Source organism: Anser cygnoides, chromosome 13, assembly GCF_040182565.1.
Source record: "Anser cygnoides isolate HZ-2024a breed goose chromosome 13, Taihu_goose_T2T_genome, whole genome shotgun sequence".
NCBI classification, from domain to species: domain Eukaryota; kingdom Metazoa; phylum Chordata; class Aves; order Anseriformes; family Anatidae; genus Anser; species Anser cygnoides.
Genome location: NC_089885.1, coordinates 19,525,227 through 19,775,417, shown reverse-complemented (window position 1 = coordinate 19,775,417; position 250,191 = coordinate 19,525,227). Strand labels below are relative to the sequence as shown.

At 42.5% G+C, this 250,191-nt stretch overlaps 1 protein-coding gene and 3 long non-coding RNA genes across 14 annotated transcripts; 2 read left to right on the top strand and 2 right to left on the bottom strand.

Moving 5' to 3' along the window:
- Positions 1–102,073: 102,073 nt before the first annotated feature.
- LOC106042989 (uncharacterized) lies at positions 102,074–221,735 on the bottom strand. 7 transcript variants are annotated; one of them, XR_010834722.1, is made up of 9 exons: positions 221,259–221,735; positions 196,545–196,682; positions 191,173–191,267; positions 170,148–170,223; positions 168,344–168,433; positions 142,269–142,499; positions 135,826–136,002; positions 133,743–134,584; positions 102,074–104,407 (listed from the first exon to the last, which is right to left on the bottom strand). It is a non-coding gene; the product is annotated as an uncharacterized lncRNA (long non-coding RNA). The 7 variants fall into 7 exon arrangements; XR_010834719.1 differs by lacking the exon at positions 191,173–191,267 and having other exon boundaries at positions 102,074–104,201; positions 104,306–104,407; positions 221,259–221,734; XR_010834721.1 differs by lacking the exon at positions 191,173–191,267 and having other exon boundaries at positions 102,074–103,085; positions 104,306–104,407; positions 221,259–221,734.
- LOC125184802 (uncharacterized) lies at positions 150,609–162,410 on the top strand. Of its 2 annotated transcripts, XR_007169249.2 has the most exons (4): positions 150,609–151,085; positions 156,300–156,936; positions 161,650–161,709; positions 161,798–162,410. It is a non-coding gene; the product is annotated as an uncharacterized lncRNA (long non-coding RNA). The 2 variants fall into 2 exon arrangements; XR_010834725.1 differs by having other exon boundaries at positions 150,612–151,085; positions 161,650–162,410.
- Positions 221,736–222,283: 548 nt separating the features above from the next.
- POU3F4 (POU class 3 homeobox 4) lies at positions 222,284–223,654 on the top strand. The gene has a single exon (XM_067004884.1). The coding sequence runs from the start codon at positions 222,379–222,381 to the stop codon at positions 223,510–223,512; it is 1,134 nt and encodes a 377-aa protein (XP_066860985.1). The 5' UTR covers positions 222,284–222,378; the 3' UTR covers positions 223,513–223,654.
- An 8,789-nt stretch (positions 223,655–232,443) lies between these two features.
- Positions 232,444–249,772, bottom strand: LOC106042975 (uncharacterized). 4 transcript variants are annotated; one of them, XR_010834695.1, is made up of 9 exons: positions 248,717–249,772; positions 246,902–246,948; positions 246,212–246,448; positions 245,529–245,643; positions 243,147–243,360; positions 242,525–242,668; positions 242,233–242,264; positions 239,950–240,153; positions 232,444–238,694 (listed from the first exon to the last, which is right to left on the bottom strand). It is a non-coding gene; the product is annotated as an uncharacterized lncRNA (long non-coding RNA). The 4 variants fall into 4 exon arrangements; XR_010834696.1 differs by lacking the exon at positions 248,717–249,772 and having other exon boundaries at positions 239,950–240,054; positions 240,132–240,153; positions 246,902–247,168; XR_007169294.2 differs by lacking the exon at positions 248,717–249,772 and having other exon boundaries at positions 246,902–247,168.
- Between the last annotated feature and the right edge of the window lie 419 nt (positions 249,773–250,191).

Below are 250,191 nucleotides of genomic sequence, written 5' to 3'. Positions count from 1 at the left end.
ATTTAGTCTGCTCAGGAGGAAAGTCTTTTCTTTTTATGCTCAGCTGTTCCTTGCAAACTATACATCTGGATTTTTACACCTGAAGCTGAGAGCTCAGGGGTGTGGGTACTCGATACCTGATAATCGTTTTGCACACGTCAAAATGAAAATGCACATTTTGGAGGTAGTAGAAAGGAAGATTTTTTTTTTTTTAATGAATGTGGGAGTGTTAAGCAGGGCTCAGAATACTCTGCCTGTGGGAGAGATGGAAAGTTTCCTTTTATAACTGAGAACTTGCTGAAAGAAAGTCTGCCATTGAAAATGGCTGCTTGTTCCCATCTGAATAACACACATGGGGATTTACCTTAATAACAATTGACAACAGGGTTTTTGCTCTCAGCCAGAACAGGAGCCTGACCTTTGAGAAGGGGCTGCAGCAAGCCACCGGGCTTCAATAACATCAGTGAGCATCTCAGAGAGCACCGGGTGACTCTCAGAAGAGCCTCCACACGTGTAGAGACCTCCACCACCAGAGGTCCTCTGCCTGGCTGCGTTAAACAGACTTTGTCACCTAAGGTGCAATTAAAACAGCAGCTTTGATGAGGCTTACTGGCTTCTTCAGTGTAATTTCTGTTTAAATTTTTGCTCCCAGATGGGATTCCCTTTGCCGTTACTCGTTTACAGACCCCACCACCACAGCCTACGCCATTCGCATCGCTTCCCCTCGCATGCAGGAAATTGCATTTGCCTATGCGCTTAGGACACCTTCAGATATATTCTGTAGCTCAAACAGCTAACGAGACTCTCAAAAAGCCTACATTAAGCAGAAAACAAAGAAACAAACAAATGCCTTATCGCAGTTTTCCTTTTGACATGGGGATGACGTAAACACAGGGTTTGTTCCAAGAGTTTTGGAGTCCCAGCATAAACCGAGGCTGCTCTCCTTCCTTGGAAACCATCAGCAGCTTGAAGGCATTTGTGTAGGCTGTCCTGCACTGCATGCCAGGACATTACCACTATTATTAGGACCAATTTTGATTGTACTAAGTGATGTGGATGGGAGTGCTGATGGTAGCATTTGCAGAAGCCTTCCGTATCATCAGATTTTACCAAAATGCCCACAATGGTATTTAAATACTTCAGGTTTTTGCTACCTTGACAAATCAATACTAGAAGGTAAAATGAGGCAAAACCATTTACAGACTGCCCCTGGACAAGCATGGCAAAATCCTGGGCTTCAAATACAAAAAAATCTTCCTTGCCAAATCTGCATTGGAGTTCACGTTTGCAAGCACTTGCAAATGAGAAAGTTTCCAGTGAGGTTTTAGCATTTTACCTTTTCAAATGATGTGGCACTGGGTCTGATTATCCATCAGGAAAGCTCTGGCACATCGTACACACGTAGCTGTGCCGCCCCGCTCGCACCTGGCTTCAGAGCCGGGGTGGATCTGGAGAAGGCCAGGCACAAAGTTTCACGTTGGCATCCAAAACCTCAGCTTTTTCCCCAAGATTAAACTTTTTCCCCAAGGCACAGCAGGTGCTTTTCCCTCGCCGTGTCCCTCTCGGGAGGAGGTGTCCCACCCAGAGAGACGTCCCCTGGTGTGTGGACGTCCCACCGCAAGGCTCCCGCACAAAGGAGAAGCCTTTCAAAGCGAGGACGTCCTTATCTCAAAGGCAGCATTCCCCCTCTGATCTCCCCTCTGCGGGGATGGATCAGGCCGGCTGCACTCTCCCGGACGCCTCCCCGAACAGCACCATGCTGCAAAGGCCTTGAAGAGATGCAAGGCTTCTCTCTGGCAAGAGCCAAACCGGGTATTTTACGCCGTAGGAAGAAACCCTCACACGCACACCTCCAGACACCGTAATTCTCCCAGACCACGCAATTGATTTTTTTTTTAGGATTTGATTTTTTCCATGACGTGAGGAACAGCTTAGCAAGGCCAGAAACCATCCCGCTGCTGCAAAGGAAGCTGTGTGGTGTCTCAGTGGGTTCCCCAAAGCTAATTCCACCAGAAGCAAAGCAGAGATATTACCTTCTCCCAAGACAACCCCAGTCCTTCTGTTTCATTACTGCTCCATCTATAAAAGGGCCCCGATTCAAACTGTGGCCTGTTGTTTGATGAACCAGGAATCCATACTTCCTGTAATTTTCCTTCCTTCATCCTCTTTCCCTGTGTTTATATGTCATATTCAGTAAAGTCTCTCTTTTATTGAACATCTGTTTGGTACATAGCAAGCTTATTCAAACTCGGCAGGAAAGCACCTTTACTCCAAGATAAATTAAAACAATGTATGTGCCTCTGGCCAATAGATCATTGGATGGGAGTCATGAATGTACGTTTGTGGATATTTGATGGGAAGTTTATCATTTAAATGATGAAAATACAGTACTTCAACATATGGATCATTCAGAGCTACTCCGTTTCCTTTCCAGTCGAAGAATCATTGTGCATTTAGAGGAATTGGATAAAATTAAGAATTTAAACTGGGCTGCTAGTAAAAGCTGGTATCAAAGAGGGGAAATGTAAAATCAAGATGCAGGGACGCAGCCTGACTTTGAGATGTTCATGGAGACCCAGAGTGGATTAAGCTGGCTTAATTTTAGGTGGTGCAAACAATGAGCAAAGTCATGGAATAAATGAGTAAAGAGGGAATTAAAAAGAGAATTAAAGAATTTAAACAGAAATTAAACTACAGACAGCCCCTCTGCAGGGTACACCAGTGGCCACGTAAACTTGGGATCTTAAGATTTCACGTCCTCCCTGCTGTTTTTTTTTGATTACCAAGAAGAATCCAAGTGGCCTTTTTGGTGATCTGGAGCAGACCACCGTCATAGCTCTAAAATGATTTTTCCCCCTTTTCACACACCAGCTCTGATAGTTTCCACCATGAGAGATGTTCTCTGCTCCGGAGAGGTGGGAGGAGTGCTACCAGGGCAGTCCTCTCACTGCTCTCCGAAGCAGATCCCAATTCCTGAGGCAATTTAGCAACAGAAAACTAAGCACAGTCATCAGGAAATAAATACAAGTATGCTGAAGTCCAAAAAGTTGTTCGGAGTAATGAAGGAATTCAAGATCACACTTCCATTTGACTTCCAGTTATTAAGACATCGTAAAGTACTTGACAGCATGAAAGAAACCTGCCACTCGATATCTGACCAGTTCACGTCAGTGTCAGCATCGTGATACTGAAACATAAAACGTGGCCACTTAATTGACAATGTGAGTTTTAAAGCAGACGTATCCAGCAGATAGTCTCTGGCCTGAATTTTCTGCTGCATGCATTTACAGACATCAAGTTCAGCCTGCTTGAAACTACTCAATAAAACGTATTCCCTTCGCAGAATTAGTTCCCAACAATTTCTCACAAATATCCTGTAATGTGAGATTTATGAACTACATTTTGCAGCTACATTTAAAGCATAAATTATTACCTTGTGTTCTTTTAGTGAACTTAGTCCATTAAGGAAGCAAGTTCATTGCAGAGTATGTCTAGTAAGGATAAATATATACTTATATATGTAAGTATAAATTAAATTGCTACCATGGAAAGAGAAGTAATGGTACAACGGGTTCATAAAATCACACATCTGTGTCACAAACAGCGCTGCTAATGACAGAAAACAATATCAGAGACAAAAGTGGAAAATACATGTTGTGTTGCATTTCCCTCTTAATGTGCTATAATTTCCAAAAGGCAATATGTCAAGTAAGGTTATTTTTTGCTACACAAGCACACGGGGCCAGCGGACCTCCGTGGTTGCCCATTCCCATGTGAGCACTGGCAGAGGACCCCAGCCCAGCAGGATGGGAAGACAAGAGGGGATGTTCCAGCACCGCCGTCTTGCTGGAAAAATTCCCATCACGTTTTTGTAGCGAAACAAGAGTTTTTACTGGCAAACTCACGCAATTTCAGGCCACGTTTCATTAACGCTCCGCTGTAAATTTGTGTTTGTCTCCAGAACACAGCTCTGCCGCAGCTGGCACCATGGAAAGCTGCCTCGCTGGCATGGCTCTCCAGTCGGATTTATTGTCAGAGGCAAAAGCTGCACCAGCCTTTCAAAGAGGACCTTGTCTGGTAGACATCTCCGCTGTAATCACTTGCCTGAGAGCAATCACACCTCTGTGGGGCAGACACTTAACAATCTATTATATCATAATTAAGTTTGGCCATGTTTACACTGCTTGATGATGATGCATAAAGATTAATTTACCTCTCCATCCCAGTTGCAAGAATATACTGCCATAGCACCCCATTAAAAATGGAAAGAGCAATAAAGTCTCCAATTATTTTATATTGCCTTAAGTCTATCAGAATTCATCATTTTATGAACCGTTACTTTAATTTATTGGTTTATCATCTATTGATGTAGTAGCAATTATCGCGAGTCATTCTATATATGTTTTTAAATATGATGATAGCATCTTCTATAAGCCATGATAACACCTTGTTTACAGTTTGTCAATTTAAGGAGGCTACAGAAAGCTAAAGAATTGCTTTTGGCTACTAAAAAATGCAAAGGCAACTAGAATTGGGTTCCTCTGGCTCTCATTGGAGCTCAATATTAGAGAAATCTGAGCTCTTTAAAGCGATCCTTAATGAAAAGAATTGCAATTAGGACAAAGACAGAAATGAGAATATACTGGTTATTCTTTATAATGTGATTTTCTTTAAATACTGATTAGAGATCTGAATATTAATTAAAGATCTTGTTTCTGATTCAGCAGGATACTGAAATTTCTAACCAGCTTTTGAGCACATTCATTTTCTCACCAGTTTTAGAGGGTTTGTTGGGTGCAATCTGAGTTTGCTGAGAAGTCAAAGAAACTGTTCCTGGCAAATGCAGTCTCCTCCTTTCCCACCCTTGGGGTTTTGAGAGTTTTAAGCTCTTTTTGCTTACGGGAAATCTCTGCAGGATCTAGCAGGGCTTAGCCTCAAGACCCAGGAGCCAGAGATGGATGGAGGCAGTGGTCCTTTTTCACTGCCCCACCTGAAATAGGTTTTCCTCCTTAAGTATAGACATCTAAAGGTGCCCAAGGAACCTTCGCTCTCCCCACATACCTTGGGTTGAAGGGGTACTGCCACGTCCAGTGCTGCGGCCCCATGTAACTAAGCAATAGCAACGAACGTACCGGGAGCTGCAGGTAACACAGCTGTGCTAAACCTTCAGCGGGTTTAAACGCTCTATCTTCAGCAGAAAGGACAAAATCCTTAGAGAAAGGAACACGATCAGTTCATATATTTTAATTCTCACTGGTCTTTCCCCTCCTGCTCTCATCTCCCATGTGACAGCACTTGTGCTTTCTCCTCCTGTGATTCTGTAAACATCGTTCACTCGGGTAGCTCAGAGAAATGGTCTGAAAATTGTCACTTCTGAGTCCTCAAGTTGTTCTGCCATAAAGCTGACATTTACTCCACACCATTTTGTGCGCTTTCTGAGGGAGACAGCTTGCCAGCCTCGTCCCACTTCTAAAAAATCTGATTAGCAATTGTGCTGAGTGTCATAATGGTGATTGGCAAAGTGTCGAAGAAAGGAGAAAAATGCACCCCGCACAATGCAAGCTGATTATGAGGCAACATTTACACCACGCACCCAAACTTCATTATCCAGCCACCATCGCTCCTCACGCACCGGTCCGAGTTCAAGAACTCGTATAACTAGAGTTTGGGAAACTGTGACTGATTGTACTGAAATATGATTAAGCTTCGTAAAGATGTAGAGGTCGTTTCCAAGTGCACGTTCTCCTCCTTGAGTGGAGAGCTGGGTGAGAGGAGCCCATCTCCTTGGCTTTAGCAGCGCGAAGCCAATGGTCACTATGCCAGCATCAGCATAACTGCAGGGACAGTTTTCTTCCATTCATCACCATTTACCTTGTGCTTACACACACAACTCGCCTGCTGGAAAAGGTAGGAGAAAGCTTAAGGTTTGGTGCCCCTCCAGAGCTGAAGCAACGATGGTGCCAACCTGCCCAGGGCTGGTGGGGCAGAGGAGGACAGGCAAAGCTGGAAGAGCCTTCGTCCTGGCTCTCATGGGAAGGAGGGGAAGAAAATGGGACTTGAAGTCAAGGTAAGCATTTCCACAGGCTTTAGGATATATCATTTTTATATCCTAATATAAAACACAGCAGAGAACGCACACGGGTTGCTTTACTTATATTTAGGGGCCTGCTCCCTACAGCTGCCCCTTTTGGGCCACGGGATGCCAAGCAGGAGATTTCAGAGCGGGTCAGGTTATTTAACAAGAAAACCTCCTGAACAACAGCCCATGTTTCCACACACGCTGCCCTCGGTGGTTTATGGGGTCATAAGCAGCACTACATGGGCAATAAACTTTTTGGCCATTTGTCACAGGTGTTATAGGCTGATGCCACCGAGAGCTTGGGCAGCTCAGGCATCCCAGCAGGGACACTAACCAGGGCTAGCATCCAGCACCTCACCACAAGCCAGAAACACTAAAAGATGCCATTTGTCTAGCCCATGCTTCCTTCCTCACAAAGGTAGAAGCTTGGCTGCCCACCATGTGCCAGAAGGCACCCAGAGCCTCAGGAACGTGGGCTGGGAACGTGCCCAGTCCCAGAGCTCCTGTAGCATCACTGGATAAATACGGATGGCCCCATCCAAGCATCTCTCTGCTTGCACCCTTTGGCAAGAGGCAGGCAAGGGCTCGGCAGCACTTTCCTCTCTGTGATTATGGTTGGGACTTGCCGTCATATAATGAGCAGGGCGATGGAGGAAATATAAAATGCCATCCGCGGTGTGCGCAGTGGTGTAATAAATCCAAGGTGAAATAGTAAATCTCCAAGGAGTTACAGGAACCCAGACAGATACCCTGGTGGAGGTGCATTTATTGCGGAGTGCTACAAGGTTTTTCTCTTATCTCCAATTTTATAGATCTGTGCAGCTGCAGCAGTCCTTGGATAGGGCACATATTTGAAAATACTATAAATTTCACCGCCTGTTTATTTCAGATTCATTGGCGCTCTCTGTCTTTACTATCTCCTGGTATTTTATGCCTCAGTACTTGAAGAAAAAATGCTTTGTTTGCACTAGATCTAATATGAAAACTCTCTCTGACATTTAAACTTTAGTATCAGTTTGCCTACAGTGTTAATATCACTGAAACTGCTTATATGGATTAAATTGCCTACAGTATATAATGCCAAAATATGAACATAGCACATTTACAGATTCAAGCCCTTGAAAGAATTATTACCATTAAAATATTTAAGGTCACCTTTACAAATGCAATAAATCAGAAGGATGTCAAACAGAGAGCATTTAAAGCTCCCTGACTGGAATAGCCCACTGGGAAAACCGTGCTGTGATTCATTGTTGCACGGAGAGTGGGGTCTGGGGACCAGATTGTGGTGCGGGGGGCCAGGCTTGTGGGGCGAGGTGTCTGCTTGCCATGGGGCAACAAGGGGGGGTCTGGTCCAGGCTGTCCCCAGCACAAGATGTGACCACCCTGCGAGGTGTCTGTGCCCACGAAGGCACGACGCGGGGACGTGGTTTTGAGACAAGAAGCAGCAGCTGAAGACATGGCCCCTAGGCTAAGCTATCAAAGGAGGACATCTAAGCTATAAAAGGAGGCACAGACCAGCTCCCAAACGGCACAGTAAGGTCTCCTGACCCCTGCAATGCATTAGCTCTCACTTTGGGATAAAAACCTAAAGAAGAGAAGAGAGATCCATTGAGCTTAAATCTGCCAACGCAGTGGGTGAAAGAGCAACACATTCTACCCACTGTCCTCTGTCCTTTTGCATTAGCACTTGGAAAAATGGTCTGTAAACACAACCAGCTGGAAAAACTGTTTGGAGTTCCCTGGTTTTCCTCCCTTGATGTCTCCATATCATATTTTCTTGGCTTGTAAGCAAAAAGATCTTTTTCCAAGCGTAACTTTGCAGACTCAACCTGGCACTTGAAAGAAAGCACTGCTGTGTTCCCTGAGGCTTGGGCACCGTCACCGAGAAGAGGCATGCTGCAAGCCCAGCTCCAAATCCTGCTGGTCTTGCACAAACCCTGCCTGGTTACACCGAAGGTCTTGCAGGAGGAAAGAGCAGCAAAACCTCATTTTTGTCATTAAAGTCAGACACTGCGGCTCAGTATGCCCTCAGGAGGCAGAACTGATGAGTAAGAAGATGCCATTTTCATGCAGTCCCTTTTCTGCACAGAACAGCCTATTCATGCTACGGGCCCACTTCTGCAAAAATCCTTATTGAGGTCAACACAATTTACTGATAATTGAAGTCAGTAGAAAGTTTTGCTTCAGTGAGAACTGGCAAATCAAATCTATCAGCCAATTCTTTAAAAAAAAAAATCACCCTTTATTATGCTTTCATCTTAAATATTAGGATTCAGCAAATTTCCTGAGAACAACCACTGTGTAAAACTTTAATCTTTTGAGAATGGATTGTGACTGTAATTGCAAAAACCAACAGCCTCCTCCTGCACCACATTCCCTGTCTCTGAATGTCAGCATTTACTAGCACATTATATATGGGAGATAAATTTACATTTGGTTATTACTCATACTTTTATTTGTTTCCAGGTGACTATTTTTAATGTTTAGCACAACACTCATATCTAGAGCAGCCCATCATAATTTACGGCATGAGGAGACAGAGTAAGGCTCATCACCATTTTCTAAGGCAGACCAGTGTGCTTAAAGATACGACTTTTTAGAAAAAAATCCACACAAGCAATTAAATGTAATAATTGATCTATTCCTCATCTATAAAAAACTTGCCAAGATGAATTGGTGGGAGGTATCTCAGAGCTTTCCAAAGCAACAGCCAGTGCTTACTTAACCAGCTCTGCAGGCACGGTTTGTTAGGAGGACTTAGATATAGTTGTGCACACACATACACACACAAAAAAAAAAAAAGCTGCAAGACTTTTTGAAGTGGCCTGATAGCTTAAATTCATAATTTCTTGCTTATGCCGGTTGGCAGTTTCATTATGCATTCAGCAGAGTGCAGCAGTCCGCATCGCTGACTGTCCTGGCGTTCCTGCTCCACTTGACAGGCGATTCCTTTCTTCTTCCTGCTGCTGATAACGTCTGTAATGGGGGCAATTAAACTAACAGTGCTTATTAAGAACAGGCACTCTTCTTAGTAGGTATTTCCAAGCCACCTTGCTACTGCAGCTCCAAGAACAGAGGTGCTGGAGACTGTCAACACGTTCCTCTTTCATTTTATGCTGCAATGCTTAGGGGGATTTTCCTCCATTATTGCCAAAAAGTATTCTTAAAATTCATATTTTGGTTTGGAAGGGGGAATGGGCAACCCTCCTTTGTCGCACTGTGGATTTGCCTCCAAAGCCATGTGCCTGTTCTCATCTCTGCAGGATGCCACAAACGTCTGGTGGCCCCTTCCCTACGGTCCCATCTCCTTCCCTTCCCTGCTGAGTTTTCCAAGGCTCCTGCAGGCTTGTCCCCTTCTCTGACACCTCCATGAAGGTAACCTGGTTTTTGCTCTCAAACCTGGGGACTTCATTTTGTCACACTGGCTCTATTTTGCATCTTCAAAGAGACTGTCTGGTTTTCTGGAGTGCTATGCACATCCCATTCCCACTGACTGAGCAGAAACTCGGACTGCGCCTGGGGTGATTGGGCAACAATATTTGTGGTCCTCTTTCTGGTTTTCTCACAGAAACAGACAGAATTCCCTCATGAGGATTTCCTAGAGAACACTGTAAACCTCTAAGAAACTCTGCAGTCAGAGGCCAGCAATGAGCAGCTCCTGAGTTTGAGCAGATGCTTTGCAACACGAACAGAAGCAGCCTGAGCGAGCCTTTGTGTCTCTGGACTTCCGACTGCTCTTCCCGTTAGATTTAACAGTTGGCTAACACATTTGATAATCGAGTGTGTTAATATTTTGCGAGAGTGACTGACAAGCAGATTGTTGTCAAATCACAGATCCATCAGGCTGAGGATATTGAAGTTGACAGAGCCCAATAATTTGCAGCTTTCTCCTTCAGCTTCTCATAATTTACGTTCCAGCCACTGAAGGGAAACCTACAGCCAAAGAAAATTGATGGACTCATCATCCCGACATGACACTCCTGAAACTTCAGATTGCTCTTGTATACACATGTTGCAATGAGGGATGATCAATGGGACCTTGTAAACTCCTCGGTTACAGGAACCCTTCTGGAGCTGGGGACGCTGCACCTGGGCTGTCCCTTTCCATACCTTACGGTAACCGGGTGGTGCACTCAGAACCATCTCCATTTAATATTATTTTCTTTAACCTGGTGACCTAGTGATATTGCAACTACTGAGTATAGGCTATTAGTTCATATTTCCCCAGGTTCTTGGTCCCAAGTGGGTGGTATTTTGATTAGCACAAGTCATTGTGGTTCAGTCCATCCCTTGTTAGTTTTATGGTACCATCAAATGGAACAACTCAGCTGCTTTTGCTCAGGCCTGTGCTTATGTTTCTTGCTGAAGTCATGGTATGAGAAATTGTTCGGCAGTTTCTGTTGTACATCATGAACATCAGCCATATATATATGTGGAAGTTGGTTCCTGTCAAATGCCATACCTAATACCCGTTAACATGGAAATAAAACCTTTAAAAAAAAAAAAAAACCTTTAAAAAAAAATGTGGTTCCTGGGACACAGCAACAGATTACCAAAGGCAGGACAGGGCAAGGGATGATGATTCCCCACCGAGCAAAGTTAAATTCTAAAGGCATTATGTGCATGCTGGATTTTTCATCGTTATTGCCCACAGATTTATCTAATAGGTAGAAACCTGCCTCAAACTCCAAAGTGAAATTTTGTGTTGACACCGGCAAAGAAATCAAAGCCTGTGGAAATGCAGTCAGGCTCCACTGGAAGCTGCTGCCTGGAGCCAACACCAGGCAGCTCAGGTGTGGGGCAGGGTGCATGGACTTGCTGTGGTTCCAGAAACATCCTCAGAACCTAAAGAAAAATACTATCGAAAAATATTTTCCTAGGGAAGGAAGTCCAGAGAGAGGCAGAAAAATCACTCGTTCACTTCAACAGTATAATAAAGGCTTTAACTTGCTTGCCAGCACTCATCTTGGCAAAGCGTTTTAGTATAGGCATAACTGTGCACCCCTTGACTTTAGTAGGACTGCATGCATGTTAAAATAACCTCAGGCTCAAACACCTCACTGAATTGAGATTTAATATGTATTTGGGTTTGTTCATACTGCTTGGGGCTTGTATCAGGATTTGCTGTACTCGTGCTCATCATACAGAACAGATTTACCTGTTGAAATGGGATATTTTACACGTTTGCCCTATATTAGCTGCACTATGCACAGTAAACAGCTCTCACTGTGGTAAAATTATCATTCGTTTGTTGGGACTTTTTACTTCTAGTCAAGACAACGTAGGAAAGAAAGCCCAGACAGTGGAACAGAAGAAGGAATCTTACTATTCAAACACATAAATTAGCAGAAGTAGCCCAATAAAAAACCATTTATATGAAAAGACAGAATCACTCCCTGTCTGACAGTATAGCCCCGAGTCAGATTGGCACCATACAATGTGAAAACAAAAGGAGGAGTCTGGAAATGATGTGAATGTGCTGGGAAATAATAGCTCCTTAACCCTTGTTTCTCAGAGCACTTCCCGTTTTACTGCAATGATTTACACCAACAGCTGAACTGAATCTGGCTGACTCAAACTCACAATGCTGCACATTAAAACTATATTTGTAATAAACACTACCCCGCATTTTTTGCAGTACTTCAAAGGGAATAATATATATATATATATTTAATTTTTAGAGAGTAACTGAGGTGAACCTTCTTCAAAAACACGTTAAGCTTCAAATCAAATACCGCACTTCTAAGAAATCCATTAACCGTTCACATCTAAAACTCATCCTTCAACACTTCACACTATAATGCACATTGTTGTCAATTTTTGTCTTATTTACCCCCTGCTAATAGCTGGGCTAAATTCCAAGAAACTTAAGACAATTGTGGAGAGATGCAGATCTAACATTTTTCAAGTTGACAGCCAATGGTTCTGAGCATTTAATTCCCGAGACGGAAGACTCTCCAAATCCTGCTTTTGTAATTCACCCAGGAAAATACATCAGAGCCAAACTGTGTCTGCGCAGCCTAACTAAAAATGTTATTGTTTGATCCAAATTGTATCTTTCTTGGCAGATTTGTAGGGATTGATCCTGGCTGACACTGGTATTTTAACGTGAAGCTGAGAACTCAAGAGTTCTTGATAAATTAGCATCTGGATCATAACCGTAGGCATTCTGTCCTCAGCAGTACATCTTAGGTAAAGGTTCATTTAATTTAGCCCTTGTTAAAATTTAAACAGCTATGCCAAATTCCACCAGACTTGGCATCTATGACATGACTAATGGCTCTGCTAAACTTTGAGTCAAAAGCTTCGATTTTGAAATGCATCATCTTTATGTATTTGCCCCTGAGCCGCAGCTCACAGTAAAAAATAAAATAAAATTATTCCATTTACTCATGTTTGAAATTTAAGCAGCTAAAAACAACTCTAGAAGTTTTACAATATTTATGTGTGAATTCGGTAAGTGGTTTACGCTCAAAGCAGAAAGCACAAAGGGTCAAGGGCACAGGCAGTGCCGGAGATCTTCCTCCTCCATTTTGAAGGGCAGCAACACTGCGAGAGCCTCAGAGCGTTCCTCCAGGTGCTCTGTGCAGTGCAAAGTGCTTGCCCTGGGGTTGAGCTTCAGGTGGCGCGGCTGAGGGCAGGTTTGCCCAAACCTCACGCCTTCCTTCTGCCTGTTTTCCTATGCCGGTTCAATATGATTTAAACAGAACTATCCGTCTTTCTTCCCCAGCCTGATCAGATGTACGAGTACCTAACCGCTGCAGAAAACGCCACCACGTTATCTGCCTTTTGGTACCTTAGCTTATATTTAGATAATCCTGACTTCATATTCACTTGCAAATTTTCTTATGTGTAAGCCTCCAGGCTCTGTTTACATCCCAGATTTTTTTTAAATTATTATTATTATTTATTTATTTATTTTTATGTGGGGGGACGCTGCTAACATGTGGCCTTCTCTGTCCCTCTGTACAACAAACCATCAGCAGCCTGTCTTCATGGGACCCACGAGGACATCCAGCAGTCACTCAGGCTGACGGCAGGGCCAGGCAGAGCAGGCTGCTGCGGAGCTCGTCCTCCTCCAAGCTCTGCACTCTCCCACCTCAGCGCTGGGAGGCCGACAGTTGCCTCCGACCATCCCATACTGCCCAGCTCCAGCTGGTAAATTTTCAAAAAAGCAATTTCACGCATTCATCCGAACTGCATGCACGCATGGGAAAAGCTACCGGATTATTCTTTAAATCCTTCTGTAGAGTTTTCCTTTCTCGGAGCGCCTACAGAGAAATTTGGCACAGGCCAGATTTATGATGTGCAGTCAATTAATATTTTCCACCATCTTTCCTTGTAGTGCTCTAATTGCAACCCTGTATTTCATCTCATATTAAAGTCTGCTTTCATGCAGCAGGCTGTCCCAGGCCATACCCAGAGCACCCACACGATGTAATACTAAAAAATAACTAATTGCACAATTTTGCAAGGGAGTCAGCTGCTGACATAGGTTTTACTTGAAATCCTGCCTTCCTGGGATACTTCATATCAGCAGTTAGAGATTTTGATTGGCATTTTCCTTATTTCAATATCATGAGCTGTATTAATTTTGCATGCTCCACTCCGTGTACAATTCAGTATCCAGAGAGATTGGACAGGCTTTTTTCTGTGTTTATGCAGGCCCATGGTTGTCTGAAACATCTGTGCAGTGCTGTCAACACGGCTGCAAACACGAAGGTACAGCATCTCCTCGAGGAGCAAGAAATGCTGACTTCCATTCCTCCTCTAGAGGAAAAATAAAAGATTTTGAAAATTTACCTAGATTAGGGAAAGATTTTAGAATGAAAGTTTCAGGAGCCTGAGAATGAGGGAAATATTTTGCTTTGACCAGAGACAAATACTCATAATGAAATCAATCTTTTGGTGTGGAGGGAGAACGGGGAGAAAATGAGGATAAATCTGTCTGAGAGCAGAATACGGCCCATCGTGTTTATCTTGGAGAAACTTGCCCTTATCCCTGGCCTTTGCTGGAAGCCCTGCCTTCAACAGCTACTGACACTTGCTAACTGCACAGCTTGGAAATGGGTATGCAAGATTTAACGTTTTGTTGAAAACCTGCCAGCTGGATGCCTAGCCCATCTCTGGTACTCCCTTAATTTGATCAACAATAAATAGTTACAGTCACGTGAAATTTTAAATGTTTTTTTTGAATAGTGCTTTTGAACAGCAGCACTACTGTATGGCAAGAGGACTCCAAAAACGGCTTCATTTTCTAACTTCAAAGTTTCTCGGATATATTCTAAATATAAGATAAAGTGCATTTAGGCCAAAAGGTTTGAAAGGTGATCTCTGATCTTAATATAGTTCCCCATCATCAGTTAATAAAAATACTTGGCAAGGCATTCGGTATCTTGGTCTGTTCCTTTCCAGATAACCGCCTTTATGGGGCTGATGCAGTTCGTTGTAAAAATCCTAGGGAATTTGGTGCTGTTTTACTGCAAATTTGTGTATGAGGTAGGACAGAAAGGGGTGAGAGCTTCAACCAGTGCAAATCAGCTTCATTCCATTAAAGTCAGAGTTTGTAATCTGCTCCTGGGTTTTGGGGGTTTATCAAATAAGCCCTTCATTTCCTTGAGAAATGCCAAGGCTTCAGATCCAAATAAAAATAAATCTGGTTTCTGCTGAAAGCCAACATTTGTCAAAATCACTCTTAAAACTCAGTGTTGCAAGGTGCAAAGATATTTAAGTACCATCAGCTATGCGTTGGCTTATACCATACCACAGAAATTATAAGCAATCCAATTGACATTAATACCTTGATTTAACCAAATATACTCCTGAAAAAGAGGTTATACGCACAGTTCAGCTGTAGGTATGTTGTGATAAAATCAAGAAAATTAACTTCTTTATAAACATCTCCTTCAAAATCCGTAATAAACCAAACAGTACCGAAGAGCTCTCTGTGGTCTTCAGCAAATCATGAACTTGGAAATATTTCTTGCTATTACAGACAGGCTCCCCCTCCTCATCTCCTAGTACTCTATTCTCACAGCAGAATTATCATTAAATGAAGCTTGAAGATGAATCGTAGCGAAAAGGTCAAATTTCACTTCCTGGAGATTTTGGGAACTTATATATTTTTTACTGTTGGGTTAAATGATTGAGATTTTATACAGGTGGTTTCTGAACAGCATTTATGGATCTCTGAAAGGTCACAGGACTCACGGCTTGCTGGGTGTTTGCAAAATAATTGCTAGTTTGAAGAAAGGATAGAGCTCCTGACCAAGAGACCCAGGCTGTGGGTGATGATGGTTACACACGGTTGTAGGACACCATCAGCGGAGCTGGACCTAATGGGAAAAATAACCACAGGGCCGGAGCTCCAGCTTTGCTTCTCGCTCCCCTGCCTTCCACGGGAGATTTTGGGTTTCTCTGTCGGGCACTGGAGAGTTTCTCCTCCCAGTGACAGCATCCAGAGCGTGGAAGCACTTCTGAATCCAAATTCCCAGCTCCTATTACCATGTCCAAAGGCTTGGAATATCTCACCTAATTAAATTTACTGAATACTCGCTACGTATCTAGCGCAGAAATAACATGACAACAGTGCGTTATCTAGGATGAGAACAACGCAGTCACCTTGGATCAAATCTGTTGTCCAAACTCATAAAAGCTGCACACCCACGGCTTGACCCCAGGTGGGTGAGCGTGGCTTTGCTACTCGATCACGTCGTTCACACCGTGGCATCAGGCTCAGCCTGCACTGGGCACAGAGACATCAGCAACTCCCTGGCAGCAGAATAATAAATATCAGGCACTTTCGAATGTTATCTGTGAGCCAAAGGAAAGAAAGGAGATAGCTGACCACTGGCTTGTCATGTCAGCATGTCACACGCAGCAGTGTCTCTGCAGGATACAGCCCTGCCGGTGACAAACGGCTTTGCTGTTAAACACCAGCTGAACATCTGGTCCACAACACCTACGGTTTAGGTTTCTCTACATCCTTGCACGCTGGCCATTTAACACCCCTTTGGGGTTTTCCTGTAGTTTTTCTCCCCCTCACGTTCAATCAGCTGGATTGAGCCCATGTAAATAACTTTAAAATCCGCACTCAGATTAGTGGACGTTGCTTGCGTGTATATACAGATACACGTATACACAGGCAGATAACATGTAAGTGTGTGTGTGCGTGCTGGAGACAAAAGACACTTGCAAAATATGTGTAGAGTTCAATGCTCTCTTGCACAAAAAAGAAATTTCCTGAAACAACACATCTGAAATACCCTTACAGATGTTTCTCTGCATTACCAAAAAAAAAAAAAAAAAAGAAAAAGAAAAAACCCACCCTGTCCCCTGAGCTAAAATGAAAATTGATTTTGAAAAAAGCTGAAGGATATGAGTGGATCATCATAATTGGATCAACATGCTCCAAAAGCTTCAGGCTACTTCGACTTCATTTCTTAGCTGACAGCTTTCTTTTGGAATTCTTCAAACCAAACACAAATGGTTTGATTGCAATATGTGAAACATTTGACCATCATATCCTTGACAGTCAGTCCGCTGCAGGGGAGATTTGATAACTGTTGTCAAATTCATAGCAGCCAGTCTAATCCAAAGAACCAACAAAAAACACAGGAGCTGCTTCAACAAAAACAGAGCCTACGTTAATGTAAAATGACACCACTTACAGGGAAAATATAGAAAAAGGCTGCATTGGGCCTTTTCCAAACAGTATCGCAACCGCATGAACATATCTTATTGGTTCTTAATTGCTAAATACAAATTAGAGATGTTAAAAATCCACTTGGTTTTCCATTCAACAATCATGTGAGAAACCTAAGCAGTGACAACAGCAAGTGACTCGAGCTGAACACGCTGATTTACAGACTGCACCGTGCGGGTGGTGAGAGCTGGGTTGTTCTCCCAGACACCGAGTCCACCCCAAGCATGGGAGCTGTGGGGGCACAGGCAGCCCCCACGCGGCACGGCTGGCACACTGGCACTGCACAACCTGGATTTCCCAGCCCTGGGAGGTTTCTGAGGCTCACACCAGCCCTCACAACCTGCCCCAAACTACTGGGTTGGCAAACGAAAGGGTTGGGTGAGATGAGAGGACCAAATCTCCGAAGCCACCTTCATAAAGACTCTTGCTGGGTGTGTACTGTGGCAAACAGTGAATTTCCACAGCTTAATACAACATCTAGCATTAAATGGATGGGAAAGAAACATGAAAACCACATAAAAAGTAATAGAATAAAATCTAATGGTATCTCTTCTGTTTTTTTCTATGATACACAAAAATGAACACTGCAGCATTAATAGGCAGAAAAGAATTGAATGCTATCATGGATAAATTAATTACTAGATGTCAATATTATATTAAACATCTAGTAAGAGGAGTTTTAATAAGTACATGCTTTCTGAAGTTGAAGCTTCACGATCTTTATCAAAATTTTATGGAGGATTTAATTCATAGTCCTGAAAACTGCTTTTTAGGAGAAAATGTATTTGAGCCTTGCTGTAGATGTGCAGCATTAGAAAGAACTGCTACTCAGGAGCTTGTTCTTCAGCAAGTAAAATTTAATATTAAAAGCAAAAAATGTCTTTCTGAAAACATGTCTCATGATCTCTGTCTCAGCCTGTATCAGAGCCAGGTATAGGGAAAGCATAACTATTAAATAAATGTATCATCCTCAGCAATTGAAACTTCCCATGTGTGATCCCCTCTTGTCTTTGGTAATACCCACAATAAACATATTTAGTCCAGAATTTTCTCTTCCATGAGCATCACTCAGCAGCGGAATGACTTTTTTTTCACATTCTTTTATCTGTTTCTCTCTGAAAAGTCAGGAAGAAAAAGGGATAAAGTTTAATGACTGTTCGCAGTTGCATGTCCCACAAAATTAGAGAAACATCTGGAAGTTATTTTGCTTCAGAACGATTTTTAACTGACTAAATGATCTCGTCTGCGGTGCTGCATAGGCTTAGCAAGGATGAGAACAAGCAGCAGTGCCCCCTCCTACCTGAAATACACCACGAATCAGATTCCAGGGGGGTTTCTAGCTCCCTAAATCCTCTGGATTTTTTCCTTCATTTAGGAACATCATTCATTAAACAGCTACAAAACTAAATTAAGAGAAAGCAGTAATATCTGATTAGAGCCAAGAAAAAAAAAATCAATAGCTCAGCATGAGCAACTAAGAAATAGAAAAATATTCTAGACACCTCCAAAAGAGGCGTCTTAACATAAAAATCTTAGCTCATGGGAAAAGAGGCGTTATCTGAACTCTAGTTTGGTTTCAACAAGTGGTATTAATAAATGTGCGTTTGTTAATTCCTTCTCTAGCTCTGCCTGGCAAGCATTTTTCATTTCTAGTAGTGAACTGCTGTCTGGTTTAGTGGTGCAGCAGTGCCTCGCGTGCCTCTCTGCACCCCACTCTGCCTGCACGGCGCAGGGAAGGAAGGGATGCCTTTCTCTTTGGCTTTTTGCAGGTACTTGTGGAGAGATGGCCTGCGGGACCCAGCCTGCCGGATGGGCTCCTCTCCGCTGCCACCAGCGGCACGCACGCCAGGGGACTCAGCGTCACGGCCGGACTCCTGCCGGCTGAACACTGGGACTAGCAAACATAAATACAATTTAGTTTTGACATTGCTTGGAAATTCCAGCCAAGAATACCACCTAGGATGAAGGATGGTAAGAGAACTTGCAAGGCAAAAAATAAACTTTCTTGGGAGGAATGCCTGTGCTTTATTTAGAAGGGTCTAGCCAAAAAATGTTCAGGATACTGTCACATTAATTTGGGGGCTTCAATGCTAAGCATTTGGGGATAGAAGCATGATGCAGTTGCTTTTAATGTGATAATGCTGAGAAATAATTTTATTTGAGGAGTAAAAATATTTACAGGAAGAGATGAATTTTTCCTTCTACCACTGAGCCACAAGGCTGGAAAGCTGTGCATGCAGATCCAAGCCTAGTATTTTTATAATCTCTCTCCATCTGCTTTACGGGATATATTTTCCCTCCTTTCCATTGCTAGCAAGATCATCTTCCCTCTTTGTCCAATTCCTTTACTCTTTGCTCAAGTTACCATGGAATCCAAACACCGCTTACTGGCTCGTCTGTACGTGTTTGAAATCTGTTTGATGGCCATTACAGGAGACATGTTTTCAGGTGCAATAAGGTGGGAACTTCTGCTTGGACATGGAGGGACAATAGATTTACTCCGCTGCAGAGTTTATTCTTACCAGATGGAACTGGAAGGGACTATGCTGTGTTTCTGCTCTGGAAAGGAACTTTCTCCCTAAACAAATGTGATGGCTGTGTGAAAAGCCCCGATTTAGACCATGTGCAGAACATATTGCTGTGCCACCTGAAAACTGTTAGCGTTGGAGAGCGTGTTGTTGTAGATGACTTCAGGGAGCAGATGTAGCACATGACCGGGACTGACTGTGGAACACGCATCGTGCCTGGGACACGCTCCTTGCCCTGCGAAAAAGGGCATCGATTTCATGGTCAGCAGAGAGAACAAAGGGTACCTGGAGAAAGCCTGAAACTTTGGAGCAAAGAGAACTAATGAAAAGCAGAGAATGCTTGTTGCTGGAAGTCGCAAAGAAAAGCACCGTCCGTCAGTGAGCTCGGCTTGCCAGTGATGGTGAAGCCTGTCTGAACCACAAAATGTTGGTGGGCTCAGCCCATGGCACGCTTCGGCTGGTGGAGGAGGAAGCTGATCTGCATTCCAAAGCTGGCCTATATTTCCTACTACAGAGTAAATAATGCAACATATGCGTGTGTTTGTTGGAGGTAACAGAAGAGCAGATCAAGGCATGCCATCCTGTGATGGCTTCGCTTATGCTGGGTGATGTTCACCTGGTTTTCAGAAAGTGTCGTGGCCTCCAGAGCAGTGTGAGATTCCCTGCAGCTGGAGCAGCCCGAGCTGTGTAGGGTGGCAGCAGGGACTGCTGCTGGGATGTGAACACCTCCATCGAATAAGTCTGCAAAGCAGTAAGAGACCCAGTGCCCAACTTAGGGCTACTCTGTCAACAGCGGCACAGATTGATCATTATTTACCCTGAACAATTTACCACATGCATTCTGAAGAAAATTAATTATTTCAGTGATAAACTCTGTTACAGAATTGATGATGCTAAATCCCAGATATCAGACTTTAAGAATCCACAATTAAAAAAGCTGTGAGATGTCTGCATTTTGGTGGCCTAACAAAAATAGGTAGTTGTCTATATTTCTCCTAATCTCAGGTAGTTTTGCTCCTGTTCAAAATGTAAAACAGTTTTGTTGCTTAGGGAAATAAACAACAAAAAATGATGATTATCTTAGTTTGGTTATATGGCCATGATAAAAATTAATTGGTCACCCCAAATTAGTATTCAATGCAAATAACACTCAGTATGAAAAAAGGCTGGTAAAACATCTACCAAAAATGTACATTTGCAAATCTTATTCTAGAAAGACAATTCACAGCACCGAGTTTACTAAAATATTATTAAGGTACATGATGGAGATGGATATGAGGTCAGGTGTCATGGGAGCCTGAGCAAACACCAAGTGAAAAATTTACAAAAGGACTCCAGGCATGAATTCAGTACTCTTCTTTTTTTGCTTAAACTCTTTGCACCGACACAAAATGGGCTTTGGGTCATTATGATATTTCACATGTGGGATTCCAGATGAACATATGACATAGATTCCTTTTCCTCCCTTCTGTTCTCCAACCCTCAGGAGGAATTTGGTCTCCACAGCTCCCTCACTCAATATATAAAAAAACATCCAGACGTCATGATAAAATGAGAGAAATTAATGCTAATAAAATAAATGTTAATATACCTTCTTAATATGCCTATTTTGTTTGTTTAAAACTAAAACAGTATTTAAATTTTATATAAAATATCCACATTTTAGGATATCTTTAACTAGAAGAGAAATGATTTGTCATGAGAAAAGCCTCCTCAAGGATTGATATTTTGTTCAGTGCCTCAAATGTAGACAATAAAAACATCTTTATAGGACACAGGCAAAGAACCAAAAGCAGACATCATTTGGGGGTGGGAAGAAGAGAAAAAAATACAGAGTTTGGTCAAAGTCTACATTAGTCATGCAGCCCTTCGGGGAAATTATCACACTAGATATCAATGATAGCTACCTCCTATTAAGAGAGTACATTAAAACTGTGTTCTGTACACATAGTAGGAACATTCTATGAACTAAAATAACAAACAGAGTTTTGAAGCCAAAGAGATATAAGATCTCCAGAGGAAGCCATGGCAGCTCCAGAGGAATTCATGCCTTACAGAAAGACATAAAGACACCACACGTGGGACTACCACGTGGTAAGGAATAGTTCAGATACGGAAAAGCAGAGCTCTCTGCTATGAGTAGCACAGAGAAATTATTTACTGAAAGTCATCCCAGTGAAAAATGATGGACTACTGTATATTAGCAGCAAGTAGATTTTATAATCTAGGATTATGCATTATGGAATGTGAACAAAACCAAAGACACAGAAAATAACGATGGGGTAATCCCAGCTGAGTCTCTTGAAAAGGAAAAAAAAAAAAAGCTAGATCCCACTAAAAATGATAAATAAATAAATAAATAAATAAATAAAACGTATCTGAAATGTTCAGGTACACTAATAACAACAGTTAAAGACAGAAAAGACACCAGCTGTGCTACATCTCTGAGATCTGACTCTTTCCTGGGACTGACTGGTAGAGTTTCAGCAGCCACTATGGAAGTCTGCTTCCTGATCTGTAAATGCTGGTGTTTTTCACTAAAGCCAGAGAAAGTTAGAAACAACAGATTTCAGAGGAAAAAGCCTCTAACTCACGGACCCCATCTCTATTTCCACTTTGTTAAGCTGAGAAACTCAATAGCCTTCTTTGTGCCTACGGCTCTCACTTTTCCATGCTGCACCCACCTCTCTCCATCCTCCCTCAGTGTCACCAGGAGCATCCAAACGGGTAGACATCAGGACTTAATCTCACATGTGCATAAAGGAAAAAGAACTTGAGGATGTTAAAACAGTTAAAACAGCAGAAGCTAAGACACCTGCCTCTGACAGCTAGGAAGCGTGGAAAATCTGGAAACCTTGACCCAAGTGGGAACAGTTGTAAGAGTTGATGCATCTGAATAGATTTGCCTATAGGAGCAACCTGGAATAAATCAGCCAGAATTCATATGCATGCCAGTCTGCACAAGCCTAACTCCTTGCCACTAACACAAGACCCTCTGGCTCAATTTCAGACCTTTGCAATGAATTTTGTGCTCTATTTTAAAGCAATTTTTTCTTAGCTCCAGTTGCACACACAGTAGATAGCAATGACCCCTCTGTGCTCTGAGGGCATCCTGCTGCTGCTGCACATCATTGAAACTGGCTCAGTCCTTCAACAAAGGAACATTACTTTGACTACTTGAGATAGGTTCACGCATGTCTTCAGCACCCTGCAGGCTGTGCAGAGTTTCTAGGCTTCTCCAGGAGTCCAGCAGTGGCCCATGAAAGAGGTCCAGTTTCCAAACTTCTGCAACCTCACCCTGCACCACAGAGGAAACCTCACCCTCTCAAAACACCATTTCTGCAGAGGGAAAAGACATTTCCCTCCCTTTTCAACAAGTACCAACTAACTCTATTGATTTGATCCTTACCCAAACCTCATTCACTGGCTTTCTGTAAGACAATTCTTGCTGCAAATGCTTTTATTTGAAATAATAGTACCAAAATACACCCCACTGTTGCCCTTCAATAGGAACTTTCAGCTGCTCAACATGAGTTTTATTTATTAACCTTCCACAATTAATACTTCTGCATGTCCGTGGCAACATATCTGGCGTTGTAATCGCTCTTTTAGGCTGTTAAAGAAAGATCACCCAGAGCCTGGTCTTATTTCTAAATATATCCATTTTAAAATGAATATAGGAAAACATTATTTACTGAGTATTTAATGGAGTAAACCCCATATTTGCACATGAAACCAGCATAAGTTTGCCATGTCACCAGGCCAGCTGGTGGAAAGGATCTGGGAGCTAACGAGGAAGAATTGCCTCCTGGTCCCCATCTCCTCAGCACACCAGGGTCATTCTGTCTCCTCATGGCCATAAGGGCCCAGAACACAGCAGTGAGTTGGCTTCCCCAGGTTGGTCCATGCTACGCTACCACATCACACAGCAGCATACCAACCAGCAAGCATATAGAGAAGACAAAAAGATGTGAAGAAGGCTTCAGGAGATCTCTTCTGAGATCTAGCTTCACTGAATGATATACAGGGAGAAGGGGCATATCATTTGGCAATTGCAAGTTGTTGATGGAAAGATATTTCTTAGATGCTGAGAAAAGCTACAGTGAGAATGAAATTCAGAATTGTGTAAATGGGGAACATGGAGAGTTTCTTGTCATACATTTTGGTTTTCCCCACCGCCACCCTCCCTATACAGGGAATGTTATAGGATGAGAAGGTCCATGCTGACTGTAACCATACAGACACACACACACACACGATACATATTATAGTTTCACAGATGCAGTCTCTTGGTACCTATTTTACTAAGAATATTCATGTCCATTTTAACCCAAATTAAGAATTCCCTAGCCAGATCAGCACCAAAAAGCAGAAGCAAATGTAACTTAATGACACGATTTGAAAGGTCATTTGCCAAAGTAAGGCCCCATTGAACTGAGAGTGCAGAGTAAATGAGAAAGAATTAGGCCCAGAGAAAACTATTGCTATAGCAACAAAATAATTTATGAGTGTGTGTATAACAAAGCCAGCGCCACTGAAACACGACGGGAAGAGGCTTGTACCCACTTTAATAACATCATGTTTCCCTTTGCAGTAACTAACATACAGAAAGGAAGGAGCGCACTCTCATTTTAGGATTTTGTTTTTGGACTGGCTTTATCAACACCGCTTGGCAGTCCTCAGTCACTGAGGGACATCGCACACCCCGGTAGGGAAGGCACAGCATAATTAACAGACATAATCACGCGTTAACGGGCATCTCCCCCTGACTGAAACTGGGGGCTGCTGAAGTTGGTGCTGGCAATCCACAGACAGCTCCGTCCCGATCTGTGTGCAGAAAGGCGAGCGATAGCGCGGCTGCACGGCCTTTAATTTCAGCCATCGGTGGCCTCCCACGGCGGGGTGCAGCCACCCTTAATATGTGTTGTGCTAATTGGAAGGTACTGCAGCCACCCTTAACGTGTGTTGTGCTAATTGGAAGGTACAGAGCTGGCCGGGCGTCCCGGCCAAACAGCACTGCCAGCCCCGCAGCAGCGCACAGAAAAACCTTTCTGCCTTCTCCTCCGGAAGATCAGTTTAAAAGTTAGAAAAAATTTTTAACATCACCATTTATTCTTTAAGGCTATAAAAATATGCCAGTGAACTCCACCCCCCCCCCCCAAAAAAAAAAAAAAAAGGCTTAACGCATTGCCAAAGCACTGATTTTATTCTTCATTATTCCCTCAGACCTGCATTTGAAACTGAGGCTTCTGATCTACCGAGAGCTGTTGTTTAATGTATTTCTGTATGTAGATCCTGGACAGAGACCATTTTTCTTGCCTCTCAGGTGGCTCGTATAGCGAGATTTATGTCCATTACGCATAAATTCCTTGCAAGATTGCACTAGCATAATCAGCAGAAAATCTGAGAAAGCACCACCAGGGACGCTTGGGCTCAGGCCACCTTCTTCAAGCCTCAAGAGCTTTGATCCAGAGTCGTTAGTGGCTCACTGTGGCCCTCCTCTGCACCTGGAGAGGCCCCAAACCCCCCACAATTATCTAGTTGGGGTTCCACCACCCACATCCCTCGTGCAACACCAGCGTCATTCTCTCTGCCTTATATTTATCGCCTCTTATTTACACACCCCTGAATTTTCTCTTGTTTTGACTGCAGCTGGCTGACCTGCTCGGTGTTGGGTGACGTGCGGAGGCTTTTCTCCACGTGTTTCTGGTGCCTTGCCTGGCATTGCTCACGGGCTGTCAGGGCTGGTTTCAAAGCACGTTCATCTGCCCATGCCCTGCCCAAGGGGAACCATCGCTATCTCACCGGCTGCCTGTGCCCAGCTCTGTGTCATTGGCAGTTTTCATCTCCACTGAATATGTCCTAATGAACAAAATTAATTCTAAAGCATTTCTCTCAATTGTCAGCATGGGTTCTGGGACCCTTGGCTTGAGACCTCACAGCTAGGCCCCATCCCACCCCGTGGTGAGGGGCCTCCAGCCAAAGTATCCCCATACAGCAGAGTCAAAACAAAAGAAAGAAAAGTTTTAGTGCTACAAGCTCACCCTCTCCTCCCGAGGACAGGCAGAAAAGTGACAAGGTTGAGGCACATCTCCTGCATCTACGCTCTGCTTCCTGGTGTGGGTCTGCTGGGGCAGCAGCTGGGTGGGCCCTGGGGGGATTGCCCCAGCGCCTGCAGCACCCCAAGCTGCCCAGCTGTCCCCAGGTCTCCGCTCTCGTGGGAGTGTTTCCTAATTATTTGGTAGGGGTGGCATCTACCTGGTGTATCCTGGCTTCATAGCATCAGTGAAGTTATCCCGCAGGACCCAGAGGTTCACAAGCGTTACCTGAGCTGCATGCAAAGGTTTTTCCTGTGCAAGTTGGGTGTCTGGGAGCTGTTCCTGATTTACATTGCAGCTGATGAAAAAATAATTGTACACAAATTGTTTTTGGCTTTTTCAAAAATTAGTTAGATTATTTATCAGCAGCACTGCCACTACATCTTTACAGAGATCCTTAGTTTTGCTGACTGAACAACCACGATTTAAAAAAAAAAAAAAGATGAATTACTTTCAGGCAATGGGAAATCATCTCAATGTAAATAACTGTAGGGGCAAACAGTACTCTTTGCTACTTGCCAAGGAGCAGCTGCAGAGGCCCACAAAGCAATCCTCAAGAGGAACGAGATGAGCTGCACCTCACTTCAGAACGAGGCACCTACGGAGATGAGCTCGTACCCAGCTAGCGAACGTGTTCCTCCAGGAGATGACTCACCCCGTTGCTCAGCTGGCTGCTGAGGAAGCCTTACAACAAGTTCTGAGTGATTAAAGCAGGTGAAAGAAATCTGTGTCCTAATCAAAAGCAAGGCCTTTGAGGACTATACTTGATTTCTTCAAGTAATTCAAATTTCACGTGGTGGCTTTCCATTTCTGCAATTCCCATTTGCACCTCTAGGAAGACTGTCCCTTCTATTTTGATTAAATGTATCGATATATAAATATTTGGCCTCTCCTCGTTGCAGTTTCATATTGATACTGGGTCAGTGGTGACACTGAACAATCTCCACTGCTGCTTGGCCACTTGACAGAGGAAAATCCCCACCACTCGGAAAATACAAACTACCCAGGAAGTCCACAAGGGTCAAATTAAACTGCAAATCCAAAAATCATTCTGATGAACTCTATTTAAGTACTGTATCATATCAGTTAGATGCTTCTGGTTTTCCATTTCAATAAAATATCAAAATAAATCCCTGAGGTTCTGCCCTGTTTTCTCCTCCTCTCTCTGCTTTGACCACGTCCTGTCCTCTCCCCCGTCCCTGTGCTCGGAGTGCATCAGTGACCACAGAGCCCCCAGCAGCACCCTCCAGAAGAGCTCCTCTCTCCAGCAGACAGCAGCACCCACCTCCAACGTACCCAAAGACGCTTCGGAGGCCTGCGGTGCAGGAGCAGCATCACCTCCTCTCACGCTGGGGACACCACGAGGAGCAAAGAGGAGACCGCTTGGACCTTAATCCACCCAGCAAAACCATCCACCCACAGCTCAGCCTCTGCGCAGCCCAGATACGAGGCAGGAATTTCATTTCTGCCAGAAAACTCGATTAACATAAAACTTTTAAACCGCTTTTTCCATGGGCACACTCTTTGTATTACGTTACAGTTTCTACAAGCTCAAACACCTTTTTTTTTCTCTGACATCGGATCGCTGCCAAAATTCGACACGCAATGCTTTTTAAAGCCTCCTGTGTCAGTGGAAGGTGGGGTTTATCCTCTTTAGGAGCCCCTAGAGGGAGACATGACCCATATTTTAGGAGGAGGCAGGCAGCAGCAACCTGCTCCGGAGATGGGGCTAGAGTTGGCGTGGCCGAGCAGCCCAGCCACGGGGAGAGTCGCCCACTATGGCCACATCAGTCGAAAACTTGGCTCTTTTTAGCTAGGTGCATGGTTGTCCCCTTTATCTCATGATGGCAATGGTATCTTAATTAGAAGAAAAACGATTTTAAAAACGGTGGAGAAAGATCAGGACTGGTTAGCAGCACATTTGCATGGACAATAAAATAGCACCAATTCATGAAGATAAACTACATGGAAGATTAGTCTGAACTGCCAATTTCTTAAAATGTTTCTCATTTCTTGGTTATGGCTATTTTTGCAAATTTCCCTTTCAGAAATCACATTTCTTTCAAATCAGATCATTGCCCTAGGGTTGTTGACCTTTATTTCGCCCATCTGGAAAACAAATGAAGCAGGAAGGATAACAATATGAGATACTAATCAGAAGTGCTGTTTGTTTTTTTGGAAGCTTGATTTCCAACTTATGCATTTCCCCCTAAAGGCACTGCCAGCAGTATGCTGGATAACCCCTCTGAAAGGAAAACCAGCAGCTTGGCCAAAAGCCTTTTTCTGGCATCTTATCAGTGGTGGAAAAAAAAAAAAAAAAAGCCAAATGAGTAGTAAAACCGAATGCAGTTGTAGGGAAGCAGCAGGTAAGATACCTTGACATTGCCAGTAGAACCCCATCCTTCCAGATTTGACCTAAGAAGTTCTACTGGAGGGCTAACACGAGTGACAGGCAAAGATAGAACAAACTATTGCTGTTAGCTTTGGTAAAAGAGATGCAACCCAAGATTATTTGTGAATGGAGTGATGAAAATAAATATGCATGGAGAGAGGAGGGGTTCGTTAAGCTTCTTGAGCCAGAAAGAAGAGGGCCCAAAGACCAAAGCAGGGAGATCAGCTTTTCTCACCGAGCAACACCGGCTCCCAAGGTGTGGGTACAGCTGAGCAGCTCATTTTGTTAGATTTGAAGAGGAATTTGTTAATTTGGAGGATCTGAGTCCCATAGTTCTAACTCATGATTTTATGAGTTCATTCAAGCTGGAAATAAACCAGATTTGGGGAATGATAGCAAGACTTTAAATTTTTTATTATTAGAAATCTGTGGGTAGGGAAATCAACAGTTTTAGGCAGCTCTGTTAAGAAGGGAATAACATGTTTTAGTGTTCATTAAACGCTATTCTCTTCTCAATAATCTCATTGTTTTTCTTCCCCCCACATCTCATGCAGCTATTGGATTAGCCTTAAAACAGGTCTTTGTGGAAGAGCCTCGCGCACAGCTATACTGCTGGGATGTCTTCACCTCTCCTGGGGCAGCCCCCAGCAGCCCCCTGGGGCAGCCAGCTCTGGTTTATCCTAAAAGGATTTGGAGGGATCAGCACTTGGCTGGACCACTTGCTAACTTGGGCAGAGCACAAGGGAGTTGTGGCTCACGAGCTCCGGTGGGGATATCCACCAAATTAAACACGCGCCGCGCGCGGCTGCAGCAGCAAACAGCAGAGGCATTACGTATGCAGCTCCTGTGCCTGCACACAACCTTGAATATCAGAATCTTCTTTGATGATAAATAGTATAAATGGTGGCTAGGACACTGAACTACCATGGGATCGTTAGCATACCCCTGTACAAGCCACTGAAGATGAGCAGAAGGGATATTGGTGCAGAGTCTCCTCTGAAGGACAGACTGCTCATATCCCATAATAGTAGATTCCATTTAAAAATAGCAAATGATAGTCAGAGGAATAATAAAACCTAGAAAATCATACCAAAACCCAGCAATACATCAAAGCCATTTTAATAGCTCTTAATACAGTCACTGACACAGCTACTGTACTTGTGAGGCTGGATGATGGAACAGGCAGAGGTTTCTGGTTTTACATTCATTTCATCCTAAAAGTTTCTGTTGCTTCTTGCATGTAAATTATAGATAATGATTGTGCTGACAAGAGGTTGCACTTAGCTGACTCTGCTATGAGGTAAAATTGGAAGAAAATACCTGGCTAAAAGAACTTTCCTCATTTTTTTTTCCTTTGGAGGAAAAAAAAAAAAAAGACAAGATTCAAGAAGTTAATTGTATGGGGGCTTCTTATAATTCTTGGTTGGCTACTGAACCAGTGCCATAACTCAGTGCTTCTGGATACTAAGAGAGGAAACGTTATTTGATGTAGTAGGGACAATCCCGTGCTTATCAAATCATCTTGCTTGCCTGTAAAGCTAAGCTCCAATTTATGATGTTTTATGAAGCCACAGATTGAGCTAAGGCTATAAAAATTGGGACTTAATATTCAGGAATAAAAATGCATAGAGTACCACTGAAGTGACATTTTTTAAAGGACTTGCATCCTCCTTGCATTAAATATAACCAGGGAGCGTGACAATAATGGCATGCTGTCCACTGGAGAAAACCTAAGACAAACAGCACAGGTTTGTGATTTCTGAAACATGGGGACTTTTTGCTGTGCATGTATTAAGGCAGAATGATGGGCCATATAACAGAACAATGGCTAATAAAGCACTTGTGCATCATATAGCCCTTAGCAAGTTTATTTGTATTTTTAAGCATTCTCCCTTGGAGGAAGCAGAAAAGCCTCTCAGAGCACATCTGCCTGCCAGACTGATTTTTTTTTTGTTGTTGTTGTTCAAGTGACCACATGTACAGAAAGAAAATGAAAATTTACATGAAGCTGTCTTGAAAACAGTCCTTTCACTTGCCCACCTGAAGAAAAGGGTGAGATTCCTTTTTCCTGTGCTCGAGAAAAGGAAAGTAAAAGAGGAGGAAATTTTTCTAATCCATTTCTGCACCCTCCTGAAGCATCACTGCATCCGACACTTTCCCACCACCTTCCCTCACTGCTCCTTTATTATAGTCATTAGGAGAAGACACCCATCTACTTAAATTATATCTTTAAGGCCCTGATGGAGCAAAGCACATAAATACCTGTTTAATGTTAGACCTCTATTGAGCAAAACATTTAAGCATTCACCTAACTTCCAGAGGTGTTCATATGACTTAACGGCTGCTGAAATTATTGCTGTGGAGAGATGGGGTTATTTACATGCTTAATGTTAAGTGCACTACTGATGTAATCTTCTGAAACTCCTTGAAAATCCTTAGGAAAAAATAACTAAGACAGCAATTACACAAGAATTGTTTAAAGCATCACTTGATTTTTACTTTGAGATTTTGGGATCTAATTAAGAAGCAGGACTGATGTGTTCAAATCTGTCCTGCTGGCTACCCACGGGATTTGAGTGCTAACTTGCTTAAGCTCGTTTGAACAGTCCAGCCTTGATCATTAAAGGGATGTGCTAATGGCAGATGTGGGCACCACGCCGTCCTAAGGAATCAAATGACTTAGAGCAGTGCAATACCTGAAGTCACTTTTAATATGATTTAAAGATATAAACTTGTTCTCTCTCTTAAAATGTCTTAAGGATATGCACAGATATCCTCGCTAGGAGCTGCCTGCGCCAGGAAGAAGTTGCTCCCCCAGCTGCTCATTAAAACCCTCTTGCTGGAGGTTTTGAACTGATCTGTTGGAAACACAGTTCAAATGAGCACTTTAATTCTCTCCAGGCAATAAATAAATAAATAAATCAGCCGGGATAGCTGGGACCAGAAATTCAAACAGTTCGAGCCAAGCTGGCTGGAAGGGGCTAGGAGCAGAGCACGCAGGCAGCGGGGAGGGGGCGTCAGCCGGCCCGAGAGGGCATTGCCTCTCCCAGGAGCTGATGCTGTGCTCCCATTCCTACTTCACGAGTCAATCCTTCGCATGCTTAAACTGAAATTATTTACTGCAACATAGGCCCAGAAAGACTTAATTATTTTCAATGTTTTTTTTTTTCTTAGATTATTACAACAGAAACTGCACAAGACACGGGGAACGGAGCACATGGCTCAGGACAGAGGACCCTTTAGTCCAGCTCCTCTGTCCATGGTTCATTATGTGACCACGACCAGAGGTGACTGAACAGGCATCACAAGCACATTTCAGGTATTATTTTTGTCCACCTACACTTCTGAATTTGTGGCACAGCCTTGTACTCAATATTTAGAGTCTGTGGTCTCCTTCACACTGTCTCCATGTACTTCTCTGGATCTGACAGGGCTAGTAAAAAAAAAATAAAAATAAAAAAAACTAATCCATGCTGAGGCAGAAAAACAACTCACTAAAACACCATCTAAAACAGGAGATTTGAACTCATTGAAACTCTATTATATGCTTGAGTAACTTCTGGAACAATAGAAAGCTATGCATGATTATGTAGGCAAGTAGAAATATGCAAAGCAGATGTTGTCCTTACTGCCACACGTTGAAATCTCATCACTGGCCTGGAGAGCATTTTCTCTGTGATTGTCTGAGGTGGTCACGCCAGGATACGATGGTAATGGTGCATCTTTAAGCCAGGTACTCCAGCTTATTAGGTGTTCGATGTGACTAAACGTACACTTGGTAGAAAGCAAAATTATCAAAGATTGAGTGTCATTGCAGAAAGAGAAACTAAAGCTCCAGGGCTAAATCCGATATGCAGAGTAAGTGAAATATTTAAGAGGAGAAAATGGGCTGCTGGCATTAGCATGATCTAGTCAAAGGGCAGCTTATCTCATTTCCATTGGATATGGTTTGCTCTAGATCACCTGAAGCCTAATTGTAAAATAGGCATTTTTACTCTGTTCCATTGTCATTTGTTTGTTTGTTTTGTTCCTCTTCAGTCTACTACTGTAATGAGAAGACTCTAAAGAAGGTTTCCAATAACAAGTCTCCATCATTTGTTATTTTCAGCAGATTTTCAGCCTGGGTAAACTAGCATAGCATTACTAGGTATTAGTGGAAAAGCACAAGTTGATGGCAGCTCTGAGCCTTAGCTTAGATAAAAAATCTCAGCAGAGAATACTAAATGTGTGTCCATTTACCAGGAACAAAGGTCACTTGTGCAACCTCAGCTGGCGCCAGTGAATTCAGCAAGTAGCAACACTTCGCCACAAGACTGTAATTCGTACATAATAGATGAAATAAATAAATAAATAAATAACAATAAAAAAAAGTTTGGGAAAGAAATGTAAAAGACAAAAAGTCAGACTCCTAAGTGACAACAACTGAAGAGGCATTTAGGGCCACATGTGCAAATTTAGAAAGAAATTTTACCATTAAAGAAGGTAAATCCTGGAAGTAGCTCCTCTGTTTTCCTGGTTTTCCCCCTTGTATGAAACCAGAGGAATACAAGCTCCAGGCAGGGAATGTTTGAGTAGAGCTGGAAAAAAGTAGAGCTGGAACAGAAGCAGAAAGAGTGGAAGAGCTTGGGTTTTAAAATGTGGTGTCTCAAGTCTGCTGTTTTCAAAAAAGCCTTGTACCTTACACTTTACAGTTTTCTACCACACACACAGGATTTTCAGCCTTGATAACTTCATCAAAGTTGTGATCATTAGTATTTTTCTTAAAGTCTCAGCTGTCTTGAGACAGTGTTATTTATACGATATCCATTAATCTCAGCTCTCTTGCTTTTAAAAAGTTATGGTCCTCAGGTTTTCAGAGCAAAGCTCTGAAATATTGGCTTTTAAGGACAAAGAAAAGAAGGCAAGTAACTTGCCTTTTCTTTTAAAGTCAAAATCCTAATCAGGGGGAGACCTAACTAATCATTTCTAATCTTTTAATGATGGGGTTTTCTTACGTGCCGTCAGCACACGTAGAATTGGAAAGCCAAATGGGTAAAGGAAAATCCATCATTAGCAATGATGTCCCTAAATTCCCAGTTTTCATGGACATAGTGGGAAAACTCACAATACTTTTTATAGTTTATTATATATGTATGTTTCACACAGTTGCACCTGCAAATCACACAGTTACCTGCCCAGACTCACCACCTGTGGTTGCAGCCCTCCAAAGGATAATCCAGTGTCCACAACTAGCAAAGAGCACAGACCGTGCACAGGCTCTTCCACCCTGCAGCTCAGGCATAGCTCCCGTCATTTTTCTCTTAGATAGAAAGCCCATATCAGGGAGGAGGTCCTGGGGTGGTTTTGTTTTTAATCACTCTCTCATCTTTTAATTCAACTAAGGAATGAAGTGCAACTGCTCACAAATACACCCATCACCTAGTCACACGAACGCCTGCCTGCAACTGCTCAATAAACCAGAAAAGCACTACCTTCATTCAGGTAGTCCATCATTTCAGCAACCCAAAGAGTTTATAGAGACGATTGTCAAAGACCCCATCATTTTGTAGTTAGTATAATTAATAAGGTGTGCACAAAATCTAGAAGTGTTTTAACACATGTTTGCAGTTGAATTGCATTATTGTTATGTTATAATAAAAGAGAGCCACATGTTAACAGAACACCAGGGACCCAACTGATGCAACTGTTAAACATCAATAGGAAAATCAGAAGGGAAAATATCAAGTTTCCTTTAAAATCATTTTTGTTTTCGGGAGCTGTGACTTTTATTTAGTAGATTTTGTTAAAAAGCCTCTGTTTATAAAAATTATTGGGTAGTGTTGGCTGTCAGAAAACATAAACAGGCAATTAGTGCAATAAGTAGAACGATACAATGAACTCCTCCTGGCAGTTCCCTATCTGGAGCCAGGCAAGGCCCTGATTCGACGAGCAGTTAGGCATGTGCTTAAGTCCACACCATCGTCCTAGGAGCCTCCCGGGACTACACACAGGCACACATTAAAGTGCATGCAAGAGCTTTGTAAACGCTCAGAAATATCTTGAGGAAATGGGATTGCAGGAACGGTCAGTGATTTTATTGCGATGCGGTACTACCTAAAATCCACTTTGGAAAGCCTCCCGGAAGCATAAAAAGGTTCTGCAGGCAGATTGGATTAATTTTAACGGATTTAGCCCATTTGGTGAACTAAGAGAATTTGTTTCTCTATCTTCCTGCCCTCCGCCTGAATTCTGCACTGCCTTTTCCTACAGAGTTTTGGTGGTAGAGGCATCTGGCTCTGCCTGCAACATAAATGGAGCGTCAGCCTTCGCAGGGAACATGGGTTTATGGACTGTGGTAATATATGAAGGACAAAACAACCCTCACAAGAGAGATGCGATTAATTGCACAATGTCATCCAGTTATCTGCATTTCTTTCACTCTATAAAAACCAACGACCCTGATTTCTTGCATGGAGGCCTGACCATCAGCCTGTTCTGAAACTGCTCTCATTAGCTTTGCTCCGGAGCCAGACATCTTCAATCCTTAAAGTTACTCTGGTGAGCATGAAGACAACAAAAACCTGCTAAAATTTGGTGTAACGCTTTAGCACATTCTGGGTATTGAGAACGCCTGGATGGGACCAACACATTTGGCACTCCATGCAGCTGCCCCATCACTGCTCCCAAGGCACAGGTCTCCTGAGTTTGCTCTCTGAAGTGGGGGCTGTCCTGGGAGGCATGCACGAGGGATACTGAAGTGAAGCTTGGGGGATGGATTGGTCTGAAATGGCTCTGTTCTTAGGAGGTGCTCACAATGGGGAAAAATCTGGAGGAAGCTCCTCATCTGTAGATGAAGAAATGGGCAAATGCTGTCAAGAAGGATGTCCTTTCTTCCTCCCTCCCAAAATAAAGTATAATTATATATATCTTCTGGCAAGTCCACCAAAGCGGGGGAGACATTCCTCCTGGCACCTGTGTGCACCAACATATGCCTCAGATCTCATTCAAGTTGAAGGGAAGCACTGACAATCGGATATGACCGTAAGAGGGGAAATATTACTACTACTATTGGCAGACCCCTTGCTTCAGTGACTCCTCATCACTCAAAGCACCAAGCCATCTTCTCGAGTCTATCTGATCGGAAAGCTACTGCTCCTGGGGAGGGGGATCCAGAGCAGGGCTGCGCACGACCCCCGTTAGCTGGGCTGACTCTTGCCACTTTGCTCCTTCCCATCCCTGTGTTTTGTACATACTAGAAGTTGACCTAACTGGTTCATCCCGATTCTAATTGGAGCCTTTATGTTAAATGCAAAAGTACTTATAACCTACACTTAAAAAGGATGTGAGTCATGCAATGAGGCACAACACTTAAACCCTGCTCATCTATAATATATATTCCTATGTACAGAAAGCATGGACAGTGTCAAATGAAACACGCAATTAGTCCCCCTCTAACAGTGAGCAGTTCAAACTGTAACATCATGCCAACCGTGATTAAGAGTGATACAGCACATCATCATTGTCAACACTATTCAGCCAATGTAAACCTTAGTTAGAAATGTACTTGTCAGAGAAAAATGCGCCTTTGATTTCTATTACACTTTCCCCAGTAATTGCTGTCATCAGTGGCAGGTTATTATTACAGTTGAATAGAGTTTCAGTAATTACTTTTGCACAGATTCTAACAGCTTTTAGATTGAATGATATTCTGACAGTTTGAATACTCTTGACAACAATTACCTTTTTCCTGGTTAACACTGATTCAGGAAAATTAAAAATTAAATCTGTTCAGAGGAAACACTTATGTATGGCACTAGTAAGTGGGTTGATACAAAAATGTGTAAATTACAGAATGACTTAGAATAAAAAGTTCTTTTGCTCTTCCTCTTATGCTTAAAAAAAATCAGCACTTAGTGTACATGCAGTACATGCTGGTTAGATTACCAGTAAATGACGAGAAATAATTTAAAGCACTTCTAAATCCACTTCCTACTGATCAGCTTGAAATGAAGAAAACACTATTATGGGGGAAGGCTTGTTGCTCCCACCCTAATTTTTGTCTTTGGTAACAGTCAGATAACGGCTTGTGGCTTTCAAACCATTATTCTTAATTTCATTTCACCAGGTTATTCAAAAAGAAGCAAACTGTCTTATAGTGGTAGCCTAGAGAAAGCCAGCATGTTTGTTATTTCTGAAAAATTTATCTAATATTACAGGGGTCATAACTCAAATGGCTTGATTAAAAAAAAGTCGCATGCACACAGAGCTCTCCAATTTAATTTCCCTCTTTGACAGGATAACTGGCCTTGCGGATAAGGGAGACATAGTAGATGCGATACATCTTGTTATTAGTAAGCTTTCTGATACTGTTTCACATGACGTCCTTATAATAAAACTAAGAAAATATGGTCTAGAACTAGATAAAATTACCATAAGGTGAGTGAACAATGGGCTGAAAAACTGCTCTCAAACAGCAGTTATCAATGGTTCACTGTCAAATCAGGAGGAAATTTCAGGTGAGATTCCTCAGGGATCTGTCCTTGCTCCAGCTGTGTTCAATATTTTCATAATGACTCAGTTAAAGGGAAAGAGATTACATTTATAAAATTTGCAATGTTGAGGAGCTGGGATGGTGGGAACCCTTGGGAGGTCTGGATCAAAATCCAGGAAGATATTAACAGTTTGGAGTGATGGTCTGAAATTAAGATGAAATTCAATAAAGCCAAGAGTAAAGTGTTACACTTATAGAGGAGAAATCAAATGCAAATGGGAAATAGCTAGTAAGGGAGCTGTATTACAGAAAAGAATTTCAAAGTTATAGTTGCCTACGAGCTGAGCATCAAACAAAGGAATTAAACTGTTCCAAAAAGGTAATTTCAGGGACTTATTAACAAGAGCATCCTATGCGAGACCCTCAATATGGTGAGGTCTCAACTGTAATAATGTGTCCAGTCTTGAGCTTATATTTAAAAAAAAAAAAAAGAAATCTTAAAAGTCCAATGGAGAAAAACAAGAATGGTCAGGGCTGAAGCGTGACTCATGGGAACAGGATAATGTACTTTAGTTTAATACAGAGAAAATTAGGGGGAGAGATAATTAACAGTCTTGCAGTTAGTGAAAGTCTACTGTTGCAATCATGCTGATTAACCGTGCTTGATGTCTTCTATAAGAAAAGTCAGAGACTGAGTTTATTTTTGGCAAAGAGGGTTAGTACATTTGTTCTGAGGTTTGAAGACAATTTCCACAGCACGAGGACACATAGACGATGATGTGGGCAAGCCTCTCTCCCTCTAGATGGAAGGCAGGCAGGCTTGGCACAGAAAGACAAAAAAAAAAAAAAAAAGACCACAGTCACTGATGCATCAAACTCATCCAGATACCACACTGGATAAAACACGCATAAAAAGCCAGAAACACTGCCAACATGTATTCAGAAAAAGTAGGTATGGGCATACAGAACAATGAGAGCCATCTGAAAAATCATGGATCTTTTCAGGTGTTCTTTTCAGATTTTATTTCCCATTGACTTCCTGTGTTTTCTATCCTCAAATTATATTTTGAATATTTCCTCTGCAACGAAGGCTAAAGACTTCCACATTAGAGAGTGCCAAGGTTCTGCAATGTCACTTCCTATGACACAAACTTAGAAAAAAAAAACTTCTGTAAGACTTACGATCGGATCATTACAGGTGGTGACACTGAACCAAGTGGATAATATTTATTGTTTGTTACCTGAGTTTTATCAGCTAGATCAAAAAAGGTATGACTAATACATGACTGAAGAAAAAGAGTTATAGTAACACAAAACACAGTGCTCCACCTCTCCTTCCCTGGGGCGACCTGCGCAGGAAAGCAGCTTTCAGATAGCGTTGGATAGGAACTCCTTGGTTTCTGGTCACTGGATGTCATCTACTGAATAGGACCAAAATTGGCAAGGAGTGGATGATGCCCTAACTCCTCCTCCACACCCATCCCAGCCAAAGTGCATGGGGACATCGTGCAAGGCATCGGGCAGATGTGCTGCACTACGTACGGAGTCTGTCGCAAAGCTGTGACTGAGCCTCTAGCCTTCAATGCCACCACCTAATTCTGATCTACATGTGTATTAAAATACCATTGTCTTTTTTCTCCTCATTAGAATTATAGATTTAGTTTATTGTTATGCTTTCCATACAGTCTTCTCTTTTTATTAGCATTGTACAATCTGTACAAAAGCAAAATTTAGTCCTTTCAGGGAGCTGAAAGGAAGCAATCTTTTACATGACAAATCCAACATTATCATATGTAAACCTCATTTACTATGTAATGTCTTCCTGTTTCCAGTTCATTAATTGAATGAAACCTATTTTCACATTCTAGTAGGCAGCAGTGTTCTCCAAGCAACATAAATGGTGCTTTTAGGTTGGAGAAAAAAAATAAAAAGATGTAACGCTAGAAAATATTTCACACAATGATTGGTTGAAAAACCTAATGATTTCTGGGATGTTTTGAGAAGTACAGTGAAATATATATATATACACACTGTGAACATATATACAAACAGTATATACACCAGTGGCTGGTGTCCAAAGCTAATAAAAATATTTTTATCCAATTAGCAACTACAAGGTAACAACTGAACTTTTCACGAAGGGAGTAATCTCACTTCAGTAAATGCGATCGCGTTGCTCGGCATCAACCAAAGAAGTAGGCAGGGTCTCAAGGCAGAGCCCACCCTGTACATGGGGGGACCCCCTGCCATGCATCAGGGCTACAAAAGACCCCAAATGACCAACAGGAGATATCTGAGACTTCATTTCTGGACAAAAACGGTGAATTGAACACAATGCGTGCTGCAGATTGTTGAGGTGTAAACGCATTAATACAAAGTTACTGCTTTAAGATATCTGGGGCAGCGCCACATAGGAATTATCAGGAGAAATCGGCCAGGAAATACAAGGCAGAGAAACTTCTCGGCTGGAAACCAGGATCTCAGCATCCCAAAGCAGACAGAGATGAGCAACGGGTAGGGGACCTTCCAGCTCAATGGTGACAGCAAGCTGTCGGGATGATGCACCACCACGACACGCGATTGCAGCCCTAGGAACATCCCCTTCTACAGACAGGGAAGGATTAATGCTCGTGCCCTTGAGTGAACCACTCCCTGCAGCAGCAGACAACAGCCCCACTGTTCAGTTCACACCATTTTAGAAGGTTTTAGGCTCTGGGACCACAGTTTCATTTGCATAATGCAAACAAGCCAAACAAAACTGATATTAGAATGAGAAAAATTGGCAATTTAAAATTGCCTACTACATCCCTTTTCTTTTTGACCTCAATCCAAAGCCTTTATAAGCCAAAGAAAAGACAAGCTCATAATTAGTGAATATGACCAGTTAATGGGTCTATTCTAAATGAGCTTTTAAATAAAACAATAAGCAAGCCTGGGAAAAAGCAACTTACTGGACTATCTGAGGCCAATTTTTTTCAAGCACAGGTCATGTTATTTTAAAATCAATTCCTTTTAGCAATTATTTCATCAGGACTTTGTCATTCCAGCGGGAATGGACCAAAACCTCTTAGTGCCAAATAATTTAATCTTAGTGCATCTAAAACCATATATTCTTCAGATGAAACCCATTCATAATATGGTTGGTTTCTTATTTTTCTTAACAGGAATATTCCATGACTTTGTGAACAAATTACATAGAGGAAAAGAGAAAGAGTTCAATTACACAGCTTTTTTTTTTTTTTTTTTAAATCCTAGTAAGCGTAATACTGTAGAACAGCTTGTTTAGAAAAATAAAATTTCAGCTGACTAGGAGAGGAGGAAAACAGAAATAGACAACTCCAAAATGGTTATGAATAGCCAAATTTGTCACCATGCTAGCAATTATTAGAACAGACAACATGAAAATCTGTAGAACACTCCCAAGAAACAACTCCTCAACCCCTTCTTGGTACACCTCATAGCCTCACCTGGCTTTAAACTGGGCGCAATCCAATACCATCACAAAGATTCTGAGTGCAAGTCACATTAGCATTACTCTTTCTAATACCCATGGAAGGCTTTTTTTTCTTTTTTTTTTTTCCCCAATTAAAAAGAGAAGTTGCTGTTTTTTCTGTTGAAAGTCACCTGCTTTTTCCCCCGTTTCAACAATGATGTTGCAGGCTTCAATATACAACTTACCCTGCAGAGCCACACTTGTGCATGAAAGAACTAAACTTTGATGGTTACGGGGAACAGACATATTTTCTAACAGTAGCTACTTGGCCTTAGAGCAAAAAAAAACAACACGTTGTTAGATATCACTGAGCACACACAACCTGCCCACCTTCCCTAGCCCTCAGACAAGGGCCAGCAGAGCCCCATTGCCCCACGCTCACCCAAACCATGCTCAGCCCAGCCTGCTACCCCTGGTATCCCCTTCCAGCTGCTCCCCAGCAGGAGATGTCCTCCTCTCCCCATTCCCACAGCTGACTGCAGCTGAAACAAATGAGACTCTCCCAGGTCTTGGCCATGAGATTGAATAAACAAGTTGCATTTGCAACCTTTCAAGATGCATCAGCAATAAACACCAAGTGTGACAATAACCACTAGTTATTTCCCAAGACCCCTTAGTTACAAAACCATCACCTGGCCTATGGCACAGACTAAGCGAAGGCAACGTGTGTGCTGATCAGTTTGTGTCAGCATCTAGTTCTGCCAGGAGACTCCGATTAACAGCTTTCCATTTCCCTATTCAAGCATCTTTGTTAGGAGTAGGTCTTTGCTCTTTTAGACCCTGATCCAAAGCCTTTCAAAGCAATTGAAAAGTCTCCCATTGATGGGAAGGGTGTGTGCCCTCGCTAATTGTTCCTTTCACATTAGAGTGAAAACAAATTCTTCAGCTTTCATTTTAAATCCATGAAGCACAATCCCTTGATATGCTAGACCCTTATTTTAAGTATGCTGATGAGGAGAGGAGGACAAAGCCCAGGACAGAGGGCTGTGGGTAGGCTGAGGGGACGTATGCTATACATAGCACGTGGTAAGACTTGGTACATGGAAAGGTTTGTATTTTTTATCCAGAAAGGCTCCAAATGTTGTAGGGTTCAGAAGTTCCCAGTCTCCTCTACATTTAAAATATCTGTTGGTTTCCAGCAGACCTGAGCACAGAAAGCCACCCTCATGCTCCCCGTTATCTTCCCAGGAATCATTTGCTTCTCCCTGGGAAGCTCTTTCAGTTTGCTCTTCTCCCAGACTGAGGTGTCATCTCTATTTGAGACAGAGTTGTGGATGGAGGAGAGTGAAAGGTCTAGAAAGCCTGCAAGCTTCAGCTGGAGTATCTCAGTGCCAAAAAAAGGTATTGAGAAATCACAAGATGCTTTGTCAAGACCAAGAAACATGGCTGATGAATGGAAATTCACAAATATCTTAAATATAAAACAATTAAATAAATGCCATTTTTTTTTTTAGAAAGTTAAGTTTTAACTGAGCATGTTTCTCTGCAGCTTCACAATGTTGTCTCCTGGGATGGCAGACCTGGAAAAAGCTCATGAGAGAGAATAGCTAAAGGCTGTCTTTAAAATGACTAAGATCTTTGCCCTAGGAAGGAGATGAACAGGCTGGAACTAACAGATATTTCCATCTATAGGTTGAAAAAGATTACAAAAACGTAATGATAGAAGTACATGCCTGATTTTGTAGGAAGGCAGGAGTGAGCATGCTTGACTAGAGGAGCCCCCAACCCATGCAATCACACATGCATTCAAGGATGGCAGACCACTCTGGACAGACCATCCATCCCCCCATGACATGAGTACTGCTACTTTGGCAGAAGAAGGAGGTCTCAGAGAGAGATAAATATATAAAGTGTAACAATAACCTATAAACATACCTTTTAAAAAACGCCTTCTTAGAATGAAATCATTTTTCTTCCCTCCACAAAGAGGGATTTCACCCTGGAGTTGTTTCTAAAAGATAGTGAAACATAACAGATGAATGCTGCCTTGCATAAGGAACACACACATGCATTTAAATCACTTATATTTTACTTTTTTATGATGCAATTGTGAATTGTGTTATTTTGCATTTGTAATTAGAGGTTGAAACAGATGGTAAAGGCTTGGTTTAAAGTGATGTACTGGAGTACACAGCTCTGTGTATCAGGTCTGCTGCTCCACTGAGTGCTGAGCATGGAAACCCTACCAGGAGCTGGTCAGATAGCAAAGTGTTCGCTACACTTCAAAGCATGCTGAAAAGTACCACAACGGACTCTCTAGAAGGTCAATAAGCATTTATAAAAATCTATTATTGTTTTTCCATAAAAGTGCTCTTACAGCATTCTTGTTACCATGCTCTAATTTTTGCAGTTGGGGTATTTATATTGCAAGAGATCTAACTGTATAATTAATATAAAGGGAAGAGAAAAATATATAAATAATGCTCATAAGATGGCATATGTGGGTTTGAATATTCCATTGTTCACTCTCTTGGAGGCCAAGGATTTAGAGAAGAAGTTGACACAGAGACTGAAGTGCACAGAGGTCTCACAGAAGCTTCACATTTTACCAAAGTCATGAAAATTGCACCAGCCCAGACCCCAGCACAGGCCTGCTGCAGGAGGAATAAAAAGCTATTATTTTCTGAAGACTCTTCTTTATGAAACTATTTGGTGATTTCTGACCATTTTAGTGTGCTGGTGTCCCCATCACTGAGGATCTGCTGCAGATTATTTGATAGAGTAACCTTTCCAAAGGTCTGACAAGGCATCTGACAGCATCCTATTGCAGGAATACATCACACCTGGTCCAAAGCCCCGTGAAGTCAACAGAATGACCCAAAATTTACTTCTTCTATTCTACGTTCTCTTTTACTATTTCATTCTTAAATTTCTACCACGTTACCCAATAGTTCAGGAGAAGCATTACTCCGGACAGTATCAAGACCAAATGCAGTATTTTCTTAAAATACAGTAGCACTGTTAAGGGGAAAAAAAAAAAAAAAAAGACATGAAAATAAAAGGAGAAGAAGCCTGAGTAGCACATGAAGAAGCAGACATATATTTCATATGTGCATCAGATTTTGCTCTGAAGAGGTTTGTTTTATACAGCTCAGTTAAACCTAGCCGACATCAAGCAGGGGATCAATAGCAGCACAAACAAGGTGTCTCTGCTTGTTTTTTGCAAACTTATGAAGCAGTCTCCAGATTACAAGAAGACAGACTAAGGTCAGAAGCATTGCAGCATCATACTGTTATACACTGACAGCAGAAGCAGCATAACTGCAGAACTTGTCAATAATTTGTATTCCACAGAACACCACTTAAGGAGCTAGAAATGCTTCAAACATCAAGAAATGTGAATTCACATCACTGCTATGAGACAGAAAATGTAATCTGTCCTTTGAGGAACCTCAGAATACCTGTCCTGTGAGTGCTGAAAACTGAGCATCAAAGATGGAAACAACCCCAGTAGCCTGATTTTCTAGCATATGGGCAACCACAATATGCTCTAACACTCAACACTTTTTAAATAAGGTGAGCTAGATCCAGATTTGTGTCTGCTTCAGTGCAACCTGAATTGCATTAAAATAAATAAATGCCAAAACAATCAAAAAGCTTCATTTCGGTGCTATAATTCCTGGTCACCAGAGCTGCACGAGGTGGGTGAGGTCTGAAAGCTGCTCTGGTGCAGCAGAAGAGCAGCTTGTTGGTCATGCCAAGCCACCAGGTGACTTAGAAGAGAGTTAGTTGTTTCCAGTGCAGAACATTCATGGTCCTGGCGTGATTCCTGCCATCACTGCCAACACCGCTGTATGGTTCAGACAGCAGAAATGGGAATGGTACAAGGCTCTGGGTGTACCCCTGGAGCCTCTGAGTTCAGCATGAGTACAGCTTGTCCAAATCTCTCCTAGCATCCCACCATCATTTAATGGAGATCCATTTCTCTCTCATTTAAAGTACGTATTTTAATTTATTTATTTATTGAAAGGGTTGGTGGTAGGACAAAGATTAATTATTTAAAAATGACACAGTATTTAAGAGGTCTCACAAACCTGAGGACATACATAACTGGGAAAGCATAAACTCCTAAACTACCAAGTGGTCATCTTGGTCCTGCTTTACTGAGAAGGCTGGCATGTGTTTTTTTTTACCAGAATTGTAACAACAGGACACTAAGTCAGCAATCCATCCAATCCCAATCAGGAAAATCTCTCCAGAAGTGCCCACTTGCATTATTAAGTTAACCAGATGAGATCTCATAATAACGAGCTCCTTTAAGCTTTATCCTTTTGCTGCTTTAATCTGATCATAAGATTTTACAGTGAAATACCGATGAGGATGCACAAATCTCTTCTGAAACCAAGCCATCCATTACCCACGTAGGGCTAAATGTTAGCTAGCGCATGTGTATCCTTTTAAACTTGAATATTCAGATTCTGTGAGTGCCCACAAAGAACATCGATAAAGATCCTTTTCTGTTTAAAAGAGGATGTAAAGGGTTTCTCTGACTGTACTGTGGTCTTTGTGTTCAGGAGTCCTTCTAACAAATGCAACCTAAGCCTACTGTAAGGGGTTAAAGTCTCTTTAAATCTTCCAAAACTGACTTTTTCTAAGTAACATCTTCAAAAATCTCAGTCAGGTTTAAAAAAATTCTTTTCTTGTATAGATATTGATAGTCCTTAAAACTGACCCTTTAAAGGATGCTATGAAGCCAATGTTTGAGGCTTTTACAGCCAGAGCTTAGAGGCGCTGACTCACATCTGAAGGCTGATTTAAGTTAACCTTCACTGAGATTTTCTTCCCCATTCTCCTTTAATGTGTGACTTGGTCTGCCTGTGCACTTCGTTTTGCCATAGGATGTGCTGATGTTTGGTGAATGTAAGAGGGTATTTAAATACACTTGGTGCACTTCTCGAAACACCTTATAATATTCAGTTAGCAAGCGTATGCAGGGGACTTCTGCCTGCTTCACCTCCTCCTCGCTGAGCAGCCATAGCCTAGGAGAGCATATATGGCCACATGCTGCTGATATTGGAGATAAAAGTGCTTACACACTCCTTGTAAAAACATATACAAATATAATATGGCTTTTACTCAGCTAACGGGTCTCCCAGGTTCAGGTCATAATTTGCTACCATAACTAATAATCAGTAGGACTGATCAAAGACTAAAATGTAACTCCCTGCAATAAAGCACTGGCTGCCCCTCTGACAAACAAACACACCGATTAAAAATCAAAGCAAAACGAACCCAAACTGAAGAGATAAAAATGACGGTCGAGTGGAAGGAAATATGAGTGAGGAAATTAAGAGCAAAGAACCAAAGTGACCTGGAAAGGGTACCCCCTTGGCATCTCAGGGAGCATCTCTGAGCCCCTCTGGCATTACAAAGAGCATCTCTAAATCCCCCTCAATGTTGATATCGATTGCAGACCTTCCCCTAACACTCACAATACAACCACGTGTTTTCACATGCATTCTCTTTGAGGTGACAAAACTTTGACAATTTTAGTTAGAGAGAGAGAGAGAGAGGAGAAAAGAAATACAATTTTCAAGAGGAAAAATGGCTTCACCTGATCTTCAGCTGGAGGCTCTGATTCATTTTCGTTCTAGCTGACCTGATTAGCCCAATCCTAATAAAGAGCTAGTGAATAGAGACTCATCATGAGCACTAACTCCTTTCTGAAAAGGCCATGGGATTCTGAAACAAAGCATAGCTAGAAATATACACTGGTCTGATTATTTGTTTGCAAATCTTAATGCACCCCCTTCCCAAATCCATTCATGCACCGTGCACAACACTTTGCAAAAGAGCTTCTACTCGCTGTATTTAGTGAAATTTGAATGCGCAACTAATCACTGACACGTTATCAATATTGATGGGTAAGTTGTGAATCGACTAAAAAGAAACACCCCTTCGATCCAGCATCAATGTGGCTGCTTTGGGCAGCAGGCGGGCGACTGGTGCTAGAGACCTGCTGGTCCCTGGGAGCACAGGCTCGTCTCAGCAGCTCCCGCAGCATTTACATGAGATAACTCGCTCACTGAGTCACCAAATCTACTAGCTGGCCTCATGTTCTCACGTGGGAATCGGGTTTGGAGGAGAATGACACGGTGTGGATTATTCTGTTTACAGAACCTCTTTGCACCCCAAGTATGGTTTCAATTTTCCCTTTGAAATTTAGATCAAACAATGCTGTCAGCATCAATTCCTTTCTCCCAAATGCCGTACGTATTCCACACTCTGCAGACAGCTCACGGGCTGTCGTTTTTGATAGCACTGTGGCAGAAATACTGCTTTGCTTTAAGCATTAGGCTTATATGACATCGACTCAGTACAAAAGTACAGTATCTTAGTAGTACAAAATCTATATTGAATAATCAGATTGATAACTAAATAGCACCAAGCTATCTATGAAATGGAAATTAACACTATCATGCCTTTTATGATTTATATTAATCTACTCTGCACTGGCATATGCACTTTTCCCATTTGTGCACGAATGGCTCTGATCCAGAACCAGGGGACATGACTGAGTGCTCCTTTTGACCACGACCTACAGAACACACAGCACATTTCTCAGAAGTGTACTGGGCAGCTATAGCCTTTAGTAAAAGATACAGATGGATAAAATTTATCAGAAAGGACATAAGACCTTCTGCAATGAGATGACATTGCTAATTTCTCTGTTTTTTCAATTTCTGGTCTTTATAGACTGGAAAACCATGAGGTAATCCTCTGATGCAGACAAATACCCTCTATTAAATAGATTATGATCATCAAGTCTCTTTTGCTTGAATTTCTATAGCTTCACTGCACACCAACTCAAAGGCCTGGTCTGATAAGTGATAAGTGCTTTCAAGAACTATTTTTTTCAAAGTTACAGGGCTTGTGAAAGTTATAAATTCCTGTTTTTTTCTTGGAGCAACATCTTTAAAGACATGCAAAGAGAGATTTCTCAGCTCTATTCAGAAACAAGTCTCAAGTGATTTGCTACTTTTGAGTACAGAGATTGTTATTTAATTCGAGCAAATATTTTGAAAAAAAAAAAGTATATATGAAAAAATGCTTATTGGGAAAACAACACAGAATCTCAGTAGAAATATTCAACCAACTTACCTGACTTGGGAGCCATGCTTTTAGACCCCTGAGCACAAGCAATATACTGAATTTTTAATATAATGCCTAATGCAAAACCTATCGATGAAAAAAATGAGGTTTTAAACTTTTTGGAATAGGTTTGGAATAAATGCCAAATCAAAAGACCACTAAAACCACAGTCCCAAAGCTAAAGTCATGACCACTCAGATTGCTATAGGTACATTGTTTTTGTTTGTTTTTTTTTTTTGACATATTATATTGAGTCCAGTAGGCTATGGAAATATGTAGGTTATTCTCACTTAGATATTTAGAAAAACAGATCTATTTACATAGTAGGTGGGCATATACACAGGAAACATTTGATAGGTGGATGCACAGATAAATGTCACTGGTTTGCTGATACAACTGCTATCTGCTATGCATAGCAAATTACTTCAGTGTGGGTAATGTATATTTGACTTCACCTTTTGCATAGTGATCACTCCCTGAGTTACAAATACTTAACCATGTGTGTATGTAATATGAATAACTTCATTTCAAACTTGCATGTCTTAAGCCATATGTTCATTAATATCTGAGCATAAATATACTGGAATTTACTATCTCATACTGCAGATCAATAAATCCTGCAGCATTTCAGAGGTGCTGTACATATATTACATTGGATAGCTTTGGAGATGCATATTTTCAGATATAATTATTTACATATAGTGCCCAAGACCGAGATAACCTTAAGCTTTGATAATATTAACACTTTCAAATAATCATCACTACGGTATCACTCTCATACTCCATAATTGGTTAACATATGTCTACATTTTGTATGTGTTTATGTAGTACTTTATATGGAAATGTTTCATTACTGCCCACAGCAACATGTGGCATTTCTTCAAGAACATTTCAGCACCTTTTAACATGGTTTCTTCAAATATCTTTCTAATTGTGAGGATTTCATTCTACAAATGTTATCACTGCTCAAGCAGATTAATTTTCGTAACAGTTTAATATGCATGCTCTAGGCATTTCTACAAAATGTAAAATATACAGTACAGAATTAATATAAATAAACTACTAACAGACTATTATAGAACAGACTTAAAGCCACTTGGTTGGAGATAACTCCATTTTAAAACCCAAAAGTATTCTTATTGTGGCATCATTTCATGATTTTTTTTCATGAAAATTTTCATTCAGATTATAAGGCAATATTGCAATTAATTATTACTCTATGACTTTTTCTAAACCCAGTTATGTTCTGAGTTACCAAAGCAGACAGTTACGGTGTGGAGTGTGCTTAAGGTAGAAAGTTTTATCATAATACTAGATCTTCTGAGTCTCAGTCAATTGCACTCAATTTTTGCCAGTTTCTGTCTGCTCAGACGTTCTCTAAGACTGCACAGAACCCAGTCAGGTGGGGAGCCAGGTACCAGGCAGGTACAGATGCAGAGAAGAAAGCGAGGGCTCGCTGATGCAAAGGCTCCTGAGCCAGCTCACCATGGCCACATGCAAAGAGACTTAGAATAGTGACTTCCACTGATGCTTTCGTTATATTGCATTCCGATACCACTTCAGCCTTCTAAAAATATGGGATCTGAAGCCAGTTGGGATGAACAGCTTTAAGACCAGACTTCCCTCTGGCAAATTCGGAGAAAGTCTGGAGTAGCTTTTAAAGAGCTAAAAGCAGGAGAGACAAATCCAAGCCTTGAGCTTCATCTCTTATCTGGCTGGAGACATTGTGAATCTCATCAGATCACTGTCTGATCACATCCTTCCAACATCCTATTCGCCTCCAATCTGGGACTAAATAATCTGGTCTGGCAGTGGGGAGACACGGGGTTCGCAAGGGAGGAGCTCTGGTCTGTGCTTTATAGCAGAGGTGCAGGAGTAGGAGATGCGGGCACTACCACCCTTGATGCACACAGGTCCCATCATTTGCTGACTTTCATGTGGATGATGTGAGGTTTAATCGCAAGGACCTTCAGGAAGGCTAAAAGAAAAGCCTGGCAGAAGAGCACAGCAGCCTCCTACCAGCTCCAGAGCTGTACTGCCCAGCCCAGCCCTTCCCTGTTACACTACCTACTCCTGCCCTGATCCGAGCGTTTGGAGAAACTGCACAGAAATGTCCTCTTTGAATAAGGACGTAGTACACTGTGATCCTTCTGGTGGAAACAGGCAGCTTTCTTTCTGCAGGGTCCACGGGATTTTTGTGGAGCTGGAAGAAACATGATTTCCCTGCTGCAAGGTTTGGTGCGGTTCCTGGTGGAGAGATGAGTCATTGTTTCTTTCACGTATATCATCTGAGTACCTATAACTGTCTCTCATCTGAATGTTAATTGTATCCAACAGAAAGATTTTAAATGAATACTCTGTCAATAACACTGTTATTAATGTTACTTGATAGGCATGGTTAGAATATTTTGCAAGATCCGAGTCTAATATTTCCTACAGAATCTTCTCCGTGTGTTGTGTTATTGTGACTACTTTGGATCAAAACCTGCTTGTGATGTCTTGTTGGTTTTTTTTTACTCGTCTCAAGAGTTCCCATGTTGCTCACTTTGGATGAACTGTAGTTACTGTGTGTGTAACAGTAGTCGACACCTATTTGAACCACTCGCCCAAGTGTCCAGCTGTTACGTTTCTATTTTGAATTGTTCAGCAGTGCATTATATTGCATTCACCCGGCACAGCTGGTGTCGTAAGGCCCGATGGTAGAAGGGGCTGCAGTGCTAGGTTTGGTGCAGTCATCTGAAGTTTTTGCTTTATGCCAAGACTACCTCTGTCTTTCTAAACGAATACGACATGAATCACTTGGCAGCAGTTCCCTGGTATTGGCTGCTCACCTACCTGAAACAAAGGGAGGCAAAAAGGAGAGCCCATGTGTTGGACTAGAAAATAGGCAGAACAGCTTTTCTGCGATGCCCCATGTGTATAACTGATTCAATTTACCGACTGAAAGGAACAGCAGCAACGTGCCAGCCACCAAAGTGGTGTGCCAGAAACACCTAAGCAACAGGTGGTGGGAGCCTTGCCTTTGATGGAGCCGGGCTTGCTGGGGGTGCCTGAAAATATTGGGAAAGTTTAAAGCTCACACAGCCTACTTTGTTTGGAAAGGGCAAATAACCTATCCAAAGGCTGAAAGCCTCCCTTCCCCGTCCCCCCACCCCCCGTCTCCTTTTTCTCTTCCCCCACCGCTTCTTCAGTCCTTTTGTTTCTTTTCCTGCAGACATCTGTCCTCTGCCTGGCCTGCTGCTCCGAGCAGCTAAAGTACATATATACCACTACCTTACGTGCAGCGCGCTTTGATAGGCCGCAGTGAGATACCAAAGCTGAAATAAACACATAGCTGGAAAAAAAAAAAAGTTAAATCCCTACTTCAAAACCTGTTTTGTGTTTTCTTATTTCTTAAAGTTATTTTTAAGTGTTTAAACCAGACCAATTATAGTCAGAAACTACTTCACTTAATCCATCCCTTTATCTCCTGGGAAAAATCACCAAAGCAATTCTCAAAATGTTTAAATCCCACAGTGTGCATAAAAGCAGCAAGTAAATCTGCTCCTTCCCAGGCAAACCTTAAGGATTTTACTGACATCTTTAATTAAACTAGCAAATAGGTCGGTTTCTCTTGTATTCTGACCAATACACTGTCAACAAGGAAGAAAAAAAAAACTGAAAGGAAGGATTTGTACTGAAAAATAGCACCAGAAACATTTGTATAATCATGATCATGGACTGGAACAGGAATGTAATCAGGAATTATTAAACATTATCAACTACTTCCTGGCAACATATTGCTCGGATAATGCTCCTGTAACTACAGTAAAGTTAGTTATGAAATAATTAAACCTGGAATTTGGAAATAGAACAAGCTCCCCTCCTTACCCCCAACGCATGAAGCTGTGCAAAAGAAAATTGTGTTTAGATCTGTCTATAAGGGAAGGTATAATTCCAAAAGGGAGAATTGTGCGATTGTTATTAGATCAGTAATAAGCACAGATGGCAGCAAAGGAAGCATTCCCCAACCCATCCTACCATTTCTACCCTGCAGCACTTGCAAAGGAGAAAGCAATACAAAAGTAGAGAACAACAGAACTGGGAATTTAATGTTTTTAAAATACAGAAGTGTATGTCTACGTCCTCATATGTTATTCATTGCCAGTAATATTACTGGCAAATTTAACCAATTTCCCAAACACATATTTTATTAACACATTAATATATAGGATCACTGCAAAAAAGTTATACCCAGTGTTACTGGGCAACTTGTCTCCACCTCCTGTAGATATCACCCCATCATCCCCTCCTTTTTTTTCTTTTTCTTCCCGCATGAGAAAACTGATGTTCCCAGGGATGAAAAGGTTTTCATTGCATGAAAAAGCATGATCCAAAAATTCTGCTCCCAGCTCCGTGGAAGAAGGATTTATGATGCTCAACTAGCAGAGATAGCAATTAGCTAGAATACTCAAGAGCAGAGAGCTTGACAATCTGATGAGTTATTCTTTTGAACTGGGGCAGCAACTCATGCATAAATTTTCTTGTAAACAATTATTACAGGAATGCACTGTAAACACAATTAATCATCTCAAGGTGTTATCTCTAGGTATTTTCCCCACAGATTATGTGCCACTTGCTCAATAAATCAAATTTTAACATAAAGACATCAATAGCTGGTATTATTAATATTCCCATTCAACGAAACATGGTTGGGTAGAAGCTAACAAGCTTTGATTACATTTTGAAAACACAGAAAATATTACATAAAGTAGGAAAAAGGAGATGTGAATTGTGAAACTTCGAATGAAAATAGGATTAAAGAGGAGGCATATGAATCAGAACATTGGCTCAGATAAAATAGGAGTACTTTGTAATTTAAAATGCATTTTCACTGATATGAATTGGAAATAGTATAGTACATCTTGTTAATAGGAATATTAAGTTTTACATCATCTTAGATAGGTTCTTCTTACAAAACAGTATTTACAAGAGCCTTGCAATAATAGGCTGCCTAATGTTTCCATAAGATTTCTTCTTATGATATATACCAAACACATTTTCATCTATTGTTCGTAATTATCAGCTGGGGATTTGAGTAGCGGGCAAAAGGAACAAAAGCATCTAACTCCGTTTCATCTCTTGCAGCGCACAGCGCATTGAACAACGTGCACTCCAGATTTATTTGAAAATCACCCCTTCAGAAGCCAAGCTCTGAGATCCCTTTGGAGATCCTCATATGGACTTTGGCAGGAGTTGAGAGAAAAAGTGGTTCAGAAGAGTAGGTCTACCAGGGCCAGGGGGAGTCAGAGAGGGCAGGGGGACAAGAAAAGAGGCGCTGTAGGAGCAGAGGAGAGGAGAGGAGGAACAGGAGGTCAGAGAGCGCCGAGGAGCATCTCTCCGGTCTGTCGGCTTTGAAGCAGTTTGCAACATAGGGAACATGCACGAGGCACAAAAAAGAAACCAGAGGGAGTCGCAAAAGCTGCACATGAGGATTCCCTCCAGGAGGAGGGAGGGGAACAGCACGGAGGAGTTGCCTAGATGGTCTGAAAGGCATCAGAGGAACAGGGGGAAAGCACCAGATTCTGCGATTTCTGCTCAGTTACTCCCAGTAATGTTCCAGAGAACATCATTATTCCTACGTACAAATGGAAGAAATGTTTTCTTAAATATCTGCTGCTCTGCTCAATGTCTTATACAGCTGGCAACACAAATGACATGTCAGCCTCGTGAAACAGGTGACATGGGGAAAAAGTGGACATGGGCTTCGGGTTTTCCACAGGTTCAGAGGAGTTCTGAGCAAACCCTGTGGGAAGGCTGCGGGTGATGGCTGGAAGCAGATTCCCTGGGACAGAAGACCAGAGCTCATGCCCTCAACCTCGTCTTCATGTGCGAAACCAAAGACAGTGTGGAAAGAGACACCAGCATGCACATCTTCTGAAGTCCCTCTGTTGAAGTCCTTTGTTGGTGTCCAGGCATCCGTGGCTCCACAGCAAGCAGGCTTGTTCAGCGGTGGGGAGTCAGGACAGTAGGCAGTCAGGGTAGGGATTCTCCTTTTCCAGACACTTTTCAGACACTAACCCACTGCAGTCTTTCCTCCAGTCTCTGTATGTTTTGAATCAAGGCCACAGGAGATAAATGCGGATGCTTCAAAATCTTTTCATAGCAGTCTGTTTTATTTCATAGAGCTAGTTCATGTAGTTTAGTGGTGTCCAGCCATTTGTTCACGTGTCTCTCTGGAAATCAACCACCCTCAAGATTTTAGCAAGTTTTTCCACTGCTACTTCTCTTCAGGACCTGGCCATTTTATGAACGTGACATAAGGTATTAATTTCTCCATTCATTACCTGAAGAAGGATGGTGTAGAATGGCCAACAGAAAAATCATGTTATGACAAAGTATTGACCAAATGGCCCCAGAGGTTTTTAATACGGCACATTTCAACAAGGGTAGGAATACTGAAGGTATTGCATTGATGAAAGATTTGTTATTTGATATGGATAGCAAAATAACACTGCTCGATAATTATTTAAAAGAACAGGAAGCTACCTTAACATATTTTTTTCTGGGGTGTTGCCAATTTTTATGATTGTCCACCCCTGCTGTATTCTATAGCCCATAAGATAATACGAGGCATGTAATGCTACTGCTTGCAAATGCAACCAAAGATCAATTGAATGCATACACAAATTTGTTCATACACAGAAAAGGGACCTATCTGGAGACATTTGTCCCTTTACTTTGATGGCAGTTCTCACATGGCAAACTCTATCTAACCTGACACTCATAAACGTAAGGGAGACAGCTGAGAGAGTCCATAAAACAAGAACAAAAGGAAGCAAAATATACTTCACGAGCTACCTCAATTCACCTTAATAAGTTCCCATCACGGCACTATCTGGCATTACGAATGTGCTGCGCACCCATCAGCACGGAGCAGTTGAGATGAGTTTTCTGCTTATCAATGGCTTCTTTTTCTTCTCGTGTCTGGCAAATTTCTAATAGTGGATGATTTCCTGTATGCATATCCCATTTATGGTTTGTAGCACTGTATTATGATGAATTTACACTATCAATGAACATTGCTGAAGGGCCTCATTAGCTTGTGCAGGCGGTGAATTTGTATTTTTCAAAATGCCACTCTTTCTCTAAAGAAATCTCGCTGACAGTGGCAGTCAAGTACTTGACTGGTTAATAAGGCAGCTCAAAGGAAACAGCTTCACTTCACTGCTAGTTTTTGTCCTTGTTTAATTTCTCCTCCTTTCTCGACAGGTTTTGAGGATGTGTGAAGATAACGTATTTCGTCTTTAAATCTCTCAGTACCGCTGACTACGATGATATAAACAAAAGCAGAAACACAGAAAATTATAGAGAGACGCTTAAAACAGACCCAGCAATAAAAACCTGGGGTTCTAGCTGAGATTCGACTCAGGCAGCTCTCTGCTTGGCATAATTAGGAAGTTTCTTCAAATCCTGCTAAATCCCAGTTCCGCTTTTCTATGCCTGCAAAGTGAACAAGATAATCATGCCCATAATGCAGGGCCTCAAAACCTGAAGGCATCAGCACCCAGCCCTGCAGACAGACTGCAACCTGCAAACAGTTCAAAAGAAATCTTGTCAGACTAGCTGCGACATATGGAGCCACAACGAGAATATTTCCAGATATAGGAAATACCAAGCATTCTGTAAACAGAGTCGTTTGGAGTATTTTTTGCAGAGATATTTTTACGACTGGTAAGTTGCAAGAATCTGTTCACAATATCTGAGCTCTCGGTTACCACCTGTGTTTTTCTCAGCAGAACGTGGTTAACATGCAGGCTTCCAATAGAAAAAAAAAAAAAGAAAAAAAGAAAATATATCCCACATTGTGTCTTCCAGTATCTCCTGAAAGCTCCTTGGAAGCTGCAGAAGCTATATGGAAATCTTGTTCCTTGAATGCGACGATATTTGGCTGTTGAAGGTCTTCCAACGTGCCCAGAAATCGATGAAAGCCTTTGCAGGAGGGATGTTCCTGGGGCTAGGACCGCACTGCAGCATCAGTAGGAGTTTTTGGCACCAAGGACCATGGAGCATGGCCAGCGCAGTCCAGGGGTGAGCATCCTTCCTGCAGGGCCGGGATGGCTGGCGTACCACGGCGGCCTGTGCCGGGATGGCAGGAGGAAGATCAAAATTGATATGCTGCATATTTTGTGTATGGCTGGTAGGGCTCGAGCAGGGCAAAAAGACTGCAGGAATCAGGGCTGAAGCTGCAGCATAGATGTACTCAGTGTCACGTATACCATATGGACAGCAGCAACTACAAACAATGAGGTCAAGCCTGGGAAATTGCAGCAACAGGCAAGACAAAAAGTATTTTCATTCAGCCCTAAAACCAAATCTTAACGTGAAGTCAGTATTTTCGCTGCCTCTACCTTAAACATATATGGACACATATATAACAAATATGTCTCTACATCCACACATTCTCATATATATGTAGGTGAAATAAATCTGTAAAACATGAGAAATGACATCCACAAAGGTACATTTTTAGTAACATAGAAGAGAAATGATTGACAGAACAAAGCATATGGAAACGAAGAAGAATCTAACCCACATTTAGATCTAAGAAAAAAATATTTGCCTGAAGGGAAAATATTAATTAGTTTGTCTACATGCAAGATAAAAGTCTGGAAGACATATCCATCAAAAGGCAGCAGAATAAACAGCAAAATGGAAATTATTTGTAAATTGACAGTAAACTTGGCAAACATTGAGGGGGTAAACAAGTTATTTGGCATGCAAAGCACTCAGAAATCACAGCCTCTGTCAGGAGGCATCTGTGCATATATTCACTTATTTGACAGAAATTAACATTTTGCAGAAATCTTTGTTGCATGCTAAAGATTTCTTCACCCTCCTTAATTATTTTAATTGCTGCTTCAAAATGTTCCATATAAACATGAAAAAAAGACATTAAAATCCACCAAGTCCAGTTCCCCATTATCAATAACACACAGCAACTCTGTACAGAAGTTCAACACGAAACCTAGAGAGACATAAAATATTGACAGAAAAGATCCATATTTGTTTTTCTTGGTTGAAATTTAAGAAATATGTGAAAGCATTCTCCATGTCTTTTCAGTATTATGCAGGGCTTTGAACACAAAACACTGTTTTACCAACAAATGCAATTAACCCTACTGCTTGGAGGCCCAGGGTTACGGAAAACAATGTTTTCCCCCTACTTTGCCCAGCCATTAAAAAAACTTATGCATGCTAGCCACTTCTGTGCCACATCACCATAACACAGGTGGAAAATGGGAACTGTGACCATGCCACAATCAGCTCTGATGATTGGCTTTTATTCGGGAATAACCCAAAGCAATCTCCACTCTAGCTCTTCCCCTTCTCACACGTGGGGAGGCTGCACAGCCTCACATCCACGGGTTTTTCCTGGTGAATGGGTGATGCTGGAGACGCCACCAGCCTAGCGAGCAGCCTGGCTGCTCGAGGAAAGGACAGATAATGCGATGGTGACGTGCTCGGAGGAGTCCTGGCACTACCCTTGTGTCAGCCAAGCCAAAGGAAGCACCTAAAAAGCATCCAGACGCAGGAGAAAAGGCCACCACGACCACACCACCCTGCTTTTCCTTAGGGCAGGGGATCCTGAATGGAGGCTGTGCTGAAGGAGTGGGATTGGAGCCAAGCCCTGCCTATCTCCTGCAACAGGAGCGGCCTCTGCACACACTTCTGTGGACACACGGGGCTCACCACTTCTGCTTGGTGGCAAGGCAAGGAGCTTTACCTTTTGCTGTGCCGTACGTGGCTGGATAAAACACTGATATCCCAAATTACAAGAGACCCCAGAAGGATGGCAGTGATACTTCAGCCTTCTTTACAGCCACGAGTTTATGTGAGGTACATTACAAAGCCAATGTGGAAATGGGCTTTAAAAATAGAATCTGAATAATATTGTCCACAAAATTTAGACTCGCATACAGCACCTGACCCTCACCCCATATAAATCCACACAGTTCAGGCAACCGTTTGATAGCAGATGAAGATCTCACCCTGTGCACTCACAGACCATTCCTCACTGTCAGGCAGGAGCCATAACACATACCCACCAGCAGTCTGTAAAAATGAAGTAGTCCAAAGACAAATCATAACTAGGTTTCACAGGCTGGCTCTGGATGCACTTGCTCCCTGTGTTGCTGACTTCGACGTGGGAATGCCAGCCCAGTTTGATTAAAACAGCAATAGCAGGAAGAGCTCATTCAAATAAATCCAAGCACTGAGGGAAATCTCATGTGAGCCCAGATTAAAATGCAACAAAAATCAAAGTGCTAAACTTAGCTGAATCTGGGACAATTTGTTCTTTTCATTAACTTGAAAAACAAGTCAAATACTCTTTCCTCTAGCAATCCATTTCCAGGTCAGTTTCTGAAGCCAAAATGTCTTGTTTTCTGCATTATTTTTACATATCATAGCATGTAAGTAATTTGATAGGTTGTCAGGCTGGATGCCTGCTATTCAAGTCATTCCCAGCTATGTGAGGGCTATGGTTTATGCAAATTTAACGACAGCAAAAGCTTGGAAAACTTTCAAAAATGCCAAGGCAACTTTTCATATCTATTTGTAATATTCAGTAAAGAATTTGGAAGTGATTTTTTTTTTTTTTTAGGAAAAACATCCAGAAATATCACATAATAAAGTAAAACCAACAGGAAATAAATAATGAAACAAAAACTATTTGTACTTCTATGACACCTTTATAAATACCGAGTTGTAATAAGTTTCCACATAGCCTCAGCTTTGTGTATGACAAATTTCTGCCTGTTCAGTGACTTTGACAGACGTAAGTTTACAACAGCGCTTTCTGAGGTTCTTAGTAGGTGTTGTAAGGAGCTCTGTGCATGCATAAAACATGCCCATAGGTGCAGGAGACTCTATAGGACTCCTGTGAAGTGTATATGGCAGTAAATACTTGCTCCTGATACTCCTTGCTCAAAGCCCATGTGAAAGGTTCTTCCATTTCATCCCAGAGCACCCTTCCTTGGCTCCCAGACCATAAGCCACTTCCTCCTTCAAAACAAAACCACACAGTTTTCTTACCTTCAGGCAAAGGCTTGAATTATAGACTAAAAATATCCCTGGTGAGCTCCTAGGAAGTTCGATTTCATAATAGCCTTCAACTCCTCTGGGAGCCGAGCTAAGTGGGAGAAATTCCCTGTGGTGATTTCCTAAAAAAAAGAAGAAAAAAGCATCATTTGTTAGGAAACAGAGTTTTTTAAAGAGCAAAAAACAACCAAAGGACTATCCACAAGCCAAGCCCAGTCCCCCAGGTGTGATGTCCATTAAACGTAGGTCCCAACACCGGCAGGTTCCCAGCAGCAGCCCGTTGCCTTCTAGAAAGGCTCCTTGCTGGATCATGTCTCTAAACACCCTTAGGCTTTTCATCTCTTGCAGGCCGGCATCTGCTTTTAGCTGTGTGTAATTCTCGAAGTCCCGGGATTCACCCAGCAGCCACTCCAGCTCGGTAGGAGGCTGGTGGAGGACCTTTCCTGGGGGGCGGCAGTGCTCACCTCGGCTCGGCCATCTTGTGCTGCTGCTAGAGCAGTGCGGCCACGCAGCAGCACACCTCTCCTAACAGCACCGCTAATGCTGTTAGTAACAGCCCATGGCAGATCTGCATCTTCTACGGCCACATGAAAGACCAAATATTGAAGACAGCAAGAATTCGTAAGCGCTGCCTCTTCCACTGACCTTATGGGGCGTTGTATCAACCACGTCAACACCTGCTGGCTGACGGGCAGGGGCCTTGTAGATTTGAAAGGCAAGGTTTCACAACACCACAAAGCAAAGCCTAGAGATGTCAACAGGCTTATGAATTATTTAAGCACTTTTCACTAATAGGTTTTGATACACAGGTGTAATGAAAGCTACGTGTGGTTTTGCCACATTTGAAAGAAAAAGGATTTAAAGCATTCTCCAGACTTTCCGATGTGTACTCAGGAAAGATTATGGAAGAAGTCTGAATAATTAGGGAAGAAAAAAAGAGTTGGGGGGAAGAAATAGGCAAAAATATATTTTACCCAACAAATTTTGCCTCAAATGTTTGCTAACACCGTGTTCCTCCCCAGGACTCAGACTAGTTCTTCCCCAGCACTACACAGTCGGGAGTCCATGCACCCGATTCCAAGAGTATCAGAGAAAATAATGAACTTTTATCATTTCATGCAAGACTAGCAGTTACCACTTTTTCAGGAAATTCAGGGATGATAGCTCTTTGCCCCAGATATGAAGCTCTAGAAACTCTATAGCCTTCCTATTAATCCAAGCAGTATTTCCTATTTCAATCCATGTTGAAAGCAGGAAAGCTTGCACATTGAAAGGAGTTCAGACTAAGAAAAAAAGTGATGCAAAGTAAGAGGAGTAAAATAGTTAAATCCAATACTGTAGCTATGAGTCATAAAACCCATTCCTTCCAAATCTTTGTTTAAGCTAAAAGCTGTGGCCATGCTCTTCTTTCTGAGATGGACCAAAGATACAAGGGAGGTAAGGTTTGCAGGGAGCGGCTGTGTCTTTTATCAGCCCAAGCAGTGTAAGTGGGAAGAGACGGACAAGCTTGCAGGCACACAAGGGCACACATGCTCTAAATAATTTATAAGTCTGTTGACAACTCCAAGTCGTGCCATGTGTTATTTTGATACCTCACTGTTCAAATCTATAAAGCTCGTATCTGTCAACTATCAAGCTCTTGTGTGCCCCAAAGCTTGTTCATTTTTTCCATCTGTATCAGTCAGCCTAATAAAAGATCTTAGCTCACCCTAGAAAATTTGCCTCTCAGAAACGGTGTGGGCTTCCTAATGTCACCTGCCTGTGGCCCCACTTACACCTCAGCTTGTTTACTCCACCGGTCTGAGTCGTAGAGAACATCCGCTGCCACGGGGCTGCTGTAAACTGCTAGCTATATAAAAGATGTGAACGCTCTCAGATATGTATATAATTACTTAAAAGAGATTATGGTTTTCTTTCCTAACAAAAATACCTTAAATTCATAAGGGGAATCTTTATGTTGTTATTTATCATTCGAACATGGGAAAGGAAAATATTTGCAGAGACAAAAATCCCTCAAAGATACCACAGTTCTATTGTATCTTTAGTTTTCAGACAGCCACTCACATTGTTTCTCCTCAGTCAGCTCAACAGACTAATTCTATTTAATCCTTTTCTTTTTATATGTAAAATGATACAGTTTAATGCTCCGCCGTTTAATATCTGTGAAGTTTTATCTTTATTTGTTTGGAAAATTTGAGTCAGATACTCACCTACTGTAATTTCCAAAGAACAAACAAATGAAAAAGGGCAGTCCATTTTCATGCAAATCCAGCCAGCTGTTTAGCTCAGGCTGCCCTTGCGTTCTGATGTGAGGATCTGCATAAAAACCAAAGTGGAGATATGATAAAATATAAAAGGCTGACAATAACATGCAAATCGAAATCAGTCATTGGAAAACTGTGGACTCATTGTCATCAAAAGAATTAGGTGGCAGAACAAAACAAAAGAGCCCTACTGATAAAAGTAACTATGGCTTGATGGCTTTAAAATCTACAGATTTCTTATACCACAAAGAAAACTGAAATTAAACACCTCTCTAGACTGTCTGCTTTTAATCTTTTCCTTCTGAGCTGCTTCCTGACATATTCTCTGTTAACTTTTTATCAAAGGTCATTTATAATCATATTTCAGAGATAAAATAAAAATAAAAAATGCATTTATTTCCTAAGTTTTAATCAAGTGCCCAGAAGAAATGATATGAAAATAAGCTGCTGAACACTAAGCGATGTCATCCAGAGAAACTCAAATAATTAGAGGGAATACTGGTGGCCTCCTACATTATCAAACCAAGAACTGAATTTTGGGGCTTAATTTTGCTACCATTTAGACTTATAGTTAAACCTGCTCAGAGTAAAAAGGCCATGAGCGTTCAGTAGTTTTGTGGCCATAAAGAACAATGGGAAACCCCCAAATTCTGTCCCTCAAGAAGGTGATGAAGGTGACAGAGCATCTCCTCCAACTACAAGCAAAGTGTCATTTCACCATTAGCTACATAAGAATAGCCTCAAATTTCACAATTAGCTATATATAAGAATTTAGGAAGCTGAGGGAGAAAAAATATCCAACAAAGTATTCAAACTGGTCTAAACTTTTCTTACTAAACCCTTTTCATTCTTACATTAAAAAAAAAAAAAAAGGATTTCCAGTGAAAAAGAACTTTTCCTTCCAGAAATAAAAACAGTTTCCCCACAATTCTAAAATGTTTCCATATCGAGACCACCTTAGGTAAAGACATTAAGGAGTCTATCTGAGATCGAACAGGAGATAAATTTTGCTTTAACTTTTTTGTCTGAATTCAAATCCAATCCCTTTGGATCTGAACCAGGTTCCCCGCCGCAGTACGCCAGTCCCTTCTGTATTTCTGCATTTTCCCCGTTCCTTTGCCTTTTGACGCACGCCCCAGCCAAGCCGAAGGCTCCCGGTCATCGCTGGCTGCTGCAGCGAAGCTGCTCCGAGCGAAGCACCGTCCGCCCTCCAGCCTGCACTGAGGGCACGCACTGGAAGTCTCAACCTCTCCTTTAATGTTGATGCACGCATGTATTAAGAAGTAGGCTAAAAGATTATTAATACTGCATACTGATGCACTCAGAAGCTGGGAAATGCTAGAATTAAGGGTCCCTGCGCAACTTGAATTTGGCCCTTGCCTGTCTTCACTATGATATAGCTGTTAACTACATGATCACAGGCTTTTTTTTTGTTGTTGCTGTTATATCCTAATAATCAGAATATAACAACTATTTGTGCAAGTAGCAAAGATTGATAAATTTGAAAAAACTATGATGGAAGCATCAGAGAAAAATCCACAAAGAGAAGCCTGAAGTTTGGGTGGAAATTGGGAAATACCAACCCAGGCCACAGACGCCAAGTAAGAAGAGAGCCCTTGCTGGAGGAGGGAACATTTGGGTATAGCCAAAACTATAAAGCCATCAGCCTGTAGGACCACACAACCTTCACTTAGCAAAACCAGGACCTCTGGACTTTCTGTACCATCTTCTACACCTTAGCTTACAGCACACTGCAGTAGAAAGCTTTGTACATCCCATCACTATCGGAAACAGACAGTTTGACAGAGCTTTTGCAAACACTTAGCAAGCAGAAAATAATATTCCCTCCTATGTGTTCCATACTGTGCTTGAACCAGCAAGGGGCAAGCTGAGGGCAGAAGAACAAGCCCTCCTTCCTCATCGTCACTGCTGCCGCGGCAGGGAGCAGCCCCCCGGGGTGGTGGCACCCGGCTGCCTCGGGAGCAGCCGCGCTGTCTGGGTGCTGCGCCCGCAGCACGGCCGCGTGTAACCGCTCCGTGCAGATGGACTCAGCAAGTGCAAACAGATTTTTAACATGCGCATAAACTAGGCCACAGGAGGATTTTTTTGACAAGAACAGAAAAAAAAAAAAAAAAAGGCGCCGCAGTAACTACCTGCTCCAAAGCTTGGAAGAACGATGAGAGCTGCTCAGAAAAATGATCAGGATTTTGAGGAAGGTGAAATAACACACTTTCCCACCAATCTCTTCACCAAAAAAAAATTTAGCAGAAATTTCTTAAAAAATGCTTAACAGCTGGCATAGAAAATATCACCTCTGACAGCTGAAGTCTGTGCAGCAGGGAGCTAGCGGCACAGTGCCGGGCAGCTGCCACCGCTCCGAGCCCGCAGCCGTCACGGAGGAGGTGGGTTGGTAACAGGGAGGTGAGCGCAGGTGGATTTCGGAAGGTGAGTGGTTCTTTGAGTAGGACCGTGAGTACCTTGGTCCTTCTTGTTCGGCAGGAACCACCCCACCATGGGTTTCCCAACGGACGATGAAGAAGGGTGACCATGGTGCACAAGAAAGCAAAGCCCTCGTGTATGCAGTGTACGGGGTCAGGGAGAGGAGGAGCCCATGAAACCTGAGCGAGAGGCAGAAAAGGTGCAGGAAAGATAAAGGATCAAGGCACAATATTTTGGAGATGCCAGTCACGTTAGAGGGAAGGATGCATCTTCTGTTGTGAAGATGCTGGAGGACCGACCATCACCTACGTGATCCGCCTCCATCTCCTCTTCTCTGGCTGCCTGTATTTCAGTGCTATAAACTCAGAACTCGCAGTGATGATGAGATGGGGACAATCACACAACACACCTGTCTTGGCAATGCAGCCCTTCTACAAAGGGATTTAGTAAGGGCTTTAGTTTACAAAATCCAAGGTTGTTTGAAAGCAGTGAACCAGTCACTTGCTTTTCCTTTTTTTTTTTTTTTAATGGAGAATGGAAATTCCCATCCCACTGCTTGGTCTCAGCAAAGAGGGCTTTAAATAGCAAATGGGTGTGGGCAGCAGTAACATCACAAAATCTCAAACCTGAAGTTGTGCACAGTGAAAACCAGTTCTCATGCATTTAGCCAAACCATGCAAGGCTTCAAAAACTGCTCCTGGTAGCACTGGTAGCATCTGTGACATGGGATATGACGCGGAAGCATCTCGAGGACTCGAGCAGCCCGGCGATCCTTTGTGCCAGGTAGTGCACAGAAATATTTTGACAGACAGCTGCAGCAAGGGCGTACACAACGTGCTCAGCGCTGCAAATACGTCATTTAGCAATGAGTACATTTTTCTTGTCATTTAACACAATATGAAAGTTTTCTGTCAGTTTTCATCCCCCAGATGTGTTCCTAATATTGTCATCGATAGCAGCAGTGTCAGTATTATACCATTTTAATAGAAAAAAACATTCAGCTCCCATTTTGAACTTTTTAATCTTTTCCTATGTGCCAGAAAGTGGAATAACTAAAGCTTATCTATTTATGCATGTGCCTAAATCTTCAATGCATATATAAATTTAAATCTCATTACACTATAACATACTGCTTTAAAAATATGGATACATTTTAAGAGTCTGCTACATATTTTTATCAAATAGGGGGGACTTAATTTTTATTTTTCTCCCACATAAAGCCAGCAAAATCCTGCATGTTAATACTTCAAGAAAATAAACTTGTGTAAAGATTTGCCTATCCAAAGTACAGTATAATTTAAATTTAAATCCCTCAGAAACCCAAAGCACTGTGTTTATAATATGAGAACAGCGGGCAGTCATGCCCTTGACTGGAGGGCATGTCATCTAGTCCTCTCCTTCTCTGCAAAACCATCAGGCTGGCAGTAGTGACAGATGAACAGCTTACCATTAATTTCTCCTCTTTCATGCCTTCAATCCAAATGGTGCATATTCTCCACAGGGAGGCATCAAGGTCTTTGCCTTTATTTCTCTTGCATACTCACACTGACTTATAAATCAAGTGCAGATAAGAAGAGAGGGCAAATATCAATCTTTTTTTTTCCTGGCCAGTGCCCACTGGCACACTACTGAGCTTTGACTGAAAGGTTCTTCAAATCTTTATGTGATTCATAGGCAAGGGAGCGCTCTGTGAGGACAAAACAACAAAGGAAATCGGAGAGAGAGGATTTGTATATCTTGGCTTATAAATTAGAAGCCTTCTCTCTGCAATGTTTAAATGTGGGTTTCAAAAAAATGGGAATCTAAGTTGTTATTACTTTATTGAAAAAAAATCTTTGTGGAATCTAAACCAGGCAGCGCTTCTTCGCGTGCAGCCACCGGAGCAGCTCCGAGCAGGATGTTGTATTTTCCCATAATAGTTTTTCTTTTGGGGGGCATCTCTCTTCTTTGCCATTGAAGCAATTCAGTCCTTCAAAACAGATTGACATTTACTATCACTGCTGCATTAATGATTAGCTTTTGTCTCTGAAAAAAATAAGAAATCTTATTTCAATTTAAAATACAAAAGGCCAGATCTACATCCTGTACAAACCAGCGTAGCTGTACAGGCTCAGATGCAGCTCTGCTGACTGACAGGAGATGAAAAATTGTCCCACGATGTTTTTTAAGTATGGTGGAGAGAAGTTCATTCATTTATTAACTGTACTTTCTCTGAAACTGCTACTGAATCTTTCGAAGTCTAAAGAAAAAAGGAGTTTTTAAACCAAGTTTCCCCAACTGCACTGATTTAGGGGGTTCACGAGAGACTTACAAACTGAATCCATAACCGAGCTGACAGTGCAGTGAGGGGACATGGCTCTTCCTTCATCTCTTGCTCTCTTTTTATTTTTAAAGTGCATTAATAGAAGAATTTTCTATTCAGTTACAGCAAATTGATCTTGCATTTAAAACATATATTAAATCATTGGTGTGAGTGATGCAACATTATTACATGTCAGGAAAAAAATCTATATTATGATAGTTGTTGACAAATGATAATATTATTTTCCGGCTAAGCATGAGGTGTTAATGCTGCTAAATGGCTGCAAATGTTGACGTTAAAGGCTGCCTGCTAGCCATTTCCAGGTGACATATCTGGGGATTCGGGGCTATTTCATTTTCCAGCCTTTTTTAAGGCTTCAGGCCCCATCCATAAATTACAGCTGATGACAAAAGTGGAAGCTAACAGTGGCAAAATTAGGCCCACAGGCAAAATAATTATATATACAGCCTTTAGCAGTGAGGGAGAAAGCCATCAATCAGCCCCCAATTATTCACTAGTTAATCAGCTCTGCCCTTCCTTTATTGAAGGGTTACAGTGTAATTAAGTTGGCAGCATCCTTTTAATTCATCAAACATACAACACATGGCGGTGTTTGCTGCAATCAGGGGACAGCACCTTTGTGTGCCTGACCCCTGGCACTGCTGCAGGAGACGAGGGAAACTTCAGAGGTAAGAGAGACTATTTATGCGGGAGCACAGCACGCCAAGCCACCGCGGGGCTTGGGCAGGGTGTTCAATAGCATCGCTGCGTTTCAGTGCCGTGCAGACAGGAGAAACACATGCGTCCACGCCTACGTGGACTCAGCGGTGGGGAGACCCCTCCAAAAAACTTGGCTGGCCGCAGCGAACGGGGTTATTCCTGTATCAGTCGGGGAGGGTGGCTCCGGAGCGCTGCAGCGGTGAAGACGCCCTGGCTCCCAGCAAAGCCGCTCAGATAACGGGGCAGCAGCGGAGAGCCAAGCATCGCTCGGGGTCCCTGCTTTGGTAACGGATCTCTGAAAGCATTCTGAATGCTCCCAGGCCAGCAAAGCAGATGTGAAAAACAAAGTTTTAACCCGTGAATGCATACAATAGCTATAGCTACCATATCTGTCTCACTTATATTTCTATATAAACTTAAGTAATGCTATATGTTCTTCATGTCCCTTTTCTCCCTATATTTACCTGCTCATAAATCTGTTTTCCTGCCACATATGCCTCCTGCTCACTGCATCCTTAGAGATGCAGAATGTCCTAAGTGTCCTTGTTACCTTGCAGAACAGATACCAAATTATTTATTCATAAATAAGCTCTGTGTTTCTAACCTCCTTGTAATAATGAAGTTTTATACAATCATTGGCTATATTGCACGATATGGGCACACAAAACCAAAAGCCTCAACATCTGAATGCGCTGGGAATCTCAATGTGCAGAAGTCTTGGCTTTTTTGACAAAAATATTTATTCCTCTCAAGTGAAAAAGCATTACCCTGGTGGGCACCTTTTAATGGTTATTTTACCTCATACAGGCTGATTGAAGACATTTGCAAGTTTCTCACTATTTACCAAAATCCGTCTTCTAAAGATGCAGAAATTGGTATTTTATTTTATACTGGCTATGCTGTTTTGTTTCACTGGGGGGTGGCAGTGCAGAATCGTGTCTCTGTCCAGAAATCTCTAAGGTGTCAGTTAGCAGTTTCCAATTGAGATCTGCCATGAGTCGAAAGGAACGTGGACCTTAAAGTAATTTCCTGGTTCTTTAAATCCAATCTCATTTTCATAATTTTATCAGTTTCTGCACTGAAAGGGAATCAAACAACCAGTGAGCCCAGTGCTGATGGAGTTATTGTTGGACACCAAGAGCACAAACTTGGCCAGGCCTGGCCTTACCCCTGTCAGCAGCCCCTCCAGTACTTGCCCCGCTCGTTTGCACGTTATCTGGAGCTTAAAGACTTACGATAGTGGGCCACATGAAACACAGATGTCCTTTGGGCTCTTCTCGCAGCAATTTTACCCCAACAGATACCCTACGGGATGCCGAATTTGCAAGGCTCCCCATTCATTCTCTGGAGTTGGGAGCTCAGACGAAGAGCGAGGACAGAAGGTGAGAACATTGGCTCTCCCGGCCAAGAACTGTCACCATCTTTGTGAGTCGTATGAGTTCCCCCAGAGCTAAGGGAACCTTATTTTCTTAAGTTACTTTGGCTCTTTGACCATTAAATACCCACGTGGATGCTGCCCGAGCTTTGTTGGCCAGATCCCATGGGGGGAGACCTCTTGCCAGCTGCCACTAGCAGAGTTCCTTGCCATCATCCGTCCTCGTACCCATGCTGGAAACTGAACAGAATCAAGCCACTGGGTGTCAAAGTGAGCTACAGAAGAATCTGTCCCTTCAAAGAAATTTTCATAAAACAAAATTCGTATCCTCGCTAACAAAACACTTGTCAACAGTAAATTAGTGTTTATTTATTTGTTGAATGCACACATCTTTTACTTTTTTTTTTTCTTCATTACAGAATCTTGGGCTAAACAATTTAGATCCTGCATTATCTCAATGTCAATAAGTATGATTTTTTTTTTGCTAAAGAAAAAGCGTGCCATATTGCAGACAACCTAAAGTCATAACTCAAGACAACACAATCATGTCATAATATAATTTTATACAATGAGATTGTATCTGTTGTTATTGAGGGTCATTGAATTCCGTCTGTCAGTGTTATTTTATTGAATAGGTTCAAGTAATAGTTTGTGCTGATTATCAGAAAGTATGTTTAAAAACTGTCACTGTGTTTATATCCTTCAGGGTTGCATTTAAATTATGTAGATAAACAGGATCAAGCAGTGTGTACTGCAATGAAGTACAGTCCTTGATAGAAATTTCAGAATAAAATTTATGTGAAAATTTCTGGTAGAACTTTGTACACACTGACTCTGTCTTATATGTAAAAGGTTGAATACATAAAGTGCACGTGGATTTTTTTGACATAAGAATACAATATAACACTTACGCAATCTATTCACAGCTGACAAACAATGACCAAAAAGGAAAATCTTCACTATCCATTACGAAAAGTTATACCCAAGCAAGAAGTAATTTTTAAAGGTGACTTAATTCAAATTTTAAAAATATTCAGAAATTATTCAAACCTATCATGATAACATGGGCAAGGAAAAGATTTTTTTTTTAAACAAAATTTGTATTATGGTAAACTGCCATCTGCAATTTTTAATCATGCAATAAAAAATTTCTTAACAGTGATTATGTATGTAAACCACATCATATTTTTTCCTAACTACCTAATTTTTCTATTTTAATATACAATTTAAAATTCATTGCATCTTGGTTAATTAAATAAATTATCCATTTGGAAAAAAGACAATTCAGTGTGCCTACTGGAGCGAACACAACAGTGCAAGTTGCAATTGTATATTTTAGTTTGAATAATATTTTGTTTTCATATATTTTCTATTAAGAGTATTTTAGTCATGTTTCTATGAATGTGTTCACTTTTTCACAGGCAATTTTTAAGTAACAAGATAATGAACACTAAGGAAATACAGATTATGTTCAAATTTATTCTCTTAGCTATTTGGCTTAGATAATATACTAAAGTATAACCAGAAAAAGCACTAGCACTCCCGCTAGGTTTCCAGCGAAGATACTGCACTCTGGTTAAGCACATGATTTTTCTGTTGGTGGTGAGATAGACAGGACAGTTCCAAATTCTGCTGAACATGGTGGCAATCTATCTGCTATTTTCTAGCGAAAGCTGTTTCCTTAAGAATAACACAAAGTTATGTATTACATAGCTCAGAGAATTTTAAAATATATAGATATATATATACGCACCAAAAAAATGAAAATTCAGTCATCTTCAGCTTTTACATAATCTCGCTTATGGTGCACAATCAGCTTCTGTCTGGATATTCATATTTACTTACAGAGAACATCAAATGATTTCAAGGGCACCTACTAATAGTTCCCAAGATGACTTTGAATCTAAATACATTTTCTATAGTAGATACATAGAGGGTAGGCTGGAATTAGAGGGCAAAATGCCTTGAAGCATACTGGTTATACTCACACAACTCCTCTTTCTCCTCCCCCAAGAAAATACAGCATAAATGTATGCTACCTATTAATATTATGGAAAAGAGATTATTTGGAATACTTACAAAATCAGAGCAACTATAGTGAGCATTACCAACATTTATATAACTGACCAATCTGGAAATTTGAAATTTGCATTAACTACTGAACAGTCACAATGTGAGTATGAACATGCATATTTTTGCATGGTTGAAAAAAATTACATTATTCCTGACTTTCTAAGCATGCAACTTGAAATAACATTTGAGAAAACTAAACTTCCCCACAGACAGTTGCAAAAGAGGAAAAATAGACTAAGGCATGTATACAAATTTTATATATTTTTTTTTATTTTTTTTTTTTTTTTACGTTGGTTAGCACATTTTCCCTTTGGTGAGAGGTGGTCCTCATGGAATGTGGACATTTTCACACAGCTACATTGCCTACCTGTCAATCCATGACAAAAATATATCACATTCACATGGCCTTTTTCCAAAAGTAGAACCCAATAAACTAATTTATTAAAAGGATAAGAGCTACAAAACCTGTACAGCAGAGAATCGAAGGGGCTCAATATTATGTCCCACCAGTCAATGCATCCCTACACCACACTGTTCATACCTGAGAATAACAGGCATGAGCTCAACAACAGTGCAAAGAGACAAAATATTTTGCATTCCCTTCATACAAACTTAGAAAATATTTAAAAATAGCAACCTTATTACATATATAAGATGGCTGCATGACTCTTAAGAGAGGATTTTTCCTTGCATTCACACAGCAAGGATTTGTGTTTAAGCCTAATACATTAGACTCATTTGTTTTGTTGAGTCTAGCTAACGGGATGAAGACAAAGTGACTTACAGGCAGGAAACCTTGTTAATCAAAACCAATTTGGGCTGCTTGTACATGTTGTTCTGACTTTCTGCATAGGAACTTCCATTTTTCACCAGAAATGTACAAGCATACAACTAAAAAATTACCAAGAGCTATGTTTCATTTTTTGGATGGCTACTCACAGACTGAGTACAGTAGTATTTTTATCTGAGATATCACCTATATATACATTTTTCCTCCCTAAAACAATCCCCTTTATTTTGTGAAAGGCTTTTCTACTACAGAAGTTATTTCTAAGATGTAGTTACAAAACGGATTTTTTTCTTAATATATTTTGCAGAAATTCATGTAACTTTGCTTGCTTACTGAAAGCCAGGTTTCATCCCTGAGAGAAGAAAAACTGAGGAAAACCACCTAAAACCATGATTCAAGCAGAAAAAAATTGCATGTTGTGAATGTTTGTGGTACCTCGGTGATTGGTAGCTTGAATGTTTTAATGCATTACCTTGAAGTGGAGGACTTTGCCACAACTGAGGCAGCCACTGGAATGCAGTAAGTGGCCAATAAATATTAACATCTTGATTTCTCTGGAAATGTCAGAATTTACACAAACTATTATGATTATGTGCCACAATAAAAGACACTCAGGAAGAAGCTGTTAGTATTAAAACACAAGCAACAATAACCACCGAAACAGTCTAATGTTTGCAAGTGAGAAGTAAATATATATTTACCAGGAAAGATTTGTTACCAGTAAAAGCAGAAGGATGTTAAAGGCAGTATCTTGAATTTGCATAAAATGCATAAATAAATGAATTCTTCACAGAATCCTTTTTTATTCTGATTAATAAATCTTCTCTTACCGCTATAGGCCAAGCAAAGCCATTAAGAAAAGAGCCATATTTCCCCCTTTACCTGTTTACACAGTCCCCGGCTTTGCTCTTGTGGTGTATTTACATTTAATTACGAGGCCAGAGTTAACACCTTACCACTGTCTCTCTTCTACTGCTAACACTTCACTTATGTTTAAACTGCACATTTTTCCTGGACTGACGAACGTATTAACGTATTGATATTACGGCTGGTATTCTTGAGCGGAATATTAAACGCCGACATCCCCGAAGCCCTGTCGTACTTGCTGCTGCCTAGCTGGGCTCGTGCAGCACACTTTTTATCACGTTAGATAAGCGTAGTGGTTGTGCTCACCCCTGAACACATGCGGCACATCACGCACCTCCAACACCCCTGCCCCTCGCACACCGGTGCCAGCATTTCCCCTAACTCTGCATCGTCCCCGTTCTCAGGAAGAGTGGAGCTTGTGCAGAGGCAGGCCAGCATAAAACAAGTCAGTCTCTCAAAGTCTCCCCACGTCCTCTTTGCAAATTCAGCCAAAGCAGCCGCCAGATTGCCCGTGTTCACCCAGACACACGTGAAAGTCTCTGGTTTAGTCTGGGGGTTTAGATCTCGATCTCTTTAGCCTTCCTCAATACTGGGTTAAAATCTCCAAGCAAAACTAAAGATCTGCTTGAGCAGGGAGCAAAATAAATCAACAAAGTTTTGCACGGCTTCAAATGAATTATTAAATCACTTTCTGGAGTCCGCAGAAAGAAACCCAAAACTGCCCTTGGGATTTCAAACTCCAGTGAACTTGCTTAGTGCTCTGCATCCCTAACGAGTCCTGTAATCAGACCAAGTGGCTTCTTTGTGGACGATTTTTTTTTTTCCACCACTCTAGTAAACACATCTCTTTTTATTCCACTTACTTTTGTTTGCACGGTCCATGTATTTCTTTATCTGCGTTTTCAACTGCTGTTCAACTCCCCTCAGCATTTCTGAAGAAAGTCTGAACCTCAGTAACTCGGTACTCCCGAGGCAACCTGCAATAACAACCAGTGCAGGATTGTAAAGGATCCTCGGTCAGGAAAGGGATTTCGTTTCTAGTGGGCAATTGCAAACAACAAGGGAAAAATTATTATTTTTAGATTAAAATAAATACCTTAATGGTGTACTATTAAAATAATGTGCCCAGCTTACGCAGCCCTGAAAAAGAGGCCGCTATCAGATTTTCTCTTTAGGGATACACTCTTGTTACTAGTACGGGAACATTAATCACACTCAGACTGCCTGTTTGGGTCGCACTCAAAGAGCAGTCCCTTTATCCTCGCAAATCCCCTGCCCAGTGCTGGAGGCACCTCTCCATCACGCACCAAAGCTGCCAAGAGCAGAGCCGGGTTGGTGGGTCAGTCTGTTGGGGCAAAACGGCTGTGGCAGAGCCACAGTACACACACCTGAACCGTTCTCATTTCATTTAACAGGTGGGCCCGTGGGTACGCAGCAGAATAAATAACCAACGCTGAAAGCAGCAGCGCTGTCCTTTATTCTGCAGGCCACATTACTTTTATACACTAAGGCAACGAGAAAATAATGGCATGCAATAGAGTTAAAAGTGAATGCCTTCCTTCTTTTGTTGTCTATTAGTTAACAAAATGACATTATAGATATGCTTTATGTTTCTATTGAAAGGGGAGAACCATCTATCAAAGCTCATTTTAGCTATTGTCACTGCCATCAGACTTGTTCTCTTCTGCCACAAGTTGGAGCAGGACTATCAGGGAGATGACTGGTACAGGCAAATGATTTTGCATCGTTCAAGATACATACAGAAATATAATCATACCCAAGGTCAAACATTAGAAAAAGGTTGGGCATTTGGGGCAATGAAAGCAATGCTGTCAGATATTGAAATCTCAGCAGGAGATTCAGCTCCATTAAAACTGAATACACAATTACTTTCAGCTTGCTACTTTCCATGCATGTATAACTAGTTTGTTCATCTTGGTGCCCCCGTGTTAGTCAGAAAAGGTAGGATCGGAATATTTTGAGGAGTGGGTCTGATGCTCCTTTCACCAGAGTTTACAGAAGCGATAAAATGACTATGTAACATATCTGCAAGTGGTGAATAACTTGGACAATTAGCCTGGCTTGAAGAAAGCTGACAGTTGTAAGTAACTGGCCCTGCCCAGGTCCCTTCGAGTTCCTGCAAGCGTCTGGCTGACTTTCTGCAAGAGGCCTTCCAGAGGACGCTCCTTTGGTGGCCAAAAAAAGAAGTGCTTGGCATCCCTGCTAAGCAGCACCGTTGGAGTAGCATGATGAGTATAGAGCAGGAAAGTACTGAAAAATCATTTGAAAAATGAATTTTAAGCGGATATTAAAATGGCAAAGGAGAGAGATGACAGGAAGGACTTGTCTTAGACAGGCTCTGCCCCAGGCTGGAGGCAAGGCCGCAGGAGCGACAGAGCCTGCCACCGGTGCAGGGAGAGGGCATTTGGGGAGCGCAGACACGCTGCTGGACTCGCTGCTGTCTTCAAACTCAGACCTTTTCAAAAGCTACACTAGATATCCATAAAAAAGATATGAGATAAAGTTTATATACTCCTGGCTATTTGTGCTACACTCCCTCAGTGCGTGCCTGATGATGCACGTTGTATCTTAAAGAACCCAAACAGCCCCAAACAGCAAGTATTTGTGGGGGGGGAAAAAAAATCCCTGTAAGGAATGTTCCCTCCCAGTCTCCACCAGCTCTCTGAGTTCCACTCCAACATTTCAGGCTCCTGGACCAGCGACAGCCCAGTATTTGTGTTCTCAGGATCAGGCTCACGAGATTAACCGTTTATTTATTTCCGAGATTTCTACACCAGAACTCAAAACGCAACTTTACGATTAGATTTCCAAATCTTAAAAAAAAATAAGACCCTAATCTTTTTCAACTTACTTATTTCTGTAGAATTACACGGTTATAAAGTTTCTTGTACTGACTGTAATGCAAACTGAAGATTTGTGGTAGTTGTCCGTGTACTTCATGCCATCAGTTCCACCATTTATGAGTATCCATGTAACGTGTAATTCCAGGTAAATCACATTAAAAATAATGTGGTTTTGACACATTAGTATGCACAATTAAGGCAAATTAATTACTAATAGTACTCACAAAATTCCCTATTTACACAAAAAAATTCAAGAAGCAATTATTAATAGTTCATATGGATTGACATTGAAGAGTTTTATTATTTGTTAAAATTATAATAAAGGACATTTTTCATGATGTGCCCCTCACTTACTCCAATAAGACGAACAGTAAGAAAGTCACTTACATTTACAGCTGCAAATACCAATGAAATGTTGGGAACATCATTTCCTTTTCCCTGCTAAAACATTTATTTTCCACCTGCAAAGACTGAGAGGCACTACACTGGAATTAAAAACAAACAAACAAACCAAAACAAAAAGCACCCAAACTTGAATTTGGGATAAATGGGAAACACTACCTCCTTCCACAGATTTCTAACCATGGTAACTTTTGATTCCTCTCAGTTATGGGGCATCTGGACCCGAGTACTTACTGCAGCCCAGCCTTAGCACTGACCAATATATAACATATCATCATACTATTCATTCACTTTTAAATTCCCCAACCACTTCACATGCATTCTTCTGCCCATATGTAACCTAACCCATAGGCAGCAACAACAAAAGATGGTATAAGGCTTTTTGAAATGACCCACGTAATCCTTTTCTTGTTTTCCTCTGCAAATAACACATTCTCCCTAGCCAACTCTCATATACTTGCAGCAAAAATTACAATACCCGTAGGCATGCAGCATGCCACTTACTGGAGCTAACGATGTGCCTATGGCAGCAGTGACGGTCCAGTGATGTTCACCACACTAGCAGCCATGGTACGATGCGGTACAAAAATGTGAAATCCTGTATGCACCTAAGCATCTGGTTTTCTAACGCAGTCGGTCTAATGCAAGATGTTTTGCCTCCCTGCAAACCTTGTCTTTTACGTTATTGACCACCCTCCTCCCCTCCAACATGGTGCCTAGACAGACCTGAGACATTATGATTTCCTTGTGCTTTAAAAAAGTGAAATAAAATGAGAAAAAAAAAGATACCTGTGGTTAACATCTTTTACATCAAACTTCACCTTCCCCAGGTGGGAATCTGCATCGTTGTGCCTGGCACTAAGGATTTACGGCTGAGCTTCCCCTGCAGTCCACCACAAAGCGCCCTCCTCACACTGCCCCACTGTTTGTTTCTGTAGCAACTCATCAGACACTAATACTAATGTGTAGCTCAACCTCTCTGAAAGCAAAAATATATTTTTGAGAAGCGTCTCATACTAGAAGAAGCCAGCTCATCCCTATGACCCAGCAGCAGCATGACTGATACCTGTGCACATTCACCTTTCTTAACTCCAGGCACTGTCTCCAGCCATGGCTCCCGACCCAGCCCATCCCTTTGTTTGTGAACCTCCTGAACCAAAACAAGACAGCAGTTTATTTAATTCTTCTGGCCAGCCAAAGCTCTCTGATTCACAGCAGTTATTCCCTCTGCTCTTCCCTAGGGATTCCAGGGACTCAAGCTGTGTGCACATATATGTGCGTGTGTGTGTGTGAAGGAGAGAGATCACCTAAAGCATTGGTAGAGCAGTCTTTTTTTTTAATTTTAATTTTATTTTCTTACTGCTCCACATGTCCATGGTGTCTAACACATCTCAATGGGCTTTGAAGTTTCCATGCTTTCAAGGTCTCACATCTGTCACGCTATCAGTACCCTGCCACAGATGAAAAGAATATAATTATGGATTTAGTGTAATCATTGATTTCTGGGCTCCAAACCATTCAAAGAAAGGTCACAAGTCCACATGGCTGCCCCTTAGGAAAAGGATTTGCATCTGACTATTTTATTTAGCTGAAGACACCCCCAATTAAACGTAGCGACTCTTCTCCTCTGCCTCTGCACCTGAGGCGACTTGAAGACGACGGATCGATCCCGTGCCAACTGCGCCTTTTTTGCACCAACCTGACACCGCTCCCACCTGTTAGAGGCGGCGGCAGCAGCAAGATTTTTTGCTAACCAGCCCCTTCCTCCCCTCGCTGCACGGCAGCTCCCTTTGGAGGGCTGCCATCGGCGCCGTGGAGGACGTGCAGCCGAGGAAGTGCACTTTTGGGAAGGTGGCAGAGCGCCAGCAGATTGCGCCTGAAGCAGGGGAGCTGCTGTCAACCCTTCAGACATTTAACTTACCACAGTTCTCGGAGATCCGCAGTGCAGATGTAAAGACATCATTTTGCCCACAGTGTTTGGATTAGCAGTAAATCTACTAATCCAACACAATATCCAAGGGGGCATGGCTAGATCTATGGGTTCATAAATTCACACCACTCCTTTTATTATTCTGGGCCCCAGATGGTTTCGAATGGGCATGGGCATAATGAGATCTTGGAAGACATTATTATATTCTTAGGTCAAAATTCTCAGTCCAATCTCTTTTATCAGGCTCAGAGCCTTTGTGTCCCTGAAGTGCTAATACTTTATGCTGATTGACTATGCAGGCTTCGCTGGGAGATCACATTATTTTTGATACAATTATTATTATTATTGACAGCAAAAACTCCACACACACACAAAAAAATGTCATTTTATATTACTTATGGTGTCACACTGCCTGGAAAATACAATGCCTGAGACCTTCATTAGAGTTATGTTTTTACAGCGAAACAGATGAGAAGGGAAAAAAAGGGCAGGATAAAAGTATTATTTTAGTAACGGGAAGACAAAGTATGAGCTTGATCATAAAGACTAGCAAGCTTTATAAATGCATCTTTGAACTGAGGATTTTTTTTTTATTTTATTAAATAAATGGTTCTTTTGAACCTGGCAGTTGTAAGGAAGTGAAACAGAACAAACTTTGAAAAGTGTGCTTGTCTGAGTCTCCTTACACCATATCTGGCTGAGAATACAGGTGGCCAAGCACAGAAAGTTCCTGCCAATTTCTAAAGTTACACTTTTATCCACTAAACAAGCATCCTGATCCGGGTTACCAAACAGGGCACTCAACGGGAGCCTCAAAGCGCACATATTAAATATCACTTATTCCACAGCCTGGGCCATCCAGCCTAGTAAAGCTTGATCTAATACTGTTTCACCCTTTTCCTGTGCTCACTGGATTTTGGGTAATGGACCTTCCCAGGAGACTACTCGCAGAAAGTATCTTCTTGTGGAGCAGTTGATGCACATGCTTCTATTTTAAAAAGCACATGTTCAGCACATTTTGCTTTTGTGAAACGGAATATGGTTTAAGTTTGTTTCAATAAAAAAGGGGATTCTGCTGGAAGGACTTATGTCAAAGTGCAAAAGGTTTTGTACACAACGAATGGATTTTTTTTCTCTTGAGGGCCAAGGAGGAGACTCTAAAATGAAATCTTTCTGCCACAAGCAGTTGCTGTTTTACACACAGAGAATCTACGAGACGGCTTGTTATGAATTCTCCATCTTCGTATTTATTTTGGATTAGACTGATTTAATCTAAGAGTCACATCAAGAAAGCCAGACCCTGCCTTTAATGAGAAACTTAATATGTATTCACAGTAAACACTTTAAATGTCAAAGTTTAATGGACAGTATTCAAGGCCATTATTATAGTAACTATGCTTTTATATCAGCATGGCTGATGAGGAGTAATTCTTTAAAATGCACTCTTCAAAGAAATCAATATAAACATTAAATAAGAATAAAAAATCCCTACAGTGTAGCTTAATACAGAGGAAGGAGAGTAACAAAACCCCACAGAACCAAATACAAAATCAAGACTCGGCAACGACTACCAACATGAAAAAGAAGCGCGAATGAAGTGTCCGCAATTTGGTAAATCCCTTTGAGGCTGATCTTCATACCGAAAGGCGACAAGGCGACCAGCCTCTTTCCTCACCTCTATTTGCACCCTGGTTCTGTAAGCAGACAGCTTGTTACAGCCCACACCGGTGTACGTGCAGGACACCTGAAGCTGATTTAAAGATGTTTCTTCCACCTGTACAGCTGCCAGGGGAAGCTCAAGCCTCCAGCCTTATTTCTCTCCATTCATCTGCCTGCTTCAGGATGGTTCACCCCGCTCCTAATTCCGTCCATCGCATCAGAGCCACAGAAAACATATTTGTTTTCTACAGCATTTAAGGAATAGTGGGTTCACAAAGATCCTTACACATACTCCAGCTTGATTACTGTTGGCTCAAACAGAAGCTGGAAAAGCTGTGGTGTGCCCGAGGGAAGATCTGTCTCGATCTGGAAGGAATTGCTTGCTTTGAGCAGTTCATACATTGGTCACAAAATCGAAGGCTGTGATGACGCTATATGTATAAAAAGAAGGAAGCCTGCTCAGGCATACTCAATTTTTATTTGCAGACATGTCTACCAATTTATATAAACTTATTTAATTGCATTTACAATCAGTTAAAACATTTCATTTATATGAAACGATGTAGAAGCAAAAAGCTACCGTTTGCTCATTCCCTGCACAGAGCAACTTTTCCTTTGGCAGCAGCGCTGAACTTTAAAAGGAAATTATAATCATTACATTCACGCATACTCAGAAAGGCACCAAAATAATTTCTTTTCAAACAGATTCGGAGAGATCAAAGCCCATAGTTTATGCGGGTTCAGCCTGAGTAACACACTAACACGATGCCATGCTATTTTATCTGGGCATGCAGAAACCACAGAAACATGGAAAATAAGAAAATTTCTTTATACAAGTGCTACGGAGTAGAGTATGGATTCACTTGAGGAAAATGAATCATTAATGCCTATTTATTTAATTTACCAACTAACCTTTGTGTATTTGCTATTTCATTTCAGTTACAGCTCTGCTCCCATCTCAGTTGCCTATGATTAATAAGGGAGAATGCATCTCAGAAATCCTCCAACCGCGGGATTTCCAGAATTATCCTTAAACTATTCTTAGAGAACAGCAAACAGTGCAAATGTTAATTGCTGCTGACTTATTTTGCTCCGTAGTACGCATCTCTCTCGTTTTGGTGCCAGCTGATAATAACAGGATATAGCTCTTTGGCAATGAATAGTGACAGCAGCAGAGTGGCATATACACAGGACCTGATTCTCTGCTAACTAATTCCACGGCAACTCAAATCTGTCTCTATTGAAGGCAACAGAGTTTGCACTGATGCAAAGTGTGTTTTACCTAGGAATAGATGAGGTCCGTACACTGCACATATAAATGAAGAAAGTGTCAGCCCTAAAAGTCTGCTATTGATACCCACCAACCAGAGCAGCCACTTAAGGGGATGCAGCATTGATTATCTGTCGGGTGTGGACTCAGGCTCTTGGACGAAATTTTTCAGATAACAGCAGAAATGAACAGGCCTTTTAGATTAAGCATGCTGACTAGTTAAAAATATATAAAAGAAAATAAGATAAAATACAGTAAAACAAGATAAGGTAAGATAAAATAAAATACGATAAAATATTTTTAGTGAGGCTCATTTTTGCCTTGAGTCCTTGAATCTTCCTATGACAACTGCAGCCAAAGGCCAACAATACTCAGAAGGAATCAGGATTGGCCTCCTAAAACTTATTGCCCTTCTCTTTGTCCTTATGAAAGAACTACGTGGCTACTACTTTGAAATAAATTTAAAAGCATTAATTGATCAAAATTGAGAAATTTGTGAAATCCACAAAAATGGCAAAAGCAGAGAACAAATCCATTTTAGTATCTGAAACCAAATAAAAGGACTATAGTTGATGAAACAGAGTGTGCAAATATAACGGCAAGATATGCAATATCATCTTCAGCATTAAATACTACATTTAAAATGTGCAAGCAACAACCCTCCAAGTAACTATAAAGTATTTGTTAACAGTTTTCTTCTGAAATTTGAGACTGAAGTTTTTCTAGTTGGCTATGTTTGCCTTGATTTGCTTCTAAAATAATCCAAAAGTTCTCATGCTTCACTTCTCTTCAGCTGTTCTCCCAGCAAAAACTAGCCGCTCTTTGGACACGTCGGTGCCGCAGGAACACATCAGAAGCCCAGATAGCTCCTACACCGACACCTTGTGCATGGGATCATCCAAATGTGGTGTCCTTCGAGTCAAAAGTGGGAAGGGGAAGGTCAGCCCCTTCCCTTGCAGCCACCAGCTGGGTTATTTTGAATGGGATTGGTGCTGAGGATCAGCCACCCAGCTTAAAGACATCATGTTACGGTGAGTTCAGATGTATGCCTACTGTGCCTGCTTTCTGAGGAGTCAGAAATGAAAGTAACAGGAATCCGTTTCTCCTCTATTTAATATGCCGGGTCACGTCCTTTGTTCAGTTTCAGATCACACAGATTACAGAATTCTCTCTCCCTCCAAAACTTTGAATCATTTTCTCACATGAGATATTGTTAAAATTGCTTTCTGGCCTCTTTTCAAATGGTAGTTGCTGAATGATATATACTGAATACTAAATAAAGAGAAACTTTAAATATGCCTGTTCTCTCTGTGTGCACCATTCAGCTTTGGAAAGTGCTAGTTCTACACACTCAGAAGGCAAAAAGTCCTTTTGATTAGTAAGTGAGTATACAAATTTGACAATACTGTAACCTTTGAAAAGCTGGTGATGTGAAAGGAAGGAACTTTGCTGGGTGCTCCTGACACTACGAAAGGAAAGTGTTACACAACCAGAAGGTGTGAGAATGGGCAGCACGAGGAAGCAGCTCATTGCTGTTTGTAGGATCTATTGTTATGTGGTATGAGAAATGGAAGGGAATCTATCAACCCAAACGTCAAGATCATGAAAGTTAACGGATGCAGCCTGAAGAAAAGCAAGAGTAAGCTGTGAAATATGCCTAGCATACCACCCAAAAGGGAAGTACTGGAAAACAGAAAATAAACCTGCTTTATTTTCCAACAAAGCAGGTGGGTAAAGACAATTTATAATTTAGGTCAGTTTGACTTTGGCTTTTCTCATGAGGCTGCCCATTGTCGCTCTGCTCATGGTATTGAAGGTAGGGAACAACAGCATGCCCGTTTTATTTTGTGTTGTTTTTTAGGATGCCACCAGAGACAACTGGAAACCCAAGAGAGAGGGAAGGAAAACCCTACACTTTTACTGATTCCGTATTTTGTTTGTTCTTGTTTTAGGCACAAACTGCTCATGCAAGAAAAAAGAAAAGGAAGAAATGAGAATCCAAAAGTAGCTCAAAAACACTTTTCAGCCTTACCAACTAAAAATAATCTCTCTCTTTTCAGCAAAACCTGAAGGTTTGAGATGCTGTAATGCACAGAGAACTATCTCCTTTCACAGCTGAAGATCACCGGGACACAGCTACCCTGGAGCTCCTGTCCCAGCACTTTGTTCAGCACTGGGAAGGCTTCCTCTGGCCAAACTTGCCCCAGAACCTCAGGCTGCCATTCCTTCAAAACCATCTGCATTACCAAAACTGTGGCAAAATCCAATTCTGCTGCCATCAGGCTAACTGCTAGTGCTTGCCAGGAAGACATCAAGAGGATAAAATACTATTTAACGCACGTTGGCATAGGAAAACATGCAGTGCGTGGGATTACAGGGTATTTGTACACAGCTGGTGCATGTAGCCAAACTCTTCCGTGTTACATGACAATTTAGGCATTTCACCATTTTCATGGGTCCAAGTTTTGAAATCCATTTCATTTACTGCTACAAGACAAAATAATCGGGTACCTACATCCCATTGCCAAAAGCAAGTTCGCATACTGGACATCCAGGATTTGCTCAGAGGGCTTCACTTCTGGGCAGTTCAGCTGTTAAGTATTTATTTTCTGCTTTGTCTGCAAAAATGAATACTACAGCTTTAAAGTGACAAGAACCCGCAGCCGTCCCCTGAAACCAAAGACCTAATCATTGAGACACAGCAATTCATGTGTCTTAATCTATTACTGACATATACATATATATCTGACTTGTAAAATTTACTGGGTGGCTAAATTTGATTCATTTGTTTATAAAGAAGGTAATTTTGTCTGGAAAGTTTACTCCAAGTGCATCATTGCTTTGGAAGTATTTTTATTTCTTTTTTCTTTTTTCCCTTTTTTTTTTTTTTTACTTGCTAAAAGACTAAGCATTATCTACTAATAACATGAAGATGCAGAAAAGAAAAGGTCAATTTAATTGGAACTACTATTTCCTGGGGTTTAAAAGGAAAATGTTGAAGCTAAGATGACATTGACAAATTGCTACTATTTATTTAAATTGTGTAATGCAATCTACCAGTAGTTCTATAATCTGCATGTTTGAAGCAGTTGACCCATCCAACTAATGCAAACAAATTAGCCTCCCGGGTACTAGCTATATCCTATAAGCCATTAAATATTGTAATCTAACATCATTTAATACACAAACTCTCTTAGTTAAAGTGTTATAGTGAATATGTGTTATAAAAATTACAATACGTGGGGTCTAAGCACAGTGGAGGCCAGGTCAGTAAATTTGTCTTTTCTGTCATTCAGCCCAAATGCACGTAGTGGCAACGCAGCTTGGATTTCACCGCACCTCCCAAGCGCAGCGAGGCTCTGGCCAACAGATATCTTCATTGCCTCATGATTAATTTCCTCCAAAGTCCAACACGGGTTTAAATGTTTTACTTCAGCAGCTCCTACCAGTAATAAATTTCATAAATTCCATTCCATTCCAAAGTACAGTGAAATTGTTTGCCTACTAAATATTTCTAAGAAAATTAGAGCTCTAATATGCCCATTATACACAGGCTAGAAACAATCCTGTATTTCTGACCGATTAACAGAAATTCTTAATCCAGAGGCACCATGATTCATCCCAATAAACTCAGCTGAAAGAAATGGAGCTATTTGCCTGAGTAAAATATGAACAAAATCTGGTGTAATTAATAAAGCAACGATTCCCACAGGAACCCAGTTCTGAGGTTTTGTGAATGGGCAGAATTGCCTGTTTTCCATAATGATAAATAAACCAATAGGAACATATATAATTATTACTTTATCATAGTGCCTGTGAGGTCTGTTCTGGAACTGAGCCATGAGTCGTGCAACGTCCAGCTCGTGTTCAGCTCGTTGCTGGAGCAGGATCTAAGATGAAAACTGCTCCTTCTACGCCATGCTTTCACTCGCCCTTGGATCAGTCCTTAAAAGATCAGCTAGTCAATAGAGCTTCATAAAGGCAAGGAGATTGATTTAATCATTGCAGGCTACCTTTAGCTATCAGAAAAGTAATAGTCGTATAACCAAAGGAAAGTCAATAGGTTATAAATCACTGACAGGCTATAAAGTCATTACAGGAGCTTATGGGACTGAATGACACAATTAATTGCCTAAGAAAAATCTCCTGGTTGCATTAAATAAAGTATAATTTTAGCATACTGATACAAGGAGAGTAATCCTTTACATTAACTTTTCTGGAAGATAACTAAGCAACAGCAACAAAAATAGCACCACAAAACTGAATTCCCCTAAAATTTCCAAACAACATGGAAGATTTTTCCAAGCTGTTGCTAAACTTCCTCCTTATAATCTATGTATTAGGCAGGAAAAAAAAAGGCCTTATAAAGTTATGATTTTTACAAGAACCAAGCTGAATCTCCAATTTTCACAATGGAAAGAATAGATGGCATCAACATGCCAACAGAAAGTGCAAAAACCGAGGAGGGAAATAGAGATTCTGCAGGAATTTGGGGAATCTTGCTGCTGGGATTCAGGTATTAGCACTTTTATGTGCCTCGTTTCAGCATGTTGGGAAAACCACAATGGATTTGAAGAGCTACCCAAAGAAATTTCCAGCAGTGAGAAATGGCTGACCAAAGGGCTCTGACTCAAACCGGATGACCTTCCTGATAGCGTCATGAACAGCCTCACCATATCATATATAGAAAATAATGTGTTTTCATTTTAAATATCCTTGATGAGTAAATTGCAAATCCAAAGAGATCTGAACAAACCCGATCATGAGACCATAATCTCTGCCTTCTGCTGCAGGAGCCAATTTTAGCCATCATAGGTGGCTGTTTTTTCACTACAAAAATTATAATGTATTTTCCTTTTCTCTGAGGAGTAATTAAGTGACTCATGGATGAGATCTAGAAAATTGATACTTGTCAGAGGTAAAAACAATGATCAGTGGAACAGGCAAGTTTACCGTAGCTCTGTGATTTTAGTCTTTTTTATATACTTTGCCAAGTTTGGAATTGTTCTGGATCTTAACAATCAGCTTATTGTCAGCTGCTAAATATTAATTTCTGCTGCTTAAAAGATCTTTTAAGCTGAAATCACATTGCAAGGTGATGTGAAAGGTAAGTCATTCAGCCTTTTGTGAATTCTAAAGCACATGCTTTTTAATGCAACCAATACTGGCTAGTGTTGCATTTTCCCTTTCTATAGTGTATGAGAATGCCTCGTACTTGCTGTAAACACAACGTTACCTCGAGAAGCCCCGATTACTTTGCAGGTTAGTTCAACTTAAAGTTAGGATTTACAGAGAAACATTTACAGAGAAACAAATCCGCATTAACATGAATGATAACATATGAGGTATTTTAAATGAATAGTAATTAAAATTTAGTAGAATGATAATACGGTAATTAAATATCAATTGTTTGCGCAGGACCACTTATTGAGTTTAATAAGTATGTAAAAGATATTAATCTAGTTGTCATGCAATTACCTCATTGAGGGGGAGTGGGAATATGTGCGTGTGTGTGTGTGGGAAGAACTACTCATGAAATGCAAAATTCAGTTTAAAATCTGCATTAAGGTTATGACAGAACTGGGGAAAAAAATCTAGAGAACTCGCTCTTTCTTTCCTCATCTCAAGCTACGGGATCTTCGAGTAGATAAAGCAAGGTGAAAGAAGAGGTGTCCAGTGGAAAGAGAGGCTACACACAACAAACTGTTGCAAATGCAGCACTCTAAAACACCAAAATTTTAAAGGCCATATGGACATTTATTATTAGACCTTCATGTAACTAGCTATCAATTAACATTCATACAAATGTCATTTAACACTTTAAAGAATCATTTGCAGTTTTGCTAGCCACGGGCTACCACTGCATTAAGTGTCTAATGCAGGAGAAGAAAATCTTTGGACAGTTCCATGGGATTTACGTTAATGTACTTTTCTGCAAGGTTATCATGACAATTGTATGTGTACTCATCAACTTCACCTATCCATAAATACAAATAGACACTCTTTGTCCATGTATCGTAGCATCATCCAACCTGCCAGATATGAAAACAGGAGACGGGATGCTCCCTGCATTTTTCTTATAAATTATCCATCCTTTCTGTAACAACTTTGGAAGCAGTGCCAAATTTTTATAGCTCAGAGCAGTGATAAAATATTAACTGTAACATACATGTTTTTTCACAGCCCTGCTCAGAAAAAAAGCCATATTTTTATGTTCTCCTGTTTACGTAGGCATTAGAAGCACAGAAAGGAGGCAGAAAACTTGAGTTACCTTCCCAGCTAGCTGAAGGGGATGGAGATCACCTGCATTATTCCCAGCAGGACTTTGACAAGCCTGTTTGCAAAAACTCAGTGAAAAGGAGATCCCTCGCTTTCCTACCAGGGCTGTCTTAATGTTTAACTAGCCTTTTTATCCAAAATCCTTGCTGCAAACTAAGCTAATTTCTTCTTTTCCTAAGCCCAACAGGGAGGAAGAGATATTGACTTTTCTACCGAACAAACCCAGCTCATTGAGCCCTGTCTCCGACTCGCTGTTTCTGAATCTTTCATCGGTTTTGGTCCTCCTCAGAGCTCTGATTTCTGCACAACATCCTTACAGAAGAGTGTTTAAAAATGGATGCTGCTGAGCCCACAGCAGCGCCAAATCTTGCCCTGCCCCCAGGCTTCAGAAATAGCAGAGGCATCTCGGAAAACGTTTCGAGCACAAAGAGAAAGGTATGAGAAGAACAGCTTCAAAATAAATTACAGGGGACGGTGCCTTCTGTGGTGGTTTTCCATTACCTCCCAGCTCTGCTTTTGGATGATCCCTGCTTTAGGAGCAGCAGGGAGCGAATGGGGAGCGAAGAAGTGTTTTCTTCTTTCAGAAAAACTGTTGGACAACCAGAAGCAAAAGAAAAGAGCAAAGTCCAGACGAGGGTCTGGAAAAGCACTGCACACAAAATAGAGCCAAGGCAGCTTAAAAAGGCGACAGCTCAGGTGCAATGGCACAGTAGCTCTGCGTTGCTCCTGAGCGAGCTCTCCCCGACTGTCCCCGCGGCCAGACTTCAGCACGTGCATGTTCTGTGCCTCTTTAATTAATTAAAAGGAGAGAATAATTAATCTAGCAACTCTTAATCTAGTTTAGGTCATCAGAGAGAAGGTGGGAGCCAATGCACCTGAAATCAGCTCCTTTGTGCTGCTCTGGTGGTGCAAAGCTGCTGCAGCCCTCCAAAGGGGTAAAGTCGAACAGCCATGGAGACTGCAGAACCCACAGTCCAACCCACAGGAACAACAGAGGTGGAAACCTTTCTAGCACATAAATTGCTCTCTCTAAATATTAGCAGCTTCTGCAGTACCGTAGGCTCCACTATGTTGATGGTTCGCATCGTTTTTACAGACCACACCACCAAATATTGGGAAGACTTCCCATGCCATATGTGCATTCTTATCCTGTTTCAAAATGATCAGTTGTTGAGAGAAAAAATACAGAGTTGGGTTTGGGAAAGAAAAAGCAATATGCACTGAAGCTCAAAAGCAGGCTTGCGTTTGAAGTGTCACTTTTCGTTTTTATCACCATTTTATCACCACTAAGGGAAAGTGCTCCGCAGCATACAGAGCACTGCCGTATTCAATAACATGTTAGAAGCAGTCTTTTTAGCGTGGAGATAGAAACAAACAAGGGGAAAGGTAGAGGCAGATGATTAAATGGACTGAAAATCCAGGTTGACACAGTAGTACCAATTGAACAAAACTGGGGTCAAGGGAACGGTACAAGAGCACGAACGAGGGTTTAAATTATCCAGCTTAAATTCCCACTTTTTATAATACACCAGTGGTTTATGTCATTGCATTGCCTTGCTTCCAGAAGACATGTCGGTATTCTACAGATCGTAGAAACATTCCCAACTCTAAATCTGCAGACAAGCATTTCCGAGGTTGCGCAGCAACCCAGGGTTATTATACAGCAGTGCAAGCAGGCTCAATCAGCACCAGCACCGAGCCCGAGGCCGTACAAAAGCATCTTGTTGACTCAGACCATTTGGCCAACTCTCTGAAACAATTTCTTGGGAGATGTTATGCTCTAATATCTCCAAATCTACTTAAAAAAAACTTTTTTTTTTTTTTTCATTTGAAGATCACTGACCTGGTGCATGAAAATATTTTCTCTCCATAGGATGCAGACCTCTTCCCTTCCTGTGACTTTCAAACCAGCACAACTTTGAAGAATTACTGTACGTCTTTTCCCACTCCTGAGAGCACCAAGTTCCTTACCCAGGCAGACCCCCCGATGCTTTCAAAACATAAATAAACACTATATACATTAAAATTCTCAATTGCCATTTATACCTGTGTGTGTTTTACAGATTTCTAGCCCACTAGATGTATTTCTTTTTGCCAGCCTCTACAAGCAACAGTTTTTGGCTTACAAGATTAAAACGAATAAAAAATGGTTTTTACCCCGTGGTTTTAATTCTGTCCTTTAATTTTGTATCCTTGGCCATTTTGACAAGGCACAAGACCCAGCTTTTTGCTCTGGGTGGGTGCAGAAACAGGGAAGAAGCTGCCTTTGAACATCTGCACACTGAAATCAGCCAGGGTTGAGAGAAGATATTACAGACTTTGAACAACCAGACAAATATTTCTAGGTTTGGTGCAGAATGGCAGAAAACTGAACTTCTGAGATGTCTGATGGGCCAAAGCTTTGCTGGAGGATGGATGCTGCATATGGGGCATCTCCAACCCCTGTTATGTGGTCAGAGTGGGAGAGGAGAAAGGAAGGCTCCACAGTTTGAAGTATTATGCAGTGCTCTGAAGCAGGAGAGTAACTGAGTTACTGGGCTCTGTACGATGTCCTAAGACATTCCCTCTTTGCTCCAGTCCCTTTAAAAGCCACAGGGGACAAAAAAGGCAGGCTTCCCACCGACCTTCAGTGGGAGCTAGATGAATAACTTTAGAAAATACAGGTGAAATCCTCCACTGTTGTTAAGTTTGATTTAATATTTCATTACGATGGGAAAAGTAATGACACAGTACACTATAACAAGCTATTTTGGCCATGTTATATAGACTTGCTGAATGAGAAAGCAAAATACAACCGCATGTGTCATCAGATGCAAATAGTTACAGCAAGAATACTTTTTCAGTTCTAAAAAAGTGTTGTTTTTTTTCACATCACAAAACAATCTTCCTCTTTGCCTCAAATAAAGTTGGTGACAATCACAATTAAATGACCCCAAATCCCCAGCAGACTGTGTGCACTGGTATAAATTCTGAGCCCACTGAGTATAGGTTGAAAACTTTATCTTTTTACGTGTAAGTATCTTTACGACCCAGTAAACATGGGTGAAATAAATTATACAAAAGACTGGTGCTAAAAATACTCTGCTGCAGAGATTGCATTTTCAAATGAGTGTTTTTCTGAGGAGATATTACCTCATTCAGTTATTTTTCTTGGTCCGAACCTCATCAATCATTGTAATATTTTTTCTCCCCACCTTGATACTGTTTAGCATGGTAAAATGATAGGCCATCGATGAAATAACATTAAGGGATGAAACGAGAGACACCTCCATTAAGAACCCGTGAAGTACTTCACAGAGGAGAAGAGGAACAGAGTTTCTGCACGTGGCTGGTTCGGAAAGGACGAACAAATCCCTCCTCACCCAAGACTGCAGCAATACGTAACAAACGCCTTTTCCCCAGCATATCGACCTCGGGCTCTTCAGCAAGCTGCGCCCCCAGCAGAGTGCCCAGGCTGCTGGAAGTGCTGCTGTCACAGCGGTTGGACGGGAGGACGCACCGTCTGGTGGCCAGGCACTGCTCACAAAGCTCTCCAGCATTAACTCAGAGAACGCAAAGAGCACGGCAGGGACCTTGAGCCACTTCGGAGCAAGATCTAGGGAAGAAGGTTATGGGGATGGGCCCCTTAACTCCAAGGTACCTTTACAAGAAAAGACTGTCTTTTAACCTTAAGCCTTTAAAGCTTTTGTGTAATACCCACTGGAGGACTGAAACACCCGTGTGCAGCAGCACTCACATAGCTGCTGCACAGAGGAGAAGCAGGACTCTCCCTGCTCCTTCAGTGAGTGCTGGGCGACAACCATTACCGATAGAAATACAGCCCTCTTCATGCCTCTGCGTGCCAAACCTGACGGAGAAGGCCCATGGTTTTGGAATGCAGCTGTGCTTAGACATTCAGAGCAGGAAGCAGTCTCCCCTTCATTTGAACGACGCATATTGTCATTTCCGCGATGCTGAACATATCCCTGGATATGTGAATCCAGCTCACTACTTGCACTACTGCTCTAACAACTCAATTCCAAACTGAAGCAGTGACATGAACTATGACGAAAAGTACTGATACTGTCATTTTTTTTCTTTTTTCTTTTGAAACCAAGTACTCGAGCGTGTGACCTCAGAGCCCTGTCATTACTCGAACTGACCTTAGTTAAAACCAGGTAAGTCACGCATCTGGTCACAATGATGTAAAAATGGGATGGAAAGGTAGGACTCTGGCTATTTTGATGGCAGAGATTTAGGCACGCTGTAAAATCAAGGACAAAAGAGGAACTGTAAAGAGGTGAATTCCAAGGTTACGAAACGAAGATTTTCAGTAGCATTGAAAGCAAAGCGCTTGAACCCAATCACTGCTATGGTACATCTGAAAGAACAAGACCACCGGTAACTCACCCAAGCTGTCAGAAGAGAAGACCAGCTGGAAAGACCATTGCCTCTCAAGGCATCACATTAAAAAAATAATAATAATAAAATAAAAAATCTTAGAAACAAACAAACTTCCAGTAAACCAAAGTGAAGACTGTGGACGTTTTCTATTACAGTGCCTGTCCCTCCATAAGTCTCTACCCACACAACTTCTTGTGTAAAAGATTATTGTCAGGGTGCTCTAAAACAGTCAGAACAGCTTCCTGGAGGATCATAACAAAAATAAGCTTCTCAGAAATAAAGTTTGAGTACTTGCAGTGTTTCCTGGTTGGAGTAAAATAATCTGTTTTATTCACATTTACAAAATATGTATCAAGATGTACTCCAAAAATTAAAAGAGGGTCTGATCCTGACTCATTAAGAACAGAGCCTAAAGCAGCAGATGGACTGTGGCTACAGTACTTCAATATATTCATTATTTAGGCCATTAATTTCCTTTTCACCAAAAACATCTGGCATCTGATGCTCAGGGGGGAAAAACAACACGAACCAAGATCAGTGTTAACTACAGGTTCATCTTCTATGAGTACAGGTTACATTCACAGAAAAGCAGAAAAAAGGACAGAAATTTTATTTACTGTTAAAGAGGATGGAATGAGATACATGCTGATCTACATAATGTGCATTAAGCTATTTTGTAAGGGAAGCTCACTGCATATGATTTTCTAATTGTTCCTCGTAAAACCCGTAGGAAGAGTTCTTCTTCTTTCCTCCAGTGCGTGGTGAGGACAGAGCTGTCCAAGTACCCAGTGCTCTGGGGAACCCCAGCATGGGCTCAGAGCATCACCAGTCCCCAGCGGTCTTTTCCCCGAAAGAGCTTTCCAAATGCTCCTGCTTCCCTCACGCTGTCCTCCACAAAGCCAAATGTGTTTCTCGTTAAAGTAGCGCTGCCCGCTCAAATGTAGGCTTTTAAAAACAAACTTTTACAAAGATTACTGCCAAAAGGACGGTGGCAGGAGGAGGTATTTCACACATCAGGGAAGACAAGTCCCACCTAATGAGACAGTGAGGTATGGCATAATAGCCTTGAAATTATACATATTTTCCTAGTAACTAATCTCTAATGAAATGCTATTATAAGACAGTAAACCCAGCTATCTTCAGGCTCTGACACAAGGTCTAAGTAACTAGTTTATGGAAGTGAACCGTCCCATGTAAAAAGGAATTAAAGTTTTAGTTATTTAAAGCAGTCCCACGGAGAAACTTTTAAGCCATTTCCAGCCTTTTCTTTTCCTTCTCTCTCCAAGTTGCATGGTCCCAAGTCAGAAAGAAAGGAAAGAATAATCCGGTGGAACTACAGCACTGGGGAAAGGCCCCTTTGCTCCAGCTCTTTCTCTCCTTCCATCACCCAACTTCCCAAAAATCACATATCAAGGTTTTCTGCCCTCTCATATCAAGAGGAGCTTTCCGTAGAGTACGTTGGCTTTTTACTTCTCAAACGCAGGTCTGAATTTCAGAGCCAACATGTGTGTTTCCCGCATGTTTTAGTAGCTCATTAGACAGACAAGCCACTGAACAGAGCTTACACTTTAAACCACAAGCTCAGTGAAGGGGACTTGGTGAGTCTGAAATCACTAACTCATTTATAAACCAACTTCCTAAGGACCCACAAGGCGTGGAGAGGAAGGCTCACAATGCTTTGACAAAAAAGCAACCATTTCTTTAGACTCCCTTCCCCTTTTTTAACTTTTTATATTACTGTTTATTAAATAACAGAAAACATTCCAGATGAGAAATGTACTTTCAGCCTATCATTTTAGAACAAATTGTCCTCTTGCAAACTTTCGAACAGGAACGTAAAAAGTTTCTGAAGTGTTTGTCATTACAGATGAGTTTAATTTTAAGCTGTTCACAAAATGAGGTAACCTCACCAGCCTGCAAAATAAAGGACTATGACTGTAACAAGGTAGATTTTGCCCCAACAAGATTTCAAAGGTTAGATTTTTCTCTTTGTAAGAAAATACTACAGTAAACCCAAAGCTACACTCCAGCTAAAAACTTGCCCCGCATTGGTGTTAGCCTGAACAAAGATTTTGTTAGTTTCCTACCTGGACATATTTTACTTTTAAGTAAATTGCAATTCAACTGTTAGTGACAAATTGAAAGAACATGAAGTGGATGACGATGTGCTTCTGATGGAAAGCAGAAGAGATAAGGGAGGACTTTTAGAGCGCATTACTTCTGCAGTAGTAGCCTTGAAAATCTCGGATTTGTAACATAAGAACTGCCAGCTAGGTTACTCCTCACCAGAAACCTGACGTAATCAGAATTCAGTTTAATTGGGGTGAAGACAACTCTCCAACAATTTACTGTACAGCAATAAAATAGTCAACAATGCTGCACTAATCAAACTACGAGGCAGCTCTCATTAGATGGCTATCTCTGCATGAATAATGCTCTATTACATGTTTAGGTTTAATTAAATGTAATACATAAAAATTTCTGGTAATGAATATAGGTATCCATATGCCTCTACTATACTTGACTTCAATAATTCATCCATTTTTCTCACGTCCGCTCATAAGGACAATTTATCATGTTGTCAGCTTACTAACAGAAGTCATCTGGGGAAAAAGTTTCTGATGACAAATCCAAGGCTGATGAGGATTATAATGCTCTCAGATACTCCCTGCTTTTGTAAACTTGCATCAAACGCAACAGTTCTGAGTGGATAACTACATTAAGTAAAACGAAGGATATACTGACATGATGGGAGGATTTTAGGAGGATTTAGCCTTGGATTCCCCGACTTCCTATATCATTAAGATCTCACTGCCTGACCGAAATCTTACCACTTTTCTTTCAACCCTCTCCCCCAAAAATGTTTTGTTCCTTTTATTTATTTCTGGAGGAACAGCCCGTGCCAACGGATGCCACACATTTTTAACTCTCCGGGCATTGGGAGACAGCTGTGCATGGGGTTGGATTATCACCTGCAGACAGACAGAGAGACTGTGCTACTCTCAAACTTGAGGTTGGAAACTTGAGCTTAAACTCTCCAAAAGAGCACTTTTCCTTTTGGCAGGAGTGCCCCGTTGGTGTGGTTTGTTTTGTGTATTTTTTTTTTTTAACCTAAATTCCTGTACTCCTCATGTTTAGTAAACTGCCTCCCTGCTTTTTCCACGAGCCCAGCTGCAGACACAGGTCCGACCTGCGCAGCTCTCACCCCTACCTGCCTGCTGCAAAACAAGAACTGCGCTTCTACACTCCTCCTCCATGTGCCGGCATTTGCAGTCCTGTTTCCTCTCAGTAAGTAGATTATATCCAATATTTATAAAAAGATTAAGCTAATCTGACATTTAATTAATGGAAACAGCAATGTTTGACTTTTTATTTTAATAAGCGACACCCTTTGTTCGCACTGAAATCGTTCCTAGTGGTATGAGAGAAAGAAAGAAAGAAAGAAAGAAAGAAAGAAAGAAAGAAAGAAAGAAAGAAAGAAAGAAAGAAAGAAAGAAAGAAAGAAAGAAAGAAAGAAAGAAAGAAAGAAAGAAAGAAAGAAAGAAAGAAAGAAAGAAAGAAAGAAAGAAAGAAAGAAAGAAAGAAAGAAAGAAAGAAAGAAAGAAAGAAAGAAAGAAAGAAAGAAAGAAAGAAAGAAAGAAAGAAAGAAAGAAAGAAAGAAAGAAAGAAAGAAAGAAAAAGAAAGAAAGAAAGAAAGAAAGAAAGAAAGAAAGAAAGAAAGAAAGAAAAGAGCCAGAAAGATTTAACAAAAGGTTCCGTTAAATTAGAGAGCAATAAACAAACACAGCCAATTTATGCATCAGAGTCATTAAATGTGTATCCTCTCCAACACTTTCTTCACAGATAGCACTTAGGTCTGCTACAATTGATCTGTGGGGAGCAGTTACCTTAATTATAAAATGAAACACCTCTGCTAATGCAGTCTCGGAGCCTTGTTAGTTTACACCCCAGACATGTGGCTCCGAATGGGCTCCAAATGCTAATGCCGGCGAAGGCAAGCATTGTCAGCCTCCGACGCGCCGTGCTTGGCAGGCCATGACTGCGCCCTCCATGAGGCACCCCTGCTTCTTTCTCCCTCTTGCCCTTGGGGTGGAGATAAAATGCAAGAAGTCTTTGGTCCGGCTCAGCGTGCACTTCTGAATAGTTCATTCATGGGCAGCCATTTGTACGAGAAGTCTTTTTATCTGATTATCTGCCCTCATTGTTAGGGCTTGTGCCTGGATGTGATGAGCCTTGCAGGAAAAATTAAAGAAGATGTAAACAGTAAATGCAGACATTTTGCAACATAGCTAAAAATAAATTGCACTACAGGCAATTATGCAAGTTTTACTGGATACATTAAAAAGACATTAAATGCACAGCTGTTTTAAGTGTCTTTTAAGCTGATAAATTAACTGTCTAATAAATTGTAAGATTTGTCAGCTAATAATGCTATTTTATCTGCTTTAACATATGCCTTCCTAGTTCATGAAGCATTATTGTAAGTGCCAAAAGGAGATAATGTGCATTTTACAGTGTTATGTCTTAAGTGGAATGGATCATTGGCCATGAAGAAGTGTGTTAATAAATCTCCTAGGCTTTGTTAATTGCACTCAATGAAGTGTCACTGTTAAAACACAAAAGATGTGATAGAGAAAGCTGAACATAATGTCTTTCAGTTTTACAATTAACAGTTCACTAGGCAAATCGACCAAAAAGACCATAATTTGTTGAAGCCTTATTAACTTACATTTTCCTAGTCAAGGTCATAATTGTGAATGGCTTAAAGCTATCTTTTAATGCTCATCAAGAAGAGTAACCTTGCTGGAGAGAATGAACTTTGCAGCCTCTCGGTAGCACTCAGCACCCGCTTTGCAGGTAGAAGACAAACCAAACAAAGCTGAACTTCCTCACGCCGCAGCCTCTCCCAGTCACTCAGTGCCAGCCAACACCGCTCCAAAGGAGGGAAGCGGGACTTTCAACACCATCCTTTCTCTACAGTAAATAGCAAAGTGCAAAAAACGGAAACAAAATTTCAGAAGAGCTGTACAGCCTGTTGTAGCTAGCACGCTACAGATAGAGGACCACGCTGATTTAATTGGAAGAATTATTCATAAAGACTGGAGGGTTTGGTTTCTTTCACTCTCGCCTGGAAACTGAACTCTAAGCAGAAGAGAAAACATATATAATCCATCAGATTTAGCAAACAACTATCAAAATCAAATACAATCACTAAGTACTCATCCCAAAGAATATCTATTTCCATATTTTTTTTATTAAATATTGATTATCAACCACACTAACACTTTAGAACATCTCATCAGATTAGCACCACTGTGCTTTGTGGCAAAAATATTTCCACTTAAGACCATTTTGTGATAATGCAAAGTATTTTCTTCAGCAGGGTAATCAGAGTAAATACCAATAATGTTGAATTGGCACACATGAATACAGATACATGATTGCCATCTCGCTAATCCTCATGAAGTAATGAGAGCACGATAGAAGAATAATGACCAAGTGCTACTTTAAGTCAGTCATTTCTTCCTAAAAAAGCCTCGAAGTGCAGAATACAATGATTTCACAAAAATTGTCATATATTTAAATCTCAGACTACAAATGCTATTGCTTGCCATTAATATGACTGTTACATCGTGCTGCACTACTTTAAATAAGCTCAGCACTGGCTGTTTGATTTGCCTGATAGCAATTGTAATACTCTTCTGTCACACATATGAGATGTTAGAATACATACATAATACGTATTAATAAATCATTCTGCAAGTTTTAAAAATAACACAATGCACCCAGTTTTGCCACTGAGAGGTTACGGGCTGCCACCCTGACCAACACAGTCCATCAGAGCACCTTTCATAAAGTCTGGCAGAGCACTGACCGGACAGAGGATGCTCCCGATACCAGGATAGCCCTCGCCTACGGGTGCAGAAAGAAGGCAGAAGGCTATTGAACAAACAGCAGCGTTCAATAACACCTGCCATCAGTGAGGAGACAGCGCAGTTTGGGATAATTCTAACAGAATGTACATGGCACAAGACTTACAGAAAAAAGTTACTATGAAAAATTGAAAAGAAAACTTCCTCTCCTGTTAGAGACAAGATTGTTTAAGCAATCAGCAGCGTTCAGGTGAATACTGCAGAATAGCTACAGAAAATGGCTATTTCCAACTAATACCTGTGAACATGCACCCTAGAAACGTCTCTTAAGGGATAAACTCATCCATCCAGAAAAGGAAAAACGAATACGTCATTCATGACCAAGCAAAGCAAACCATGGTTCACATTCTATAGCTGAAATACTTAAAAGCTTAAAAAAAATTTAAAAACTACCATCATCAGTAATTTTGCATGGTGCATACATTTTCTATTAATTGATAGACTTGGTGCAATAATCAGACTAAAAATTAATTGAAAACAGTATCTGGTATAAATATATATGTGCATGTGTGTGCGTGCATATGTAGAGCGAAGTGTAAAGCTATATAGATAAATAAACACGCATTTCCACAGCAGTATTACCCGATAGCTGACAAAAGCAATTTCAAAAGATCATATTGAAACCACTGACACCAAGATAACACAAAATAGCTGAAACACTGTGTTCTCTAAACAAAAAGATTTATGTTTTTACAGGAACAGCTCAGCTACACAAAGAGTAAAAGCTAAAGAGAGCCATCCTGGGAAGCTGGGAAACCTTTACCACCTCGCGTGTTGCACCCTTAGAGCTGCCTCACTTCCTTCTTCATGTGTTCAAGACCTGTTCAAGCTCAGGGACACATGCAGCGCCGTGGAAGCAATCTGCAAAACAAGCGATGTCAAGGCTCAGTCTTGCTGCAGGGGTTCCTGCCCTCTAATCTTGGGTTTGCTCCAGCAGGAACAGCCAGCGAGCTGCTGTCCTACCAACTAGGTGCACGTAACTCCCATAGCTCTTAGAAATCGCTTCCTTGTGATTTGAAAAACCATAAATATGAAAAACTATGAATAGAAACATAATTAGCAAAAAAAAAAAACAAAACAAAAAAAAAACAGTTTTATGTCATCTGTACATTACACCGGCATATACCTATCATACAGAGCCCAAAGAAATACAAGCTTTCCTCAGTCTGAGACTTCATACTCTTTGTTTTAAACAATCTAATTGGACTGCAAAAGCAGATTCAGATATCTTCAGAGTGAAATTCAGTCCCCTTTTGAGATAATGTATTTATACTTTATGATGATTCAATTTAATGAAGAAGAGTCTATTGCTATTCATAGACTGTTAGCCTGACACCAGATAACACAGCTGGTTTTTGCCTTGGTAAACTGAGACCCCATTAAACCTCGAATACAAACTGAAGCTCTGAGTATTACAATTGGAAGTCCTCAGTCCCCCGTATTGAACCAAGCCCCCAAAATGGGCTTTCAAGAGACACACAGCACAAGTTTTGTGGAACTCAGCTAACCAGTCTGCTAGCAAATATGTAATAATTCAATCCCCGACTCCTAAATGCTTATCTTGAGTGCATGATTTCCTGGGAGGACAATAAATTACCATTCTTTAGGTCAAAAGAAGGTCATGTGACTAGAACTATTTTCTGGGCCAGCAGCACAGTACAGTAAAAAAAGGTGCTGGAAACTACATTTGAGTGCAAACATCGCTGCGAGTGCTTGGGAAGGAAGCTGGCTCCAGCCCTCAGAGACGTTTGTGCAAGAGCGTACAAAGCGAGCTTCAAGGTGTTCTCCTTGCCTTTTTTATTTTTTCTTTAAGTTGGCTTCAAAAGTTCTTAAGTAGTTCTCAAATCACCTTGGATTTAATTTCTCTAAGCCACATTTAAAGAGAATTACCATCTGTCACAGTTGGTTAATCAGAATCAGTGTACTACAACTCATTCAGTTTTTATTAAAGAAAATAACCCTTCAGTTACTAGATTCTCTGGGAGCTTTCCAGTGAAGACACAAGCCATGCTTCTCCTTCACGAATTACCGGTGCCACTCACAAAAGTTAACTAACCTACAAACAAGCACACGGATGTGGGTTTATGCAAGTTGCCACTGCTGTTTCTCATCAATTTTATTTCCATATGCCTACACCCGTGCTTTGGTTTTTATTTACTTGGTCTCTTGTGAAGCTTAGAAAACTTCAACGTAAGATTCGGGTAAATGCCCCCTCCCCCCCAGTAAAGATAGAGCGTAGTCACCATAAAAATATTCGGATTGTAAAAATAAATGCTCTGCTAGCATCGGTTTAGGAACAAAACACACAAGCAAAATCACATAAAAAGAAAATAAAAATTGCACGCTCCCGGATTAGCACACACGATTCCAGAGAAACCTGAGCGTTGACTTAACCAAGCATGGCTAAACCTGGAACACTAGCAAGAAAAGAGATTGCAATTTTCTCGAAACTGTGAACAAAAGGTCTGAATGCCGGCAAAAAGCAATGAATCCTCCTCATTCACCGAAACCAACTAAGTGGTAACAAATTGTGAGTTTCCAGTTGGAGACAATTGGCCAGGAATAATTATGCAAGATGCTAAAGGCTGATTTAACTCTTTCTTCCACCCATTTTGCAGGGCGTCAGAAGGGAGAGCTATAATAAGCGTTGCATGCTGGGACCTACGCCGCATTACAACCAATTTACTTTCTCACAGAGAAGTTCATCCTGCTGAGAGAGCAGGTTTCCATAGATAAAAGATGGGATCTCAAAACAAATTAAGGCTATGTGAAGCATGCCTGCATTTTACTGCAGTAAATTCTGCAGAGCTTGCCTGTTGGCAGGGGTAAGCTGCTATGACTTAAGCAGATACCAATCTGAGATATATTAAATAAATGAAAAAGCTGAAGTTCCTTACCCAAGCTCAGTATATCGGAAGTAACAATAGTGGATGTAGCCTTTTCTTCCTCTCACGTTTCAGTCCTTCATTATTTAATAACAACTTTGAGGACAATTTAGTTGGTAGGAAGAAGAATGGATAAAAAAAGAAAAAGTGCTATTTTCCTTTGATGTGACAAAGGATGTTTCTAAAATCTTTTGTTACAGCTCATTATATTAGAGCAGCAGGGGGTATTCTACAAGTGTTTTGAGATACTGTTGGATTTCACATTTAAAACGTTGCGTTATCGGTTTCTAATAAACATTTACCAGGGAGAAGAGATAACAAGAATTTTTTAAAGGACAGTATTTTCTGAGTCATTTTGTTTGCGAGAGGATTGTTTTGCATGCATCTGTTTGAAAGCACTTTTTGTTTTGATCCATCCTTCTCAGCCGTGCAGATAGGAACAAATGCCGAAATTATTTGCAAATGAGAATCATCATCTCCACACACAGCGACCGTAGAGCAGGCAGAAAAGAAATTGCTAATCCTGACAGAAATTGCTCAACACAGGCATGTAATTAAATTTCTCACTGAAAGGAAAAACAACAAAAAAAAAAGAATACTGTTTGAAACTTGAGGTACCTGAGGTTAAAATTTTGTCCAAAAGCTACACGAAGTCAGATCACTAAACTATTTTCCGTTTCGTGGCATTGGAATGGATTTAGGACTGCAGGTTTCTAAAGAACTTGCTTCATTTTTTCTTTCTCTCCCAGAAAAGTGGTCACTGCCCTCAACGTAACTCAGGCACGTGCTTCTCTCTCAGCCATGGCCAGCCCCACTCACCCATGGCATTTTGGCAAAGTTTTTGCAAGATGGGCACAAACGTGCCCATCAAAAAGCACAGAGACGTGGTCCACGAGGAGATAATTTTATCACCTTTAGGCTCACCACTGCGCGCTGCCCATCACAGAAGCACCCAGCTAGGAGGATTTTAAAATATTCTATAAATCAGTCATCGGTGCTTCATTACACCAAGTTATTTACCAGTAGCATACAGCAAAGGATATAATGCTGTAGATATCAAAACACAAACATCTCAAATAACAAGCTAAAATGCCTGGAGGGGCAAAACTTGGTTAGAGCATCACCCTACAGCTCCTACCTGTGCACCTAAAAGCCCACTTCTTCCACACCATGCCTCTGGAAACATTACTTTCTTATCACCCTGCAGCACATCAGAAGGTTTTATTCACACCTTCAATTCATGCTGGTGATTTATTAGGAGATGGGCTGAAATGCGCTTGCCAAGGGAGGATGGTGAGTACTCTTTTTCCTGATTATGGCCCAATCTTTAACAGCTCAGGAAACATTTTCCTCATTCCTTTAATACACGTTTGAAGGATAAACAACCCAAAGGAGGGAAATCAGTCAGCCGGAAAAAAAAAAAAAAAAAGGCTGTGCAGGTTTCCGTCAGATTAAATATATATTTTGGTAGCAAATAAAACAGACTGCAAGAATCACCCAAAGAAGGATGCACATATCTGGGGGAGATTTGGCTATCAGTCTGCTGAGGGCACAGGGCAAGCAACGTCTCAGCAGCCTCCTCGCTACGCTCCACAATACGTATTTGCACGTTCTACGTGGTTATAAATAAAAGAAGGGATTTGCGATTATTTTAGGTAAAATAAAGTGGAACAAATTGTTGGCGTTGATATAGTCTCACGGTAGCTTAGCCTGCAAGGTCTTTTTTCAGAGCACCGCTGTGAGATTTAGGAGCGCTGCCCTGGCAGGTATGTGCGTGGGGAGGTGAAGCCTGGCTGCCCACAGGGACGTGTCTGTGGATGCAGGATGGGATGGGAAGTCTCAGAGACAGGCAAATGTTGTTGCAACTCTGGGGACACCGTTCTCCCAGTCCCCCTTCTCTTTCCCAAACTACAGACCGAGCATTTACACACACACACAAAAAAAAAAAAAAAGCTTCAACACACCATTCAGCAAACTTTCCCATGAATTTTATTTATTACTAGACATTAGAAACAGTACCGCAAAATCTAAACCAATCTTTTTATTGGCCCTAACCACTCCTGAACGCCTCCTGCAGAATTCATATCCTCCACTCTCCATGCATCTTGCCACAAAACCAAAGCTGCTTCAAGAAGGCCGCCCCAGCTGGACCGGCAGATCTACCCTGTCATCCTCTTCTGAGTTTCTATCTAGGTCTAACATCTTTTGAAGCCAATAGCATTTTGATCTAGGAGGTAAAGGACTGCAGATATTAGCATCATCTTTTCTTTTACGCTAATTAAAAATAATAACCAAGTGGAACCTTCATGCAGGCTGTTTAAAAAACAGTGGTGGGGGTTTCACGTGGGATTTCTGATGCCTTGTTCACTCCATCAAAGGCAGAAGATTTCTGGTACAACTCCAGGAGCAAGGATCCGTGCCAAATCATCTGCTTAATTGCAACCTCCACGAGAACTTTACATTCTCGGAGCGCAAAAGCATTTTATAACATTACAAAGCCTTACCTACTTAATGCAGCTCGCATAATCCTGGCAAACTTGACTCAAACCCTCCATCATCCTCCACGAGCAGCAGCAGCGTGCTTAAAAATAAGAGCTCAGGTGTAAACAACAGCTTAACCTGGAGGCCTGTTCGATTGGTCCTTTTGCCTCACTCGGCCAAGATAAATCCCCTAAATAGACCATTTCGGAGGGTTAACCTCACTCTTGCTACCTTCTGGGGGAATTTCAGCCCCAAAGTGTTTATAAGCTTAAAAAACAGAAGGTAAACAAGCCTAACATTCAGAACAGAGCTTGTAGCAGGCAGTGGGATTTACCACGGGTATTAAGAAGATTGTGGTGCACACATGCTAACGCCGCAGCACGCAGCAGCCCCGCTATTCCCATCACAGCTACATCGGGCAGCACAGAACGAGCACGCTGCTTCTGGAAACTGCGCCACCCCCTTTGTTCCCTTTTCAGTGGCCATTTTGCAAGAATTGAAATTTTCCAAACACGGAGATGGGGCTCTTCTGTGCTAGGCTGACATCTCGGTGTCAGAGACGAAGCCTCTCTCCCCAAAGGGTGGCAGGGCGCCAGCTGGAGCCCTGGGCCCGACAACATATTTTTGCAGATTATGCAAAACTGGCAACGTTTAGCTATAGAGGAACATCACAGCTGCTCTCCATACCCTGTCAACCCCAATCGTGAACTTGCAACAGGTTTCATTTAGTAAGAGCCTAAAGGGCTCCAAAAGCAGTGCTTTGTAGGCAGCACGTGGCACACAAGTACCGTGAGGATGAAGGTTGAACAGCAACCCTCTGAGGACAGCCCCACCTCTACCAGCCAACAGAGGTATCGCAAGCTTCCAGGGAAGCAGCCAGCAAACGAATTTTTGTTACATTAGGTGCTTGCACCAGATTTGCTTCTTGATGAATTATACCCAAAAAAAAACAAAACAAACAAAAAAAAACACAGAATAAGTATCAGACAAGTTTATTTCATTCACATGTGTGCAAAAGGATTGCCTAAGACACAGATGTCTCCTGCTTCCACCAGAGGCTGAAGTCAAGAAGTCCTTTGACCACCTATTAGTGGGGAAGCCTATTAACAGGCAGAGACTCCTAATAATGCACATTTGAAATGATATTTTAATATTAAAACAGGCGAGAGTACAGCATTTGGTAGCGCATAAAGTATTACAATGTTCCAGTCACCCACTGCCTGTACTCTTTGCTTTGTGGCCCGTTTTGGATGTGCATGCCTTGGCATAGTCCTCAAACAGTATTTTTGTCCATCAGTGAGATGCTAATCTTCTTATTAACATATTACTCCTAATATCAGAAGATAATGATGTTTCTAACATATCTAAATGTCCACATGGGAAAAATTACATGTGAAAAACTTGAATATTGAGCCCATAAATAAAATTAAACATGACGTCTTTTATTGCATTACAAACAAAATGGCAGTGATGCTGAATGTTTAGGTGTGTTTGAAGGCACCAGGATCCCATCATAACAGCTAGCATTGAAAATCTCAAGGTATATCCAAACGCTCCTTAAAATAAAAAGAACCAAACTGTTTCTGAGCCAGCTGAACCTGTTTCCTATTTTAACTTTGACCCTGTATAAAGCCTGCAGACCTTCCCAGACAAAGAATGATGATAGTCCCCACACGATACTGAAAGAAAAAAATCATGTAAAAAGTGGAGATAGAATTCAGGTGGTAGGCTCAGTTCGTTAAATCACTGCATTATGAATTTATGTAAACAGACATGCAGGCCCCAGGAGGTGCAGCAAGCAAAAATATGTTTTCCTGACAAAAGTGTAACCTCCTGATTTGTCTTTCCTTAAATATATCTGATCCAATGTGATCTATGGCACCTGCATAGCCCAGGTAGCACAGATAGGCACCGAGTCCATATTGCAAAACATGTTACACAAAGTTGTACAAGGCATAATTTTTAATTAACCTGGTTTATAATTTTAGTTGTTCACACTGGAGAAACTTAACAAGCAGATGAGCCGTTACCACACACCCACAGCTGTATGGTACCTTAGTGTAGCTACATGTCCTGACATCATTTACACAAACCTACGGTTGTCACTGCACTAACAAAACTGGTGCCAGCCCCTGCTGCCATCCTGCACACCCAGCCTGCTGACATGGCCCAGGCTCCAGGCCCCCTTCTTTTTTGTTCTTGTCCGTTCGTGTCATTTCTAGACTCCTGTTGTCCATTCGTGTCATTTCTAGCAAAGGAAGAGAAAAGACAGTGTGGCTAAGATTACTGGACCACAGCAAGCCTCCATTGATCTTTTCTCCTTTTTTCTTTACTTTCTACAAAGAAACCTTTAAAAAAAAAGCTATTGAAAGACTGGAAAGTGTTGAAGGACTAAAGCTTTGTGGTAGAACTTCTTCCAGCAAACTCCAGAACAAGGACAGTCAGAGCTTCCTCTATTTTACAGCTCTAGGTAAGTCCAGAAAAACCTACAGCCCCTTCAAATGATTAAAGCAATGATTATATCTCAAGTAAGTTTATTTTGGCGTTGATTGTTCACGCCATACAGTAGCTAATGGTTGCTCAAGTAACAGCTGATGGATGTACCTGAAGTCAGGACAAGCACAGCTCACCAGGGATGAGCTCTGCTAACACAACGCAGGCCAAGGTTGGCGCTTACAGCAGAATCTGTGAAGAGGAACCCCACATCCTTTTGAAGACACCCTTTAATTACTGTTGGGGTTAGATCATACTATTAATAATACGCCTAGGACGAGTTTGGTGGTACAAAGAAATGGACCTGTACCCATCCATGCATTTCAGCTGCGTTTTGTTGACTGACAGGTGCATCGAAGCCCAGTCAACGGAGTCAGCATTGGCTTTAAATGCCAGAAATGTAATAGTGAAGTTAAACTCCTGCGGCTCTTCAAAGGTGTTCAGACAGAGCAGACACCGTGGATGTGAAAGGAAGCAACACGCTGGGGGGGGGCTGTGCAAAGATTGGGTTTCACTCGCAAATTTGCAGGATTATTGATGTCTTCATCTTCGTGTACTTAAGGCAGAAGGTTGCCAACAACTGTATTTGATGGGCAAGGGAAATAATGAATTTCCTATCACAGACAGACATTATTTCTTGGATCTAATCTTCACTGATATTGGCAAAGAATTTTCATAGCCTCTTCATCTACTCATATTGAAGTCAGTTTTAAAATAATACAAAAAGATTTATTTTTATTGGAAGCTGCAAGGCAGGTTGTCAGCTCCAGTTTGCCCAGTGCTTGGGCAGTGATGGACACCCAGGAAAGGTGGAGCTCGGAGCCAAACCTCGGCAACCATATTCCACGCAGATGACGTCAAATACCTCCTCCTACGAGGCAAAGAAACATGCAAGGCTAGAAGTCCTGCACTAAACAAACTCGTCACCTCTACAACAGCCAGCACGAAGCGCTAACATGGCTACTGCACACGTACACAGTGCGGTGTGGAGGAGGTCTCAGTGCAATCACTTTCAAAACGCTGCGTAGAGCTGATAAGCAAGTGGATTTTCTGATTTTTTCAGGAAACTGAAAGCTCCTGCAAGAGAATGGGAAGGGTTAATGCTTGTTTCTGCTCAGATGTGTTACAAAAGCATTCGAAGCGACTGTTGCATGAAAGGAATGGAGGTGGTCTTTTTTTTTTTTTTTATTGAGAGCTGTTAAAACTAAAAATTCCCATATACTCTCACTTCCCTTTAGAGGTCTGCTGGGGTTGGCTTATTCCTCTGCTTTGATATGCAAATGGGCAGCTTGCTTTCCTGCGGGGGACACTGGAAGGCGGCCAAGGAACACAGAGGAGATGTCCTGTCAGGAGAGCAGCCCGGCCGCCTCCACTGCTCCTCGGGCAGCGCTGAGAGCCAAGTTTGTGTTTTGGCTTAAAAATAAAATACCTTTGTTAATAGTTTTTCCTTCCAATATAAATGTTTATATATTTACCCTGCTAGTCATCTCTGCTGGCCAATAGCAGGAAAACAACAGTTTAGCTGTTCCTTTTCGGGCGGTGTGTTACTAAACTTATATTCCTCTTTTGAAGATGCTATTTATGCTGCTCTTGGTTTATTTCAGAGAATACTGGTTATTTAAGTAGCATTTAAACTGTTCAAGTGCAATGAAGAGCTACGTTTTTAAGAGGTGATGAGTTTATTTCTCCTGGGTAGTTCTCATTAATTGTGTATCTGGCCCATTTTGTGGGGAAGATACAAAGAACATTTTATTTTTCATTTCCTTGTCCCTTTCAGCTCCACTCTTTCTTTCTTTTTTTTTCCCTGCCTTTTCTTTTCACTGACATAATGGAGTACCCATAAAAAAAGATTAAATGGTACCATAAAGTTTTATTAATGCCTTACATCATTGATATCTTCTCTGTATTGATAGTTCCACTTCCATTATTGCTACTTAGGCATTTAATTAGTGATTCATACAGTATGTTGTAAACTACAGTATTAGCGTTAACCATCTATATAAAAGCCCCCATTATGTAAAAACTCTTCCCAATATTGTAATTGGAGTATAGTTATCCACTTTAACTGACTTGAATTAGATTATTATAGATTAATTTATAAAAAGTTACTTGTAAAGGACATCGAAGATCATGGAATATTAAGAGTGGAACTTCATTACAATAAAATCGACTTCAAGAACAATGCCACCATCTGAGTTTTATATAAATCCATTACGATCGTCTTGTAATATGAAAAATAACTGTTTTGTCTGGCAATTCAGTGATACTTAGGATGGAAAGACAGACTTTAAAAAAGGAAGGGTGTGGAATTAAAGGGAGGATGCACACTTAAATCCTGCATAAAGTAGCAGAGAGAAACTTTGCTCTTTGCAGAGGGAACTTGGGTAATAGTATAAAATATAACAGATGTCCAACATGCAAGAAGTGCATAGAAAGCCATGTTATTTGGAGGATGAAAGTTAAATACTACAATCACTTAAGGTTAGTATGAACTTAGGTAAAAAGGAGTTATTCCATTTTTTGCCACAGTAATCAAGAACAGAGCTTAGACCGGCTCCTCAAAAAAAGTTGTTCAAAATGTTATCTGCTTTCTCTCTCCTATCATCACCTACATTGTTCCACTAGACTCATGAAATGACACATCCTGGAGCACAACTTTGCAGACCTGGCAAAGTTGCATCAAGCAAAGGCAACGTTGAGCTTGGGCCACAGCTTGACCCCCATGCAACGGAAGAAATCGTACAGCTGCTGTGGATGAGCTCTTCCCACGTGTAAACCCAACCTGCCATTGTGCTACTTCTAGGAACCACCAGGCCGCAGCAGCTCTTCCTACGCCCCAGCTCCTTACTCTGCTGTCTTTGCCAGGAGAGCAGGAGGGGAACAGTCACCCATCTGCTTTTCGCTGCTGAGGGATCCCTCTTAGCAAGGACGTTCTCAGAAAATCAGCTCTACTGGCTTCAGAGAGGCATGGCACCAACAAGCCCAGCTAAAATTTTTCAGTGGACCCTTAGAATTGTGTGGCTGCATTTAGCTGTGATCAGTCCAGGCTTCAGGATCTGCAGAGTTGTTTTTCCTCAGCAGTTTGGCCCTTTTCAAAATATCTTTTTCTTTTTTCTTCACCAATAACATATACAATAACATTCTCTGTCGTTTCCCAAGTTAATTTTTATGTGGTTGATTTGACTGACTGCTCAACACCTCCACGTTTCTGCCCGTCTTTCAAAGCAAGAGAGCCCTTTCCACATTTCAGATTCAGGGATAACAGACAAAATGCCATAGACTGCAGTGTTTGGGTAGGGTTAACAACACTGAACTTGCGAGCAGTCCACTTGCAGGGCCCTGGATAGCCTCACTGCATTTCATCTGGGAGGCAGGAGCTCCAGAAATCATTTCACGGAGTTAATCAAACAGCCTATCCAGCTCTACTACCACCTGTCGAGTACTATTTCACAGGCAGTGTCACTGGGAATAGTACAATAACAGCAAGGCTAATGATGTTTAGAAACGGTGCAGAGCTGGAAAATACCAGAGCTAGGGGGTGATGAACTGCTCACTCCATGGGCAAACTCAGGAGAGCTTCACATGGGTGGAGGCACAGGCAGCACTGACCTACACATCTGCACACATGCTCCCCAGCTGCTCTTTGACACATGCGATTCCTGTTGCTCATCTGTTGGGCATCTCTCATCTCTCTCAGATTTTTCACATGCACACCTTCTGCTTCCTTCAGGATTCTTTTCCTCTTATCCACAATTTGCTTCAGACCTCTTAGATTCCCTGTGAGGAGTCCAACTCCTTGGATCATTTGAATTAAATCCTCTACATTTTCTATACTTTCTGATCACCACCCCTGCATACCCAGCATGATGCTGCGGGTCAGTATGAAACATGATTCACATACACGTGATTCACCTACAACTTCGCCCAAACGTGCCAAGAGAGCCCTTTCCATCCTACCTCAACTCTCTTACTGATTACCCATTTCATACTCGGTCAGGACTATAGTTTTTACCTGTTTTAGTGCATCTCAGGAGATTAACACATAAAGGATGTTCAGTGATGACTCCATTCCCTGGTATAGAGAAACCTTCTACTCTAAGGCAAAGTCTGTCCTGTGGGACACAACTTCACTGGAGCCACTTCAGGATGGTGGGTCATGGACAAAAGCAACAAAAAGACCATAAAATACAAATACTCAGCATTTTAGAGTCATAGTACCAGATACGTTTCTTCTTCAACATCTGACATAGCTCAGAAACCAAAATTTTATTTTTATGAAACCAGTCTCAAATTCTTTCACATTCCCAGCTCCCTCTTTGCTCTGCATTTCCCTTTCCCTTTGACTACTTTGAAACCATATACTTTGGAAAAAATAAATCTGACTGTAATACAGAGAATACAACCTAGCTCTGCCCGTAGCAGTTCCACAATCTCTCTCTGGCCATAAATTTTGTGGGAGAGCAATAGAATGCAAAACACATTAGCAGTAATGCTCTGAAATCCCTGTGCTACAGGGTAAAAAGGAAACAACAGCACATTTACAATTTTGGCCAGCAAAGTACCAGCACTATTCATTGATCTCATTAAAGACCAATCTACATTCAGGGAAGAATAAGACTGATGAGATTTTAGACTCCTTAAACACAAAAAAGTTGCCAACTACATGCATGTTTAAACAGCCCAAATACAGGCATGAGAGTTTCTCTGCTCCTTTAGCCTAACGTTAATAATTACTCCACAACACAACCATAGCCTGCTTTCACTGAAAGAATTGGATATGAACCTGCTCTGCCACTTCAAAATTACCAGTGCTTATCCCAGGCCTCCCACTGCCCTCTCCCCTTTGGAAAATGATTTTGTTTCTCCATTCTCAAGTTTCCACACCTGAGAAGCGGAAACGAGAATACTTGCACATTTTTGAAGAGCAGAAATGTAAAACACTCCATTGGTGCAAGGTATTACTGTGTTGATGATGATGAAATAAGCTTTCATACATTGCTAAATTATTCAAGAACATCTACTATGGTTTCACCTCTGGCAATCCCAGAATGCATCTCATTGCCATTACTCTGCAGGGAACAGCGGTGTTGAGTAAATGACTATGAAACTCATATATTAACCTCACTTGGTGGCTGGAATATTCATTTCTTCTTGAGTCATTTTGAGCAAGAAAAGAAAATCTTCACTCTTAGAAATCATCTTTAGCTGACACATTAAGGAGCAGAGCTGAACAAATAATTTCTAGTGAATAATGTGATGAATTTATTTTCCTTTTCTCTGTCCCCAAGCGGACTGGGATTTCCTCAAATGTATTTGTTATTCAAATGTATTCAACAACTATCCTTCCCAGTGTTTTTCTTTTGTTTACTGTGCCTGAATGCACAAAATACCCTTCTTTCCTTTGGCTTTTGGTTGTGGAGTTTGGTGGTTTATTTATTTATTTATTTTTGGAGGTAGGAGGCTAGGTATTGCTTTCATTACTCACCCCAACGTATTTTAAGGGATGAGAAAACATCAGATTCGCAATCTCTTTACAAAAGAAACAGTCGTGATGTACGATGGATACGCATGCCTATGCCAAACGTGCTGCCCAGACCTAGCTGCTGGATCGGCCAAGTCATTTTTCATGATTGTGCAGTGCCCTCGATGGCTGGCATAGAGAGGAGCAGGTGAGACCCCACGCTTGGTAAACACGCTGTCCTTTAACTGTTACTCCAGCAAAATCCAACAGGCAGCATTTCAGCTGAGCCCCGCAACTCCAACCACCAAAGCACAGACACCGCGACAGAAGGAAAGGAACTGCCGAGCATTTTTTTTGCTGTTTGGACAGCCTCGTGATGTGTTAAAAGATGTCTTGTCAAGGATATTTTCAGTTTTCTCATTTTCTTCATTCCAAGCTACAGGGTTGGCACATTGTGGAGCCATCCTCATCTATCAGCAAAAACACAGCCTTGGCTGTTGTCCTTAATTCTGCTGCAAACCTGGCACAGGCTGTTTCCTTTATCCTTCCCCTAACTTTTCCTCGATAAAAGGTGGATGGCAACACTTCGAGAGATCTTTTCACCACCACCCCATCACAGGTATTATGGTCATTGCTAAATACGGACTTTGTTAAACGAAAGACTTCCACACAGTGAGAGCCCAGAGATTTATTTCTCATGTTCTGCGAGTAGATCAAAGATCTTGTATACTCATGCTTATAAAAATAAAAAGCCTGAGCATGCACCGCACACCTCAGCCTACTTCGTACCACCCAACTTTTCCCATGGTGGTTTTTCTCTGTACCAAGAGATATCTGCAGTAGTGCTGTGCTTTTTTACTGTGGGTCTGCTACTGAAGAGACAGGCTATACAAAGGGAAATAAAACTGAAAAAAATCAATAAACTGGGATTGCAGGCAATCTGCGATAGACTAGCACCCCCACTCCCTACCAGAAAACTGCCCGCTATCAGATTACTAAGCAAGGAGCAACCAGGAGAAATCATGTATTTGATAAAATCAAAAAAAAAAAAAATAAGGAAATTTTATTTCCCACAAAAATTGGGAAAAAAAAATCTTACATTGAAAAATCAATACATACCTACAGTTTAAATCAAAATAAGGCAGACAAATTTCAACACAAACTTAGAGGTCACTTCGTATAGAAAGCTGCTCCTGCTTTTAATTAAATCAGTAGAGCGACTCCGGAGCCAGCCCTGCCCGGCTGGGTAAGCGCTCGCAGCGCCCTTCAGCACCCACCCCAGGGCCGGGCAGCGTCTGCCACCCAGCAAAGGAGGCTCTCCTGCTTGGAGACGGACACAGAGATTTCAATAATTTAACTGCAATAACAAAGTGGTATTTCAGGTAGTCACTGACCTGCTCTGTATGCCTTCAAGCCCCAGTCTCCCTGCTCCAGCGCTGAACGAAAGGCCAGGCCCGAGGCCTACGCAAAGCCTTGCAGCCGCTGCAGTGGGAGCCAGGTCTGGGGCTGTGAAAGCAGGCATTTCATAAAAGCTATTTAATGCCAGCGTTTTGCCTTTCTAACCGTCCTTTCCTTTTGTTTCTTTAACTTCTATGCCATCGGTTAAGTTTACCCACGTGAGTTTTTGGCTTTGATCAGCCTATTTGTACCGGAGAAGCCATTCACAAATATCCAGGGGTCAGAAACAGGATTATGGCCATTGTGCCCCCGAAGCCTCAGTGCCCATCCACAATGTGCACCCGATAGCCATGTGAATAGCCTTATGAAACAGTTTTTACACTAAATTTTCAAAACCATTTTTCCTATCAAAATAAACAGCAACTCAAAGTGAAGCCTCTCCACCTTTCTTCCCAGCCTCCCATCTGAAAGCCCGGGGAGTGGGAAGGAAATGGTGTTTTCAGGGAGATCTGTTTCCCCCTGCCTCCGAGTTCATAAAAGAAGAATATTGTTTCATATTCTTCCAAATTTGCACTCCATTCCCCCACTCTCACCTTACCTTCTCTTCCTCCCTTTTCCTGAAGACTATTTTCTTTCTTCCTCACTGTTTTTCTTTCTTCTCGTCTTCTCCTAGCTCTGCTCCTCTTGTTTCACCATCTGGTTCTGTTCTCCTTATCAGCTCCTTTCCCTCTGCTGCAAACCCTCATTTTCCCCTGCTTACACCTTCCCCTTCTTTGTTTCTCCTTTGCCTTTCCACTCGCTCCCTTCCTGTCCTATAAAACCTCATGGGTTTTAAAGCGAAACACAGGCAGGGCCAGCATTCCCTTCCTGCCTGCCACGAATCCAGCATTTTGAGAGTTCTCACTTCTGCTGGTGGCTCGACAACTTTCCAGCTTGCCGTTCGATCAGACTGGAGTGGCACAGAGACAAACGCACAACTGAAAAACCATCAGCCCCAGCCAGAAAATTACCCTACAAGATGAAAGTCACAGATCACACTTTTTTTTTAGTTGTTGTTGTTGTTTTGTGTGTTTTTTTTTTTTTGTTTTTCATTTTAGGACTTGCTTTTTTTCCCCTTTAATTTCTTTGCCATTTTCTGTCCCTCTAAGATTTGAGTTAGACTTTAATATACAGTTTAAAAAAGTCTTATGAACCTTTATGCATATTCAATGCTGAAGCAACAAGTAACTAAATTGGTATCCTTTTTGTGCTATTATCATGTGAATCTGTTCCTGAATGCTAACAAGCAGGTCTTTATATACTCCGTCCACTTGATAATAGACTAATAATCTTATCATGATGTTTTCTTGAACTTGAACTACGTGTACAAAGTTAAGAATGAAAATATGGGAAATGACTAAATTATATAACGTTGCAGAGATATTGCAAGGAATTTCTTATATTTTGCAGCGAAATATTGCCAATTATTGTAGCTGTCAATTTAACAATAGGCTTATTCACTATGGTGTTTGATTAATGTGAAATTATTCAGTTGGCTACCTTGTAGTTGGCCTATTTTTGTGTCCAATTAGTATGCTAATAATGGTAATTATGTTCTATACTGCATGTCTCATCACCTAGAGGGTTTTTAAAATGATAAAATAATGAGAATAAACAAGCTGATGCTGACATTCACTGGGCCATTCTAATTACTTACTGAGAGCACACTAGGGAATCAACACTCAACCAAAGAAAATGATTCTTGCTTACTTTGTTAAAACTACTCTTTTCAAAGAGCATTAATAGTTTGCTGCTGTTTTCTTTATTACAAGGGACCACACTATTTTCCCTTTTATTTGCCCTGTTAATATACAGTACCAGGAAAAAAAAAAAAGATAATCAAATTATGTTTGACTGAAGCGATAACTGTTTGCAGGAGGTGTCAGAAAAACAAATAACTGTAATTGCCGAATTATACACCTTTGTAATGGCTACCATTTATTTCTTCGCTGTGCGATAAACATACCATCACCTTTCCCACCAAGACAACATGGCATTTGTTCAGCGTGGTGGTGTTGCCACGCGATGGAAAACTGCCAGCAGCGTGCAGTAGGGTGGACTCCCCCTGCCAGCGCTGCCAAACCCATGGCCCCCGTCAGCCTGCAGTGCAGGGGCTGGTCCTCCCTGCCCATCAGCCTCCTCCTGCACTTACAGAGCCGGCGGGTTTGGCTTTCCGAGTGTTGGATGTTTGCAAAGATTAGCCCCTACAAAACCTATTTTCTGATGAAAGCTTTTGTAATGTGTACGAGGCATTATCATAATCAATAAATAATAGCATATCCACTTGTTTATACTAGCAGCTGGTTTTAAAACATTGTCTGGCATCTGTGTGTAAACATGCACACTCTAGAAATATATACACAGGCTTTAAAAAGCCACGCATTTCTAAGTCTTCCCTTGTTCAGCAGTAACAGTGTGTCTACTCGCTGGCTGGCTGAGAAAAGTTCACTGAGGACAGGGCTCACGAGAGACATCTGTTTCAGTAACACCAGAATAAAGAGTCAAGATTTTCCAGTTTCAGCACAAAGAAAAAAAGTTCAAAACAAAGGGTAAAACTGAACAGAGCATCCAGGAATTTTAAATCCTTGTATAACAATTCAGGATTTATGCGCAGCTTAAATTTTTTGTAGAACAAAAAGTTGGGTGACAACATAATAAAGAAAAAAAATATTTTAAAAATTACTCTTACAAGTACTAAGGAAGCTGTACATAAAATGGGGATAGAGGAATGCAAGGAAGTTGCACACCTGATGCAGACAGGCAGACCCCAGTTTGACAGGTATTCCCTTAACCCTCAGCAAATTAACTGGATATGAAGAAGTTGGATGCTGGAAAACCTCTGTGCTTTGGAATTCAGGCTGCCTTAGGAAGCCCGTTTAAAACTGTGAGCTGTGATTAAAAAGATTGTTTGAACATAAATCCCTACTAAGACAATATAAAGAAAGAGATAATATAAACAATATCGTATATTTATACTGATGCTAATATTTTACTACACATACTAGTAAGCTTTAAGACAATCGATCATAAACCGAGCTGAGGGTGGTGGTTGTAAACACTGTTTGCCAATACGGAGCAGGGGCTGTTTTTAATAAAGGATGTAATACGTGACATGTTAACAGGGAGTCATTTGTGCGCCGTATATTGGTTACTCCTTTCCTGTCATTTTGAATTATGTCTCAATATATCTTACTTGCTAAAGCAACTGTAACTACTGGCGAACAAAAAGTTACTATAATCTGGGAAAAAATAATAAAAAATAATTGGGAGATAAGGTATTCCAAAATATTTTTTCTTTGCACAATACCAAATACATGTTCAACTTAGAAATGTAGTTGCAGTACTAAACAGAAAATCTTTGTATGTGGTTTTTCTCCTTCTCCACCTCCTCTCACCCTGGCAGGAAAATTATACCCTTGTCTCATGTAATAGGAGCTTAAATTATTTTGGTGAATAATCTCCAATATTTGTTTTCCACGCCACAGTACTTGTGTGCATGCAGAAAGGCTGCATGCAGCCAGATGCATGTTCAAAGATTTGCAGGAACGTTTTGAGTTGCTGTTGGAAATGGACTCCGCAGCCTTTTGACAGCTATGTGAAATCTTCCTGACAATTGCTAATTATTTTGGACATTATTTTTATTTCAGAATAACAAGCCAATGAAGGAAAAACTCTGCAAGTTTATTTGAACTCAGCAGTTATTTGTGCCTTTCGTCCATTAGAGAGATTACTAGCAGTACGTATGCCACAACTGCTAAAGAATTATCACTTTAATCAATTCTTGAGAGAGAGAAATTCAGAGCGACAGCTTCACTCTGAAGTGTGCTGGAAGTGCTTAGTGCAGTTTAAGAGACTCACCAATGCCTAAGATAAATGCTGCAGCTGAGGTAGCAAATATATTCCATGCTCTGAAACTGTTTTTAAAAGCAAGACTGAATGAGCAAGGAGCTAATTTTAAAGGGAAAGCTAGTAGCCCAGGAGCCAATAATTAACTACTGTACAAAGGTAATCCAGATCAACTCATCTGTAAATCCTGTAACTTTTAGTAAGAGCGCAGGTTGTTGGTTTTTTGTTTGTTTAAATAAACTACAAATTATGCCAAGCTGCACATACCTTCTACTTCATAACTTCAGCAATTAATCTTTCACAGTAAATTTCAGGGCAATATCTTTGATTTAGTGCATAACTTAATGTAATATATATCACTAGTTTTGTGAGCTCTGGCCAAATTAATCACCCATCAGGAAGCACAAAAAGGTGCATTCAAGTAATAATAAATATGAATATGAGTATTAGTATCCATGCTAACGTGTATTTATGTTATTTATACAAACATTCATACAGTATTCACACCTGGGGCAGGGAGGGGAAGAGCACAACAAAATACTGCTCCAGACTTGTTAAAGTTTCCAGATTTAACTGAAAAGGTGCACTATTATTGATTTTTAGGTATCCTGTATTACACACCTTCATATGTCATTGAAAGCCACAGAATAAGAAAGCTGATTACTTCTATAGATACAGTTACGTTGGAATCTGATAAAAACCTGCAGAAAGTGTGAATTTAGGAGCTCTGATTCTTCAGATCTTAGCAACTACAAATGCAAAAATTGATTTGCAGAGTCCCGACTGACATCGGCTGCTGCTGTAAATTGGGAGGTTTCTAACATTAGGTGGCAAAAATGGTTGATATTTCTCACAGCTGCATTACTGATCACTATTTGTTGAAATTTTTCTAGAGGAAAACTGCTTGTTTTGTCTTGTACCATGAGAGTTAGGAAAAATATTTGCCTCTTGCTGTTTTCTGAGCACTGCTCTGCCTGATGAATTATCCAGGAGGCATATTTTCCATTTGTTACCCAAGGGTGAGGTGTTTTGTTTGGTTGGTTTTTGTTTGTTGGTTTTGTTGTTCTAGTTCAGTGTGGAGGTTGGTTTTGTTTTTTAAGATCTGCATTGCTATTATCTGCTGAACTTTTAGTACCTTTATTTTTTTTTTTAGTACTTTTGCAACTAAGATGAGCACCTACACACCCTCCTAAAAGTTTGCTCACTGTTAACGATTTCCCCCAAGTAAAAAATTAGCAGATTCCAGGGAAAAAAAAAAAAAAGAAAAAGGGAAAAAGTTCAGGAAGCTACATAAATCTGGACAGACTTTTCTAGCAGGTCAGTCAGCAGCTGATTGTGTTAAAAAATGAAACGATTTAACTAATGCTTACCAGGATAAGGTATGCACAGCTAGCTCCAAGATTAGGGAAGCCTGACTTATGCAAACAGTCACCTGGTAAAGTCCCACTGCCACGCATCTGGAAGTCAATTCTCTCTAGGAGAAATATATTGGGTTAAATTAAGGCTTCTTGCTCTTAGTGAACACCTCTGTTGGAGACAGCGTACAGCTTCCAAATTTAACATCCTCTCAACTTCCCCCTAAGTTGAACGGAGATATTACAACAGAGATACTTTCTACGTAGCAAGTAGGGGACAGTTTTCTTTGGATTTTCTGCTCACACTCTGCACATATAGAGACCAAAACCAAAGGCAGAGATAAGCCCTTTTAAAAAAAGGCAGAGTTTGACTAAAGCAGGACAATGAACTAGAGAAGTGATGTGACCTTCATCCCCTTCAACCACTGTCCCACACTGAAAGCACTCAATCACACAGCCATTTATATTTTATGTGATTGTTAAGGCTGGCCTCTCATGTATTTTTGCACTCTAACATCTGATTTCCCAGCACATGACATCAGCAAGAAGTGGAATAGATAAGTATCTTCCACCAAAACATAGTTCAGCGACCTAAATTACATATTCAGCAGTGGGAACATCGCAAGCCCTAAATCTCACAATCATCTCTCCAGGATCAAAGACTGCTTCTGCTACAGCAGCACTTTTTGGATAAAGAACAATTCCTTCCTGAGCTCAGACTCGCTCCTCCACTTCCCAAGATCAGCCATAGCAACATAGTCAAAAAGGCAGCCCAGAAACAAATAAATTATACAGGAGTCATCAGTTAAAGTAGATTACAAGCCACCTTTGGATGTTTCTTTGTGCAAGAGTAATGCAAACAACAGGACAGTATATTCCTTCTCTGAGCAGCTGCTTTTAGAATGGTAATTAAGTCATAAATACACTTTTCTATGTGTATTTAGAATACACTTTTGCAAACTGCAGGGCAAACGTATATTCATTCCTGATTTGTCTGCACCTATAGTGCTCGCTTCCAGAAGCGCAGCATATTATTACAGTTAATCACTTCATTATTAGCTAGCATTGGGGTTTTCTCTTTTCAAGTCTGAAGAGGTAATGCATTAGAAGTAACATTTTTCAATGGACGTGAAAGCCTTAAGCTGCCGGCTTCCATTGGCATCTCTTTGATATTCAGCTACCGCACTTAGGATTTCCTTTAAACAGCTTGGACTCGATGCCTCGACACTTCTGCAACGAGCCAGCGATGAAGAAGGGCTGGACGGGGTGCGGTTCGTCCCCAGCTGAGCCAGGTCTGCCACTGCCGCCCGCCACCAGGCTTGGGGGTACAGCTCCATTCCCCGTCCCCCAGGTCAGCAAAACAAACCAAGGGATGTGGGTCCCTCCCAGACCGCTACCCTGTGATGGAGTCCCAGACAGCTTTTTTTCTTCTGCACAGGCATGATACGCACAGCGGCAGACCCCCAGTTAATCCCCTGCCTCTCCTTGGCTTGAGCCAAACACCTTTGCGTTTACAGCTGTGGAAAGGCACTCCAAAAGATCAGCGGTGACACTGGCAGAGTCAGAGGCACTTTTTCCATTTTCATCACACCAGCATAAGCAATGATGGAAGGCAGTAAAAGCCAAGTCAGTGCGTCTGAATGCTGGGAGATCGACCATCTGACATGGCACACAGGCTGAGGACAAAAGCTTGACAAGGAACCTAGACAGAGAGCAATAATTCTTTTATTTTATTTTATTGAAGTCTTGTTTTTAAGACCCTTCTGCATCCTTGCATGTTTCATTTTGTTTTTACCTTGTAAGGAAACGTGTCCTTTACTAGGAAGTCTCCCATACTTCTGCTTAGCTATGAAACCCAAATACCCTTTTCCCTCCCTCCCCCTAATTGGTGGTAATTAATTACATAGTTAAAACACAACTGCCATTCCTTTGCTGGAAACAATCAGCGATTTCTCCTACCCAGTGCTACTCATGTGCATTACTTCAGTGCCAAAAGCTCAAAGCTACTCTTGGCTGGGCAGCCGCCTGCTCGGGGAAGCGCCGGTCCCCGCAGCACACCGCGCTTCCCTGCCAAAGCAACTGGGGCCAGGGAGGGAGGACCCAGGCGCTCAGAGCCTGGGCCTGCACATGCCACTGGAAATAGAAAATAAAACGTTGCAGCCATTAGTGAGTTGTCATTAATTGTTCTCCTGGTGAATGAATGAATGAGCATCTTTGAGGGAAGAATTCCCATCTTCTCCCAGTAATAATTATTTCTGCCTGCCTGCCACATCTCAAACCAAGAAATTCACGTGCAGGGAAACAAATCCCTATTTTATTTTGAGTCTTATTTAGTTCTGTATGGCACTTGAAGTACGTGCCGTGGAAGTGGGTTAGATGAGAACTGCCAACGGTTTTACTCCCTGGCATTTGTCTCACACAGGCCTCCTAGCACACCGTAAGCACTTGGATAAAGCCTTTTTGCGTAGTGAGAGAAAGCTTCACAGCACTGACTGCCCTCAGACCCCACAGACACTCCCTGTCCAATCTAAAGCAACCTTAAACAGAAGAAGAGATCGTGCAGCAACACAAAAGCAAAACAAAATTTCCCAGAGACAGCAATTTAACCTCAGAATGGGGAGGAGTAAAGAAAATAGACCCTGGGGCTCCTCCTTGGCAGTGTATCTCCTATTTTTAGGTGCGGGCTTACAAGGGGTTCTGTTCAGGCAGGAGCCCTCGTTGAGGATTTCAGCACTGCCGGACACACACCTGGGCTTTTCATGAGGATGTCCAGTTTCTTCTCCTTTCCCTCCATGGAAGAACTACAACCAAAGACAAATTCCCCTCTGCCCAGCTCCACTTTGATATTGGAGATATCTGTATCTCCAGACTTAGAGGCAAGATAAAGACCTTGCTTGGGTTGGGAGAAACCTTATCCTAAAGATTTGGCCTTATTTAATTGCACTCTGTGCCCCAGTAGATCAGCATTGGATTGTGTTTGATGCAGAATAGTTGCAACAAAAACCATACTCAAATCTCTGCCAAAACTCATGTGTTTTGTCTTGTGATAGCTGCACTCTGGCACCTGGAGGCAGAGAGTGATGGGATCACTCTTGAATCCCTCGGGAAAGCTGCCCTGCACCCTTCACACCATATGCAGTATATATGGCACAGAGTGATGACCGTTTGGGAGTCCCACAGCTATTTCCATCACCCACGTTTTTACAGTCTCTTGCTCTCTGGTCCCAGGAGACAATATCCCCCAATATCCCTGCCAGTTCAAAAGCTGCTGCCGCCTTAGTAAATTCTACACTCTCACAGCTGGCCAAGGCAGCACACACATCTGAAGGATGCATGTGTACAGCTATATTGAATATTGATCTATGCATACTCTGCTGGTAATAAACCCCATCCTATGTAGTTGAAAAATCCAAACCATGCACCCTTTCCATGCAGGCTCAAGGACAGAGAGGCCTGATTGCCTCTGCATACATGAAATCTCTTCCTGGGCATCCTGAAAGAGTTAAACAGGGTGCAAAACGTGGTCTCAGAGACAAAGAACAATTTAGGACATCTTTAAAAGCTATAATAGGAACTGTTATGTGTTGTGCTATGTATCCCCAAAATTTAAAGTGTATGTGCAAATTAAACGTTTAAAAAAAAATCACCAAGAATGCTTTAGGTACTAACTGAAGAAAAAGAATACTTAAAAGTCAGAAGTTTATATGAGAAACTACCAAAAAGAGAAATATCAAATGTTTTGACTTGCACATTTATGAAGAGACCACCATAAGCATATGCTGATGCTCTGAGCCTAAAGGAAACGAGTCTTTTATATCAGTTATGCCTCTGTAGTTCAGAAGTTACCTGATAACTAACCCTTCCCAATTGTCATTTCTTTGCCCTGTGAAACAGTACAAATAAATGAAAAGAAAAGGATTGACCAACTTCAGTCTCTTATCAAAGGGTAATGGATGTGGTGCCTTAGGTGTCACTTTGATGCCATTTTTCATCAAAAATAGTAAATTATGCAAAAAACTGTAAACGCGCTTGTTACTGCAGGGGGTTTTATACCTGAAAAGGTTGAAGATCCTGAAGTCTTGAGAGCTCTTGCAAGTAAATTAAGACATTTGTTTCCATACTGACAAACTCCAAGCATATAATTTACATACTTTACTAGTAAAAAGAAAGAAGTATTTTCTTTTCTGTCCCCACTGCAGTATGAAGTATTTTGTTTCATTTTGACCCCTTGAACCTTAGTACCGCTTGCACATCTACAAAAATACAGAGAAGGACCCCAGGAATGAGGCTAGCTAGAAAAAACATGGGTTTTCTTGAATTGCTTCTCTTTTTCTTTGGGTCTCTCACAGGAAACGCCCGAGAACACACCAAATATATCCCTGCAAAAGGACTCCCGTTGACTTGCGTTTCAAATTCATGCGTTACCAACACAACACCATTACTACTGAATTATCGTTCGGTTGCCAATAAATTAGATGAAACTTCCATTTCCCAAATCCACTACATCCAATTCCTTTCAAGAAATAACAGACTACATAACATCCACTTTCTTCTTACAACAGCAGAGATTGGCTGGCAGCTCCCAAGAAACCAGGCTTCTGGTCAGAATAGATTTCCCCAGGAAATACAAAAATAAAATTACAAAAAATATTGCAAGTAACTATATAAAACAAGGGAAAAAAGTACACTGAAATAAAAACATAACGATCATAGTTAAGTAAACTTATAAAATGAATACGGGCAAAATATAAGAGCAAACCCAATAACCAGTTCTTGATCTCACCGCATATCCAGAAAATAGAACCCAAATTATTTCTATGAGATTTAATTTCTCAAACTACTGCTCTGAAATAGACTATCACTATGCTATGCTTTCCCGCACATGATCAGACATATTGAAAATACGGATTATGTACATGAACTTAACATACGAACAGAAAAAGGGAGCAGAAAAAAACAAGAGACTCAAACACTTTGATGTTTAGCATTCAGCTGCAGTGAGCAATGGCTGATAGAGCAAGGAACTAGACATCCAGTTCTGTTTCATTAATATTAAACTTGTTCTACTAGGAAAAAAAAGCAAGCAACATGAAAACCCTTCATTTTAATTAGCTTTGATGGCATTGCAAAAGGTTTAAACTCCAACAATGCTTTGGTCCCTCATCCTTTGTGGTCCAGATCCTACAAGTCCAGAATAGTTCAGCAAAGCAGCCAAGGAAGAGGAACTGGGGACTTCCCCAGGCACCCCATCAGCCTGCATATTATGTTCATAGACAGCTCTGTGTATGAGAAATTTTATATTCTGTGTTTCAGAATTGTTATATTTGTGCATTTCCTCAGTGCTTTTAACACACAGACCCTGCTGAAAGGGCCCATTCCCTTGGAAACTGGGATGCCCTTTGCACATACCAGCAGTGCTCCCCAGCCCAGCTGCCCAGCAACATCTCAATGCCTTCATCTCCACTTCTTGGCATTTTGCCTTTTGGTCAGCCAGAGGATGGGAGAAACCATGAACTTGGCACAGCCACAGCGTTTGACATTTTTTGAAGCAGAACATCAAAAACAACCTTACAGGGAGCAGAATCGGTTCTGGTGAGAATAAGAAACTAACTACTGAGTAACACCCTCCTGCCTTTTCTGAGAAACTATAAAAACAAGAAAAAAACAAATGCTGGGAAGAGCACGCAGAAAAACAGGATGCCTAATTCTTCCATTAAACCACCGTGCTTAGGTTCAGGTCAGCCTCCCATGGCAGTACACGATGATGGAACAAGTTGACCTTCTCTGGCATAGACATGATTTCTCAAGCAAATTAACCTTTTTCTCACCTACAGACAGAACAACAAAAACAAAACAAACAGCCCATAAATCAACCAGTAAACCTGTTATTTTAGAAAAGACAGAGTAGTGAAGTAAATTCTTCCAATATGCCCTTACATCATTCATACAGACAGAAAAACAATTACAAAGCAAATCAGATCCTTTCTTTAATTGATTGCACTCAGAAGTTCTTTGCTCAAGAAGAGAAGATGCCAAAAAAAAAAAAGCAAGAATCAACATGTATTTCAATTCTGGACATCAGTGAAAATGCAACTGTCTCTGGATATTACTTTTCTTCCCAGCAGTCTGTACTATATGAAAAATATTAAAGCCTTCTGTTAATTTTTTCAAAAATTAAACTTCTAAATACTGAGCCTTAGACTATTATATATAAATAAGAGATCATTAAAAGAGAACAAAACCGTAGACATTTGGGGGAGGGGAAGCTTGGTGGGTTTTTTTTAAAGCATTTTCTTATAGCAAAAAGAGGAAGACATGCAAACTATGCTTCTCCATGCCAGGAGAAGAATCTAGAGCCACATCGGAGCTCCACATTTCAGGTCAGAAATACACTCTGGCCTTTGGAAAGAGCAGAGCAAAGCCCTCTTGTCCCCTCCACCATCAGCCCTGGCCACATCCCAGTAGGCAGCTCTGAGTTTCAGCAGCAGCTGGAGAGGAGATGTCTCTCTGGAGCAACAGCTCTAAAACCCAGATGAACATGGGCTAACTGAAGCAAAAACCATCTAAAGCCATGGGAAGCCTGTTTTGTCTATGTTCAGCACAAAAAGCACAGCTAGCCATGTTGTACTTGTTCAGTTTGTGTTGCATTAATTCAAAGTTTTTGCCCAAATCTCAGCCTGGTGAGCTCAGGTCCACCTTTTTGCACAGCCATCCTCACTAAACAGCTGCCAGTCACCATCCCAGCATCTCAGCCCAAACACCATTGATAAATATCCTCGCATTAACAAAAATAAGGGTATATGATGCTTGCATGAACCAGCAAGGGGAATCAGAGGGTGGGAAGAAAGCTGAAGTCAGAATTCCTTAACATTTCAGCATGAAAAGTTCTAGCAAAGTTGTATCCATAATTAAAAGGGTTTCTCTGTGAAAAGGCTCAGTCCCACACATCTGTGCCTCAGGGACTACAGAAACCGTTCTAGCCCCTAGAAAAACTGCTTTGAATAATCAGCTCTTGCCCATAGTCCTTCACTACAATTCAAAATAAAGTTTCTTACAGTGACCTGCCCTCTCTCTTCCCATGATTTGCTCTAGAACTTGTTTCCACTTATTTAATCTTCCTTCTAGGCACAGCTTCTGTGCCCTTGCTCAGAGAGCACTGCATACAGGGATGCAGAGTGCCTCTCCAATTTTACTCACAGGCTACCTTGGATTGTTTTTATCTCCTAACCAAAAAAATGCAGTGAGCTGGGTCAAAATCCTATAGAACATACTGGCACAAAGTGGTCTAATGAAAAGTTCAGCCAAACCAGAAATATATTTACTACATGAGGTAACTGATTTCAGATCACAGCATACCATGGCTAAGGGTACTGCTGAACTAATGACACAGTGACACCCAGCCATAAGCCACCAGTAAGTGCTAATTCTACTCAGGGAAGTTTATCATTATGATGTTAGCCATGGCAGAAATGCTTTTTAAAAAAAAATAAACTAAGAGACTATTAAGTGAAAGTCTTTTGCACTAAAAGCTTTACAGCTCAATAAAACTAATGATAAATTAAAGCTGACCATGTAAATAAACAATATGTGGGTTGGTCTGATTTTGCACTTTACTGAAAGTGATGATTAGTCAATTCAAAGTCTACAGAAATATTTATTGTTAGAACTAATATTTACAATTAGAGCTTTCTCCCCCTCAAACACTCTTTTGTGAAGAATACTTTTTCAACCTGAGCTGAAAGCTTGTGTTCTGATCATGAATTTTGATGAGATGAAATGCCAAAATAAAAAGGGTTAAGAGAATTGCCTTTATTTTGCACAAGAAATCTCCTTTACTCTTTGGTCTGCTACCTTTCTATGTGAGAGAAAGAAAAAGTGAGGAAGGTACAGACGTGTGTTCAGGTTGCACTTTATTAAAAGCATAGTAATATAAATCATTTGCTGTATTTGGAAGTGTTTCTTGAAAGCACAATGCATTTCAATTTTATTTTCCAAAATATAGGTACTCAGAAGTTACTATAAATTAATATAATTATTCAATAGAGGAAAACATTACATGAAAACAAACTCAATAATCCATGATATTAACAAGGTCACTTAAAGTCAATGTATTATTAGATGTGTTAATTACATACAGTAACACAAGGACTAGATAAAAGCTATAGAAGAACAGGGCAGATACATTCAGAAAGTTTCAACACCGATACTATTTCATATGCATTAGTAATCGGCTACAGAGGTACATTTAATGGAAATAGCTGTTTGACGATTTCCAGGAATTCTTATGCCTGGAAATCCAGGACTCGCTTGAGGAGTTTCAAGTCCTTTGTTGACCACCAGGTAGACCCCATGCTTACCAAAGGTGGCTTTTGAAGGAGATTGATGGAAGTGTCGTGACTGCAGGTGCACAACAGCCACTCTCCCTTCCTTCAGGGACCAGTCTCCTTTCCCACTCACTGCACATACATCTGCCTTTTTCTTCGGGCACAGCTACACGTTATGGGGACATAAAATCCTCTTCTCCACTCCTTGCTCAACCACCCACATCTGGGCGGTTTGCTTCTCCTGCTGGTGTGACTGCCCCCAGGCTGTCCCTCTGCATTGTGACATCTGTCCATCGTTCTGTGCCTGATGCTGCCCTGGGTGACCTCAATCCCATCCCATCCCACACAGGTGCCTTTCGGCAGACTTGTTAGGGACACCGCCATGGCCAGGACAGCTCTCCTCACCACAGGGGGGTATTTCAGACAGACCACAGCCATGTGTGGGTAGCCCTGAAGTCGCTCTGCAGAAGACTTCTCACTAGAGAAGCTGAAGTCATATGCAGAAGACAGCTCTCAGGTCTGTAGTATATACACACATCCGTTCCCTCCTGTGTTGAGGAAAGGCTGGACACTCCACACTCATTCCGTAGAGCATCCCTCACTGAACACCTTCACCAGCAATTCAGCACCTCGGGAAAATGTCACTATTTAGTGTGAGTCTCATGAGTCGCAGATCAGTGAGAACCTCCCCAGTGCCCCTGCTGCTTCGCTCCTCCGTGCCCAGCAAGGAGGAGCCAGTGCTGCTCCTGATCTGCTCCCACACCCCTTTTTCCATTGAATTTATGGATGCTGGGAAAAAATCTCTTTACTGTGCAGTCTTACAGTTGGCCTGGTTGAAAGTATCATTTTCATCATAAGAAGCTTGAAAAAAGTGATGGCTTTTTGTCAGGAGTAATTCTTAATCAAGGCTTCTGTGACACGGCTGGTGATGCAGGTGTGGGGCAGAATCGGGACCACAGTCCTTAAGGATTTCACTAGGATTAATATTCAACTAAAAAGTTAAAAGTAGATTACATTTTAGCAGGAGTAAAGTTTGGAGACTCAGTAAGTGCAGGTGGAAATTCAATACAAGCCAGGGAGAGAAAGGACACAGGAAATAGGTGTTCAAAGATAAATTAATGTATGCCCAAGGGTTACGCGCAACACCTCACAGTAATTGCATGGGGAATGTTCAAGTTGTTTTTTGTATTTTATTTTTAAAGCCAGTGTGAAGGAACAGAAGTGTAAAAGTAATCAACAATGAGGGAAAAGAGGCAGACACGAGTTATAACACATCAAATACTGAGCACGGTTGGAACAATTGCATAATGAAGTTGAGAGCATAAAAAGTGATAAGAAAAGCAACAGAAGCAAATGAAAGGAAACCTTACAGGGAGGTAAGATAAAATTAGAACAGCTCTTGGGGACAGTGCAGAAACAAGGGGCTGGAAGAGCAGACCAGGTACCTGCCAGAGCTAAGTAAGGGCAAGATGCTATGCAAAGGAATGACCATGATTGAGACTGACTTACTGCTTTGTGTTTTGGAAAGTACCTAAGATTTAAATCTTCTCACAGGAGAAGACAGTGCAGAAAAGGTACCACGTTTCCTGCACTGCTGGTAATTAATATCCTAAGGAACCATCCAGGCAGCATGACGGCTGCTGGGCAGATGCCTGCAATGAGCTCATCTACTCTTGGGTAAATGTATCAGACAAACATCCCAAGGTCATCAAGCCAAGGTCTCCCAGCCTCCGTGTGCTCAGGCAGCCGTAACCATCCAGTGGGCACAAACAGGGCTGCTGGAACCAGGGCGTCCTACACCAAGACAGAAGGTGTCCTCAGAAAGCCCTAACAGAACAGGCTCCAAAGCAACAGCCACTAGAGATATTGTGGGTTAGCCGCCTCAGAAGGTTGCAACCAGGCTGCCCTGCTGGTCTGTGGTGGCACTGGGAGTCAGGCACTCCCTGGTGGTTTTTGTTATGCACTGGAATCACTTGACCACTGGTCAGCTCTCACTGGGAGGCCAAGCACTTGCCTTCAGAATAGTAAAATTCAAAGAACCACAAAGAAAAGGATGAAAATTCAAAAATCTATTCCCAAACCTTGGATCTCCAAATCATTAACTTGATTAGAAAGGCATGCACGATCCTAACAACAAGAAAGTTGACATTTTACCTTGAAGTCACTAGAGTTCCTCTGACAAAAGAGCCCAAAACTCAAGGACCAATGCACATGACCTTATAGGTCCTGTTTCCCACATCCCAGAGGACACCATGCACATAATTAGCTGCAGTACAGACACCAGCCATGGTTTTTCCCCCTTGGACCTTGCATGATGAAGCACTCTGCTGCCGGAGCCCACGTGGAGGCTCACTGAGAAAGCAGGCAAGCTCGCACACATGCTGCCCCAGCCCAGCAAGGGACACCTCTGCTTCTGCCCCACAAAGGTAACCCCCATCACCTGGTGCCTACGCTCAGCTGCACCCCAACCACAGCAGTGTTTTACCTTGTTTTCTTTCTAATAACTGCTCTGGAAACATGCTAGCCAGTGCCAGGCTTTACCTGGAGGGACAGATGCTCAGCAAGCTCCAGGGGTTACTCCCAGGTACAATACCTGCTCTGCTGCTTCCCCAGCACAAGACAGCTTGGACACAGCAGTATGGTTACAACCAGACTTCTTTTCCATCTCTGCCCATGAAGAATAAACATTCACCACACAAGCTTGTTGCTGTTAGACATGTAGGACAGCAAAATCATTAACATTTGTTTAAGGTGCCTCAGTTATACTTTAACCTCGCTCTTTTTTTTTTTTAAAAAAAAATGAAACATCCTTATTTTGGTATGTCTCAGTTTTACAAGTATTTCGAGAGTACTTCAGTGGCTAAGAACCACCATAAAGTGGTGACATATCTCTTGCCATACGAATCTTTCTGAAGTTGGAAAGACTGCAGATATTTTACCATATATACAGCTTGCTTTTTATTTTTCATAACTGCCACATCTGACAGCTCTGCAACTTCCCTTCTGCCGCCACTAGAGGGAGAAGCCTATTCCTAGGATCTCATGGCTCCTAGGCTATTTTTGGAATAGATTCAGAAATATTTGTTATATGGAAAAACGTTTGTCCCTGTGTGATAAGCATGGATAACACAATAAAGCGCCTCTAAAAATAGAGTGGAATAAACATTTCACCCCCTTCCCTCAAATAAACTCAAATTACAACCCTCAAACCTTGCAAATTTAAACACTGCTGCAATTGTTCCTCTTTGCTGGTGATACAAATCCTGCTACTGTGTTTACTCCCATTGCATCCAGGGCAGGGAAGGCAAAACAGGAAGGAAGAATACTGGGTTTCTATCAATATAGGAACAAAGGGTGTTTTCTAGTGGGTTAGACTAATTCTGATTTTAAGAAAATCTGCTAGCTGTATGGAAAACTGGAAATCCTTTCTTGACTGAATAATCCTAAAGTAACATTTAAATAAACCAAAAATTCTGAAATTCTGGATTGGCATGCTCCCTTCATTTTCTCATTCTAACACAACTGAAAGACATTGATGAATACTTCCTATATTTATTATACTCGAACTAGTAATGGATGAATTTGGTAAGTATTTATAGCAGTGACAAAGTCATTCCACTGGTATAGAAATTTTCTTCATAAAACATTTGCAACCACTGGTACTGAAGCTGCATCCAGTGAAATCCACCCTCCCCTGCCTATGCACAAAGTCTCAGCCACGCTGAGTAACCATTGAATGAGTTTCCAAATACGAGCAGCAGTGAGCAACCAGACCTGGCGTCATGATACAGAACAAGACAGTCTTAGATGAAAAAGAGCCACTTTCCCAGGCAAGAAGGCAGTTCGTAGACTCTAGCCATGACCACATTCTTTCTGGGATACTCATTGCCCTTTCTCCCTGCAAAGAGGAACAGCACCACTGACCATTAAGTTCATGCAGAATGAAACTTGGAGTACCTTAGACATAGCTGAACTGCAGATGCAAGCAGTACCACATTCCTAGAGAAAAAAATCATATCCCAAAACATGTTCCCCCACCATTCAGCCTACAACCTGCCTCTCCTTGCCACGTGTTAAAATAGGTGAGCCTTGTTATTCTAACTGCCATACAAATTAAAAAAAATAATCTGAGCAAGCTAACCAAAGACTTCCAGCTGCAAAGGCTGGAACTGAAGCATGCAGAGGGGAAGCACATCCCATTCCCCCCACCATCAGCTGCACACCTGGGGAGCCAAAGCATCAAGTAAAACAAGCTTTTCTTCTCCCACTGCTTTACTTGGTGCTTTTTCAGAGCAGCTGCAATACCTCCCTCACTGGATGTGAGGTCACTTTAGCACTGTTTCTGTAAAGAGGCTTGAAGATAAAATTGTTGTTAGAAGTTTCAGCTCATGACCCGTCATGTCTGCAGTATTTTTGTTGTTTTCATCGCTGTGAGGATGGTGTTTGATTTCTGGGTTTAAAAGCTGCAGTTATCTTTGTTCCAGCCAAGTGATTTTCTTCTCCTGCAATGATTTCATATCAGAGAGCTTAGGACAACATTCCAGATTTTCCCCTTTTGTGTTGATGTGCATATATACAAGCACATATATCATATGAAAGTTTACTGTGGAATGTCTTTTCTGAAAGGATTTCTACCAGCCTTGCAAAGTAACAGCATATGAAGCACGTATGCCACTCAAACATTTCCTTTAAATGCAAAGTTTTGTCAAAATCTGTTCTGAAACAACTCCACAACATGTACTTCATATAACCCTGAATTGCAGGTTAGGCTACATTTTAAGTATGTAATATTAAGTGAGATCATAACAGCTAAATCACCGCGTTGTCACTCCAACACTAACCCAGGTTGGCAGAGCTCACGCTCAGTGATGTCACCAGCTCTACCTTGCTGCAGTTGTGAGCAGAGCCCAGCTCGCATAAATTAGTTTTGATCAGTGCAAAGTATTAACATCTTTTATTTTTAGCTTGGATCACACTTCAGATTATCAGTTGCTTCTTCGTGTTTTAAAAATTCGTATCAGGGATTTAAGTGGCAGGTTAAAACGTACTGCAGTGACAAACAGCAGAAGCATGGCCAGCACAGGGAAAGACGAAGGGATGGAGACAAAGCGCCATCCACCTTGCAGGTCAGAAAAGACTACCGAAGCCTCACCCTGAAATAGCAAGGACAGATGTAGGATAGATTTCACCATCCCTCCACACATTAAATGCAGTCCTACTTCGCATCAGCTCCCACTGAAATAAATAACTCAAGATCTATGCAACATAAATAACAGCAGAACAGTTTAAAAAAAAATCTGTCTTCTAAAAATAGCTTCCTCTGGCTAAATTGTTCCTTTACGGCTTTCCTTGGGAAAGCAGTGATGAACAGCATACTGATTGGGAATCACTAACAGGCTGCATCAGGAACATAATTGGGAAACATTTCTCCCAGAGCCTCCCGCTTTTTGGAAGGGGAGGTGGTTTCTGCCTCCTTTTTCAGGGCTGGGGCAGTGACTGCCCCCTCCATGCTCCTCTTCATCCATTCAGGTCTCAAAGCCTTCTCTACCTGACACTCACCTCTGCCCAAAGCTCTGCTCACAGGCTGGCTGAGCTTTGTAGCCCCATGGGAAACCCAGCACACCCCCAGCACTTGCTCTGGCCTTGCAGTGGACTGCTGATGGGACCCAGAGATAGCCATAAGGACAAGACTGGCTAGTTGGGTATGGTCCTTCACTGGGTCATCTCTCAGCTCTGTACTGAGAACTGTGGTCACAAATGCAGTGGTTACATCACAACCAGGACTATGCTGAGGAGCAGCCATCCTCACCCTGCTCTGTCTCCAGAGCAAGGCTGTGTGGATGAAGTGAAGGTCTCCTGACACTATCAGAGTCAGCCACTATAGGATTTACACCACTGTTCTGAGACCTTTCCATGGTTTGCCCCCAAAGGAGATACATGCAAGTCAGTTTACCTCTTAAAGACTAATTGAAATCTGATTCAAACTGATTCAAAAGGCATTTGGATGGAGACCACGCTGTCCTCCTCTGCCATGGAGATTTGCTATGCCATTGGCACTTCAGAGAGATGCTGCAAGGGCATGGAAGGTTTGCTTTTCCTGAACACCTCCAGAGAAAGAGCTTGGGCAACCAGAAAACATTGCAGTGTGGGACAATAGGTTGTTCTGAATTCCCTGAAGCATACTGATAAGGAAAAAAGCATCTGCACTTGTGGTGCTTGAGCTATATAGGACATTAGAGGGGACTGACAGGAGTCAAATGCTGTGCTAAGCAAACGCTTATAGCCAAATAAATGGACAAAAGGTCAAATCAAAGACTATCCACATTCTAGGTTTATTTCAGGACCCCTTCTTCTATCACTGCTAGGGGAGCCACAGCCCTTTCAGAAACAAGCTGTTCCTGCTATTGCTGGCTTTGGACAAAAAGCATACTGCTGCTAACCTCTTACATAAAGTGAACAGACAAACAGCTGAATTGCTGACCCCTAATGGCCTTTTCCCTAGGATTTGTGGGTTTGCACAAAGAAGCCAACATTTTACATGCAGTCCTTGATGGAGCTTGGAATTGTGCAGCAAGACTGTTTGGAGTACACACTCTTAACCCAATTGTTTGTGTACAATGTTCCTCCGCACTGATGCCAAACACCGTAGGTCTCAGGGTTATTTTTTAAGCTGCTTGGTCACAGACAAGTTTGAAACCCTGCCTGTACCTCCACTGCCATCAACACTGTTACAAGTAAAAGCCCGCAGTCAGGGAAGCCCCTCTGTGATGATCCATCCTCCTTTTTTCAGCTGAGCACCTGAGCCCTGCAGATCTGAGCACCCCCGCTATTACATGCTTGGCTGTGAGTGTGCAAGTTCACTGAATGCTTCTTGCATTTGCAGTCAGAAGTGCACCAGGTTTATTCTATTAGTGGGAGGTCTTCAGCGAGATCAGTCAACTACTCAGCCTGAGTTTTGAACAATTCTCTTCATCATTACTTACAAATTGATCAAGTGATTACTACAGGTTTTTAATTGACATCTGTTAATTTTTGTAGATTTTTGTTAATTGGCAACAGATCTAAAAAATAGGTAAGTACCATTTTCCTTTGTGAATGGAGCCCACTTGCATAACATGCCTGCAGCAAAGCAGCACATTTGCACTGAAGCACAGGCTACGCTGAGTTACTCTGCTGCAGCAAACCTCCTCTGCTCCAACCCCGCCGGCTCCGGCAGCCTGCCCCCACAAGGTCCGTACAGTCTACTCAGAGATGATGGTGGAAGTACACACTGCAGCAGAGTGTTTCACAGGCCACAAGCTACCTGTTCCAATGCAGTGAACGTTTTCAAGCATCCCTAAATCATCAAACCTCGCACCTCAGAGAATGAGAATGTGCAAGCAATCCAGCAGTCACACTGGTATATTTACACAAACATGAAACAAGCTAAGGATGAAAGCACGAAGCACTACAATGCTCCAATTCAACAATAACAAAACAGCATTCAGGCATAACAGCAGGCACAAAAATCACCATTGTATGTTTGGTTTCCAATCGTTCTGGCTCTGAGCTACGAAGAACAGCAGTACGTGTTATTCCATACTCTCCAACTACGCTAAATCCCACCTTTGCGTTTTTGTTTTAAATCAGAGACATACTAATTGTTGTGAATGCACAAAGTATTACCTGGGATAACACTTCAAATGCAAATTAAGGGCTCTGTAAAATTATTGTAACACAAGAGTACCATGGTTTATTAACAGCAGATTTGCAAGGTTAATTTTCAATTATGTATTTCTTATTAGTTTCCTAGCTGTCTTGCTATTATTAAATTTAAAGAGGAAGATACTTTCAATGTGTCCAGCTTCTGTGGCATTATTACTGATAATTATTCCTATTTTCCAATTTGTGTTACTCTCATGTCTTGCAAAATTTGTAATTAATGAGCAAATAATTATAGCAGCACTTACTAGAGCTGCTTTAGTTAAAGCTGTGTCAGCTTTTGCATTAGGATCCCCATTTTTCAAGGGTTTATAACTCAAGCATAAAAATTCACTCTGGGCAGAGTCTTGTCATAAGAGCTGTCTGCTGAGCATGATTTTTTGGTTTTAAATGTTTCTAAGCAGCATTATCTGGCTCCTTCGAATACACACATTCAAAAAAAATCTTAAACTTTCAAGGGTATAAGTTCACAGCTCTCCATTTTTCTATGATCCAATGTCTCCAAAAAAAATATATATTTTTAAGGTGATCAAAACCAGGTTTTTAAATACCTGATGGTCATTGGCCTCACAAAACAGAGGCAGAAGAGAGCTTGACATTCAGGGATGTTTATGCTGATCCCAACCAGCTAGGCATTCATGCACATACTCAATTAAGGCACATGAGTGGTCCTTAGGAGTCAACAGGGCTGTCCATGCTCTCAAAGATGCACGTGCATTCACCACCCTGATTCAGCAAAAACAAAGCACTGCTTTTGATGAAAGTTTTAGGCTATTCCTATTCACTGCAAACCGTTGCCCCCACACTTTGGAAAACTGAGCATCACAGGGTTCAGTTCTTAAGACTCTGAGAGCCCAGTCTCCCTTAAATCCCACGTGGCTTGCTATCCACAAGACACTGCAAGCTCCCATTCATCACTGCCTGGCTTTCTGCACACCTCCTCCTGCAAAGTGTTGGAGCAATCACCCAGCTCCTGGGCTCTGGGAAGCTCCTTTTGGAGCAGTTTGACCTGAATACCAGCTTTAGTTAAAGCAACACCACACTATAATTCAGCAAACAGGGAATAGCAACAAGTCAGCAGTGCATGCGTATCAGAATTATTTAAACTCCGGAGAGCAGTGTGGATTAAGATGCTTCCAGCAGGAAGAAAAAAAAAATTATTATGAAATGCAGCCAAAGACAAGACAAAAACAGAATGATGAGACCTACCTGTATCAGTAACAGCAGGTCATGGAAAGTAGCACTGGTCTCCTTGCAAATTCAGACAAGCTAGCCCTTAACCTTCCTCAACAAAAAAGCAGGCTATGCCCTCAGAGTACCTTTTATTCACTTCCCTTTAACTAGTGTCAGCTGAGGCTCCTCATGCCCTTGTTCTGTATAATTATCTGCTCATGGGTGAGTTAACTGCTGCTGAGGGGAGCTCATCTCTTACTCCATGGGGCAGCCTTGCAGCAGGGTGCTGGGGCAGCATGGGGCAGGTGCTCTTCTTCTTCCCCAGGTGTGCAGGGGAGCCTTTGGCCACGCTGACCAAGGGGATGTGACTACTCGTTCTTCTTGGGGCCCCTCTCATGACTGTTCTTTATAAGCCCATGCAACCATTAGGATATCCACCAGTAATTTGCTGATATCTTTATTTCTGTAAAGCATGCATGCAAAGCATGGCCCAACTATGATATTTTTATTCAATAATAAAACCTTGCTCTATAAACCAACTGTACCTCCTATTAGGTGCCTGTCTATCTTTTAGGTAAATATTTTCTCTTCCTAACCTAGTGTCATGAGCTTCCCCAGTTAAGATTAGTTTGCTAAATCTAGTCAGAGGAATCTATATGCGCTGATATTCCCTAGTTGCTGATGGCCTCACATTTTGACTGTAACCATGGTGCTGCTGGATTTATCATGGCTGCATGGCACAATGTGTATCTCATTATTCTTTCCTGGCAGCTTTGTATAGCTTTTATTTAGCTGTAAAAATAATTTACATTTCTTGAGCATCTGAATTAAAGATAAAATAGAACTATGACATCGAGGGCTGGAGATTTTATGCAAATTTATTTATAAAAATAAATCACATTTAGAATACAAAATTACACAAATGTCTTCTACAAATCACCCATCTCTTTAAAAAAGTTAAATCTTTCTTTTTTTAAGAACGATGCCTTAGCACATTATCTATAGAGTTGCGATGTGAACGGAAATGCAGTAGAAAATCCAAAGTGAAATTCGGGTAGTCTGAGCTACAGCGGTTTTGTTACAAGGAATTTTTTTTTTGCTTCTGTATCACTGACCTGAAATTGCTGCAGGTCACCAGCCTGTGGCACCCTCCATCAGCTGCTCCCGGCCTGGGATGAAATTCTGGCTCCACTAAAGTCAACGGCAAGCTCTGTGTTGACGTTACTGGGTCCATGATGTTCAGCTACAGGAGGTGAACAGCAACGCCATGCGTGCATCTCACAGTGACCACGTACCCATGTCATAAACACAGCCCAAGCGCATGGACTCTTTGGCACCTGATCTAAAAGCCACATTATTCAAATGTTCTGATATAATATTTCTGGGAAAAAACAGCAACTTACGTCTAATTCAATACACCCAAATCCAGGTATTTTTTATTGTCTTTTGGGATTTTGGAATGGTATAGAATATATTTTAATAGCGGTTTGCAACTGATGGCAGTTTTCCTGACTACGAAGCTACTATAAGCATGGAATTGAACAGTAGTTATTTTGATATCATAATGGTCATAGATTTTGAATACAAATATTTCTTCATGAATTTTCTTTTAATGTTTAACTTTTGGCACCTTCTTTCTGCTCTAGACCCAGGCCTTCCCTTTTAACCCCTTCTGCTGCTTCGTTATTTTAACATTTTTCCTCTTACCCAAGATCTCTGCTTTATATTCATGAAAAAACCACACAATAGTTGTTTTCTTGACTTTCCAATGAAAGAATCAATATGTGGTGTAAGCTTTGATCAACACTTTTATTATGAGATCTCTTTTACATGGTGGCAGCAGTATCCAAACCATATCAGAAATCTCTACGCTCCCATCCCTCTGCCACGCTGAATTCTTCATTGAATTCTTCACTCCCCACTGCACTTCGTGCAAAAAAGTTAGGAGAATTGTTTCCTAAAGAAAAACAAAAGTATACAAATGTTAAACGGCAGTAGACATACAACAAATCCCATACACTTCCATTATATAGAGGCATAGACGGGACAGCCCCATTGCCATCATGGGGCTGGCGGCAGGCACATCAGTACCTTCCCGCCTGCTTTCCTGTTCGCCCCATCTAGGAGCAGGCGCCAAGGCATGGCTGCTGATTTGGTGACCCTGCTCTCCCGTGCCTGTCACAGCGCAGACACTCACAGGAGTCCCCTTGCAGGGAACAAATGCTGCGTGCAGTGGCTCTGCTGAAGGCCGAGTGCTGCAGGCGATGCCGTGCTCCTCCTTCAGCTCTGCTTCCACGTGGAGGCCAAATACAGCTCTCGAATCAAAAGCGACACAGAAAATGACCTCCCCTTTAGTCAGAAAGCAGCTCTGCAGGGTGTTCGCTATGCTGAACCTATGTAATCCACACCACCCAAATTTCTGAGCCTCCACCCGTCATACTAGCTATAAAAGCATCTGCACTGTATTTTGAGAAGTCTTGCAGAGCACTTGCAGACAAAGTCAGCTATCCTCTCAGAAATACTAGAATGGTTATTTAAGTATTTCATGCTAATTGTCTAGCTGTTGTGCAGCTTGACTTTCCCAATCGTTATGTACCCGTGTGAAGTCCAGTCATCTTACGAGGAATTTGGATGCTGTGCTCCCCAGCAGAAGACCCGTGGGGTCTTCTCATGGTTAGAGCAAGATGTTGGTTCCACTACAACTTATAAGGACTTGGTAAGACTGAATAACTCAGCTCACTCCATGACTGTCACCACACATGCTATTCTTATAGAGGCATCTTTAGTGGCTTGTAAAAAATCGTATCTCATTAGCAGAGTCAGTGATAGATTTGGGAGCACAAGGAATACAGGCTCAGGTAGATTTTTCCTCTCAAATTATGACAAACATCAGATATTTTAAAACTACTGTTTTGAACTTCACCTTCTGAGAAAACATACAGAACTGCACAGGGAAGAAACTCCAAGATTACGGTAGAAAAGATGCACAAAATAACCCTCTGGAATTTACCAGGTTGGAAACTTTCTGTGGGTGTTTTTAACAGCCCCATGAAATTCTTTAAAGGAAAGATAATTCTCAAGTCCCACGGAACAACACAAAACACAAGTAGAATGGGTATTCCTTCCAATATATCCTGCCGGATGAACAGCGAGGGGAACTCCTCATTCTCTACATTTAGTTTATCACCTGCACAGTACCTTTCCTAGTCGGTTCTTGTTTCATCAGCATACGCAGAAGTATTGGGGGCAGAATTTAGTTGTTCTCCCCAACAGCCCATCAGTCTTGACATTGGCAGGGCAGCATGGTCAGTGCAAAGGGCAGGAGGGCGATGGCTCTTGATGTTCAGCTTCACTCCCTGGTTGGGGATGGACCAACTGAACTCATCAGGGCATGCGTACCATGGAGAAAAAATGAAGAAAAAAAAAAGGGGGGAAGAAAAGGAAGATGTATGAATAAGAAATGTCATAATTAAGAAGAGCCAAGTTAACTGGAGACTGGTTTAACGAATATAGAGCAGTTTTACATCTCAGGAGGGAGTAATACTGCGACAACCTCAGACAGGGCCCGAGGCCCCAGCCAGCACGGAGTTTATGCGCTCAACTCCCACTGCAGACAATTGGATTTAAGCACATGTTTAAGTACAGGGCTGAGCAGGGACGGTTTGCGAGATCTCTATAAAAGCCCAACCTTCCATTCTCCCAAACCATATGGGTTTGACTTCCCATATGGAGTGACAAAATAAAAATATATTCTAAAAATAGCTTTCAAAAATGCACTGGCTGAAGGCTGCTTCCTGTGCTACAATTTGATTAGCCTTGTGTTTTATTTCTTCAGCAGTGATTTCAATTTATCTCTGATTTGGAGCATGAAAAGCTGCTTTTATAGTTGTAAGCAGAGGAGAAAAAGGCATCCGGAAAGCAAATATAGAGAGCTCTTCTGGCTTTATAGGAGCCGCAGGAACAAGCAAAATGATTTTAGAGCAGCAAAAAAACAAAGTGATGGTGGGAGATGATCTATCTTTGCAGCCTGTATTTAACTTCCCTGTCAGCCTCTCCGCCAGCGTGGAACATTACACATTCCGTGCAGCTACAAACTAACCCGAGGGAGCCAAAAGTTGTCAGGGAAGAAATCCCCTGGGTGGCAGGGAGCAGTGCCAGCACCGCCTGGCAGCTCCTCCTGGCCACCGCGCCCTCCGCGCTCCTTGGTGGCATCTGATGCAAAGAAGCTGGCAACGCGGGGGGAAAGTTGCTAAAGGTGTAAGTGTTCCCATTTGGGTTCTGCTGTAACGTGTCTTCTTAAAAATCATACCCATTAAAAACAAGAAAGATCTGGAAATGTGAAGTTCTTTGCCAAAAAGCGCAGTTCATTTAGAGTGGCATCTAAAACCTGAAACCGCTGCCTTTAGAGAAGGCGGACAGAGGGCAGCCCAGCCTTGCTAGGAGCCTCTTACCATCCAGTTCTTACCCAAAGATTCGAAATACAAGTTTCTCAGCTGGGCTTAACAGGAGCCATATTCTCCCCCTCGGTGTGGGAGGACAGCTGGGGATGGGCACCATGGCACAAAGAGGTGACATCCAGCTGGCATCCCCCAGCCGGGGCCAGACCTTGGTGAGATGAAGAGCTGGTGAGGCCGGATGGGGTTTTCTTATCTTTGCTTTGAGAGTGGTTCAGCGAGGTGCAGCAAGATGCTGATGGCCGGGAAATTCATGCCCGGGGCTGCTCCAGTGGAAATGTTTGTGCAGACGACAGTCATTTGTTATTCTTTATTACTCTGCGCCACACAGGTATGCCCAAATGAAACCCATCCTTGCTGCTTCTGAGAAGATGGCCACACACTATTATTTCAAGGCAAGGTAACTGCTCTGGATAGAGGCATCCATTTCTCCTCAGTTGTGTCTTTTGCCAAAATAAGTAGACATATAGATAGACAGAAGACATTAAAAATAATCACAGCCAACTTTCAGGGAAGTCAGGAAATCATTAGGTCTTGTTTTTCCAGCATTTCAGTTTTCCCACACTCGTGAGCTTGCTTGTTTTTATGCAAATAATAACTGTGGGTTTTCTCTGGGCTGCCGATGCTGCTTTAATAATGCACTGAGAGAGGTTTATGTCCTGTCTGGCCTAATACTTGTTGCTAAAACTGATGGCGAGGACCTCCACTCCGGGCACCGGCCAGGCTCTCAGGCTGCATCCTCTTCCTCCTCCTCGTCCCTCCCTGGGTGCAGGTCCCAGCCGCAGCTCCGGGTGGCAGTCCCAGCATCAGCAGCTGTGGCAGTTCGAAATGAAGTCTTTTTTTTTTTTCCTCTCCACTTTATTAAAGCTTTAGGACTGCCTTTTTGCAATATGAGCAAAAGCTCCGCATTTACCTTTAAAAGAGACTTTTATAATATCTAAGATATATTAAAGCCCAAAGAAGGAAAATAAAAGAATAGCAAGAGTGGGAAGAAGCAGAGCTGTAAAGCCTTGGAAGAGAAAGGATTAGAAGACAGCTTTTCTCTAAAGATTTTATAGAGGAAAAAAAAAAAAAACACTTTGGAAACAATTATTTACAAGGTTCAAAGCATTTGACACCATTTGCTTTGGTATGATAAGGGGCAACAACAACATCCATAATCACAAGGAGTTAGCCAAACTACTTCTGTCAGCAAAACTAATCTTACAAAAAGTATATTTCTTCCAGGAAGAATACTTTGCTAGCTTAAAAATCATTTTTACATTGCTAATAAGTCGCTTAGCAGTAGATTTTAAGTGCCTCTTAAGTCAGGAATATGTTTAATGCCCTGAGCACAGCCAGCAGCCTCTTCTCGGGGAAAAACACTATTGAAGTCAATGAGAATTTTGCCTGAGGAGGTTCACTGCAGGTGTTTGGTTCTGTGTTTGTAACATGCATCATTATAGAAACTTTTAATAATTGTTATACAGTGCCAATCTTCAGAAACACAATACAAGCCTATTCTGACCTTTCTACCTTGCTTTGCATCTAGAAATGAGAGGGCATTTTCAGTGCTCCAGGACCAGAGAGTAGAAAAGAGTCTGTGGGCCTGACAGCCTGGATAAGGCACACTAACCTTAGAAATTTGTCCTCACTGACCCAAAAACTATTTGAAACATCCTAAACCTGGCACCTGCTGAGCCAGGTAAACCTTTAAAGGCAATGTAAGGTCAGAAGAATTTAACTTCAGTAAAAAAGCGATGGATGAAGAGGAAGGCGATCAAAGGCCCGAGGGGTCCCACTTCTCCAAGCCCTGCAGATGAAGCATGTTTCCAGAGGAGATGCTGAAAAACACGGCTGTGCTCTCTGCCATTGAACAAAAGGAGGGACTGCATCCAGACGGAAGAAACAGGAGTGGATATGGGAGATGGACGGAGAATTAAACCTTTTTCATGTCGCCAGAACAATCTGAACCTTGAACATTTTTCTGTGGCCCCCTCGTGAATAAATACAACGAGGTCAAAGATACCTGAAGGCAGTGACAAGCCTCGGGATCCCTTTGGCACCTCACCTGCACGGCGGAGAGCCAGCTGTCCCGCTGGGACGTGCGGCTGCGCGCTGTGGGCTGTGTGAACACCAGGCCAACGCGGCCTGGGAGGGGCAAGAAAGGACCCAAAGTGATTTTACAGCCAGCGAGAAGTACAGCTGGTAATGCCTGTATGGGACAAGAAGCTGTTTTCAGGGAGATTATTGCCAAGCATTACCAGCAGACCAAGCAGATGTGGATTTAGCAGAAAGAGGAGGGGAGGGGCAGAGGAGCCGTGGCTGGCCATCAGCACCCCCCGCACCGCCGCAGCTGAGGATGCACAGCCTTTTATCCTGCGTTTGGATCAAAGCCATGAGCCCTCCTGGGAGCAGGCTCTGCCTCTCACCGGAGGCAAACACGCTTGCTCTGTACCGCCTTCCACTGAAAGCATCAGAAACAGCTTGCCTGGGAAGGCTTCCTGGAAAGCAAGTGCAGTATCTTAATTCTAACGCATGCTAGCTTGTGCATAATAATAATAATAATAATAATAATAATAATAATAATGGAGGACCAGCTTCTAGACTTGGATGGTCTGCACAGCTCTCTGATTTGTGCGTAGGCAGGTACCAGAAGAACAGAGATTGGAGGTGTGGATGGCCAGTCTGGCTATTACAAGAACGTACCTGACAAAATTACAAACCTAAATCCTGCACCTAGAACAGAGGCTAAAACAGTTCTTTAAATCAAGTTACCATTTTAATTCCTCGCTTTCCTCTTTTTTTTTTTTTTTTTTTTTGCAAAGGCTTTGTGGCAACTCATGTCAAAGAGCTAAGTAAATATTTTCTTGCACTGTGTAGAAGATGATGTCAGACAGTGATGGAAGTGAAATACTGACTTTGTACAACTGTTTGTACCTCAGCTAGAATTGACTCATTTTGTGAGATTATAGAAAATGCATTCTGTGATCATATATGCCCCTAGAGGCCTTGTGGAGGTGAGATTATGCATCTCACAGTGTTATTTTATCAGGAAAAAAAAAAAGAGACTAAGTAAATAAAAAATCTGCAGGATGTGACTTCATCATGCACTGTTGACATCTGCTTATATGATTTAAAGGATGTTACTATGAATATCATAGTTGCTAATGTAAATGATGAAGAAATCATAGGTCAATCATATAATAATAAATATTAGCATAGGTTTCCCAAGGCCAGAAATGGCTGAAATGGTAATTGGAAGTATGATTTTACTCTTGAATTATGTGATACTGAAAACACTTCGGTCGCTGCTGCTTTCCTGGAACTGCTCCATTAAAGCCAGACAGATCCCCTCTCCAATCTTTCTTATTCCAAGAAATAATGTCACCTCCTCGTATGGATTATTTTTCTTTCGCCCACCTCGCCCTGCACGCTGCATGGGGCTGCGATGTTAGAGGGGTGCGCGGAGCTGCCCGCCCTGGGGGTGCCCGGCACTGCTGGCACCTGGGGCTGGGGCAGGAGAAGGGGTGCACCTTGGCAAACCTCCTCACTGTGCTGCGGGCTGGGAGCACGCAGCTAACCTCGTACTCAGCAGCCAGCCACTTCCTGCTTAAACATCCAAATAAAGTGCTCTCAAAGTGCATTAATGCGATAACCGCTATATTAAATTTGATGAAAGGCTGGTCCAAACAATATGCTTTAAATTGACAAACACCTGAAACTCATGGCACTATTTATGACACCGCTGAATTGCTCTGGACACGCAGAAGACACACAGGCACGCAAAAACCCTGTGGCTGCAGCACTAGCATAATTCATACAGGAGTTATCTGGCAACACCTTGTGCTGCAGAACATCACCCCAGCCAGCCTGACACCACAGAGTAGAGGCTTTCTTGGTTCTTAGCCCAAAGCCTAGGATAAAGCCAAAAGCTCGCTCTTAAGCTGGGAGGTGCTGGTTTGGAAGTAATGCTGCCTCGAGCCCTGGGGCCAGCCTGAGACCTTCCCTCTGCCGTGCAGCAGCTGGGGACCCCAGCAGACCCTGCCTTCCCCCATGGTTAACAAAAATTGGCTGCTCAGAGGGCGAGGAGGCTGAAAGTCACTTTAAAGCCCTACCTGTCACTTTTCACCTGCTTCCCCAGCATCCTGCAACCCTCCCTGCGTTTAAGGCTGCATGAATTTGTCCCAGAACAGCCTGAAAGTCAGAAGCTGCTACACGAAAATATTTTAAGTAATAGCAGTTGGTGGGCAATTACTGTATTACCTGGGGATTCCTGGGAACCACTGCATACAGTAGGATTTGGAAATGCTGCTAAATCATATTTTTACAGGGAAAAATAAAAACACAATACAACCCTGTAATGCTATCTGAATATTGCTGTGATGTTCTCCTTTAATGCTTGTAACTCCGTACTGACGGCAGCTCATGGCTGAGCAGTCATGTTCTATCTGTTGCCTAATCCCAAAACACTCCATACAAAGAAATCCGGATACTCCATGAGAATTTTTGAACTGTTACACAAAAGTCTAAAATTAGGTCATAAATTATATAATCTTGCAAGGAAACAAGAAATTTAATGACTATGCCAAACCAGAGATAAAAGCTGAGGAAGGAAATAGCATCTTCCTCATTAAATATTAAGGATAAGATCCTTCAAACATTTTCCAGTGATGAACTCTGTGGGAGTTTGGCATCTGTATTTGTGTGTATTCTATAGAATATGCTTATACATCATATACAAGTGCTAAATGTGATTTATGGAGCATCCACACAGGAAGTGTATTTATAATGCATAAATGTATTCCATCAAGACCAGAGAAGGTGATCAGTGACAGTTTCCTAAGAGGTTTAATCAGATACCGTGATGGCTTATTTCTAGTGTTGCTCCAAAAGGGTTTTTTAATTATAAGGGCGCTCAGAAGGAGCAGGTAGAGGCACTCCTTTTTCACACGTGGAGGCTGCAGCTATCGCAGACGTGGAGATCAGCTCGGTGCCTTCTCAGTGGGATTCAAGAAACGCCGTGCAAGAAGAAAGACCACCAGGTTCTAACAATGGGCTTGAAAATTCCCTGCAACACTTGAATCTCTCCCCCATCTGCTACAGTGCCGTGGTCTTTCTTCTAAGCTTATACAAGACGCATCTGATTCGATCTATTTAAAACAGTGTGGGGGTGAGATCTTGTGCATTTTCTGTTAAAAGTTGTACCTGATTCCCCTGGACTGGTGGCCCGTGTTGATGTCCTGAGTGCATTACTGAGATGGAATAAGAGCCTCTGGTGCACTACGCCAGATAGCACTCCCGTCCTTGCTGCCGTCAAAGCTCCTCTGATAACCATGTCCGTTTTTTCAAAGATTTGAGTCATTTGTGGATTGACTACATAATCCTTGCTCTGAAGCCTGGGAAAACTGCTGTTGATGCCCTCGGCAAATTCTTACCCTAAAAAAAAAAAAAAGCATGAAAAAGAGTACCAAGTAATTTCAATTCCATAAAATATATTAATGCATCACACAGGTATGTAAATGGGAAACTCCATAACTGTAATTTGCCCATTTAGAGCCTGATCTAAAGGCTATAAAAGTTAATTTGAAATCTTTTCATTGATTTTAATGGGCTTTAGATCGGGCCCATATTCTTCACTGCATATCATGTTTGTTTCAGTGCAAGAATGCATTTATCTAAAACATGAATTTTGTGGATTATAGCACATACAAATCCACTACTTATTGTCCAAAGGCAAACCCTGTGAAATTTATTGAGTTTGGTTACACACGTAAAATCTAAACCACAAAAGAAAGTCTCAAATACTGATTACACTTTTTAAAAGTGAGATAAAAAATGAGGAGGCCTTCTTTTCATTATATACTAATGCAATGTAAATGTATTTTAAGCATCATGAAATCCAAATGGAATTTCTCACAATTTCTCTTTTTTGACTGCAGTAGTTCAACAAAAAAATTACATGTAAATGATTCAAAACCTCTTGAAGAAACAGCATTTTTTTCTAATTTGAGCAGAAGAAAAAAATGTTTCAACCCAAGCTCAGCAAGGGATAACAGTATTGCAGTCACTGCATGGAGAATTTAGCCACTCATAATTCTAAACCCTTTTCAAACGCTTTATTGCTATAAGGTGGCTAATACCAGCCTCTACACAACAGGGCTCCCATAGCATTAACCATGAGAGATAGGCTTCCAGAAAGAAACTATAGCAAAGTAATTGTAAATCTCTAATGATGCATAAAACCGAGCTGAATTGGTCCTGAATTCTCAGCATAAAAGAAATGAACCATCAGAAGAACCAATTCTGGTGGCAGTATAACATACCCCAGTGTGGAAACTGTTTATGGTGTTTGCTGCAGTGGAAATATTCCTACTAATATGCAAGCAATACGAATTCATTAAAAATGCCCAAATGATGCAAGTTCTCACAATACTGTGTGTGACATTAAAAACAAATCATTAGCCAAAAGAAAACCTCATCTGTACCAAAGCAGTTCGCCATCTCCTTTCTCAGTTGCAGCCAGTATTTCTGGACTACGAATTCCATGGGTTCTGTGTGTTTTTAAACCAATACTGCAAGACTTTCGGTATGGTACTGTGCTTTGTGGCAGGAACTGCCTCGCACAGCTGGGCCAGCTGGGCTGGGGCCTCCAGAGCCATGGGCACGCGTTGGTGGGACAGGGCTGGCCCTGCTGGTGGGCCGCGGTAAACCCAAAGCCTCCCATCTTCCTCGTGGGTTTAGGCAACTCCCGCCGGATAAGTACCCAATAAAACATTTAAATCTGTAATTAATGATACCATTTCATTAATTAACGATGCAATCCACAAACTGTAACAATCGACCCAGCTCGTTCCCAAAACCTCAATGCACAAGCCTGGACCCTCACCCATTAATCCATCACTGTCCGGAGGCAACATGCTCCAGAAGCAGATCAGATTGATTATCTGGGAGACCAGAAATCACTTACTCGTGCACAAATCAGGCGCAGAACACGCAGAGGTTATGCACGTCTCCCTTAAAGCCCTACCCAGGAGCTTCAGCATGGCCATAAACACGACTCCTTTAGAGATGCGAAGCCAGCTTTACTTTTACATCTAAAAGATCTCAAGCTTTTTTCCAAATGCTGCCAAAAGGTATTGCATGGGATGATGCTTTTCTAGCGCCAGGGCATCTGTCCACTGAGAACTAGATTGACAAGGCTGAAACTGTTGTTTTTGTTTGTTTTATCATTTCACAACTCCAAGAGCCAGACATCTGAAAGCTAGGATACATCATCGCACTGTGTCAAAATCGGCGAATGCACAGATTTGAAATCTGCATACGTGGCAAAAATAGGGCGTATCTGAAATTAATTAAAATTTCTAGGCACTACCCAGAGAACAGTATTATCCATAATAAGCATGCATCAATGTATATCATATTTAGTGCATGCTTTTTAGTGAAGCTGCAGTTTTCAAGTCTCACATGTAGGACTCTAAGGCTTATGAAGGACTCTGAGGCTTAGCAACGACTTTTCATTAAAAAAAAAAAAAGCATTTCAAAGAATTATCTTATTAAAAATAAGAACCAAGTGTCAGTGATTTAAAGTCACATTGAAGAGGAATGAAATGCAAGTGACCCACTGGAGCTTTCTACAGTTGCAGTTGCAACTATATGCACCACATACTGCCTGTGCAGTATAAAAATACCATAAGTATGTACAGGTATTGCAGCCTTATCCATAATCCCTGTGGAAATTATGGAAAGAAAAGGTAAACAGCTTTGTGAGAGACTTTTTAAAAAATAACATTGGTCTGATTCTATTCCTGCTGCAGTTAATGAAATTTTTAACATTGATAGCAGTAGAAAAGTTAGGATAAGGATAAAACACGAAGAAATTAAGTTTTCCTATTAAATATCATTGTTGTGTGAGTATATAAATATGTATATATATAACAATAAAGGAATGGAAACAAACTGTTGAGAGAGGGGAAAAGGTCTGCAGGCACGAGAGAAATGAACTGGTTCACACTGTTGCAACCACCACTCACATTGGCGAGGGGTGCTGGCACCTTGATTACCTTTTTTTTTACTTGTGTATGAGGATCTCACCCTGTAAGGGTTTTTATGGCTATTCATTTTGGAAAAAAAATATCTGAACTACTTGACTCATTACCTTATGGTTTTGCAGCAGTAAGTGCAATCTAAGATTCTCCATTTGACACCTTTACATTCAAAGGTATCTCTATTTTTTCCAATCAAATCAGACCAACTCTAATTAAATTTAAACAAGACGCTAAAGTGAGATGAATGGTTTATAGGTGCTTCATGCTTCCCTACATTGATTAATAGATAAAGAATTCATACCTCCACCAAATTAGTTGACAAACCCTACTGTAATTTATTCCTTGTACATGATGATCTGTAAGCACAGGATGCTCCTGTAGGGACTGAGCTCCAGCTCCCTCCAAATATATTTTGTGCTGGTTGGCTGCACCCACCAGATATTTATATTCCACACATCCTGTACTCTTAGTCAAAGTTTCTCAATCTGGTTTTCATTTTAAATCAAAGTAGCAGCGATTGTTCTTGCACAGAATGCCATTATTTGTCAGTTGGGTTTGCAATGTGGGCAGCTGCATTAGACCGTGCTATTTCTTGGTGCCCAAAGAACTGCTCTGTTGGGTTTTATTTTTCCGTTTGTTTTCCCTTATGTTGTCCTGCATATCACTCTGCTCTATAAGTGAGCAGCAAAGGCAATTTTCTTTCACATATGGGTGTAATTTTGCCAGAGGCATTCATTTGTCACTTAAAAATCATGTTCTTTAATCCCCAAGCTAATCCAGAACATGCCTACCTACTTCTAAAGCAGAGCATTAGAAGAGGGGAGTCCAGTGCCGTGGATCAGCCAAGAATTTCTCTCAGGCTGGAGCCACACACAGGCTGGAAACGGGCTTGAACTTTTGCAGATGGAACTGACTCTGCTATATTTAAGGGGGTTATTTTTTAAAATTATAAATTCAGGTCAGGGCATGAACCAGGAGCTGGCAAGAGATGTATATGGGGTTTAATCTGACTCATCAATTATGTTACAGTTCAAATTGTGCAAGGGCAATCCAGACCCTGAGGAGGATATCCCTGTGTTGGATAAATGGAAATCAATAAATCTATTCAGAAAAACATAATTTCATTTTGATTCTAAACCAGAAATTGAGATACATTCATTTCTCCCTTACCACACCTCCCTGACTTAAATATATCCTGTGTTATATAAGTAATTGTTTTGAACCCACTCTAGGACACAGTCAGAGACATGACTCCAATAACACATTATCAGTAAAACAAAGCAAAACAGTTTCATGTCCCTGCTGCGTTTGTATATACACTCTTAAATGAGCAGATTCTCTCATTATTCACTCTGATCTGGTCATCGTATGCTTAGTCACAGCTGTCACAACAGGTGCCCAAGCGTCCCCCCTCTTTGTGGCTCTGCGTTTTCTTTCTGGAGTTCATTGTCAAATTCCTCTGCTGCCTTTCTTTGGTGGCTTTGCTGTTGCCTCTAAGGTTATTCCCAGATTCAACTTTTTAATTACTTCTGAAATCATCCGGGACTGGCTGACTCTGGGTGTGACAACCCTTCACCTTAAGCATCAGCTCTTTTTTACAATTTGATGGTCTTAATCTTGTCACATGAAGCCAGTTTATTCACCAGCTTTGGCCCCTCTCCTTTCGCCTGGAACTTTCTCCATCTGTCTTAAAATCTCCAGTGATCACTTCTCCTAACTTCAATGTACAACAGCGTACATTGCAGAATGTACATGCAGACTATGTAGCAGTTAGTGGCACAATCCTCCACTACACTGGATTTTCTCCCCCGTGCCAAACTAAAGCAGGAGTCTCCAGTGACTTGAGAGTTTCTAGATGGGGTCATCTCCTCACCTTTGTTTCTCTCTAACATCATTCAGCAGGAGTTTGGGGAACAAAGTTTATCTGATACAACCTTGTATCGAACATTTTTAGTTCTGTAACCAATGTTTACTTAGCTGGAAGCAAGTCTCTTTTGATATTAAACTATCTCCAAATAAAGACACAATTTTAAATGATTTTTTTTTTGCAATTGTCTTCAAGATATATAGTGTAAGTTGAGGGCAAAATATATGCAATTCAAACTTTTATGATTTGCAGATATCAGAAGTTATGGCCTGATTTCCAAAGTTCTATAACCCATCAGTCCCATTGAATTGCAAAGGCTGGTGAGGAAGAAACTAGCCTGAAAGCCAGCTATGTAACCTATATCAATCCCCTGAAGCACTGAAAAGACTGGGCAAAAACAGTAAGGCAAAAGCTTTCTACAGTTTTACTTCAATAAAATTACAAAGGAGCAAGGAAAAAAAAAAAAAGCTTTTGATTCACAAAACAAATAGATTCAATCCAGTACTAATACCATTTAGTTTTTCTCCCTGAAAACCCACAGTCAGGGGTTGAGACACGCATTTGTATCTCAGGTTTCATCCATTTGGGACTGAAATCTTTTTCTAGCATACCCTTACAATACTGCCTTCCCTGCCCTACAGGGCAGCATAAGCAATTACAAATGCTTACGGTTGAGAACAAAATATTGCAAAAATCTTTCATGTGTCTGCACCATTTTTAACACAATTTATTAACTGACAACTAGAAGCAGAGGCAGTGTCATATGTTCATCCAGATTTCTGTCGGTCACCTACAATTTGAAGAAGTTATCCTCTATGTTATTGTACTTTACCAACTCTTTGGACATAATAATTAACACGTTGCACTAAAATGACTTAAAATCCTACTGTTTTAAAACTGAACAGAGAAATCATCCCCCTCTTTTTTATTCCCCTTCTTTTCCCAGATTATTTTAAAAGCAAAGTAATTACACCTGGCATGTTCGTCAGGATGTGGGGGCATTGTTCTTCCCCTTCACTTTACAGCAGCACCGGTTTCACTGTCAGCACATCCCGGGACCGTCTGCAGCTCCTGAAGGATTGCACGCCTGGTCTGAACCTTCCCAGGACGGGAAATCTCCCCGACTTCCACTTGATCGTATGCTAAACTGGAATGGGAGCAGCAAATCTGCCTTGCTATGGCGCAAGTCTGACTGACTGCAGTTACACACTGATCTTAACTAAAACATAAATCTGCAACAGATAAAAGGAAATAAATAGGGATGAGCAGAGACTGGGCATGCAGAGAGAAAACCAAACACAAACTGAGAGCCAGTGTGCTGCAAAACCAGGAGTGCAAAGAAGGTAAAGGGCATGAGCTTATTTATTTATTTATTTATTTATTTTAACCTTGTTCTAATTTTTTTCATTTATGTCTTTCTTTCTCCAGAAATCATTGGACAGAACAGAAGAAGGTGACAAACATTTCTTCCCTCAGTCGCTTGTCTCCTGAGCTGCTGCTGACTGGCAGGCATCGCTTACCAAAAGGCAACCAGATGAAATTGCTCCTGTGTGATGGGAAGCAGGAGCTTTGAATGGACTCCCAGTTTTACATGGTATTTCTATAACTGTAGAAGCTCCACGGTCCATATTATTAACCTCTTTCTATTCAAGGATCCAGAAAAGGCGGCTGTGTCAGCTACCCAACCTGAAGTTCAAGACCTTTACAGATGAGGCAACATTTTAGAGCATAATAACTATAGAAAATCCTTATCAAAGATTGTCACAGAGTTGGAATTACCAGTGGTTATCAGTCAATAATTGTTACAGTAACTGATGGGTAAGCAGTAACCCTTCACATGCAATTCTTCTGTGGGAATGAGAAAAGCAGCTGGAAAGAATTCATAACAAGAACCTTGCAGAGCTCAGAGAAATGTGATGTATAAACAGATTATTATTTCCTGTGGATATTGATGATAAATGAACTGGATTCAGTGTGTCTAGGAAATATCACTACACTCTAAGCCAGCTGAACTCCCTGTGGCTCAAGGTAAAAACCTCTGCTGTAACTTACAAGAATTCAGCATAAAGAAAGCACTAAATATCTGGGTCACTCGAAATAAAACAGTTGAACATTCCTCTTACATATTTTTCATTTAATTAATCTTTCCTGTTGGTTTTCAGTGTAATGAGTCATTGATTATTGCAAGTGGTGCTTTATAGGGTAAATTAATTCATAGAAGAGAAACTGTAAGAAGGGCTAAGTAGCCAGATAAATAAATAAAATGCAAAGTGTGTTGGTCACCTGGCTGAAAGTCAGCCCCACGGGATTCCCATTTCTGTAAATCACCTTCTCAGTGAGCACTACCAATACCCATGCTCATCTTTATCTATGCCTACAGCTTTTATAAAACATGAAAAATCATTATAGAAATAAGCAAAAATAGCCAAAACTCTGTTCCTCTGCTAGAAATGTGGTTACCTACAAGGAGATGATAGCTTTACATGAGAAAACATATGTACAAGTGGCTTTTCCATTCAACTTAAAGGAAACTTAGCCATGGTCACTCATCTCAGTGTAATAAATGATATTTCTAAAAAGAGAACAAAGCAGGAAGAACTGGATACCTACATTCATGGTTAAACAGAGAAAAGGCTGATGTTTGGAGAAGCTGGTTGTACCTGTGAAATTAATCTTAAAATACTTTCATGGACATGGGCTAGAGCTAAATATACTACCTGGCTTTCACAGTGCTTATAAAAAGATTAAGTTATAAGGAACGAAACATTGAAATAACAAATATGCTCAGAGTAAACCAAGATGGACCAGGAGCCAATTTCCTTTTTGGCACATCTCTGGTTCTTCTTTACCTTAAGTAACAGTGGGTGTTTATCAGTATATTTATGCACAACACAGTTTACCAAGTCAGTCTGAAGCTGGCCTTCAAGAATTGCACACAGGAGAAAACTGCATTAAAGAAACAATACAATTCCTCATGACCTTACCTCAAGACTAGTCCCATTGCGAATTAGCTTAGATCACAAAAGACTTTGCACCACTGAAAATGTTTGGGAGATGGTGGGGTTATAGTTTATGACGATCCCAAACTCTCTGCATTGTTGAACTGCACAAAACCCAGGTAAATATTTTGATCACACATGGAGCTACAGCACACATGCATGCCTTAGCTCTTTTGATGGCTTTCAACATTGAGAAGGGTTCCCATTGTGCTGTGAGGATATTTACTTGCACCAGTCTCGTTTTATCTCTGTTAGACATGCCCTTTGCTCTCCACAGCCCTGGAAACTGTACTTCTGGTGTTTGCCAGAAACATGCCATGAACATTCAAGCAAGGAACAGTAACAACCACCTCAGCTGGTAAATTCATACCACAGAGAAAGAGAGGGAAAAAAAAAAAAAAAAAAAAAGAAAGAGGACTGTCTATTTTACAGCAAAATATTCATAGAAATCACAATGCCTCTTAGCAGGGAAAAATCCTAAATTCAGGAAATAAATTAGTCATTTATAATATGCACTCAGATCTAGCCTGAAATGTACTATTAAGTCATTTTACACTGCAAACCCCTAGGGGCAAGAGCCACATCTTCCAGTCTGGGAACAGTACAGTCAGATCCAAAGCACATTGATGGTACTCACCAAGCACTAATACTACGTGATGGCCTTTCTGAGCAAACTCGGAGCCCATGGTACTGATGATCCTGGACAGCATAAGTACTGTGTGAAATCCTTCTCACAGTAATGAACAGTTATCAGGCTATGCAAAAGCTGAACTAGAAACACTAATTTGAAATATGGTACTTAAAAAATAATGTAGAGTCCTTTCACTCCCTGGAGATGTCTGGTTTCCCAAACAAATGGATGGATTATAACAAGCCATTGTGTATTATTTTCTGTTTGTCAATGACCTCGTTCCAGTGCTGTCCGTGATACTTAACTGGGAAACTAAAGCTTGGGGGTAGATCTTCAGCTGGAGTAATTCAGCCCTGCTCGCTGTACCAATACACAGCAGGCGGAAAGCATCTTCCAGTGAACACACAACACTCAGAAAGCTTCATTTCTTGGCTTGAATAAAATGAGAAAGAAAGATGCCCTTCCAACATCAGCAAACAGGTGAGTACAAACATATTTACAAACCTGAATTCTGGGGTGACTTCAGTGACAGTTGTTTGACAACTAGCAAAGACTGTGAGGTGCATTTCTGTGATGAATGTATAGGTGTTAATTTTTGACCCGGGACTGATCACATGATGAAGTTCAAACGGCTAATGGCATTAGGTTCCTTTCTTTGTTTGTTGGATTATTACACTTAACATGTGTGGTGAGAGCTTCACAGGAAGAGCTGCATTCTGCCTTACTATCATCTTGGTAATATATTTTTTGTTTTCTTAAAACCATGCATGTTGCACACTGATGATCCTTGCAGTGATTTACAAATAATGCAGTTATACCTCATTTAAATCATACGTTATAATTTATAGGTTAGTTATTTTATGTTAGTGTCAATCAAAATCGGAAGCTGTATGAAAGAGCTCAGAATAGGAGAAAAAGATTTTTCATGGTAAGCTTAAATAAACTAATGATGGTATTATAAGAGCTATCACAGACAAACCTGCCATCTATTAACACAATTGTTGCTGTTTATTTAAGTGGTCCACCTCCTGCTTTTTTGTAAAAAGTTAATAATTACAGCATAACTAAACTTGTGTAAATAGACAAGTCTGCACTGGATAAAACCTACAAAACTGAGCTGCAGATCTACCTGAACAGTTAAGAGTGAATATTGAGATTTCCGCCTTTTTTATTGCAGCATACACCAGCCCTCTGATGAAGGTATATTTGAGATTTCTTTTTTGAGATAACTCCTCTGAGATTGTCAGGGTGATGATAAGCACCCAAAGCCCCATCCCAGCACAGCCACAGGGACGGTTTTGCAATGGCATTGCCTTTGCAGAGCACTTCAGCACCAGTGTTGCTGGTTTAGCACAGACAACAGCGCACACGGCATCTGAGCAGGAAGGCAGAAAGTTCATGGAAAGTAATTCCCTTTTAGGCCTGTCTCACCCTGTCCCTAGCAGGCTGGGAGCTCCTCGTGGCACCCAGCAGTCCCTGCAGCACACCTATGAAATGGTGGCAGCTCTGCTAGCCTGCCTTCTTGTCGGTTGGAAGCTAGAACACATTCAAAACTTTTTAATTCAGGTTGTGAGCAGAGACTGGGACAAAGCAGGAGACCCTGACTCCTGGAGACCACAGAAAGTCAACAGCCACTGTGTCCTGCACAGTGCCGTGGTGGTTGAATGCCAACTGTACTTACCACCTCCCTCATATGTAGAAGACCTCTGGAAGTTGTTGATAAATGCGTTTTCAAGAAGGTCTGTGTTAGACCACAGATATTTGTACTTGTAAGGCAGCCTCCTGCTGTGCTCCAGCTAACCATGGCAGTAAGGATCGGTGGGGGCACTGCTTATGGCATGTGCAAGCGGCCATTTGGTCAGATTTGGCAGCAGCACTACCCCACAGTCCTCCAAGGTGTGTAGAGTGAATCACATCAGTAAAGCACACACTACCATGATGCTAAATGGTCTGTAGGATAAAGGGATGTTCCCAGAGCAATGCAGGGCTCCAGCTCAGATGATCTGAAGCTCTCGGAACAAGCTCAATGCAGCCAACATCAGCCTTCCTGCATGGAGAAACCCAGGTCCTTTGGAAGCAAATTTTCCTATTACAAAGAGAGAAAACACCTCTCATACCTGCCCTTTGCAGCATTTTTGCTGCCTAGAACAAATTGCTGTTGATTTCCTGCAGAAAGGAGCGGTGTAGCCTGTATGGTTTAGAAATATCATCATTTGCCTTCTTCCCTACAGATGGCAAACTCTTTGGTTTCTGCCACCACTAAACATACAAATAAATCATCAAGATATGATCTGCTAACATATTCAAAATGATGTTTGGCCTCAATTTTTTTTAGCTTCAAACATCAATTTCATTTCGTAATGAATACATGCTTCATCTCATAACATTTCATTTTTCATACATTTAGCAAAATTGCTTAACTGATACATTTTTTTTCCAAAACAGCTTTATTTCTACCCTAAAAACATGCAAATCAAAGACTCGCACACTTATATCATGTGCAGAATTCCCTACTGTCGGTTCAATCGCTAAATCATAAAATATTCATAATCCCTACTTTTTTTTTTTGTAATACAAAATGAATTTGGTATCCTGACGTTTTTTATGTAAATCATGTTAAGATACACGGACGAAATTTTACCAGCCTCTCCACGTAGCTATTTCCACTTTCATTTGCTGCCCCTTCCAAGGAACAACCTCCCCACCAGCCACCCATGTGCTCTGCGTGCAGGCAGCCTTATCGGGAGCGCTGGCGAGGCACATCCAGCACTCACTTCACAAGCTTAATGCCCTTTGCAATTCTTGTCTGAGCAGTTGTTAGCTGAAGACAAGAAGACTTATTTCTATTCATTCCCTGCATAATCCACCTTATGAATTTACACCTCACCTACCCGTACATTCAAGGACCCAGAAATACAAAATATTTCCTACTGTGTTTTAAACCCACATCCTCCTGGATACAAGATAAGAGCTTAATAGCTTTGACACCGCAGTGTTTTCATATTCATGCATAAGTTATGGATATAGCAACAGATCAGCACTTCTTTGTGCTTCTCATTGGCTCTGGTTCGCTGCCTTAAACTGTCTGAGTCAAGGCCACGTTTTAATGCCATAGACGCTCTATTCAAATACCAGTATGACCACATTTTAAAAGCCACCCTGTACCACTTCATTGCCGCAGATGTCCTTTACATCTGGCAAGGGCCGTTTCTCTGCATGTCAACAGTAATTCAGTTTAACAGCTGTCTCTTTTGACAAGCTTAGTGTCAGACTCTGAAATGACAGGGTGACAGTTTTCCTTTTCTTTAACAGAACGTAGTGCAAATTAACCATTTGAATGCAGGATCGCTGAACGCCCCCAGAATACAGTTTTCAGAGTGAACTGAATAGGATTTAGGAATTGTTGATATTTCAACCGGAGCTGAAAACCTATAGGGTTTGACAAATTGAGGCACTTCTACTGTAATTGAGATTTGTACCTGAAATCTAAGTGTTCAAAGCCCAGAAAACCTTAAACTGAGATGAGATAGACATCAGAGGTAAACACTGGGAATTTGCAAACTGGTAATGATAAGTACTTTTCCTGCATTGCATAAATACACAGGAGAATTTTCTGTATATTTAGTTAAAGTGCTTGTTAATACAGCAGCTAATGGTATCGTGTGTATCAGCTTTCAAACGGCACGCTGTACACACACCGTTTTCCACAAATGCCATACGTACCGAGGCACCTCGTAGCATCATTTCTCCAGGACCAAACCTATGCCCAAGATAATTCTGTACACCTTAATGACTGAAACCTTTAGCTCTAAAACCAACTTGTGGACAGTAACAAAGTGCCACCACCATTTCTGAACAACCAGTAAATGCTACACAGACATCCCTTTAATCAGGTGCAAGAGTGAGCTTTACGAGGCTGGCTGTATTAGGCTCACATAAAAGTGAATAAAACAAATACAAACATTATGCTACACTTAAACTGCATATTGATGCAAGTTGTATGGTGAGCCACTTCACTGTGTTAACGTTACACTCCAGCTGCCACAGTGAGGATGAACGATATGTCCCTGATTTGGCAAATGCATGTCCTGTTCTCATCCTGTTGAAACCAACGGCAAACCTCAAAGTGATTGCAATGGGACTAGACTCGGGCTCACGCAACTTGTTGTTTTAAAGAACTATGAAAACCTTTCTGCTGTTTGCTCCTGGGTAAGCAGTTACATCTAAAGCACTACAAAAACTCTGGGATGAAAGGATGATACAGAGAGATTAACATTTAAACGCCTTTAGTAATTGCTTTTGTTTGCTTATTTAGGTGTCACAGTAAGTATTTGGAAGTGTTACCCATTGCCGTAACATCTGGGCATCTCATAGTATTTAAAAAGATTCATGCCTCTTACTATCTCTAAAAGGCATGCAAATCTGTATGAGCTGAAATGGGGATTTCTCAAGAACTGTTCAGTCTCATAATACGGCTAAGGTCTTCCTCATTATTCAGCTCTTTCTACATAGAAATGGTCATGACCTGCAAAAAGAAATCACTTCCCCTCAGTCACTCTATAGCAAGGTTCTGCTCGATCTTGGTCCTTCCTTGAGTAGTAGAAATGATCAGAAATGAGCCGAAGCTCACCCTGGGGCTTCCAGCCCGAAGACTGAGCTGCAGGAAGAGCTCTCCTCTTGCTGAGCAAGATCTGGTAAAATTAGCGGTCGACCTCAGTAAAACCTGAGTCTCCCCGCTCTGCAGGAGCTGGGACAGACACGATGATGGAGCTAAACTCCCCGGTGCCTCATTTCTCACCCGACATGCCCTGGCTTTTCATTTCCATGGCCTGGGAATTCATACATTCATAGCCAGAGGTTAGTCTCTATGAAGGAAACATATTGCTAGCATTTTATTAATATACCACGAACCTAAGTCAGCTCCAAACACACATTTTTAGCACAATATCAGCCCTGGAGGAGCGTACAGGGCACTGGGTTTGGAGGGGTAGGTTGTCATTCGTATTGCACACACATCTCAGCTATACAAAGCATATCTGATCATTTATAATACTTAACCTCTCCAGAATCTATCACATGCCTGAAAAACTAATAATTCTATAACTTAAGCTAAACAGAGTACTATTCAGTTGTAAATTTTATGGCTACTATCTCCACCTCTTATGAAGTGTGAAAAGAGGCTTCATATCTGTCAGTCTTTTCTCAGAAATGACTTTCGTTGATTACTTAAACTTTCGTTAAATAAGCTTTCCACAAGCTGTAAAAACAGAACACAGTAGGGAAAAAATTGGCTCTCTTTTAAAAGTGCTGTAAAGTCTCTTTTTGAATGAGTAATTAGAAATGTGTAAACTCTTTTATGGATATGTGAGAAGCACACACAAAAAATGTGACATTCCATGCAAGTATTTCTGTGTGCTATCAAATTTCATTGTATTTCACAGAGACCAAAACTATACAGACCCAAAATACACATACATTAGTGGACATGGGTTATTTGCCAAGAATGAATTTACATACAGTACAAGTAAAACATCCTAATTTAAATCTACGACAATGGATACTCACATTCTTAAAGAGAAATCAGAGTTGTTTGTCTTTCCGCTCATATTTATACAGATTGCAAAGCTGTTGACAGAGCATGATTTGAGCTGGGCCTTTCCAACCGCTTACTGTTATTTTTATTGCCATTGTCAGCTATCTTTTTCATATCAAGAATGGAGCTTGGATGAAGACGCTCTGATTTTTTGAAGCCATAAACAAACAGAAGGAGACGCCACGTCACCCAGCAGCCGGGCACTGAGTGGGCAGTGGGGAAACCCGAGTCCTGCTGCTGGCCCTCATCCCCCGAAAACCTCTCTAAAAAGCCTTAGCCCCTTGGCTGTTGGATGCTTGGTAGGGCAGAGGCATGGTCATTGAACGGGACTCATTCTGCACAAAGGGCTCCTCAGGCTGTAGGAACATATTCCAGTGCATTTCTGCATAAAATCCCTACTATATTGGAAGTTTTAGACAACGAATAGCAAAGCAGCAATCTTTCTGTTCAGAAGTGGGATGAATAGATGGGACTGAGCATGCTCAGGCACCATATGAGTGCCATAGCACCTAGAAGCACCAACCTCTCGGAGTGCAAATCCAGGTATTTCTGTGGTTGTCCAGGCTGTGAGCGCAGAGGAGTGCTCCGTCCCCAAATCAGATGACGCAGATGCACTGCAGCCCCTTGGTACCTTCAGCGCATTAGGGCAATCCCTCTCCCTGCCCTTAAAACTCTCCCTTTATTCACGCTGGGAGAATAACTTGCTGTGACTTTGAACAGAGAGGCAAGTATTTTAAGGTAAGCAGAAGTAAAAGAAACCTATAGGCATTGCGAGGGGAGGTGGGAGGTTTCCAAAAGTGCCTGTCCCCCTGCCACCAGGGCAGCTCCCACGGGAGCGGCCGAGGCCCGCTGCGGACGTCGCAGGGAGAGCCCCCCCTCCAACCGGGTAGGATGCTCGCTTGAAAAGCCGGTGGACGCCATGCTGTGTACACGCACTGTGCACTATAAATAGTAATGTCTTCTCCGCTCCTCTCCATGGAAAAACCGGCAGGAGGGGAAATAGTCTCAAATCTGTGTCGTTTTCAAGCCAAAGAGAGCCAGGCTCATTCTCTCCTCGGTGGGGAAGCCGTAGGTGGGGGGTATGCCCCCATAACCCTGTGGAGGCTGAGCAGCCAGAGGGTGAAGTGGGTTCCAGCTAATGAAGCTGGGAGGAAGAGCTGCCCCCCCCGGCCCCGCCGAGCAAGGCGACAGCCGCTGCGGAGGGTTCGCCTGGCGTCGTTCTGCGGGCGGCATTAACTGCCACATGGCTCCTCGATCCCGAAAATGGCCCCGCGCACGGGGAGCGCGCCCCGAAGAGCAGCTGCTCCCTGACACCGCTACTCCACAAATCCCGGGGGGCTGCGGTGTGGAAACATCGCCGAGGACTCCCAAGGAGAGCAGAGAGCACCGCAGCACGATCTCCCTTTGTGTAGTGGATAGCAGTGCCCTCGTTTTATTTTTTCATCCCCGGGAGCGTAATTAGGACCACATCTGCAAAGTTCAGCAGTAACATTGACACGAGAGCAGTGCCACCGCTCCTGCTCCCCAAGACGCTGCTCCAAGCAAGTTGCCTGGCAAAGTACTCACCCACGCAATTCCGTGGCTCTGTTACAAAGCCAACCATGGCACGAGTGTTTTCAAGTAGAAGAACAAAAGTATGAGAAAGGAAAGGGCTTCACACATCTTTAGTGTGGAGAATGTATTTAGTGCTCCCAGAAGCTATTAGATGGGGTGATATGGGCAATTTATTGTTTTGTCAATATCTTTTATTTTGATTTAATAACTTACGAAAACTAGAGTCTATCTGTAGCACAGCCTCAACTTCCTTTATACAACCCCACTTAACTTTCAAACACTTTAACTTTCAGGTCAAATCTCTGTCACATTGATAAATGGATCTATTTAAATTTTTATCAGCGAAGAATTCTCTCTGGTGTCTTATTCGCTATCAGATTTCATGCGCAAAATAACAGGATACTTATTATTTTTTGTTACCCACCACACACACACACACACACAAAAAAAAAGCAAGTCACAAGAGAAAGCACAGATGTCTTTGTGAAATATCCGTAATTCATATGGAGACGCACATGTGAGTGCAGGGAAGATCTTGCACTTGTATAGAGAGCGTACAGCTTATATTGATTATTAGCTTAAAACAGAGACTTATCGGCTCTCATTTAAGTGTACCACGTCATTGCTACCACATACTTTGGTATTGCCAATATGGGTGTCCTGCAGTGCTGTAAAGTATCACACCTACAGACATTTCATATGGAGAGAGATACAATATTTCTGGGAATAATGTGTAAAACACAAGGCCGAAAGCCTACTATGGGGTTTATACACTAGCCACTAACTGTCCCTGCGTTAACAAGTAAACAAGTCAAATCATTTTATTCTCACGCTCGTGAGGCATTACTATACAAGATATAGGGGCCTGGAGTGTCGTTTAATCTTATTTGGCTATCTGACTATTGCTTCATTAAGCAAACCAGAGAAAAACTGCTGCAAAGTCAACAAATTTTTATGTATTATTGTAAATAATCACCTGGTTTTCCTGCCAATAATCAGGACCAAAACTATAATCCTTATAGCCCTAAGTATGCTATATATGTTTAACCTTTACTTTAAAATGGTATTAAATGCTGAACACTGTGGCTACTGTAAAGATAGTAAAAACAGATACTGGAGGAATATAACAGTGTTTAATGACAAGTTACACAGAGTTCTACTGAAAGAAAAGCAAGAGCAAGAGAGGTTAAATAAACAGAAACCACAGTGCCTCCGATCTTACATTAACTTTCAATAACTAGAAAGTAAAATTTATGCTATATATGATTTGATTTCTCTGATCTGTACATTAAATATTTACTTCTAACTATAAACTTATGTGAGACCCAAACAAAAACTAATTTGCATTATTAATGATGCAAGAAATGTGATGCTTAGTCTCTTAAGACTTGTAATAAAGAAGAAAGTATGCTAGAGATTTACTTTCTCTTTTTCATTTTACAAGGCAAGTTTAAATGATAAAACTTATTTAATTAACAGAGACTCTATTTATGAACTAGTTGTTCCTGCCAGCAAGAATTTAAAAAAAAAAAAAAACTGTCTGAAATGAGGCTGAGACTACAAAGAGTCCATTTTCAGCTTCAGAGTCTCAAGGGAAAAATCAAAGGCTTTCTTTCTTTCAACAGTTTGGGTGAGATGATATTTTGAGATGTTGACAGCTGCCAAACTGCAAAACCAGTGAAGAACTACCAAACTGAAATCGTTTTTATCTTTTTGAATTTTTCTCAGTGTTCAACTCAACTTCCTTTTACATCTTACAGCTGAAATTTCTACTCTGTTAAAAGGTTTTTTCCTGCTTCGATGCTTGCGTCTACTGCTTTGGGCCAAAAATGAACTCCCTGTCTTCTAAAATTAATCATAAATAATACAGTGTCATTTTTACTAACTATTAGCAGTGTTTCTGTTATTATTGTTATTTTCAAGGGTGATGCTGCAGTCCCTGATCTACGGTCAAGGTGCCACTGGGAAGGTAGTCTACACATATAATAAATGAGGTAGTACCTGATCCAGGGAGCAGCTGTACTATTTAAGCCACAATCTGAACATGTGTTGCAAACAGGAAGAGTCCAGCACCCTTGGGGAGCCTGGCTGACTTCTTATGCCTCTGCCTATGTGCCAAGCATTGTAAGATCAAGACCTAAAATCATATACTTTCAAGTGGAAAATAAAGTAATGCATTAATTGCCAATTACATGCTCAGTGTGGAACCACATTTCAATGGTTAATCATCTTAATCATCTATCTCCATCACACTGAATGTTTTCACTGTGTTTACTTACAAGATATTAGTAAAACAAGCCTCTTCTCTAATAAACAAAGCAGAAGTAAATGCCTACATTTAAAACTTGCCTCCTTTCTGATAGAAGCTGTTTATAAGATAAAAAACAAACCATACTTAAGTAAATTAATAATAAGTAATAATAGTAATAATAATAATAATAACAACGTTTTCCATAAAGCTCAAATGGTTCTTTTTCCATTTGCTTGCTAAATCCTACTTCCACTACTAAAGCCATCCCTTCTTTTCTAACCTCTTTATCTCTGTTTGTCCCGTGACCAACCTGGCGGTGGCTTCTCATCTTCAGACATCAGCCCCACACTTCCTCTCCCAGCCTCTTCCCCCCCATTCTGTGTGTTCCTTTCTTCACCACATACCCAGATCAGCCCTTTCCTCCTCAAGCCGTCAGCCTGAGAAGCAGCCTCTGCTTCAGCTCCTTCCATCCACTTCTGCTTTCTTCCCAGTCTTCCCCCATGTCTTCCCTCTTGCTGTCACATCTGTCTTGAACAGGACCTCTTCAATCTTCCTCCAGCCAACCAGCCCCTCTAAACTTGCCCTTTTAGTGTCTGTCCCAGGCATCACTCTGTCCTGGCCTCTGCTTGTCTCCTGTGCACCCTGGCAGTACCTGGCCCCTTTGGCTCCCTCCACCAAAGCCAGCTCACACGCCACCAGACTGGAGACATTCCCATTAACGAATTAACATTCTCCACTAACAGACCTGTTCTGATCAATGATCCATCGACTAACTCACAGCTACATGATGGATTAGATTGGGTTTGCATCAAAAGTATATATATTCTTTTAGGTTTGTAAGCACAGAATGCAGTGCATAACTGTTTTGGCAGCGAGGAAGCAAATCCTGTTGAAATAATGATTAAATGACAATAAGGAATAAGGATAAGATAAGGAAAACCGTGAACACTAAAGGGCAGGTAAGGGGATGTTAAATGCAATATAAAAGGGGAGTTGTGGCACATGTAACATCTCCTTTAAATGCTGATTAAACATAGATTGTTGGGTGTTTTTTTTTTCTTTTTTTTTTTTTGACTCAGTTATAGTTACAGATCATTTTGTTTCTGTTCTGTGCTCTCTACAAGCACCAGTGAAAGCTGAAGGTGCTTGGCACATTTGTATTTACTGTACGTTTGTATTTTATTCTTGCACACTAAGTACATTTACAACTAAAGATGAAAACAGGAGGCATAAAGAGAAGAATGTGCCATAAAATATCTTCATCCTTCTTAGAAAGCAAGCTGATGTTATTCTGGAAGATGATGGTTTCATTGCAACCACACTTCAAATCAAGCTTTATCAATTGCCATTTATGACTAAGCGAGCCTGGCTTCAGATCATGATGTTGCTTCATGCCATTTGCCAGAGTAGAAAGTCTGTTGTAAGTATTATGGAATGAAGGAACTTGATTTTTTTTTTTTTAATAATTTTTTTTTTTTTGGTGGGGTGGAATTATTTGTGCTGATGTAATCAGTTGCATATTTCAATAAATTACTAACTGAGTGATCATCACTCTTAGCATTAACAGAACAGGTGTTTATTCTCCTATTTCTGTAAACGCTTACCTCCATCAAAGCCTGCTTTCCTCACACCTTTTTATTTTACAGAGCTAGGTGGACTCGAACAGGCAGCCCTCCTGTTTCCCTATGGGACAATCTGCTCACGAGGTGGTATTTCAAAGTGTTTTTTAATCATTTCTATTATTTTCTCTGTTCCCCGGGGAAGAAGATTTAATTCAATCTTTATATTCAACAGGATCCCTGGGAGAGAGGAGGCAGGAAGGGAAAGAGGATGGATGAAGAGAGAGAGGGAATAGCTTTCATCTCTTTTGGGGCCAGTCCCTTGCCTTTTACTGAACTCTTCCACAATTACAACACCAAAGGGTTCCTCAAACACATCTCCAAGTTCTGCTGCTCACTCTGCTCCAGCATGAAGTCAGGATGAAGGGGGACAAGAAAAGGCAGGTGTGTGCAGATAACTCTGTTTGCCCCAGCACTCCAGAAGAGGAGGCCACCATCCAACCCCCAAAGCTAATGTTAAACTGAGATAACTACATACCATTCTCTGGTTATCAAATCAGGACTTTTTTTTTTTTTTTGGCTGTATAGGAAATCCTGAACCATGCTCATGGCTGGAGCTGAGCACACATAACGTGTGCTCGTATTGCTTGTGGCCAGTTAAAAATCATATAATACACCATGGGTTTAAAAGAGAATTTAAATCTGCCAAGTCTCATAACTTCCAAGAAGGCAAATTTACCATAAAGAAAATAGTTTCCATTTACTAGATTTTATATTCAGATCTCCGTCACAGAGGCTTGCCACCAAAGAAATCTTTTATGCAAGCACATAATCAACGGAAGCCTTCATTTTCGTTGTGGTTAGATTTAACGTGATAATGAATATTCCAGTGTCAGCTCTGGGTAAACTGATGGGGTTTCACCTCAAATACCCTCCTTTCAATATCTCACACAGGCACACGCTTGCTGAGCAGTAAATAATTTAGCAGCAACAACGCAAGGACACCTGAGATTTATTTAGAACGCAGCCGTACCTGCCTTGCTCATACGCTGGCCCGCATTCCTGGTCTTGTAAACAGCATCAGTACCACGGCAAAGAGAGTAAAGGCTTCGTTATCTATTTATATCCACCCCTTGCCACTGAGTGCAAAGGGGAGAAACAAGCCCCGTTAGGCTCACTGCTGCTCAGCCATTTCCAGCGGGATTTAACCCAGCGCTGCACCGGGAACAGCTGCACACCACAGCTCAGTGCTCCGGTGGGTTTGTCCTAGACCAAATCCCCACACGTTCCCTAATTGCCAAGGTTAATTTTTATTATGATTTTTAAAAATACAGATAACATTTTGCATTCATTTGAGAGTTTCCTTGTAGTCTGCAAACATTTACCCACCCCACGCGAGGCCAGTTCTTTCATGCTCGTTTTACAGACGTGGTGTGTGGCTGAATTAACAACACTGCGAAAACTTTCACTGCCAGCTTTCCTAGCCTGTGTCACCATATTTTACTCTCTACTCATGACTTAACCATGGCTGCCTGGAGTAAGAGGGTTTTCCAATGTAATTTTTAAGGAACTGCAATTTCCTTGTGTTTTCACCTATTCTGCAGTTATTGGCTGATGTTTCTCCTCCCATTCTTCTTTCTGCCACTTTCAAGTTTCCACTCCAACACCAAATTCTACCCTCTTTTTCTACTGCTGTTAGCACTACACAGATCAAACAAACACAAAAGTGTTTTCTTAAAAAATAATCATTAAGCATATCGTGGAGTTTAGTACCAGTGACAGCTGAATATTTGTTTCATTAATAAATAATTTGCAATTAATTCATGGAGTCATTTCTAAAAGAACATTGTGATGTTTCCATGGTTTTAAAGTGGCAAAACACTAGTCATTTTTTGACAAAATTTCAGTACAAATTGCTCACATGCATCTACTGGCAAAATCCGACCTCTGTTGAGGAGCATCCCCTTGATCTGGGAACACAGCTCCCATTAGTGTTAGTGGGGAGGCATACATACAATATGCAAATAATTTCTGTATTTAGGATTTGTATTTCAGCTGCATGGGCGCTCACACTGCTTCATTCTAATTACTATTAATGAAATGACTAAACTTAAAGGTCTTTTTTTTTTCTTTTAAGGCTCATAAACAACTCTTCTACATACTGAAAGACTACTACAAAATCTCCACTACAGTGTCTCACCAACCCATTTGCAATCAAAAGGACGGACATACAAACACATGTTATCCTGTCATTTGAAACTAAACACACTCCAGCATGCAAAGGCTCCCGAGGCTCTAAAATCATGCCCAGAGTTACCAGCCACCCCTCTACCAGCTAAGCATGGTCTCCTTGGAGGTCCAAGGGGATCATCCTCAAGTCTACAAAGGTCAACTTCTACCTGGGATGGGATAGGCACCATTCACTTTTACAATTTATCAAGAATTAAACAGCGGTTTACCATCTCTCACAATGTTCTTTCCAACCTTAGAGTCTGACATGATTTTTGAATAAATAACACAGGAAAATGTCAACATTCCTAGACACCAGCACCACTTCCACTCTAAGCTCCAGGACCTGATACCTGGCCTGCAAAGACTAAGGACGTTTCTAAACTCCGGAAGCAATTACAGTTGCTGCCATATCACCTTCTCAATAACCTTCCCAAAATTGTAGGTTAGAGAGTAGTCTGCAGTCATTAATTGCCTGAAGGAGAGAGAGACGGTACAAAGCAACAAACCCCTGATCAACAGAGTGGGAGCTGTGCAGGAAAAATAAATAAATAAATAAAACCTTCTTAGCAAGCAAGCTGCAATAGTTTAAAAAATACATACATATATCTATATCTATCTATCTACATGATTTGGGACATATAATTAGCACCCTGCAGTGGCAAAATAAAACTTGGAAAAAGAGTGCAACGTAAATTTGTAACTATTTGGGAAAATAATTTGGCAGAACAGTGTTTTTAGATGGAAGTGCTTCCAGGTTTTCTTATTCAGCAGCAAGAGGATCAATTATATTAATGGACCAATATAGCACTGATGTGACATGCTAAAAAATTATAAAATATTTGTTTTTCAATTAAACTGAAGACAAAAAATATTAGTTTTTAACTGAAATAATGCCCAACTTTAAAGCTCTTCTAAATGAAATGAATAGGTAGGTAACTTGGTGTCTGGAAACCAGAGTTCTAGTCCCTTGGCAAAAATCTTCAGCTGAAAGGGTTTGTTTATTTGTCAAAAACATTGAGTTAAAATTAGTATTTTAAAAATTGGTGGGATACTATAACTTACGAGCTAAAAAGTAATAAAGGTGAATAAGAGAATCTATAAATTTTCTGGCAAGAAAATCTGCAAGCAATCAGCTATTTTATATCTTCCATCAATATACAGTCCTTTGTTACTCAATGATTTCAACAAGATGTGGGTTTGCCTTGAATGCAGTTTGCAACCTATTAGCTTGATCTAGTTTCCACTAAAGCAAATGAAAAGATTACCATTGACCTCAATGCAGGCTGGATTAGACTCTGTTCACATTCACAGTGGAGAAAAAGAAATCTTAATGATTATTTATGCCAGAAATTCCAGAGCAAAAAGAAAAATTGATGCAAATGTGTTGGAGAATTTGAAGAGAAAAATGAGCACAGTGGATATAAAGTATGATTCCAATAAAAACTCTAAGATTACTAATTACTCTGAATAAGCTTATAGAAATGCTATAGATGTAATTTAATTGCACAAATATACTTCCAAATCCAATTACAGCAATGGAGCAATGATTATACAGTTGCATTAAGAGTTAAAATAAAATATGATACCAGATAAATGGGTATATTAGAAAGGCATTATTAGATTTTCTTGCATTTAGCCACCATAGAGTGCCACCAACCCTTGAAGCTAGGGACAGATAGAAAATAACAGATAGAGGAGAAAGATTGAGCTCGCTTGCTAAATATAGCCAGTAACAACTGAGGTATTTCTATTAGAAAAGAGAAATGGAGAGATACTAGATACCGATACATGACTTACACAACAAATCAAAATACTGACTCATGCTCACAGCCTTACAGCTCCACCAGAATTAGCAACTTTTGCGAGTATCAAACCACAAAAGAAGTAAAACTGAAGAGGATTTACTGCAGAAATTTGAAACATCCCAGAGAAATCACAATATAGCAATAAAGAGCCAATTATTACAACCATCAATATTCAGCAGTGGACTATCAGAGAAAAAGATATGCAGATTTGATTAGGAAAAAATACAGTCATGCCTATCATTTGGCAGAAGAGCATTACTTACAGATAGGAAAAGGGACATTCACTTTATTTGTAGGTTTAAATAATAATTTGATATTTTAGCCATTATGTCAAGAAATTAACATTTAAATTAGAGGAAACAAATACATGCACTGTGTCACAGTGAGTCCCTTTCTGATTTAAAACTAAACTAAGTCATCCCTTGCTTTGCTTTCTCCAATCCTGGAATTTAATATTGACTCAAAAAAAAAAGTACAATATGCATCAGATCTGTCAACTTTTGAAACCCAAAGCAAATATTCACCAATTGCCAGAAGTTTGTAGGTCACGCTTAAATCACCTACAACCTTACCTGCTTTTAAAATTCAAACATAAAACGGGTAAAACTTGTATGGATTTTTTTCGTGATAATTCCTTTCTTGGTGGATTGGTAAATGCTTCTTTGGGAGGTTTCCCATCAATAAGCACATGCAGTTTATGCGTATTTTGTAGTCAGGGAGAGGGCCACTACGAACTTCAGTTTATAATGTCACATGGACTGCATCTGCAGTCTAAGGAAAAAAAAAAGTGACTATTCTGCTTTTGCTACAGTATCATAAAGACAAACAAAAATCCACTTTTGACTGAGCAAATCTCATAAATGTCTGAATTTCTCAACATGGCCATGATTTTGAGAGAGGTGGAGAGATGAAATCTTTACCTCTCTCTAAATTGATGGGAGTCTACCTCCTCCCTTCAGAGGCCAGAATATGGAAGCAGATGACTATCCCTCTGAAGGTTGTGTTTTATAATTCTCTGATGAGATGCCTTTGATTTAGGGTTTGCACGAAAGGAGAAAAAAATCCACTTAGTTTGCCAGCTCATCTAACCTAACTTTAATCACTTATTCTGTAGACAGCTATATCTGAGCTAGTCATCTAAAATCCCTTTAAAGTCAATGGTGAGAAATAGATGTTTTTTAGGATGCAATTAATTGATTGGAAAGAAGGGGATCTATCACATACAGAGAAGAATTGTGGCCCAGAGGGTTCTGCTTTTCTACATTTACAGGGAGTTTGAACGTCTGCACTAGTCATCCAAAAAGAGCTGAAAAGAATGTCACCAATCTCTATTAACCAGTCTCTATTTTTTAATTTTCTTTTCCTTTACTTTTTCCTCTTCCCTTCTGTTTCTGCATCTAGTCTCTGCTGGGACATCAGTTCATTTTTTATTTTTATTTTTTACATTTTAAGCCCATTAACCCATTAAGAAAATGGGTTCATTCATCTGACAGCAAACTTTTGGACCATACATCAGCACTCACTGAGGCCAGATGGACGAGATAAAATTCCCTGCCCTTTAACCACTCTCCCAGGGACCCATTGATCCCTCAACTCCCAGGTCTCTAAGTCACATCGCAGAGGTATGAGACAATTCTGCTGGCAACAGAAAACCTAAGGAGCTCTGCTCCACCACTTCCATGGAGACATAGAAAAGTATTCCCCCTCAATACAGCACGTCTGCCAACTTGCTCTGTAGACACTTAGTGAAGCCATACAACTGAAATGCCCTTTGCCTGATTTAAACACAGAAGTTTCTGTGGCACACACCAGGCAGAAGAGTCAGGCAGCTGCTCTTCAGCCACCTCATCTGGCCTTCAAAGTCTCCCACATTTAGTAGCCACAGGTCCCTGTAGAGGTGGTATATATATACACACTATCAGAGGTAAGCACAAGGGGAGGGAGAAGGAATGGTCCATCTCCAACTTCTCAAATACTTGCCCAATATCTTCCCATCTTGTACCTATGGAGGCTGGATTTGTCGTTGGGTCACTAAAAAAAATGTAGCAAACTTCATGGGGAAAAAAATATAATAAAAATAAATTGTCTTCATTAAGTAAGATCCAATGAAGTCAACTTGAATTAAGATTTCCCAGACTTGAATATTGTGGAGACCCTCAAGTTCATTTCTTGTGCCTGATCTACCACCCAATGGATAGCCCTGTGCAATTTTGCTCTGTTGCTTTGACAAGCTGGTGAACCAGCCTGTTCCCTCTCACCCACCAAAGAGCAGCCATTGTACTGAAGATCTCTGAGAAATCCGCAGCACACTCTGACATAAGGGAGTACGTTTTGTTTCATGTTTTCCTTATGCTGGGGCATTCATCTTCAAAGTGCCTCGTGCACAACCAGGGAGCCTTAGAAGCATATCAGGGGCAATTCAAAGAGCTTTGCATGGAGCAGGAGGGGGTTCCTGTTCAAAGCTGCAGCCTTGCATCTGCCAGGGAAGAGCAGATTCAAAACCAACGAGGTCACTTCACCTACCTGTAGTGGGATCTCATATTCAGAAGACTCCAACTAAAAATAAGGGATATTTAGACAGTGTGATAACTGAAAACCTCTAGGCAATGCTCTTTCTGTCTTTCCCTCACACACAGACACACACGGAGCAATGCCTCCTTCAGAAAAAAAAAAAAAAAAAAAAAAAAAAAGAAAGAAAAAAGAACGAAAACCACAGGAGACATAATGGCCTCCAGAAAACTTACTCGCAGATTAGCTCCAACTATAGCATCCTCCTGATTTAAGCATGAAAGTTTCCAATGAGCTGGACCACCACAGACCTCTGTTCAGACCACCTGAAACAAGGAAATGAGAATAAGCTCTTGTTTAACATATGAGAGTGGTAACAAACACTGGCTTCTTTTAACTACCCTAATGCCATGTAGAGGAAATATTCCACTCATTTCATAAATGACAGCAATTACCTGTTTTGTGTGGTCAGACCTAGAAACCCCTGGATAAAATAAGAGGTCTGCAAGGATGGGTGCTGCCTAAACACAGAGTAATACAGAGCTGCTTTTCTCAGAGTTCACAGGAAACATAGAAAAGTATAGAAGTACAGTTCTCATTTTACACATGGAGAACTGAGACAAGGAGAGATGCAGGGTTCATGCTCAAACAGATCAACAGATGTTTAATGTCACTGATGATGTTAAGGAAATCAGAAGTGGATTTTTAAGTGAAGCAGAAGTATAATAGTCCTGTAGATTATCTATGGAGGCTTTGCACCAAACACTTGACTTCTTTTTTAAAACAATTTAGATTAAATCTTCGTAACACCAGCTTTTTGGTAAGATGTAAGTAGCTCTGCATCTGCAAGACTCATATTTGCTACTGAGAGATGCCAGTTGCATCTAGGGCATTTAATCCCACACTGTCCCAAGTTAGAGGGCTCTATCCCTGCTCCCACTGCCATCACCCATCTGGCACTAGCCACCTCCCCATCCTTCAAATGTTTACTACTGCAGATACATACCCCATCTCTGTTTCCACCATCTGTAACAGTTCTTCAGTATCTAAGGTCTTCAAGAACTTCTTTTCTTTTTTTAAAAAATACTAGGTTAAAATACGCAGCATCCTCCACTGCAGCCTCCACCCTCCTTTCTTAGACTCCTTGTATTTATATTGCAGTTGTCTTATTAAAATCTGTAAAGCCTTTGGGACAGTCTTTGAGTAGCATTTCGCATATACAGTTGCATCACTCCCCATATAATTTCTTATTTTTATTCAAAGTATATATTTGGTGGGTTATTTTATTTATTTTTTTCTAACTCATCTTAAGCATTACCTCCATTTCCACATGCTTCATTTTACTGCAGTGCTGACTGCAGTATTCCAGATTCAGTGGCTTACTCCAAGTTCTGTCTATAACAGCAGGCCAAAATGGATCGTAAACTTTATGTCTGATTCCACTCTTAGGTAACATTTGTGGTTTTTTAAATTTTCATTCCTACTTAGCACTGCAAGTGCATTACTTTTTAATGTATCCGATCAAGTATGCTGGGATCTGGGAGATAATTTCAAGAACTTGATGTAATTGTAAGATTATGTACGTACTGCACACACTGTCATCGTGTATGGCTGCTGTGAGGCAGACCTTGAGAAGAGCTGAGCATACTGAGACCCTTTCATACTTTAAGGCTGCCAGCACACACACTATATGCACAACGTGCTTTCAGAATGTTTTAAAGCCTGTATTTTCGTTGTGTGTTTTTTTTCCCATATTTTATTCTCATTTTTGTTGTTCTTGCAGTGACCTCACCTGGAGCAATGAGGCTGCAAGCCCTCCATAGCTCTTCACAGAAAGAGCAATTGTTTTATGCTCCATATGTTTCCCAGGCTGTGAAACAGCGTAAAAGTACACATGAGGAGCCTCATACTATTTTTCTTCCTGCTGTGTGCAATCAAGCCAGAAAGTATCCCTTACTCAGAAAGATCCTGCAAGCTACCTCGGCATACCTGACCTGCCAGCAGTAATACAGCACGAGGATATTGCCCCCGCTCACTCACGTTGCTGGTGCAGCGCGGGCTCTCCTCCTGCTGAGCTCCTCCAGCAGGTCTGCACTGCTGCCTGTCTGTACAATGCCTGGGTTGAAAGAAAAATCCTGAATGTGAATGAAACACAAACCTTCGCCACCGAGATGCATGAATTATTTTTAAAGAACTTTACATCATTCTGCGTGTTGCAGAAGTGACCCCATATATCTGGAAAGTCTGAAACAGAAAAAGATTTAACACAGCTAAGGAATAATCATGGGAAAGTGCTTCATATTCAGCCAAATATGAAGTAAGGCAGTTTATTTTCTTCAAAGAAAGCTGAGGGTACCTTCGTTACATTCAACTACATTATATAGAGCTTTACTGGAAAAGGAATAAAAAGTACAAGGGTAAAACAAACAGCATTACTGCAATGCTCAGTGGGATGAAACTCCTTCCTTGCACGGTGGGTGCGATTACAGAATTACTCCAATAACGAAGGAGGGAAGGAAGGAGAAAGGGAAGGAGGGATTTCATGAGCACCTCAGTCAGACTCAGTGAGACAGCGATGCAAACCCAGGATACTGCAGCAGACACATTTTGGAAATTTGCCCCAAAGTCGACGTGCCCTACCTCATTGTCAGAGCTCAGGTCTGAACTCTCTCTCTATTTCCCTATTTCATATTTACTTCTAACCAGAAAAGTACATTATTTCATAAGTGCAAAGTCTTATATAATGTTGCTTTTCTCTAAGTATCAACAAATTGTTTCTGTACCTTCCCAGATCATTTCAAACTGTTTACTTCACTCTACTTTTAGCCATATTTTCATTTGCAACTGTATATTCTTCAGAAGTTTGATGTTAAGTTCTTCATGTGCCTAATTTGGTCTTAATTTGAGTCTGGGGTAAATCACTGCAACTCAGATGAAGTCAATAGGAGCACAGCGACTTACATCAGCTTTGTGTCAGTAAATACCGACAAGATTGATCTTCAACTTTTTCAGAACAAAAGATTTTTGAAGATGGATTAAACAACATAAATGCTGAGCTGTTTTCCTACGCTGCAAATGGCATAACACATGCTTTGTGTGACATCTCTGAATTATCCCTTCGTGGCAATGTTGACATTATATGGTATTGACTCATGGAAGAAGCTTAAATACCCTTTTAAGTTTTCAAGACTCTTTGACAAAGCACTATTTCATTAACAAAATGTTAATGGAATCTACAAAGCTTGAATATACAGTATAGCCTGCTGCTTTCAAGGAGCAGTATTCACTGACAGAGAGAAGTGACTGCAAGAGAGCAACATAATCCTTAAGTTTAGGCCAAGAGAAAAGGAAGCATCTTGAGCAGGATGCTCATCTGTTGAATAAGGAGACCTTAAACCCGCAGCACTCCATTGAAAAAGGGCTATCACACCTTCTGCTGGAGAAGGTCAAAATAGCACCAACAAGAGAAAATATGTAATACAAGGTAAGCCAGGAGAGACAGCAAGGTTCACATTGACTTGGAGCTAAGGCTTCTTGCTTGTGTAAAGGAGGAAGACCTAGAGAACATCACTATGCATAATGGATGCTCTGGAGTAATGTTTGGGAAAGGAGTAGTTATCTGTGCCTACAGCTGTAGTTGGCTTTTGTGTCACTTGTTGGCTCATTTATGTCACTAATAACATAAATGGCTCTCAGATAAGTACAGAGCTTTATATTTGATGGGCCTGTTGCTGAAAATAGGTCCCAATTTTCAGGTTCTTGATCCAACCCAGAGCAGGGACCTGCGGGTGAGATCTGGGCAGCCCAACTCCATGCACAAATGCTGCACCACTGCTTGGTTGAAGAGAATTGGCCGCCACTTGGTTTTCCTCAAGAAGACAAGAAATCACAGAATCACAGAATCGAAGGGGTTGGAAGGGACCTCAAACGATCATCGGGTCTAACCCCCCTGCCAAAGCAGGCTCCTTAGAGCAGGCTGCCCAGGTAGGCGTCCAGACGTGCCTTGAATATCTCCAGAGAGGGAGACTCCACAACCTCCCTAGGCAGCCTGTTCCAGTGCTCTGTCACCCTCACCGTGAAGAAATGCAACAAAACGCAACACCAAGACCTCTCCAGTGGAAGCGAGAACTCTGTATATGTACATAACTAATTTTCAATGACATCGCCACCATTTTTCTAGGAAAAACCCTGCCAGATTTTCCAGCTCAGATGTATGTTGTTGATCTCTGGGAAAACAGAAGCCTTTTTTCAGATGTGTTTTCCAGAGTCCAATAGAGAAACAGATTTTTTATAATCAGTCGCCCACAAATCAATAGGCTTATAGCTATTTATAATGCACGCTGCTCACGACAGTGACATGCTCACAACACATATTTGACATTTAACTCTGCGTAGATACCATTTGTAAGTTAGTCTTTGCATGAATGGTGACAGAGCTTTATAATGGCAAAGTTCACTCACACTGAAAAGCCAACTTCCTAAAGCCAAGTTTTTCTGCTCTTTTCTGTATCCGGTATTTCTTCAAGTAATAAGTTATTATGAACCAAAGAGATGGGAATGGAGGAGCAGGGAAATACTAAACCTCTGTACCCTTGCTTGCTTTCTGCATCTGGCAGCATTTGGTGTGCCACCAGCCTTCACATTTCGTCCTGACCATTCCATTTTGTTTTTCACATGGACTTGCATAAAGTAACAAGGTGAGGAAAATCGTGCAAAAAAAATCTAATGAGAAAATCAGTGCATAAACACAAAACATGACTGGGGCACTCAAGGGCCACCTTGCTACCTGAAACTGATTCTTTTCTTTTTCATTGATTATATTTCAAATTGACAAAATCCCCTAAGGATGTTCCACAGCAGTAAAGATAAAGATAAGAGTGCTTGGGAAGAGGGGAAGGTCTCTGAAATGCATTTATAGGCATCCATGCAACAAGTAAAATAAATTTTAAATAAGGAAGGTGTACAGCTGCATATACTAATAATGGAAGCAATCAAAAATGGCAAAGCTTTGAAACACGTCTGTGCTTGGGTACTTATGACTGGATTAAAGGGGAAGTAAGTCATGTGTTGAGAGAGAAGTCAGGGACCTCACGGGAGCCTGCTCCATGCCTGCCAACACCGATGCTATCGGCAGCATCACTGCCAGTGCTGGTGGAATCGGGAGTGAGGATTACAGAAGAGGGGAGACCCTCAGCTGATGTATTTGACGGAAAGACAAAGGGCTTATTCTCTGGCTGAAAACAGGCCCTTTGGTGCGATATAAAAGCTTCATACACGTTTACTCAATTTATCGTTGCCTGAAGAGGCGTACAACAACACACAATTCATCTTACCAAATACCTTGCTTGCATTCACAGGGAGCAGAGGAAGGCTGCACCGCCTGGAGGGTGCTTGGCTGCACTGCACTGACCTAAAGGAGAGCTGCAAATCCTGTCTCATGGGATTTGTTCAAGCACAAGGAAATTCCAACTTTCAGTTCATCACCACCAAAACACAAGAGAAATTTGCCCACAGCACAGGCACTTCAGTCTGTCCTGCAAACATGGCTGTTAGAGAGCAATCCATCAGCTAGGAGAGTTTCCTCAAGATTTCAGTGCGACTACATTAAAAATAAAAGATTGACGCTCTTCAAGAATAAGCAAAGTCCTGAATGGTTGCTACGGTAATGATGGGCATGCCAGAATCAGTGGAGTTTAATCTCTGTACAAAATGAATACAGGGCATGAGCAGAGGGTCCAGGTGTGCTTTCAGGGCTCAGTATTCCTACTCGTATGGAAATGCAATAAGCTAATAAAAGAGAAAGAAAGATCACACAAAACTTCCCTCAAAGATTTCGTGGACAATATCATAGCTTTTTGCATATAACAATGTAAAGGACATGTGGAACAGTCAAAATTCAGGGGAATTGTAGAAAGAGTTTTTGATCTTGACTGCGAAGTATTGCTCTCAGTCAAGAACGCTGAACTTTGTGATCTTGCTGGGGCTGTACATTTTCCACATGAATTAACAGAAGTCCATTGAGCTGCAGGACCAAGCAGGATGTATACTGGCTGAAGATCTGCCCCATGATGTTCACATCCCATTGCCAGGAAAGCATCTCCCACCCTCCAGATAGCATTGGTCAAACGCCGTTGTGAATAACCACTTTATAATGCGAGACACTTACTATGCAGTGGGTCACTGGTAGCAGAGTTGAAAAAGGGACATTCAGATCTACAATCACAAGCTTCTATAGTCAGTACTGAAAAAATTAGCTCTGTCTCAAAGGCTCTTGTAGACCTAGAAGGACTGGCATGACCTAGCAGTCAAAGTACAGATTGCTGCGGTAGGTTAGAAAGGGTTAGGGAAAACCAAGAACATTAAGGTCTTGCAAATTGGTCTATGTATCACACAAAAGTTTCTCCTCTTTCATCATACTCAAGAGAAACATAGACTGTATTTGTCACATATTTAAAAATAATAATAATAATGAAAATCGCAGATATGTTCTGTTAAGGCCATAAATAGAAACAGCCAGGACTGGCAAAACAGACTGACCGCGATTTTCCATTCTCCTGCTTTTGAGCAGGACCTACAATATCCCAGAGACACAAAGACAGCTGGAAGGCAAGAAGTTTATCAGAATGGGCACCTCTTTTAAAATTCCACCTCAGCCCCCATACAGTTTTGTAGATTTCCAGTACTCTGACAACTCAATACAGTTACAGCCATATTTTTCTTCAGCTGCCACTTTTAACCACAAGTGTGACTGTAAATTAAAAAAAAACTTTTTTTGTTTTAATTTCTTCAACTACATCTGCAATTGCATTAACATAAAACTCGCTACATGCAACAGGCATGGGATGCTAGGAATTTTTTTTCTCATTGATGGGAAGGCAGTGAGCAGCAGCACACGCACCCAGCTGCCTTGCTGGGCCGTGCTTACACTAGCACCAGGCACCTCTCTCACCAGCTGTTCTTGAATGAGGGCACTCATTACTCCAGAAGAAAAACACCTGTGTAGTATCGGGCCGCTGATTTTTTTGAGGTAAGAGAGTATTTACTATCTCTGCAATACAATTACATGAACTAGCCTTTTTTTTTTTTTTTTTTTTTATCTCTGGATAGGTCTTTAAGTGAAAAGATTAAAGAACCAAGAAAAGTTACACAAAAAGTGATAAAACCAACACAGAGACCTTCCAATCATAAATACTTGTCACTCTTAGCATAATGCACAACCTTCAATATACTGTTATGTTTCCAGCACATTTAAGCACCCTATAGAAATTACTTTATGCAGCTATTATTCCTGAAGAACTTCAGATGAGTTTAGATCCATCATCATTCATCATGTCAGCAACTCTGTGGATAGTTACACACACTTTGTCTGCTCAGTTTTATCAAATAACTCGCCCTAGGTTCTATTAATTTTGCAGAAATTAATAGAAATTGCAAAAATTACAGTGCTCTTTGCTTATTTATGTATTATATCCTAACTTGGATACATTTTCCCTGAAAACCAAGCAGTGCCTTAGGCCTGCTGGTGCTGGTTCTTCCATAAGAAGGGCATCCCATGTCCTGCATTGCTGTCTGTAACTTGTATTTCTCTGTTGTTTCTATTCGCTAAGATTAGTGTTTAAACTCAAGGAGAAACATCTTTTTGTTGTTGTTGTTGATAACTGCATTCCCAAGGGCAAACAATTGATTTGTATGGTAGGTCTTTCTCCTTTTGGATGTTCAGTAGCTTGGGTTGACTTCAATCCTTTTACTCTTCAAACAACTTTACATCTGTGGGATTAGTAAGCAGCCCTTCTTAAGCAAGGATAGAGAAATATTACGAAAATCTGAACTTCTCTTGTCACAAGAGAGGAGGAGAGAAAACGGGTGGCCAGCATATTATCACCATGCAGTGTGGGATTTTGCTCCCTTTCCTAAAAAATCACAATTTTTTCCCTTTGTTAATATCATAAAATTTTAGGAAGAGACAACAGAATTGGCGGTTACAGGAAGTGCTGCATTAGATTAAATTCACTCACCAGCACACCATCCAAGCCTAATCTGTAGGGTTGTTGGTTGAATGGAAAATATGATATTCACAGGAATTCCATTCCAAAACTTCTCCTGAAGCCAGGCAGAGAAAATTTCAGAGTTTTGAGGGTGATGTGGCACCTCGACAAAGCTTTAAGTAACTGTCACCACGGACTTGATAGCTTTGTGCAGACAAACTGATATACTACAGGAACAGGCAGGGAGTTAAGGTCTCAAAGGTCACATTAGAGCTAGCGTACATGAGGTTTGTGAGAGGAACAGGCAAAAATTTTTGAGGAAGGATGAAGCCATGGGACATTTGACACCAGCCAAAGGCTTTCTGACAGCAGTCAGCAACCACACCCCAGCACGTGTGCATGTATGCAGCACAGCTAGAAACTGCACAGGAATCCCCAAAATGGCTGCAGACGTATTCCTCTTCTCAACCTGGGAGAAGTGACTTTATCAAGGCGATAGCAGGACTCCCCTGAGGGTGCATTACGACCTCTTCACATCATCAAGACAGGCAGCACTAATTAAGCACTATCCACAACAGCTTTCCAAAATGCCCTCCCTTCCCATAAATTATGTTGTGTACAATTTCTATGTTTGTATACATGAAGGTATACAAAGAATCATCTTTAATGGCATACAGGAATCACATTTTAAGTATATGCAAGCACATATGTATATGTTAAATCTACATGATATTAATTTTCGTAACTTCAGTGGAAATCTCCCCACCTTATTGTCAAAGCAGCGGTCATTAATTTAACAGTTCTACTGCAAATAAGAGAAAGGAGAGAAAACATTTACTACACGTATATTCAAAATATTGTCTGTTACCTCTAGAATGTTATTTTATTAGATAACATACGGCACCTCTTTCCACTTCACTGACTTTCTGCTCTGTAGAAGTGCAGTAAGGCACAGTGTAATGCAGGCTGAGCCCTGGTGAAGGGAGGAAAGGCCCGGCTCACACCCAGACCCCTGCCTGTACAGCACAGAGGTCCCGAGAGCAGGCACAACCATAGCATCGGTCCTGCCAGCTTTTGCTCCAGAGGGATGGACTAACACAACCCTGACCCCACATCTCCAGCTTACATGGTGGCTACAGGGCAAGGTCAAAGCACGACACGAAACACCACGTTGCTCTCTCAGACCTCCTTCTTCCTCTCCATCACCACTCCCAAATGTCAGAGACTTGCACTGTTCAAGCTACAAACGAACACACGGGCTGTCCCCCAGCTTGTCTCCCCGTCCCCAGGCACACACCGATGGGGGGGACGCCACGGTGGGGGATGTCCTGCAGGGCAGCCCTGGCTGTCCCTGCCGCGTCCCGGTGGCTGCTCTCCTGTTCGAACACGTCCATTTGGAGCACCCACTGACTTGCAGTACCCCAGGGCCACGGAGATGTTCGTGACAGACAGCCAAGGACTCAGACTCGCTGTGTGGATTCAGTGTTGGAGGCTGTGACTGTCAGGGCACACCATGGGCCTGGGACACGGGTGGGAACCTGCATGCTTGGAGGGACGGGGGAGGCTGCGCAGGAGCCAGCCATAAAGAACTGCTGTGATGGTGCCCAGCGTACTAAAATATCCAACCCATTTAATGAGGCTTTCAGTAAAATAATTCCTTTGAAGTCCCTCAGACCATGACAGCAATTAACTGAAGACCCATCTTCACTTGTGTTGTTTTACCTACTCTCACTCGAGATCAACACCACCACTGATAGTGCAAATTATTTCCCTGCATAAACAGTAAGGGAATGTGTGTCACATACTGCGGCTACAGTGAGCTCGCAGAATGACCCGATCACAATTACAGCCACAACGTTCAGCTTCTTCAAGGAGCCTGGGCTCATCCTGATTTTTTTTAATAGCCTCCATTTTGCAGCTGTAAGACTGTAAGGCAATCCGTTGCCACTGCTGGCAGCATTCGGATATGTAACCTAGCGCACCTACAGATGGGGTGGGTAAGGACTGCATCACAGGAGAGCAATGTACAGGAATGTAATCATGAACTGTGGCTCCTCTTAATAAAACTGTTTCCAAGCACATCTTACTTCCATGACATACACCATATATTCACCTTTGACCAAACTTATGCAACGCATATTATTCATATTGAAAAATATTCATAACAATGCACAGAGAAAAGCAAGTATGATATCAGGTGGAATATAAGCAAATATAATTTTTAAAAGCCAAGAAGTCTAACTGGAATAAGAGCTTCTCCACACTGAGAGAAACAAGAAATGAAGGAGACGGTAAGCAACAGATAGGCAACAAGAGAGTGTTAGTCTAAAAATGCCCTTGGAAGAAACTTTTTCAAGGTTTTCTGTTTGTTTTATTTCTGTTTCTGTTTTTTTATTTGTTTTGGTTTTTGTTTTTAAAGTGAGCAAGAATGAGGATAAAAGGGAACTAATTCCACACTAAAGGGCCTCCTACAGACCAAGCACGATGGCCTGCTGACTCCAGGCACAATGCTGTAACCTTTGCAAGAGTGGAGGCATGCGAGCGCGCACATCCAGTTGAACAAGGTTCAAGACAATCATTTCATATGTAGGCAGACTGCGAATTTCTTTAAAACACCATAGCATAGATAAAAAAAATCCTGGCTCAGCAGCAGGGGGGGCCGCTGCAGCCTCATGGAGGGGAGAAAGGGGATCTCGAAACAACCCTCACCCAGGGCAACACAGATGTCACAGGGAAAACAAAAGTGTATCCTAATCGTTCTCCCTACATCACCTGCATCCTATACATTAGTCTCTTGGCTAAGACTGCATCTCCAAAGCCCTGAGGGCACAGCAATTCACCACTCAGAAGTAAAATAAAATAAAATAAAATTAGTCAAGATCTGGAAATTTCTGTTCTGTGAGAAATTCCTTTATTTTGACAAGTCCCTTTGTGCAGAAAGGAAATGAAATCTTAAAAGATTCCTGTAAAACTGAAGTTATGAGGACATTTTATGAAAAAGTTACATTTTAATAATATGCAGTTGTTGTAGTCTGTGACTGTTAAAATGATCCAAGTGTAACAAAACATAAACCAAAGCATACAGTAAAAGTGAGAACAGCACCACAAATACAAAACGGAAGCCTGAACAGATTAAAACATTTCAGCATCATTAAAATGAAACATATCAACATTATACCAACACAGATGAAAGTCAGATGAGTCACTGGAACATATTTTGTCTCAAAACTGAACGATCAACAAAATTCCTATAGAAAATTTCATTTTTATTCAAACTGCATTTTGGATTCAGAGCTGTTTGAACATGTTTTGACTGCCTATACTCCAGAATATCGCTGCCATTGCGACCTCCTCTGCCAAGGTGATACAGGCAAACGGAACAGTGTTACTCCTTACGGAAGAAAAACCTAAGACCTGTATTTTCTACAAAATTGGTGTTCTTGGCTTTTTTCTCAGCAAAGATGTTTTAAGGAGAGGTAAAGCAAAGCTATTGTTACCGAGACCTTCTTACTGTAAGAAAACATACTACAGTGCATTTACTGATACGCTATGAAATACCATAAATCATTCTGACAACATGATACTTGTCAAAATAAAGGCATAAAGTATGTTTTGAAATAAAATATCTTCAATCTTATTTATTTGTTTGCTTACTCATGCCATTTGGCTTTTCTCAATGGGTTTCCCACTCATTAGGGTGAATTAGTCAGATTCTGTTGGAAATACCTAACCATGTGCATATTCACAGACTTACACACACTGAATATCTGCATATAGCTCTGTACAGTCATTCAACAGAACTAAAAATAAAGCTTTCAGAGGACACTTCAGTTTTCCTGCAATATTTTTCTCTTTTCCAGTATTTTTCCCTTCCCCCCCACCAAATATTTCACTAATGCTCAATGGTGGCATGGTTTAAGGGAGTCCTGCATGGAAAGCTCCTTCAGCTGCTTAGCCCAACAGCATAAATTTGATCTTGTAATTAGTATTCAGCTCAGCATCTTGGATAGAAACCAATGTTACAGCCAAGAGGTGGTTTAAATCACATAAATCATAGATCAATGACAGAACTCTAAGCACTGGATAGATTACAAAAGTAAGCTTTAGTTAAAAATAGATTAACCATTTCCCTGCAGGAATTCCTTCAAAAAAGACCTGAATATAAAACAAATAAAATTAAATCTGATAATTTTTTTCTAATGTATGCATATACTAGATGAATTGTTCTTTCCCTTGACAGTTACACACTGATTAAAGAAATGTGTTAACATGCTATTTCAATGGAAAATATTGTAAGTTGTGGAGACTTTAATTTTTTTAATGAGCCTTTAATAGCCAGAAAGAACATAACAGAAATGTTGTGTACAGCTAGGTTTATAGCAAATGTCACAGTAACTAACAGATACTTCTTTAGTTGCTGTTTTTATAAAAAGGGTAAAAATCATTCCTAAGCCAAGAAAAATGTTTTTGAGAAGTGTTTTTAAAGTATTTTATGTTTTAAATTTTAGCTAATGAAGTGCCCAGTTCTAAGTAGTATCACAAGCCATCTGCTACCCTGATTTAAGCACCCATGGGAGTACTCAGCATCCCAAAGGATTGCACCCAAGATCACCAAATTATTACAAGTTCAGGGGGACAGAAGATAAGGGGTTGAATCTCTTCCCGCGACTAAGGAAGGAATTAAGTGCCAGATCCAGGAATCAAATTCTCAGTTGGTGTAAACCAGCATTATACCAAATGGGGGCATGCCAATCAATGTACAGAATACAAATCTAAAGTATTTTCTAGCTCCTATGTATTTTACTGTGTTTTCCTAACGGGAAGTCAGGCGTTATGGTACTATTCAAAAGCCAAAAAAAAAAAAAAAAAGAATTTTTCACCGTATCAAGGAGAATTTGCATGTCTATTTTGTTAGTCGCAGAATTGAAACTGAAAAATGTATTAGCAGCACCTCAGCCATTCCTCAGGATGGAGAATTGAACAATTCCAAGGCACCGCGGCTGGAATAATGTACTTGAATTCTTCACATTGACTGGCAGGCACACCGAAGGAAGAGAGCCCTTTTAAACACACACACACACACACGCTCACAATTTGAGGCAGTTCAAGCAACATCAAACAGATGAAAGCAGCCTGAACATCAGGCCTCCAATCCTGCCACCTCACATGCTTTTTTATACTATTTAAATGCAGCTCAACATTAGTTAGAAAATGATCAAACAAACAGAGAAACTCAAAACTTCCCAAACCTGGATAAACAGATTTTGATCAGATGGCAAACTGGAGTTCACCCCAATAAAAAAAATGGCACAATTTTTGAACTGTTAAATAACTGTTATAGCCATGATATAATCAACACACACTTCCTAAACACCAATACCTGATTCTGGTTTTTACTTCCCATGAATCACAAAAACATGAATATAATTGTTAGACATATCTAGAATTTTTAAAATAAATAATAGCACTTCCATATGCCTTTTATTTGTTTTCAAATACTCCAGATCCAACAAGAATAATGTTTTTAAACTTTTAGTGCTTTATGGAAATTAGGACTTTCAATTTCCACTGACTTGTTTCACTATAAGAAGAAATAAAAAAGCAAGCTGCTTGATGGCTATTTGAAGAACAACATTCAAAACTGGCACCCTGTGTGATAGAAGACTGCAATATATGCAATCAAGAGATAGATTCAAACAATAATAACTAGCGCAGGCTCCAGGGCATAGCAGAATGTGTCATTTACTACAGACCTGATCCTTTAAACATCAGTCCTGTGAGTAGCCCGGTGAAAAATGGATGGGACTGCTCACATAAGTATAGACTACTCATACAAGGAAGTTTTCCAAGGCTCTGCATTTTCTAAGGGGCTGAAAAATGCATATCAAGTTTAGTAAAAACTAAAAAAAAAAAAATCTCTATAATAAGCCAAATTGTCAGTGAGATGTCAGGGTTAATTTTTAAAGGCACATTTCCCTCAAGCAACAATTCTCTTTAATTATTTCAATGTGAAACACATTATCAGACATGTTTGTTCCTTGTTCTCAGCTCTCAGTGACTGACACAAGATACACACAAGATGTTAGGTCTTCTCCACTGATGCTCACACGCACGTAGGTGCTGAGCCCCTCAGCTCCCGCTGGCTCCAACGCCTGTGCTGCGCCTACAGCCTCCCATACCGAGCTTTTGGGGTTAGCACTTCATAGTCATGACACCAAAACACAGAAGGATGAGCCTGAGAAAGAGCTGCAGGCCTTCAGAGAAGGGCCCTTGATGCGTTAAGAGGCACCCAGCACAACGCAGAGCCCACAGGCCTGTTGGTTTGAGGAGGACCAGGTAACCCGGGCCGGCACGCTGAGGCCATAACACATGTTAACAGCCTTCCAGCATATTTGCATGGGAATTCCTCCAGATTTTTCTTCTTTGAAGTTTAATAGTCATGTTGAATAAATAACACAGATGGGGAAAGTCCAATGAGCATGCTGCTAGCACACCGCTGTGCATGGATGGAGCTACTGCTGCACAGTCACGAGAGCCCTCTCCTCATGAGTTTATGAGAAGTACTTTTTATGTTCCTCCAAATGGACACTGTTCAGAGACCCAAAATCATCAGAGACCCAGACATCAGCTCAAACATACAAGTGACAGTAGGAAAAGTCCTACAGTGGTTTCAAATATAGTTATGTAGGAGAAACTTTAACGTCATGGATCACTTCAGTTGCAGCAGTTTGGTCATGTATTTCAGATGGTAAGGGTGGGCTTTCCATTTTCTAGCTTGAAAATAGAAACTAACTAATCTCAAACTTGAGAGAAATGTATTTAAAGTTATTAAATATGCTATAACCCACACCAATCTATTCAAAACTCATTTTGGTACAAGCAAAGTCTAAGCCTTTTCTTGAGGGTGAGGGAGGACTTGAAGGAAACGAGCTTTGGACCAACCCTACCAGATCGGCTGTAATCTAATGGTCTTTTTTATACCACCTACAGTAAAACTCACTATATAGCTAGTCATAAGATTAAAAGCTTTTCAAGTTGCTATCTTGGGAAATTTCTTTCAAGGAAATTACTACAAAGCCTTGTTTTAGTGTGTTCCCCTACTGTGCATCCTACTGTGTTTTTTTAATAAGGAAAGCTATCCATCCATAGAGGTGTATCCTGTTCTCCATGCTTGAGTGTCTAACAGCAGGCACATACAGTAGACACTCTGATGTTTTGCCTCTTTAATTTTCACTCCATAATGCTGGTGCCTGGTTTTCCTGACTGCACCTTCAGAGCAGTTTAATTATGGGCATGCACAGAATTTTGAGAGGAGATTTTCAGCAACAAAATTCAGATGTTATGAACATGCATAATACATAAAGATGTTCAGAAATTTTTACCATAAAATCCTACTATACAGTTAGCATGGGATGGAAGGTGTGGTAATATTGCCAAGAGAAAACATGCAAATACTTCGTGACTGAAACAGAGGAGGGTAGGTAAAGAGATGCTTCGTTTTAGTTTTGAAAAAGACAACTGCATGCTAAATACAAAAGTACAACAGATACACCACCAGGCTTTCAAGTAAACAGGACACAGTCATAGGTTTCCACACTCAAGCTCCTAACAAAATGAAAATAGCTTATGACACTGAATTTATTAGCCCAAGGATTTTACCACTGATTTTGATGAAATTTTTAAAACAAGTCAAGCAGCTCTGCAATAAAAGGTTACCGTGCCACTCAAATACCAGGCTTGAAACGTCTTTTTATAATAATGGGCCAGGTACCGGGTTATAAATGAGCACTGCTCCATTGACTTCAGACGGGGTATGAAAATTGATTCAATGGAGCACCATCAGTTCTCACCAGCTGAGTATCTGTCCCTGTAATCACAACTAAAAAGATTTTCTTAGTCAATTAAAGGCTTGAAGCCTTTACTCACTCACACAAAATCCCTGCTGAAGTCAGTACTAACAATGCATTCATTTAAATCTTAACAAACTGCAGTACATGCACTGCCTGGCGACACTGTTAGTGTTATATATTGAAATACGCGCTGCCGCGATCCTAAGGCATTGAGGGAGCAGTACGTACAGTTCCATATTGTCTCACGTGGTCCAGAATAATACCTGACTATCCTCCAATTCTGACGCGTTTCTTTAGTAACTGACAAAAAAATTAGCACATTCATTATTTTTGCTAACAGGAGTATGAGCTATATGAAGAAAACATGTACCTATGCTGACAGAATGGGAGTACTTTAATTTCCAAATTACACACATAAATAAATCAAGTCATATAACCTGATAAATGAAAGATTATGAAAATAGTAATATCCTGCAAAATCTTGAAAGGCATCATAATTCCTCAAACAATTATCTTCTGTCATATTTGTGAGTAGCCCGTGTAGTTCAAGAACAGAAAATACAAATGTGCTCCTTTAAAATTCATGAAACCACTCATTCTGTCATAAAAGCAGGCATCTTTCATGGCTACTTATTTCACACAGTCTCATAACTAATACTGACAGATACTTGGAATGCAAAAAAATGAGCACTGGACAAAGAACATGAGCTGCTCAATTCTTACATTTTAATGATGGAAATAGAAAATAAAACCATATATTATATACAGTTAAAGAATTTCTGGTATAATTAAATTAAAATTTGTAGATAAAAATGAGATTGTACAAAGACTGGTGGTATACTGCTACGAGGATTGGGCTGTGCTGCATCCATGACAACAGGATGGAAGGTTGCTTTTAATACTATTATCTTACATACCCACAGCTGAATGCTAATGCAGCTATACTGAGGAAATCAAGTTTCAGATCTGTATCCACTGAACTTACATCCACTAGGCAGGGAGTTTAAAAGCCAGGCTAGCATACAAAGACTAATATTATAGCTCTGTCAACTCCCCAAAGGTCAGATATTTCAAAAGGTATACACAAATATTAATTGTCAGGTAGTTCTCTATGAAGACCAGAATTGAGGAAAAAATCAGGTTCTGTGACCATAATTTTCTTCCAATTCTATTTTATAAAATGGAGGTGCAGAAGAAAACAGAGAAGATTAACTCAGATTAGTTTATGTTCTGAACACTGACACATGATGATTCTGTTTCATATAAACATTGCCTCAGAAAGGATTTTACCTGTTTCTCTCAATGAAGAAGACAGAGAGAAAACGTGTGGGAAAGCAGCTGGGCAGCCTTATTTGCCAGTGGATACCAGCAGTTCAATTGACCCGTCCTTAGTCTGACTGCGGAATTCAGATGCTGATTTCAGCCTGCCCTGTGCCTTCACAAGGAGTATGTGCAACTCACTATCCGCCCAAGCCCCTTCTACAGACATCGCCTCTAATTCTCAATTCATCTTGTTTGTGACTTGAAAATATTTTGCTATAAAATAATTTTTTAAATCAATTATTATTTTTCAAGATGGGCAGCTAGTTTGATATTTCCAAAATCAAAGAACTCCGTGAGGATCTTTGTGAGCTGTCTTGTAAAATCAATGCGTCTCTTCCTTGTTGGTGCCAACAAAATCAAAATGGTTCAGTAATTCCCCAGGCTAAGAAGCCCTCTAAAGCCTTGTTCTACCAGAAGTGATATTGTGTGACTGGCAACACTGATCCATCTTACCGAAGGTGACGATAGCCTCACAAACACTTCAGGCTCTCATCAGTGCAGAGGCAATTCTCAGGCATCCTTATGCTATCTATTTTTTCTTCTTCAACCTACTACTTTTCTGAATGGAGAGCTACAAACTATCTGAGCTACTGACCACTTTCCTACAACAGGCTGTAACCCATTGTTACCTAAATCCAAATCCAACTTACTTATAAAACATGGGCTTTAGCCTGTTATAGTCTGCACAATTCATCTTTATGTGTGGTATAAGATTGTTGCTTGCTGTCTTGTTCTTGTTCAATCTCCTGTTGTAGTCAAGCACGTGAACACTCTAGCAGGTGAAAATGATCCTTTTTTTTTCTTGAACGTGTTCATAGAGTTACTGCATGTGAAATTAATCTGAACCAAAGGAACTAAAATAAGCAAAAGATGCATTTCTGGCAAAGTCTCTATAATATAAAGTGTACTTGCAGAAGACTAAGCCAGCTATCACGGAAATGAGAATTCACAAAAAAATCACTGCAGAAGTGCAGTTCCAGAAGGTTTTGTTGTTGTTGTTGTGTTCTGCGGTGTGGTTTTTTTTTTTTTTGCTTGTATCCACAACAGGGTGCAGAGTATCCTCTCTGATCAAATACCCAGCTTCAGTTGGACAGCAAAAAGATGCTTCATTTAACAAAAAGTATGAGGCAGTAACAATGCTCACAACATTGGAAGTGTCTTCTAAGTGACAGAAAGACAAAAAGTTGTAGCATTTTATGATAGTTTAATTGAAAAAAGTATTAAGTTGTTAGTGGAAGTGTATTTAAGAAAAGCCCCACATGTGGATGTAATAAAAAATTAATCCTCAGTGCACTGGAAATCCCTAAGGATGAAGAATACATTATGAAGTTACCTACTGTCCCAGATTTTCTTGCTGCTTGCCTCTGCTGACAACAGTTGTCTTTTCATTAGAGTATTTGATATCAATTTACTCAGACACCAGGGGCAAAAAAGGATTTTACTTTCTTCATCTGAAAGACACTGATCCACAGAATTAGTACTTTGAACAGATGCCAAGGTAAAATAGTGACATGTTTTCTAAACTAATAACCGCAGGTGGCCACAGCAAATTGTCCAAAGCCTCTCAAGGCTGCCCAGGCAGCTACTGCACTCCTGAATTTCTGATGATTCTCATCTGGTCAACATCTCTAAATGTAAAGGTATCTCCTTCCAGCCAACTCTTGCTGTGGTTCATACTGCTGAACAACCCCCCTGAAGAAACATCACTGCTCCTCTTTCAGACAGTGCCCATCCTTCTGCAGCAGAGAATGCAAGCGAGTAACTGCTCTAAATTCATTTTCAGACTAAAATCTCCTAAAAGAAGTTAGCCCCCATTTAGACACATGTTAAGCATTAAATTAATTTCATGTGATGGAAGAGAAAAATCCAGAAAGGGTGTTTACAACACTTAATACAACAAAAGAATTGGCCACCTTCTGCTTCTGGTTCTGCAAGGACCTACAGTGCAAAATGGCTGCAGAAGGCTCCACCTGACCAGAAGTGCCCCAGCGGGCACAAGGCTATGGCACAGCTTGTTCCCAACTGACTTGGCACACGGTGAAACCCTTTGTCGCAGAAAGCACTGACACCCTCTCAGACCATGTGAACCTTCGCCCAGTTCCACCCACTGCGAAATATTTTCGCAGACTTTGGTTTCTTTTTCAAAACCTTTCTGCGAGCGTTGATTATGCCAAGGTTTTATCAGAGAAGCCCTTACAAGGAATGAAGGGACTGATTCTGCACATATGAGGAACCCAGACCCCGCTGCGAGCCCTGGCAGGGAGCGGCCGTGGCAGAGACGCCACAGGCCCGCTCCGGCTGCCACAGGCCACGCTCCGGCCTGCGCCCTGCATGCCCCCAGGTGAGCAATGAGCTGACTGCGATGGAAGGATTGCCTCTGGACTCACAGCAAGCAGAGGCTGTGCTCTGCTACAGCCGGAAACAACCTGCACTGGATGTTTAAAATTAGGTAGCAAGAATTTCCTCCTCAGCATCACTGCATCTTGGTGGAGCAGTATAAAATGAAGGTGGAAACCCAAGAGCACCAGACACAAAGCACCTTTTATCAGCAGGACACTGACACAGCAGTATGCAAGACACTGTGTTCGGTACATCACTGACCTACAATGATCCCTCATACACAGCAAATACCAGTCAGCATGTGGGCTTGATGAAGCTATTGATAAGGTACAAAAATAGTTATTTTTGTCAGAAGTCTTGGGGGACTGAGCTGAGACAACCGATATATTCCAACAGGAGCCACCATCACCTCACTTGAGAACAGTTTCACAGAACATTTCTTTCCAGTTCCAAAACCAGAAAGTGAAAGGAAATGCAAAAGCATCTGATTTTGCTGTTAACCCATCATTTTTTATCATATTGCTTTGATGCTCGAATGAGCTTCCTCACTCTGAAATTCCCTTCTCAGGGCAGGTGTGCTGTTAATCTGGTACAGGATGCCAAAACCAGCCTGCAAAAGTACAAGACACCAAGCAGAGCTTCCCCTCTGATCTTCGGCCACTTCATTGCTTTTACCGCAGTTTTAGCAAAGGCTGAACACAAAGCACCACTTTCTGCCCACAGGGGAAACTGCAAACGCTCATATTTAATCCCACAGCCATTTTGAAAAATGGACAAAACCCCAAAACGTTAATCCAGGATCATTCCTATGAGAGGCTTTGTCCTCACCACAAGCCCTGCTGCGGGACAGACAGACACACAGACGCACAAGGGCAGTGATAGGTCCCTGTAGTCCTGGGGGGCTCAGATGGGGGGTACGGGGCTGAACACACCCCCAGCCTCGTTATCCAAGTGCCAGTCCAGGCAGGAAAAACACACAGCAATCAAATATGTGCAGACAACACATCTGGGAGATTTCATTTCAGCCTCAGTCCTCCATTGACCGTTATGCTTGGTACTTTTTCCAGTCAATTCTGCTTTTTTGGAAAATGATACACTAAACAAGTTTAGCAACTTTTAAAAATAAACCTTTGGAGAAAGTTACTAATTCTGGGAGCCAGTCTGAATGGTTGAAATAAAAATACTCAGACCCATTTATTGCTTCCTCTATTTGAATAGTTTGGGTGTGCGGGCACATAATAGTTTGAATATTTTTATTATATGCTTTAAGAGTAGATATATGATTTGGTATGATTCATTTGTATTTACTTCAGAAAAAAATCCGAGGTCATATTGTTCATGAAAAACAATATCCTATTTTCTCTGTCCAATTTTCTACTAGTTTTCTACTTGTCAGTAGTTAATTCTGCCTTCAACTCAGGTATTCAGTTTTGATTTAAAATGGTCTCTCTCATGTTTTACTTTTCTTTTCCTTAAACAGATATTCCTGTTTTGCCAAAGACTCACCAAGAATTATTTATATTTCTACTACTAATATGGAATTTTTACAAGACAAGCAAGTTACAGGTGAGATAGTCTGCTGCTCAGGCTGACGCTGAGTACCTTTGAAAAATCCAGTCTATAAACAACATTGATATTGTTACAGCATCATAAAATCACAGTCAAGTCCTGTAAACATGGAAATGCTCAAGTTACCCATCTATCTGTGTCTGCAAAAGCAATCGCTTGTTGATGGTGGTGCCATCAGAGCTAGGGCACAGCTCAGCCTTTACAGCTGTTTCTTTTTCTTCCCCTGCATATCTGTAGGGACTCGGGTTTTGCAGTTCTAAATTAAGAGGTAAATTGAATTCAACTACAATTCAGATACATTTTTCCCATTTTTGACCAATTTTCTAATTTTAAATGATTGTCTGATGCTCTTTTCTCAGCATTGTTTGCATTGTGGAGCAGGGCTTTCCCTCCTTCATCAGCTCCATGGCAAAAATCCCATATGGCACCCATGTGGCAGCATGTGGGATCAGGCAGAAAAGTGCCACATTACCAGTAGCAATCACGGCAGTAAACAGCACAATGACACACAAAGAAATGAGTTCCAGATTTTTTTTTTCCCCAAGATGTGGAGAAAGCATACGTATAAAACATCACCTTTTTTACTGCAACTTGCAGTGGTGATGGGTTTCCAGCAATATGTTTACTTTAAGTCCCCCATTCCCCTCAGGAGGTTTAACATGGTGAGGTCTCGCATGACCTCGGCTCCCAGCCACATCACTGAAGGTACCCAACACGTGATGCTTCGTAGCATAAGATCTAAAGAGCTGGGAGAATACATTTGCTTCAGCCAAGTTACCACAGTTGAGAGCTGTTTGGGTTTAATATATACCCTTTAGGATTCTCTACATTACAGGGGGAAGGGAGCTATATAAACACACTTGGAAAAAATGCATTGCTCACATTTTTTAAAGGCTGCCTCAGGCAGTTATAAGTTACATAAAGTTGCTCCTGTTCCTGTTGCATTTATGCCAAAGTTATCTAAGGTGACTAGCACAAAACGACAACTCCAAACTCTGAAAACAAGGATTTCTAAATGGGGCCTTTTCACATACACAAAATCAGAATATAAGACAGCCCACAAACTGAGGCATGGTTTCAAAGTTTTATTGTAATTATGAAGGTTATTCTAATAACTTTTTAAAAAATATACAAAACATCTACACTCATAAACAGAGTAATTACTTGTAGATTAGCAGTCTGAAAGAAAGTATTCTTGTTTCCAATAGTTGCTTTTATGGACTTCATTTAGCCTGACACTTGTGTAAGAATGAATATTTGGCTTTACTAAGTATTTACTCCCTACACTCATGACTTCTAGAAATCCCTCAAAATACATTACATTAGAAAGAGACGATAAAATGAAAGAGATTCTGGGGGAAATTACTCGCTTTTCTGAACATTCTCCTTCCCCCACACACATTCTCTATTTCCCACACACAATTTTAAGACACTGTGATACAAGTTTTCAGGAGCTAAATCCACAGGAGAAATCCAAAAGAAAGTGTATTTTAAAATAATCAAGACAAAAATAAAAATCTCTCCTAGCTAAATACAACAGTAAAAAGTTGTCCATCCTGTGTGTCTTTCATGAGAGGGAGAGAGAAAGAGAGGAATGATTAAAAATGTACCAAGAGCCATGAATGCCATTTTACTGTCATTTCCTTTGATTAACCTTCACCTGACCTCAATCCCTAAGGCAATTTCAGTTTCTTTTTGTTCTTCCATTTAAATTCTTCAGTACATCAGGTGAGTACCTCTCTGTCACTAAAGCACATTCACAGAGAGCAGATTGTTTTTGGAGAGGATTTCATAGAAAATATTTGCTCTGGAGAATCATTTGCAAAACCTTGAAAGGGAGAGAACCAGATCACATTACTCCAAAACTGAGATTTTAGAATCCCTGTGGCTTTATGTAATGACTTTTTCTAGGTATTAGTTAAAATGTCATAAAGTGATCGGACCACACCAGTTTGCACCAGGCAGGGATCTCGATGCTGCTGGCTGGTACAGACTCACCGATGCCGGTGTGCTGGCAGCTCTTACAAACACCACTCTGCAGCTGTAACGGTGTCAGCTTCCACGTGAGGTACAAAATGTAAGCAACTTGCCCGCTGGAATGGGAAGAAATGCCAGCATGAATAAAAGCTGAAAAATAGATTATAAATCCTTTGCAGAAGGATTGGATCCTTCAAGATTTGAGTAGAAATCATGAAATGTTTGCATGATTAGACTGTGCTCTCCAAACTTCAAACCGTGTGTTAAAAAAGGACAAACTGGAAAAGGCAAAAAACATCTACAGAACTAATATACCATCTATAAAACATGCTGCTGATGAAATAACAAGGAAGTCTGACCTATTCAGTTCTTCAGAGACTAAGGTAAGGGATGAGTTGATCATCATCCATAGGAACTGATACAATGCTGAAATATTCTGATAGCACACCTTTAATCTATCAGGAAAAGATAAGAAATTCAACAATCAAATTAAGCCTAGAAGCAGAGTGCACAGCTTTAGCTGTGAGGAACAACCAGGATCCCCTGGACAGCTTACTTTGAGATGCAGAGATACTTCATCAAACATGGCTTTTACTATCATTTCAAAAGGCATTCTCCAATATAAAAGAAGGAATCGGTGTAGGCTTTGCTCTTCATTGCTGTCAGCCAAATGTGTGATCAGACTGGAGTCCTACCTGTTTCACATTATTCACCCTAGGCAAATTTCCAGGATTTAAAAAAAATAAGAATTGTACCAAACCGTGACACAAAGCATCAACATTTCTTGCAAACAGCCACACAAAAAGTTGATGTTGGATTGACTGAAACTTAGAGGCACAGATTGCTTTGAAATATTCTGTTTCTTCTGGACTTTTAGATTTTCATTTTCTTGCTATCTGGAAAGGAAAAAATGAGATCGAACACCAACCTGGTGGGTTTCAAAATGCTAAAACAGACTATCTAGGCAACTGCCAAACTCTAGTGTTATAAAGGAGGCGCTTCGTTAACTCTGACCCTCTCCTGTTAGTAATTTTATCCCCACAAACTGGCACTTCCTGAAAACATGAAGGAGTTGCAACAGAAGAGTCCAGTTTATCTCAGTCGTGATCCTCTTCTGATCTTAAAATTCAATAATATTCATTGAACTAGATTCTTAAAATTCAGCTATCTTCAACTACATTTGCACAAACTCTACTTCCTTGTCATTTGGAAAGGATGCATCGAGCCAGTGGCACCAGCTCTGCGCATCAGACCAGGTTGTCTAATCTGTGACAGATTCTACACATAGTTTTCCAGCACAATATCTCTGCTGAGTTCTAGTAAAATGGCCAGCTCCTTAATGACAGATGTGCTCACCTGATAGAGTGCAATACTTAAATGGAGGAACAAAAGGATTTGAAACTGCCTTAGGGAGTGAGGTCAGGTGAAGGTTAATCAAAGGAAATGACAGTTAGATGGTATGCACAGCCCTGGAGATTGCATATGTGTATTTTGTTGGGAAATTTTAACTACTTTTCCTCTATTTAGGAAGAAACCAAAATAAAGTGCATATATGAAAAGAAATGCAAAAAGAAAAAAAAAAATCCATACATGCCTCTTAGCCCAGTAGAGCTCGCATTGGTGTGATTCAGACTTGCCAGCTGAGAGGTAGAAAAAGCCAAAAGATGACAACTGTTCAAGTGGTTTCACTGTTATAAAATGTTTCACTATTGTAAAATACAATACCATAGTTGAAGAGCTAGAGAAATTCAATAAAGCTGCTAATGAACAGAACCTATTACCTCAGCTCTCATATACCTTGCTCCCATATTTATTCTCAATATTTAGTGGTCTTCTCTCAAAATGCATGCTTGAGCTAACAAGGAAAAACTAGAGCTGGAAAATACTGTAGAAGTCTACAGAAACTCATTTGTGCCCTGTAATGAATTTAGTTTGGCCATATTCCTGCTTCATTTGCATTTCCTTTCAATGACTTTCATACATTTGGATTTTTACTTTCAGTGATACTTGCAAAAACTGGTTTTCAACTTGCATGAATGTGGCAAGTGATTTTTAAGTACACTATCCTCAAACATTTAATCATGAAATTATTCTAGTATTTGTCCTCAATTAGCTGGGGAATTAAACCAATACCACATGACTTACCAATCACAAACAAGTAACACACCTTGAATTCTGATTTCCAGTTTTGATTAGAAAACCAGCTAGTCAATAGAACTCATGAAAAATTTTGACAACTGTTTTTTTTTTTATTCTTCCCACAGAATAAAAGGCAAAATTCACTGAATGAATTATTAATTATGAGTTATTCATCCAGCTCTACTAAAAACTAATCTGTTTCTTTTTTAAGCATCAAAAAGGTCTTTCAAATATAAGTTGCAATAATGAAATATGGCAGCTGATCTTGAAATGTGCCCTTACCCGGTCTGCAGATATGTAAAAGGTTACAGTACCAGAGTTATTAATCCCCCATCACTCTGACAATTGATTTTGAACACAGTCTGTTGCAGTCTTTATAATGCAAGATCATAAATGTTTAAAACTAATTTATTGCTCTTTGTTCCACCTGGCAAAAATATACTGTCAAATTGAGTTGTGCTGAAGCAAAGATGCAGATTAGTGTTTGAGTCTTATTTTTATTCTCATTTGTAAATTTCTTTGCAGTACCTGTGTGTGGTTAGAAGCATTCACAAAGGAGTAAAGAAGAAGAAGAGATTATACCATCTTTAAAGAATAGGAAATATTTGTACAAACAGCTATAGGTTGTTTTTATTTTGTTGTCTGTTGTGTTTTTTTTTAATTAATGGGTAGCGTAAGTATGGAGATTTGCCAGTACTAACATTTTTGGTTTCCACTGTTAGCTGGTATCTTCCAGAATTTTAGATATATAAAAGCACTTGTTCTGTGTGCATATTTATATACACACCAGGCAAGGATTCCCCACAAACCACTGAGGAATATGCAAAATCTATCATCCTACATGTTTCTCTTTAAATTAGTAATTTCTATGGCAGAACCAATTCTATTCATACTGAAAACTCCCTAACTTGTATTTTCTGTATGTGGCAGTTGTCGCTGCTCATGCTCATGCCGGGTAAGTTTAAATTTCCAAAGAGGGACAAAGCAAAGTGGAAGGGAGGAGGGCAAAAGGAAGAGGAGGAATTTTGTGAGGCAGTCCAAGAGAAGTGTGGTAAGGCAGATATACTTCTGAGAACAAGAAAAGGAAAACGAGCCTGCACCTGACCTCTGAGGGATGCTTCTGCCTGGACCTACAAACTCAGTACTTAGACAGGGGAAGCTTAAAACTCTCCTTGCATCATGTGTGATATTTTTGTTATTTCTGAGTTATTTCTATACAATTTTTCCTGCAAATGCAGCCATTTTTATCAATAAACGTGTGAATATCTGGAACCTCACAAGGTTTGAGAGAATAAAACATGTTTTCAAAAATATTTTCCTGTTTAATTCTTAGGTTATACAGTTTTTCTTGCTCATGTTCTTACATTTTATATACATTGCTCATTGGGCTTTTGGGCTTGTTGTTCACTTGTGCTATTTAGTTTCCATGATCCACTTTACACTGACGTAACACATTCATTTGTAAAGATGAAGGGTTGTTTTTTTTTTAAGGATCAAAAAGAATATATAACAAGGAAGTTTATTTTAAGAATAAAATCCTATCCAACAGACCAAGCATAATGGATGAATTGCAAGTTTTATAAAGCCAACTGCTGAAGCAGAGAACTGAAACACGGAAAAAAAAAATGAAAAAAAAAATATGCCAACAAACAAACAGAAGAGAGAGAAAGAAAAAAAAACCTGAGAGCTTCAGCATCAAAAATACACCTATCCAGAATTATCTGTATCTCATAGTCTGTGGTAATTTTTCTCAGTAGAAAGATGAACCTGTAAAATTACTGTTCTTTCAAAATAGCCACATAATACTTTTTTTTTAAATGATGCTTTTTAATCTTATGTATTTCACAGTCCATTCTTATAAACTTCCTCTTTCCTTTATCTAGAGGCAGAATCATTTAATTGTCCTGGCAAGTTTACTTCTTTTGAATTATTATTTTTACCATGAGTATGAAGAGGAAGCTATCTGACTGTATGCTAGAACTGCTGCATTCACGACTTGTCTGTATGATATTGAAATTAATTTCCAGTATAAAACAGTTAACAGAATAACCCTAGATAAAGGCAAGTGTAATATTAATTTCATTCTTTTTGTTGGCAATGTTGTAAAGTCCATTGCTCAAGTAAAGAGCACTTTCCTGAGCCAGATACAAATTAATTTTACCATTCTTCTTCAAATACGAATTTTAAAAGTCAACTAAATGCTACAACAGCTTCAAAACATTTCCGTGATTGTTTTAATTACCTATCATACAGCTGTGAGAGTCTGAAAAAGGGAGGGGTTGAGAGAGAAGGGAGAACAACACCTGGTATATTAGCAGTTGTTTTTCTGACATAAAGAAATAAAAACAGCTTCTGTGCACTCGGACCAACCCAAAGCTCAGCAAAGTCAACGCAGATTTTTTTTTTGTCATCATGTTAATGTCATATCTTTATACCAGACTACACATTCTTATTCTGTCAATAACTGCTTTCATTGTTAGATAAAGCCACCAAATCTCCAAACGTTAAACATATGAATTCTGACAGCTCTTAAATCTTGCTTTTCAACCCGAAGTTTGTGCACAAGCTATAATAAGTTACCAAAGGCACACGTGGGGCTTCTTCTAAGGGTCTCATTCTCTTGCAAAATGCTTCCTGCACTTTTACACACAGCTACACAAAAAGGCATATTTTTGTCATCCCAGCCCCTAATAGAAACGGGATCTAGAGGCTACTAGGACTTCTGATGGCCTTTGACATCCTGGCTTCCAGCTCCTCAGCCATCAGTCAGTGCTGAGGTAACAAAAGAGCGCTAAAATGTACAGTTGTCATCTCCACGCTACATCTGTTGGCCACGCTGTTAGGAAGTGTTGACCCCATCATTTCACTGTAAACACTGCCGAAATCAACAACAACAAAAACAGAAATGAAAAAGGAAACTGGATGTCAAAAGTCAGGTAGGAGCATTTTATTTGCACATGTGTCAGTAAAGATAGAAGGAATCGCTGAATTAAATTAAATCAAAGCAAACCTGCTAATTAAAACAGCTAAAATTATGTTTGTGAAGATGTGTGACTGGTTTCCTGCTTATCTGCAAATAAGCCTCCCCGTAATATAAACATGTTTCTATCTCCACTTCATTTATAATAAGTCTTTAGGCAGATTGTAATTAGTATTTTGAGTTTCTAATATAAGATCTATTGTGTTTCAGGAAAAATATTTTTCCTGACCACCAGAATCCTTATTATTTCAGCTCCTCTCTCAAGGGTTCTCACCTGTTCTTCTTATGCTGGTCAAAGTCTTGTATCCAATTTGTCTGAATCAAATTGTTTGGGTGTGTGTCTGAATACCATCATCTTCATAATGTATTGCTTGTAGTTAGCCACAAATGCAGGCATTGTATTCAGCTCCACCTACAAGCCAAACCAGAAATTATTACCAGTTTTACTTGAACTTACTCTGTAGTTTGCTTTTCATTTAACTTTGAAAGAACAATCAAAATGACCATGTTAGGGAGCAGAAGAACAGGGTCAAAACAAAAATTTTGCACAAAGATGATACTATTAAAAAAATCAACTTTTTGTTTCTGTTTTAGTTATTCCCAAGTTCACAATGCATAATTTTATACAAACCCAATTACATAGCTCAGTGATTTACTGGCAAAGCTGGCCAGAAGAAATTATCTGGCTTTAGCTAATGTGTATGCCTATTTGCAATCAAAACAAATCCATAGAAAATTTCAAAATGGTCACAAAGAAAAAAAACTGTCATCAGAAATGTATCAGAAGTGATACAGTAGGCAAGCTGCAAAAAGTTCACCATGTAGTATGTTTTCACAAGCCATGGTTGCAAGTACGGGTTCAGTCTCTCAGATCGTGCACCGATTACTCAGTCCAGTATCTAAGGTTAAGCACGCGTCGGGTTTCATTGGCTTGGAAAGAACGGTGTCATCTTTTTGCCCTTTTCATATTTTTTTCTAAGGATTAGTTTGCACTGTTAACGGATGCATGGGCTGACTTCAACAGGATTGCTCAGATGTTTACTGTTACTCAGGGGTTTGAGCACTTTTTTTTTTTCCAGATTCCAAGCTACGAGGCATTAGGGTGCATGTGCATCACATTAGCAAATGGCTCCATAAATGTACTGGGACCTGATGTGGATGTCTTGAACACAAGGATTGTCACCAGTACCATTGCAATAATGTCCATACATTACTTATGCTGAAAAGCATCTATGTCTTGTTGATATTTCATAAAACCATAAAGAATGCCCTGTAAAATGCACAGGCTCTTTTTGATATACAAAGTATAAAGTGAAATTTCTAATCCAGAAATATAAACAAAAGGCTTATGATTTTTTAATTGCACAACAAATAATTTCAGACCACTGTACATATTTCCTTGAAATGACCGCCGGGCACAATTCTCAGTCAGGGATTTTGTTGGACATGGCCCAGAGTTCATTTACTCACTTAACTCAAAGCAATGGCCTCCTAAAAATACATCAAATTGCAAATATGCTAAAACCCCAAATTTGCTGTAACTGCATGTGCCAGCACTAAGTCCTACATCAATAAGAAACCCCACTGATGTCAGCATGACTTGTGACAACACAAGATTTCCCTCCCCCGGTACAGCCATAAAACCGGATCCTTGGTGAGTATGTTTGAATTATGTGGATTATATATGATTAAACAGATTTGGATTAAATCACGGCAATGGGTTGGCTTATCAAGAACATACTGCTAGAACCGCACTGATGTACAGTAATCAAGGTGACCCTATAGACTTATTACAGCCCATACCAAAATCTGATCACCTTCTCTGGATGAGGATTTTTAACTCAGCAAAGATCAGGCTGCAAGATGGAAGGAGTTAAAATGCTGCTTTCCTGATGAATAGTTTTCATGCCTTAAAATTATGATCCAGGCAACAAAGAGCAATCTTTCTTGCAGGGGAAGCCAATCTCAGCTAAACTCCTTGAGCTCTGTTTCATTCATCAGGATGGAAAATATGTCTGACTGTGCCTCGTCATAGCATGCAAGAAAATCCAAATACAAGAGAAAAACATCTGAATTAAGAAATCCACCAAAATCCCACCCGATCCAAGTTCGCCCTTCATTACATCGTTGCATTATCTCACTGAATTTTAAAAATATATTCTAAATATCACTATGAAAGCTTACTTTTTATTACTATGGTTAGTCGTCATTCAACCAACAAAAATAGCCTATCAATTCTTGGGTAGATTTACACTAGGGTAAACCATAAATGACAGGAACAAATTTGTTCCTCGGTAGAGTCGCAAGGATGTAGTCACAATAACTTTCAGCTAACTAGAGCTATTAACTCCAAAAGCTTTAGGCTTTGGGGTTTTTAGGCTGCTACCTAAACAGGCTGCTGCTACGACGCAACGGCTTGAACAGCTTGGAAGTATGTGCCTTGTGGATGCTGATACACGTACTCATATTTAATATGGGTAACATTTGGGAACCATAGCTACAGAGGTCATTCTGAGGGTAGGGAGTAGAAAAGACCTAACAGATATAAAAAGGCAAAAAGACCCAGGCAGCCAAAGTCTGGGGGTTTGGCAGAGTAACAGAGATAAACGAATCATCAGCACAGCTTTCCTGCTCTGAGCCTTTCAGATTTCCGTGCACAAACCCATGCCTCTCTCCTTTGGATTAAGCAGTCCAGAAGTTCCTGAACGCATATATAAGTTTGAAGAGAAAGAGGGAGAAAAAGGGAATTTAATGACAGCAGTAATACTTTCTTGAAGTTCACTCGAAGGTATACATCAGCTCAAAAAGATTTTTAGCCCAAGATACCACATAAAAATTTCAAAAGGCTTGCTGGGGGTGGAAAGCTGTTATGTAATGTATTAACACTTCACATGGTTTGTACTGCATTGTATCTCACATGAACACATGTAGTAAACATTATACTCTGAATCTCTGGGTCAGCCACATCTGCCTTCAACGACCTGTCTTACGCAGTCAAGCTGTGGTGAAACCACAGGTCTGGAAACTTGCTCCCCTTTAGCATCCATCCCCTGAACAAGTCCCCCACCTTGGTCTCTCCTCCACCAAAGACATTTTTAGTAAAATTGCTGTGCAGCTAATTACATTGCCATGGCATCCAAGTACCACACAGTCATAAGACCTACTTCTCTTAACAACCCCTGCTTTTGTAGACAGAAGTTAATCTGGAAATATCCTTACACTTGGAGTACGGAGGCACAAGGTCAAGTAATTTGCCCAGCATCACCGCAGAAGATTGACCAGGAGGGACTAGGTGCTAAAGCAGCTGCATGACCACATACTCACCCCCACACCCTCAGAGCTGCTTTCAGGAGACAGTGCTGGGGCTCCCAGAGGAAACCTTGAGCAAACAGAGCCAAATAACTACTCGTCAACTGCAGTTGGCAGCCTCCAGCTGTGCCACTGGCCACTGCAATAAAATCAGGCTGAACTGACCACCCCTGCTCCTTGCCAGCTTCTCAGAGTGTTTCCTCCTCCTCGCCGAGGCAGAACTCACTTTGCAGATGGGAGCAGTGCAGATGCCTGCTGCTGAGCATCACAGACCTCATGGCCGTTTGCTCTGCACCAAATTCTGTGGCAAACATCAGGGAACTGGGGTTTTCAGTAGTGCCACCTTCACCAATTCTCTCGCCCACTCTCGGGGCAGGAGCCGCACCATGTGTTGCTCATATGGCATTCCTTCGCTGTGAGCTTCCCATACACAGGGGTGTGAAGTGAGCTGTCATTTGCTTCTATCTCCCATGTGTCCTAACTTGTGTGACCTTGCCTGAAACTTGCCTTGTCTGAGGCAGCTACTCCACTCCCTTTTAGCTCCTCTAGAGCAGCGCGCTAGCTTGAAGAGCTATTTTCTCCATGCTATTCCTCCATGCAGAACAGAATCACTTTTTAGTTCTAATGCCTCTCACCAAGTTCTCTCATCTATTTCCATTTGTTTCTTCTAACAGCCTCTTTAGTCACATCTGTGCTACTTGATGAGTTTGGTCCTGACTTACTGCAGCCTGTTGTTGGTAGGCCTATTACTTCTGTTAGGTCACTTTAAACCTCTCAGAGTTGTAATTCTCTGATGCTGCTGTCTCTCACCGCTCTGTTTCTTCCTGTGTATGCGTACAGCATTTTCTCCAGGTAATTATTCAAAAGCAACCACAACAAAATTAGCGAACTGAAAGCTGGAGTGGAGGGTTTGAGTCACACTTGCGGAAGGTTCATCCAGCTCAGTCCCACCTCAGATCATACCACCAGCTCAACAAGCTCGGTGGTAGAAACAGGCTCAGCCACAGCCATTTGACAGGCTCTTAATTTATTCAATTAACATGAATTCACAGTACTGCTTCCTGAACCTGTCAGCCAGCTGAACTAAACTGAACTATGACAACCAGCTGAGTGCTATGAGGTATTCTGCCAACAAGCTACCTCCCCATATAGAGCCGATGGCCACTAAGGTTGAAAGAGGACTTCAAACAGCCGGGAGAGAAGGATTTTGGCCAAAGGTGTCGCCCACTACAGAGCTCGCTTCTGCAACAAAGCTGGTTCAAACCGTTACCAAAAAACCCACAAATGTCATGTTGTCAGTCTGCTCTAGGTGACTCTACATGCAGTAGCAGACAGATTATTTAATTAATATCAGTAACAGAAGCAGCAGCGTATAATCATAAAAGGGAGAGCTGAAACCACAAAGAACTACGGCTTTGCCGTAGCACAGTGATGGTGGGTTTTAAGTTTCCGGTCCTTCTTCAACCGTAGCTTTAGAGGAATAGCAGTAGGCCAGATCAATTCATGAATAGTCAGCGGTGGACAGTGAGAGCAAAGAAACCCCTACTCCTGACAGCCAGCATCAGCACTTGAAGCTGCAGAAGGAATAGCTGCCTGGCTATTCGTTAGAGACAGGATTTGCCATACACGCTCCTGATGCTCTGTTATGCAAGGTAATGCTACGTGTGTTCTCTCCTTCCACAGAGGCTTAGCGTAAAAGCATTCATATTTAGTTCTCCCATCCCCCTAAATCTCTTCTACAAAGGACACTGTCACCACCAAAGCTCTGCAACAAGGAGCGTTTATATATCTGACAACCTTTAAACCCCCAAAGAAAGGAAAAAGGAAGCAGTAAAGCTCTCTGAAGAGCTCTTTGGTGGAACAAGCAGAATTATGAGCAGCAGGAGAAATATGAGTAATTAAGACAACAGTATACCTATATCTTACAGCTGACAGAGTGAAGCTGCAAGTTAGCTCTGGGCAAGGCATTAGCAGAGGAAAGAACTGAGCAGGCTGTTTCTAATGTTATTGTTGAAAAGCCAGCCCGGGAAAAAGGCTAAAGGGACAATTTCATTAAAAAGAAGGAAGTAGGTTGGCTTGAGAGAGCAGTGAGATGCAGACTTGTAACATTAAAGGAACAGGTCAACAGCTATCTGTAACCAGACAAGCAATCGTTTTGGGAGCCAGCTAATGTGGCACTCTTGCTGTTCTTAAAAGAAAACGTTCTTAAATTATCTTCCAGCAGGCTGTACGGAAAACTAAAGCCACAGAACTGCACTGCAGCACCAAACAAAATACAAGGGCGGATCGAGGCTGCAGGGGAGCAAAGGGGAAAAGAGGCAACTTTTTTCAACGAACAGTCCAAAGCAGCCGCTGATTTTGGGCAGCCGACACGTGGACAGAGCCGGGGCGGCTGCCAGGACGCGGCGTTCACTGCTGCCAGCGATGCAACCGGTGTGTCACCGCGTTGACTCGGGTACAGGTGCCCGGGCTGCAGGGCTGTTAGCTGTGCTGTGCCGCGCTGCATCTCTCCCTGCTGCAGCTTTTCTGACAAGTGCATAAACTCCATTTCCCTCCTTCCTGCGGCCCCGTGCAAGGCACGCTCCAGCGACTCCCCAGCTGGCAGAGCGCTCTTCCACGGCTCCAGCAGCATAGTTTATAGCAGCCCTGGGGCTGTGTTTTCCATCTAGTATATATAAGTGAATTAGTGCAAAATTTGAGCTTGCACAAATCACAGAGCCAGCGCGCAGTTTGTCATGGCGAGACAGCCTTTTCTCATGACTGGAGTAGCAGTAATGAGGTGCAGTAAAGAAACTGTGGGCTGCATCCTTGGTTCCCATAGAAAGTCATTTTTAGAGCTGGGAAGAGAAGTGCTTTTAGTCAAGAGAGGGGGAAAAAAAAAATGGGAAAGACAAACAGCAGCTCCCATATCTACATAGATCGAATGTATGGCCTGCTCAGTCACCTGGGGCCTGCAGCCAAAAGATCAATGCATGGGTACTCAGAAAGAGAAGGCTTCCTCCCGTGCCTCCCAGGCCCCATCTGTGTGAAGGAGGAGACAGGAATCACACAGAGGGCAATATTTATGCTGGAGAAATGGCAGAGGGGTTGCTCCAAATTTACATTATTGTAAACAAGAGCAGCATTTGTCCAAATGATAAGAGCTGTAGCAAAGGCAGAGCCAGAGGGCACCAAATGAGGGTCACCAGCTGCAACTGCTGTTGCCACCCAAGAAGAGGAGCTGCACGCCTGCAGCGGGGTGGAAGGATGGGGGACAGGGGAGGTTGGGAGGTGCCAAAAGCTCCTGCTGCACTTTTCAAGCGATTGCCCCGGGATGCCTCTCACACGGCTTAGTACAGCCACGTTTCCAACCGCACTCCAGCTGACCGCCGCTTCTCAGACTCACCAAGCACTTCTTTATTGCACCGTGCGGGTACCCCGAAAGCCCCGGCCCTTCTCAAGCATTTGTGTGGCCCCTATCAACAGCTACAGTTCTTCGAAGCACTGACTTACCAAAAACCACACCTGGAATACAAGCTGTATACTGAAGCACGGTGTAAGCATTCCCTCCTCTTCTCCCAGAACGCATAGCAGTGGAAGTGATGGATCACGCTGTTCCTGGCCACTCCATTGCTTACGTGGTGTACGGAGTCTGAAACGAAGGGTTTTCTTGCTACAAACCTAATATAAAGAAGCATGATTTCCTGCACAACACTGAGGGGAAACCCGCACTCTGTGTATTTCAAATCACAAACTCTAATGGCTCCTTAAAATACACACTTATATTCAGCTCATAAATCAAAATCAATAGTCAAATCCTGCTTATAGATCTAAATCCTTTTTACGCTCTCGTGTAGCTCCATTATGTACCTACGGTGTCACACTGTCTATTTGCTTCTGCCTCCACCTTCACCCACGTCCTAGCACTGATTGAGAGCACCAGAGTGTGTAACCTTAAAAACTCAAAAATCAGCACTACTATTTCTCACTTTCCTGAGCACTAAAATGCATCTAAAATTAGGAAAAATGACCTCCTATCAGTCTGTTGACTTGCCAATGAGTTTATTTGCTCACTCATCCCACAGAGCAATTCTTTCAGGGAAATGCAAAAACATTGAATATTCCAACGCAATGGCAGACCGAGCTACCTGAGTGTCACCCCTCTGCCAGCCAAAGACAATGACTGCACTGAAATCCCTCATAAGCTGCGTTTTGTATAAAGGTGAGGATCATTACAATTCTTTGGGACATGTGCTGTTATAAAGTGAGCAGAGAATTTCATATTATTATCATATTGCAGATGGCATTCCTTTGATAAGGGGTCAAAGATCAGGAAGACAAGAAAAATAAGGAAATAAAACCCAGCAATGGTGAGATCTTTAGCTGGCATAATTGGACACTGAAGTCCATGGAACTGTGTCCATTAGCAGGAGTGGGTGATCTGACCCATATGCTTACTACTTTCAAGTATAAAGATTAAAACAACATGCCTAAAAGCAGAAATGGGTTATATTACATTTCAGAGAGGCTTGCATTGCCTAAAATTCTGGAGAAATGTTCAGCCTGCCATCATAAAAACTTCAATGCTGTTTACCCAAACTTTTCAATATCTCCTTCTAAAAAAAAAGATGATGAGCAACCATGTTCAGTACCACAGATTTTTAATGTAATCTGTTTATAGTTTTAGAACAATTTCCAGAATAGAACATTTTTTAAATGTCCTGAGCCGTTAGCATTCTCACTTTGATCATCTCCCATCACGTTATGGTTCAGAACATAACGTGATGGAGCCAGGCTAACGAATCTGCCAGAAATGACATCAGAAAGCCAAGTGACCTGAAAAAAAGTGTTTTATTTGAGTACCAGTCTTCTTGAACATCCTCCTTTTTATTTTTTATACATTTTAATTAATGTTTTACTTTCACTGGATTTATTTTGCTTGCATGAAAGCTCAGAGCTAGTTCTCAGAAAAAAAACTCCCATTGAAAACAAAAGGAGCCTTATTTGACTAAGGGGAGACTGCAGGAGGTCCTTAGATAACAATAGCTAACAATTCTTTTTGGGATTGAACAGTTTAAATAATGAACACTTTCTTATGAGGTTAACTCTAAATAATAATTGTAGAATTTGTAGCGTGTGGAAGGGAGAGATTGGTCTTTGACAGAGTTTGTATTACTAACTTGATGCGCGCAGACAGCTGCAAAAACAAAGTGATACCAGTGATAAAAAATATTCTTTCTGCATTTAGGCAGGAGGAATTGTGTAGTAGGAAAGGGCAAATCCTACTGGCCTGTATGTACACGAGCAGTCCTTTATGCACAAAGATAGCGATGAACTAAATCAGCACGAGTGATCAGAGGACCTACCTATAGTATGCATTTACTTTAAATATTTTGGCGTGCCTCACATTAAATTGCATGTATACATCTTATATTCCTTTTAAAACACATCAGCTATACAACAGCATTCACTGCCCCTTTTAATTCAAACCTTCTCAGAACTGGCAAATAAGTTGGTAAAAAAACTGTTGTAATGATAGCCGCCCCCTTCCCCTCCATCTGATGTAGAAATAGATAATTTCCAGTACTAAAAGTGATTAAATTTGGTGGATTTCCAACTTGTATTTTAACAATGCATTACCTCCTGAATTGCTGCATAAATATTAATAGACAGACTGATGTGGAACTTTTGCCCGTAATGCCCTTGGAGAACCATAATCACGGCAAGAGGAGCAAAAGAGATGAGAGAGTGTACTGAAGGTGCTGGCTCTATCCCCAAGCTTCACAGAGCTACCCCAGGTCAGGCGCTTTCCATGCAATATCATAGATGAGCAATATCTCAAAGCCTACGCTTTGCCCAGTAGGAGATGACATTAATCTGCCCGATACTTGTCTAAAATAGAGCAGAAAAAAATTCCACTGATACCAAGAGGAACTACACCGGTTTTTATCCAAATTAGCCGGACTTAATTTTTGACATGGTGCACGGTTACATTTCATCTGCGGATGTTTGCTATTCTGATCACCTCCAGAATGATTATACAGCATTTATCTACCCGAATTTCATCCCTGTGAGACAATCTCATTAAAAGTCACAATCGTGCCGGCTACCATTTAAAGGAGTGGCTACTGAAGCCACGCTCAGCTTTCTTGAAAATTTGCCAATTATTTATATCCTTGAGCATGGCCTTTAAGGGCTGAAACACAGCACAGCATTCGGGAAACCTTTTTGGATTGCCTTTCTAGTCCACTGTAAAACGTTTGTGTTTTCTGGGAAGATGACACTATTGATTGTTGTCACTGTTATGCAAGAACCTTGCTTGAAACCTTAAAATACTGGCACTACGAAGCACAAGCAGAAAAGATCTGTGTTTGCCAACCTCTATAACACAGCTGTATTTTTGACACTGGTAGACTACGCTAAGGGTTAAGTTAATTTAACTTTCACCAAGTTAGGAAGCTATGAAAGTTTAATCGCAAATGAACTCCAGTGGGCAGTTTGGTAGCTCACAGACAAATGTTCTCATTTTTATTCTTTATAGTCAGTGCTCAAATCATCATAAACCATATTTAAGGAGGGAGGAATTTCACGAGGGGAGGGAGCTGTTTTATATGATAGAATAAGAGAAAAAGGCAACTTACTGTTTTAAAATTTAAATCGAACAAAATTACCAGAAATGCTGCTGGAAAACAGAACGCTGAGAATTCATTATTTTGTTTCAAAGTTAGTTTATCATAAATCTGCCCTCTGACACGTAATAACTAGTAACGTTTCGAAGGTTATTTGATAGTAAGTTCAACAGTGTAGGTGACTGAACATGTGAGCTGCATGATAATGAGTCCCAGGGGAAATCAGGCTTTAGGATGCAGGGTGAAGCATCCCTAGGCTGGTATTCAAATGGAAAAAACATATTCAAAAGTTTATTGTTTATCTCATAAGAACATCAAATAACACACAGTCCTTCAAATCAAATGTATAAGGCACACGAGAGTACTAGCTGCTGGGGGAAAAACGCCTGATTTGATCCAAATTCAGAAAACCTAATAGCTCATCCACTGAAATGCATAGAATGATTGTGATGGGAAAAGTGGAGGGGAGTGTTTGGGTTTGTTCTTTTACAGAACTAAAAGGCACAGCAAGTCGATTTGCTCTTGCACCAGAACCTAGGAAGAGGAGCTAGAGAGCATTAAAACTAGTTGTTTTCAAATCTTCCACATTCCCATACAATAGAGTTCTTTAAGTGTGACAAATATAAATTGCACTACTCATCCTGAATTTAATTTCCAAAGTATGTTGGCTGTAATTGATTAATTCATAGTGTACAAACTAATTTAAAGCCAATAATGAGAGCAAAAGATTTTATTTTTCAGCAGGGAGGCGTGGTATATACATCACACTCCAGCAGTATAATAGAACCCCACCTCTCAGCTAGTTAAGCTCTTAAATAGTGAGTCTGATGCTGCCCTTACTGAAGTCAATGGTAGTTTTGTCATTACCGATAATAGAAGCAGAATTGGGCCCATTAGCTGTGCCGGAAAAGCATGTAAGACAGAACTTTTTTTATATAAACTCCCTGTATCACAAATGCCAAGGGCAGCCAGCATTCCAAGCCCTTAACTACCCAGCCGCTGGCAGCCTGCCACCCGGCCTCGCATAGCGATGCAGGAGCGAGCACGACGTGCCCCGCGCCCGCCAGCACCCGCACCCGCACCCGCCTCCCCTCTGCCTTCCCTGGGCGCTGCAGATTTGCAGCTTTAATATTTCTGCTTATCTCCAGCACGTGCACATTTCTTTACTCGGAAAAGTTTGCGGACCGTGCATTGTGTTCAATGCTTGTTGATGAGTTTGGATATATCCTGTAGAATTCCCTTACCAAATTTCTACCTTAAAAGAAACATCAGAGCTATTAAAAGTAATCAAACGTGACTCACGCTATTCAGGTGTATGACCATACCTGTCAGGCATACTAGTTGTCTTCTTTTGACATAGCTGCGTATTCCTGTCTGTATCCTGTATTTCCTAATGCATTTGGGGCATTGAAAACAAGGTCAGACTTTACTTTTGAGGTATCTTTCAGTAACCAAAATCCATTTTCTGTACCTCCTTTTAAGTTGTACTCCTCTTTTATCCATTATTTATATTTTTACATACCCTGCTCTGAAGTGGTGAAGAGTTAAGCAGCATATATATCACTTAACATCACTCTACCAATCCTAACTCTTAATGTTATGATGGCTTTTTTCAGAAATGTAACTGGCAGCAGTTTACTGACACACCACAAATTCTAATTATCTTTAAAGCTCTAAATTCCATATTGACAAAAATCAAGGGTTGAAATGCGCTTGACAAGCTCTAAAATGTTGAATGAATGCTTGTTTATTCACTTACTGCATTAGTATATATTTCCAACACGGCTATTTTCCATACCTTAGCTTTGGGAAAACAACATCTGAACACGCACCCAAGGCAAAGATAAATAAAAACAAGCAAACGGGCAATAAGGCTGTCTAAAATGCTCTTTACTCCTTAATAAGGAATTACTACGTGGAAGACGACGGAAAACAAAAATGAACATAATCTCGAAGGTTGCAAAAAGTATATTTAGAGCAGATGGCTAACTTTCCAGATTCGGTCCTTAAAATACTGTTACCCCCTATTCAACTTTTTTAAATGTTTACACAAGCAAGATGTACTGAGAAAATCAGAGCTATGTTAAAATACGAAAGACATGAAAAACGGTCGCAGAGCCATTAATACAAATATTAAATAAGAGCAGTATAAACCAGCTGGCCAGATCGACACCGAACTTTTCGTATTGCAGAAAGCAGTTTAGGTCGTACGTTGCTAGATGAAGTTAGTTCTGCGAGGTGCTGTAATATTAAAACGTGCATAAATCAGTCTGCTCATTTTCCTATCAAGCATAAAGCTTCTGTCTGCTAGTTATCAGAGGTATTCGCAGATATACACAGAGCAAGTCTACTCGGGGTCCTTCCTCTGTGTGGTCTTTTAGAACTGTCGTTATCAGCTTTCTGTTTATTATTGTGCTCAGTTTAAAGGGAATTTGCCAAGTGATCCCTGGACTCCAATCTTTAGGCCTGTTGTCAGGACAAATTAATTTCTGTGGAAACCCACTGTGCCTCAGATACCATCTAGGAAATGTAGGATTAATGGAGTCCCTGTACAACAAGCTTTGTAGTGGAGCGGCTGGGGGAGGGGAGCAGGGATTGCGAGGAAGTGAGAAATAACAAAAATAAAGCCACGACACTTCGTGCTAGTTCGGGGGCACTTTACATTTTTTATTGCATAAACTAACAATAGTAATATTGAAAATATAGTGTAGCAACCAAGCATGAACAAGCAACTTTCTTTTTTTCAACAAAACAAATCGTGAATGGAAACTATGCATTGCTAAAGATGAGGGAACTGAGGTCTAATTATCAATATTCTGTATTGTACACACTCAAGCCTATCTCTTCATAGATAAAAACAGGCTATAGTATGAAACAGTCTCCCATGAATCTGAGCAGAAAATAATGAAACTCAATACGTGATCTTTTGGAAAAGAGGTATTAAAGCAAGATTTGCTACAGGGCCAGGTCATTACTGTGTTAGCTGACATTTGAGGCTCTTTTTTCAAAATGTATATTACTTCATTGTTAAAAATGATCAGCTGCCACAATTCTTTTAATAAGTATACTTAAAAAAAGACTTTCCTGCCTAGAAAAATATATATATATATATTATATATATATTCTTAGTAATACTAAACCAGAGCTAAATTTAGAGCTGTAACAAATAAAGTAGTATCTGCCTTCGTGTTTTTCTGAAGAGAAGAGAAGAGAAGAGAAGAGAAGAGAAGAGAAGAGAAGAAGAGAAGAGAAGAGAAGAGAAGAGAAGAGAAGAGAAGAGAAGAGAAGAGAAGAGAAGAGAAAACTCCAATACATTTTTATTGATCCTTTTCTCATTTTCAGGAGGCTGACTGCCCATGTTTTAATATCTTACAAGTTTGGAATTCTTAACCTTATTCTTTTCTCTTAAAAAATGAATCAGCAGATAACCTATGGAACAAAGGTACTAGACACACAGGGCAATATTCTGTATTGTATTGCATCTTGTGACTCCCCTGTGAAATCAGTGAGTTGTAAATCAGCCATGAAGTTAGCCTTAAGTGGTACTAAAACACCTAATGGATTACCAAAAAAAAAAAAAAAAAGAAAAAGAAAAAGAAAAAGAAAAAAAAGGAAAAGAGAAAGAAGAAAGATACCCCTCCTTTAAGGTCAAATGCTATAAGCAAAATTTGTCTTTCTAACATGGTGCTGTTATGATATTAAGCTGTTAACAGCAGTGCTAATTTTGCCACACAGAACAGTGCAATTCCAGTGCACTTCTCATATCCTATAAGACTGACAGATGCGGATGATGAAGCTGCACCAGAAGGCTCCTTTAATGTCTCTCTCCAGTTTGCAAATACCTCAGTGTACGCTGCTTTTCCTTCAGAGGCAAAAACAGGAGCAGTATGAGAAAGCATGGTTTTGTGTGTGTGTGTGTGATGCCACGTTTTGTTTGGAACAGCCTTCATGGAGAAGATTCATTTTCAGAGATAATTTTATTAAGCTCAGGCTCACTTGCATATGGGGCTACTTTCTTTATATTAAATACTGCAATTGAGTATATTCTTACCTAACTAAAACATTTAATCTTGAGAGACTTTTTATATGCCAGTTTTTACTATTACAGAAATTCAATTAACTCCATAATTATGAACACAATTACCATTGAGTGTTACATGCGATTTGGTAGTAGTAGCTACACAGCACACACATACATGTCATTTTATGATTAAAAACGTTGTAATGATAATAATAATAGGTAAAAATTCACGATCTTTGGGTTTTGCGCACTGTTTTATGCGCACAAACAATTTTTAAATATCCTGTTCACATGTGGCACTGAAGTGTTTAATTGCAACAAGCGCATTATCTGCAACCGGTGGGCTGGATCCCCGGCTGATGGAAAGTCACCCAAACTGTGACGCTTTACCTTAGGTGTCAGCCCAGCCCCATTAACTCATTCTGGTACAGACTCAAATCCACAGCAAGGGCAGGCAAAAAAAAAAAAAAAAAAAAATCTCCAGTTATTTACACACAGAGGGAAAAAAATGGAAATGGGAGCTCCATAAAGTCTTTTAAAACTTTACATCCAGGCACTGCCAAAAAAAAAAAAAAAAAAAAAAAGAGCTTCCAGGCAGAGGAAAGGCTGCACATGATTGCCACAACACTGCTCTTAAAAGCCCTTCGCAACAGGCATGATGAATGGGAGTTTCAGGGTGGAGCTGGCGGGTCAAGAGGCATGATCTGCGCGTCTGCACAGACACGCTGCCTGGCAGTCACCGGCGTACGAGCCCATATGCAGGTTATTCTCCTTGCAAGCAGGGTGGCTGCGCGTTGGAGCACTGCCAGGCAGAGCCTGAGAGCACTTCACTGCTTCTTTAGAAATTAAAGTGCGTCAGTTTTTTATGCCGTGTAATGAAGCACCAGAGTGTGGTCAGCGAGGGGCCTAGGGATGTTCGTTTGTGTTTTTTTTTCAGAGCGAGATGGCTAAAAGCAAAGTTTAAGAGCACAGTCCCAATAACGGCCTTACTTGGGGCAAAGGCAAGTTGAGGGTGGACCGCTGCTCTCAGAGCACACACATTTCTGCAGCGCTTGCAGAAATACCCTGGGAAATGGTCACCACAAGAAGTCAACACTCGCTGCTGTCACAGTTGGAGTACCTGTGACATCCCCCATGTCAGAGGCATTCGTTGACTTCTTACCGACAATCTCTGTGCTGGGTACACCGCACGTTGGAGTTCAGGTTGCCTCATTAGCACACTACGCTATAAGGAAGGCAAACTATTTCATCCGGGCTAAGACCATTGCAGACATTATGCAAACTAATTCTGATATCACTCACGCAATCTTTTGCTCAGGCTAAGCAAATCTCCAGTCCGTGTAACTCGGTCTAACTTCCTGAATACCAACACTACTGCACCAATTTATGTCAACTGAAGGTCTGGCCCCATATATGCTTAATCTAATCTGAACCCATTTCTGCTGACCCAAGGATATCTGTAGTCATCTCTGGCTTTACCCACCCTCCTTTGCATGCGAGTGTCTCCCACCTACAGGTAAGTGCCCAAGTGGGTAACACTGGTGGGTAACACTCCTTCAACCCAGCAACCGGGGCTCTACCAACAGATGTCCGTGGACTTCAGATGCACAAGAAATCAGCAGCGTTTTATGATAATCACCGTTCAAGTAATTTAAAATCAGAATTACCCATGTGATTTCTCCAGATACAAAGTGATCCGCAACAGACAAATCTGAATTCAAAACATGCTCACGTGAAACACTGAAAACACAAAAACCGGTTACAGCTCAGTCCTTGTGGATGCTAGTCACTACTGGAAAACTATCGTGTACATTTCTCTTTCTTTTTTTTTTTTTTAGAGTGGGGGGTATAATAAAAACAGAGGTTAAAGCACTTCCAGGCTTGCCAAGGAATAGGTCTTACCAAGGAAGTAAAACGTTTAAGCTTTAATGGAAAAATATAAATGCAAATATATATAAAATGAACCATAAAATAAGCTTCTTATGGAAATTCATGCCTCGTAACAAGAATGGTACATATATTTCATAACACGTCAAACCCGCCGGACGTGTACTTTCGTCCCTTCCTCACTCCAGGCACAATAACCACCAAAAAAGTTACATAATGGCACTGGGAACAGTTTTCCAGCCTTGGGATACGGAGCCAATATCTCAAGATCCTGGTTCAACCTGCAATCTTAGTCCGGAAAGCAGGCAGACAGGAGGAGAAAATGTATTTATTTTGCCGTATTTAAGTTTGCACAGGCTGGAAAAAGCTCTCAACTACAGGAAGACTCCCCTGTGTTGCCATATATAATCACTGCGACTTTAACCGCATAAAGCAAGCCCTGGGTAAGCCAGAGCCAGTCCGCCCTTACTACTGGGGGTGTGTGAAAGCACCAGCCCGTGAGCTGCCCGGCTCCAGCTGCCAGGGGGAAGGGAAGCCCCAGCACACGGGCAGTGACCGCGGGCAGCGCGGAGCTGCCATCACAGCACGGCGCGGGGCTGTGCGCCACGTCCACGGGCAGCACCAGAGGCCTCCGAGCAGCGAGATCCCAGCCCAGAAGCAGCCCCTGTTCAAAAGCTATGAAACCTCCCTGATGCCCAGGAGTCAGACGTCCTCTGAAACACACTACGTACATCGCTGCAAATGAAGCTGCCGTGTGATTTTTTTCCATCTCACTCTACTCTGCCATGGAAGAAATGGAGTCCTTATTCCTCTTTAATATTCATCGGGTGCAGAGCTACATTAACAGCTAAGTTTTAATTTCAGAAACATTCTGACATTTACAAAGAACAGATTCCAGCCCTGGTTTCACACTGTTTTTTTTTTTTTTCTCTCTATTATCACTGTTATTACTAGTATTAGTATCACTGCAGAAGTGATTTAAAGGTCCTGGACATGTTATTAAAATAGTTCTACTTCTCTCTTCAGCATCAGGATGAATTCTGTTATTTTATAAACAAGAATAATCTCTTTTTGAAAGGGACTTTGAAGTACTGCCTACTCCTTTCTTCATTCTGAAATAGAAGTACTTTTGCTAGGAAAATCCCAGGTAAGAACAAATCCAAATACCTGAAGCAGAGGCAAGAAGATTTACTATACAATGCTGAACACTACCCAGATCTGCTCATAAAATCTGAAAACAATAAAAGGCCAGTAGCAGCCAAATCTGCAAAATTCTCAGGGAAGGCAGGGAGAGAGAGACCTCATGGAAGCCTTCAGCGTTAGTCCCCAGGTTTATTTTCAGGTGATCATTTCCCGAAGCACAGGCACACGAGGCTCATGATTTTACCTAAAGGGCTGCTTCAGCTGTAATTTTGGAAAATACATTTTTGTTTACTGGGATAGCCCAGCAGCTTACCCATGCATGTTTGTGCATCAAACCTCTTTTCCATAGCATTCACTAAATAGAAACTCAAAAGAGTCTTAGGCGAAGATTAAATGCTTTCAAAAATCAATTCTAGGCTGGCATATAAGTTAACCAGTCTGACCTTGTGATTTACAGAGCAAACACTTCTTTAGGAAACAAAGTGTAGGGATATTTTATGTTTCAGTAATCAGTTGAGATAGTACCACATATAAAGAATAAGAAACCCTGGCAATATTTAAGGAAGTTTATCTATGGATAATTCCATAAAATAGGGCTCATTCAGAGGTTTGGGACATTGTAACATTAGAACGCATTAACAAAAGGCAATATCCAGTGTGCAGCCCAGCGAAACTCTAGCAATCACTTTGAATTTCAGGTAGCATTGCGAAGAAGAGAAAAACACATAACCTGGTTCCTACCTGATTACTCCAAATGTTTAACTCTGGAAGCTTAATGTCAAGAAGTACAGTGCTCAAGAAAGCAGTAGCATGACACACAGTTATTCTGCTGGCTAAAGAGCATCCTCCAAACTACCTTGGGAACGATGCAAAATAGTTATAAAACATACTTCTTCGGGTGCATATTCCTGAGGATGGAGTGCATATTTAATGCCCAAGTACTAATGTGCCTTGCAACGGCATTTTTTCATTCTTACTAGTGTCAACAGCAGTGTAACCCCAGAGCTTTCAAATAAACGTTTGCATTAGTTTGATCATATAAGTGTGCTACCCAGTAATTAAATCCAGTTTGTATTTTTAAAGTGCACACCGAGCAATACCCTGCGCAGAGCTAAAGCGCATCGTATTTGTATCCACCGCCTCTCAGTTCTGGGAAATCCACAAATTCATTTGTCAAAGGTAAAAATACTTACGCCAAATTCCTGCTAAATCTTTTGAAATGGTTTGTTCAAACTCTTGACATAGCGTTTTGCTCTAAACAAATTTCTAGACAACCCTGTGATTTTCCATCTCTGAAAATATACTGTTTCCCCTCCATGAAACCAGAAGAGAGGGTCTGAGAGAAAGGAAATTATTAAGCATTCTAGTGGGTTTTTTCCAACAAAAACTAAGATAGAGGTCAATGAATAAGTATGTGCAGGCTGGAACTTAAATCCTCTGGGGTGACTGTAGGCTAATTAATAATTAATGCCAGAGACATGGTGTTTGAAATGCAGATGTGATAACTGGAGGCCTGGCAAAGCTGTTCAGAGGAAGCAGATTTGGATGCTATAGGGAATAGGCACTCCCTTGCCGGCTGGCTCTGAAAGCAGACCTGGGTGCAAAGCAGGGCCTATGGTTTAGATTATATTCCCCTCAGCTGTTAATTACCTGAACCTACTTTGAAGTTTTTCTCTTTTTATCCTCTGCATGAAAAGAGATTGGTTCAGCCAAGGGACTTGAAAAAATGATCAAATACATGGAGTAGAGGAGGGGAATAGAACTTCAGATATAAAAAAGATAAGGAAGAAAAACACTCAGGGAAACACACGAGAACATATTAGGAAGTGCGCGAGTGCGGCTCGCTGTTTCGGGCGAGTTGTGCTGCTCTGAGTTATTTCAGCCATTAAGTAAACCCCTGCGCGTTTTACGAACAGATTTGTTAAAAGGAACCTCTCGCTATATGTATATGGTTTACATTAATTATTTGATGAAAGGACCGTAGGTGATTTTCTATGCTATTTTTAATTCAATAAAGTCATTTAAACCTCCTTCTGTTTGGGGCTATTTAATGAGGTGTGCAACATTAACAGAATCACCAATGAGCTGTTACTCCAAGGACTCACATTGCGCAGAAATCGCTCGCTCCCCGAACGCGGAGGGACCCCGGCCCGCGGGGACCCCTCGCTGCCACCGGGGGGGGCCGGGGGGGGCCCGGGACTCGCGGGGCGGGGGGGAGCGGCCCCGGGCAGAGCCCCCCGCCTGCCCCCGGCTCCTCGGGGCTCTGCCTCGCCCCGCTGGGGGCACAGAGGCACCGAGGCGGCCCGAGGGGCCCCGGCCGGTCCCCCCCGAGGGCTCCGGGCGCGGTGCGGGCCGGGGCCGCCGTGCGGGGCCGGGGCGCTCCCGTTTCCGAGCGGCCGCCCCCGGCTCTGGTCCTGACGCTCTTCCCCGCTCGTTAGAGCCCGTCGTTTCAAAGGCTTCCCCGAGCAAACTTCCCAGCAACTTCACTTAAAACCCTTTGAAAAGAAACGGGGAGGGGGGATTTGGGGGGAATACTGCCTTTTTTTTTTTTTTTCTTTCTTTTTTTTTTTTTTCCCCTGAAGTACAGGAGGACGAGGCGATCCCTCGTGAGCCCGGGGCTGGCTGTGCTTAGAAATGAACCCGGAGAAGCGGCCGCACGACGGGCTGGCCCCGCGCATACACCTGCACGGCGGCCCCGCTCCTTCGTGGCACCGGGTCCCGGTGTCGCCGTGCAGCTCGACCGAGCTCCGGGCAGAGCTGGCGGCTCGGCACGGCTCGGCACGGCTCGGCACGGCCCGGCCCGGCCCGGCCCGGGGGCGCAGACCCGCTCCCACCTTGCCCCAGGGGGACCCGGGGACCCCCCGCGCCGGTGGGAGGCGGCGGGGCCGGCGAGAGGGGGCTTTTAATGAAATCATAACATTAAAAGAGTTTTATATTAAATCCTGTTAATTTTCGAGGTGAAGGCTGCGAAGTGAATGCGAGGAAGCATTAAAAGGGAATTGAATTTGCATTCCTTATGCTACAGGCACATGTTTACATGACCTTTAAAACAGAATTAAAGCTGTATCATCAGCAGCTGTAGGCAATTCACATTACTAAGGCAATCAAATCAGAAGGCTAAACTAACTATAAAACATAAATTAAACCGATAGAGAATCATCCTAATTCACTAGGTTTACTTGCAATTTACTTAGCCGCTACTAGTAATTTCTAGGCACTCGGCAGAAGAAGCCGAGCACGTGAAGGTGGCACTCGCGGAGGGCGGCAGCGAACAGCCGCGGAGCTGCGGGATCAGGGGCCGGACCCCCGCCCCCGGTGGCACAGCCTCCACCCGGTACAGCCTCCCCCCGGTGCAGCCTCCCCCCGGTACAGCCTCCCCCCGGTACAGCCTCCCCCCGGCACAGCCTCCCCCCGGTGCAGAGGGTGCCGCAGTTGCAGCCAGGGCGAGGCCGCGTGGGCTGCGCGAGGGGCCTACAGGCGGGTGGGTCCCCGTGGTTCCCGCACCCCCAGCGTGTGCGGGACGTCTCGGACCTCCCCGCAGCGCCTCCACGCTAAAAGGCGAAATAACCCCAAATCCGAGGGGCTCGGAGCGGCGCAGCTCCCCTCCGCCCTCCCGCCCCGGCCCCAGGGGATGCTCTCAGCCGCCCGCAGCGCAGAGAAACCAAAATCTTAATGATTTCACGAAAAGTTTGCGGGGAGCGCATCCCCGGCCCCGCTGCCCCGCTTGAGGGGGAGCCTCCGCCTGCCCCGGGGAGGCCGGGCCGCAGCAGCTTTGATTTATTTGGATTTATTCCTGCCGGGCAGGCAGAGCCGGGGGGCTGCGGCTCCCCGCCTGATGGCTGCTCCCCCACGCGTGTCTCGGCCCTGCCCGGGCGCTGCCCCGGTTTAGGGCCCGCACGGCCCCGCTGCCCCCACCCGCGCCCCGTTCCCGCGGGAAAGGCGAGGGGAGGAAACGGGGGAAGGGGCGGCGAAGCCTCCAGCGCCTTTAAGCGGGCTGCCCCTGGAATAAATAAATAAATAAATAAGTAAGTAAAAATAAAAAGAGGTGCCGGGAGATGCCGGGCGAGGCGGGGAGAGGAGGGCGGCTGGGGGAAGCCGCCCCCTCCGCGGGGCCGAGGCAGGGCACAGCGCCGGCCTGGGGACGGGGCTCGACCCCTGGGGGCCGGGGGGGGCGGCAGGGGGCGGCGGCAGGGCCCGCAGGGCCGGGGGGGGGCCGGGCTGAGCCTTTGTGTGCCCTGCGCGCAGCCGGGCGCAAGTTGCGCCGCCCGCAGCCGGGGTGCGCCAGGCATTCACCTGCCCCGGCCCCGTGCCCGCGTCCGAGCAGAGGCTGAGCTGCCTCGGGTCCCTTTCTCGTCCCCCGAGAGCTGCTCCCCAAGGCAGCATCATCCCTCAGCAGCCCAGCCCGGCCTGAAAGTCCGGCTTTTGTAACGGCTTCGATGGGCGCAGCGCGAGTGAAGCGGGGAGCGAAGTTTCCGCCAAGCCCGAACCGCTTCGTCTGCGGGAAAACAAAGAATTAGCGGCACCGCGGGCGTCTTTCTGAACGTGGCCCTAGGAAGGACGAGGCACCTCGGAGTGCAAGGGACCTGCAGATCCCTCTGCAGGATCACGGACATCACCGAGCAATTTGCACGCTGACTGATAAAGCTGGAAAAAAAACGTACGGTTTAAAAAAAAAAAAAAAATCATAGGCACGTCGAAATTATTCAGCAAACTACCAAACAGCAAGGCAGGTATTTGTCAGCCCAGGAACAGAGCCATTTGTCTTCGGTGTCTCGTTAGCCAACAGAGGTTAAGCAGCACGCCATTCGGCGCGGTTTCAAACCCAGTGCCCTTCCTTTAGGTGTGTCTGAGCGGGATCCCGCCCGTTCGGGACCTGTGTTTGAATTATTCCCGAGCCCCGCGCGTGGGGCGGCCCCGCGGGGAAGGTCCCAGCGCACGGGGGGGCGCCCCGGGGTGCCCCGAGAGCCGCCCCGCGCCCCCGCTCTGCAGCCGCCCCCGACGTTTCACCGCCTGGATTTAAGGCACGGCGAGACGGACCGGTCCCACGGTTAAATAATAATCATCTTTTTTTTTTTTTTTTTTTTTTTTAAGTGCGCTTTGGAGAGACTTCCCGGAATATTTTTGCTCTCGGCAGCAAACCAACCAAATGTTCGCTCCAGTACCTGCCACGCATCCGCCGAGCTACAGAGAGCAGTGACCTGCCCGTGACGTGGTAGCGCACGAACGAACGACATCTTTTTCTCCCCAGCAAGTACATTTTTCAGACATTAACAGCGTGGGAAAAAAAAAAAAAAAAAAAGAAAAATTAAAATACTCATAAATGGCGATTCGAGCAGAGCAGCGAGGAGGTGCGCACAACGATTTGGAAACCGCAGCGGTTAGAACACGAATGCAATTTACCTTGCGATTTTCTCTGCCCGTGCCTGGCTTTATTGTCCCTGCCTAGCCCTGCTCCGGCGCAGGACCGGCCCCGCCGCAGCCCCGCTCGCTCCGTGCCGGGCTCGGCGCTACCGGGCTCTGCGCGCCGGGGGCTGCGGTCGGTCTGACATTGGGACTCTTTTAATTTGCAATCTGTCAGTCCATCTCCTGGCCGCGGCTCTGAGATGGCAGAGTGCTGGGGCTCTCCCTCTCCCTGCACGGCATTTACTCACGTTCGACAACAGCCAACAGAGACCCCCCCCCCCCCAAAAAAAAAAAAAAAAAAAAAAAAAAGAACTAATTGAGCTTGTGTCGGCATTGGCTAATTTCTGCTAATACTCTGTAAATTCCTCTTTTCCTCCTAACCTTCCCCCACGCGGGCTAGGCTTTCACAAAGCATCTCCGGAGATCCAGGAGCCTGCTTCTCAGCTGTGCTTGCTGAGCGATGCGGGGCTGGGTTTCAGCGCTAGTATCAGCGCCTCGGCGTACACAATGCAAACCTTAACTCCTGGCTCCAGAAACGGTTAAATTGCCCTTTCCCAGCCCCCACCTCCGTTATGATTGACTCTGTTTTTAAATTTGCACTTGTTCCCACCAAGCGCAATCTAACTCGTCCTGTCTCCGAAGTGAACTTGTGTTGAAGGTGAAGTTTTCAATATAGAGGTCATGACACCGAGGCACAGCTTACCGCTCCGAGCTTCATGCCGTATTAAACACAATCAAAACGAACCCCTCTCTGGCCAGTTTTTTTTTTTCTTTTTCTTTTTCTTTTTTTTTTTTTTTCCTCCCGCAGACGAACAATGAGAAAACTCTCCAAAATATAATACCCCCGGCCCCGATGAAACCGTTCCCGGCGCTTCTCGGCTCGCTCCCCCCGAGCTCCCTACCCCGACAGAGGCGCCTACGGAGCCGGCTGGGAGCAGGCACCCCCCGGCCGGGGCTCGTAACGGGGCTGGGTGCGGGGGGCACCGGGGGGCACCGGGACCGACCCCCCCCTCCTTCCTTCCCCCGCCGCAGCCGGGACCAGCGCTGCCGCCGCCCCGCGGGCTCCGCTCGGAGGTGCCGCCGCCGCCAGCCCGGTGCCCACGACGGGGGAAAAGGGGACGGGGAGAAAAAAAATAAAAAGGGGGAAGGAAGGGGAAAAAAAAGGGGAAGGGGGAAAGGGGGGAGGCTGCGCCCGGCCCCCGGCCGCCCCGAGCCGCTCGCGGTGCCTCCGCCGGGCGAGGGGACTCGACACAATTACAGCTCCTCCACTTCAAAGCCGGGTTTTCTCTATAGCGACTTCTAGCTGCCCCAAGACGGTAGGCTGCCTTCAGCTATTGTGTGATCTTTTTTCGTGCCAAAGATTTAGCAGAAAAAGTAGGTAGGAAGGCAAAGCGCCCGCCGGGGAAACGTGGGTCCCCCGGGCGCGAAGGCACCCGGAGCCAAAGGGCTGCGGAGCACGGTCCGGACCCCGAAACTTTTTTTACTTTAATGGGTTTCAGTCTATGAAAAATAAGTTACAAATTCTTGCAACAGTAGCTTTGCATGTACTTATTTTTCTCCCATGTCCAGACGGGGTCGTCTATTGAATAAGGCTCTTTTATTCTGCATGGGGCAGGGGATTTGTGGCCATGGTCCCCCTTTTATTCCTCTCTCTATGGAAACCCAGATCATGGGGAGAAATATGCGAGGCTGAATAAAGAAAAGCAGCAGAAAGGACCGCTTGAGAGCGGCATCTGTTACACTTGGGAAGTTAGACTGACAGGAAAGAGCTAAAGAAACCCTCTCCAGCAGATTAGTTAGAACAGCAAGAAGATTTAACTATATGCAGATAAAAACACTTTAAAATACGGCGGGCTCGCCCACGGGCGAGGTGCGAGCCCCTCGGCCGGGAGCGGAGCGCTGCCCTGCCCCGGTACCGCGAGCCCTGCGGCTCCGTCCCCTGCCCCGCACCGCCGGCACCGAGCGGCGGCTCTGCGCATCTCTTTTCACGGGCAACGGGAGTGGAAAAATTGTTTCGCAAGTTCAAGTGCAAATTCATTTTAAATAATTTAGTTACGTTTTTATACAGCCTGGATTTTTTTTCTTTCTTTCTTTCCTTCTTCCGCGGGCGCCGGTGATGTTTATTTTGCGAAGCTCGTGCAGGAGGGGGGGGGGGGGGGTAGGGAAGGAAAAAAAAAAAAAAAAAAAAAAAAAAGAAAAGAGGCGAGCGGAAAGCCGCGGAGCGCCCGTACAGCTCCGTGGGTGCCCTCCCCGCCGTGCCCAGCGCCTCCGGCGGGCCGGGCTCGGCTGGGCTGGGCTGGGCTGGGCTCGCAGCCCCTCTCGCAGGGACATTTGTCACCCCTGACCTCCCGGCTGACCCCTCCCGCAGCACGCCGAGCGCCTCCCGGCTACCTGCAAACTTTTCTCCGAGCCGCCCCGGGCCCGCCGGGGGGACGCGGCCGGCAGCGGGCGGCCCGGGAACGGCCCCGGATCCCACCCCCCCCCCCCCCGGCCCCGGAGCCTGCCCCCGGCCCCGGAGCTGCCCCGGCCGCGGCGTGCCCGAGCCCCGCGGATCGCTGCCCGCTGCGGGGCCGGGGGCGGCGGTGCCCGGCTGCGGAGGAAGCGGAGGAGCGCTCACCTTGGGTCTAGCTATTTTCTTGAATTTTCTTCAGATCTGTCTTCTCAGAGAAACTAATGCCTTAATGACTTTCGGGTAGCTGCAAGCCTTCTTTTATTTCTGCTAAATATATGAAAATGTATGCAAATTTAAATCAAGCTTAACCTAGGAGCTCTTGCAATATATTTAATGGAATTTCAAACCAATAAGGGAACTCCGATGCAGCCCTCTGCAAGTGCAAACACAATTACGCAGCCGGGCTACCTCCGCGATTATGCAGGGAAAGGTCAGCCGCTAACTTCGGAGCCGGCCCGAGGTACGGGGCCGGGGGGAGCGGGGGGGGGGCAGCGGGGCTCGGTGCCCCCCGGCAGCCCCGGGGCACGGCGGCGGGGCCGCTCCGCAGCTCGGGGCCGGGAAGGGGGCGCGGGGCTTTACGGCCGCGGCGCTCGGGAAGCGCCTTTTGGGGCGAGTTTTTGATTTTTTCGTTGTTTTCGCTCCGCGGGAGCGCACGGCCCGGGGGAGGGCGGGGGGGGGGTGGGGGGGCGCGGGGCGGCCCGGGGGCAGCGCGGGGCGGGCACGGAGCGGGCACGGGGCGGGCACCGGGTGGGGGGGGGGGGGGCGGGGGGGGGGGGGGCACGGGGCCGGGGCCGGGCTTCTCCGGGGTGGTCCCGCCGTGCTGCCGCCGGGGCGCCGCCGCTTAACCTGTGCGTCGCGCTGCCGGGCGCTAATCGCTCCGCATTTAAGCCGTGCCCCGCGCCCACCCCCCCCCCCCCCCCCCACCCCGCCCGGCTCCCCCTCTTCCAGCCCCCCCCCCCCCCTCCCGCCCGCCGGGCGCGGGGCGCAGCGCGGAAGGAGTTAAGCGGCGGGGCCGCGCCGCGGCCGCCCCCCGCAGCCGGCGGAGTGATTCACTTCCTGGCCGCGGCCCGCGCGGCTCCCCTCGCCCCGCCCCTCGCCGCCTCGCCCCGCCCCACCAGGCCGCCCATTGGCCGGCGCGGAGCGGGCCCGGCGGCGGCGCTCCCCCATTGGGCGTCGCGGCCGCCAGTCGCGGCGCGGCCGCTGCCCGGGCCGCCGTGCCGGTGGATGTCAAAGGCTGCGGCGGCGGCGGCGGCTCAGTATAACTCGTGGGGGCTGCGCGGCGGCCATGGCCACAGCCGCCTCCAACCCCTACAGCCTGCTGGGCGCCGGCGCGCTCGGCCCCGCCGACGGCGCGGGCATGCAGCAGGGCGGCGCGTTCCGCGGCCCGCAGAAGCTGCTGCAGGGCGAGTACCTGCAGGGCGTCCCCGGCGGCGGGCACCCGCTGGGGGGGCACCACTGGGTGACGGGCCTGGGCGACGCCGGGGCCTGGCCCGCCGCGCTGGCCGGCGGCCCGCTGGAGCAGCCCGACGTGAAGCCGGGCCGCGAGGACCTGCAGCTGGGCGCCGTGGCGCACCACCGCTCGCCCCACGTCGCGCACCACTCGCCCCACGCCACGCACCCCGGCGCCTGGGGCGCCAGCCCCGCGCACAGCGCCGCGCTGGCCCCCGCCGGGCAGCCCCTGGGCGCCTACCCGCAGGCCGGCTTCGCGGTGGGCGGCATGCTGGAGCACGGCGGCCTCACCCCGCCGCCCGCCGCCGCCGCCGCGGCCGCCGCGGCCGCAGCCGCAGCCGCCGCCGCGCAGGGCTTGCACCCGGGGCTGCGCGACGGCGGCGAGCACGGCGAGCTGGGCGGGCACCACTGCCAGGACCACTCGGACGAGGAGACGCCGACGTCGGACGAGCTGGAGCAGTTCGCCAAGCAGTTCAAGCAGCGCCGCATCAAGCTGGGCTTCACCCAGGCCGACGTGGGGCTGGCGCTGGGGACGCTCTACGGCAACGTCTTCTCGCAGACCACCATCTGCCGCTTCGAGGCCCTGCAGCTCAGCTTCAAGAACATGTGCAAGCTGAAGCCGCTGCTGAACAAGTGGCTGGAGGAGGCCGACTCCTCCACCGGCAGCCCCACCAGCATCGACAAGATCGCGGCGCAGGGCAGGAAGAGGAAGAAGCGCACCTCCATCGAGGTGAGTGTCAAGGGCGTGCTGGAGACGCACTTCCTCAAGTGCCCCAAGCCGGCCGCCCAGGAGATCTCCTCGCTGGCCGACAGCCTGCAGCTGGAGAAGGAGGTGGTGCGGGTCTGGTTCTGCAACCGGCGGCAGAAGGAGAAGCGCATGACGCCGCCGGGCGAGCAGCAGCAGCAGCAGCAGCAGCACGACGTCTACTCGCACGGCGTCAAAACGGACACGGCCTGCCACGACCTCTGACCGGGGCTGGCCGGGCGGCGGCCCCGCGGGCTCGGACCTGTGCGCGCCGGGGGGGGGGAACCGGCAGCGGCCCCCCGCTGCCCCGCAGCACCCCCCCCCCCGTGCCCCCCTGCCTCCCCCCCTCCTGCCCTCCTCGCCCCGTCCCTCCCTCCTCGCCCCCCGCGGGCCGGAGCGCGGCGGGGACCCGCGGACAAGGCTCGCTCTCGGTCCCCGCCGGGACGAAGGGGAAAACGGGAAGAAGGGGGGGGAAATAAATAATAACAAAACAAAACAAAAAAAAAAACAGAACTGAAAACGGAAAGGAAAAGAACGCGAAAACCGGAGGAAAAAGCGAAAACCCGACGACGAAAAAGGAAAGACAGATGTGTGCCTATGAATAACCTTCCAGCGCCTTGGTTATATCAGCTGTATTTCAGGTGAATCTGTTTTACAATAGACTAGTTTTGCATTTTTAAAGACTTCTATAGCGTTTTTAAATGTCTGAGGTGTTTTACTACAAACTGTACACAATATTTGTGACCTAATTTCTATCGGATCGAGCAGCCCAACCTTCCTCCCTTCCCCGCGCGCCGCCAATGTCACCGGGCGGGGACGGGACGGGGCAGGGCGGCCGCGGCCCTTCCTCCCCCCGTGCCCGTGCCCGGTTCCCCCCCCCCCGGCAGCCGGGGGCTCCCCTCGGCGCCTCCGCACCGGCGGAGCCCCGAGACGGGGCTCGTTGGGCGCAGCTCTTCCTTCCCTGCCTTCCCGAGGACCTCCGAGCACCGCCAGACGGGCGGGTCGCCATCCCGCCCCCCCCCCCCCTTCTCCCAGGGAAAAAACAAAACAAAACAAAACAAAAAAATAAACCAAACAAAAAGATGCTAACGCTAATTGCCGAGGGAGCCGAAATTAAAGCAGCACAAACAAAATCGCGGCATTTGCCGGTCCTTTTCTCTCCGGAGATGAGCCGGGCTTTTTTGAGCGGCGCCAGGCTGAGAGGTCTGTAGTAAAACACCTTCGTAATTCTGCGCTTCGGCTTCGGAAATCAGTTTCTCTGTATTTTGTTTCGGTAGTGGAGAGGAATGAGGTGTCTCATCGATTTCGGGGGGAGGGAGGGAGGGAGGGAGGGAGGGGGGCAGAAACCGCCCGCATTCGGTTCACGCTGAGCTTGTTTCCGCGTCACAGGGAGCTGCTGGATCTGTTGGAAAGCTTTTATAAATATATATATATATATATATAAAGAGAGAACAGGGAGGAAAAAACGAACGAACAAAGCAAAAGTCAACGCAACGCTAACGACCTAACCCATTTTTTTTCGGCGCAGGGAAGCGCGGAGCTGTTACACCACCCCCCCCCCCCCCCCCCCCCCCCCCCACCCCCGGGTGCGCAGCGCTCGGGCACGGCCGGGCCGGGCCCCTCGCAGCGGCTCCCCGGGGCTGCGCGGGGCCTGCGCGCCTCGCCCGGCCGGGGGCTGCCGGGCCGGGCCGGGCCCCCCCCCACCACCACCTCCTAGCCCCCAATCCTCCCCCCCCCTCCCCCCCGGCTGTCAGATTTTTCCTTTCGACATTTATATTTTTCAAGTATTTTTCAGTAAGCGCTATTAAAAAAAAAAAAAAAAAGATTAAAAAAAAAAAGAAAGAAAGAAAGAAAAAAAAAAAAACAACTCGACACTGAGGACCTGCCTATTTCTGCCAACTTTATAACTGTACAGTTTTGTATATTAAACGTTTTTTGGAAGTTATTAATTTAAAGAAAGATCATTTAGTTTATTCATTTAGTAACTGATGTATAATAAACGCTATTTTCATTAAAGGTTGCTTTTTTCAACTATTTTATCCAAAATTGCCTATTGCAGTTGCCAACAATTATTTATTTTCAATAAATTCCGCATTATGTTTAAAAAAAAAAAGAAAAAAAAAAACGTTTCAGAAAGAAAAGAAAACAAAAAACAAAAACCAAACCTAGATGGGTGTCGGAAACAAATCACGGAACGCAGCCGCTGTAACGTTTGGTGGTCGACCAGTTTCAGTCAAGGGGTTTATAGCGACGCAATATTTTATTGTTGTAAAACAAGAACTAAAAAAAAAAAAAAAAAAAAAGGTTTAAATAAATAAACATTTTTACAAAAGCCGACCGGACAGCTTCGTGCCGCCTTGTTTGAGCGCCGGGGGGCGGCGGGGGTCGCCCCGGCCTCGCATCCCCCCCCCCCCCCCCGCACCCCCCCTGCCCCTCCCCGCACCTGCCGGGGCCGCGGGACCCCCCCGGGGAACCCCCCCCCCCCCCGCTCCTCGCCATCTCCTCGGCGGGGCTCGGGGGGGGGGTTTGCCTTTTGTTCCTCGCCCCCCCCCCAGCCGCCGGGGGCGGGTTACGGCGGGGCCGCGGCTGCTTCGCCCCCGGCCCCCCCCCCCCCCCCCGGGCGGCCCGGAGGAACAATGGGCGGCACGGCCCGGCCGGGGCAGGGCGCACAATGCCCGGGGGGGGCCGCCCCCGGCACAGCCCCCCCCCCCCCCCCCGAGGAGGGGCAGCGGGGCCCCGAACAATGGGGCCACGCTTTGGGGTTCGGCCCCGAGCACCGGGGCCGGGCGAGCGCCGCAGCCGGCACCGCTTGGTGGGGGGGGGGGGGGGGGGCTCGGGGGGCGGTGGGGGCCGCGGGCAGCCCCCGGAGGCTGCGGCTGCTCCAGGCCGGCCCCGGCGGTGCCGGGGGGGCACCTTTTGGCCCTGCCGCTCTCCGCTCCGCGAGGGGATGCTGCTGCTCGTCCCCGCCTGGGACGCCAAGCCGCAGCTAGGGCAAAAAGGGTTAAAACGGGAGGAGAAGGAAATAACAGCCCCCCCCCCCCCCCCCCCAACACCCCCATTTCGCAGCCGGCTCCAGAAACAAAACAAACGAGCCCCGAGCAGCGTGTGCCGCGCCGCCAGCTCAGCGCCACCGGCCGCAGCCGCTACGGAGCCGAGGAAAAGCCGCAGCCCAAGGCAGCCGCGGCGGCCGCACGGCTCGGGATGCCCGGGGCCCTCGGAGGTAAAAGCCCTTACAGCCGCCGTGGGCCCGGACGGACGGCGGTTCGCTGAAATGAGCCCCTTCCAGAGCCCTTCGGCCGCTCCGTAAATGCAACTACAGCAAGCGCGGGGTCGTTTTGCGTTATTTTCCGACGAACCTCATCAAGAGACAAAAGAGACGCGCTGAACGAAGAAATAAAGTTTATCGGCAGAAGTGCTCCAAAGACTACTCGAAAGCCAGGAAAATCGGGAAGGAGGACGGCATTTAAACGAAGAGAAGGAAATTCTCCCTTCATTATTCCCCCGCACTTCAGTATTCCTGCGAGCAAAAGGAAACTCTTTTGTGCCACCTAATGTTAAGTACACATCACTGTTGTCTTCGCTGCCCACCGCACGCCATGTGCGCGGGAGGCCGGAGGGTGCTGCCCCCGCACAGCACCCAAGGCACAGCACCCAAGGCACAGCACCCAAGGCACCAGGTGCGAAAGAAGCCTTGGCTTCGCTCTCAAGGACCAGGGATTCTTCTGAATTCAGGAAATCATTAAAAATAAATAAATAAACCAAGAGGGGGCGGAAGGAAGCCCGGGGGAATAAGCATGAGAAGGACAGATTCCAAATTAGGTCTTAGTTATGATAGAGTAAATCCAGAAGGTGCACATCCAGGCTTTGGGAAGCTGCCTGCCACCGCGAGGAGCCCAGCTCTGGCTGGGAAGCCCTGGGCTTACAGCAGCTCCTCGGCCAGCTCTCCTCCAAGCCCGGGGCCCCTGGTCATGGTGTGCCCCCCGGCACGGCCCTGGCACGGCCAGGATTTATGACGCGTGCCTGCAGCCGGTCACACCAATGGAGATACTGCTTCCGTACGGAGACACCTCACACGCTCCTGCAGAAGAAAGGGCTGGAGGAATGCATTTCTCTGGTAGCGATGAATTGCACTGCTCTTGTGATTTTGGCGGAGGGCGTTAAGCATCTTTAACACTTTTTGAGGCTGCATCTCCTTTGCTTTTTAAGTTATTCAAACAGAAGAGAACTGGAGGCTTCCTTCGTATTTAATTTTCAAAAATTCTCAAGCCGTGCTCTCCTCCCCTTTAAAGAAGGCCAGGACAATACAAGGGTGTTCACCTGAAAGCAAAAGTACTAAAAGCAAGCAGAGATGCTGGCTGACGTTATAGCAGTCCTTACCACCATGCACGCACCACAGGGACCAGTAAATCCATACCTAGACTGCACTTGACCAAGAGGCTTTCAAAATCCTTCAAAAGAAAGTAGTTGGGAGTTTTTCCTTCTTTGTTTTTAAGCAGTAATTTTATAGCTTCAGGCAGAGCAGACCACAACATCTGGCCACATTGGGCCCTGCACTGGCGTGCCAAAACACGGCTGATTTTTAGGACAGCCCCGCACCCAAATGGAGGTAGGGTTCAAACCCAAATCCTTCCCCAGCAGCCAGGCAGCAAGCAGCTTTGGAGGGGGTCCGCGCTGCAGCCCTTCGGCCGAGGGTCCGGTCCCCAGACACAATTCATCGTTTCACTCACCAGGGCGGCTTCCCTTTACTTTCGGGAGACCAGCCATGCAAACGAAGTTACTCATTTGCGTCTTCGCACAACCCAACTCCAAGACCCCGTCCTAGAAACCAAGATCCTAGGCAGGTGAGCGATCCTGCCGAGTACCCCTGAAAGCAGAGGTCAGGCCCACGTTTGCACTTGCTTTCCCCTTTTCCTAAACCAGTGTCCTGTAACCAATAGACCAGAAAGGCTCCACAGCAATTACATATTTAGGATATGTGATAGCTGCAGTTAAGATCTTTATGACTGATTGCAGGATAAAATTTACTTCAAATGTGCAAGAGCCCATTTTTAAACCACAGTCTTTCAGCTGGTTTCCATTATATATATTCTGAAGAATCAAAAGCAATTACAGTGTACAAAGTATAAATGGTAAATAATTTCCAAATCAGAACCGGTATTAAAGCAATAAGCATCTATTTTTGTTAACACTGTAAGATATGGAGAGGGCCAAACTAAATAACTTTTGGTTTAATATGATGAAAAGAAAGCAAGACTTCTACTTCTGCTCCAACGGTGCATATGTGAAATCTTGTCCCAAACGGAGTTTGGGGTGAGTTTTTGAAGATTTTGGAAAGCAGGGCAAGCTACCCTCTTACGTGGTGGTGAGGTGCATGGTACCTTGGTTTAAGCTTGTACCTGTGACCCGTGGGTGACGTTGCCGGCTGCTGGCCACGGGTAGGACCAGGTCCTCTGTTACATCGGTAACCCGGCGTTAAATCCTGGGAGCGCACGGGGGCAAGAGAGCGTCATTGGTAAGAGCCTGCCACAAGAAGTTAAGAAGCTAATGGTAAATATCATTTCTGCTGGCTCGCGTTTGACTGTATTATCGATTGCTGGGTTCTGGCTCCGCAGCCTCGCGCTCTCCCTGATCAATTTTATACCAGAAAGTGGCGGCACAGAGCAGTGCTAAAACGGCACTGAGAAGTCTGCTTCTGCACAAGGATTTTTAAAAACGCGAATATTTCTAGCAGTGATTGTTCGAAGGCAGGCAGCAGCCTTTCTCGCCACTGTTGGTTACTATTAAGGGACCGAAAATGCGACGCCATTCTTTTGCCCCTGCATTTTTCTTTTTAAATGATGCCAGTCCTTGACTCTGCACCTCGAGTACAAATAATATTTACCCAGCGTAGAAACGCCATTTTTGTGCTGCAGCTCTTTTCCTTTTTGGCCGAGGCATGAAGTTTTGTTTTGCATATTTATCTGCCGACTTTGGGAAGACGAATAAATAAATAAATACAAATCAGCCCGCGGATCTGATTAACCATAAAGTGCAGCGGGGCGAATGGCAACGCCTGAACTCTTCCTGCCGTGTCAGCTGGAGTGCACACGGAGGTAACACGAGCCGTGGGGCAGGCCTCCCCATTCAGGGCTTGTAGCTCTGTCCAGATTATGGGATTAGCCTCTGTTACATATATCTACAGTTAGGAACTTGTGATCTAGTTAAACCAGATTGAAAGCCTCCCAGCAGGTGCTGGGAGTCGGGCTCCGCAGCACAAATTCCATGCAATTGCTGTGGCAAACCTGGGGCTTTCGTGGCACGGGGCTTCTGCAAGGCTCCGTGCTGGAGGGGGGGGGAAGTAAAGTCAAAATCCCGACAAAAAACACACTTGCAGGCGGGAAAAATTAGCCACAAGCTTTTCTTCTGGCTCCTGAAAATGGAGCTGCTATCACAGAATTACAAATGCCGTTGAAACGTTAGTTTGTTATACTTTGCTGCTCCTGGCTTCGCACACATTGTACGAACACAGCCGGTCTTTCAGAGCTAAGAAATGCTAATTCAGTGCTAGAATTTCCAGCTTGCAGAAACTGTCCTGTAAATGTCATGGGGGATTACTAAACCTACAGGAAGATTATAGCTCTGCATATGTTTAGACTCTATTGATTTAAAACTTTATTACCTTTGATATAGCATCTCAGGAAGGAAACAACCCAGCCGCGGGAGCTCAGTCCGAATGCAGATTTTGCGGGGTCGAATCCTGCTGTACAGATCTGCTTTTCAGCGGCACCGCGGGCACTCCTGCAGCGACCCAACAAGAACGCAGGAACAACGCGGCACCTTGCGAATACGAACGCAGCTTCCAAATCCTGCCCTGCTCAGGCATCCAAAATTTCTCATAACCACAGCAGAGAGAGAGTACAATGCGCCCCAAATTATATAGCCATGGTAATTTTTTAATTGAAAAAGTAATGGCATAAGTTATACTACCATATAGTATCCATACGATGGTAAGGCTGTAGAACAGCCTAAGAAAATCTGTCTGTAACAGGATCTGGGGAGAAGTGAATACACACACTCGTGACTGCAAATGGTTTACCACAAAAACATGCAAGTGCACAGAAAGCAATTTAAACCCAACTCAGCAAAAGAGAGTGCCTGTTGCAGTCATCCTCAGGGCAGATTAAAAACTAAAGCCTGCGTTGCCTGCTATGTCGTAGCCGCTCACTGTGCTGCCCACAAATGTCAGATCATTTCCAGTTACACCATGTCTGGAGTCTCAGTCTCGCCGTGTACACCTCTTTGACATTCTTCACCACCGATTACAGAATCCCTTCTGCTCTTTTATGCCAAATAAAGCACGTGAAGTGCAATAACACCAAACAACCATTTTTGCAAAAATGTCTTGGAGGGGGCGGGTTCCCTCTCTCCTGATGCAAAGGAAAAGCCAGGAGCAATCTGTTGGGAGCTGCCGCCACCTCTTGTGCATGCCGGCTGTGGGACCAGCCGGGAAGCGGGGCGAGGAGGGCAGGCACCAGCCCGGCCATACGGGAGATGGGTTCAGGAGGTGCTCGCCTCCAGCCACGGTACGACGATTGTCCTCGGAACAGATTTACGGCAGGCCATTTCTCCCTCTTGCCCCAGCCCAAGCCCCAGAAACGCGGTATCAGGGTTGTAACGCCTCATATATCCTAAGGAAGATAATAGTAAACTGCGCCGCTCTGACCTTTCCGGGATTTCTACTGCTTGATTCACTCGCTGCGGCCATCCCTCGTGCTCGCAGCGGTAACCTGTGGGGATGCAGTGCAGCGGGGGCCAATCAGACCGCCGAATATTGAAAAGGTTAAAGCCTATGTTTATGAGTCTATTAAATGTTTATAGTCTTTCACAGGCTATACTGGGCATTAAAATTATGATATCTCATTCTCATAACAAACACTGTAACGAGAACAGAAAATGGCAAAGCATGAAGCCATTCTCAAGGCAAAATTTGTAATGAGACCACAACAACAGCACGGTATTAATTCTCCCCTTTGAAGCAGCCAGAAAGGAAGAGATGACACCACCCATGTGACACAGACGATGCCACCAACGTGACACAGACGACGCCACCACCACCAAATGGCCGCGCACAACATCCCAGTGACCCGCCTCACCCAGCATCTACATCTACATCTCCAGCATGGACCCGCAGCGCGTGCTCCAGCAGAAACCTACACAGAGACTTCACGTTTCCTTCTGCCCTCAGAGTTGTTAAGCTAAAATGTGGAAGAAAAAATAATAATAAAAACCAACCTTCTTAGAGACTCCTGACACACAGGAGGGACACCGCTCCTGTTCCCACCACTGCGGCTATCCATTTCACTTCTACACGACAGCAGGGTTTACAGGCCAGTTAAACACTATGCATATGGTTTTTTTCGGTTTTTTTTTTTTTCTTTGTATCTGTTCTAAATATATCACAACTTAATTTCACTCTGTGTCATAAGCCACTCTGTGTCATAAGGTCCAGGGTCCTTGGTTGCACCAAGAAATAAGAGTGCTGGCTTGGTGCCCCTTGCCAACTGCAGACTTCCCAGTGACGGACAGTTCCTGGAAAGGTGATGGAAACTTGGAAAAAGTGCAGTCAGAATGGGAGTGAGCTAGCAGGAAACAAATTCAAGTCTGAAATAACCAAAGCTGGGAGGAAAGGAACCACACCAAACTGCAGAGCGAGCAGTGGGGGACTGTGGACGCGTAGAAGAGCAGCAGAGTAGAGGGCAAAAGAGACCAACAGGGGGTTGTCAAATGAAAAGACAGTTGGCCAATAAGTTACACAAAGACATTTTTAGGATGGTCCCCAAAAGGGGAAGCAGTATTCTGCTTAACTAACCCTTCAGAAACAGCACAGTGTGCCCGGTGACTGAGAAAACAAATGAAGAACACCTACTGCTAATCCTCAGTCAAATAGGCTTACCAACGTTTGGATGTGTTACAGAACAAATAACAACCACCCCAGTGGTGCCCTGAACCCACATATAGGATGAAGGGGAAGGGATTTACCCACCAAGTTGTGGGTCTTGAAAAACTCCAAGTAGTTGTATTGTGTAAGGAAACCATCAGCATGAACTCAATCATGCTAGTTTATAGCAGCTCTCCATGTATCAAAACAATACATAGACAAAATCATAGAAGCGCAAGCGTCCTTTCCTCTAAAATTCAACTTTTTACTTGCTGGGCATCATGCTTAAAAAACCTCTTGCTAACGTTCAGCTTCACAGTGGTGATCCCACTGAATTCTTTAAGGACAGGGACATTGTTGTCAACGAACTTCTAAGAAAAGTTTGAGTGCATTCAGAAATGGTAAAACCTTGAAAAACAGTATTTCACTGAACGGGAACCAACCCCGACACCTCTTCGCTAAAGATGAAGCACACAGCACAGCAGGGTCTTGCTGCCTAGGGACCTGGGGATCCGAGCAACCTCATAAGGTCTCATCCCACACCCTGTAAAACTTCTGTCACCGCGAATTGCTGTATTTGCACATAAACTCTCCTGGGAAAAGAATAAAAATAATGTCCCTTTTTGCCAGTTGTAAGTGATGAAGATACCAATCCAGGAAGCAAAAATACTCCCAATGAAAAAATATCTCGTGTTCTCCTGAGCACCTCAAAGCATGAACTTCCCTGAAGTAGTTCCTGCTTGAAAGCAGCCATGAAAATAAAACATGCAAAATCAGTAAATGGATTATGTCCTAGTATTACCTCAAAGAGATTGCTCAGGAAAATTGAACTATTTTTCCATTTTAAAATCACTTTTGATCTCATAATTGGTAATGAAAATAACAGGTCATTTAAGTAGCAGTTATTACGAGTACACGAAAGAAGTAGAAACAAGACATCAAATATAACGATGCCATTGCTATTTGTTCTATGTTCTGCTGGAGCACTAACGCTTTTTTATTTGTTTTATAATAGAGTATTAAAAAACTATGTGCATAAAGTATTCTATATGGCAAGGGATTAAAAAAAACGGTGTCGGCACAACAACAGGATTAGCATTACTTACACAGAAGTGCCTGATTTAAAGCTAACTCCTGTGCCAGCCCCAGCAAGGACCGAGGTGTCGCGACACAGGAGCAGAGGACACAGAACGAGGCGGCTGCGCGAGGAAAGGCGCGTGCTGAGACGGGCCATCGCAAGCCTGACGTCACGAGTGCTTTATGAAAACCAGACGTTCTGAGAAAGTCAGTCCCACAAGACTTCACAGCCGTGTGAACCCGGTCGCGGGAATTCAACGTTATTTCTTGGCCCGCACCCGTCGTTTGCCTACCGTGTTGAAATGTCATGAGATTTCCAATTAGGGCCAGGTTCCCCGGAGCAGCTGCCCCGCGCGAGGCGGCTCCGTGGGTGGCAGCCCAGCCCCGCGATGACAAGCCCCGATTGCCCTTTGGGGCAGCAGAAACACCTCGGGCTCTGCCAAACCCAGCGAGGAGGAAGAGGAGACCGAGAGGGAGGAAAACAGGAGCACCACAGCCTGCGAGATGGGAGGTTGCCCAGAGGGCAGCCTCCCCACAAGAAATAAAAGTGAGGAAAACCTTTAATTGGGGCAGGGGATGTTGCGGAAGGGCAGTGGGAATTTTAAAAGGGAAAATAAAATCCCAAAGTCAGAGTTTTTCCAAATGGCTTGTTGAAAACAAGCAAAATTACCACTCCTTCCTATGCTCAAAGGAGAGTATTTGGGCTCGGTTCTATAGCACAAATAATTTTTTCTGAAAACATATTTTAGGGTCTCTGAGCTCTTCCACAGAGAAATGCAGGCTGACCATTAATTTTTGCCATCCTTTTTGAGGCTGAAAGTATTAACGTAACGCGTTCCCATAGCAAATCTGCAAATATACCGGCATGAATCGAAGCAATAAAGAGAATACAGCGGGGTCCTAAAACGAAGAGCTGCCGAACTGAGCCGACAAGCTTATGATTAGACAAAAATTGTACTTTCTTAACGGTGCTTAACATCTATGCAATGCATCTGAGCAATATATTGTGCAAACATCTGGTGTTCCAGTGGCAAGATGGATCACGTGGACGTGTGATCAAATATTCCGAGTCTCAGAGCTCTTCCGTCGGAGACGCATGGTCACACAGCAAACGCGCATATTTCTCTTGCTCTCGCTGCTGATCTATTGATTTTGAACTGCTCTGATTCCCCCTGTGTCTGCGTGTAGATGCAGAAGAGATGAAGCAACTGGGAAATCAGCAAAGCAGCAAGCTGAGCAGTACAAATTGGTAAAAATTATTTAATACTGGGAAGCTGATCTACTCACCCCCTGGTAATACTGTCAATTAAGTGTATGAAATTAATATTAATTATCAATAATGAATTGTTTGCAAGTGTAATAATGAATAGAGAAAATAAGAAGAAACACAGCACATTTACGATGCAAAACTGTTGGCTGTCTGTGAATATACCCTCTGAAATCTGTTTTGGTTCCATTAAGAAGTACATTCATAATTATATTTTCTTAGTATTTGAGTTGCAAATCAGCCTAGACAGATTAGTGAGTGCCATAACACAAATGTATACACTGAAATTCTGTCTGATCCACAAAGTTATATTCATTAAATAAAAAAAAACTGAAAAAAACCCACAGGGATGCTCAGCAAGAGCAGTCATCTTTGGAAAAGAGGAAACCAGCAGCACTTGGAAAATATTTTAACAAGAGAAGCACACACTGGAATATCACTCCCAGCCCATGCTGACGTGCTGATGCCTATCAACAGATCTCAATAACTTTCTTCTCACATCAGGAAAAAAAAAAAAAAGCTAAAATGAAAAGGTAACCACATCTACAAGCACAGAAATCTTAATCTCTGATACATAATTTACAATTAGATTTTCTTTTTTTTTTTTTTTCATCCTTGCCTAATTTAATTTCTGCACCCAAATTTGGGGACTTGAAGGTTTCTAGTACAAATTACCGGAGTTCTGCTCTGGGACCATGGGAAGCAGAGAGAGGGTTGGGGATTGCATCTTTTAAGCCCTCAGGCTCTTATTTGTGTAACGCCACGAGGGGCATTACGAGCCGGAGAGTGAAAGCCAGTTCCTGTCTGAAACACGAGTTCCCCAGCCCTTAGAGAGGATAAGCACACGGCAAACCTTGGCTTTATCTGTCTCCTCTGTCCCATGTACAGCTTTTTCCTCCATTCTAGTAATGCTGGTTTATACTTTATGATTAAAAGGACAGAAGCCTTAAAAAATGGGAAAAAAACATTTTCTGCTGTGTCCAGATGAAGTTTTGAGAAGGTGCTCAATGGCAAATACTTTTCAGTATTGGTAAAATAGCACAACTATTTAAACACAAGCGCAATGTCTGTGTTTCTCTATCAGCCTGCAGCAAATGCATTCCCCTTGGCCTTATGTCTGCTAGAGGGAACTTTCTCCCTCGCCACTAAAGCTAGTTATATCATCAGACCATATAGTGTACCACAGAGGAATTTAATTAAAATAAATCTTTAGAGAAATATTTCTCTCTAGGTCTACCTTCCTCCATCCCCAAAGTCTTCAAAATGCTCCCACTTGATAGATGCAAGTGTAGTCAAATCCGAAGAACCAATTAATGTTCATCACCATCTATGGGGTTTATGTTTTTTAACTTGTTAAAAGATCAGAAACTGGCATTTTTTTTGTTGATTATTTTTGTCGCTGTTCGTTTTTGTATTTAAGAACATTGTCCAATATCATCTAGAGTCCCAAACCCTCTCCCAGACCAAGCAACAGATCTCTGGGAAGAGTTTCCATAACCAAATTGCTGCAGGCAGCCGTCCCCATCACCTCCATCCTGCTGCCCTCCCTGCTCTGCCCCCATCCTGACTTTTCCCTTTTTCCCCAGATGGCTGGGCTGCCCTGGCTGCAAAACCACACGTTGTGGGCAGCAGGGGCTCTGCAGGAGCCTGGGGAAATTACCAGGGTGGTTTTTTGGTTGGTTTTCATTTTTTGTTTTGGAGGGGGTGGGGTTGCTTTGTTTTGTTTTGATTCACCCTTTTAACGAAACTATTACAGGGCATCAAAAGGCAAGCAAGTATTAAAACCAAAGGACATAATTTGTACCCCAAAAATAGGAATGCAAAATGGTTCGGAATGCAGCTGTTCGTAGGGAAGCAGCATGTGCTGGTTCCCACTGAAGCCACTTTGGGAAGCAGAAGCTTCAGACAGAACTCAGTTTGCGCATGGAAAACAACCACAATCCTTTGAAATTGAGGAAAATAATTCTAAATAGAACAGGCCCTTGGACATTAACTTTTTTTTTTTTTAATAAATTGATTGTAGTTTTATTTCTAAGCCCAAGCCTTCTGCAGCTCACATCACTCCTCAAGGGGGAGGAGAGTAGACATTCAGCTGGTGTAAATGGTGTAAACTGGAACTTAGAGGAACTGGGACCATTTATGCTTAATGAAGGTCTGTTCCAGAGTACTGCTCCAGATCATCTGAATCCCTTCTCTTTCAGTAGAGGGGCTGTCTGAATGTCATTCACGTTGCCCTTTATTTTTATCCATTAGACAAACAAAATGAATGATCACATTTATGCTGCGGACAGAAAGCAGACCCCACAGGCTATACGTTGTGAAAAGAGCTCTTTCTACAGAGCAAGATAATGCTTGAAAAGGTGAATGAAAAGATTTCAGTACGGAGGAAAATGTCCCTGTAAGACCCTTCCTAATTCTGAGCTCTTCAGTAACTCTGAGCTCTTCAGTAACGTCAGCCTCGCTAATCCATACCTAGCTGTGAGTTCGAATGAAAAATTCATTAACTTTGTGTCCTTTAATTTATTAGGTGTAGCAACACTCCTCATCAGTGGAAGGGCTGAAAGGAGGCGACAGTCAGTGCTCTTTTATGCTTTTTTGCAGATCTATGGGCTCACAAAGGGAAAGGACCCGTTTGTGAGAAATTACGCTCGCCTAATTAGAATAGCTGCTGTTTGCTTCTCGCAGGCGTGCCGAAGCCATCCAAAGGCAAATGTGAAATCTGCCAGCAAAGACCTGAATCAGCCATGGCTAAAACCATGCCAGGACCAGACAACAGCGGTGGCACCACGGTGACCATTTCACTCCGCGGTGCTACATGGAAAGGGAACACATTAGGAGCACAGATAACGAAGTCTTTTATAGAGAAAATTAAAACTGAAATCTGGACTGGCTACGCCGCAGCAGGACTGGATGCTGGTTTGCTTCCACTACGCCAAAAACTGCTCAATGCCTCTTACACTCACGCTATGGCCTTCTATAGAGTTTTTCACAATAAACTGCATAGGAAAGCTGAGTTTGGGTGCAGGAAGCGAGAGCAGGAAAGGTGAAGGATTTTTTCTCTCTGAGCGCTGCCTCGCTCCAGGGGCTCGGGGCTTGCATCCCGGCCCCTCTGCTCGGGAACCTGGGGACAACAGACCGCTCCCACCTCTTTCATAGGGCTGGTGTTTCAGTTTTATTCACAACAACACAATATTTTGTCCTTACATGACCCTCCCCGGTGTCCCTTCCCTCCCTCTTTGGAAAAGGAGAAATAATTATCCTTATTTTGTGCCAGGAAACACAGATAGCGAGTGGGGTGACATGGACTGCAGCCAGGGCAGAGCCAGAAGCAGAGCCCTGCCTCCAGCCTGCCAGAACCAGGACCCATTAACATTAATGCTTAATTAGTGTTTACATTTTCAAAGCAAAATGTAAACACGTATCTGCACCAGCCAATACCAGCTGTGACGGGATAGCGATGTTATCCAAAAGCAATTTCCTCTCCTTTCAAAGGGGGCATCTCCAGCAGGTAGGACCACAAAGCAGGATCTGAATCGCGACACCTCGTATTGTGCATTCACAAAGCACAGCAGCAGGGTCGTATCACCGGTTTCGAAGTATGACCAGCAACTACTTAGACTGACAAATAAAGGCTAAGTAATGTAGTAGGAAAAAAAAATACACAAAACAAAATCTCCAAAACCCTTTCACGGATCCTGCAGCAGTCATATATGATTTCAATTATGGAAATATAAACTGTCTTGATAGCCATATGGATATACTCTTTGAAGAAACAAATTATTAATACCAGAATTAATTTTCTTTGGAACACCAGAAAACTCTGAACAGCTGTAAAAAATGTTCACAATGAAATCTGAGTCTAGTTGAGGTTAATCTGGGTTTAAATTTCTTTACAGATACTAAAATGGTGTTCAGCTGAGCCCAAAGTCCATGAAATCAGCTTGTTTCTCATGCCTCCATCTTGCTCACGAAAGCAATACAGATTCTGTGGCTTTCAGCCCTCCACCCCGAAAACTCCTGCCCTATTTACCAAAATGCCCAGGACTTCCCTCTTTTGCCACTGGTACCTCCTGGAGGCTGGCTGCCAACACACCTCACTCCTTGTGGTCCAAGCTCTCCCGCTCCAGGGATCATGTAGATAAGCAGCTGAAAGAGAAAGTCACACAGCCAAGGATTTTCTGCTGCAATTACTGAAAAAATAAATCTGCAAATATTCTCTGTCACCGATATTTCTGAAACCGCTGTCACATGGGTGCTCATATAGCAACTGTTCATGGCTTCGTGGGGGCTGGATGTGATAGGGAAAGGTTACCTTACATCCATCTTTCACCAAGTGCTTTTGTTGTTGTTTTGTTTGGTTTTAAATATTGAAAATTAGGGAAAGTTTAACATCACCAAAAGATGGAGGGGAAAAAAAAAAGTCTCTCTTCTCCCAAGGACGCTCTTGGAAGGAAATGTTAGGGGCTGTAGGAGAGCAAGTTTCTTGAGCAGCAGAGCTGAAGCAAGGCAATTCTTCTGGAGGGGGAGCTGCACAGTCACCTATTGCTCATCAACCATGTGCCATGAGGAAAACCAAACGTACATGTTGATTTTGCCCCATAAACAGTCCCTCTGTGTGTGTGTGTAAAATCAGTATTGAGAACCAGGAGGGCCAATGCTGAAAAAAATATAGTCAGCAGTTAATTACTTACATATGGCCATCAGTGCTCACCTACAACATCCATACAGTGATAGGCTACATGTATAAGGTGCAGTTTCTTCAAGGAGGGAGACTTAAAAAATATCTGACATGGCATCATCTCCAAGGTTGAAGACAGCTATCCCATAGTGTTACCTAAATGGTGCATAACCTAAAACTATAAAAACTAATCTGGTTGCTTGACAAGAACAAGAGATCATTCAGGCTCAAGTGAGCAGCACAGGAAGAAAACTGGCAAGAGACTATAAGCTATACTAAGAAAAGTAAATAACACAGTAATATCATTTATTCCTTCTTATTGTATGGTGGAATTCAAACTTTGGTACTGTGACAAGGAAACATCTGAAAGCAAAGGCACCAGGGAATACAGACGTTGTCACCTCGGCTTACATAGTCAGCTATAGCGACTTTTCTTCAAACGCAGTCATAAATATCTCTACTCCAAAGGAATTCCCCACGCAATTAGGAACATATTCATGACTCAAATCTATGCCCAGTCTTTCTTTGGCTTCTCCCACAGCCTAAACCCTGCTGACCTCTTTGGGCAAGGAGTTCCACGTGTTACATGGAACATACATAATTATGTGTTAGCTTCATAAAATGTCTTGTGATGCTTTCACATTCATTGCCTTTCACTTTCCCTGAGTTTCATCATTGTTAAACAAGAGATTAATTAAATAAAATGATTTCAGAAATTTTTACCAGTCAAAAGCCTCCTTGGAAGTGAAACGATGGAGCTCAGTTATAGAAGATTTGCCTCCCAAAGACAAGAAACTGGCCACAGAGTCCCCACATCAATCTGTATCTCTGAAAGGAGAATACATGAGAGCAAAGGCATAGGACTGTCCCCTCAGCCAGCGAGGTCACCCTTATCATGAGCTCACGTGCCAGTACGTGCCATGGTTCCTGGTAAAGTATAAGTCATGGAAATTACTACGCAAATACACTATGTATAATTTTCAACAGCACTTGTATTCTTCTCCAAAAGCTTGTATTGGAATCCAGTTGTGTGATTGTCCCCCGAGCGAGGACCACGCCTGACACGGAGCACGTTGCTTTCTGTCACTGACGTGTGGGAATAACCAGGCTGGCTACAAACCACAAAGAAAGGATTTGCAAAGGTTTCCTCAGTGAAACACAAAAGAGGTAACAGCTTAGGAGAACAAGACGACACAAAATACAGTCATCTTCCGCCCATGAGGAAAGCTTCTGAAAACCTACATAGCCGTAGCAAAGCTTTTTGGAGGTTTATTGCTCCTTGCAGATCTCACCAGATTACTGCGGGTCCGATGTCAGTCTTGCTTCCCTATAGAATTTAATCTCCTGGATGGCTTTCTCAAATATGATTTATTCTGCAGCGTCCCACAGCCCTGAGGCTGGGCGATAAGTGCGTTGCACAAAGCAGGTCTCGCCTAGAGAGGTGGCACCCACGCTGCTGCGAGGTGACACCACGGAAGCCGTTCAGTAACGTGGATGTTGTCCCTGCCAGGGACTCCGTGCTTTGGGAGTAACGGCTTCCAGTTACGGGGGGGTGGTGCCATCTGAAGCACTTATCTGCATGCCACATCGAGCTCCAGAGGCAGATTGTGCGTTTGTGAGGGCACGAAGGTTGAAAATTATTTATTAAGAAACATAACTTTGCAAAGGCTTAGCTAGACACCTTTGATGTTTCTGAAGAGCACTGCCTAAGCTCATTTTTGGAATAAAGTAGCTAGCTCAATGATATCTTCATTTCTTGAAGACAGTTGTTCAGTCTCTTTTCTATACTGTATGTTCCACATTAAGTCATTATCTATGCTGTTCACTCCATTAATTCTGCTAGTTTTATTAGCAAAGTTCTGCTGCCTGGTCCTGTAGCAGTGACAAGCATTTCTAAAAGCTAATCTGACAGATAATGACTCCATTAAGTGTTGAATACTAATTGGTTTACATCAGGGGCCTGAAATTAATTGATGTAAATAAATTAGCACCTGAGCATGCATCACCCCAGCTTTGGATTTTCCTAAATACCAATGATTTTTAAAGCTTGTATCTTCAGCAAAACGCAACGGAATATAAACAGACAGGATGAGTAATTAAAATGTGGCAACAAAATAAGACTATCAAGATGAGCTTAACAAAGATTGTTTACCTATTGATGGAAAGGGTAGTGCCTGCCTGTACAGTCTGTTTACACTGCTCTGACTTGTACAAAAGATACTTTTCTGACGGCTTCCAAAAGATATAATTATCATTACTATTAATAACAGTGAAACTGACCCCACATCATTGCTAAGATTTAGCAAAGTTAGGTGAAGCACAGTGAATGCATGCTGTTAATCACAACAAACACCTCCCCCCCCTTGAAAGTCAAGCCTTCGATTATTAATTCAGGGAATTAATAAAAGTTATTTTGTTTTAAAAGGATAAAAACTCATTATAGCAGAGATTTGTCATTGGAATGACACAAATAATGAGTAATTTCTAATGCTTAACTGTACAGAGGCATCAGGGAGCAAGAATGTGCGTTAAGGGCATTTCTAGAGCAGCCAATAGGTTAAAAGACACCAACAAATACGCTCCACTTTTATAGAGAGATTTACTACATTTATTTTCACCTCTATAAGGAAAATAAAATCCAGTATGAAGCAATAAAAACCTGAGAAAATACGCACGTCTTGGGAAAGCAGATGTGGTTTGGAGCAGGAAAGTGCATTAAGCTGAGGGTGACACCCGGGCAGTACCGGCCACCGTGTGGGCACATGGCTCCGCCACCCCGGGGGGCTCTCCCCTGCGGTGCCATCGTGGTGGGGAGCGGGGGGAGAGCCCCTGAGGCTGATCGAGAGACACCCATTAACTTCGGCTTTGGATCAACTTTCTAATTACTCACACAGATTTCAGATTGGATACGCAGATTACTTTACATGCACCAAAGAGCACTTTGTTTCGACAGCTATCACCACTGCGAAAATATTAACTGACTTCAAGTTAGCTTGTAAAGGATACAGTCAGAGCTTCTGCAGGCTGGCATCATCTTCCTAAGGGAATTAGGAAACACGAGATTATCAGGAAGATTATCTGCTGAGAAAATTTGTGAGGAACCTGAAGAGAGATCTCTTCAGACACCCAAAAGGCTTTTCTATGATAAATAATGTTGAGTATGGATTTAATTTTAGTGACTATTATAAAAGGTCCCTTGACCCCCCAAGTCCCCGCCACCTGCCCCTCTCCCAAATCGGGAAACCCTTTGGGGCAGAGTTTCACCAAGACATCAGGATGCTATCAAGCGCTGTCTCACCTGTGCTAAGCGAAGCAGGGGGTGGCCGGCAGGCACGTGTGCTTGGGAAGGTCAGGCCAAGAGTGCTCGTGTCCCTGCGACGTGGAGTCACCGACAGAGCAGCACTGGGGATGTGGCTGGGGCTGGCGTCCGCCACACAGCAGCCTACGGGCAAAAGGCTTGTAACAGGTTCCTCGCATGCTGACAGAGCCAGACTGCAAGGAGCAGGGGAAAAAAGATCTCTGGAAAGCAGCTGTAACAGAACCAGCCTTTCTCGACTGTGACACCCCTAAAGATTCCTTGTTTCAGAGCTATTAACCACTTTGAGTAATAAAGGTAAAAAATGAGAGCGTTAATAACTGCGAAGAAATATAGGAATGAGTATCTCCTTTGCCACTTACAATAATACAACTCAAATATAGCTGTGAGTGATTAAGCAGCTTTTAAACGTTGCCTGAAGCTAAATAATAAGTCAGAAACATTTAGTAATATCATGTTTTCTGGCACATGCCTCCTTTAGAAGTGTTCACCCGAGAGTGGTGGAAAGCTGCGCAAAGCATTATACCTCCCGGACAGCACCAGACAACTCCTATAAGCACCCAGATACTGGGCCCAAACTGGTCCTTCAGTTTACACCATTTACATGCATAATGAGCTTTTCCCCACATAACGAAGTGGCAGAGCTCACTCAGTCCGAGGCGATTCCTTGGGCTGGGGAGAGGAAACCTTGTGCAGGCGTGGGGAGGCGCGATGGGGCCCATCCTCTTCTCAGAGCATCGCCAGAGCAGCCCTAACCTCTCCCGTGCACAGATTCTGATTCAGCCACCACCAGAGCAACGCTGGAAATTAGCCAGGAACTAAACAGTGAAAATTAATTACAGAAATAAAACTTGCATGGCTTTCTCCTATTATCAGCATTTAAGAGCAATGGACGACAGAGCTATCAGCCAGCGTAATGGACAACAGAACTTAAAGTGAGCTGTTTTCTAGAAGTCACCGTACATATGCTTAATGAGAATTCACAAGACATAATGAATTAGGATTGCCCTGTTGGGCACTGAGCATTTCTTCATTAAATTCTAATGAAGCAGGAAAAGCGTTAGGTTTGCTCACACGGTGTATTTTTCCCCTTTTTTGGTTATGTTTAGATGCTTTTAATTGGTCCTCATCATCTTCCTGACAAAGATGTACACTGAAAGAACATGTTTGTTATGAATGGAAGAAATATGAATACTTAAAGACAGAGAAGTCAGCAGCAAAACTCCATGCAATAACAGCTGAAGAATTTTTGCTGTACCATACAGAACCCATATTGCCCGAAACGGCAATTTGTTTTTGTCTTCAGAAATTATGGGATGAGATGAAATGTTAATAAGATTATAGCAATCAATAAGATTATGGCAAATGATGATGTCATCTCACTTGCTTACCATTTTTAGGAAAGAAAGGACTAACTCCTGAAAACAGAGCCAGCACACAGTGGCAGCCCTTCTCCCATCCCTCAGTGAGAGGGATTCACAGGGACAAATCCAAATGGCTCATTACAGAACCGATGGCAAGTGTGTGGTAGCACTGCCAAAAACAGCACAGGAGAAACAGTCCATCTTCCCCTACAGTCAGTAAAACCACTTTTCCCAATCATTTTGTGCACATTAGCAATCACAAAGTAAGAAACACATTGTAGGTGGCTGGAGCAAAGGGTTTCCATCCATGAGGAAGGTGATTACGGGCTGCAGCTGCACAGGGCAGTGATGGGTCACTCTGGTTGTTGATGCCTTTAAACGTTTGGAGCGTTCCTAAATGTCCTGTCTCCCTTAACAAAGGGCTTCAGAAGTGTTTTGCCAGAGATACAACAGGAAAAAAAAGGAGAAAGGAAAAAAAAAAAAGAAAAGGAATGAAAAGAAAATCACTGATAAAATTTTCACTGCTGAGCACAGCTGGTGGATACCTTCCAGTCTTATACTAGCATTCCTGCTGCTTATTTTCCGTGCTGGATGATAATGATAAAACATTAAAAGCACCAGCTCCTTCAAGAACTGCTTCAGGCGAGACTGTGGCGCCGCCCGAAGAGCAGCACAGGGCTTGGCCACGCAGAGCCCGCAGCAGGCAGCTCCACCTGAACCCCGCCGTCACCGAGCACCTCCCTGTTTGGTGCTCTTCCGAAGGAATTCAAGCAGCAGAGAGGAACAGATGCTCCTGCAGCTTTGGGAACTGTTATCTCTGCATCCCGAGTCACTGAGGAGTGTAAGTGTGTGGTTATTATGAAGAGTAAGCAAGTGCAAAAGAATCTGTGCTGCTGTTACATTAAGAAGAAATTGTTTCAGGAAGGCAATACGAGCTTGGAGGGTTTGAAGGAGAGAGTGAAAGCAGCTGCAATAAAACCGCAACTTCTCCACATTTCTTCCAGAATTACAGCACACTGGAAACCAACTGGGGGCAGCCGGACAGACAGCTGCGGGCCACCTCTGTGCCACCTGCAGCTGGGTCGGCAGCAGCTGCCCGCGCAGCCCCCGGCACCTCAGCGCACCTCCCTTCATCGCTGCCTCCCACGCCGAAATAAAGGGGATTACAGCACTTTGTGTCCTCATTGGCTGTTGGCAAGGCAGGCAAGGCAATTAGGCTGCTATGGCAATTTTATGGTGCTTATAAAATTCATTAGAAGCCAATTAATTAAATTTTGTCATTAATAATAATATTATTATTATTATCTTTTCTTTTAATGTCTTTTCTGCTCAGGTCTGTCTGTCTTTGTCCTGTTGCTTTATCTTTTTTATTTGCTACCTGACAGACACAGCCCAACTTTGCACTCCAACTTGGCTGGGGAGAGCTGGCTTTCAGGGTTCAGTTTTGCTATTCACGACAAGTGTGGAGCAGCAACAGCCAAAAAAGCAGAGTGGATCTGGAGAGCAGAGGTAGCCTGGGCAGAGCTGGCGTGGCCGTTACCAGGGGAAGCATCACCTCCAGCATCAGAGCCAGGGGTGCTGATTTGTGCCAGCGAGAGGAAAGCCCTCCTGGAGATGCTCACCTTCTGCAGAACGGGCCAAGCATACCCAAGGTCCTCCAAAACAGGTTTTTGAGCATCTTTCAGGCGTGATTAATCTCCAGCTGACCATTCTTGGCAACATACACGTGTCCAATTTCTGGAAGGAAAAACAAACTTTTTAAACAAAGCCCCTCTAGGTCAAAGGACAAGTTCTTGTTTTTCTCAGATACCTGTGATACTTCAAAGCAGTGCCTTTTTTTTTTTTTTTGCCTTTTTTTTTTTTTTTAAACTGACAAAACAGATAAAAACCTGTGAAGTGGAATCTTCCCAAAGAGGTGATTTTTGGAGAACTGTCGTCATTCAGAGGTTAGGAACCAGACCACTTGTTCTTTGTGGACACCAGCCAGATTTTTTCTTTTTATTTGCATGTTTGTATTTTAACTCCACATTGGGAATAATCTCTGAGAGACAGTTTCATAATATTTTACATTAATTTAAGACCGAAGTGTATTTTATTTGTACACTTGCCAGGATTTTGAAGTCTCCCTCCCAGGCTCCTGTCCTCTTTTCAAACATCTCCCGAGACTCCTTTGATGCTCCTAGCATGAGAGATCCCACACCCCGCAACGCAAGAGATTGTCTGACTTGGAAACTTTCCCAGACCAAGTTTGCTGGTTAAAGGGCTCCGGTTGCGATGAAATATAGCTTAGTCCACAGGGCCTTACCTTCGGTACTTTCGGGCCGTTGTCTCAGGCAACGTTAACCAGTGCCATGCCAGATGTGGTCCCCTCTCCTGCGCAGAGGCCGGAGGACTTGCTCATGTCCAAGAGAGGCTGGAGGACGTGTTCCTGTCCCACAGAGGCCAGAGAACTTTGCTCCTGTCCCACTCCAGCCTTGATGTTACCGAGCCGGGGCTGCACAGCCCCGGTGCAGCATCGCCACCTGCAGCACGGCCGCCAGCACTGCAACAATAAAATAATAATCACGATAATAACGCTTGTTACATCTGTTCGCTGCGGATGCGCGGACGACACACAAGCTCCGCATCAGCTGTACGCAATGTTATTTAGGTCAGATTTAGAGCTTTATAACTCACTGCTTGCTCAGACTTTCATCCAGCCCCACAGTTTGGTTTAGGTTTTGCTTTTCAATACTTTAGGCAGGCCAGTGGCCGCTGCACAGTGCCACTTGCTATAAATTCAGGCCACATTCCTCTGCACAGAAATCCAGTGAGCTTATAATGCGTTTTGTTTGCTGTGCCCCCGAGCTGCGCAGAGCCCTGGAGAAACCCGATGGGATTTTCCCCAGGCTTCAGGAAGCTCCACTAACTCTCCTGCAAACGCTTCCTACCAAACAAAATAATTATAAATTAGTTTTGGAAGTGCATCCCCAGCACCTGAGGTGTTACGTCTCACCTGTGCTGCAGCCGTCATGTCACTGAAGCCAAGGAACGCGAAGCGGCCTCATATCGTGGCAGGAAAAAAAGGGGAAACCAATCATTAAAATGGACTAGGTGGAAAAATCTTGTTGGAAAAAAAAAAATCAGCATTTGGACACCATAAGCCTGATTCAACTCATACACAAGTCATCAAAGCACTTAACACTTAAATAAAATCTTTCCTGTGTCCTGGCTCTGAGACATGCCAGCAATATGGTTTTGGAAGAAAATGATCAGGAGGGTCAAAAAAAAAATCTGGCCTTGTAGGTGGAGGCTTGGCACCCGAAACACACCTCGCCTGCTGAGCCTCCATGGCCTGGAGAGGGTGGGTGGAGAGACGCAGAAAGCAATGGGCTTGCTTTTTTATCAGCTTTTAATTCTTAACTTTGCACGGGGAGCAGAAAACTTGGTTCTATGGTGCCTTTTTCTCGGTAAGGAAACTTTACAAATCCTTCCCTGTTCTCTGACAAATGCTGCTGCTGCGTCTTACAGGGATGAGGACAGCGACACGAACGCTCCTCCAGCAGCGCGTCCAGGAGGGGAAGGTGTCTGCGCAGGAGGGCAAGTGCTACCTTTAACTCAATATCGCTGTTGGTAACATCCGATAAATCACTGTTATGTGTCATTTTAAGGGTGAGTTAAGGGGCCACGAGGCTGTTAAGGCATAAAGCACATAACTGTTGCTGCTTAATAACAAAGTCATCCTTTCGGCTGAAGTCATTTTAATGTAGTGCGTTGTTAACTCAGAAAATCATTTGTCTTCGCAAGTGATGACCTTTCCTTTCTATTAAGTCTCCATTGTTTCTAACTTTCTTCAAGATTAAAGCTCCATCGTATTTAAATAGACAAAAATTGCCCAAAGGTTATTGCCTTCACATTTGGCTGCTTTAGGTGACTGATAACATTTTAACCTATCGCTACACACTCATTAGGACTTTATTGCCCTACATTAGTTGAGAAATAAAATTTTTTAGGAACCCAAACTGGGCCCTGACTTATGTTAACTCTCCCCTGTACCAGCACAGTCGATCGGCAGTCGAATGCACCGGGAAGTTCACGGAAGGGAAAATCTGCCTGGTGGCCAGCAGCACACCCATGGGACAGCTCCAGCATCCTGCGCCCACCCCAGTCCTGGCCTGGTTCACCTTCAGGGAACGGCACAGCCACAATTGCCTTCATCCTTCATTTTGTGATACTGAACTGCACCAAAGGTGGTAATACAATAAGCCTTCACTGTTATAGCGGAAAAATTAAATTTGCTGTTATTATGCCTTCGCACAAATCCTCGTGGAAGAGTTAGCTTTTATTTGCATTAAGCAACTATATTTCATATTGCACTGCTTAATGCCAATGCCTTTAGAGGTCATCAAACTCAACAGTTAAAAAAATTAATCTGAGAATTTACAGCAGTTAAATACAGCTAAATAATTAATGATGAGGAAATTGAACTTCCCGTTGAGATTGGATTAGGAGCCAATGTGGGACACCACTGCTGTAGAGCCCGTTTCCCTGGGGAACCTCCCAGCAAAAATCAGTCGCCTTATTGCTTTCCATATCACTAATAAAATATGAAAGCAGAGAATACAATAAGATTTTCATATCATATTAATGACCTTCAGAATGCAATCAGACTAGCAGCTCTCACTGAGCAATTTGCTAACATAATATAAAATCGTTAATATGATATGAAGGTCACTCAGACAGTATAAAAATTAGTGTAATGACAGCAACTAACCTAGGCCTTTCAGCAGCAAGAACAATTAACTTGCAACTTCAGTTTTGCAACTCGTACCTTGTATGCACGTGGCGGGCACGATACCAGCAGGAAGCAACAGGGTGGCATCGGGCTCGGAGGACTTCACCTCTGCGGGCTTTCAGCTTTTGGCTGGCTCCAACCCAGGGATCACCAGGCACCTCGCTCCGGTCCTCAGCCAGCTCGGAGCCAGGGCATAAAGACAGAATGAAAGAGGAAGAGGAGGGAGCAAATACAAGAGTTGAGGTTGGTTTTAGCTCCCGTTTCTCCTTCTGCAAAACTGGAGAAATACTTTTAATAAGTCCTGTCACGCGGAGCAGGTGCCTCGAGCTCCTGGGAGGGACAGCGCTGTAGCAACGTAAGAGAGGTTTTGAAAGGAGGAGACGGACACCTCTCACTGGGGAAAGCGTTGATATAAGGGTGCTTATGGGAAATAAAAGAACAGTGGTGCTTTTAATGGAACCATGTACTTAAAAATATTTCAAAATTATAGTAATAATTTTCTTCCTGAATAAACCAACGTATTTAGACTCTATTTTTATTAGCCTAAATGTAAGAATGTCCAACCCAAGCCCTGGAACATCCTCAGGGGCCCGGGGAGGAACACAGCGCTGGGACAATCACACAGGGCTTCTCCCACATTGGGCTCCTCTTCCAGACCCTACAAAACTCCTCTCCTCCACAGAGCCCTCCTAAATTTCAGCATACGCAACACCCTACGATAAAGCCTCCTGCAGTTTAACTACTTGTTTCATGAGAAGCCATCTCTTTCCATTAGTTTTGGACAAGCTGGCTTCATTTAATGTCCCTCATGGTACTGATTCTACAAGATTTGATTAGGGACCTTGTCAAAAAATATTTGGAAAAAATTAACTACAGCACTTCAGAGTTACTCCTTCCTAAATTAGAGTTTTGTGCAATTACACCATAACAAAGTAATGGTGATGACCTGGTTGAAATCCCAGTGGTCAATGGAAAAGGTTCTGTGAATCTCTTCTAAACACATCAAGTCAGAGCCTTGTTTCCACCAACAGAGCTTTTACACAGGTACTTCAGCATTTTGACAGGCAGATGCAGTGGGAAGTCATTCTTCAGCTGCACAGCATGGAAGAGGGGTATCTCTTCTTGGAGACTCATTTTACGTTCTGAGTCAAAGCCCTTTTATATTTATTTTATACATGAATTGATTGGTATTTAATTAACCTACAGTTTATGCCATAGTCAATCTTTAATTAAATGAATCCTTAAGCACAGAATTTAAAGTGTTACCAGAACGGCTTTAAGTGCAGAATGCGTTTTTATGTTTTCCTCATAAACAAGAAACCAGGAAAGCAGCAAATAGCTGTTCAAAAGCAGGAGTCTCCCCAGTCAAGTGCAAAATTTGTTGCAGGGAGACACCCACCTAAAGAAGGAGAACATCTGAACGCTTCCCTTTGGGAATGTAGATTTATGGAGGGTGAACATAAAGCAGAAGCAATGCTTTGAAGGAGGGAGACCCTTTAGCTCCCATGAGC

Coding starts and splice junctions, on each gene's coding strand:
- POU3F4 (XM_067004884.1), top strand. CDS start 222,379: ATGGCCACAGCCGCCTCCAACCCCTACAGCCTGCTGGGCGCCGGCGCG.